The sequence below is a fragment of the Poeciliopsis prolifica genome, unplaced genomic scaffold (assembly GCF_027474105.1).
Source record: "Poeciliopsis prolifica strain line A6 unplaced genomic scaffold, Auburn_PproV2 SCAFFOLD011, whole genome shotgun sequence".
Lineage (NCBI taxonomy): Eukaryota > Metazoa > Chordata > Actinopteri > Cyprinodontiformes > Poeciliidae > Poeciliopsis > Poeciliopsis prolifica.
The window spans coordinates 11327218-11579518 of record NW_026562386.1 but is presented as its reverse complement, the minus strand read 5'-3'; the positions used below and the strand labels follow the sequence as shown (position 1 = coordinate 11579518).

At 36.4% G+C, this 252301-nt stretch overlaps 7 protein-coding genes across 14 annotated transcripts in view; 3 read left to right on the top strand and 4 right to left on the bottom strand.

Annotated features, from left to right (window-relative positions):
• Nucleotides 1-21237: 21237 nt before the first annotated feature.
• Nucleotides 21238-181623, bottom strand: tspan4a (tetraspanin 4a). Of its 3 annotated transcripts, none has more exons than XM_055036884.1 (8): nt 181526-181623; nt 148889-148968; nt 77626-77817; nt 64097-64171; nt 42047-42148; nt 38088-38219; nt 27456-27539; nt 21238-21743 (listed from the first exon to the last, which is right to left on the bottom strand). In XM_055036884.1, the coding sequence occupies exons 2-8, from the start codon at nt 148949-148951 to the stop codon at nt 21675-21677; spliced, it is 717 nt and encodes a 238-aa protein (XP_054892859.1). In that variant the 5' UTR covers nt 148952-148968; nt 181526-181623; the 3' UTR covers nt 21238-21674. The 3 variants fall into 3 exon arrangements, with proteins under 3 accessions (XP_054892859.1, XP_054892860.1, XP_054892858.1); XM_055036885.1 differs by lacking the exon at nt 181526-181623 and adding an exon at nt 149728-150650; XM_055036883.1 differs by lacking the exon at nt 181526-181623 and having other exon boundaries at nt 148889-150650.
• A 5118-nt stretch (nt 181624-186741) lies between these two features.
• Nucleotides 186742-194087, top strand: taldo1 (transaldolase 1). Its single transcript, XM_055036320.1, has 8 exons — nt 186742-186922; nt 189800-189923; nt 190083-190190; nt 190936-191067; nt 192377-192552; nt 192757-192954; nt 193400-193545; nt 193620-194087. Exons 1-8 carry the CDS (start codon nt 186823-186825, stop codon nt 193650-193652), a joined length of 1017 nt encoding a protein of 338 aa, XP_054892295.1. The 5' UTR covers nt 186742-186822; the 3' UTR covers nt 193653-194087.
• Nucleotides 194088-194317: 230 nt separating this feature from the next.
• Nucleotides 194318-207315, top strand: LOC129364233 (uncharacterized). Its single transcript, XM_055036770.1, has 15 exons — nt 194318-194413; nt 196422-196579; nt 196877-197067; nt 197403-197507; nt 197862-198000; nt 198911-199061; nt 200465-200597; nt 201355-201507; nt 201849-201886; nt 201987-202016; nt 202133-202299; nt 203277-203746; nt 203917-204016; nt 205094-205406; nt 206323-207315. Exons 2-15 carry the CDS (start codon nt 196448-196450, stop codon nt 206403-206405), a joined length of 2205 nt encoding a protein of 734 aa, XP_054892745.1. The 5' UTR covers nt 194318-194413; nt 196422-196447; the 3' UTR covers nt 206406-207315.
• Nucleotides 207316-207782: 467 nt separating this feature from the next.
• Nucleotides 207783-224448, top strand: LOC129364228 (paired amphipathic helix protein Sin3a-like). 3 transcript variants are annotated; one of them, XM_055036760.1, is made up of 21 exons: nt 207784-207984; nt 210275-210499; nt 210619-210807; nt 210932-211038; nt 211188-211503; nt 211595-211846; nt 211933-212085; nt 212880-213035; nt 213154-213240; nt 213357-213475; nt 213564-213789; nt 214021-214137; nt 214789-215027; nt 215102-215285; nt 215689-216271; nt 217027-217196; nt 217335-217508; nt 217588-217680; nt 219489-219583; nt 221459-221666; nt 222589-224448. In XM_055036760.1, exons 2-21 carry the CDS (start codon nt 210314-210316, stop codon nt 222805-222807), a joined length of 3873 nt encoding a protein of 1290 aa, XP_054892735.1. In that variant the 5' UTR covers nt 207784-207984; nt 210275-210313; the 3' UTR covers nt 222808-224448. The 3 variants fall into 3 exon arrangements, with proteins under 3 accessions (XP_054892736.1, XP_054892735.1, XP_054892734.1); XM_055036759.1 differs by having other exon boundaries at nt 211592-211846; XM_055036761.1 differs by lacking the exon at nt 222589-224448 and having other exon boundaries at nt 207783-207984; nt 211592-211846; nt 219489-221576.
• Nucleotides 224449-224645: 197 nt separating this feature from the next.
• LOC129364232 (cellular retinoic acid-binding protein 1) lies at nt 224646-234264 on the bottom strand. 2 transcript variants are annotated; one of them, XM_055036768.1, is made up of 5 exons: nt 234117-234264; nt 231882-232060; nt 231518-231631; nt 227265-227366; nt 224646-225467 (listed from the first exon to the last, which is right to left on the bottom strand). In XM_055036768.1, the coding sequence occupies exons 1-5, from the start codon at nt 234184-234186 to the stop codon at nt 225414-225416; spliced, it is 519 nt and encodes a 172-aa protein (XP_054892743.1). In that variant the 5' UTR covers nt 234187-234264; the 3' UTR covers nt 224646-225413. The 2 variants fall into 2 exon arrangements, with proteins under 2 accessions (XP_054892743.1, XP_054892744.1); XM_055036769.1 differs by lacking the exon at nt 227265-227366 and having other exon boundaries at nt 234117-234253.
• Nucleotides 234265-239532: 5268 nt separating this feature from the next.
• LOC129364231 (solute carrier family 25 member 44-like) lies at nt 239533-243565 on the bottom strand. The gene is made up of 4 exons (XM_055036766.1): nt 243383-243565; nt 241666-242333; nt 241337-241464; nt 239533-240955 (listed from the first exon to the last, which is right to left on the bottom strand). Exons 2-4 carry the CDS (start codon nt 242291-242293, stop codon nt 240764-240766), a joined length of 948 nt encoding a protein of 315 aa, XP_054892741.1. The 5' UTR covers nt 242294-242333; nt 243383-243565; the 3' UTR covers nt 239533-240763.
• A 4710-nt stretch (nt 243566-248275) lies between these two features.
• Nucleotides 248276-252301, bottom strand: part of zgc:158464 (uncharacterized protein LOC791139 homolog) — a 103669-nt gene continuing 99643 nt past the window's right edge. For all 3 annotated transcript variants that reach the window (XM_055036763.1, XM_055036762.1, XM_055036764.1), the window contains one exon: nt 248276-251356. In XM_055036763.1, coding sequence (XP_054892738.1) covers nt 251170-251356 — 187 coding nt within the window. In that variant the 3' untranslated portion in view covers nt 248276-251169. The remainder of the gene's footprint in view (nt 251357-252301) is intronic.

The window sequence follows — 252301 nt, the reverse complement described above, 5'->3', positions numbered from 1 at the left end:
GAAAGATTTGTTTTTCTTTTTACTATTTATGTCTTAGATTTCACAAACTTTTTTTCCTTTACAACAAAAACTGTATTTTATATCTTCTTGGATCTGTTTTAAATAATCATACCAAATGTTTATTTTTACATAGTTATACCACACTTTATTATATTCCAGATTTACAACAAAATAAGTTCAAGCATCAAAAATAATATCGTAACAAGACACTTTGCAATTAACTTCCTTCCCTGCTGATCAAATAATTATTCCACATTAAAAAAACATTAATGAATTTATTCAGTTTCAGCACTGTTATTTGTTTCCGTCTGAGATAAGAACCCGTCTTCCAGAAAAATCATTAAAAGCCATTACCTAATCAAAGTGTAAATCTGTTATCGATCTATCTCTACCCTGTATTTAGAGGTATACTGAATAAAAACCCAAGTAGCAAATCAGACACGACCGGGACAAACAATGAAAAACAAACTACTTGTTTCAGGTTAGATAATGAAGGAATGTTCAGCAACTTACCAAACTGTAAGCTTTAAGAACTCTTAAGATTTTAAAATTTTTTTTACCAGATCCTTGTGGAAAGATTTTTCTTCTTTTGAAAGGATTGGAGGGTCAGAGAGGAATAGTGGTATCACTCCATCCCTGATGATTTCTTCTTTCACTGACTCTTACCATGACCAATAACATCAGCGATCCCTTCTGTGCCGCTGAAGATGTCGGCCTCTTCTGTTTCCAGGGATCATGCTGGCATCAAGCAGCAGCGCCTCACCTCTGTCTCTGGAGGGTGAGAAATACTGGCACAAAGGCCTTTTGAATCGGCCTTGGGGGGTCACATCACAGAGAGTGTTGATTTCTCTCAGCCCGTGTTTGAGACATCAGGACACGCTTGGTGGCTATTAATGAAAGGAGAGGCTGTTTTGGGGGAAATCTCCCCAAATCAGTCCCCAAAGGACACACACAACCTCTCTTCGAGATCACACACACTCACTGGTATGGCAGTTTTTTTCATACCTTATTATAAGCATAGTTGAATCTGTGAAAGAGTGTAGCTGAAATCACTAACAGACTGAACATAATTGAAATAGGCAGACATGTTTAGGGGTTGTGAAGCCATTTCTAAGAGTTTGAAATACCAGTGAACCAAAGGGAGAGCCTTTATCCATGACTGGCGTAAACACGAAGCAGTGGTGAATCCTCCCAGGAGAGACCACTCAACTACAATTACTCCATTTACTCTTAGAGCACATTCATCCAGATGGCCACAAAACAGCTTACAGCATCTAAGGCACTGCAGGCCTTACTGCGTATTCAAGGTACAACATTAGGAAAGGGATACTACTATATATAAAATAGCCTCAATGGGAGGGTTCAAAGGCCAAAACCTCTGCTGACCAAAGAAACCGTAAAGACACATCTCGCTTTCACCAAAAACATCTTGGATGTTTTTCATGGTTGCTAAGACCTTTGGGGAGCCATTCTGGTGACTGATGAAACAAAACTGGAACATTTGAAAGGTATGATTCATGTTACCTGACAGTCCTAAAATATGACATTGAAGAAACAGAGCATCATCACACTGAACATTAAACATGATGATAGTTTGAGGTTTTGGGGTTGACTTGCTTCCTCTAGACCTGGATGACTTGCTATAACTCATGGAATCATACATTTTGTTCTTTACCAGAACAACGTTCAGAAGAATGTCCAAATCAAGTTTCACCGTTTGGTCATGCAACACGACAATGGCCACGTCTGAATGACTAATGAAAACCAGATACATCAAAGTTCTGGAGTAGCCTGCTTCTAAATCCAATTTAGATCCTGAAAATGACCTTAAACATGCTGTTCATTACACTTAGTGTCCAATATGGCAAAGGTAAAGAGAGTCAAAATTCCTCATGGTATTCAGGGTGGTAGAACCAGTTAGTAGGTGTAGGAGTCAATTACATTTTAAATCAGGCCAGGTTTGCTTGGAAAGCTTTTTTTTCCCCTTAATAAATAACATTGCCATTTAAAAACTGCTTCTTTGCTTAATTTATCTTAATCCAGTATTGATCCAGTATTGCGGTTGTGTATTCTGAAACATTCAAGTTTGACAAAACAAACAACACAAAATCTGTAAATGTCCAAACACTTTTGCACACCACTGTATTGTCTTGGTTTAATGATCCTTCGATTTTTAAAAAGCAATTTATCCAGATATGGAAAGGTGTAAGAAGTTTGTCTCTTATAAAAGAGTGAGCATTCCCTACCTGATTCACTCCCTGAAAACTGATATATCACCTCATAAAAGCTTCCTCCTAGATGTCCTTGGCTGACACTGTATTTCCAGAAATATATCTTTACAGAAAGTAAAAAAAAAAAAAAAAGAAATCACTTTCTTGCTTATATATTTTCTGGAAATTTATCAAAAGAGCAAATTGATTCTCACAAGAAAAAAAAAAAGAAAATAATTAAGATAAAAGATTGTTTCCCCAACACAGACAAAGAGAAACTTTGTTGCACAACGCAGGAATGGTTTGGTGATGAAATGTCTATTTCATTGATGGAGTACTGTGCTAGAGACAGAGATACCTCTCTCGCTGCCTTCTCTGAATGTGTTGAGTTATTTTAGTGAGTTCTGCTAAAACTGACTCAGAAATCAAAAGATACATTTTAAAGCAATTGACAGACAATTCACCACATTCTCATTCTATTAAATAAAAGAAAAAGAAAAAAAAAACTGCAGCCAGAAACATATCTTTCTCAGCAAAACTTTTTAAACAATGACTACTATGAGTAGAGCAACTACCAACAAGTTGGATCAGTTTCTGTCATAAAACAGCCCATCACCCTGAACAAGCCATTTCCATTATGAAATATGGCGGTGGCAGCATCATGCTGTATGGAAGAACACCACAGGTTTATTTGGAAGACACTTTAAAAATTTATTCCACTTTACAATAATGCACTACTCTTTTGTTCTATCACATAAAGTCCCATTAAAATACACAAAAATTTGAATTTTGGTCATGAAAACATGTAGATGAAATAAAGTTTTATAGTAATTGTGAGGTAAACAATGCAATGCTTCATAATCCAAAATGACAGACATTTAATTAGAAAGTAAAATAAGCCCTCCAAGATATCAGCCGTCACAGATGAGGAACAGTCCGTCAGATTAAAGAGGGGCGGTCAGCTTTGTTCTGCCTGTTCCGGGTTATGCTGCATGTTGATTAAACCGAGAAGTTTGCAGGAGCAGCTGGGAGGCTGAGGTAAGTATTTTTTCCTCAGGTTGTTTGACACATGGTTATCTTTAGAGTAAACAGGTGTAAACCCAGTCAAGAGTTTCTCACCCCAGCCTAGATCCCTCCCTGTTCCATCTCACATCTTTTAATTACACTTATCCGGAGACGGACGACCCTCCTGGCTCTTCCTGGCACTGAAAGTGATGGAGTCTTTGATGTTAGCGCCTCAAACCTTCAGCCGACCCAAAGAGCATCTGCAGCCGTGCTCAGACTCCTGCCCTGATTTAATTCAAATGGCACATATACACTCTGTTTCGAATTTTCCTCAGGGAAAAGGTGGGATTTCCCCCACTGCAGAACACTATTCTGTTTACTCTTTCCCCAACTTTCTTCTGCCACCTAAGTCTTTAGCTCTCTTGAGAATGGTTTTTAAATGAGAAAAATGACATGTTTTCTTTACAACTTTATCAAAACTTCACATTGCAAGCCAACCTTTTCCCTTATCAGTATTAAATGATATCAAATGAAAATTACCAGCTTTGTCCTTCTGTACTATGTGACTGATGGATGTCTGAAAATTTGCTGCATAATTCTGTTCATTCAGGTAGCAGATAGTTTATTATGCATGTAGGGATATTTCTTGCACTGTTGTTTTGATGCTAAATAGACAAACACAAATGTTGATAGGAAGTTCTCGCTGGAAAAAACAGTTCAGGATGTACTTCTCCCAGATAGACATGCCTGACACCTGCCACTGGTTTCCAGCAGCTCTGGGAGATTAAAGGACAAACTTTTGACAGCAATATACCTTCATATTTCTACCCAAGAAAACAAAAACAATGTAGTCAAAGTCACAGTCATAGACTAGACTTTTTACTATTCCACACTGTAGCCAATTTGGACTCTTCAGCTTCCCCATTCTGAAAATGGTTTCAATTTCAAATGATGTAAAGAATGAGGGTGTCAGGTTCTGTGTTTTTCTGTGTTTTAATTCCGAGTTTCTGTGTCCTGAGTCTCCTCGTTGTCCTGTCTTCCCCTTGATTGTTCCCAGGTGTGTCTTGTTCCCCTGATTACCCTCAGTGTATTTAGTCCCTCCTGTGTCCTCTGTTCCTCGTCGGGTCCTTGTCAGATTGTTGTCAGATTGTCAGATTGTCGTTGTTGTGTTTACCGCCTGTATGACCAGTTGCTACCGGCGTTGAGCCCTGGCTTCCGCTCAGCCGTGCTGCCTGGCCGCGGACTCTGTTGACTGTGTTTTTGTGGACTGTTTTCATTAAATTACTCACCATACACCTACCTGGGTCTCCAGCGTCTGCCTCACCACCTCCACTACTCACCTTTTCATGACAGAAGGACCCGACCAGAAATACGGTGAGGCTCGCAGAATCAGATCATGGACCCAGAGGGTTTAGAGGAGCTACTCCGTACTATCCGCGAGTATGAGGAGGCAAAGAGTACGTCCACGTTCGCCCTGAGACGGCCAGGGTTCGCGATACGCCTGGGCTTGCTACTGGACTATTGGGTTCCTCGTCTCCCGCACCCCGCGCTGATGGAGCTGCAGCGGGAGGCAGAGGAGATACGCCGGACAGCCTTTGCGGCCTGGGATGCTAAACCACTGCCTCCCAGGCCAGACATCCGCTCCGCCAGCCCAGCCCCAGCTCCAGCCTCTGCTCCTCGTGCCGCTCCGCCGGACCCCGCTCCGGCTGCGGTTCCTGCTCCGCCGGACCCCGCTCCGGCTGCGGTTCCTGCTCCGCCGGACCCCGCTCCGGCTGCGGTTCCTGCTCCGCCGGACCCCGCTCCGGCTGCGGTTCCTGCTCCGCCGGACCCCGCTCCGGCTGCCGTTCCTGCTCCGCCGGACCCCGCTCCGGCTGCCGTTCCTGCTCCGCCGGATTCCGCTCCGGCTGCCGTTCCTGCTCCGCCGGACCCCGCTCCGGCTTCGGCTCCTGCTCCGCCGGATTCCGCTCCGACTTCGGCTCCTGCTCCGCCGGATTCCGCTTCGGCTCCTGCTCCGCCGGATTCCGCTCCGGCCTCCGTGGACTCTGCTCCTCGTGCCGCTGCTCCGGCAGCCTCTATCCCTGGTGCTCCTCCCGAGACCCCTGGTGCTCCTCCCGAGACCCCTGGTGCTCCTCCCGAGACCCCTGGTGCTCCTCCCGAGACCCCTGGTGCTCCTCCCGAGACCCCTGGTGCTCCTCCCGAGACCCCTGGTGCTCCTCCCGAGACCCCTGGTGCTCCTCCCGAGACCCCTGGTGCTCCTCCCGAGACCCCTGGTGCTCCTCCCGAGACCCCTGGTGCTCCTCCCGAGACCCCTGGTGCTCCTCCCGAGTCCCCTAGTGCTCCTCCCGAGTCCCCTGGTGCTCCTCCCGAGTCCCCTGGTGCTCCTCCCGAGTCCCCTGGTGCTCCTCCCGAGTCCCCTGGTGCTCCTCCCGTGCCCCCTAGTGCTCCTCGGCACCGCGGGCGCCCTCCGGACCTTCCCTCTGGGGTATACTGCCGTCGCCGTGGACGCCCTCCGGACCCTCCCCGTAGGGTCCGTTTCTGGCGCCGGGGACGCCCACCGGGCCTGCCTCGACGCCTCTGCCCACTTTCTGTTTAGTTTTGGACTCTTGGCCCCTCCTTGTGTTTCCGCCCACCTTTTGTGGGTGGTTTTTTGTTTTCTGGCCCTCCTCCGTCGCCCCTCCGCCCACCCTGGTTTTTGGGTTTTGAATTTTGTTTTTGGGCGTCTGGTAGCCGCCCTTTAAGGGGGGGGGGGGGGGGGGGGGTACTGTCAGGTTCTGTGTTTTTCTGTGTTTTAATTCCGAGTTTCTGTGTCCTGAGTCTCCTCGTTGTCCTGTCTTCCCCTTGATTGTTCCCAGGTGTGTCTTGTTCCCCTGATTACCCTCAGTGTATTTAGTCCCTCCTGTGTCCTTTGTTCCTCGTCGGGTCCTTGTCAGATTGTTGTCAGATTGTCGTTGTTGTGTTTACCGCCTGTATGACCAGTTGCTACCGGCGTTGAGCCCTGGCTTCCGCTCAGCCGTGCTGCCTGGCCGCGGACTCTGTTGACTGTGTTTTTGTGGACTGTTTTCATTAAATTACTCACCATTCACCTACCTGGGTCTCCAGCGTCTGCCTCACCACCTCCACTACTCACCTTTTCATGACAGAGGGTGAGTCTGGTCTATAGTAATATACAGATTTTGTCTGCCAGTTTGCTTCAGTGGCGTGTTTCTAGTTTGGACAATCAAACCCCCAGTTTGGGGGTTACTGCCCCGAGGGCCCCGATGACCACAGGCACCACTGTGGTCTTCACCTTCCAGGCCCTCTCCAGTTCTTCCCTGAGGCCCTGGTATTTCTCCAGTTTCTCGTGCTCCTTTTTCCTGATGTTGCAATCACTTGGTATTGCTACATCAACCACAACGGCTTTCCTCTGTTGTTTATCCACTACGACAATGTCTGGTTGGTTCGCCATTACCATTCTGTCTGTCTGGATCTGGAAGTCTCACGGGATCTTAGCTCTGGCGTTCTCCACCACCTTTGGGGGTGTTTCCCACTTTGATCTCGGGGTTTATGGATCTTAGTTGTTTCGTCCTGGACAGTGGTTCTCACACTCACTAGTCCTCTGCCTCCTTCCTTGCGGCTCGTGTACAGTCTCAGGGTGCTGGATTTGCGATGGAACCCTCCATGCATGGTTAGTAGCTTTCTAGTCTTATTATCTGTGGCTTTTATCTCCTCCTTTGGCCAGCTAATTATTCCAGCAGGGTATCTGATTACTGGCAGGGCATAGCTGTTTATCGCACGGATTTTGTTCTTGCCATTGAGCTGGCTTCTCAGGACTTGCCTTATTCGTTGGAGGTATTTAGCTGTGGCTCCTTTCCTTGTGGCCTCGTCGAGGTTGCCATTTGCTTGTGGTATACCTAGGTACTTGTAACTGTCCTCTATGTCTGCTATTGTTCCTTCTGGGAGTGAGACCCCTTCTGTGTGGATGACCTTCCCCCTCTTTGTGACCAGCCGACCACACTTCTCTAGTCCGAATGACATCCCAATGTCAGTGCTGTAGATCCTGGTGGTGTGGATCAGTGAGTCGATGTCTCGCTCACTCTTGGGGTACAGCTTGATGTCATCCATGTAGAGAAGGTGACTGATGTTGGCCCCATTTTTGAGTCGGTATCCATACCCAGTCTTGTTGATAATTTGCCTGAGGGGGTTCAGGCCTATGCAGAACAGTAGCGGGGACAGAGCATTAAACTGAATAAATTCTATAATGAAGCCTTAAGAGAAAAAAAGTTTGCAAAACTTCATATTTTTATATTTAGGTTGCCTTTGTCATTATCAAATAAAGAGACTGTGGGACATTGGTGTTTTTATGTTTTTATATGTTAAAAGAAGCTTTTATATTTTAAGGTTGTGATCATGTGAGTAGGGAGATCAGAAACAATAAGAGAGTAAAACCCTCTGAAAGTTTCTGTTAGAGGACAAAAATGTGTTTGTTCAGCTTCAGTAACAGTTTCCAACAAAAGTTCATACAAAACACAAAACTCACTTTTAATACCAGATATTTAATAATCCATAGCATATGGGTACTAATTAATTAATGAAAGTAATAATTAATGAAAGACTGCTATGCTTACTTTTCTTCTTTGGTATAAGTCAAGGTCAAGAAGTTTCTACTCCCAGCAGATCTCACACTCTGTTTTAACATGGTTTGTCATGGATACTTTTTTCCCCCTCGATGTCAGGGTCCAGTGCACCAAACGTCAAACCTTTTATTCTCATGTGGCTTTTCATTGAAGAACATGTTTTGCAGCAGTTGTTTCCTCCTGACTCTTCAGAGTTAAATCTGGCACTTACTGAAGGTGTGTCTGAGTGTTTCATTTGACTTTCTTGACTCTCCAAAGAAAACCTCTGCTCTTCGTCAGAAACTCAAACAGGTAGAACCCCTCAATTTTACCCTGATGAACTCTACATTTCCCTCAAGGAAACAAGTGGACTATTTTATGGAGTCTAAACAGCATGGTTAATGCATTGGGTTCTGGCAGGATGCCTCTGCTCTCTGGCACATAATTTTTGATTTCCATTCTCGTTCTGCAGAAGCTGAGAGGATGTCTTTCTCTTGTCGCAGTACTGTGCTGCAAGCCTATGATACAATAAAGCAGGTCCTGACTGAGGGCTCTTTGTCTGTTCCATTTGCTTAAAATATTCTTGGCCCATTGGGAGGAAACTGCATCCCCTTTTTGTTTTGTTTGCATGATTGTATGTCTCCCGGAGCGACTACCTTGAGATTTAAAATTTGAGAATAGTAATATTTCATTCCTCTTTCCACTCTTAGAAAATTATGTCTATTTGCAGTAACAAATTTAGACCTTTAGTACCCTGCAGAACTATTAAAAATCGGATTACTAAAAGATTAGAGTTCTGCTTCTCTGCGTCTTCTTCCCAATCCAACAATTATCTATAATAATAAAGGAAGATTAAGACATGTGAGAGCTGACACAATGATTGAAGTATTTCAGAGTTGACTGAAAATGCATGAAATGCCTCATCATCTCTTTGGAAAGGAAACTGAACGTTCCTCTGTGTTTTGGTGATAAGGAGAGAAGACGTCTCCTTTTTAAGATTAGAGACAGGAATGACCCTGAAATTTTTCAAAATTATACAACCATGAAGATTACATTTGATGAAAAACTGATCTGGAGATCACTAATGCTCTCTCTGCACATCATTTCCACACAATTGTGTTAATAATATAGTGCTTGTAATCATGTTAACTTAGATGGGATTGGATTTGATGCTCAGGCATACAGCATGAAATATTCAAGTCGAGGTGCCCTACATTAGGCGATAGATGTTTTTTTATATTTTCTTAACACACTGGAGGCGAGTGCGTGATACCACCGCTCAACTCTGATAACCATGTTAAGATGATAATCTGGCAGTCCAAACATGCCTTTATTATGCATGGGGGGAATCTAGACATCTTCCAGCACTCTGTGCGATACAAGTGCATTTACTAGGGCAAAAAAATACAGTGTACACAGATGCAGAAGGAATCACATGTTGTTGAGTGCGGTCAGATTTGTAAATAAAAAGCTTTTTATCAAGATAAGAGCTGCTCTCTGGTAGTTTTGGCCACTCCTGAAGCTTAACAATAACAGGTACAAAGTTCTTCAATACATTTTACTTATTTAATGTCTCAGGAAGATAGATACTATATTTCTCTGTAACATTTTGTACAGTGTTGAGAAGCCTGAATCACAGGTGGTACGGACATCAAAGTCAATCTTTACAAACTTCTGAGATTGCAGTAGAACTCTGAAAAGTGGATGACAAAAATGCTTTAGGGTCTAACAGCTCCCTCATTGTCTGGAATGTAGGACCAGTGCCAACTTCGGTACCACATTCCCTGGTGTTGAAATGCTTTCCGAACTTCATGTTTATTTTTTTCCTTTTTCAACCAATAAAAAACAACAGCATGCATGAGTTCCATAGATTTCACATTTCTGATTGCCGTACTTTGAATTATTAGAATTAATATATGGAATAGAACATGTCATTTGTGTGCTTTCTTTTGAGAAAAATTTAATTACTATAATTTGCACCAGGCATAGAGAACATCTAAATATATATTTCTTGAGCACATATTTTGTGTCTAGCAGACACACTTATTTACAAAAAAATGCACCATAAATAATATGGTTGAGTATCTGTGTTGCACTCTCAAGTATTCTAAAATCTTTCCAATATGCATGGTATTTACTTTTTAGTCATATTTATCCGTTGCTAGTTTTATTAGTTATCAAGGTTTAAATATAATTTTTTATTGTATTTCCTCACAATGATCTTCAGTGACTGTTAGATGTTATTTTTTATACATAAGAGTGATTGAATTGGTTGGTAATTTGCTTTACAGTCCTTCAGCCAGAAACATTTCTACAAGCTTCTCTTCTTTTAACTATTTATTATTTATTGATATTTATGTGGAAAGTCACTGACACCAGATGCTCCAGCTCTGCCAACATGTCCACTTACTCTACAGAGTATGGATGCCACTTTGAGTCAGAAATCAGTTAAATTATTTGGCATTTGGTCATCCCTTGCTGATCTTGGCTGTTGTTTTACTCTCCTTAAGAAGAGACATCAGAAAATATAAGAGAAAAAAGTGGAGTGTCACAGTTGTCTGTTTTTAGATGTGCATCTTAATTTTAATTTTTAATTTTTTCTTGCACTTTGTTAGTTTTGATGAAGTCATGTTTTGTTTGCTTCAAATGGACAATCAGTGTTTGAGCTATGTTCAGCAACAGCCTGTGGAGAAATAGCACACAAGTTTGTATTGGTTTAACACTCACAATACTGCACTGTGCAGAGAATGATTTCAGCATCAATCAACAAAGACAGAAACTTTATCAAATTGTTTTAGATTTAAAGTTAGCGCAGAAAAAGGAGCAATCAGTACTGGTACATTAGCAATGGGATTTGTTATGTGTGTCGCATAGTAATGTTTATTTAATCAACTGAATAGAAATTTTAAATATGATGGTCAGTCTCAATGTGTATTTTAAGGTAACCACAGATGTGCAACATCACCACTAGCCTTGCCTTACTAAGTTATATAATATGTTTTATAGATTTTTTTTATTATTATATTTTTTCATGCAAATTCACAAAAGATTTTTTTTTTAAAAATCTGTTGAACATATTAGTTATTATTTGGTCAGACACTGAAAGAAAACTTTCAATTGCAAACACCCTTTAATAAAAATTAATTGACTAAATATAACTTGTAGGAGGGCATGTTCTGTCCCCATCTAACTTTAATGAGGTGCTTCCAAAGAACCTTTCCTTTAAGTAATAAATTGTTGAGCTAAAAGAAATAAATAATTCAGCTTCTGGGATCTATTTTTGTATGTACAGTGCACAACCAGTCCACTAGCAGACTAAATACAATATTTCAGTGTGCATCTTTCTGATGCGGACATCGCTACAGTGATGAATTTGTTGTGACAAAAGCCATGACCCCTTCTCATTTAAGGATGTTTAAAAAATTTAACAGCGCACCAAAATTGCACATGTGGATTTGTCAAGCAGCCTGCAGGCGCACAACTGCATAAATATTAGATAAGAGGTCACACTGGTCTCTTACCTAACATCAACCTGCAGGTCATCCTTTGTCCTGCTGACTGATGGGAGGAAGTTTGAATTATTCAGTGCTGTCTCTGCTGAGGTTATAGAGTAAGGTTACCAGAAGTTTGCATTTCCAGTGCAGCTGGTGGCTCAACATGGAGTGATTGGTAAAAGTGGATTTTATATGACATGTCAGCAAAAAATCTGAAAATGAATGTTATGTGCAAAGAAACAGATGATGAAAATAAAAGTTGTGGCTCTGATTCAGCCTGTTGAGAAAGCTTCAAGGACAATATTAGTGTACAAACAACATCCTTACAACCAAGGAAGTCGATCTACATCCTAGAATAGCCCGATCAGTCCAGACCTAAATCCAACTGAGAAACTGAGGAAAACGTAAAAAAATTTCACGTTTTCAAATATGAAACATCGTGTTTCATATTTGATCCCAGCTTCCTCTTGTTAGAGGGTGCACTTAACCCCAAATTGTCTACTGTTTTGTGTATCAGAGGATAAAAGTAAAGTCATTTGTAAATTTAATTGGGTATAAACTAAATTTACTTTGAGTGGTTGGTTGTAACAGGAGAGTTGCTGCATAAATGTGGCAAAAGTTCAAGGTTGATTTTTCTCGGCACTACAAAAGTGACAACACAGTTTTTAACCTTCCATAAAGTGAAAATTTTTGCCTAGTAGTTACAGAAAGATTTGGTTTTAAAGGGTTATTTGCTATGTGGGTGCACAAAAGTCCAGACCTATTATTCTAAAGAAAATATCAGGCTTTTAATGTTTTTCCGAGGAAACATAATAAGTAATTCAAGACAATAACAAAAGCCTTTTCTGTAAAATAATATTTTACAAATTTTCAAATTAAGACAAAAATACAGCAAAAAAATTTCCTCTCTGCAAATCAATAATCTGAGTTTTCAGGAAAAGCTAGTGTAATGTTGACAAATTATAATAATTAATAACTATAATTAAAATTTTAACACAAATCCTCAGTGTCACTACAGGAAGAGTAACAAAAAATTTCATAGTCCTGCTGTGATCTGCCTAATAACTTCAGCTCTTATTACTGTTGCACAGTCTCTCTAGGAAAACCAATTAGGAGAGCTTCCATTGACACTTTAGAGAGATTTCTAATGAGGCAAAGTCTCTTCTGCTTTCAGCAGACCACAGCGCCCTGTTGAGCTCACCAACAAGACAATTATTGCTGTTGACATCACACCTGAGCATAGAAAGTGAAAGTTAATCTGTCTGAAGTTTTTGAAGTAAAGGTTGCTTCAGGACCACACAGTGGGAAAGCAATTAGAAGACTATTAATGTGGCCAGCATTCTGTCATTTGGTGTTTTCTGCTTTTTACCTTGAAAACCTAATTTTAATTCCTCTGAAAGTTATTTTCCACTGCTTACAAATTGAACTACAATTTGCTGTGTCAGTTGATTGCTGGACATTTAAACAAAAGCAGTCAGTGTTTGATGGATGGCCACCTGCCACAGCAGCTGCCAAGTCTGACTTTCCTTCATGCACGGTCACTCAAAAGTGAAACTAGGCCAGGAAGCTAATTCAGTTCATCATAAAATGTGGGAATACACAATAAATGTTAGGAAACCTGTTTCTCACCATATCTTACAAAGGAATTTTGCTATTTCAGCAAAATGTGGGATGGTGGCTTCAAAAGTGTTTCCATATAAATTTAACAGTTTGGCTCTTTTCCCATCAAATCTGTTCTTATTTGCATTTATATAATGTTTGAATTGATTCTAATTTTAAGCACAAATTTCTTTGTAAACATGAGAATGGTTGTTGGGGCTTTGAAATAATTTTTCTCAGTTTATCCTTCAGTTTGTCAGGGCTCTTAGATGGCTATTCAAACATTCAAGGTCAGCATAGAAGCACTCAAAAACTTAATTTAGGCCAACAAACTTAAAATCTTTCACAGTTGAGCCTATTTGCATACAGAACAATCAGAGAATCAGATGTTATTTGTAAATTCAAAAGCAGACTGTTGTCGGTGTTCAGGTTGAAGATGATTCTCTGCAAGATGGAAAAATAAAGCTATTAAGAAATACAAACACTATATATAACTGAAAAATAGGCAGATGTCTACTTAGACTGAAAATTACAAACCCGAAAAGCAAACTCATTCCTGCTTGAAATATTGCAATTTTAAGAGTCATCCTCACATTTTCATATCTTAAAGTAAAATGCTCAAAGACGAGTGAACAGTTTTCATTCTGTTAAATGGGATTCAAACAAAACTCTGCTGTTCAGTCCTACTCTTCAACTCTTACAAATGGGTCAAATGAGAGAACATGACATACAAGCTGTTCTTTGTAAGCCATAAAATGGCAAGAAAATAAATTCTTTCTACACTTTTGCTTAAAGTCATTAAAAGCAATAATCTAAACATTTAAAAAGATTAGGATTGTTTCAAACAAGCTGGAGGAGAACTTACGTTTATCTTGCCACCAGTCACAGGTGGCAAGATAAACGTTGTAGAGTGAGCTTACAATTTTGTAAGCTTACTCGTACAAAATTGCAGGAAAGCGTTTTATCTTGGGGTCACCAAACTGCCATTTATTTTAAGCCTTTTGTGCACTGTGTTCACCGGAAGTGCTGGAAATTGCGGATGTTGTCATGTTCTTCCTAAGCCAAAACTACTCTAATCATTTTGTGATTTCTTTTATTCCTTTATTTCTCCTTCCACTCAAGGCTTTTTCTGAATACTTTGATGGCTGGGATAGTTCACCACTGCATTATAATATTTATTGCTGAAGATAAAATGTTATCTTTATTGAGTTTTATATCCAGCATATCATAGAGTCGCCATTAACCGCCTACAATTTAAGGACTGAACCTCTTTATACCAAAACTTTTGAGTATAAAAACATAAAAAACACAGGTGAAAAGGAAACATTTAGCCTCAATCACAATGGGCTGTGAAAAATTTAGCACATTAACAGATGAACTGTCACTTTTAAATGGTGAGCAGACATTTTTTAATCTTATCAGTTCCAACATTGCTTTTCCAGCCAAGACGTTTGCTTTAAATAAGAAATGAAAGAATAAGAAACTGATAGAAGTCCTCTAAAAACATAACACACCAAGGAAGCACCGTTTAGCTGTTTGAGAGAGAATTTCACATGAAACCATGACTTTTATAATTTACAGCTTAGAAGAAAGCTATGGGTAGTTAATTCTGATCGACTGATAATAGATAAATAATTTGTTAGCAGAGGCTGAACTTCCCAGAGATCCATGTAGGAGCAGTCTTACTCATCTGAACCTGTATAAAAGCCTCAAAAGTAATTCATTCAAGTTTCTCTTCATTCAGCTCAAGTGAGTTGTTGCAAATTAATCTGTCTTTATTATCCTTTAATGTATCCAGCTGAATTAATGTGAATGAAATTCACAATCAAATCCTAATCTTCAAGAACCTGCAGTCATTTTCCAAATAGAACAATAGAAGAGATTTTTAGCAGCAAGCTATGGCCTCCCCAACAACATGAAGCAACATTATTGATTGGTCATAGTCAAGCCTCCAATTACAAAAAAGGACCCTGAACGGAGATTTTCTCCTCTCATTCCGAGGGAAGGAATCCGAAATGTCAGCCTCCCTGGTGATAGATGGCTATTTCCATTTAGCTAGAATATACCCCAAGGGGATTTCATTACCATCAAATAAAGTTCAAAAAATGATCAGCTCTATCAGGTTTACCTTTCTTCTATGAACAAAGATCATAATATAAATGCAAATGGAGTATTAACCACTTGGAATTGACAGTGAAGGTGAAAGAATATGTTGCTTAATTTAGTCAGGTCTGTCGTATTTGATGAAATGCTTTTCAGATTTGTATAAAATCTTTTAAGGGCTCAGTTTGTTCTCCCTTTTCTATAACATTGACCAAATCTGATATTAAAGGTCTGTTGGGTGATTTAATATTCACTTCATATTGGGTCACATCAGCAAAAATAGCATATTTTTCAAAAGTTCAGAAGAAAACATCCAACACTTTTTTGGATGTTTTTTCAGTAAAACAACCCAAACCAAGAGGGAAACATAGGGACTCCCTGTCTCTCCAAATTAGAAACACAACTCACGCTGACAAGTGACGACCTGGATTAAAGCCATTTCTCCAAGTCTGAAAAGGCTATCCATCTATGCGGCTTTATCCGTCTAGAAAGGGCTCCCAAGTTGGGTTTGGGAGCGATCCCAGGATGGTGAGGTGAGGGAGCAAGTGGGCAGGTATGTTTTATTGATCAAGCACAAGACGGGGAGAAAGCCTGCGAACACGCTTGTGAATAATGCATAAGACAGCGTGGAAAGGAAACAGAGATCTGCTGAAGCAGTGAGGTGAATTTGAGAAGTAACAGAGGGATGAGAGCTGGAGCTGGGGGTTTTTCAAGAGGGCTTGTTGTGAGGTAAGCAGCTGCAGTTCATAAGCCCGTGGCCTCGGCGAGACTTTTCATGCTTGTTTCATGATTGAAGCGCACATTTTCAAGAGCTGGATTGCTATTTTCAGGTTGTTGAGGTGATATGAAGGGTGCGATGTTTTTGTTTCCAGTCTGTCCATGAAACTGGTGTGACCAAAGGAGCCAGGACACAGGTGGATAAAAAGACCCTTGTCACATCATTAAACCTTTCATGAATACAGGTCACTACAGCAAATAACCTGGCTCTATGGAAAAGGCTAATTTGCCCCTTGTTAAATCATTTATTTACTGGAAGGGCTGTGGGAAGAATTGTTATGGGCAACACAGAGATAGACAGGACAAACATCCATGCACTCACACACCTAGGGAGAATTTAGAGAGACCAATGAACCTAAAAGTCATGTTTTTGGACTGTGGGAGCAAGCCGGAGTACCCGGAGAGAATCCACGCTTACACAGGGAAAACATGCAAACTCGGTGCAGAAAGACCCCGGGCAAGGAATCGAACCCAGGACCTTCTTACTGCAGGGCAACAGTGCTGCCAACTGTGCAGCCTACTACAACTCCAATTAAAAAAAGAAAAAAAAAGTCTGTCAATGTGATTAAAAACATTCTTAAAAAGGCAGGTTCTCTTTTAGTATCACATACACCCAATCTTGATTCCTATCAGACCCATAAAATCAAATAATCACTCAAATAGAACATAAAGAAGACTAAAAGATCTGAAAAAGCAAGTCATCATATTTCTGTACATCAAAACTCAACATGCCATGGGCGAATGTTTTTTGGAAGAGCTGTCCTGGTAAAATGTGCTTCACTGATGGCGCATATGTCACAAAAGAGCCTAAAGCAGCATATAAATCAGTGCATGCTCTACATGCATACTTGAGATAGTTCCAAAGTCTAATGAATGTGCAAGACTTTTGAACCTCTTCCTCCCTGTTAGCCAAAATGTATCATAAGCCCTGAGTTTTCTGAGAAGATGTTCTGTGGAGGTGTGTGTGTGTCAATGCAGTTGGGTTAAAACTAACAGCATTTCAGAAGAAGCTCATCATATTGAGATAATTCTAAAGAATAGATATTTTGGAGTGGCCTATAGAAAATTCAGCCTTAAATTCAATGAAAATTACATAATGGGACCTTGATTTGGAATTAATTCAATTCCTCGAGAGTGATAACAAAGACTGATTCAACCAACTGTTTACGAGATACTTTTAAAATAAGCTCAGGGATTTTTTTGTTGTAATGTTTGTTTGTTTTTTCGCAATCAATAAAATAATCAATCACAAGTGGCTCTTCATCTTTGTATAATATAAAAATTGCGTCGATGATCTGAAATATTTATGTGGGACAGAGAAGAACTAGAGAAAACCAATAAATCTGCAGGGGTCTAAATACTTGTTTTAAACAAAGCCTCTAAAGGGTACATGTTTAAGAAAGCTGAATTTTGTTAATTCTTATAAGTTTTTAGAGTCCTAAAAATTAAAAGTCGTAGGATCAGAGATCATAATAACTCATACACAAATGGGATGAGCAGTTTTGGAGTCAGTTTTGGTATTATAACACACATTTCTACTCAGTTAGATCTCTTTCTTATCACTTAGTGTTTCTATTATAAAATCATTGCAACAATTTTAAATCAGTCTAGTTCTTTCTTTTTAAACATTTATAAGTTCTTTTAATTAATTTGTAAATTTTTTTGAGATTTTTTTCTCCCTGGTCAACTTAAGTCCTGCAATAGTCACTTTGCATTTTGAGATTTCTTTTCGTGTCCTTGTACATTTTTTTCCATCTCTGCAGTCATTTTACACCTAATTTTCTCTCATTGTGTCTTCTCAAAAGAGTTCTGCCTGCACAGAAAACGAAATAAAAGCATGTGTCCATTAGAGATGCTCAGAATCCATTCATCCTCAGGTTGTATTGTCTCGAAACCTTAACTTAGACCAGCGTGTACCTTTCTTTTCATTCTCTCTTTCTTTTTTACTCTGTTACTCATTTCTCGGTCATTCAAGGATAATTTTCAACACCAGAATAGTTTATTTTTCTTGCTGCTGTCACAGTAACTGAGCTACTATTGACAAGAAGAGGACACAATGACAGGCAGCACGAACCAAACTGGCTAAGTCTTCTGTTGTCAAGTTTTGTAGAACACGTTTTATCCTCCACAGTAAGCCTACAGATATCCGTTTTCATTGTTTCATAATGCTAACTCTGTGAAACCCTGCATTTGGCAGCTTTGAGAATAAACCGGACTTATGTCTTAATAAAGAACAACTGAAGGAAGCAAAGATGCAAAGGGTATATTTAATGAAATCTCTAAAACCAATGCATGTATACTGGCAGTCTTCGTATCCAGTATATAATTCGCAACATAGGGGATGATTTTTGCCTTGTAAAAGTTACGTAAAGCAACAACAATGAAAAGACAGCTTCACCCGCTCTCATTTTTTGTATTTAAAACACATTTCTAGATTCCATTACATGTTAAACAGAATACATCCAGCTGTGATCTTGCATAATCATGGGTCCCTTTCTCACTGCTATGTTGAATCTTTTATTGATTGTTAAATTTGCATTCCTTTAACATTCTGTTAGTGACGTTGTTGTCTTTCCTGCCTTCATTAAATCAGATATTGTGACATAAAGTGATGTCAAAATGAAGTGAAAGAACGGCTGAAATATGAGACATGATTTGTGGTTCTGTTTAACACAAACATGATGCGGACATGGCAGATGTATGAATGTGTGCCTGTGATGGATAAAATGTTAGAGGAGGAAGGAGGACTTGATTAATACTCGAATGTCAGTTTCCTACAGAGGCTTTACTGTATTCTGCAGCAAACACCAAAAAATGTGCATTTCACATTCATGTGTCACATCTTCGATACGGCATTTTCTTCCATAAAATAAAGCCTTAGTGGGCTTACATTGTGCCTCGCAGAAATAGGCTTATTTTGCAACTCTGAATTTCAATATTTTACTTTGGTTTTATGTGATAGACCAACACAAAGTAGCTTGCAAATGTAAATTCAGCGCAACAAATTGACTCAGATAAACTTAACACAAGTACATGCACCACTTTTAGATTTTTACAAATTAAAAAAAGTAAAACCAGGTGTGATCAAAACGTACTTATGCTGGTCTGTCACCTATGATTACAATAATTAACTGTGAAGTGAAATGAGTTTGGAACAGATTTAACTTGAAACAATGAGAAAGAGGTTCAAGGGGTATAAACACTTTTGCAAGGGAATGTAGACTGGCTTAAAAATCACTCCCACCTCAAATAATAGCATAAATTAGTTCCGAGTCTGTTGGAAACATTGTGAAAAAATTGAGTTTGACACAATTGGTAATAACCGCTGTTGCAGGATCATTTACTTCTATTGAAAAAAGTAAGAAAGAACATATTACCATATAACATAATGCATTGTGATTTCTTTTCATCAGTGATAATAATACTCTGCATAATCACTACTTGATCATTGGGTACAGTGGAAACTCCCTAAAGCAAAAGCAGCAGGAGGTACAGTGTTTTTGGGTCACTCTTGTGAACTGGTAACCAGCAGGAAGCCATTTTGGCTCACAGAAGAAGAGTCTAATTAAAGCCTCCGAATCTTCATTTTCTGTGGGTGGAAAACCATGAACAGATATGAATGGGTGGAAATAAATGCCTTTGCTTAGTGAACAATAAGTTGAGAGGAATATGGTTTCAACAGAAAAAAGCAAGACTATCCTTCTACATCCATACTACAGTTCTGGTGAGAAGTGACAATTCACTCATTGTTCAAATGATATTCATCTTAAAATTCTGCATTTACTAATGTATTCCAACTGTTCTCTATCCAATGTGGACTGATTGTAATATTATAAACAGGACTTTAAAAAAAGAGAATCACATTGTCTAAAATATACTGTATTTTATATCAAATTTACTCTAAAAAGTATATCTACATGCAAAGATGTAAGTAATTAATTCCACATAGAGACTAAGAAAGTAAGATATTTTTGCTGAAAATTGGGATTAAATTAAGGGTAAGTTTTCTCACCTGTGGCTCAAATAACTTCTTAGAATCTGTGCTTTGATTTGGCATAAGATATTCCATTTCTGAATTTTTTGAATTCAGATGGTCTTTTACTGGCATGTTTTGGATCATTCTCATTTTGGAAGGTCCATTTCTGTTTCAAGTTCTTGTTTTTATTTTTATTTTTGTTCTTAGCTGGTCACACATTTTTGCTCGTTTTCTAAAGCATCCATTCCCTTTTGTAGAATTAAACTGTAAAAGATATTTTACAGTACTATTTTGCAAGTTTTTTCTGATTTATTGTATACCACACACCTTTCGTGTGTGTGAGTTCTTAATGTTTCTGATTTATGGACTATCTCACACATTTTGGGGGTCCATATTATTTCTGGTTGAAGGTGTGAGAAACTGTAAATTTCATTTTAATTGGTTGCTTTCCAGACACAAACTCAACTTTTAATCGTTGTCTGTACATTTTTAATAGGGTTGAGTTTTGGGTCAATTCTGATTCTAATTTTGTTCTGCTCTTCTCATTCTAAAGTAAGTTTGGATGTGTTTGTACTTTCAAATATATTATCAATTGTTCCCCTTGAAATAACCTTGCTGAGTTGTTACTTACCCCACAAAAATCACCCTTTTCTTTATCTTTTTTGGGGATGGTTAGCTATTTAAAGTAATAAAAAGTCCTGGAATGTTCTTTGTTTCATTTATGCCAAACGATTAAACATACTCAGATTGACTTTAGGGAGGAATCTGGAAAGTTCCCACAGTTTGATTGCACTTGAACTTCTGCTCTTTGAGGTCCATACAGTTTGGAGACATTAAAAGAGAGAATCAATTGAAGGAAACTGAACAAATGAAGAAAGGGGTCCAGCACCTGCAGTACTTGGACTTCAAACTGAAGCAGAAAACACTTAAGCATTTTCTCTCCTATGGGCCAATTTAATCAAAGTGTGTCTCTGGTGTACTCACTGGCAAGATTATGCTTGACTGCCCAAGATAGGAAATTTAAGAAAAAAAAAGAAACTTCAGGAGTCACAAAAAGGGCCAGAGGAGACTTCAAAGACTGCAGATGAGTCTTTGTCATTTCAGCTGTGATTGGTGCTGGGGGAAACTGCCCCAGGCCAGTCTCAGGGCTTCTGTCACTGCACGGCTCATTGAAATTCTTTGACTGAGACTTGGTGCAATCCTAATGTTCCATGTAAATGCAGCTAATAAATAAGCCACAGGATGCAGAGCAAGTGTGTTAAATGTATCGAATTAATGTGTGATTAGTCTGGTAATTACAAAATGTTTTAATGAATCTGGAGTGTCCCAGCAGAGGGACTGAATTAACCATTTTAAGCGTTGCTTCCTGAGAAATTTCCATTATTACTCTTGTTTGTCAGCTGCAGGTTTAACGGAACTGCACATTAAAGAAATTCAGCTTTTGCTGCTTTAGGAATGAAAACATGAAGAGCCCCGATCTGTCGAGTCAAAACATTTAATTCACATCATCGCAGGAGACATGCACTTGCAGCACAAAACCCAGTGCGCTTTCCTTAGCTGAAGCTCCTATTTTTAAAACACATACAAACCTGAAAATAATTTAAACAAAACACATATTTAAAAAAGGGTTACATTTGTTTTATACATGTTCATAATACTGTTTGATAAAATAGATCACAAAAAATTTGCTTTTAACACAGAGCAAAACATGAATGAGAGATAACACTGACACTGCGCTGGTCGATAGCAGGAGTACTGTGAACTGGTGACATCTGAGAGCAAATGTCACAGAGAGGACAAGCTTAGGAAAAGAAAAGTTTTTCAATGGAGAAAGTGGAGGACGCAAGGTTGGGAGGTTTATGAGTCCCTTTTAGATGAGAAACAATCCAAGCACTCTGAAGGGCAAAAGAGTCGATCCCTAGGCGTAAAAAGTCTCTACTTTCACTGCCTGGCAGAACATTGTCATAGAGAAGACCAGACCCAGGATCTGCAGAAACACAGAAAAAGCCGGAATTAATGGAATCACATGTCTCTGAAAATGGCTGCAGTGGACATAAAAAGGAGATCTTTGGATCATTTTGTACTTTGTAATATTGCTGGTTAACCAGGAATGAAAAATAAATTTCTGAAAGTGATGCGTCCAAAACATTTCTTAAATCATTGCACTTATTCACACTCCAAGATCTAATAATGTTGGTTTTGTTTTGTTAAGATGCTTTCTAATGCAGTTTACTCAGTTCACAAGCTTTGGAATTATTTGCAACCTACATTAAAGTATATGTGGGTGCCAAAGAAAAGAAAAAAAAGGAAGTAATAAAGAAATATTTCTAAGCCCTTATTCTGCAGGCTTGGAGGCCTTTTCCTGATAGCAAATATATTACTTATGCTCTTTCATAAAATCTTTGCTCTTTAATTTTGAAAAAAAGAAATTAAATAGATTTTAGTAAAATACTGAAAAGAAAAAGTAAAGATTCATTAAGATGTGCTATTAATTTGAGTCTGTTCCAATCTTTCACCCACACTATTGGCTTTATTTCTTTATTTACAAAGCAGTGCAAAGAGGCACATTGATTTATTTTATGCCACTGGAATATTGTAGCATTTAACATATTACTAATGTATCTCATATCAGATTTAGAGCTAATGGTTTTTTGGCATTTCTTGTTATCGGTTAGGCTTTTCATCTCAGTACAGTGCAGCCACACATTATGACAAAATACCTTGAAGTGTATCAGATTTGAGAAAATTGAACTCTTTTTGCAGCAGGCCACATTTATGATTGCTTTACAATTTAAATATGACTTTCTATTACAACCACAGCAGGTATATAAATGACAAAAAGTAGTTTCTTGTAATGAGGTGAGACCCACAGTTCCATTTCCAGGAGGCCAAATACTAAGCAACTGCAAAATCAACCATGAAATTTGTCAGATGTAGTCAGGGTCAGGACTGTATTTCTAAACACAAAATATAAATGTGCTTCTGCTCTCTGTTAGTGCATTATGTTATTTTAAATCAATAAATACAAGTTGGAGTTTTAGTTCCTATTACTGAAGAACAGCTGTGCACAGTTTGCCCTTTACCTACTGGGAGTGGCAGGTCTCACTTAATGCAAATCCCAGCTGGGACAGACTGTCCTCAGTGCACCAGAGTAATTCTGCCCTCAAAGGAAACACTTAATTTAGTGGAGTTCACTTCATTAACCTCTGTATGTGAAGCACTTTCAATGCAAATAATCATATGGTTTGTATAATGGCTTTCTATATTGGAGAAGTAGAAAGATTTGAGTCAATGACTTGACTCAGTCAGCTGGTCTTTCTTGGAGAAATTACACATTAGCAATTTGCATTACTGTGTATAATCAGTATAATGAAGTTAGGATTCTGCTGCATGTCATTGGATCCTAATCTGACTATTGTGTATACTGAAATAAACTGAACTAAATTCTATATAACTCCCTTTGTAAAGTGAGTGCCCTGAATAGCATTTTGTTTTAATTTGTCACAATATCAATAAAAAATGATTAAATTAAATAAACAAAATAAATTGCAGAATTATGCATTCATGCCTATTCTTACCCTTTATTTGTAAAGTCAGCAATGCAATCACTTTTCTTTTGCTGTCATTCGATATTTATGTTTGCTTAATATCTAAAGCAAGGAGAGTACATCTATGAGAATTGGATGCTTTTTGCAATGTGCATTTTCCATAAACATACCTAAATATGGCCAAAGATTCTCCTAATGCATGCTTCACATTACCCATATTTAAACGTTGGTAAAATATGTTAGCAGAGAAAAACATGTTGTTTTTACAGCAGTGGATTATTTTATTTTTTTCGAGGAAAAGATGTTTTTTAAGGATATGTTGGTGCCGTTAGTCCATTTGTCAGTAGACTTGACAGTATATTGAGCCAGAACATCCAGCAGCAGATCTTCTGAATTTAAATTTTAAAGATCTAAGGGTAATCTTTCATTTATCCTTGATAAGTTGGAAAAAATAATATCAGATTGTTTACAAATGGTGTGTCAGACTTGTGCTGTTAAATTTAGAGTTGTGCAAACAGAAGGATTAGTCTCAGCTCATCATGCAGACTGATTCAGTTTGCAACCTGAACGAACATAATTTTGCAAAATAAAACTTGGATTCTTACAAAAACTGCCGTTTTTTCCATCTTTCTACATCACTGATGACATTTTAAGTCAAGGCATTTCAACAAAGCATTTCAACAAAAGGTAATTTAACATGGGTTATGTCATGATTCAGTTCTTAAATTTAATGATTCAAGAAGTGAATCATTAAATGGGTTTCACAAACTCTCTTAAAAGCCTTTGATTCAACTTTCTAAGCATTTTTGAACTACTCTAAAAGATTATTTAATGTCAGCTCAATTTTTATAGATTTTTCTTGAACTTGAAAGAAAGTAAATTTGTTCCACTTACCTCCAAAAACCTCAATCTATTGTATTTTATTGCAGTAAAAAGTTTGACATTTTCCAGCAAAATGAAGACAAATGGAATACAAAGTTATATAAAGTCAAAACTGAAGCAGAAACTTACATTAAAAGTAGAATAACTGACTTTATGAAAACTACAATAACGACTTTATGAAAACTAAGTTTGCTCGCATGCTGCTAAAAACAGCTCTTATTTGTGGGGTATAAACAGATCTCTGAGGGTGTCATGAACTGTTAAGCAGCAGGATTTCAACAGTTAATACTCTGAAGTCCTGTGAGATTTGGTTATTTTTTCAGTGCACCCTGAAGGAAGCTGGTTTGGATTGAGACCCGGGGAGTTTGGAGGCTGGGTGAATACTTTAAGCTCCTTGTCTTGTTCCTCAAGCTGTTTGAGCAGTTTTAGGAGTGTGGTGGGCCGAGTTGTCCCGCTGTGGGAAGCCCCTGCTGTCAGACCTGAGCTGTTTCCATTTGTCAGTGGGTTGCCTTTTCTGCCACAGTGTTTAAGATGGATGGTATATGTCAAAGAAACAGCCACACAAACCACGAGACTCTAAATTTTCCCGCAGAACCTGGGATTGTAACAAGAGGAGTATTAATATCCACTTTGAGTTTGAACAAGTATGATCAGTAAAGTTGTTTATTAGATATACATTCACTCTTTAGTATGTTTATACAGGTTAATGGAAATTGAAGTTCATATTGAATGAACCTTAAAATGTCTGACTGGTGTTTAACTAAGTGTTGGGCTTAAAGAGCTTCCACAAAAATTTCATTGTTTAGTTTAAACTGTGGAATACAACTAAAACAGAAATGCGTATCTTGACACAAAACATCTCTCACAAAAAATTGTTTTAAAATTTTAAATGCTCAGTGTTGCTCTGATCTGGGTGTGTGTGTGTGTTTGAGTGTGTAGATAAATTAAATAATACCCTTGAAAGAAAGTCTATTGTTTTTGCTCATGAATAAACATTCTTTTCATTCATTGAATTATCCCTGAGCATTTTATTTCATACATTTTTCAGCAGAGAGTCAGTTTTAAACCAGTTCGGCTACAGTTCGTGGCTTTAACAGAATCTTTAACATGTTTTAAAAATGTTCTGCGATACCTTGGTTATGACTTACATTTGGCTAGAAGCACTAGGATTTATTATAAATAAAAATAAAAAAAAAACGTGAATACTGTTTTTTTTCCCCCCTAGATGCTCCAAGTTATAACAACACTAGAAAACAAACCGTGTCATTAATATTTTGGGGATTCTAAAATGAAGCTTTCTACTACCTTCATAAACTGGAACTGTGATAATGTTCTTATAAAAGAGAAACACACTTGGACATGCTTCTTGTTTACATTGTGGGAATAACTCAATGCAGCCTTGTCTTTTATAATCAGACTTGCAGCTAGATGCATTACCAATGCCAGCATAAAATACAATTGTACAAGGTTGCACTCATAAAGGAAAAATGAGAAGTGAGTATGGTATGCACATATTCTCAAGATAACACTTGTACACTCAAGAAAAAAGCAGAAATAATAGCTCAGATAAAAGAGAGAATTTACCCTGAAACAGTACAATTTAAGGTTGCAATACATATACAGGAAAAGCACACAGTAAATAATGCATGGTGTACATACTTGCAACCCTTTTGGGACCTTACAGAAATGTATTGCTTTCATTCCTAGAATGTACAGGTCCCTCATATTAAATTCAGTGGTTGTTAACAAACTTAAGTGATGCTTTTACTGGACAAAAAGACTGTCATGATTTTACAGGCTCATTTACTCCAACATAGAGGCTATTCCAACAAATTACACACCGTTTACCTGGAGACTTACAAGGTATTTACTGACTCCTCAGATTACTTTCTGAAGTTTACAGCTTACTTTTACAAGAACAGACAAGATGCTCGTCTTCTTGTGTTATTTTTTTACATAACTTTGTCTAAATGTAAGAGAATACACATCCAGTTTGCGAGATCTGTTGGGCTATTCACCTGGAACTTAGAGGTTACTTTTTGGAGCTAACAGGTTATATTACCAGAGCTTACATAATACTTTCCAGAACCCATAGGTTGTTTTTTATGGAACAGTGTACTGTAGTTTTGAGAAGTTACCTTTAAAACTTTTGATAGTGCTAGGTCATAAGTTACTGAATGGAAGAGTCTGTTTTCTGAACCTGCTCTTTATTTTTCAGGAACCTAAATGTTCTAGAAAAAGAGGTTGTACATTCTGTAAAGATAATCTTTAAAATCTGGAATGTAGATATGATTTCAGGGTGTGACAATTATGTTTCAGGAAATGTCAGGTCACTTCAAAACCACTGCAAGTAAGTTCTGGGAGCTTAATCAGTAAGTTTTGGAAAATACTAGGTTGCAACTGAGCAAGTTAAATGAGACTGTTCCACAAAAATGTCCAGGACAATTTTAACACATATTCTAGCACATTTTAAGAAGATACTCTGTTAATTATGGAAGATGTCTTGCAAAATCTCAGTTGTAGTTTACAGACTCTCAAAGGTACAACTTCAAAACTCATCTCAAGGATTCTGGAAACTAACCTGTCAATAGGTAGATTGTAGAAACTACAATAAGCACAGCCATATTATGTATAACATTATTACTACATACAGTAGTTCAACTGTATTGTTGCATTTCTACATATGTATAACACAGACTATTAATCAGGGTGCCCCAATCTAAACTTTCCAGCAATGTTTTTAATTTGTTATGTTTTGTTGTTGCTGATCAACAAGGCAGTGATTGGTTCAAATGTTGTGACACCAGGAGATTCTTCTACTTTCAACAGAATGTGGCACCCTGGAAATGAGAACAGGCTGATATAAGGCTGTGACTCAGCTGGCAAACACCACAGATCTTTGAGATAAATCTGGCAATAATTATATGTTCTTTCCGGTTTTCATTTATCTAAAAACGTTATTGACTGAAAATAAGCCTGCAGGATCAGGGGAGCATTCTGCACTTGATGTTTTCAGGCAACATGGAGTATCTATCCTCTCAGATTAGGGAAGCACATCACGAATCACTCAGCTGCAGGGGAGATAAGAGAATTTTACGCAAAGCCAAGCTCACTATGTGGTCCTCAGGAGGCTATCCACAAAACCCCCGAGTTTAAATCTTCATGTTGCAACAGTGTGAGACTCATTCATGTCATAGACTAAACTGCTTTAATGTCAAAGACATGACAGCACTTATTACAAAAAACATTAATTTTACAGCTGTCATTACCTGAGTGAGAGCTGTGCATAGAGCAAAGATCCAAAGTGCCACCAGGTTGTCGTTTAGCCAGTCCTTTACTCGCTCGTAACATGGCTGTGGAGACACATAACCAAAGAGACAAAGCCAACTTTAATAGATGATAAGAAAAAACAACTTACAACAACAGACATCTTCTCCATAACGATTGCTCATGTTTCCAGGAGATTTACTTTTGAAGATAAAGGTCAAATACACATCAAATGAAACATACAGTCATTTATTACCATCTCCTTCCTCTCTGAACAGGTCTTGTTTTGAGTTTGTTTTTACAAAACAATTATTCAAATCATATATTTATTTTATGATAATGAGATAATTTCTTTGCTGAGAAAATCAAAGTTAGAAAAAAATGTTTTTAACCCCCTTCAGATTTATGCTGTGACATTTTTTTATCCCTCCACTGCCGATACCTTCCAAATCTAAGGATGTTTAATAAGAGAATTATATCTTGTATCAGTCTGGAAAGGATCAAAAAACCCTTCCTGAGCCTTTAAATCACAAGAGAAGTCATGATCAACAAATGGGGGAAAGAAACATAGTGAACCTACCAAAATTACTCCACGAAAGCATCATTAGATCAATAAAACAGGGCATAAATCATACTTTTTGACTTACATTTGAATTTACCCAGATTGTCTTTGGCATATTTTTTATGATCTGAAATATTTAAATTTGACAAAAAAGGCAAAAACAGTGAAAATCTGCAAGGATAAAGTGTCTTTGGGAGTACTGTCTTTTAAAACTGTAATGTTTTCTGTAAAAACAAGAGAGATGTAATTACAGAACTTCATCTCCCAGATCAGTGATATAAGAAAATGATGAAGAGGACATTTTACTTACTTTATCAAAGCAAAGGAAGTGGCTTTGTAAGTGCTACTGAACGTTAAAACCAGAAGCGATGTGGGTGACATTTGCTGTATGGCTCAATAGACCTTTCACTGACATGTGTGCCAAACTGTGTGTTGGATTATGATTAATACACAGCAGCATGTAGAGCCTGATGTACTGTAGGAAGGAAGAGTGTCATCAAAACAGGCTACTGCACTGTTCTAATTAAATTATTCATTTCAGCAGACGTGACGCGACGATTGTGCTATATTTCAAATCTTCTTACATTGAGAAGCTGAGTCAGAGCTAAGGAAACCAAACACAATCTTCTCTCCTATTTACTGTTGCTTGAAGTGTCAGTGAACCAGAAAATATATATACCTGAAAAATGCTTCTGGGCTGGATCAATATGGAAAGTCATGCAGTGGGCCTAAATTTAAGACAGGTTTGGGGGTATTTATCACACTGTTGTTCAACTGCAACCCTCCTGGATCTCAGAGCTGCAATGGAATTGATATAAATTTATATTTTATGACTGAACTTCCACTGCAAACTCCCATAAAACAGATTTGTGACCTTTCAGTGTAACTCTTAGCTCTGGGATTAAGCTCATTTACAGCCATCAAGCGCTTCATCAAAATACTAACAAACTTTAAAACAGTTTTAATCAGCCGACCTGAGTGCCAGCAGTTTGTTAGGAGCTCATGTGAGGCATTTACCAGATAAAAAGAGATTCTTTCTCCTGAAGTCATAAAAGCTACAGACGGGTCTGAACTGGAGTGAGTACTTAAATCCAGGGGATTTATGATGTTTTTATTTATAACCGATTAACTATTTTCATCTAGTAGTCTGTTTTACTGTAAATAAATATACAAAATATTATTGCATAGAATTTACAATTTGATCTTGCAGTGTATAGATGCATAAAAAATTGTCTGTTCATCTTAGGTCATGAAGGTAACAGATCCAGCTGGGAAACAAAAAATTTTTTTTGAAAAGCAACAGCCTTCAGGATTTTCTCGAAGATACAAAAGTCATCCGAGGCCAGTTTAGATATGTTACCTCCTTAGAGTTTTACTTTTGCCCAAAGCTCTCCTCCTAGAGAAATGTTCCTGGAAACATTCCTGGAGCAGTTTGTATTTTTGTGGCCTTCGCAGCCTTCAAAAATGTCCTAAAGATTAAGATTAATTTTCTGTTTCTGTCCATTGTGATGCCCAGTCTAAAATAAAAAGTACCAGTCAAAACTTTTTGCTGAGTGTCTACTCAAGGCCTCAATCTTTCATACAAATATAGAGTAAAGTTTTTTAAATTTTGTGTTGCTTTAGCATTTTAGGACATTTTATGCTCAGTTTGTTTCTTAGATTGATCGGTTATTAACATGTCAGTTTGTTGGCATATGGAATTTTCCATAAATGCAATTACGTTAAACATTTCAGGGAAATGAAATACGTTTTTTGATTTGCCACTGTAAAGAGATCAGCAGAAAATTGGCGTAATATCAACATGACACTAATACCAGACTACACCTTCTGTTTAGACGTGACCAACAATCAGTTTTAGAGAACACATCGGGCTTTCAGTCGTAGGTGAAATTACTTGGTTGCACTCACAGGTATTGATTAGCTTCAGATTTGACTCTCAGCGACAAAATGATAACACAGTGGGCATGCAAACATTTCAGGGAGGGCACTCAGAGGTGCAAGCATTAGCTGAGCAAAATGTGTCATCTGATGCATAAGAAACAAAGAAAAAACTAGAAACAGCGACAACACAATAATAAACAAAGGCTTGTATCATCGCTTTCATGATTGCGGACTCAATGGTTACTCTGAATGTTGGTTTTCAGAACTGGCTGATAAAATGCATATGATGAATTTATTTAAACCAAACAAAATAAATACCTATTTTGAGGAGTAATCAAAGGACCTTACTCTTTCTGAATACTTGCAAAATGAGTAATTTAGGTTTGACTGATTGATAGATGTCTGAGTTGTACCTGGATCTTACAGTCACAGTAGGAAGCAACAGATAGATCTGATGTGTTGAGGACTTTGATAGTCCTCAACACATCAGGACCTCACTCAGCAGATGTTGCTGTTGAGTGAGGTCCCTTCTCTCTGGACAGCAGGAAACTGAAGAAGCCGTGGCTAAAGCTGTGCCCCTTCAAGCCTAAATGTGAAGGAAATAAGTGAACTCCTTTGAGAGACAGGGATGGTTCCTGAAACTATTATCTTTCTCAAGCTGTCCACTGACTTCTGACCACTGACCCCTAGCCTTTTCTAAACCAAATCAATGTTCAGGCACAAAAACAACAGGAAGATCTCTGCGTCTAACCCTTTCAAAAGTTTAAAGCCGTGGTTGGTGTTGACTTCATGGAACTCTGCCAACAATCCTACTGGGCCTTTCAATGCTTTCTGAGCTGAATGTCAACATGTCTTTCTTTAAGGGAACCCTATCAATGTTTCCCTTATCTTGGCTGCCCCTCTGAACTGACAGGAACTATTCCCTATTGTTTTAGTATAAGTACAGCTATTATTTGAAGGCCAGACCTAGGAGTCTGAATACTAAATGAACGACAGACAAAAAATGGACATAGAAGGAACAGATATGGTAGACTATAAAACCCAATCACTGAGGACAAGCAGTGATAAACCAGGGAAGAAGAAAAAACAAAACACAAAAATTATTGCAAATTTAAGCATATCATAATCACTAAAAAAAACAAACCTTAACTAGACCAATGCTACAAAAACAGAACTTGTAGTTCAAGAGATCGTTACAACAGTGCTTGTCATGATTATTACCAAATGTTAAAACAAAATAAAAGTTGCAAGAATCTGAATGAAATAAAAAATTATATGGATTAGTAAATAACTTCAATTGAAAGCCTAACTGATGAAGTTGAAAATGCGATAACCCTGGAAAATGTCTGTAAAGAGCTAAGATCTATTTATGCTCTGAAAAAAACAGTTTCACAATCCAGAATTATTTACCAATAACTTCGAGTTCAGACTCAGGTTAGTTATTTCTGTCTTTTAATTCCTTAGAAAAATGTGTGCTCATCTGCTGTGGATAGCAAACTGCTGCTCGACTGAAACTGATTCTTGTTCTTGAAAGTTTTTGTAGCCCCTGCACTTTTATTTACTTTCATTGACTTAATTGCGCCACAGCTCATTCTTTGTTGCTGAGACCTGTCTATTTCTGTCTGCACCAATCAATCCAGCCTTCAAACTGCCTCATTGTGGGTTCACATCATCACACAGTTGAGGATTTCATTTTCTGCCTAGCAAAAAAAAGAAAAAGTAAAAATATTTCTGGTGCTTTGGCAGAAATATTGCCACTCTACTTTTCTTCCACACATATCTTGCACATGTTGTTTATTTCTACCATGTTCATCATAAAACTGAAATGCTCTATGTTTTTATTAATTCTGCTCGAGGAAAAGGAAACATTTATATCTGACTCAAGACACTTCAGTAACATGAAGTCGTTGGCCTTGAATGGCTTCGTCAGTATTAAACTCAATTGAGAAATCACTGGAGTGAACGTGGATTTGATTTCAATCCGAGATGCTTGAGAAGATGAATTTAATCGGATGTTACTGGCAAAGCACAGGCGGCTTGGGAATGTGAATGTAATTATAAAAAGATGTCTCAAATTGGGAGGTGTTTGCAAGATGTGATTGCAGCTATTTGTTGGAACGGAGACATGGCATGAACAGAGGTGACAAATCAACAGATACACAACATGCACAAATAATTCACTAAAGTGCCCTTTTTTGCTGGAATTCAGAGGTCTACATGGAAGCCAACAAAATGTACTAATTTGATTTAGGAATCAAAACATGCTTATTTTATTTTCAGTGGTTCGTGTAGAACAGCTGTCAGAAACGTGTTGAAAAAGCTTACAGGTTGGGAAAAGATGCAGCTTGTTCCTGGAAAGCCTTTTTGAATCAGAGAACACAGTTCTAAACCTGCAACCAGCATCTCCGACATGCATGTTATGTCTTCGTCTCACACAGACCAAGACAGTTAAAATGCTTTTCTTTTTTATTTAGTTAATTTTCATTTCCAGAAGCTTGCTAGTGTTCTGTAGTTTAAGTTTGTCAAATATGGAAAAACTCTGGTTTGAGGTTTTTTTTTCTCTCACTGTAGTACTTAGTTGATGTTTTTTTAATAGACTGGGTTTTCTTGCATAATTTGTCTAACATTCTCTACGTTTTTCTTTGTTAGACATGTTAATATTTTTTTTATCACTATTTAGGCCATTAGTGGAGCAAAGTTAGCTTTTTTGTGTATTCATGCTGTTTATCCCAGACATTCTCCCTCAGTTGCCTCAGATCCTGTTTTTCCTAAGCTTGTACGCATCTGTTGATAAATTGCACTTTCTCCCAGCAATCAACCTCCACAGCAATGTAGCATCTTTGTCTCAGTCACTCTTTGACAGATCTCTTTGTTATTTGCCCTTGTGTTTGCTCTTGTGTACTCCATATTCTCTCGTCTCTTCATTCTTTCTTTCGTGTTTGCTTGTGTTTTCTGTAAATCACCTCAAACATGATCCTGCTGTCCTCCTTCCTACAGGAAGGAGGACAAACAACTCCACAGCATATGACAAAATGAGCGTATGTTTTCCTACCATGATTTAAAGCTGCTTCTCAAATCCTAGTTGAAAAATAGCAAATATCCCCAGTACAAGTTTATTCTCTACAAGAGTTATATTTAAGATTAATAATTATGACAGCATTTCTCAGAGAGAAACATTTTCTGATATAAAGGCTTTAAAATATTTGCATCACAATTACAGTATGTGTATAAATTCAAAAACAAATCAACTTAAATCACTGATGAGAGAGACTGAACGACAAAGATAGAATTAAAAATCAAATAGAGAAATGCAACTCACTGCAGTTGCATTCCAGTAGAATATTTTAAGTGGAAATTAAATAAAACAGAACTTAGAAAATACAAAAATAAGTACACAATTAAAACACTTAATGGTTTACAGCAAGTTAGGCTTTGTTTTTATTTGTTGTTGGGAAACTAGCCTTAAAGGTCTAGGAATTTCTGGAAAATAACCAGAATTTTCTGTCAAGTAAAAGTTCAAAGTAAAAGTTTCAAATTTTAGTTTCAACATGCTTTTTTCTTCTCTTCTTTTTGAACATCAATTTATAAAATACATAAACTTTCTTGGCTCAGAAGACTCGAAACATGGTTTTAATATAAATAGCTTCTCATATTCTATACTGTATGTATGTCAAGCAACAAAACAACCAACAAGGTGTGACATGTTTAAAAAAGTGAAGTTCCACCCTCTCAATCTGCAGGTTGACAAACTGAAACGCTTCTTGAGGCGACATCTGGCACACTCTATGTGCTTTCTGAAACAGCCCATTTACCATTTTATAGCAACAGCATTATTAAATGATACACACAGTCATCATTGCCAATTTTTCCTCATCATCTTCACTCATTATGATGTTCTTTGATAGCATTTGCACTGTTGGACTATCTCATTTTTGTCATACTCTTAAGACCCTGATGATGATAATGAATTTCAAACACATTTTTTATTTTACTGCTCCTGCTTGCAGACTATTACGATGTAAAGATACTTTGGCAAAGTGTCACAATAATCATTGCAGTTTGCTCAGCTGCTACCCTGACATATTTTCCCTATCTGTTTAATTTGAGAAGCGGTGATGTTTATTAAATGAATGCATCCCATGTAATGCATGACTATGTTTTTTATACATGCATCATATGAACATCTGCCTTAGATATGGTTTATTTGAGGATGATAGATGTTCTCCAAACATACTGGTAAATATATTCGATGTAAAGCTTACATTTTTTAATTTGTGAGGCAAAAATGAAAAATGATAAAAAAAAATAAAAAAATTGCCATTGGATTTGTGTAACCTTTTCCATTTTGTGGATACATTTTAGAAAATATTTTCAACTTTTTGGATATATATATATATATATATATATATATATATATATATATATATATATATATATATATATATGTTTTTACTATTTTAAGTTGTTTTATCTTATCAACCTGTACAGACTGAGCATTGATCTGACCATTAAGTTACATGCTGAAGTTATTCATGGTAAGTCTTAGGTAAATTGACATATCAATTTTTGAAATTTGTTTCTTCAGGGGATTTTGAGACCTCACTGAAAAAAGTGGAAAAACTCAGCTGCTGTCCAAAGAAAAAATGTTTGAGTCTTTTTAAGTCTCCAAAATGGCTTTTGGTCCATCTTGTTCAAGGAAAAGTGGTGTCATTACCCTCATAAAATAGCCGAGGCACCCACAGAGGTTGGTTGTTTTGTCCATGCACATTTTGTGGCTATCCGGTCCTATTAAAAGCTACCATAAGAAATAATCACCAAGTTTGTTCCTGGTTTCTGAATCTGTAGATTTTCAAGGTATCATAGTTGAGAGAAGAGTATATGGCTCAGGAAACTCAAGCTCAGATCTTTGCTTTTTGCAGAAGACGTTCCACTGGTGCCTCAGCTACAGTCATAAAATGTAAATAATGCCTGAAATAACTGGATCCCAGATCCAAGTGACTAAAATTAACTTCTTGCAAAGTTCCTGGGCTTAGCTTTAAAGGTAGAGAGTGAAGAGCTCAGGCATCTGTGAGTAGCAGGGAATAAAGTCATTCAGTGATTTGTAGTAAGTCAGCTGTGGTGGTTCAGCCACCGTAGCAAGTTTCCTCCTAGCATCCTTTCTTTGGATTCTTTCTTGGGACTTCCCATTGGGTGCAGAACCTGAGGCAGACTAAAACTCACTGGAGAGAATGTAATATCTTTTCTGGTTTGTGAGTATTTGGGATCTACCGGAATATGAAGAGCGTTGCTAGTCAGAGGTATTCTTGAACTTCTTACTTCAGTGATCAAATGGATTGATCAACATCCAGACAAATAAATTAATGGATAGAAGTACAATAAATGCACTGATTTAAGTTCTTTTTCCCATGTCTTGGGTATATTAGTTAAAATGTCTTTCCAGATAGCAAAATTGTTCTTGTTTACTTCATAAAGGAGCAAAAAGCATGTCTTTAGTTTTAACCCCATATGTATAATTTAGGAGGACAAAAAGGTCTGCCATTCTTACTGTCACTTCAATTTTGTGTGCGAATCCATTGTTTTAAGGGCGCATAAAACTGGAAGCCTCGGGTTTAATGAGTCACAGCAGACAAAAGCTTACGGCAAAAAAGCCCCAGCTGCCAAGAGAAGATCATTGTTTAAGGCTGACTGTGATTAGACTTCTGAAACCACAGTAGACTGTTCAGAGATGAGAATCCAGAGCAAAAAAAGGCTTCAACAAATCTTATTTTAAGACTTGAGAGGAGAAAGGGGAATATTGGAAGGGATTTTTAAAAAGAACAGTTTCAACTTCCTTCTTTTGGTGTAAAACATTTTGTATGATGAAGTCAAAAAGTAATGTTTGCCTTGTTTTTATTTAGAACTTGAAATAATGCTAAGCTTCAAGGTTTAGCTAGCAAATTTGTATGGAGAATGTTAAGGGAGCAAGTGGACACTCATGGGAAACGTGTTCCATTAGATTTAATAGCTACATCAACACTCTAATTTCTACACTCTGTAGCTTTGATTTACAGTTCCACATGAAGGTGGAGTAATTTTAGTTCTTTATTAAGGCGCAATAAAACAACTAATACTATCTGCCCAAATATATTATCTGAACACGCTCAATTTCCTCATTAGTGGCAACTTCTAGTGTTTCTAAATTACATGGAGACTAATGCGTTTCGATACTGTCCACACAGTAGTAATACAACTCCTCATTCATTAGAAGAAAATGACAGAACTTGTTCTATTCCTCTAAGCCTGCTGTTTAAACAGTCATGGTGCCGTATGCTCCTGTGAAGCTTCCTTTTGTAGATCAGTAATTTATTTTTTATTCTTTCTACTCTGGTTTAAGTGGCTCATATTATTGGGACAGGATTAATCATCACTGTGACCCTTTAGTAAGTAGTCTTAAAGAGATACACAACAGGCCAAAGGCCTGGAAATGTGCATGCATCTCACATTCTGTGCTAAGGTTTATTTAAACATATTATAACAGAAATTGAAAGTGAAACAACTGCCTAAAATGAAATAACGCTACAGCTAATCATGAGTTAAATAAAACATTAGTAGCAGCAGCAATCAGCCCTATTGGGAAATGTGGAAAATTTAGTATTAGTAATAATGAATAAACGTTTCTTGGCCCAGCTGTTTGCTTGTGGAATTTTTTTTTAAATGCATATAGAAGATCCAGAACAGTCTTTTTTTCTTTACTGGCAATTTTTTAAAATATTGATTGTTGTATAAAGTGGACCTCAGACAGGGATGGAAACACAAAACGCATTTAAAACAAACATTCTGTACCTTGCAGACACCCTTCAAAGGTTTCCAGATGTGATTCTTGTTACAAGTCTGAACATTTCTTTAAGATTTTCTGTGACTAAATTCATCCATGAATTACTGTAAAGTAGAAGGAAAAAGGTTGACAGTTTTCAGTCAACCTGAACACAGTAAAATACACACAGTATTTCGGGTTAGGTCTAAACTTTGACTGGGCCATTCTAAAACATGAACATGGCTTGATCTAACCTATTTTGTTGTTACTCCGGCTGCATTGTTTTTTTTTGGGGGGGGTGAGGGGGTGGCGGGGGGGTTAGGCATACCATGTAGGTTCATCCATCCTACTGACACTGAGCAGCTTCCCTGTTCCTGCTACAGAAAATTCTCCCCACATCATTGCCATGTTTCAAATCAGTGATGGTACGTTCAGATTTGTGCTCTATCACTTTATCTCTTTGTATGGTAAAAAAAGTTCTGTTTTGTTATCATCAGAGTAGAGTACCTTTTCCCACCTTTTCTGTTGCTGCATGGTTTGCTGCTATGTGTTGGTTCTTTTTTTTTATTGCATTTTCATTTGTCTTGTGGAACATTCTGGGCACAGGAGGAGATTGTGGGTTTCATAGATAGGAAAGCAGATGTTATCTATGAATTATGCTGTTGAAGGTGCCATGCTGCTCATGCCACAGAATGACCTGAATTTGTTTGATTAACATCCCCCCTCCTCCCCATCAGATCCTCCTATGACCCCAGCATTGGTATTCACAATGTGGAGTTTTCATATATCGCAAAGCAGATAAGCTTTATATCTGGTTTTTAGATTGCAAATCAATTTTGGGACTATTGGGGTGGGGGGCTTGGGGGGCTGTGGATAACTTTGCTATATAGACAAATTATTGTTTTTTACCGTTAGGAAAATCTTGCATTTTGAATCCTTTGCTAATGGTTTTCCAGTGGATAAAAACATTCAAGTTTTTCACCAACCGCTGACGTTTTGGCAGAACAGTTAAACTGGGATTACGACACAAAAGGCAGGGCTCTTAATTATTTACACTTCTGCCTTCCGAAGCCACTGGATTGTATTTAGACTTTTCAAAGTAGCCACAGTTTGCAGGTTTGCAAACATGAATCTGAAATCATTTGTAAGCCATTAATGTTTCTGATGTTTCATATAAAAACAGAGTAAAATACATACAGTATTCCATGGTGGTTGTAATTAAAAAAAAAAATAAAAAAATAAGGGGTAAAAATCCTTTTGCAAGGCACTGTAAGAAAGCATGACAGATGAATCTGGAGACTCAACTATAATCTAAACAGATTTATTTAAACAGTAACAGATATGCTTTTTTAAATATGCTTTTACATATACTCTACTGATTAATATGCCCAAACTTACTGCAGTCCACCAAGTTCCTGGGTTGTCCAGTCCACAATTGTCGCTGTACTCCAGGCAGCAGGAGTCTGGGACTCGGGTGGCATTATAAACCTCAAACCAGTCTGTGTGGTTGGTGACTCCACAGCAACGAAACTGTACAAGAAACAGGACCAGAGTTATGGAATATTTAGATAACTTCACTTTACATCTCTGTTTAGTGAAAATACAGAAGCAGGCTTATAGGAGCTATACCATTTCCCGCTACCAGGAATGAGATTGACAAATTTTATATTTGCCAAACATGTCTGACATTGATCTTTGGCTTCTCCTGCACATTTTTTCCAAACCTTCTTTTACAGTTTTGAATCTCACCTATTTCTTTTAATCTACATCATTCTGTGGTGTAATTGTTATAGATTTTTGATAAGAGGACATCATGACTTTCAGTGAAATCCAATTCGTCAGTGAAATGATAAACTGTCCCTAGTGCAGGAACATTGCTGCTGGAGCCACTCTCTTCTGCACTGCATGCACAGAATTACAAACTCATGTTGATTTACAACTTGTTCAGCCACTTGATGAGTAGATCAGGTGTGCAATTTATCAAAACACAAAGATTAACTTCAAATATTCCCTGCTAAGATTAGACATAATGGTAACACTTTATTTGACGGGTTGTGAATAAGATTGTCATGACACTGTCATAAACATGACATAACACCTGCAATGAACATGAGTAAGTCTTTGTGAATATTTATGACTTTTGTCATAAAGTAAAATCATGACACTTTTAAAACAGGGTAAAGTTGACATTATTCAAAATGTCTTTGTTATGACAACTTGTCATTAACCAAGAAATCATGATCTGACACAAATTTGTCATAACACTATTACTGATTAAACTTTAAAATTTATGTAGCTTTATGTTATTAAAGCTACAATTTAATCAGTAATATGTTTATGACAAATTTATTTTGATAATTATTTCTTTGGAAATGTCAAGTTGTCGAACATTTTGAATAATGTCAACTTTGTATTAAAAGTGTCTTGATCCACTGAATGACACTTTATAAAAACAGTCATAAATATTCATGAAGACTTACTCATGTTTATAACAGACAAATAAAGTGTTACCGAAATAATTAAGGGTGTTATGACTCTCTACAGTTTACTTTTTTATTCAAGATACAACCTTCCACAGATTTATCCAAAACTAACAGTGGATTCCTTTAATTTGCTAGATAGCAGAATGATAAACAGTTTTATTATATTCTTCAAATCCAGATGTCTTAAATTAAGCTGAAATTGCCTTTAAACCTTTGGAAAACTTAATTCTTTGTAAACATCTAAGAAGTTATTTCACAACATTTGAATAAGTTGGGAGAAAGAAATGTCATTGTACATAGTGAAGCAAGGAATCAAGATAGGCAGAAAGGCCACTTGGAAAGAAAAAGGTCAATACTCCAAAATCAACACACACAAAAAAAACTAACAAAACAGATGATTTCTGGACCAAATTACTATGAAAGTAGACTGAAGGAAAACAAAGTTGATGATTTGATGCGCCCTGATTTCTTCACAGAAAATCTATAGGCAGATTTTACTTGGTAGATGTTGGCAAGGCCTACAAGCCTGACTCAAGGTCCGTTCTCTTTAGAAATGTGCTCAAAACTTTGTCAATATTCTGATAAAAAAATGATTAAAAAAAACAACAACACAATTTTGCAATTGCAGTGTTTCCATTGAATAAGAAACAGAAATAACATCACATGTGAATGAGTTTGTTCAAGCAAGAAGTCATTAAAAAACATGCCACACCATTATCATCCAACTACTTCCTGTCGTCTTCTTCTTGTGGTTTGGATCAGTGGCAGCATACGGTTGTTGATCATGTGACTTGTATGATGAAAAAAAAGATGAACTAATTTCTTTACAGCTAATGCTTTTCATCCTACCACCAATACTTTTTTTTTTTACCAAAAACTGAGCGGTTTTGTTCATTTAAGCAAATTTGCATGTAAATATTCAATTTTAACTGTACATACGCTATCCTGTAAGTGGCTATAAATATTATCCAAGGTGTCCTTTGGTCTGAGGACATGTGCCTTATTATTCATTCAGTGACTCAGCATGAATGAAAGAGGTTTGGGAAGAAGGGAGCACCAGAATGAGAGCTGCGTTTTAATGGTCTTCCTCTCCAGTAGACAGCGGTGCTGATCCTACAGGGATAAAAGCGCACACTCATATTTGCGTACCTACAGTTTCAAACGATGGCTTATTCATGCAGATCCTGTTCATCTTGAATGCAGAAAAATAAGAGCTCTGCAGGTTATCATCCACACGAAACGATGCGGACCTGCATTGATTTGCATAGCAATAGATTCCACTGTCATCGTTCATGTCTGTTCATTTGTCGTAGATGCAAACGTGAACAGTAAACCTACCAGACACTTGATTGCATTTGGGCACACACATGTAATCAAGAGTCAAACTTTGGCTAATGGATTAAAACTACAGAAAATTGAGCTACAGAAATGTATTCAAGAGCGCTGAAGAGTGCAATTTATCATTTGAAGTCTCCCAAAGGGTTTTTGTTTTCAGCTGCAGCATCCACCTTTAATTCCCAATCTTTGCCTCTCATATTGTGTTTTCTTTCCAGAGGAAATAAGAAAGAAAAAGACAAAGGAAAAAGCACATCAAAGTTTGAGCTGGAAACAAAGATTAGCTATGATGTTTGTCTTATATTCCTTCACTGCATTTACCACCCTTTTTAGACAAAGCACTCTACACTTTAATTGTACCAAAGAAGAATGATTACAGTGGCTTTCAGAAATGTACACATCTATTAAAATTCCAGGCTTTTGCAATGTAAAAGATTACATTTGGCAATACATCCTAGGTGTACACACTTTTATGCTGATACTTTGTTGAATAACTTTTTCCATTTCATTTTATGATGCATTCTTCTACAGTAGGAGTCCACCACTGTCCCACTTCAGGACTTGGCAATATTTGGCTACTCTTCCTTACTAAAGTTCTCTAGACCTTTGAGAGTAAGAGGACACCAAGAAAAGCCTCAGTTTTCCTCTTTCTATTCTTTTGTTGTTTTGGATGTATACATGGACACTTTCAGCCTAAGAAATTTATGCTATTTATAAAACTGTTTTGGGACCAAAGCTTGCTGGTATAACTATTTACAACTTAATCTGCTTTGACTATGTTGGTAACTGCATTTGAAGAAAAGTAACCCAAGAGCAGGGGTGGGCACTCCTGGTCCTCCAGGGCCTGTCTCCTGCAACCTTTAGATGCGTTTCTACTTCAACACACCTGAGTCAAATAATGAAGTCATTAGCAGGACTCTGGAGAACCGGACTGTTCTTATAGGAGGTGATTCAGCTGTTGGATTCAGGTCTGTTGGACCAGGGAGACATCTGAGAGTTGCAGGAAACCGGCCCTCGAGGACCAGGAGTGCCCACCCCTGCCCTAGAGCATGATGGTGCCAATGCCATGAAGTTTTTATGTTGCATTAATTTTTGTTAACTTGAATTATTTATAATATATATGTCAGCATCAAACAGGAAAAGGCTCATCAAAGTCTCTTTTACATCAATATTGTCATTGTTTTTGTCAAAAAATGGATCTGGACATTTAAAAGCCAGCTGAAAAAAACATATGAATAACATCATCAGTGACTTTTAAACATGCACACATCCATTTTTGTTTATTATATAAATGATGCCCTCCATTGTAAAATGGTGTTTCAATGTGTCACATAAAGTGAAACCATGTCAAAAACAAAAATAACCCTTGTCACATTAATAATGCAGTCATAGTGTCATGTATCTCTTTTGACAGAAGAGTCGCTAACTTATGTAGCTAAATGGTACTGAGGTTAATATTGAATGGTGTGCACATATTTTTTTAAGCATTTTATCACCTCCCCAACTCAATGCACTTAGAAGAAACATTTCACATCTTACATCAGTCTGTACGATCATCCAGGCGTTGGTCAAACCCACGTTGCCTTCAGCGCCGAAAAGCTGCAGACCCTTCTTCAAATCCCTCTGAGCATAGCGATCAATCTGGAGAAAACAGAGTGAGAGGGAAAAAAGCCTGCTTTAAAAAGAGATAACTGAACAAACATCACTATTGGCTCTGGCAGAGTTTTCATTAGATATTTCCATTTTCTTTTTCTAACAGCAGCAAATGGTTTCGACTCAAGAGGAGACAAATAAGCACACAGACTCTCAAGAAAATCTGCAGTGCCATCTGTTAGGAAGGAACCAACAGAAACAAATTGTTGTTCACATATATATGTATATATACACTCCTTTGGAAGACCCGTTTACTTTGTCTGTGTAGTGCCCTGGGATGAGTATTGTTGGAAATTGGTGCTATATAAATAAACTGAATTGAATTTATTTTAAATTCAGTTTTCAACAAACACTGGAGAAAACTTCGAGCCATCTGTTTCTGTTGTCAATAGCTGCTTTTTCAAAATGACAGGTAAACTGTCAGTAAACAAGCACAGAAAAATAAGAAAAGAACAAAATTATTTCAAGAAATCTGCCAATGAAGTCCAGCAATATCTAGAATGACCAATTACTGAAATCTATGAAACAAATCTTTCTAAACTGGTGAATATTGATAGGGTGTTTTTGTACACAGACATTATGCCTTTTCTTATGAGGAAATAATAATTATAATATTTTTTAAAATAATAATTTAAAAAAATCAAAGAATAATTTTACAAATGATGGTGGCATGACAGTGCTTGTCATGTCACACTTCTATTGTTTTTAACCATCTTCATTGGGTATAAAAAGGAGCTGTCAACAGCAGAACAACTTTTACTGATCATGGATCTAAAGTACAGCTTTAGAAACCACTTTGACAACCATTTGAAAGTACATTTCTTTGTTCTCCACATATAATGTACTGTAAAGAAATATTATATGTTCTCTATAAATAATGTTTATATCTATATCTATTAAGGAAGTTGTTCCATACTAGGTTTGGTTGCATTCACAATTGTATTTTTGTTGAAGTAGACTGGCCTAAATGTGTTATATGATTTATGGAAATTAAACATAAATATAAAATAAAACAAAAATATACAGCTAAATAAATATCTTTACTATATTTACATCATAATTAATATATCCAAATAATAGCTTCACCACTATTTTGGACAGATTATATTTTTGAAAGTAACAACTCAAAATTATATAACAATTTTACAGAAAGAAACCAAAAAAAAATTTTTCTTATAAAGTGAAGTTCATAAATATATGTCAGATTAAAAATTTGTAACTTTGGACTGTTTTGAAAACTTATAAGAACTGTTAGAATTGTTAGTTTTTTATTTTTGATTGCATTGTTTCTGCTAGAATTAACCACAAAGAAAACCTGCAAGACAAAAACCCAACAAGATTGGGTCCGGAGCAGAACTTTGAGGAACTTCTTATGTAAGCAGTGCAGTAAAATAACACATCCCTATAAAAATGTCTGACATTTAAGAAGATGAAAAGGTCAAAGACTGCTTGCATTTTGTTATAGCGTATGTACACTGCAAGAGCTTTAGTTGTATTTCAGGCTTTCATGGCACAAGAGCACATTTTAATCAAGATTTTTCAAAGTGAGTTTAGTAAAACGAGAGAAAACCACCAATCTGTTATCATATGCTCAGTTTCAGGCTACACTTTTCATGTAGCTTTAGAACAAATAAACCAAGGTCAGAAGTGAGGAGATCAAATTGGATTTTCATGGGATGTTGCAAAGCTGCCTTTCAATAAAGCAAATAGATGCAGTTCACTGTGGGGTTTTTTTAGACCTACACGCTCGGCCCTGTGAAACTAAACAAACAAGATAAAAAAACATTGAACAAAACCAGATTTTCCTGTAAGCTTTGAATTGTCAAAAACAAACCTTAAAAACTCATTTAAATACACCCATTTAAATTAACATATTAATTAGCAAGCATCAATGTTGTGTGCAAAAACATACAACTTGCTATGTCTAATTTAAATGCTAAATCTCATCTCTCAGAATTTTGTTGTTTGATAATATCAGTAATTTCTTCCTTCTACCTCATATGCAGTTTGATTCTTCCTGAATACATTTCAATCTGATGGGACCTCATGATATTTTATTCATATCAGTCAGTGAACAAATAAAAAGGCTTTCAGCTGCAGATTCTAAATGAAACAGAGCTGGAGTTTCTGTCCACAAAGCATTATTATTTACAAGTAGGTCGCCTTTATGACAGGATTCCCCAAATATAAAACTGTAAATGTGCCAAATAACACAGCGAGTCACCTCAGGCAACAGAAAAGGAGACAGGCAGCAAGCAAACGATGATGTAAATAATAAATACTTAAAATACTTGCATATTTGCTCTTGTGAGATCACAGTGTTTGGGGAGGATGTGTGTCTAGCTCTTTCTTTGGTTTGCTTTAGGAAGATGTTTCTTTCCTGCGCTCCATGATGCCAGGAAATTTCATCATGTCAAACTGGTTTCCAAATGCATTTGAGAATGGCTTTATTCATTGCAGATTTATCAAAGATCAATACCATCCCTTCAGGCATGAGTTTGGAGTAACTGGTGGCTAGTGTCGGAAAACTGAGTCAACAACCCTGGGGAAAGATGATCCTTGTGTTTCACTCAGTTTATTCATTCTTTAGAGTCATTACTACATCTACACGTGCATTATTTACTTTTACAAGAACTCTGATACCACTGAGATCACCTGACAATTTACTGTAATCTTTTAAATAACACTAGAAAAGCTCTGTTCAATAAAATAGTTGTACAGCTGCAGTAATGTGGGAAAATGTAATTCAACAAGAGTGAGATGAACCGACAGTCAGAGTAGAACAGTCTTTAAAATGCTAAGTCATTCTCAATTGAATCAAGGAACTTTTCAACTTTATAGTTTACTTTTAGTAAGCATAAATTTCAAATTTTAACTTTTAGAAATTCTTGGTTTGTATTGTTTCTTGGCTGCAATAGGAGCAACAGGGATTTATTATGACAAAAAACATTTGGCTGATAATAGCTGCTTTTCTTCAAGGCTGGATAATGCTGGTAGAATATTCTCACAGAAACTTTTGCAGACTGCATTTAATTGTACTAACTAATCTAACTGAAATTATAAATAAATTGAAACTTTCTTTATTTCAAAGCTGCCTACACTATTTTATGTATTGTCGGTTTGGATAGGGACAGATAAAAATGCAGATATATTTTCAACTGTCTTTTATTCTGTTCACAAATTCATGACCCCCAAAATGAGAAAAAAAAAATCTTAAAAATGAATGAATGAATAAAACTATGTATTTTGCTTGTTCTCTATGTATTCAAATTAAAATAAAATAAGTTTATACATATGCTGCTCTTTAAATGTGAAAGCATTATGTTTTGTGAGAGATTTAGATCTAATTCAGTGCATAGCAAAATGTGTAGTTTAAATGTGTAGCATTTAAACTACACACCAACAGGTGCTAAAGATGTTCTATGATTAAAGCATTAGTAGCTTTAATAGTCTACAACTAATTCATGATTGGTACAGAATATTGGGAATTGCTTTAGAAATAAAGCTAATCTGTTTGTTTGATTTAACATGTTGTAGATAACATTCAAACATTTTAAATTGAGGTGCTTCATGCTGGACTAGTGCATTGGAATATGATTAATTTTGTATGCACTTGGTTGTCATCCTTTTCTCAGCACAGAATCATGGTGACACATCCAGCTGCGCAGCATTTCAGACCAGCTGGAATAAGTGCCATTTATTCATTATATTTTTCAAATTTCTCCTGAGGGATTTTTGTGCGTATTTTTGGTATAACATAATAAGCAAACAATGGTAAATTATCACATCAGTTTTTGAAGCCATACACATCATCAAAATAGAGCATTTTGCTAGAGGAACTTATCACAATACTGGCTAATATGAAGGCAACACTTAAAACATAACAAGAAGCCGCTAGACGTGCCGCAGTATTAATATCAGCATGAGGACGCAATAGAAACTCCATGTCCAGATTTGGTTTCAGCTGTGGTCATTTTTTAATGTCCGATCTCTATAACTGTGAAATAGCTAACAATACAAACACCTCTGAAACATGCATAAGCTCTCATTGTCATTGTTATGGCAAGCAGCAGCTAACGTAGTGTGAACATCTTTAGCCAAGGGAAATGCTGCGCTGAATCCTTAATGGTCTCTAAATCTGTTTTAAAAGTCTGTTTTTTTGTCATGAAAATCTGTTTTTGAGATGGAAACAAAAAAAAAGAAGTAATTTTTGCCAAATATATTGATGATATTGTGGACAGGATGTAAGTAACCCTTGTATTTCAAGATAAACAAATGCAACAAAAACATTTTTTTTTTGATTAATTTAAGTAAGTAACCTTTGGGCTAAACATCTGGACATAAATCGTAGGGAAACAACAAACTTTAGAAGTTTTGTAATAGTTTGGAAAGCTAAATTAAAAGAAATGACATCTAACTGATTAAAATATCTGTAAAATATCAAATTATGACCACTGATATATTGCAAGGTTCATGATTTGTTTAATCATAAAAGTTGTATAACTGTGTGGATGCTTTTAGTTGTTAGTTTTATATGATAATTTTAAATTTTTTAAGTATACCAGTTGATGATTTTAGTTAGTGTGAAATTATGCTAAAAAGAAATCAAATGTTGCATTTGAAACTATACTAAACATTTGTTACATGCATCAAAGAAACTGAGATGAAAGGGAACTTTGAATGAAACGACAAATGACACACAATGTAATTTCTTGCAACAATAAAAAAAAAAAAAAAACTTGTCTGTAAACCAGAATTTTACAAGTGGACCAGACACCCACATGCAAGCTATCTCCAAACTGATGTAAGAATAAATGCAGCTCTTATTTCTAGTGGACTAGCTGAAATTCTGCTATTTTAAAAACAGACAGAAGAAATACTTTTTACTTAAATCTAAGTAGGCCATTAGTTAAGAGTGACTCCTGCGAAACTGCTGCAAGTAGACGATGCACAAAAAATGGGTGTACTCGTGGCTTAGCATTGATGTTGTCCTCAGGACTTCAGTCGCCCTTTAGCTACACAGGGCTGGTGAAAGATGAGCCATCAATTATTTATAAGGTAGGGATATGAGGAGAGATAAGAGATGTACATTGGGGAGAAGAACAGAGGAGAGACAAGACGAGGAAGAGAGAGGGAGTGAAGGAATGAAGATGGGGGCAGATGGAAAAATAAACAGCCAAATGAGGGATGAGCCAAGAAGGAATAAATGGGAGTGTATCTAAAAACACTTTGAAGGGAAGATGATGCAGTAATATAACTGCTTTAGTCTAGATTGTAGAAGTATTAACAGCACAAAGACTGTACAATATGACTACAAGGAACACAAGGCATTGCCTTCTGAGGAGAGGAAATAGCATAAAGAAAAATGCCTCAATTTAGTTGCTCTCTTCAAACAGTGGATATCCATTACCTGTGTCACAGATGTCGAGAACAGACAGCATAAGAATTGCAGAGACAGATAAATGGAGCTAAAAAAAGAGAAAGTTGTGTGATAATGGTCCCTGTAGGGCTCGTATGGCCACATTATTTCAGTCTAAGAAGCCAAACTGCATAAAACATGACATATTTCATCTCCAGGAGTCATGGTACTTAAAGGAAAGAAAGAGACAAATTTTTGTTTTCACTGATTTATAGTTTTCTGCCTTTAATGCAGATTGTTTCCCTGTGAGTCAAACAGTTTAATGTAAAGTGGGGAAAATGTGTTTTTCACAGTAATCCATGCATGCGATTATCAGGAAACTTGCGCACAATGGCATATCACTGGAATAAGTATGAAACACATGCAGTACAGAAGCTGAATGGAAAAACTGAAATCGTTTTCAAAGCAATCCTGCTCCTTTCACTGCTAATTAATATCTACTGGTTTATAGTTTGAATTCATGGCCAGTAAAAAGGTTTCTCATTACCAAGACATCACATAAGAAGCATTTCGGCGGAAAAGGGCCCTCTCAAGAGTTTCTAAATCCGACTGTAGCAATTCACTGATGGTATATTTCTGAACTGAGTGCTGCAGCGAGCAATGTTTAGACCACAAAAGTAAAACTCCTGTCCTTGAGGACAGGCGTCCTGCTACTTTTAGCTGTGTCTCTGTGTCAAAACACCTGAATCCCATAAATAGGTCATTAACAGGACTCTAAAGCAATGTTTCCCAACACTGTGGTCCTCAAAGCACACAGATCTTCATGTTCCCCTGCTTTAGCACACCTGATTTCAATAGATAGCTGATTAACATGCTCTTGCTGAACTGCAATCACTTGAATCAAGTGTGTTAAAGCAGGGAAACATCTAAAACATAGAAAAGAGTATTCCTAGAAGAGCAGGGTAAAAACCCCCAAAAACTCACTAGTCTATGTAACTTAAGTGAATGTGAAGGTGATTCAATGCTTTGAATTGTGTTGTATTTGGGAAACCGCAAAAAGATGAAGGACACCGACTGTCGAGGAATGGAGACTGCAGTCGAGGAGTGAAGAACATTTAATCATTAACCTGCCACAACCAAGATTCCAGACAGAGGGATAAAGCAAATTAAGAGCAAGACTTGTCTGTGAACCAATGGCCATTTGCAGAGACGTTCAAAAAGATCTAGACTTAGCAGACTAAGTTTATCCATTAAAACAAAACAATGAGAAAGAACCATAAAGAAATCTATCTGCACTCTCTCTTGCACAAATATCTACTGCTTAAGAAGATAATGGTGAAGCTCATTTAAAGGTTACTGCTGATTGTTTGGACAAGGCAATGAAATACTGGGAGACTACCATCTAGTCAGATGAAGCTAATTAACTTTTTGAAAATAAAAGTATGCATCATGTTTGAAAGCGGAACAACACTGTAAGTCAACTCAAAAGGGCCATACAGTGAAGTTGTTTTTCAGCACGTACTGGCAGAGAGGAAACTGAAGGACGGATGATTTGAGAAGTTTCCTGGGAACTTCTTTAAAACAATCTGAAGATGAAACAAGTGACAAGATTTCATCCAGATAATGATCCTAAACACAAAACCAAAGAATCTCTCAAAAGCAAAGCTGCAAGAATAGAATGTATGAGACACTCTAATCACACAGAATACTTAGTAAATGAAAACAGTTTATGGAGTTTAGAAGAGTTAAAATCACAACCGAACAATGCATGTGGCTACTGTCTTTATGCAGGCGACACTTTCATGATCCAACACTATAATGAAATATATCACTGTAAGCCTGTTCAATACTGATTCCCTGTCTTAAGTAAATGTATTGCGAATAACATATTCATGGATTATTTCCCTTCTTGATATGTGTGGATTACTTGAGATATTCCTATCATCACAGGCTAATTTAATGTCATTAGCCTGACCTTGAAATACATTTGCTGCAAGAACATTGCGTTCAACACTTATTTCCACCTGCTCAGAATTATACCAAGCAAAATATGTAAAATAAAAACAAAACAAAAACATCAGAAATATGTACCCTCTACCTCGTCTGTCCACAGTGTTCTTGCCCATTGGCAAGACTTGATTTCCTGCAAATGGTACCGTTTTATCTTTCTGCTGAGCGAGCCAACATTAAACTCCCTAGACATCGAACCAATTTGAACCTAAGTCAATGTTTTTCAAGGGCATTCTTTTGGACTTTACACAGACTCTTTGCTTTCCTCAGGTTACAACAAAAGCCTAATCTTTAATAGAAGTTACTGGGGTTTTATCCTTCTGAAGAATGAACATTTGTCGTTCTTTTGCCTCAAGACAGATTGTTCAATATCTGTAAATTTAGACAACTCTTCTCCTAAATAATCCCCTCAAGAGCCTAGTCTTAAATTTGTACAGATAATAAATGAGACAAGCAAGTGTCAAGGTTTTAGGGCCTCTTTCTCTGACTTTTAATTCTTTACTCTGGGGCAGCAATAACATACGTTAATTATTAAAGCACTTGCTTCTCCCCTTTTAGAGACTAATCTCAGTCCTTAGCTGGGGCGAATCAATTGCAATTCAAACTCTTTTCCTTCCACGCCTTCTAATCAGTGCCTGATTAACACTTGGCATACTTGGTAAACTTGAGTACACAATCAATGTCACTAACAGGAAGAAGCGGTAAGCCAGCAGAATCAAGACTTTGAGGATTAATACCTGTGAGGATTTATCCAGGAAAGTAACATGCATGTCTGACAGTTGCAAACGGTCAAGACTCATAATCTAAGAAACTTTGGGATTCAGGATTTTACATGTTTAGTTAAGCCAAGAACTTGACAAAGATTACTATGTCTTAATGTTGACACTCCAGAAATCTGTGTGAAGAAGGAAAAGGTTTGAATGTGCAGTCAAATTTCTCTTAAGTTTTTCGCCTGCAGCTATTGGCATCAACAGGTGGATCTCGCTGTCATCGTGTGGCTTTAGTCTGTCAGCTGTTCAACATCAAAGCAGATCTATTTCTATCCTTTGACGTTTCATCACCTTTTAGCTGCCGTTGTTTCTGTGGTTGGGAATGAGTCATGATGAAAACAAAATAGGTTCAAACCCCAAGGGACAGTGTCTCAGAGTCTGTTTGGTTATTACTGAGATGGTGGTTTTATTTGAAAAATCCACAAATGACATCCATGAATGACAGAGGACAGCTTTCAGATTCAGAAAATGTTCAAAGACATGACTCAAGACTATTGTATGAAGATCTATATTTATATATATATATCTATATCTATATCTATATATCTATCTATCTCTATATCTATATCTATATCTATCTATCTGTCTATCTATATATATAGATAGAGATAGATTATCTATATATCTATCTATCTATCTATCTCTATATATATATATATATATATATATCTATATATATATAGATAGATAGATAGATATAGATATAGATATAGATATATATAAGAGACAGAGGAAGAGAGGGAAAGAGGGAAAAGTTTGGTTGCAAGAGCAAAATGTTCACATTTCACCACTCAGACAACTGAGAAAATTGCGAACAAAATTTTTTCAGCATAAGGTTTTGATGTTATTCCCACCTCTTGACAAAGTGGTGCAAACAAAGTGCTGAGAAGCTGTTTGTTGCCTAAATTTAGAGGGAAAGTGTAAAAAATGTCTCTTAAAGATTGGAATGAAAAAAACTAACCTATTGATTTAAATTAGTTTGTGCGCTATGTTCCTGTCTTATCCTTTCACACAATAAGTGTGCATAGAAACATGAACACAAGACTGCAGTTTATAGATTTTTAAAGCCTTCTCATTATCAGATGTATGAAAAAGTATGAAAAGTTATCACATTTAATGTTTACTGAACATAAGATATTGTTGTAGGTCTTACAAAACAAAATCAAATTTATGTTTCCACCTTACATTGCTCTAAACTGCTCTCCATCCTGTCAGTTGCCAACTAAAATCTGAAAGCATCTGTAATAATCTACCACCTGCAGTTAAAGTGGGAGAAAGACTTAGATTTGCTCATTTAAAAAGAAGTAAACAGTCTCTCATTGCTATGGTAGTTTAATTTTCATAAAGACAGGAGGAATATTAGCTAAAACAATCCACAGTAACACATAATATACGTAGATAACATTAGTTACAAACTGATTACCATGACATTGAATGAACTAAGTATTTAACTTAGAATTCTCCTTTCATAGATTGGTTGGATGCTCATGTGGGAAAAGGGTTTTTTGAAAAGGTTTATGAATATAAAATTATTGGTCTGGAGCTTCATAGAGGATCTTGGTTAATGGAGTGAGGAAGTTCATGAGAAAAGTGAGGGATAAACACAGAAGGAGATTACCGATAATGGTAAAGCAGTTGGGATGATGGTTCACACCTTTGAGTAGAACAACATGGTGCTGTGGACTGAAATCTGGCAGCAAGATGAACACAAAGTTCCAGGCTTTTCTTGAGCAAGATGAACACAAAGTTCCAGGCTTTTCTTGAGTCTTTCAGCAGGCATCTAGAGGCCTGCTGAAAGACTCATTTGTTGGTGCAAAACTAATTTAATTCTCAAAACAATCAAAGAAAACAATGTTCCCAGTTTGGACTTTGGATTTTGCCTGAACCTGTCTACTGTAATATCATAGTTTTATTTATTATTTTCCTAAGAGCGTTTATGTTTTCCAATTTTGCTGAAAGCATCTCTCTGGTGTCTTTCTTCATCTTCTTGACCTGATTGCAATTTAAATCACATATAATTACCACCTTAGCAATTCTCTGATATTATCTACAGCAGCTAGAAACAGCTAATTCCCCTAACACTTTTATCCCAAGTCTTCACAAACAAAAGTCTTGTCTGTTTGCTGATCATCTCAATTTGTCACTGGTATTAACATCGCCCTGATGTGGGTATGTTTTAGTAATGGGATTAGCCAGGGGTGTTTACCTAATTGCATTCCTGCAGTCTGCTTGAAATGAAAATTTCCCAGGCTTGAAATGTATTCTGACAGCAGAACTGCATTCTGATATCTTGACAATCGGAAATGTTTCGATGGTTGATGCCAGAATGTAAATGATGTAGAGCAATCACAGTTGAAGCCTTTCAGTGGGTCACACATGAGTGCTTGAAATTTTTACTTGCATTTGAAACAAACAATTCAATGCAATTTCATTTTAAGGAAAATTGCACCATTTCTCATAAGTGTATAAAAAGTGGAAGCTGGCCAAGAGGTGAAGACGGAAATGTGAAATCGTGACTGACACGGGAAATAGATCCTGTTCTTTTGTTCTTAGAAGAAATAAAGATGCTGAAAAAAGTCACATAAAAATTAGAATTTTAAATACAGGATTAATTGATCAAATTTGAACTTCACATGAGCATAGAGTTTGTTTTAGGGATTTTTAACAATTACCTTTTAAATATGGTTTAAGCACTGGATAACAGGAATGCCCAGATTGGGGATTCCCTACTTCTTTGGGACTAAATCCTTCAAGTATTAGTTTGAAGGATTTAGCAGTAACATTCAATTCTAATGGGACTGGTTGTTACTGCAGTCACTTTTTGGACTATTATTATTGGGTTTATGCCAACATTTCTCTTGTACAAGAGTTGAAATGTTTGCAATTTTAGTGCTATTCATTATGCATCAATCTTTGCCAATTATGCCTACCTCAATGCTGATTCATACCTTTGCAGTTTCGCCAGTTGTGGATTTACCAAGATCATTATGAACTTGTGTTATTAAAACTGAATGCTATGCACTTGTTTTAGCCCATTCATTGCAGTTATTAATGAAAATGTTTAATTACAGCACAAAAATCAACTGACAAATTTAAATCCACAAGTAAACATAGGGAATGGGCTTATCAGCTATCCTCCTTGTAATTATGTATACAACCATAAATAAAATGATTTCAGATTCTTTACACAATATATTTTACTAAAAAAAACTGAAATGTATATAATCTAAACAGATTGTTTTGTTGTTTTTGATAGCTTTATTTTGGATTATTCATTTGATCTTAATTATTTAAAACAAAATAAAGTTTTATATTACTTTATTTTGCTGCACAGAATAAGAAACATGGCCTGCAAGCCTCCTGTGTATGTAACTTTATGATTAACGTTGAAGGCACCACGACCCCCTCCGGTTCACGGATTGAGTCCGCAGGAGATCCAACATGACCTCAGTTCCTTCTTCACATGACAACTCCATAACCTTACCTTGACTCACCCCAAAGCACATAAGCAGATAGAAAATCAACCCTACAACAGCCTGTGCAACAAGCCATTGAGCCACAGAGGAAATACCTCATGCTGCACTGACCTAATGACAGCAGAGAGGTGAGAACACAAATACTCCTGGCAGGATGCGCAACACTGCAAAGGTTTGTGTGGTGGTCGTTTGTTAGCCTTTCTGCTTTTATGAGACAGCTGAGGCACAGGAGAGACAGTGGCATCATAAAGCATGACCACTATTGGTTTTAAATGCTTGAAACTTATAAAACTGTTAATTTGATAGGCTGGTTCAATGCACTCACAGCTTTAGAAACATTTCAATACCTTTTCATCATACAATATGCATCACATGACCTGAACTGAACTGCTTATTTTAATAGCTAATGGTTGGGGGAAAAAATCTACTCAAGTGCAGTTTAAGTGGGACAATTGATGTTCAGCAATGCAATTTTTATTTTCTGAATTATTAGACTCTTTGAGGTGTTAATTGTGACACATCATTGAGCAATACAAGGTTATATTTTCCAAAGCCAGTTTTCCCAGCTTCCCTCCATTTGATGGCCTCATTTATAAAACAAAAGTTTAGTCAAAAAAATTGAAACATTTTGATCAAAGGAGTTTAACTGTCCCTGAAATTCTCCTCTATAAATAATCGCATTTTAAACCAAAGAAAAAAATTCAAAAGATTGCTCAAAACAAAAAACAGGGCTGCTTTTAAATATTTCATCTAAGTTTGAGCCTATGTTGTGTTACATACTTTTCTATCTTCACAGTCTAATGTAACTTGTTCATTGCCAATTCAATCTTTCACCTGCAATGATCTTTCCAGTATGAATACTTTCTATTGGTTGGCTTTATATCATTGTTGAATTTTTAATAGTCCTACATGTCTCTAATGAGTTATCACTCCATAAGAAGAATTGCTGCAATTAATTCTTGCCCAGTGGTGACAATTTTTACAGTGAATGTTTCTTTGCCTAACAAACGAAAGGATAACTTGTTGACTATTAGAAGAATATTAACACAGTATATTTTCTAATAAATTATTGTCGATATATTTTATGAAAAATATAGTCATTATCTAGTTTGTTCATTGATAGGTATAATTCGTTCAGGGTGAATATGTATGGCAGCTAAGAGTTTGATTATATGTCTCCTGCAAAAACATAATGTGAAAGAGACTACAAGATGTTATTAGTCTTGGCATTCTGTAATTCTTTTTGATTTCATTCTGCACAACACACGCCTGCGCGGTAAGGCAGATATTTTCATTAACTCACTCTGTAATTATTTCTCTCCTTAGAACTAAGTCTGTATTAACAGACTGAGGCAACCTGACATTTTATTTTTCCTACTGTTAATATTTCTAACACCTTCCTAGAAAACAATTCCTTCACTTACTTTATTTTGCTTTTTTTGCTGTTTATTTATTTACACAGATAAAATATACATCTCATTAACCTTCTACAAAGAGCAATGCATGGTATGAGGTTATGGCAACAAATGCTAATTTCCACTTGGAGTCCTTGGGCAGACTTATGTAATCAGTATGATTTAAAAGGTTATAAATGAGTGGAAAGCCAGTTTAGTAATTAATTACATTCATGTCTGGCAAGTCATTTTTCAGATATCACTCAAACCAAGAAAACCAAACTACAAACCAGCAGGCAATGCTCAATTATTCGCTTTCATCGATAATGAGTACAAATCAACTTGTTAAACAGGCTTTTTAAAAAACATTTTTGCCACAAGATAGGCAGAGGAAACAAAAACTGACATTTTTGGCACTCATGAAGAACTTTTTGTCCTTATACATCAATCTGAAGACATAATGTCTGAGGTAATGGTGCCTCAGAAATGATGTGCCATGCTCATAGGAAGATAGGTGGCTCTAATTTCAGCATGATGCTGGGAGAAAAACTATTTAAGGCTGAAAAAGACATAAAACAGTGGCAAGGCAGGTGAGCGAACACTTATGGCAAGATAGTGTATGTCCAAAGCTGGTGGTTTCCATTGAGATGGTTTTACATTAAAAATATATATATATTTATTGTCAATGGGTTTTTTTTATTTTTGGCAATTATTTTAAAGATGTAAAGATGAATGGAAGCATCTTTACATTAGGGAAAATGTAAATTTGGCCATATTTTGTGTAGATATGGAAAGACGCTTGTTTTAAACTGCTAAAAACCTGTTGGCTCATCATCCTTTTGACTTGAAAGGAAAATACCACAAGGCCATAAACCTTGTTTTCATTAACTCTCAACCCAGAGATCCTATTAAACATGAGTACACCTTTTTTCAACAACCCCGACACTGCATTGCTCATTTTTATTCTATTTGGCACTTCAATCCACACTGGTTCCACTGAATTTAACCTTACAAGACCTTTTCATCATCCTTAGGAAACAACAAAGTGCAACAAACAGCAACAGTTTCAGGCTTCTGGAAGATCTGTGAGCTGCTTGAAGCAGCTTCCAGCTGCGACACTCAGCTCTTTATCAGGTCTAAAGCAGGTGTAATAAACCAGACCACTGAGCATGACTATCCCTGAAGCATGGGATAGTGTTCATCAACATGCACCTACTGTTGCACTCTGTTTAGGTTACAACATCTAGAAAAAAGAAAGCACTGGCATTTGCTTTTACTCTGCAGGCCTGCTTCCAGGATGTGATGGTGGTGTTTGAGGGGGGTAAAGAGGAAAGGGTTTAGATAATCTCAGATAAAGAGAGGCTCTGAAAACCAAGTGGTAGATAAAAATCAAAGCAATCCTAGTGGGAACTGAAATAGTATTTTTCTTCTTGTAATCTGATATAGCAGGATTGGAATTCAGCTCAATAAAATGTTTTTCCAGTATTGGATAATAAGGTGATACCTCCGGGTATTTCCTTTTGCAGATATTGTAAAATTTAACCTTTTGTCCCCTGCTCAACAAATAGGGTACAGAGCATTAGAAATTGAGGATAGAAATAGAGGTTTTGAGGGTTTAATATCGAAATATTCCATCAGCTGCCATGCTAAGATGGCACCATAGAGCAATTAAAACACAACAGAATGAGCACTTCCCACTTGTGCCAGGAACTGGTACATTAAAGTGGGGGCTGCATCCCTTCCTGCCAGGAACTGGTACATTAAAGTGGGGGCTGCATCCCTTCCTGTGGCATGTGAAGGGTAAAACAGCTACACAAAAATGACTAAAACAACAAAAAATATAGTATTTTACAGTTAAGAGATGGTACTAAAAGTGTTTTTTCTATCACATTTGTTAAGGAGAAATGAAATAAAAATAGCACTTCTGAAACTAAAGCTTGTTATAGGTAGCATTGGTACTAGAGCACAGATCACTGATACAAGATGCTTTACAACGACCTAATAACGGCTACCATGAGTAAAAATTGCAGACTTGTTGAATTCAATCATGTGTTCCTAGATTTTTGCTGTTTGGCAATATTTAAAGCAGAAAGTTATTGTAGCAAGCTTGTTTTGTTAAGATTAGTAGTGATGCTGCTGAGGTACTGATGCTGCCAATGTTTGTTCCAGCATTGACAATTAATAGCCACCAAAATAAACATTGCTCCAGCTTGGAATCAAATGTTTTTGTTGCCACGCAGGGCTGTGAAAAGCTAGAGAAACAGTGCTCTGTTGGTGAATAAACATGGTGGAGGAGCAATGGTAAAAACTGTTAGTACTCTAAGTCTGAACTTTGAGGAAAGAAAAGAGCTGAATCCAACCTTCAACTTTCCTCTGTATAGTGTTTGACTCCCTATTTTCAGTGGGAACATGTCAATATAAAAATGCATTCGATTACTTGCATAACATAAGGCAATACATATTATTGGTTTGCTTACTCCTTTGGGATTAGCAATTTCCTCGCTTGGAGAGAGAATGAAGGACAACATTAGAGCTCCAGCTAAAAATATCAACCCACATGACTCCAGAAACTTGGGGTTATTATTTGTTAAGCCAGATTGTGGGGGTTCCTCCACCTTTTCCCCAGTGCTAGTATTTATTTAAATGTTTTCACACAATATATTTAGAATTTCACTTTTTCTTTGGTGGCGGTTACTGCATTAGGTTGTTTACTAATTTGGGTGCACACATTTAGTAAACCCTTTATGTTTATTTAGATAATTAACTATTTTGTTTTGCTGAGTTTGGAGGACTGGGTGGGTGAAGATGATTGGTTGAAAGGAAAACCAGAAAATGCAACAAACCATCAGGCTGCTGGAAGCAGGGAACTTCTATAAATAAATAGAAGGTATTTTTTTTACATATGTGTTTGTCCTTGTGCCTTACTGGTCGGACTGTAACAGTTTTTGAAAAGGATAATGACAGATACTTACAATAAGCCCACCTGGAGTTATTAAACTTTTTAACTGGAATTTCTGACAGTTTGCATCTCATTAGTTCAGTTCATAATTCTGGACGTGTTTAATTTGATAAAATACAGAAAAATACATTGTTAAATATAAGTTAATGTTTTTATTTATCGCAAGAGTTAGTTTATTCAAGTTTTGAAGTCTACCAGGTTGCAACTGGTTTGGGGTTTAGGCTCAGATGAATGCATTCCCAGACCCAACTTCTGACTTAAGAGGGGGATTCACGGTTACAAGAAGGTTGTGGGTTTTATTTCAGCCTTAGCTGTTTTTGCACAGTTTGGTTCCTTACACTGTCTAAAACCCTAATTGTTAGGCTTACTAGTCACTCTAATCAGATCCATATCTCTGCTGGAAAACTGTTTTCCTCACTGAAATGAGGAAAACAGAGCTCATCACCCAAACTCTATAGTATTTACAATGACTCTCTGTATCTCAGTGAATAGACTTTAAAATACTTTTGCTGGTTTATAAATCACTGAATGGCAACCAAAGTACATCAAAGACTGCAATATGTCTTTAAAATTACTCAGGCCTTCTGAATTATGTCTCCTCTTCAGAGTGTCACAACCAAACAAGGAGAAGCAACATTAAGTTTTCATTCTCCACTAATCTGGAAAAATGCTCCAAAAAAACTACAAAAATGCAGAAAATCTGCGTTGTTTTGAATTAAGAAAAGCCATTTGTTTAGAATTGTGTTTGAATGTTCTGTGTTTGAAGATTGGAATTGCCCTGATCAAATTGATGTGAAAAATGTCATATATGGGTAAATAACATCATAACTAAGTCACTTTTGCGTACACTACTCTTTATAATCTAACCAGGTTGATTCACCTTAATCTTTAATAAACAGTTGTTTCTCTCCCTTAAACAAATGTGTAGCTATAGGAAGTTTTACCACGAAATGCAACATCCACATATATATTCCAATAATTACCCGCAAACTATTTATTTTCCCTTGGGTTTGCCCTTCTGTTATGAAATGCTATCATCATTTTTTAACTTGATGAGGTTAAAAAATGAACTACTTAACATATAACAAATGTGGGCACAATAACTGGTATCAGATAAAGTTACCTTGGTCCTACCAGACTTTGAAATTGTTCTTTACAGAATGTATTCAGTTTCCAGTTCTTCTAGCAGTTTCCAAAGTAGAAAAAAATCTTAAGGAGACTGTTCAGTTCCTGCTGCTTAAAAAAGCACATCAGACAGTCCCTGTAATGGCCACCCATTCTTTACAGTGATGGATTTCCCACAGTGCAACAGCTCAGCATACCTTCCACAACTTTTTACTGTGTTCTGTCGCTAATCGCCCCCTGGGTTGAAAAACAATTTATTCAGGCTCTGAAAAATGAACATTAAGGAACACATATACTAAGAGAAAGTTTTGCTGTAACAAAGGTGGACATTTGTTAAAGGCTGAACAGAGCTGAGTGGATGAATAGAAAAAATAACACAAGAAAAAAGCGAATTACATCATCAAAGACAAACAGCTTTGGAAATAACACAAATTAGGCAATTTATATAATAAGGCAAGAATTGTAAAAGCTGAGAGATAAAAGCAGGAACAAAGTGAATGTCTAAGGAGCAAAACAAAGAAAGACTTGTAAAATAACAAAGCGGTCGGTTATTTATCAAAATACACAGTAAATTACAGCAGTGTTGGAACTTTGCAGATAACAAATTGTCTTAAAAAGAAATCATGTAAAAGAGGTAGATATAAAATATCTATTGATTATTTCAAATTAACATCAGCCTGACTACTTGAATTACTCTAATAGTAAATTATTCAACAGTGATTTAATTTAAATTTTAGAACTCATTTTGAACTCAGTCAAAATGGATGATCATACATTTTTTTGGATGCAATACACTGAAGATGAACTATTACTTAAATCTTTAACGACATTTTGAAAAAACGCGCACACACACACACCCACACACACACACACCCCCACACACCCACACACCCACACCCACACACACACACACACACACCACACACACACAGCCCCACACACACACACACACACGCAGACAAAATGAAGTAAATGCTTTGCTAAAGTTTAGTCAAAGACAAAGGAAGCAAGTACATAAGGGTTCAGAGAAACCATGAATTCTATGAATATTCTATGTTTACAATTTAATTGTTATTACTCATGTTGAATTGTAGATCAGAAAAATGAAATTGTTTGTAAATATTATAGAAGTTATTAGGAAAAATAAAAGGGCACTTCTGGAAATCTGACATTCTTGTTCATCAGGAAGATTCATTCATTATCTACTGCATTATAATACATAACAAATAAATCTGTTGAATGTATTGAACAATTTATAATGCTGATTTAGTTTCTTTTATGTTTCAGATAGATATCTTAAATTATAATTCTGGTGCTATAAGAATTGTGTCCTCGTAAGAAGGAATTCAAATTGATTTCTTAAATAATAACCACAGAGAAAGGACCACCAGTCATGAAAGCTGATGAAATTACAACAAAGAAAATTGGAAACTACAAACATCAACTGCATGGATCAATGGGAAAAAAAAAAGAGCATATTACAATAGTGAGACACTCAGCAATTAAAACTTGTCTCAAAAGGAACAAAGCACAAGTGTGTCTTTAATTATTAATGGTTTAAAATATTTTACAAAAAGAATAAGGTAATGAGTTCCACGTCTAAGTTGCCATGGGGCCAGCAATTTTTAAAATCTGCCTCAGAATTAAAGACGTAAATAACTTTTACCAAATTGTCAGACTTCAGCGAACCTAGCTTTAACTGACTGCCAGACATGATTAGAGATGCGCCGTTAATGTTAATCTTAGAGCTATTGTGTTCTTTAATCACCATATTTCACTTGGGAGTCTTGAATGATCTATATTTATTGAGCATGAACAAAGGTTTTAGATTGCTGTCTTGTGAATTTGTGATGTTATAAAATAGCAAACATCAGAAGAGTGATCTGAGGTTTGGAAAACTGTTTATAATTACAAAGCACATAAAGAAAAATCCAAGTTTGACTGTAAAATACCTTCATTTAACTTTCTTATCATTGCTTTTGGACAAAGCTCCACTACTGTTCAGATACACGACCACAGTCCTCATGGGAAAGTGGTTAAAAGGAAAACTTACATTTATCAGAACAGTGATACTTTGCAAATTAACATTTGAAAAAGCCAAATTTCAAAATCAAACTTGTATGTGCAAACAAATTTGCACATAAAACGCCACAGCTGTCATGATTGAGAAAAGATTGACTGGTCATCTTTTACACTTTTAACTATAATCGGTTTGCATGGGGGAAATGTTATAATCATGCTAAACGTTGGAAAATTATGAAGGCAGTGATCGTGATGTTTTGGAGCAAACATTAAACATGAGAGGAGGATGATCCTGCATCTCTAAATCCAGAACGAACCACTGCTACAGGTGCAAGCTGGAGGTTTTGCATGTGGGCTTCACAGTGGCCCAACCTAAAAACTGTTGAAAATCTGTGGATGGACATCAAAAGAGCAGCACACGCAGAGCAGCCAAAGAGACTAACAGAGGCTTTTTGAAAGAGGGTCTGTGAAAATCTTCCAAGCTAGAAATGGAGAAAAATCAGCTCGCAACAAAAAGCTTTGACAAGCTGTGATATGGACCAATCGACAGCAGGGCATACATTCACTTGGCAACGATGTTTGCTATTTTAAAACTAAAAGATGAAAAAAGAAAGTAACCTTACTTGAAACTTAAAAGGAATGCTTTATTCTGAGCTTTAGAGATCTGAAAATCAAATCCGAGTTCTCCTCAGCCGTAATAAGCCCAGTTGTCGGTTTTTCTGTTAAAGCATTGCGGGGGACCTTTTAAAGACAGTCTCACATTAACTGTAATGGTTAGGCATTTTAAGAGTTAGCCATGATGCAATGAAGGAGAGAAAAGTTTTTACAAAGTGAAATAATATACAAATAAAAATCTGAGAAGTGGGGCATGCATTTTTATTCAACTTCTTTTACCTTAATACTTTAAAATAAAATGCAGTGCAACCAATTGCCTTAGGATTGGGGTATTATGTAAAATCTACTCTTTTTTTTACCATTATATGTTATTGTAATGTTATTCTCTCATCAAAAACAGTCCTGAAATGTTGCTTTGATTCTTTCATGCAGTGTTTGACAAATCCTTAAATCTCCCATGGGAGCCATTCAGGGGTGTCTAAACGCTTTTACAAACTGCTATCTATTAACCCAAAGCTCCTTGGCATGGTAGTCTCCAACCAAGCTTCTGCCTCACAGGGTACCCCGTCAGACTAGTGGCAGGAGTAATTAGCAAACACCTGGTGGAACATGGCAGTTTCCAGTTTTTCAAAATATTTCCACAGCCTTGATCATCTGTATCTCAGAAATTACACATCCATGTATGTTCTACTCTTTAACAAGGTTGGGGACCCCTGATGTAGGGAACACAGCAAACAACAAACATTGCATGTATTCTATAGGTAGAGGATACATACAAATTGCTATGTGAAAATCAACATTGCTCATCACCCTGAACATGTCATTACGGCAAAAAAAAAAAAATAAATAAATATGGTAGTGCCAGCATCATGCTGTGCTTTTCTTTAGAATAGGACAGTAAAATTTAAAAAGCTGCTAGGGGTTGTCCAAAATGACAATGACTTAAATATGTAACCAGGGGAACAGTGCAATGGATTGGAAATGTGATTCCCAATCCTGGTTGTCCTTGTCCACTGTCCTTCATGCTTTAGGTGTTTCTCAGCTGCTGCATACCTGATTCATATACCTGGGTGATTTACTGGTTGGCATGTAAAGGAGGTAATAAAATTATTTGAAACATGTATGCTACAGCAAAAACACATGTAAAAATAAATCGTGGGCAACGAGGATAAGGATGGAGTACCTCTGGTCTTAATATAACCAAATACTAATTGATAATGTGGTGCAAGATTTAAATTTCCAGATCCTCTATCCAATCTAATCTTGGGCTATTTTGTAAAAAGTCATAGTCTATGGGGGTGTAAAAGTGTTAGAAAGTGTAAAAGCGTTAGAAAGTGTTCATTTAGCTTTAAATAAAGCTAAATGAATTAGTTCTTTAAAGTAGGTTGAATACATAAGCAGGCCAAATTGTTTATGTTTGGCGTTTACTTGAAATCATATTGAAAGGCATGTTTCTCTCTTCCATTTCACAGTTGTCATATTTTACCTGCAACTTTCACAAGAAAGCCCCAACAAATATTTTTGTGTGGGATTATATTTTTGATTCAATCTTGATTAATAAATTATTTCACAACTCAATTGTGCACCATTCCCTTCTAAAACCTTTTAATCCAATTGATTCTGTCACATACCCCAACTGAAGACTGTCCTTGTTTTATTCTTTTACATTGAGAAACAGAAAAAAACTGCCTTTTCTATTTAAAAGTCACATAATCTTGGTTTCTGTCACAAAGCAAAGTATCCAAGGAATTGCATTTCATATCCAAGGAATGAAATGCAATGCTTACTCATCCAGTTAATTTTAACTTCCCCTTTCTTGTCTATTTACAAGAAAAAAACCAGCTGCAAAAAAATCAACTGAGATTCCTAAACTTTAATCACAAGAAAAAGAAAATAATTTACTCTTGACTGTGACCCAGTGACACAAGATCCCTTTGCTTTCACGATATTCCAGAAAAATATTGCCAAGTACTTCCACTAAGCTTTTTAGGAAGCTGACAAGCTCAGCTCAGCTCCCAGAGTCTTCAAAACCTCCTCACTGTGGAGACCGATGATTTTACATGCCACATTCAATCTGAGAAGTGAGCAATCTATGTGACCTGTGAAGGGCAGAAACCAGACAGCTCTCTTCCACAGCAATATTCCTTCTCATGTCAAGGCAGACAAAATAATCGCATCCAGTGTCAGAGTAATCAGTGTGTCTTACCTCATCTTGGTATATGAAGAAAAGCATGATGGAGAGAATTTCCAGGAAAAAGATGAGCAGGAGAAGAATGAAGAACTGTGAAGAAATGAGAGAAAGACTTTATGAGATATTTTAGCAATATGTGAAAAACATCTTTTGGGGATAACAAACATGTGGTAGAATATACAGTATAATTAGTGTTTGACTAAAACTTTAACAAAGACTGTGCCAAAGGAGAAAAGTTAAGACCATCAGCGCGAACACAACAGAGTGGCTAGGTGATTTACAGTTGTCCTCTAGACACTTTTGAATATATAAAAGGAGCCACGTTTTATTCTCCACCAGTCCTCACCAACCCTGCCTCACTGTAGTAGCGAGGTTGAGCTGTTTGATGGGTCATACATCTTCCTGCAGGCTCATTTGAGTGTTTAAAACAGTTACGAGCTCATCCATCAACTCCTGTGCTACAACACGGCTCTGATTCTCACACATACAAGACTCACCGAGCACAGAGGAGAAAAATATTTCCAGAAACAACAGTACAGTTTTTCCAAGGGGTCACTAAATGAACTCAGCATAAGGATAGTACTACTAAAGTCTCTACAAAAAGATCTACGTTTCAGTTTTGAGCTTGAAGAGCCCAGGTTGCAGGTTGGTTTACACAATATTGAACCAAGCCATCAGAGATTTTCTCATAACTGTGTCAGCAATTTCTAACCTTGTTTATGAATCATAAAGAAATAATTATGCAATCACTACCCTGGTAGGAGCATTGGCACCTCGTCCATGATGTGTGACCAGCACGTATTGTCAAGTCTTGGTTATGAGAGACTTTGGACCAGGATCATCCATGCTGACCACATGCCGAGACTGCTCCATTGTCACACCTACATCGGCTGGCAGCACTCCAAGTAATTTATTGTAGGGCTCATCTGATGTGGCAGAAATGTGATTCTTATCACTTCCTTGGTCCAGCTGGACAGAAAAGAATCTAGCAGATCTGCTGTAATGAACAATTCATTATCCCCACGCAATTAATGCAGTGCCACGATCAGGTCCTCAGCACATGCAGATTGGTATCCACTGTGCTCCCCATGGGACAGGAATTCCAGCACAGACACTGAATTGCACATAGACTGGTTGTTGATAGACCCAAAGAAAGCAAAACATGTTTATAACACTGTCTATGATGGGAAGCCACATAGGGTAAGATCTGCACCTCACCACAACTTTGTTTCACTTTCATTCAATTTGTATTTTAAATGTATTACTCATTCTCCCAAATATTGTTTCTTATCTTAGTTTTCCATCACACCCTGTAATGTCTATAGGGAGTGCACGCATATCAACAGTGCAAGATCAAAATTTAAAAATTGATGTTATATTAATATGTTCTTCATCCTGGCTGGCAAAATGTGTGTCCAAGGGCTGAGATTCCTGAAGTGCTGCTGACAGGCTCAAAGGACCGAACCACATGCCTCATGTGTAGTGTTTAATCAACATAACATGTTAGATCACTGAAACATCCATCTCTCATGCTCCCAGTAATACAGTACTTACAACAACTGACAATAATTTAACATAAGACATTTTCTGTCTTTTTCAAAACGTTGTGTGACTGTAATACACATTTTGGATAGATTTTGTTCAGTGTGTGGCATTCACACAGTTGATCTGTATGATTTGAGAATTGATTAGTGTGCAAAATATACTCTGAAGTTCAGGTCAAATTGTACAATTTTTAAAAATGATTGAAGGAAAAATTCAAGAAACAATATTACGCTGTAGATGCTGTATGTGAGCAAAACTGGACCACATGCAGAATTCAACAAAGAGCTCAATGATAGAGTTCTTCATTTCAAAAAGGAAGATGGAAGTCACGCCAAAGAATTCTGCCAAGGCAACCATTCAAAATGAGACAAAAAGGAAACTGAATAGGGTGAGAAAACACGAAGGGAACAGTGAGAATCTGACAAAGAACAGAGCCAGCTGAGCAGATTATATATTGGTGGGTGATGACTTGGCAGCAGTAACAAGATTAGGGAAGTTGAGGGCAACTAAAAACTATGCCATAAAGAAACTGAACATGAAAAAACAAACAAGTCTCAAACATTAAGTCAAGGAGCAAGTAACTTTGACAGATCCTAAATGAAAGATGTTAAGATGATAACATCTTAACAGGTTTCAAGTTATCAAACTATTTATATTGTATTTTTGTTACTACTAGAAAATGTAGTTTATATGTGGTTCATTGACATTATCATGCACAGGAGGCTGCCAGAGAAAATCAGACTCAGTACTTATTAATAATTCAGGCCAGTTTGTAAGGACAAACCATTTTTTTCAAGCTGTATTCTAAAAGTTTATGTGAAGATCATTTGATCATCTAACACATTTAAAGACCATTAAAAAGACATAAAAGCAATATTTGTAGCAGAGCTCTAGCTATTCAATTTGCAGTGAACATGGTCATATTTGTGCAATGATTAAAACAGTTTGTTTCAGCTAATGCTCAGAATATTTATTCATCAATACTCGTAAAGCTTTTTTTAGTAACGTCTGTTTAAACAACTTTGTTCTACCACAGTGAGTCTCAAAAGACTAAATCTCAAATGCTTAACATTTCAAATAATTTAAATTCAACAAGAACCCAAGCAGTATCCAAAGGCTCTCATCAGCTCTGAAAATAATTTAATTAAATCACAGTTCTAATGTAAATAAGCATATATGTATTGTTGTTTATGTTTGGAAAATTTTGTTCAGCTCTTAATATTTCTGTGATTTTGGAGACCTTGTTCAAACTTTTTCCTTTGTGAAGCATTATTATTAGCTAAATATTTATGTCATTCTATGACAGATTTATTTACACTGGTTAGACTCGCAAACAAAAGTTCATTGAACTCCTCTCAACCTGCTACTAGTAGCACCTTCAGATACTTTGCACTCCACGTCTCTAGACAGGATTCACTCCAGCAGGAACTATTTGAAATAGTATGTAAATCACACCGCCACATGGCATTGACTGACTCACAAGGTGACAAATGACACAGAGTCAGTTAATCAGTTGCTAGTCTGTTTGAGAAATCTATACCTGAAGGTAGCTTATGGCAACCTGCATGTGGTTTTGTAAACCTGTAAGTGACTGACAACACCAGCAACTACTTTTTGTTCATAGTAAATAATAAATAACTTTTTTGCCCACCCATTGTAAACTATTGCATTCCTTTTGTCCTACTTCAACTGAATAGCCAGAATTACAACAGGGTAGCTGCAGACTTTATGGTCTTTTTCAAATAAAGCTGTTAGAAAAAAAAAATGTGTTAAGTTAAATTAAGTTAAATAATGTTTCAGTTGTAACAGTGAGACAAAGAAGCAGGAAAACACAAAAAGAGGGTCAAGTGGATTTCAGTCTAAGATGTGTTTTTGTCTTTTTTTTTTTTTTTTTCGTTTTTCAAGGGTATCATGTCATTGTGTCCTTTGTGTATTCCAGGCTTTTCCTTGACAGTGGATTTGACTGTTGCTACTTCACAGGTCTGGCATGGAGCAGGGCTGTCAAAGGCCCCCAAGGTCTTTTTGGCTGCCCCTGCATGAATGAATCACTTCATGTGGAAAGGATGAAAGCCTCAGTGACAACGCTGCAAGGCAAGAGAACAACTCGGTAACAAGACAATAGCAGCGTAAAACCCACGCTGTGTTTGACTCACCCTTGATCTTTTCAGATGCTCTAAAAAAAAAGAAAAAACATCTGAAAATATATTCTAATATCATCACAAGCTTTACTGTCTGTGGATGAAATTTTCAGGTGTTTCAGTTAAACGATAGACATATGCTCTAATGTGGTTTTAAAAGCCCAATTATAGGCCATACCATGTCAGTATTGAATAAAAACTCTTAACGGTTTTACCTGTCTGGAGATAACTGACATTTGTAGTCCAGACATGAAAAGAACCCAGTGGAAAAGTCATGTCTGATACATGACATTTTGCCTTTTTGTGATTCTATTGTGTGAAGGAAAAAAAAAATAACATCAGGCTTGTGTTGGCCGTAGGCATCAGAAGCTTTCCTTTGGATTCTGCTGTTTTCTTGCATGCTGCTAAAATAAGAAAAAGTCAAAAATAAACTGACAACAGGAGTTACCATAGGAGCAGCTAGCATGATGTTTGTCCTGTCAATAACATAAGTTTATAAACCAACATGTGACTAAATGTATTAGGATCAAATGTATGCAAATGTCAAATTGTTTTGTAAATAGATTTTCTGCAAAAGACCCACAAAGCTTAGTTGTGAAGTAGAAAGAAAATTATTTTTAGAAAGAATAAGCATTTGAAGAGTTGGTCATTGATTCGGACATCCTGAATCGATAAACACAGGGTATGCCTCTACAAATTCTACATATCTCAAAACTGACATCCACTTGATGTGCAAAGTTAGTTTTCCACTTCATGTAGTTTCGTGTATGTGGGAGAAAAATTTCAGGCTTGGCCTCATCTGACCAGAGCACAATTTTTCACAGTTGGTTTATCCCATAAATTTATCTTTTTGCACATACAAATGTGCAACCATAATGTTTTTCAGGCTAAGTTGTAGATCTGCAGCCCTTTCCTTCTCCTATTAATACTGAGTTCCCCCAATCGATACATTCAAATGAGATAAATTCTTCCCCAGCCTGTTAATATAGGTAGATGGCGGACTCATGATAGATTTGAAGGTGTGCCATAATTTTTTTCTATTTACAGATGACAGAACATATCTCATCTTGGAAAACAGTTTTATAACCGAATTCAGTTAAAAATCTCCACAAATTTTGCTACAGCAGGTTTGCTGTGATCACTAACAACTCTACATAACTGATTAATGGACTCTTGAATTTTTGATTTTTTTGGGAGAGAATCAGAGTATCAGTGTCGATGCCTGTCACTCTTTTTAGATTATTATTTTTGAAATAAATATGAGAGCAATGTATCCTTTACGTTACACTTCACAATAATGTACTTCTTTGTTCCAAAATTTGGGCAGTAATGTATCTTTTACCTAAGCTGTGTGTTCACTAATGAACAAAAATCAATGATTCATTTATTAAATCAGGGCAACAACATTCATTTTTTTAATTAGCTTGGATCTCGATCACAAGAACTCACTCTCCTTTTGGCTCAGGTTCTTAAATAACCCCTAAATGAAACATCTGGCTCTGATTTTGCTAAATATTGACCTCCCTGAGCATGTTAACTGCTGACTTTCTCGCTTTTAATTAAATAGGTTGAAGATAGTACATTTACATAGTACATTGGCTTATTAACTGCTACTGGTGGACATTACTCCATTGAATTGAAGTTTATAAATTGAAATCTATGTACATTTTCAAACTCAGAGGGCAACAAATCCTAGTAATAAAGTTCTGCTGGACCTCCAAGCTGTGAGTTTGAGACAGTTCCATTGTTTTTAACCAAGCAGGGAATAAAATAAAGTTGGACTAATGTAAATTGTTTGCAGTTTTTTTCCAGCTCGTTCCAGAGTTTTAATTACTTACACCCCAGAGTAAAAAGACATTGTAAGTATGAGAACTGCTACTACCACTTGGAAAACAAACAGTTTCAACCCCTGTGGTGCGCCGAATATTTCCCATTATTTTGCTCTTTATAGGGAATTTAACTCCTCTGGGTTTGAGAAAATAGAGCCATGGATGACATTCAGGTTTTATAATGTACTAGAGGAAAGCTATCCAATCAGCTTAAGGAATTCCAAGCTGCTGCATTGAATGGCTTTTTATTATCAAAGAAGCTGCATGAACTGACTGTAAATGATTAAAAAAATCCCTTTGTGAGACACAGGCGTTTGGATGGCAATAATGAAAGCAATCACAATATAACAATTAAATCAAGAGCAGCACGACTGAACAGTTTCTTTCTAAGTAATGTAATTTTGTAATTTCCCACCCAGAGGGTGAAAATATATTTTTGGAACAATTAATTATTAAGCTGTTCCCTTACAAGACTTTCCTGAGAAAATTCTTTGTGTGCCAGACATACAAAAAGATTAAATATATTACCATAAGTTTTATTTTTGCAAAACTTTCAACTTGAAGTTTGTGTCAAAGGAAACTTGTATTTTTGGGAATTGTAATGAAGCCAGGAAATAGCATTACAGGCTGTAACGAGATTAATGCTATATTATATCACATTAATGTTCACAAAGTCTCAGATCTTTTACAAATTATTCTGAAGAATTTGTGTTTTTCTAGTATAGAGGCCCCTGAATGCTACCCTAAAATAAATCACAATGACAGAACCATAACATCTGTATGTTCCAAAGAGTTGAGAATTATTTAAAATTAAAGGGAAACCAAGGGCTTCAGTAATAAAGTGTTGCCAATGACTTATTTAAAGTATACACTGGACAGATTGCAGGGAATTTTCTTCTGTCATTTGTCCTTGAAAACAGTCTCTAAGGAGGGGAATGAGTTCCTAAAGACTTTCCCAGCCATTTTCACTACATTGTCAGACAGTCTCCTTGCAGTTGCTGCAGGATGTGAAGCCACTTGTCAAGATGCTCTCAGCAGTGCCCTACTAAAACTTGATGAGGACAGAAGTGGGAATTCACATTCACTCCAAAGGATGTGGCTTGTTGCTCAACTTTATTGGCTTGTTGTGGGTTCTTAAAACTTTAAGAAAGATCTCAAAGGACATAAAACTTAAAAAATATGGAACTCTCTTCTTCAGAGGAAGCGATGATGTAGATTAATGAATATTCATCTGTTTTTCTGGAGCCAACAATTATGTACTTTAATGACTACCCACATTTAAAAAAGGTACAACAACCCATAATGTATTCTCAAAAGTAAAGCAGCTGGGAGTATAATTTTTAATGATTATGTACACATCTAAAAAAATTGTCTAATAAAAAGATTATGAAATAGGCCTGTTTTAGTAGGGGATTTTCTTTTTTCTCTGGTTTGTGTTCCTGTGCTGTGTTAGAGTGTGAGGTCTTCTTTAGAGAAGACCTTTGAGTGCTCTCTGCATGCTCCTCCAAGATTTTATGCCTCCGAGGGTCTGAAATGAGAAGCGCTGGATCCTGGATCCCATCTGGCAGTTTTACAGACCTGTTTTTCCAACGCCGGCAGCACTTTTGTTTTTCTCTGGCTACCTCAACAGCAGGATGTGCTCTTTCTGTGAATCAACTTGTGAATATTTGTGTATAATTCGTACACGGTCAAAGCACATGTGTGTGCATGTGTTTTTGAATATAACCCCTGTCATAACATAAGGGCTCACTACTCTGAGGATTTTCTGGCTGAATAGTCTGGCTTTGTAGAACATCAATAAAAAAAGTCATGATGTTAAAATTAATGGAATTTTTTTTTTTTTTCAGATCAAGCAAACAAAAAAAAAGTCAAAATAGCTTTGCAAGTATGAGACATGAACTTTGGTAATGAAACAGCATTCTTCATAATTCAGGCAGGTCAGGGACCATTCTGCAACAGTAATTAAAAATGTGTATCTATTTTTACTTTCCACAATAAATGAACTATAATCTGGACTGGTTAATGGCCATGAAGTCACCTTAATTTCTTGAAGGAAAATGTTGGCAATCTTTTCTCAGTAACATGCAGTAACATTATTTTCTACTTTCATATGGAGACGTGGCTCCATCAGCCTGATCTCAAATAAGTGGATAACAGTGGATACAATAAGAAGTTCTTAAAATTTCAGTCTATAGCTGTGCTTTTCCTGCAAAGGTAATGACAACCATCTGCTCTGCTTCTTTACCACACGTGTCCCAGATTATCAGTGGCTGTGGAAGTGAGTTTGATTAATTGGGATGAAAAAAACCCCCACACATTTCAGCATCATGTCCTTTACCAATGAGGATTTGAAATATGTCACAGTCAGCCACAGTCCATGAATACTTCTCTGTCCCCCCTGGTTCCTTGATTCCTTCTATTTAGGCGGCAATAATAGTTTGCAATTGTTTCTTATCCATTTAAATCCCGTGTCCGTGCAGATTTTTTACAACTTGGTCACAAGTTGACTCGTGTTTCTGCAATTTGTCTTTCACTTCTTTTGTTGTGTATTTTCTGTTTTCTAGGCACATCGTTCTCCTGACGCTTTGATGTCTTTGTTGGTTTAACTGGACATATTCCTTTAACTGCAGACTGTAAGAAATTATCTTTTACCAATCTATTGATTCACCATCTTTGAGGCAGTTTTATAATCCTGTCCATTGTTTCAACTGACATGCATATAATTTTGCTTTGTTTTCTGTCATTCAAATTCTATAAAGACTCTGACTGGCAGGCTAATTTGCATAGCTAGGCACATGCATGTGTTTTTTTCTTTTAATCAAAGTGCAAGAAGTCTTTTTTCCAACTTAAAAAAATATTATTTAATTAATATTTTTGGGATACACTTTATGCTACCAGAATTCAGTTTTTCAATTAAAGAATTGTGTGCCATATCAGCTTTTAATGCTAAAATAATAAAACACTTTTGAGTAGTGCTTCTATCGTCTTTCCCCAGAGCAGCAGAAACACTGAAGGCTGCAGGGACCAATTTCTTTTGAGTAGAAAGTCTTAGATTTAGCTTTCATGCTTGTCTTTGAGTTTCAATATTTTCACACAGGTAGAAGAGCACTGCATCTAGGAGAATAGTTTACTTTTGTCATTTTGACCTCGGTTTGTCTTTAAGATGTTGCTTTGTTTTTGTAGATTTCTTTTTCTATCCTGGACATTTTGCACCTCTGTAAGTCTTTGTAAATAAATTGCTAACTTTATTTAATCAGTGTAATCGGATGGGGCTTACTTATGGTAAATGTTCAATCATTTTGGTTTATGTACTAGTTTAATCTGAAAATGTAATAATAAGATGAAACATTTGATCACAATAACATCCCTATGTCTCCTTGACTAAATGAGTAGTTTTCTGACTGTGTGGGAATTGTGAGCAAGCAAAAAACATAAATGGTTCTCTTTTGACCTCAAGACCTCTGTCATTTTTTCATAACTGCATAATACAAAGAATTTAACCCAAACAAAGACATTTGAATTCTAGACAGATAATTCTGACATTGGTAATGAAGTGTGTGATTATGCTACTGCATTAGAGGAGAATCAAAGTGGTGCTTTTTAAAGCCGAGGGTTCTTGTTGTGGTGAGCTGGTGTCCTGCAGGTTTTTGTTTCATTACGCTTTCTGTTCGATGAGAGTTAATGAGCCACAGCTGGTCTATTTCTAACTGACGCCTTCAGGGAGGAACATAAAGCTGCAGGACATCAACTCTGGAGAAACAGAACACTGCTATATATATATTTTTTTCTTCTTTTGCGAAGTATATCCATGAGTTTTATAGTGAAACAGCGGTTCACAGCTCTAAAATCAATGTTGCAATTAGTCATTTGGGACAACATATTTATTATGTGTTTCAATATTTACATTTAAATAAGCTCTATATCTTGGCAGAAGTGGCTTTTATTGGCCCATAAAGACAAAATAAAGATTGCACACATTATAAAAATTCATATTAAACCCTCAAAGCCTCTTTGCATGCACCACAGGTATTTATGTTATGAGCCGTGTGGCCAACTGTGTTGATGTCCCACTTTAGCTGAGATTGATGTTTCAGCAGAGCTTCAGGGAGAGCGATAATCAAAGACCAGGTGCAGCGATTGATTCCTTTTTGTTCATCCTGTGCTGTAATTTCCACGCAGTTTCAAAACTACAGTGGCTTTGGGTGTGTTGACAAATCAGTAAGATGGGTGAGCCAGTCAGGTTGGGCACGTAGTCGAGAAGCGCCTCAAAAATCAATACCTTCAATATCTTTTTGGCTCCTTCTGCCTATAGTCTATGTAGTGGAAAACCTAAGAAGTGATTTTCATATCTTCTGTTTTTACACCCAGACTTTTCTTGGTGTGGCCAGTCTGCTTCCATCGCAGTGATCTCATGTTTATGTCCAATTTGTGGGAAGATTGGGTAATACAACCTGTCACAGCACCTTTGTACCCTTTGACTTGGTCCGGTATCGACTGTCTCAATTTAATGGAGTAAAACATGACTTTAATTACCCATTTCACCACTTACTGTGATGTTTTCCAGAGAAGTTTAGAGCTCCCCAATGATTCCTGCTTCCACCTAACAGTGTACAGGGGTTTTTAATTTGCCATACAGTTTGGTGTAATTTATTAATATAAAGTATAGGTAACTTAAGAATACTAATAAGAGTAAAAGAAAATATGCCTTTTTGAATAAATATACAATTTTCTACCAGATGTAAAGGAGTTACTGGGGATCAGTTAAACATCTAAGGCCGGTTAACATCGAACTTTAGCATTCGGCTAAAAGAGATTACACATTTAAACATTTATTTAGTAAAACATTGAAACTTGACAAATGCTTAAGTCATAAATAATCCAAATACAGCTTTGCTTCAGTCTAATTTAATTTGTATAAGTAGAGCTGGTAGATGCAGCTCAGCATCCTAAATAGTGATGGTATTGATGCTCAGTTGAGTCCACAACACCAGTTTAAAGAGTTCATCATTTCAATTCAAAGTTCATCAGGACTTATAAAGCCAAACAGAATCATATGTTTTGTGTAATGGCCTGAACCAGGTTTGTAAATAATAACATAGAATTTTTTTTTAGCAAACTGCCAGTGCTTTCACACATTCCTGCCTGGAGTAGCAATTATCCTTTGGCTAGAAATACAGGGAAAGCAGATGTAACCAATTAAAGTACCATAATTAAATTGTGTGTATGTGTGTTTGTGTTTGTTGAAGTAGTCAAAACTTAAAAAGACCTTTGGATCTAAAATAAGTTTTATATTCAGAATGCTTGCTAATTGCAATCAAAGCACTGTACATCTACTTTCTTACAATTTTATTTCAAGCTCATCAGGTTTTCTACAATTGAAGTGTGAACTTTACAAGACTGAATGCTGAAACCAAATCAAAGGTTATATTAACAATATTTTTGAAAAAGGTTTTGTACATTTATGCAGCTACAAATTTCTTTTGATAAATGTTATGTTTAATCTGTAATATCTTATTTCTTTATTTGAATTAGATTTATTTTTGAAGGATGCATGCATATTCTAATGTTGGATTGCCTAATTACTGTACTTAATAAAAGAGAACATACCTGCTAAAAATATATTTAATATTCTACAAGCATACTGAAATTTGCAGGTTTTGGCAACCTTGTACTGTGTCAAATCTGTGAGAAGTTTTCATGTTAGAGCCACTACTGGAAAAATATTGGCAAACTGTACTTGAAACTGATTAAACCGGTAAAAATATTCATGAGACATACAATTTAAACATTCCCTTTCTAGTTTGAAGTAAATTAACTAGATCATGAGCCGTTTTATACATTTTAAAGCTCTTTTTGGGGGAGAGAGTTTCCCAACTGAAACTGTATATCTCTAGCTTTATCACAGAAAACTTAATCAAAGGTTTCTGCTGCATTACTGCTGAACATTAATAATGAGGTTACATAAGGAAATGATTTAATATATGCTAAAAATATGAGTGCAGAGTTAAATTGACTTTGTTGCCAAAAATGTGTTCAAACTTGTCTGGATCACAGAACTGCCATGCCATTTTGTTCAGTGTAAATGAGAAACTAATGTCTAATTATACAAATTGAAAGACTTTTTAAAGTTATACATTTTCCAACAAAGAGTAAAATAGGAATATCTCATATGTTATATCTCTTGCAGACCTGAGATTCCCTCGTCAGTGATCAAAATGTAAATTAACTTTGGTATTTGAAGTAAGAACCTCTTTTCAATTTGCATTAAGAACAAACACATCTGTCACTCATTAATTGAGAGGATGTTCCTTTCATTTAGACACAGCACAGTAAATTTGTCTGATTGCTACAGAAAGTATATCGTGGATTGTGAAAGCAGATAATACAGATACTCAGTCTCAGAAACCTCATATTTGTTTTATTTCCCTGCACAATTTTAACTTCTTTTCTATCACTGTTACACAATGTTGGACTTAATTATATTCAACTAAACCATTATGTCAATAATCTGATCCAGCACAGCTGGTGCAAAGTCTTATGAAATGACTTTTGAGAACAGTTCATGTTGCATGGATGTTTTTTTTATTTTATTTTCTGCTGTGCTTCAATTTCCACATAATTCTTAACAGCTGGCACAAACAAACAAAAAGAGACAACTGGGAAAATATTTCCAAAAAGAGTCATCGTGTCAGATGGGTTTCAGAGGTGAGAACAAGTCCACACCCCACATGGCTCATAAGTTGCAAAGTTTTCACCCAGAGGACCAAGAAAACAGATGTTCTTGTCAAACAAACATTTTTTAGTAGAAAGTTCTTCAATTCTTAGTTACACACCCTGAAGCTAAGGAACTAAAACAGCATGTTTCTGAATAGTAGATATAACTTTCTTATGCACAATATATATTTGAAACAATATTCCCACTAATGTGATATTCATCTTGTAGGAAACCTATTAAAATAAAAAAGCCAGGGAAAGCTTGGTTTGATTTAGTGTGAGTTTATTGCTAATGATGAAGCTGAAGGATTTCCTGAGAAAATCTCTTCTGTAAAGCTTCCCTGTAGCAAAAAGTGAAGGACAAATCAGTAATTTGCGATTAATGATCCAAAAAAAAACTGGTGTTGTCCAAAAGTGCACTGTTGTAACAAGTGTGCACACATGCTGTTTATAATATTAAGAATGTACCAAGAATAGTTGCTTGTTTTTTGATTTGTTTTTTTCTTTTCTTTTGTTAAATGCAATAATAGGTCTATAATACTGGAATGAAGCAGTTGTCATCTGACAGAATATTGCTGGAAATGCACTAATTAGACTTTTTTTTTTTGTCAGTATCAGTTTCTGATTTTCTTTGATATTTGACCTGCAAATGACTAGTTTTTCCTAAGAAATGAAAACACTTCTCAGTAAATTTAGCTTCATGAATTAAATATAATCATATTTTCATATGAAATGAAAGATGCTCCTTCAGGTTCCTTGAGAGAGACAATAGTTTGAAAAGTAACAGAAAATAAAGGGATTTCAAGAAAATCAAAGCAATGTTTTTTTTTTACCAATGTTAAAAAAGGTAATCAAGGTAATCAAGTTTTAGTTTTAGGATATACTAAAAACTAAAACCAAATTACTTAGAGTTTTCCCTTTTGAGATTTGTGACATAATTTATGTTTGTGCTTTCACTGTTTTCCCCTTTTTTTTATTTCACTGCAATGGTAACCAGAGGAAATCATAAACATCCAATTCTGCTTTATAGAACTGTCATTCTTGGAATGAATGTTTTCAATATAGCTTTCATTGTAGCTGATTATAGCAGTAAATAAAAAGGTTTTCTTAAATTGATACTTGTGTAGTCACCAGTGAGTCAGAATCGACTAAAAACATACAATCATGCCAGATGAGAAGTGTCAGTGCTTGCTGCTTCACAAAAAGTTAGTGACAGTGTTTGTCACACCATTAACAACAAAACACAAATTGAAAATGTCATCATGACCTCAATGACCTGAGGTGTAAAGCCAGTAGCCATTTAAAGGAAATAACTCACCGCCAGCAGCAGAGGGCGGCTTTCTTTGACAGCTCCCACACAGCCCAGACATCCGATCACCATGGTGATTGTCCCCACTGCGATGAGCAGATTGGCTGCCGACAGAGAGGGAAGGGATGATGACAACGTGGCAAAGTTTCCCTGGGTGACCGAGAGCCAGATTCCGACCCCCAGGATGCCACATCCTCCCAACTGCAGACGAAACCCAAAGAGACACATCGTTGTTAATAAGTCTGCTTAAAGATGGCAAAGAAAGCAATAATATGATGTTATTGTGAGGAAAATAAAATAAAAAAAGTAATAATTGTTTACTTGTAAAATGTTGTATAAGACCCAGTTAACTAATTTGCACGTTTCCAGCAAATTAAAGAGTTTAAACAGAAGCAGAACAGAGTTTAGCGTTTCTGCAAGAGAAACGTTAAAAGGTTTGTCGTAAAGCTGCAAATTTATGTATCATACATTGTTTGCTTCTTCTGCATACTTCTTATGGAGTCACTAATAGCTTGCTCTCCAATGACTAACAATGAGCACATGAGAACTGTGTGTTTAAAAATTGATGTAACACATACAAACCCTTGTTTTCTTTATAATTAACACATTATGCTTCTGAATTATCTTTTGAATTTCTGCAACATCTCACTTCTGCACAGACAGCATGACACACTCTGAAGAGTCAGTAATTCTCCTCACAGTGTCACTGTTCAGTTCACAGCAATGCGGGATTAAAAGGTTTCATACTCAACCCTCTGATGAGTGACTGACTATACAGTCTGCCATGGGTCTTTTTTGACCCGGGGTAAAATCAATGTGTTTTTATGCAACTTTTGTCATTTTGATTTGTTTTGTATAATATTTTCTACTGTGTTTCACACTAGAATTGTTTCATATTTGAAATATTTTAATTTTTCACTTTTTTAAATGTTTTGAGAACAATATGTAGAACATTTTTAAAACAAAATGACAACAACAGCAATGATGAAATGTCAATAATGGAGAATGTCAACATCCATTACGTGTGTGTGGGCACGGGGACGGGGTGCGAAAGAGCACATTTCTTGAAACTAGCTAGCTAACCAAGCAAAATAACCACACTGTCTATATTCTATTATGCTATATGTGTCACGCATGTGTGAACATCCATCCATCCACCATCCATCCATCCATCCATCCATCCATCCATCCACCATCCATCCATCCATCCATCCATCCATCCATCCATCCATCCATCATCCATCCATCCATCCATCCATCCATCCATCCATCCATCCATCCATCCATCCATCCATCCATCCATCCATCCATCCATCCATCCATCCATGGGGGTAGCAGCCACTTGTTCCAGCTCCTCCTGGGGAATCCCAGGCCAGCTGAGAAACATAGTCTCTCCAGAGTGTCCAGGGTCTTCCCCATGGCCTCCTTCCGGTGGGTTGTCCCAGGAACACCTCACCAGAGAGGCATCCAGGAGGCATCCTAACCAGTTGCCCGAGCCACCTCAATTGGCTCCTCTTGACATGAAGGAGCAGTGGCTCTACTCTGAATCCCTCCTGGATGACTGAGCTTCTCTCTCTAAGGGACAGCCCAGACACCCTATGGAGAAAACTAATTTCGGCTGCTTGTATCTGTGGCCTTTCGGTCATGACCCAAAGATCATGATCATAGTTTAGGGTAAGAACTTAGATCAACCGGTAAATCAAGAGCTTCACTTTTTGACTCATCTCTCTCTTCACCATGTCAGGCCGGTACAGCGCCCGCTTCACTGCAGACGCTGCACCGATTTGCTCGTCGATCAATTTGATAATTTTTCCCTTAGTGGAGAAAAGGATCCTGAGATACGTGAACTCCTCCAATTGGAGCAGGACACCCTCCTCGCCCCGGAGAAGGCACTGTACCCTTTTCCAGCTCATTTATTTCTGCATATATTTATATAGCTATGAATTTTTATTTTATTTATTGAGTTGATAAAAAAAAGAATCTTGAACACATTGATCAACAGGTTTTGCATGTCATTCAACACATTCTCTCTCTCTCGGTTTACTTATCCAGGGTGTCAGACACACACAAAGACACGCACACACAAAAAATACACATATACAATAAAGGTGGTAAAGTTAGCTAGTTGGTTAGATAATTTTGAGGAAGGCAAATGTCTTGATTCGTAACAATAACGCTGTCACAGTACTCATGATTGACACAAAGTTAACACACATTTGTGAGGTAAAAAATTTAAATAATAAGTATTTGTAAAAGTTCTTGCTGTGTAAAATATTATTATTCAGGGGTGAGACTTAGGACTCAGTGTGTAATATTCACAAAAAAATGTGTTCCTAACTGTCACAGCTGGTAAGAAACTAAGATTCCCATTAAACTCCATAGGAAATGGGTCATTTCTGATCCACTCAGGGAAGAACGGGGTAGTAATATAAAACATGCTATTTTTTAAAATGTATAAAATGTAAATGAAAAATTAGAATTGCATGATATCAGTAACATACTTTTTGAGGAATACCTGGAATATGAAGTGATGAAAACTTTTCATTACAAAGATATTGGAAAAAGATGACCTGGGTCAAAAAGGACCCACTTACGCATCAGAGGTCAAATGCAACCAAGCAGAACATTTCAACATAAACTCTCTCTAAGAAAAAGTGACTAATAAAATTCTCATAAAAAGAGCAACAAATACATCTATGAGCTTTAACCATGTGCATATAGGAGACGAGTATTCACAATTAGATGCCTGCTTTCTTTTCCTTCCATTTTACCCTGTTATAGGTGATGGGGTATTTTTGAGTTCGTTTTCTTTATAAAAGCTCATCAACCTTCATAATTGCATAAGCCATTGCTTTAAACACAAAAAAGAGTAAATTTGGTTAACCTCAGTGTGCTGCTTCTTTCTTCAAATCATAATTCTGCAGACTATCCAACAAGATTAGAAACAATGAATGTTGTCTCACGGCTGAGGTGGATCAGTTTTTACTGATCAGTTACTCGACAAAATTTTATTTTTAACTTAACTGGTGAGGACAGCTCCACATAGAAAGGCTACCTTTTGATTATTTTTCACATCTAAATGTTTTAGATTATCAAAAATATTTTAACATCAGACAATCTTTCAATTTATTATTTGATTTTCTTAACTATCATGCTAGCAACTATTTGCAATTCCTATCTTTTTAACATCACAGTGGAGGAATTTGGCCCACTCTCCTTTGCAGACTTGTTTTAATAAATTGTTTCAATCAAGTGAAGTTTTAAATTTAAACTATTTAGGGTCATGGTACAGCATCTCAGTTTAGACTCTGTCCTAGGTCAATCCAAACCATTTTATCTCATTTTCGCCATTCAGAGGTGAGTGCACCCAACCATAAGAAACTCTTGACCTTTAAGATTCTCCTTCAAGATATTCTCACAGGCAAATATTCATAGTTCCTCCATTTATGGCAAGATCATCAAACTTCCATCATGTCTTATGTGAAACTACAAAAAAATGACAGAATTTTCTTTTACAGGTTTTTGATGAACAATACTTGTGTTTGGATGCCCAGTTTGATGAGCATAACACATTCCCAGAGTGAGCTATTGTCTGAGTTAACAAAGTTCACCGAAAGCCTGCAAGAAACAACAAACCTACATCAGTAAATCTATATTATTGATTGTAAACCATGCTCCTGAATACATAATTTGGAAGTATGGATATGATATTGAGAAAAAGAGCCAATGTGTCCTGAACTCTGTGGTGTGCAGGGTTTCGTGTTAAGGTTTTGTTTGCATTTTACTAAAATAAACAAAGGAGAGTCAGGCCATTTCATATATTTTAAATATTTTTTAAAACTTTATCCAGGTTTATGTTTCTAAGCAACATATTAGAATCAGAAGATAAATGTGATATTTTTTGTGATATTAATGGATCTTAATAAACATGTCAGTCACATTCATCAGCTGAAACTGTTAACACTGATGTATATTTTATACTTTTGAGGGAACATATTTTCAGCATAATAACAATAATTAACAAGAACTCAACTCTTGTGGAAGTGAGCCAAAAATATTATCTATCTTCTTTCTGGATTACTCATCTATTTGAAACATTATTCCACAAAAAAGAAAATGGGAAACATAACCACCTCAGCATTGAGGTTAGTCCTTCTGTTGCAACAAAGTCTGTTTTTTTTCCTGTAGTATTATTAATAAATAGATAATATTTAAGTGTATGTACCATTCAGGGGCTCCACCAGGAATCTTGGCCCCCATGATGGGCAAATGTCTGGGAGGGGTAACATTGTTGCTAAAAACAATTTTAGAAAGCACAATATAATTAATTTTGTAAATGACAGGGACTACTTTTTAAAAATTTCTATGAAAAAAAAAAAAAAATTGTGGAGGGCCCCCTGTTGGTCAGGAGGACTTGGAATTGTCATAACTTTCTCCCCCTATACTGCGCCCCTGGCACCCTGCATTTTTAATGTCTAACTTCTTTGTGAGTAAGGGACAAGATGAAGTATAAACAGCCATCTTATTAATGGAAAAACATTTAGCTTTCTGTACAGTACTTAGACTGTTAGTGCACTAAATTTTAATCTATAAAAAGCTCTTTCTTGCATTTTTCACGGGAAATAATAATGAATTCCTCATTAAATAGGCTTAACCGCAAATCATAACAAGATTTATTCAAATATAACATTTATTTGGATCAGTTATGAAAGATTTGTTTGTGTTAAAACAATCAGTCTGCTCTATTTGGAGTCAAAAGTCAACAAGAATTATTTGCTTTACTTCATTTTAGTTCTTTCCAGTCTTATAGTTCACATTCAGAACATGTTTGACTGCAAAATGTCAGGCACAAAGATATTAGATACAGCATGTCTATTGAAAACATCCATCATTTCCACAATAAATGTACAGTTGTGTACTGGAGCAGCCAAAGGCAGTAAGATTTATGCAGATAAATACATGTGTATTGTTTCCCTCCACTCTATTTGCTTTCATTTTCAGCTGTGGCATGATATCCTACCTAATGAGCTCTTGAGGAAATAGGGAAAGAGAAAAATTAACAATAAAAATGTTAATTCTGAGCTTTTCTTCTCTTTTATACCTCCACAGAGATTTTGGAGGCATGCAAGTGAAGTCACCTTAAAGCATTCGAGGAAGCAGATTCTTGGACAGAGATTACTAACAGTCAATACTCTGATGGGAACCACAGGCAATGTTAATGATGACGATCATGTGTGTTATCTGATAAAGATTAGCAGCCCTAAAAACTTCAAAGAATGGGAACCAATTAAGTAGGTGATGAACAGTTTAAAGAAAACTCAATAGTTAACAAAGCACATTAATGGAAATAAACTCTCAACTAAGACTAAAATATTTATGTAACTGGTAGAGCTGAATATTAAAAACACCAATTAATACATAATATTTTCAAATGAATCAACATTGCAGAAAGACAGACTCAACAGCAGTTATGCAGCAATAATTCAACAAAACACAGAAGTGGTAAATTATTTCTCAGGCAATCCATCATAACAAGATTCAAATTCATCAGATAACTGTTTTAAATTTAAGGTGTATGTTTCACTTCAGACATGACAAGCAAATAGAACATAACCACACACTGAAAAAGAGAGCGATATTTTAAAGAATGAATCATGACTCAATTTAATAAATGACCACATCACACATCCACTGCAGCCCATCTGGATTTCAGAGATCTAATCGTACAGACACAGCACCTCTGCCTCATTGCCCATCAGTGAGGTAACATTCCATGTCCTTAAAGCCAGATTACACCCCTAGAAATTGATAATAAATAATAATAATGACACGTTTTATTATTAGGCACCTTTCCAGGAACTCAAGGTCACACGACATCATTAACGCAAAACAGCACAGCAAAGCTTTTGTTCTGTGACCTTAACATCTAGTCTGAGCTGAGTTTAGATGAGTCCCAAGAGCCGAAACACAACCATCAGGCTCACAGGTATTGCAAAACATTAAAGAAAAAATAATTACAACTGCTTAAAATATAATTTGTATGAAACACCAGAAAATTTAATTCACAAACCACACACAAAAAAGTAAGAAACTCATAAGGGTTCAACAGCAAAACTTTTCTTTCTTCCACTTCTGTATATGTTTGTATACGAACATAATTTCAAACTGATTAGTTTTCATCTGCAATAAAACAAGACAAAGCAGAAAACAACAAAAAGAACAGATGCCTAAAGGTTTGCTATCACGCTGTTTCAAAGAGCTTAAATGAATTGAGGCAACCGCACAGCCTCCCTCTCTCACAACACACTGTTCATGGCAGTGTCTGAATCCAACCACTGATTAGGACCAGGACTGTGTGGTAACGTAGTTTTCTTTAACTCCTATTGAGTGGGCTAACATTGCACATGAAAAACAGAAATACTGATTTAAACTTTCCTCCTGCATAATACAGGCTGAAAGTTTTAATGACTCACCAATGAAGAATACCATCACTTTGATCTCATCGGTTCTCCATCTAAAACATGTGTGCCCATTAACTTAAATATATTGATATAATCCAGGTCAAAGTCTGAGTTTTACTCATGCATGAACAGAATATGTGCTGATTATCACAACACCATACTGATACATATATGCATACACTATGTATAAAGTGTATGCATAGTGTTTGAAAAAGTATGAGGGGGACTTTCAGTTTAAATGAAAATGCTCCATATATGTAATGTTTTTTTATTTCTACTCCTACTTTGATCTTGGATTCATGTATGCAGGTTGGCCCTTGAGGTCTCTTGTCCTGTGATCTGCTCTCAAGGTCACAGCCAGTTGGTGAGGTTTCACAGATCAGAGATAAAATCTGCTCAAAAATAACCGTAATAAACTAAAATACTGAAGACTTTGGTCGAGATAAGTTCCTGTTCAAAAATGTTATTATTTTGCCAATGATGTTCATTTGTAAAAATGTGCCAAAATTTAATGACATTGGACCTCAGAGAGGCATCATCCTTCAGTTAATCATTACTGCCTGTCTAGTTCTCAGCTAATAGCTCTTGCCACATTTAGGTGGAGCTAAAATGTTGCTTTTGTTCATTTATGTTGTTTTTCATATTTCTAATAGGTTCTACTAAAAACGTGACCTTTAGTATAATTACTGATGCAAACCACTCAAGTTACAATAAATGCTTGTTTGTTGTATGTTGAAGTGGGAGATAATTAAAAACCGCATACAGCTGTACTTGAGAAGCAATTATACAATAATTTATTATTTAAAATTTAAGGATGTTTCAAATCTAAAATCACCAAAATCAACAGAAAAATCACCTTTATACATAGATAGTTTGACATATAAAACATTCAATTTGAACTTCAGTCAAGGTCAGTTGTATTCAGATGCCACTTTTTCAAACTGCAAAACCATAATTCAAGAATTAATAAAAACCAGCAGTTCTGATATATTTTTTTTTCCAATACTATAGTCTGAATTCAAAACAATATTAGTTATTCTTGGTCTTTTGTTTAACATAAACCTCTCCTAATCTTTATTTCCATTGATTTTAATTCTGCAATAACAGACTTATTCTTAATATCAAAGATAAAAGTAATTGACTCTACATCCCTCATCTTTTTTTAGTGACATAAATTGTATGGGTGCTATTTTTACAAATAGAACTGTATTTAACGTTAAACTCTTGGCTTGCACAGTATATGAAATCTCAATCATCATCATCATCACAATAATAATGCATGGAATATCCCAACCACAACTGACAGTTTGTATTATATTTCAAGTAACATGCATTACTGTTTTGCATGTAAATATTAATTTGACAAGTCAGATTGACATCATGTTCTTGATTACTTTGTCTTGGTGGTTTAGCAGCAACTGATATCGTCATCACAGTATTGTAGTTGAATGCAACAACGTCTATGCGCACTTCAGTGAGTAAACTGGATTCCCTATTATGACGAGTCTAAAAGTCCATATGCAGCTTCCTAAATCAAAGGTTACGTGTATGCTGTCATTTCATTATGTAAAGGAGGACCTAATTGCAGACAAGAGGCAGGCAGATTTAATGAGTAAAAAATGTATTGTGGTGATTACTGGAGTGGAAACAGGTGAGTGATTAGACTGATTACACAGCAGCTGGGAGAAACATGAACTGGGCCTGCTGATAGCTGAATGGAGCTAGCACAATCTGAATAAGCATACTTCATTTATCCAAAGTGCATTGCACCGTCAATGACATGGCGACTTTGGTCAGACAATATTTTGTTACAATTTATCAAAATTAAACAGCCTGCAGTATTATCCCTGTATTTATTTTTACATCTAAAATGAATAATTCTCAGATAAAATATATTGTTACAACTAATCGTGGATCCTTTTAATTATTAAAACAAAAATTGACCTAATAAATAAAAATCCGAACACAGAACTGAGACCAAGAGTGTCAAAAGAAATGAAATATTTTCATGTCATGAAAGCAACACATTATTTAACATGAAGAAATGCAGACTGAAATGAGGCTCTATGTGACTTTATGTAAAGGAAAAAGCATGGAGTGGAATAAAAACACTGCCTGATAGACGTTTACCTAAAATTCAATTGGTGTATGTGAAATTCTTAAGTTGGAGGTGCGAGAGCCACCATGAGTTTAGTATTCAGTAAGACTGTCACACGTGTAAAACATTGTCAAAGCTACAGGAATAAAATATTTATTTGCAACTTGCAACTAGAATCCATGCGATTCAGGTATTACATTATCCCCAGATAGTCACAGATTAGACTTCTGACACAAGCATATTACAGCAATACTGTGGGTGTCTTCTTTCTTTTTTTTTTGCTGGGCCAAACTGACACACCAAGATTGTATAAAGCATTTTTTCCCCTTTTTCTCAACATAGATCTGTCAGGAGAATGTGTGGACAATGCGGGTGAGATTTTTTTCCCCCCACACTCAATGTTCCCACATGTATCTCACAGCTGGAGATTTTCTACTGAAAATGTGTGAGACAAGCTGCAGACAAGGCTCTGTGTGCAACCCACAGGAGGCTGCATTTAATTTACAACACAATGAGAATAGCAGTTGAGTCTCTTGTTATAGTTATGCTAAAATTACATACAATATCTTAAGATAGCACCAGTAGCAGGTAAAAAGCAACTTATGTGTCAGTGGAAATGAAGGCAACAACGTGTCAACACTCCCTTGCGCGAAAGTTCAGGAGTTTTCCTAAACCATTATCAACACTAACTACAAATTGCATTGTTTTATCTATGCCCAGCAGACACACCTCTGTGTCAATACAGAACAGTCATGTACACACGAGCAAAGTTGCCAGCAAAACCTTGCTGCTGTGTCACTTGTTTCCCTCACAGGCTTAAACATAATGTTTAAATACTGTAGGCTAGAACCAAGTTATTAAATGAAAATTACCCAAAAGTTTGAATCTTTTGAAACACAGTAAAAACAGATAAGAGGCATCCCACATGAGTAAATTACAGATTCATTACTCTGAGGTCAAGCATATTAAGGCGTTTTATCAGGGAAGCAGAACAAGGAAGAAGTTTACCTCCACATAACTGCCTGTTAAGCGGTAACCTCCTCTGCCACACAACAGGCAGTGGAGGTTGCTCAACTGAAGCTGTCCTGTTAAAAGGGTAAAATAAACTGTGATTTGAGGTATTTACTAAAGGTAAAAAATTAAGTACCAAGAATAGATGCCCCCTGACCAGTGACCATCCAGTCAAAAACTAAATAAATCCAATCCTTTTTTCTGATCATTGAATGCACCATGTGAAGCACTAACAGACTACATTTACAAGTCTGCTAGTGTAGTCTGTAGTCCAACAGTGAGGATGTTGGTTCTGAGAGAAGGCTAAAGGTTATTTTCATTATCAGTAGGTTATTTAAAGAGAAGTCACCGGAAGCACAGAAGCTATTTAAAAAAGAACAAGCCACCATATTCAAATTGTTCAAAATACCTCCTGAGAAGAATTAAAATTACCTGTCTTTAGCCCTTATAGGTTTAAAAGTAAATGTTGCAAACAGACTGGCGACCTGTCCAGGGTGAACCCCGCCTCTCGCCCGGAACGCAGGCACCAGCAACTCCCGACCCCACGAGGGATAGGGGTGAACAGATAATGGATGGATGGATGTTGCAAATGGCAAACAGTGTTATGGCACCAGAAAGATGCCTTAAAGCTGTTTAGAAGCTTTCAGACAATGTAAGAAGATAACACAAACATTATACAAAAAAGATTAAAGGCAAAGCATTGTTTTATGTGTGTGAATTGAGGAATTATGTCATGTAATTACAAGGCTTTAATAATTTTTTGTCTTATTCTTGTTGGAATAGATACCCCACAGCTGGAGATTCTCTACTGAAAATGTCTGAGCTAGTTTACAGGTGTCAGGTCAGTTAGCTTTCTGCTCACATCTCACACCCAATTTTAATGTCTGCTTCATGTAATTGAGCATATCACTTGTCAATTAATCATCGTAAAATAAGTAAATAAATGCAGAAATAGTTTGAAGAGAGGTTTTTAATTGGGTAAAAAAAAGTATTAAAAGTAAGAATTTCTGTACAATGTCGTTGAAAGGCTAAAAGAACTTTTACTCTTCTAAAATAACTCCATTATTCTGAAGCTCCAGGCATTTAGACAGAGAGCTCTTTAAAACCTCTTGGGCTCCTGTGAATCACCTGCACTCTTTCTGTGACCTTGTCTCAGAAGAGAACAGCTTATAAAAGATGAAGTTCATCCAGACCTAACTTAGGTCATGCAGGGGACAGGGTTACCTCACTAGTCAGCCTTTCATAAGAATCAATCATGAGCTGGGAAGCTGAATTCCTGATCACCAGTATTATTTTACAGTTAGCGTTGTTAAAAATTTTTTTGTTTGAAGTAGATTTATTGTATTTGTTATTTTGCTCTATGTTTATTTCTGGTTATCAGGGGCAATGTCTAAAAGTAACAGATCCAAACGATTTCTCGCTCATTGGTAGTATTCTTACCAGTTTTGTTTTTATTGGTAAACAAAATACCAATATGAAAGTAAGTAATACACACCTGCAAGGTTAGAAACAGCTCTTATGAAGCCAAGAAAACTGCTATCAGCTGCTTTTGCTAATATTTAATTCATAGTTTAAAATGTTTCTGTAATTACTGTATGTTTTGAAATAAAAACATGACTGCTATTTCCAGGCAGGGGACATCGTCTCTATAACTAATATAAATGATTAATACCCGCTCACAGTTGGAAGCCTGGAAAATATATGTTCATTGCTGATTAATGTGTCCTTTTATATTAAGGTTCTTAAAAAGGAATCAGAATTAGTTGAAATTGCAAATAGCAGGTCAGCCTATGAAAGCCAAGGATCTGAAATCAGTCACCAAATTCTAATCGGTACAATTCCATTATTAAACATTTTCAGAGTTTATTAAATTAATAGTTGCTTGAGGGAAAAAAATCTCACAATTTCACCTCATTGCTGTCTTTCAACCTGCAAATTCTGGTTGTGTTTTCTGAAATCTTCTGCTCCAACTTCAGCAGCCAAATACAATCGGATGGGGTCAGGAAAATACATCAATTCACCAGTGAACAGATGGTTTCTCTCTTCCCTTGAAGAATAAATTATTTATTTGAGGCAAAAAATCCAAGGTGAATGTGTTGGATGACTCCAAATAAGAAAGAATATTATTATTGAGAATTTTTTATTTTATTTTTTTTATTGCTTTCTTTGTGTCAAAGTGTTTGCTGCAACCAAAAGCAGGAAAGATAGTCATTTGTAAAATTAATGCTTTTCTGAGCAATTGCACATGCATAAAGTGAGAATAGTTATGAGTAATTTGGGGGTTTGGGTCTGTACTGGATAAAAATTTATATTGATCCAATATAAATTGGATCCATATTTTCAATATTGATAAGCACTATTTTCAATTCAAAACCCCTTTATGCTGCTAAATATTTTAATACATAGACACTCGAGTTCAACAAAAAAGATATTTGTTGTTTCTAATCTGTTATTTAGGTTATAGCATAGTGCTATTTTTCACAACTTGCACACATAAATACTAATTTCCAGCATCCCATCTGATTGTTTTTGAACCAAAAATTCATCGCCGGTGGCCCAAAAGAAGTAGCTTCTCCATTCGTCTTGCTTGAGTGACAGATTTACAGAAGTGCAAATATAAAGGTTGTGGCCAAAGCGAAAATGCAATTAATTGCTTTAACATTTTAAATGCATTTTATTTTATCTAACTAATGAATCAAAACTAATGTGTTAAATTCCTCACTCCAATATATGTACTAGTGAATAGTTCAGTTTCTCATTAGTTTTTAAAACTATCACATCTTTTTGAATCCCATATCAAATGAGCATATGAACCTGAGTGAATAACATATTTTTTTTGACTAACAGGCAGTAATGTTTGAAGGTGAAAATGCTCTGAGATTTTTTTTCATCTATCAGCTATCCTGAGGCTGTGCACACTCCTCCATCATGCTACATCCGAACCAGTGGTGGAGTCAGCAGGAAAGCTGTTTTGTTCTAAAGTTTGCTCATCATTCAGTCATTTTACTGCTCTGGCAGATGCCTCAGTCTTTTATTCTGAGTTAACTTGTATCCTGTCGTGACAGCTATTCTGCAAAACGGGGAAAATTGAAATAGATTTTTCACAATTTTCATTAACTTCTTGTACATACAGTGTCTAGATCAATAAAAATGCAGCAATGCTAGAAAATCTTTCCCATTTTTGTGGCTTCTGGAGCAGGTGCAGGTGCATTGCTATGAATCTTCAAAGTCTAACTGGGGACTTAGGATGTTACACATCCGGCACAAACATCAGACTTTGCTCTTGTTTGGTTTTTCACACTGCATCTCTGCCCAGGGACTCCTTCAGCACAAACTTAAACCTACACAACTAGCAGCGTGTTACATGTCTGTCACTACTGAAAAACACAGCTAATTAGAGCTGCTTACTAAATCATGACACACCAAGGCCTTTAAGCAAATGTGGACATTATGAACATATGTTTCTAAAATGAAAAATATGGTTAATTAAAATACATGCATACTTTTTATTTTGCTTTCTCTCCAAATCATGAGATTTTGGAAAAGACAAATTTATTCAGTCCTCCTCGTTTCATGTTGACAAACACAATTTCTACATGCACAGCTGCATTTTCTTCATGACTGGGAGGGACATGGTCACACATGACTGAGCCCTAAATCAAAGTGTCAATAATGAAGTGCTGAGATGCATTCATACCATATTGATCCTGACTTCACAGGGAGGTAGACTATTATGCTCCAATTATTGATGTGAAACAGAAGAGGCTGTTTTGCCCTGGCAGAGCAGAAAAAGGAGCTGTTTTACAAACTTCAGGCACAAAGGACACAAACTGCATTACATTTTTTTTATCTGTTGCCAAATAGCTCATTTGCAAGGATATCCATCCTGCTGGTCCTCAATAATTATGTAATTCAATGGCTTCTGTCTAGAATAGATGAGATTACAACACAATACAGCTGACTGCACAAGTCCTTTGAGAAAATCAAATACCTGAGCTATATACATAAATTTGTAACAGCATAGCTCTTGCATAAAATAATTATTTATATGAAACATTGTCAAGCTTGTACAATTACTTTATAGATTACTGCAGTTTATGATCCATTGTTAGGATGTTTCTTATGGTCCTTTATCTGACGGTTTTCTCTTGTCTTGCTAATTTTTGAGGTGTTCTTTTCTTTGCCAAGACACCACAATACATCAATGATAACAGTTTCTTAGAAAACATTCACTCATTAAAATAGTACCAAACTTTTCAAGTCCAGCCAATTCATCTCACACCTTTTATTTAACATTAACATTCATGTTGAGTAGAAAAGAAATATTGCAAAAAAATATTCTTCAGCAATTTTCTTTTTGTCTGCATTCACATCAGAGCTTTTAAAAATGCAACAAAAAACACATTTACCGTACAACAAGAATCTTCAGATCACAGTTTGATGTGCTACTGATTGTTGAAATGAGAGTGAGAACCATTGTAAAAATTAATACAATATTAAGTTCCTCAGAAAAATGTGAAACAATCTGTAAAATTAAAATTAATCTGAAACAGAAGAACCAGCAGCAAGACAATGACCCAAAACATATTAATAAATCCACCAAAGACTGGCTGAAAATTTCAAATTAATGGCATAGTCAAAGCCTGGATATTGAGGTGCTTGAAGTGAACGGTCTGAAACATCTCAGAGTTGGTAGTGAGGAGATGGCTGTAAAAAGTGTCGCACTGAGTTATTTTTGGCCAAAGAGGGTAATATGCGCTCTATTGTAAAATAGCAAGTCCTAGTTTTTTTTTTTTTTTCCTGAGCTGGAAAAGATGTTTTTGTAGTTACCTTTTGTAAATTTTTGGCTCATTAAAACAAGTTTAATATCTTAGTGTCGGTCTAAATTACTCTTGTTGCCAGATATAAATCATGAAATGTTCAAAATAAAAGTCTTATTTTTTTAATCTGTAATTAATTCTTATATTTGGAATTGTTTCGATTACCATGGTAACTTTTCGACCCTCTCAATAATTGAAGTGATGAAGAACTCAGTGAAGGTTGTCTTTTTGTTTGTCAAATGTCCGATGTGAGAACAGGGGGGTTCGGTAAAAATATTTTTTTTGATTCATTTTCAAGTTGAAACATTAGATTAAGCTAACTTTCATTTTTATCAAGGTTGTAATAGATTTTTAGTTTTTGCTTTGTACATATTTCTGCAAGAAATAAACTACTTATATATTTTTTCAATCAATTCGGAAGTGCATTCAAGGAACAAACCACCTGTTGCCACTCACTGTCTTTCTTGGAAAATTTTCCCCTTCTATAATCAACAAGGACCCATCTCACAAATTCACAATATTCCTTCTAATCAAACTTTAATACATTCTCGAATTAGGCTTAAATCTTCTACATGACTTCAAATTGTGCTTGTCAAATAATTTCTAGACTAATCCAAAAATTAGCTACATTTGTTACAGGCTTTTTATTTTTGCATGTTTCAAGACAAAATGATTTCTACCTTACTTGTTTTGTACTACCAAATCCAAATGGCATCGTCACCTACATAATTTACTTTTGAATATTGTCAAAACCCTACATAGGTTCCCGTGACAATCCCAGGGGAGAACTCCAGTGTGTTAAATTTGAATATTCCTCTGACAGTCTACAAGTTGAGCTAATCCATTTTGTGACCGAGATTGTAAGATGAAATATAAAGAGCCAGGAGGATATAGTGTTATCTAATCATAGAGTCCCAGCAGTAATATTATACTCATACAATATGTGTCAGGTGAAGCAGAAATTCAATGCAGTGCTTTATAATATAAAAGTTCACCTCCGATACAGAAAGACCTAGATTTAATTACCAAAGGAGATATCATAAAGTTGAAGCATGAAGGAGAAAAAAAACAAAAAGCACAATATAATCTTTTACAGTAACAGTGAAGCCTCAGCAGTGATCAGATTAGCTTTAAAAAGACAAACGCTCTATAGATTATACAAAGATAACATTTTAGATACACAAAATAGATATGACACAGCCAGAAGGTACCATACAGTGATGGGTAGACCTGCTCTCTTTCTATTAGTGCTAAGCTAAAGTTTTACTTGTTTTTTTTTTTTTCTTTTGCTTTAATATTTTCCCAATAATTGTCAAGGATGAGAATGTGCTCTAAGCTTTACTGGTAAAAGGGGGTTGGGGGGGGAAACCATGTGTAATCTTTGTTTTTCCTGTTTCAAGCCTTGATCTTCAAGAGAGTAAACAGAGCTTCCTCATCTTAGGAGTTTTAACGTCCTTCTTTTATTTACATCTAGTTAAATTTTTGTTGACCGCCTGCTTGTTTGAAGCTGTCGTTAGGTCATAACAAATGTTGCAACATGTTTTTTGATTTAAAGACAAGCATGTTAAACTAACAAGAAAAATCAGCAAGATGAAACTATCGCTGGCCAAACCAGAGATTGATTATAAGTTATTTGGAGATTTCAATGAACCAATTTTCCAACAGATTTTTTTAAGAAGACACGAGCAGAGCAAGATCTGAAAAGCTAATATGACTTTTTCTTTGTCCTGTTAATTCAAATTTAAAATTTACGTTTACGATGATTTCCCCTCATTATGTTTAGCTGTGTGATCAAACAGTACAATTTTCCACCTTGTTGTGTTTTGCTAGGTCAGCTTGTTGAATTAATGTCTTGTTGATGTGCCTTACATGAGCCACCTTCTGCTTTGACCAAATATCTAAGTTTATAATTCTCATACTGTTGCACATAAAACTACTGCTGCTTCTTAGCTATGTGGGCATTACTGTGTTAACTATTTACAAATTACATATTGAGAAAATAAATAACTGTATGATGAACTAATCCAGAACACTCTCTGTGTAGAAAAGTACTCATGCAGGCCACAAGTTTGTTATCTTTAGAATTACAAATGCAAAATGATATTTATTGTGATTGTGTCATTTTATCTGCTCAACCATAAACCAAGCACACAGGACTTTAAAGAAGCAAGGTAGTGTCATTTGTGTGCCTGTGTTTGAAGAAAGACATGGAGTTTACTAACATTTTTGATTAATATTCTTCTGCAACTGAAAGATTTTTTCAATCTTTCTTTATTCTTTCTTGAATTGTGTTTAGGTTCTATACGAAATTATATCAGGAGCAAAACGTTGCCTTGGATCACACATCAAAGTTCCTTAAACTGAAGTAAATGAAACCATAAAACTAGGGAAAAGTGCTGGTGGCCTATTTAGGCTTCGCTCTGTTTACCTCTCAAGACACAACTTAGATCTGGGATGTCATACCAAACTAACAGTGGCTAATTGCTGTCTTTCGTGGCCAGTCTGACTTATTTTGACTATGTAGGTCAATGTTTTAAATCATGGGCAGCCATATTACAATTTTCTTACTGGCAATTAAAATACAGAGGACTTCATGTTTACTTGTGCAGCAGAGGGTTTTTTCAGCTTTCACCACATGTGTATGGTACCTTTAAAAATGTATTTTTACATTTGGTGGTGGTTGTTAGACAAGATCTGAGAACAATATGGTCAAGAATCTAAACTTGTGAGCTGCATTGATAGCCAGAGGCAAATTTAAAAAGACAAACACTGATACTGAGATTCATACTGCTTTAGCTGCACCTCAGTCTAAGATAAGACTTAACTGTGTCTGGCAAATCTTGACATACTTGTATTTCGTTTACATTTTAAATGAAATGTTAATTCTAATAATTTAAGTCCAAGCTTCTAGCTGAATTCATGTCAGAAAGCAACAATCTCCTTTCTGTTTATAAATTCCTCCCTTCAACTCCAGGGCATAATTGTTGTCTTAAAACACTCCCTAGTTAAAAAACTGATGTAACGTGATGCTGTCTTTTCAACATTCGCAGTAATAAAGTCAAAGGGCTTGTTATACAGAAAAACAGGAAACCGTCTGCTTATTGTGAGGAGCCTCCAGTTCAACTGACATCTTCACAAATAAAATGCGCACTGATCAATTTCAGTCTCACAAAGGAGAGCCACCTTTGAGGCATCAAAGTTAACAATGAGCCATCATGACAACCCACCATTATGAATCACATCAATCATTCTTTAATTGCAACACTTGTCACGCAGCTTCAGTTGAAGTCCACAAATCTCATCAGATTCATAGAAGAAGAAAAAAACACTGAAGGCTTAATGGGGAATTTATCTATCTGCTGGGATTTGTTAGATGGAATCTTTCATGTCACAGAGCAAATGTGAATATAATTATTTCTCTCTGTCAACTCAAGCAATGGTGAGTTAAAAACAAAGCAAGAAAGATCTAGAGCATTTTATAATAGTAGTACCAAGAATGGTCAATTAAATCTTATTAGCAGTCATTTAAAAGGCCAATTTGCTACCGTTTCAAGAGGGCAGCTCCATTTTTTTAAACATATCACATAAATAATATAGAATTTTCCACTAAATGTCTCACATCTTTAAGAGCTATATGCGAGTAAAATAGCCAGACACAGCTGACTATTTCTCCATAAGTTAATCTTCAATAAAATCAGAACAAAATTATGTAAATATGAGTAACAAGTTAAACAAATGAAACAAAATGAATTCACAAAGCAGGAATGTCCTTGGTGCAGCAGTTTCAAACTGAAACTTCGTTGCACACCCACATAGCAACAGAAACGTTGACTTTACTGCAGCATGTCTGTGACATTGTCTAAAACTTCAGCTTCTAATCATGGCTGGCAAAGTCACACTCAGTCAGCACAGCAACCTCTTCAAATTACCATTTTATACCTGCAGGAGAAAAAAGGTCCAATCTAAAGCTCAAATGGTGACCTACTTTTGCCCATGAAACCCCAAAGGGCTTGGCTCAGCTTGAAAAATCAGCTGTTATTCTCATAAGGCGTTTTAAGTCAGACCCTGGCCAAAGCTGGTGTGCTTTCGAGGGTCCAATCAGATGTGGGAAGCTCTGAGTAAGTCATTTTATGTCTGAAATAAATTCCCACCTCTGTATTGGCGTAATGTAATTAAATAGCTGTGCCATCTGTAAATCAGAACCAACATTGTTTGCTTTTGTTTTATTATAATGATTCCTACACGTGAGTTTTTGACTGTCACATTCCCACGCTACTTAAATTTTGTCTAAATGTGGCCGAGGCTCACTAAGATGTGTCCTGATAAATCCAATGAGAGTCTGTCTTTAACATTCCTTTGGTGCTCCGATGCCCTTTCTTAAATGCAAGGTGAGAAGACTATCATAGCCAGGTCTAGTCAGCAGAATAAGAGTGTAAATTATGATGGCTATGGAGAGTTGACAGAGTCAGTGAGCGGAATTTGCACGGCAAGCAAACTTTTGATCTTTATTCAAAGGTAATCAGATTTAAAGTCACTCTAATCCCTCTTGCCTTCTTCACAGCTCCCATTTTCTCTTTCCATTTAGAACATTTTGCATTTTACTTTCAAGCACTTAAAATGATGCTTTCATATCAACTTGAAGTGTGCCAAGGTAAAAGCTTCAATTACATCAGAACTCAAACAGCAGTGAGAGAGAATGGGGCTTTGTGGTATATTGTGGTATATCGTTTTCCAAAAATATTCATACCTTCATATTGATGAATGATCATCAATATGATCATTCATATTGATCTTATCCACATTTTCTCATGATACAAAACCTGCCTCGCAAAATACAATGTTTTTTTCTCCCCAGAAATCATGAAATCTGAAACGTGTGTCATGTATTCCTGCATGAAAACTAAAATATTATTTGTCGTTAAAAATTAGTCCTGCAACAGTCTGTGGCATGTGTTTGTGTTGTCTTGCACACAAGATCGTGTTTGTAAGAACACAATTTTTTTTTTGTTTAGGTGAAAAAAAAAAGAAGAAAAAGTTAATTGATTGTCTTTATCACATATCGTTTTCATTTAACTTCAAAGATTTTCAATGCATTTTGTTGGTCTTTTATATGACACTTGCCATTAGAAGTAACATGAAATAGCTTTGAAATCAAGTAAACATGTCTAAGTTTTTGTTATCTTGGTAATGCATAAACAAAACTTCAATCTTTGCTACCTACTCAAACTGCAGAATGAAACCAAACTGAATAATTTGCCTCATTGTGTGAGGAAATACAGTGGAAATACAGCCTCAGTGATGGAAGTGGGCTGAAAATCAGGTTAGTTTACCAGAGTTATGCTGAGTAAATTGCTTGAATAACAATATCTGTTGTTTTTAGGGTACCATGTTTCAATGTACATGCTGATATACCAGGGAATAATTTTATGAAGAAACAGATTCTGACTGCAGAAGTAAGAGAGCTTAGAACCAGTTGAGGGAACTACAGGCAGAGGACATTTAGTTGACAGATTTTGCACAATATGATGGAGAGCTGAGAATCACTTTCACTATCTACTTCCTCCGCAAATTACAATTTTTTATCTGCTAGTTTTATAAACTCTCACCAGACACAGCTGGAATTAACTGATAAAATGCTCCAATATGACTCCAGCATCCTCTTCCCTGTCATAAAGCAGAATGCCGGAAGTTAATGGACATCCACAGACATCAATTACTTTGTTTAAAAATGCTGTTTGACGCCCAGCTGGAAAAAGACCAAACTGCTTAAAGATTTACTTCTTTGACAGAAGACTAAATACGTTTTGCGTCTCATTGTCCAATCAGTGCATCTCATTTAATTTGTCAATCAATAATCTGGCTCATCCATCGCTACTCATTTTCTTCCTATATTCAGTCATTTGAAATAACTCTTCTTTCACTTTGATGTTTATCCCTCTTGTCAAAGTGCTGGAAGCATATTTCCAGGTGGTTGTGGGCAGCTACATATGCACACGTTTGCATGAAATAACAGAATTTGTTCATCTTTATCAAATTACCCAATACTGGAACAAGAGAGATGCTCTGTACATACAAGATCATTGAAGATATCTGCTCAACATATAAAATGTATACAAACACATTTGCCATAAATAAAAATATGAGGGTAACGTTTTTTTTCATACTGTCATTTTCAGTCCAGCTAACAACCCTAGATTTTAAAACACACTTCTGTTGGGGCTCAGAATGGTAAAACCATGTCTGTACTACAATATCTAATATCTTCCATCTTTGAGGAGAGTGCTGTGGGATAAAAGAAAGATCTCCCCTCAGGTGTTTGATGTGCTGTGATAAAATCATTCTGCAGCTGCTAACATTCAAGCTGCGTGCTGCAGCCTTCTGCCATTATCTCCCCACTTTCACTCAGAAACTATAAACACACTCATTTGGGCTGAAGGTATTGTCTAAATCTGACATTTGCTGCCAAGATTAAGAATAGGCCATCTCTAAAGCCCAAGGGTGTTTGGATGGATCCTTGCCACGTCCCTTGACAAGTACACGGTTTTGACAATCTCCCTTTAGTACAATGAATAAGATGTCTTTTCTTCTGACTGCGTTATTCCATCGTTCTTTTGTAAACTGTGGACTCGGAGCTGCAGCCGCAGTTGCCAAACATGGAAGATTATCCTGTAAAGGCTTTTCATTTGCGGATTTGTGAGAGATTACCATCAAAATATTTTCCAACAGGTTTTAAACTTTTATCCAAGTCTTAATTGTCATAATAAAAGTCATCTCAATTTTCTCATAAAAATAAAGTAAACACACCCCTTAATGAAAAAAATTAAATAAAATAAGTGAGAGAAAGCTAGCTACAGATGCTTTTCAGATTTGTCTCTATTATTAGGTTATGCTAAGAGGCATTTATATCTTTTTAGTTTCTGTCGTTCAACATCTTTAGAATTAGGACTAAAATGAAGGATTACGTTGAATCTTGAAAGCAAAGGATTCAACGTCTTTCCTGTTACTGAACTGAAAATGATGAGAAATTTCCAACAAACCACAACATTCAAGACATTTTAGTTTCTAATAGACGTATTGGTCCAGTGAGGGATACAGAACATGATTTAAGATTATGTCTTTTTAGATCCACGTTTTTGTGCCAGCATTTGTTATTTTATCTGTACTTCTGCTGGGATGTACCACAAGGTTTTATTTTTGGACTTATTTTTGTATTAATATTTTCCCTCTCTCTCTGTAAGACAATCATTGTCACAAAATTGGATGTGAAAATTAATTCTACTCTGAAGCCCAATAGTCATGTCCGTGTGGTGATAAAATGCTTTTTCAAAATAATGTAAAGTTTATTCTCTTGAAAATAAATCTTTGGACAGGAATAAGTATTTTTATAATCTTGATCACTGCAAGTGATTTTCTTTGGAGTAGGCCAAATTTCCATTCTTTACTAAACAATCATGCAATCAAACTAGGCATCAACTTTCCAATATTGATGTGATACTGAAGTTTGAATGTAACACACTGCATATTATCAATCTTTTGAAAATTTTTTAAACACATAATATTTTTTTTTTCTTGTGTGTTATGATTTATGTACTTTAAAAGCTAATTATTGTATTTCCAATTACATCTCTTGGAAAAAGAATAGAGTGGAATTCAGTTTTTCTCATCAGTCAGGTACAGGGAAAAGAGCTTTGAGCACTGGACAGAAAGTGCTCTATTCTGTTTTTCATAAATATTACAGTGTGAGCACAAAATATGTGTTTGGTTGCCTAATTTTGGCAACCAAACAATATTTGCTGATATTTGCTGATATTTAGTGGACAGAATAAAGTTCTGTCCACTAAATATCAGAAATACTGTTTGCTGAATCTGCACAAAAGAAAAGTTCATGAGTAAATTATACTGTTGACCCCATTTCACCTTTACTTATAATGGAGCAGCCATCAGAAAAGATTCTTCAGAAAAGAATTGGAGGCATCATTGGCCTGAGAAAATATAACTGAACTGTGTCTTACAATACAAAATGGTGCAATGGAACTCAACATTTCAGAGTCAGCAGAAGCAGACATTTCCTATTTTTATAGAGATAGTGATTTGCAAAAGTGGCAAAGATGGAAATCTAACTACTCAACTCCTTTGGGGCAAGACTTACTCTGATTTGATTTTAATAATCCCTAAAATAATATAAAAACAAAACAATGGCACAGACCTTTCCATGCACAAGTTAATCCTGCTTACTGCACTAAGCAATATTAAAAAACTATTTTTTTCAAAAAACATTTTTGTGTCCACTGGCAGAAAATAAAGAAGTAATCTGTTTCAGTTAGTATTACACATTAGGTTACACTACAAAGTCTATAAACCTCACATTTTCTCACTTTGTGACTCTGTCATAATGATATTTGACTTTCTTCTTTTACTTCCAAATGAAAAAGAATCATAATTAGAGGCCTGAGGGCTTAGATGCGAACATGTGTCACTTTGGCTGAAATGTATTATGCTGTTTTGTTACAAAGAACAGCCTCGCGTTTTCATCTCAAACTGGGATGGAGGACAAAATTCAATAGCCTGAGTTCATATAATACTGTAATTTGTGCCTTTAAAGGGGACTTTCAGTGCTGACACATCTTGGTGAAACAAGCTTTCAGCTTCCAGCAAATCTTCACAAAAACTGTCAGGTCTGAACCGATGCCTGCCCCCACCACCTCTGCCCCCTGAGTTCCTGTTCATTCATATTCCAAACAGTCATTATCAAATGGCACCAACATGAGCTCAGTGCAATCATCTACATGCCTACAATTTGCCTTTTCTTCATGCCCATCAGAGGTGTTGTGACACCGTGCATTCTTTCTTTTGCTCTCTGAAGATGACATTTACATTTTAATGTTGTTCAAAGTGCAACCGAGAGAGGAGGCATGGAGCATTTATAGAGAGTTAAAGAGGCAGTTTGCATGATAAAACAGATCATAGCCTTCATGTTGTCTTTACACTACACGGAGACTGGAATGATGTTTTAAGAGAAGTCTGTAACATACCAGTGAGCCAAAAATGTAGCCCTCTACAACCCTCTATAAATAAACTTGCAGAGAATGGAAGACCCAGAGAAGATAGAGAGAGAAATAGGGAAGGAGTTAGAGTGGGAGAAAGGGTAATCAATAAATCTCTAATCTCTTGAGTATTCTCTCCTCCTCCTTCCCACTGAGCAGCCGGGGAACACACATACACACTCACGCATACAACCTACAGCCGCCTGCAGGTCTGGCTGTATTATATTGACTGCTATTTGGAGGAGACTGATTTGTTGCCTCATCACTCCGTTTGTCACACATGATGACAGGAGTCATCCAGCCTTACAGGAAAGACAGAGAGTGAGAAACCGCTACACTCCAGAATATTTCACTAATCACCACCTCAAAAGTGAAAATCATTTCTTTAAATTTCAGTATCTGCTCTCCAAGAAAATGCATATAACTTGGCATTATTTATCCTGAAACTGTCCTGCATTATCCTTTTTAAATAGCATTCATCCTTCTTTTAGCGTGTAGATAAATTTGCCCCTCTCCACTGAGAAAGAGAGAGAGAAATGTGCCATCCAACCTGGTGAGATTGCATTTTCATGCTCCCCCGACTTGGGACTTAATATTAACGCCTTCAGAAGTCACCAAGGCTTGCATTTCAAAAACTTTTCAAACAATATTTTGGAATTCATTATAGAAGGATCACACTGAAATAAATTACTCTCTGTCCTCAATGCATTATTTGATTTTAATGGGCCCTCGTATAAGAACACTTCGTCATTAGGTGCATACAGTAGATGTCAAATTCCTTGTTTCTGTTAAAATGGAAATCTTTACGAAGGAAAATGATACATGTTTTCATCATTAATGTGTCATGTAATGTAACATTGCATATATGCAATTCAATTAAAAAACAAATAAATTCGTTAGAAGAAAATCTACAAATCATAAAAATAATATGGCAACACAGTGATTTTTTTTCACAATTTCATTTACATTGATGAAGAACCTCAGCAATATCTGACTCTCTCCAGCATGATGCTGCCAGCACCATGTTTTGCTGTGGGCCACGTCCTTTGACACATACATTTTTTATCAACAGAAATCTTTTGACAGTAAGCCACGTTTTCATAACATGTATTTTGTTTACCGCAAGGTGATTTTATTGGAGTTGTACAGGCTTGTTTTCTTTACTTTTCAAAGAGAAGAAGAACACAAGAATATATTTCTCCAAAATAATATTCATTAAAAAATTGTTTGCTTAAATCTCTTAATAAATGAACAGCCACAAACACTCAACAATAGAAAATGTACTTGTAATAAAAAAGAATAACAGCAGAAGTTCACATTTTCTTCTTTTAGATGTGTTTTCCAATAACAGAGGTTCACACCAGTTTACTTGACCAAAACAATGAGCTGCTCCTGAAAGTTTTAAACTCTGCTAACATTGCCAGTCCATCAGGAAAAGCAGAATTGAATTTTGCATTTTATTATTGTCACAGTCATAGTAGTTATGCATAAAAAAGCATGACTGAGTTTTATGACAGTGATATTTGTTTGCCTGCTGTTGGGAAATACATAATAGTAAAAACAAAACACTGACATAACTAGATAAACATCTAAATATTTCAGAGATTCTGAACAAAAATCTGTTCAAACAAAACATAAAAAGTCTGGACCAATGAAGGACCAATGAAAGGTAATCTCTTGTCCTGAAAAATTTTATTATAAAGAGTAGTTTACAGTTCTGAGCATAAGTAGCTTAATTTTTGGTTAGACAAACCAAGTAGATCAATTGGAATGCAAACACTGTTACCCCAAGACTCTTTCTTATGTACAATCTAGCAATAGCACTATAGCACATATAGCTTGCACAGGAAGTACTGTAAGAAATGTTGCTGTTTGAAAACAATCTAATGGAATGTTGTGAAGGATCTGGACATTATTTCAGCAAAAGGTTGGGAAATACATACAGTGAGTATGTTCAATTATTTCAATTCTGACAAGGCTCAGGATATTGCTTCGGTGTAAGCAGAATTATCACATTTTCTCCTGGAGCAAGTCCTGTGCTACATGTCTTTGTGAGTTGACAAGTATTGGGCACTGATACTAATATGCATTGAAAACAAAAGTTAGTTCTTACAATGAGATGAAGTGCAGAATATGCATGCGACTCAGCCTGGAAAAGTAGTTGTCCAATGTGCCTGCATGAATCACACTCTTCTGAATAATATTTCAGAAAATGACTCCAGCTAGCTACTATGAAACCTTGTGCTTCTACAAAGAATTTTATGCTGTTACATAACATTATGAATGTCTTTTTTTTTTGGCATGGTACTTTACAAAAGCTGAAAAAGAAAAAGAAAGCATGTTCTTTCTATGTCGAAATTGTAGCAATTCATCTCTAAACTATTCCTTAAGGCTCAACCAGCAGCTCTTAAAGTGTAATAGAAACTGGAACAATATAAAGTCGATATATTATGTAGAACTCAATACTCTGTAATCATGAATCACACTCCATGAATAAAAGATGCAGGTTTAAAAACGCACAAAGCTAAAAGACAGCTGACATTTGTCAATATTTCACAAAAAATCTTGCCCCCAAATTCATTTAAGCATCAGCTAGTTTAGTCCTATTTAACTACCAGCAAAAATATTCTAATTGCCAAGTCATTGTACAATCATGTAGATGTTATGACGAACAAGTAAACACACAATACATGTTTTGTTGCGAAACATTGTGAATGTTTGTGAGTGCTTCTTGGACTATAAGTGAAATACTTGATCATACTTTGATCATAAACCAGCTTTAACCAGGTGTTTCTCCCAGGATTTACCAAGGAGTAAAGGGACACACAGTTTTAGAAAAACAGGTGCAGTTTTACCATTAAACAATAATAAGTGATGCACATCTCCAATACAGACTCAAATGACAAGACTCCCCTGCTGAAGAAAAAATTTCTTTTAAAATGTGTTGCTTAATTTGTTGTTTGATAAACAAATAAAATACTGGAAGTATATAGACTGGCCAGGAGGGATCAAGATTATAGTCTTTGGATATCATGAAAAATACAGAAGGTGACACATAGAAGAGACCTCCAAGACCCACAGCAACATGGGCTGAAATCCTACCAGAGCAGTGCATGTAATTAGTTTCTCCATACAGGAGGCGTCTTGAAGTTGTTACCATGAAAAGTTTTGATGCAAAAAGAGTAAATTTCCACAAGATGTTAAATACTTAGTCACTCTGACATTGCACTTTATTAATTTATAAACACATTTAAAGCAAGTATTTTGTTTGCCACAAAACGCCAATTAATACTGGAGTACAGCTGGCAATGGCATAACCTGATGAAATATAAATGTGTAAAATGGGAACAAATAATTTCCCAGTTAATATTTGGACTCATGCAGTAAAGATATTTCTTCATATAACAGTTTGATAGTTTGAGTCTGTGTGTCATAAAGCGTTTGGAGAAGACATTTAAAGAGAGACATAATGAACACACACATCCTTCATGTATGCTTTTAAAGTCTACTGTTTAGTACTCAAACAAAACCTCCAGTAGGGACCAATTAATCATTCACTGCTGTTTAGATTTTGACTGAGCTACCCATGAAAGGCACTAATTGTCCATGAAGCAACCCATGAATCTAATTGATTAATAATTAAGCAGTGGGAGATTATGGCAATAGAATAACAGAACATTATGGGGAGCAGTACTTGAACTTTAATGCACACCAGGTGCTACAGAATGCCCTCTTATAACCTGATCTTTATTCGACTTCACAGAACAACCATCAAATATAATGACTCCCACATGATGGACATTAATGCCAACTATGATCCACCTCCTCATGTTTAACTGCAGTAAGAGTAAGGAAGAGTTGGCTGAAGTAGTTTAAACCAGGGTGGATGTGAGAAAATAATTACATCTATAAAAGGTGTTTTCACATTGATTTACTAAGCGTGTCTGAAGCCTTGGATTACTTAAAAGTCCACCTACCTGCAAGTCGTGAACTCACAGCCTTTTATTTGTTCTCAAGTGTAAAATAATCATTACTTAAACAATCCTGTCCAATCTAGCTTTAGTTATTTTGCTCTTCCTCCTCACCTCTTTAAAAGCTTATTCACAAAGATAATTTTAGGGGAACCAATAGAAATGTTGTTTCCTGACACAAAGCCAACATGAATGGCACACAAGTTGTGAAGTTTTCACATTTTTAGGGGTGGGGTGTTGTTTTTTTTTTTTGTTTTTTTTAATCAGTTTAGGCAATTCTATCTTTAAGACACCAGTGGATTCGACTACACTACCAGGTCATCTATAGCCCTCCACATTATACAACTTAGCCAACTAGCTTGTAGGTAAATTACATCCTATCTTACTAGCTGTTTAACTAATATACATCCTTCCATCATCTATAGCTTCTTATCCTTGCAATAGGTGTCAGAGGATCTCAAAGTGGAACAATGTTATAAATACAGATAGGCCAAAGAAAATTTGTATTTTTGTCAGATTTCTATTTTTTTTTTCTTTTGTATTCTTCTAGGAGGAAGGAAGATGAAATGAGACAGTGATCTGGGAAAATACAGGAAACACAACTCCACAGCAATAATCACATTTGTCTGCTATTTGCTCCATGCTTGGCATAATTTCTTGGCAAAATGTTTATTAACGTTTGGTGATAAGTGTGAAGCTGTGGAAACATAGAATAATTTCACAGCAAGTCTTGGTTTGTTATTTATTTGCAACTATGTTGAAGTTCTCCAATAAGCACAGCTTGGATCCACAGTTGTTCTGAGTCACACATAGTATTTGTGGTGCATTATGGGTATTGGGGGTTGTAGAGAGGGCCATTCCCCCTTTACTGGTACTGGCTCATGGACTGAAGAGATAATACTATATTAATTTCTTATGGTGATACACTATGGTAAATTTGGTCTAGAACCAACTATGAGCAGCTTAATCCATGTCAGATGAATTTTCACATCAGCAAAACCAATTTGTTCACCAATGTAATTAAAGTTTGTTAATTATTCGTCTGTAATCACCATATTGTTTTTGCAATAATATTATGCCCTAACATAGGGTCTGATATTAGTATAGCGTTATCAATCACATGTTATTTCTCTGTGCCATTTCTCTACTTTTATTTTGTATGCAATATTGAAATGAGAAAATATCTGGTTACATATATGCCAAGTATCATACAAATAGCAACAGCTACTCGGCTTCAGGATAACTACAAAAATAGAACAGCGTGTACTTGAAAATATACATAAATGTGAAGATGTTATAATGATGGAAGGATCCCCCTGCATAGCACTAAAAGACATAAGGCTGCAGTTAATAAACCAGTGCTATTAAAAACAAAAAACTAAAAGTACTGCAAACGCAGAAAAATATGAGTTGAGAGAAATCCAAAACGCAGACACGAGCCGGAGCTGGTTTTAACAAAGGAAAATCAGAATGCATCCTAAGGGAAAGGAAGAAAAACATGCAACAAGTGTAATGATAAGAAACTAAAACCAGAACCCAACAGTGAACAGAACTCTCAAGGCACAAGATTGGACAAACAAAGTCCTGATTTTAAGCCTGAATATTGAATCTCAAAGATAAAGCAAAATTATATTTGTGCCTTTTTGAACTGTGACAGCTGTGGCTAAAGGTAAGAAAAAAGTTCAAATTCAGATTTCAACACAATGGATCTGAATGGCGACTGTGTTAGCACTGAACATTTTGACGAGGTGTTGGTACAGTAATAATTTTTGACAGAATTTCTCTATCACTGACTTTGAAACAGCAGGTCAGTGTTTCAATGTGATGTCAAAAACCAAAATGTCTACATGTTAATAACAGAATTCCTCCTGAGGCTTTAAGTAATCACAGGTTTGAGCCAACTATGTTCTAGTGAGGGAACTCAGAAAAAGTACCCAGAAATGGAATTCAATAAAAGACTAAAACATATACTACAGATATCTACCGTAACTGGGATGTTCATTACTTCACTTCTCATTTCTGGGATATCATCTCAAGACACTCCATCTTTCTAAACATAGAAGTTTCATGGACTTCACTTTCATGGCGATTTTATAATATCCCTTAGCTTCATTGAGACCAGTAAAATATTTTTAAAAATAGACTTCTTGGACTATATGGTTATGAAATTTTTCTTAATTAAATGTAGACATTAATAATACTTTTTATTCATTTTTACTTATACTCTGATATTGATAAGACAGACTAAAGACTTTTCTATTTCTTCAACAAACCAATGTCTTTGGGTGATTGTGGAGAGTCTGTATATCTGTGTTTGTTTTATCATGTAACTTTGTATTTTAGGTGAATATTAGGATGAAGTGAATGTACATTATGATACTTCTTAAGGACTAATTAAGTTACTTTTTGCAGTTGTGTTACTTTCTTGTTTTAGCCTTTCTCCATATTAAATGACTGCCTGTCCAGTCTGGGCTGAAACTTTATTGCTTTATTCACAGGCTGAGTCCCTGCAAAAGGTCAGATAATTATTACCTCCATTCATTTTCATTTCACCTTCATTTAACCAGGAAACACTCAATTATTCAAAACAGATCTTTTACAAAAGAGTAATGGCCAAGAGAGCAGCAGAGAAATGGTATTAGACAAAATTTCAAATCTAACAGCATACAATGAGACTATGTACAAATATCAAAGCATTCGCTTTAATTTTCAAGTCTTTTGAAAAGTAAAGTTTGAATTGAGACAACCTTCTAGACATAATTTTTTTCTGACTGATTCCAGTTAGATGATGCAGCATGCTAAAATGAACTTGTCTTGTATGACGAGATCACCTTCAGGCTGCCAGTGAGAATGCTTTCGGGAAATATGCTCTGCAGAAATCGCTATTCAGTTGAATAGCGAAGGGTTTTATTTAGTATGTGTCACAACCATTGAATCATGAGAAAACTTTCAGTAATCGCAGAGGAATTCCTGTTGATCTATAGACATGGGTTATTTTATTGACTAGCAGCACATATAGAGTAACCTATTTGGTATTCCTCATTGTATACAGTAACTCTAACTTGAAGCACAAGTTTTTCCACAAGCACCATTTTTATGACTGGCCTTCGTTAGCTCGTGACTTCAACCATTTCCAAATGGCTCACAGTTCCATAACTTTCCTTATTTGTTAGCATCAGTATAAGGTTCCAGGTTAGCATTAGGCACACAAAGGCTAATGAATCTTCATCACCAAAGACAGATAAGATTGAGAATAAGTGAGATTATTACAAGATCATTGCTGCATTCCTAGTATGTAACTGTGGTTATTCTTATGCATGAAATATTTAATGTCTCTATGCTGAAACACACTAATATCGCTTACGCTGCAGTATAAGATTTATAGAAAGGTGATGCTGGAACATAATTTACCTGAAGCTGTGTATCTTCATAAACCATTGAAGTGCTAAGCAGGGATGAGACGAGGGTATTGAGGTTGTTTTTGCCTGGCTGCTGCTATACTCCTCTCCACCCTGGGCATCAAAATCATTACATTATTTACACCTGCTATCTGGAAATAATTTAGCGCTAGCAGCTTCCCTGTGCTGTAACTGAGAAAAACAAATCAGAATTTTTTTTTTTTTTTTAAATCAACATATTTTTTTCTCCCTAAACACTGGAAACAATAAAACGAAAAGTAGTGGGACTAGAAGAAGTTAAGCCTAAACAAACCAGACTAAAGCATACATTTGTCAGTTGTCAAGAAAGGAAGTTCAATTAACTGGTTATATAACTTTGCAGATGTTCTCTGCTCGTATGACTCACATGTTTTATAAAATAAATTGATGCATTTTGAACTTTTAAACGCTCAAATTTCAGGAGAAAAATTCCACTTCTTGCCACTACCAACTAATCAGCATTCGGTGAGAAGTGATTTGTGATTTTTCTGAATTGCTGCACAGTATTCTGCACAGATTTACTGACACTAAAGAATCACTTGGACTGGCATTGTAATTCAAATAAATTTCCACTTACACTCACAACTATGCAATTATACAGTCACATCGAACCCCTTATCAAGAGTGCAGTATTTTACAAAAGGACCTGCCTCCTCTTTTTCACCCTCTCAGTCTTCTTAGGGCCTTTTGATGCATTCAGTTGTTACTAATGACAGATTGAAATGGCAATACCTTCACTGTGCATGCAGAAGTCTCTAAATAATTCTCCATGAACTGAGAGGGAGGAATCTGAAGCCATTGGCCCAGTGAGCTGTTTTCCAACGAAGCTCACCCTTTCTGGTCTCTGCTGATAAAGGCATCACAGATGACAAATATATCTGTAGAAAGCTGTAGAGAGAAACAAATCTATAACAGAAAAAGTATGAAATCAAACAACACAGGGGGAGGATGTAGAGGGAGAAAGAATGGAGAGGGTAATAGAGAGTTCAACGGACAGTGACCAATGAGACGTGTACAAGCAAATGGCAAGTGCAGAACAAATTAGAAGAGGGCAAGGGAGAAAAGAAGACCATGGAGAACTTGTGATGTAGAGCAGGAGAGGCGTATCATGCTGTAAAGAGACCATGGAGCGAGTTAAAGGAACACTGAGCAGAGAATAACAAAGACTGTCCCATGAGATTTACAAGACAAAAAACAGCATGAGGCAGCGTACATCAAGTGTGACAAGAAAGAGGGGGAGAGAAGTGAGACGGAGAGGGGTTGAAGAAGAGGTAGGGCGGTAGGGTGGAAATAATCAGGGAGTATCAACAAGGCAATGGGAGGTGACAAATAGTCCACATAGCTGGTTCAGTCAAAGTGTTGCTGAACAGCAAGTGGCCCCCTTGAGACCTCTTTTACAGTAAAAGATGTTGCACTTCATACTGTCCTCCAGGATAAATCAACTTTGACATTTCTTAAAACTCAGTGTCTACAGAATGTTATTCCTGACTTTCCACTTGAAATAAAGTGAAGACAAAACATATTTTTTATATATATTACAGCCACAGACCTTAATGTATTTTTTTGAGAATAATGCCGGATTAAAAAGTGTTTTTTTAAATGATCTCAAAACTGTGTTGCATACTGCTATTATGTGCCCTTTTGCATGGATGTGCATTAAAAAAACCCAACAGAATTATAATTTAATCTGTGAATAATTTATTCTCACTATATGCACTGAATACAGCTATTCTGTGAAGGTGTCAGAGCTTTATTAGATAATCAGCAAATAAACACATCAGACAAAGGAGCAGGACAGGGCTAAAGTTGTAGAAAGGTTTAAAGCAACAACAAGGTTTGAACATCTCAGGGCGCAGTGTTCAAACTAATGTTTAGCTCAAATGGGAGTATCTATGAAAGGACAGCAAACAGTTGTGCACCGCATAGCTGACCATTAATTTGGTATTTCTTGCCGTTATGAGTGGTAGAAGAAAGATTTCTAAAGAAAGCCATAGAAAGACCTATTAACAGTTTGCAACAATGGCATTCTAGTCAAAGCAAAAATCTTACTTTTTGATCAAGAAAATGGCAGGGTGTGTCATCCTATTAGCAAAACATGGTGGTGGCAACATCATAATGTGATGTAGATAGAGAAATTGATCTAAAGTAATGGGGAAATGAATGGCTTTTAACACAGGATGAGCAATCCAAGAAGAAAACATGTCAAAAGCCTGAAAAATACTCTAGTATGGAGATTCATCTTCCAGCAGGTTTATATTTGCAAAGCTAGGTCTTTAAACGGCTTGCGGCTCTAAATTCAAATGATAAAATTATTCAACAACTGTTTAGTTTACAAATGCAGAATATTCCAGACCCTAGAGGTCCTGCAGATCTTTCCACCCACCAAACCAGGGCTGTAAATTAAGCAGCTAAATTTACAGGACAATGTCGTCTTCACAACCCGAAGGCCTGAGCCTCCAGGCAGAAGTTCAGTGTCAGCCACATGTGTCAGCATAAGCAGAATGTATAAAACCCACAGGAACCAGATAATCTGCTGACAATATGAGGCTTCAAGACATCAAACAACACCCCCACACTTCCTATGCTGATGTGTCAAAATGAAATGAAAACCTAAACAATGGTGGTCTGCAGAGTGAAACCTGAAGCAATCCCTAATTTGCCATGAATGTGTGCAATCTCAAAACAAATTCCTGATAAATTGATTTAATAAATAAATAGAGAAACAGTTCTTCACAGGTGCTGATTATTTTTGGCTTCAGGCTTGTTTTTTTTACTGAACACTGGTGAGCACTGTAATTATGAGTGGTGAGAGGTGAAACCTTACTCAGTTAATGATGCAATGTACTTTAAAACATCCCTTTTTCCTTCTTTTTTGAGAAAGAAAACCACACAACCCCATTTAACCAGTCGTTGTTTACAATGGCTGCCTTTTTGTAAATTGATGATTTTCAACAACTGTGAATTGTGCAAAATTTACACTTTGCAGTTTTATACAATATAAAAGTACTTTCTGCAAGTTAAGATCTCTTATTTTTATTGTTTATTTCTTTTCACTGCAATGGACTGGCAAACTGTCCAGGATATACCTCGCCTCTCGCCACTGACTGCTGGAGATAAGCACCTGCACCCTTTGTCACCCTGCAAGGATAAGAGTTTTAGATGGATATTTCTTTTCGATTCTTTTTGATAACCCCATATATATATATATATATATATATATATATATATATATATATATATATATATATATATATATATATATATATATATATGGGATCCTCCCATATGTGACTGGATAGCTCAATACATAAGGCATCAGTATATCACCCGAGAGGGCAGGGTTCGAATCCAGTCTGGGTCCTTAGGCAAGACCCTTCAAGCTACTGCCTACCTCATACCATGAGAGATACTAAGTTGCGTAACATGCCGGCTCAGACGTCGCCCGGCCAAACAAGGTCTGCGTCAGGTGTTGGGGAACCAGAGCACCTTGATGACAAATGGGCTACTGGAACAAGACGGAAATGGGCGAGAGATGAAAATGTGGATCTGTTGGAATGCTACTACTCAAGTAACCCTAGTGAGAGAGGTTACATGCAAAGACTGGGGAAGGAATGGTTACTTCGACATCCCCAGTCAACACTAAGCGCTAAACAACTAGTAGCTCAGTGTTCCAACATCCGCAAACGGCAACTGCTATCACAACTTGAGATTGACGAGATACAACACAAATGCTACGGCAAAAGGGAGGAACCCGGATGTCAGGACTGTGGGGACTTAACTACAAGTCCCCACCCAGTGAGGGGATACACGGCCCCAATGAGCGAAACAGAGCTGAACGAGACAGCTGCTGACCTGAGAGAGAGAATCATGACCCGAATGACAACCAGGCCTCCTCGGCGCCAATTACAACGGCTGAGTGAAGTACCATCAGAAAGTCTCATTGAGAATGTGAATGCAGCATTGAGAACGATCCCTACCAACACCATAACAGAAACCAATGAGCTGATCTACAACTCAGCATCAGTGATCCTTGAGATACTTGGCTATAAGAGCAACCATGAGACCCAATACCCACCATGGAAAAGACGGTTAGAGGCTAAAATCAAGGTAACAAGGAGGGAAGTGAGCCAACTGTCAGAGCTCCACAAGGGTACAATGAAAAGACCAGTACCCAGAAAGTACAGGCAGAAAGTACAGAAGGATTAACCGGCTCTTCTCCACTCAACCAGCTAAGGTGTACTCTCAATGGCAGGGTAATAACAACAGAGCAGACCCACCAAGGCTGGAGACTGAACAATACTGGAAAGGCATATGGGAAAGGGAGGCGTCCCACAACAGCAATGCACAGTGGTTGATCTCTCTACGAGAGGACCACAGCAACCTCCCTGAGCAAGCCCCGGTAACCATCACTGTGACAGATGTTCAAGAAAGAGTCTCAGGTATGAAAAACTGGACAGCACCAGGGCCTGACATGATCCATGCCTACTGGCTAAAGAAACTCACTGCTCTCCATGAGCGACTGGCAGGCCAAATGAACCAGCTGCTACAAAGTGGGACTCACCCTGAATGGTTAACTGAAGGGCGGACAATCCTAATCCAGAAGGATCCATCAAAGGGTCCAGTCCCACCCAACTACCGACCAATAACCTGCCTCTCCACAACCTGGAAGCTCATGTCAGGCATCATAGCGGCCAAGATAAGCAAACACATGGATAAACACATGAGCACGGCACAGAAGGGTATCGGTGTAAATACCAGAGGAGCCAAACACCAACTCCTCATAGACCGCACAGTTGCCCGAGACTGCAAAACCCGACACACCAACCTGTGCATGGCTTGGATCGATTACAAGAAAGCCTATGACTCAATGCCGCATACTTGGATCATTGAATGCCTAGAGATGTATAACATCAACAGGATTCTGAGAGCCTTCATTGCAAACTGAAGCTGTGGAAAACTACCCTTGAAGCCAACTGCAAACCACTTGCACAAGTGTCCATCAAATGTGGCATATACCAAGGAGATGCTCTGTCCCCGCTACTGTTCTGCATAGGCCTGAACCCCCTCAGCCAAATTATCAACAAGACTGGCTACGGATACCGACTCAAAAATGGGGCCAACATCAGTCACTTGATGGATGACATCAAGCTGTACGCCAAGAGTGAGCGAGACATCGACTCACTGATCCACACCACCAGGATCTACAGCACTGACATTGGGATGTCATTCGGACTAGAGAAGTGTGGTCGGCTGATCACAAAGAGGGGGAAGGTGATCCGCACAGAAGGAGTCTCACTCCCACAAGGAACAATAGCAGACATAGAGGACAGTTACAAGTACCTAGGTATACCACAAGCAAATGGTAACCTCGATGAGGCCACAAGGAAAGGAGCCACAGCTAAATACCTCCAACGAAGGCAAGTCCTGAGAAGCCAGCTCAATGGCAAGAACAAAATCCGTGCGATAAACAGCTATGCCCTGCCAGTAATCAGATACCCTGCTGGAATAATCAGCTGGCCAAAGGAGGAGATAAAAGCCACAGATATTAAGACTAGAAAGCTACTAACCATGCATGGAGGGTTCCATCCCAAATCCAGCACCCTGAGACTGTACACGAGCCGCAAGGAAGGAGGCAGAGGACTAGTGAGTGTGAGAACCACTGTCCAGGACGAAACAACTAAGATCCATAAATATATCAGGGACAAAGCCTCAACAGACAATGTGCTCAGTGAATGTCTCAGACAACAGGGAACGGAGGTTGAGGTGCCAGAGATACCATCATGGGAGGACAAGCCCCTACATGGGATGTACCACCAGCAAATAACCCAAGTGGCTGATATCAGTAAATCCTACCAATGGCTGGAAAAAGCTGGACTCAAGGACAGCACAGAGGCCCTCATCCTGGCCGCCCAGGAACAGGCCCTAAACACCAGAGCAATAGAGGCCCAGATCTACCACACCAGACAAGACCCAAGGTGTAGGTTGTGCAAGGAGGCCCCTGAGACAGTCCAGCACATCATAGCAGGGTGCAAGATACTGGCAGGGAAAGCGTACATGGAGCGACATAACCAAGTGGCAGGCATAGTGTACAGAAACATCTGTGCAGAATATGGACTGGAAACCCCGAGATCAAAGTGGGAAACACCCCCAAAGGTGGTGGAGAACGCCAGAGCTAAGATCCTGTGAGACTTCCAGATCCAGACAGACAAAATGGTAATGGCGAACCAACCAGACATTGTCGTAGTGGATAAACATCAGAGGAAAGCCGTTGTGGTTGATGTAGCAATACCAAGTGATTGCAACATCAGGAAAAAGGAGCACGAGAAACTGGAGAAATACCAGGGCCTCAGGGAGGAACTGGAGAGGGCCTGGAAGGTGAAGACCACAGTGGTGCCTGTGGTCATCGGGGCCCTCGGGGCAGTAACCCCCAAACTGGAGCAGTGGCTACAACAGATCCCAGGAACAACATCAGACATCTCAGTCCAGAAATGTGCAGTCCTTGGCACAGCCAAGATACTGCGCAGAACCCTCAAGCTCCCAGGCCTCTGGTAGAGGACCCGAGCTCAGAGGATAAGAACCACCCGCGGTGGGTGAGAAGGGAATTTTTATATATATATATTATATATATATATATATATATATATATATATATATATATATATTCCCATATCTGTAGATGCCAGATGAGGCAAAGGTTCAAGTAAACCAAATACTAAAATAACTTTTCAGTACAAATTATGCAACATAAGATATGAAAATAGCTTTCATGTCAAAGTGAAACTTGTTTTTTAAACAGCTTAACCTTTATAAAAATAGACCTTACTTAGTAAAATTTGTCTTAGATGTAAAAACAATACAGAAATAATACTGAAGATTATTTAGTATTTGATCAATTTTAACAAAATATTTTCACAGGAATGTCTCCATGTTGTTCACGTTGCAATGAGCTCTGGGTAAATGACGAGCAATAGTCCAAGTGTTTGGCTCTTCCAGCCGAAACAGTGATGAGTAACATTATTAGGCCTTTTCAAATTGAACTGGAGCGCATTGAAATCGATCAGAACGTAGAAATCAGAAGCGGTGAAGATGAGGAGGCCCAAACAGAGAAAGAGGAAAGAGTTGGTCGTAGGAACTAGCGTTTTGCTTGTTTGTTTTAGGACAACATGTTCAAGTCGTCCTGGATCCTTTTAAAACCGAGCCTGGGTTGTGTGAAGTTGTGAGATTCCAATTTTTCCAGTAAGTGTTATTAAAATTTCTTTCATTCTTGTAACCCTGGGATCATATACTGTATTATAGATAGTATCATATACTGTCTTAAGATTTATATACATTGATTCTCAGTAATTCTGACCTTTTGTTGTGCACCACATACCTGCAGTATATATTTAGTGATACGAGTTCTTTAGAAGTAATTTTCTCCCATCTTCAAGAAATAAAAGTCAAATATGCTGTTACACAATTTATTGTAAATGTATCTACTCTCTTCTACTTACACATGCATGGTCCAACAGGAAACCATGACATTCCTCTTTGCAGCAGTATTCTCCATCTCATTCTGGGAGGATCCCAAGGCTTTTCCAGGCCTAAGGGCATATGTTGTGCCTCCTCCAATTTCTAGGTATTCTTCTGGGATTTCCCAGAAAACTTCAAATGAAAGGTACAAACAACATCACCTCATCACCTTATGTCCAAAGCTGAGTCAAGCCACCCTAATGAGGAAGCTTATTTCAACCAATTATTTGCAGGATCTCAGGTAACGACCCATATCACATCACCTTACAGAGGCGTGGAAAATTTAAACTCTGACTATGGGCCACTGAACTCCCACATTACTGCCAGGGAGGTCCCAATCAATATGCCTATCACTTGTAAGCTAATGTATGTTCATCCATCCATCCATTGTCTATACCCGGTTATCCATGAAGGGTTTGTAGAGGGAGTGGTGCTTATCTACTATCTCTCCTGTGTTCTATCACTCATCGCGTGAGAGGCAGAGTACCCCTGGACAGGTCGCCAATCCATCAGGGCAACACAGTGACAGTGACATACGGGGAAAACAACCATGCATATACCCACTCACACCAATTTATAGAGACCAAGTTAGCACACAACCTCAATGCTTAAAAACCTCGGCTGGAATTCAAACCTAGCTCTTTCTTGCTGCACTGATTTATTTGTTTCAAATAAAATTTCAGAATCCAATTTACAATATGACTCAAATAGCCTCTTAAGTAATCAACAGCAGCCGCTTTCATTTTGACCACCAGCTGTTTTTAAAGATACATTATTTCTTAGCCATGACTGCATTACTTGATTTACTAACCCCACTATTTCTCAGTGGGAGAATTCATGCATCAGCCGACTGAGGTCATCTATAAACTCCTGAACACTCCTTCACTTTGTCTTCCAGATAAATTCCATGACATTTTAATTCATTGTTCTAAACTGTTGTGAATTTGAGCTCCTTTCACCCTCTTAACTCCTTGCCTCTCATACACACCTACTTCAACACTTCATTCATTTAAGCCTTTCAAACCTGTTCTGTTAAGTGCTAGATTTTTTCACTCCTCCTTCATCCCCCTTTCCTATCATTAGCTCCCCTTCCCGCTCCGACTCACACGTCTCCTCCCACTTTATCCATACCCACTTCTTTAGCAGTCATTACATGTCAGTCTTTACCCATCTGTCCTCCTTCCACACGCCCCCACTTTCATCTCGTCCTCACCTCCCTGCTCCTCTCTGCCATCCTGCTCTAACAGTCAGTAGTTCAAGCTGCCATGTCCACCATCCTGCTCAATGCTGCAAATCCAACTGGGTTGAGAGGGGCTTAGAGTGAGCTGACTCCTCCAACCCAACGCTTTTTAGATGAGCAAACACAGGAGGTGGTGTTAGGAAGAGGATTAATAAAATAAAAGGATGCTTTTGAGCCTCTCACGTAGACACTTCTGCTACATCGCAGGGAGGCTTCTGCTGCTTAATATCCAGACATATTCAAAGCCAACATCCCTGAAACAGTGCATATTTCAAAAGGCATGTGCATCAAATAAAACAAGGTAGACCAGAAAATATAGAATGTTAAAAAAAAGGGAGGCAGGTTAGATGGTGGTTCCCTTGTAAAATCAAAAAGTGTTATTGTGCCAGGAATGGGAAAGTCGAGCAGATGAAGGGAGAGGAGTGATCAAACACAACCCTACTCGTTGTCAGGCATGAAAAAGTGCTGACACTTGGCATAGTTTTAATAATGATATAAATCCAATTGCTCCCCTGCATCACAGGTGCAAGAATGTTTCCTTAATGCGACAATTTGTCAGCTAAGACTCAATGCTGCTGGAAAATTATTACATTTGGTTTAAAGTCCTCTTGAATAGAAGATTTATCACATCCATCTGTCAAATTAAAAACTTTCCTTTTTTAAAATCCAAAACCACAGAACTAAATTAGATTCGCTTCTGGCTAATAGAACAGTAATGAACGAATATGAGACAATAGCGGACATCTTGTTGGACAAAAAAGATTATTTTAATCCTCAGCATCATTAACAAGGTAGACTTAGACATGACACCATCTTTAGCTGAACTATCCTCAGTGTCATCAGTGCAGCTGTGTGAATGTCAAGGGGGTAATCAGCCTCTGAAGAAATAGCAAGCCTGCTTTCCTAATTAAGAACCTCCCACCCCCCCTCCCCCCCGACCACACAATTGCTCGGTCTTCTTCAGCAATTATCTAGATTATGAAAGCTATTTGGTCTCAAGTGACTTTAACAGCTACAAATAAACCCAGTGAGTGTTCACAGGTTGCTGATCTGTTTCTGCCATTTCAAAAGACAGCAACGTTGCTTTTTCCATGGGGTAAATGAGGTTTGAAATGCAGCTCCTTTGTGTTCAAAAATTACTCTTTATGTTCAGACATCTTTAATTATTTTTTGTCACTTTTATGAAAATAAGAAGGGAGAAAATGGCATAACAGATGGAATAAAATTCCAATGACAATAGAGATGTCAAAAAAGAAAATCAGGTGCATCTGACAAAGTATTGCAGAAAGTCATGTTCAGTAATTTCAATAGAAAACAGTCTTGAGATGTTTCACCTCCAGTTTTGTCCAGTAGATAGCAGAAATTGTGACATAATTGCACTTTTCACTTTTTTGTATTTTTTGTAGTTCACCAATTTATTTACAGTTTTTGATTGTAATTTGTATTTATTTAGTTATATTTTGTCAGACCCCTCGCACCAGATGGCAAGACAATGACACAGAATCAGCAAAACAAATAAGCATAAATAAGTCTTCAAGAGGACTTGATAAAATTTGAAAAATGGGTACTATTTTCATGTTTTACTAGTAATAAATTATTGTTGTTGTTTTTTTAGTATTATTTAATGCTCCAACAATTGAAGAGACATTCTAAGACCTAGTTCCTCATTTGCTTTTATGTAGATGTAATTTTTATAATTTTAAACACAAAGAGCTTCTTTTATTGCATCATCCTAAAATGAAGAAACAAAATAAAAAACTGCTGGCTCCTACCACGAAAAGGAAAACAATGTACTTACCAGCAACTCTAAACCTCTATGATTAACATGTTATATCTCGTTTGCCTAATCCCTATGAAAACCAAAGTGTAAAAATGACAATTCGTCGCACTGGGGTGTTGCGTGCCAGACTTTTCTTGGCCTGACTAAGTTATTTCTTAGAGACGTGTCAGCTTGAGAAAACTGTAGTGGAAGAAACAAAACCTTCAATTAAAACCTGAACCACATTTCATCCCATTTTCTTACATTCATAAAACATTTAACATATTATGGAACAAACTGAAGAGGGAATATGTACAGTAATTTATTAATTTATGTTTATATTATCATTTTAGTTTTCACTTCAAAGTAAACCACCCCCATAGTGTTAGCTATGAGTTTAGCCTGGGTTCATCACTGTGATAAGAATGCAAATTAGCATAGTATAAATAGTAATTCAAAAAGATTGTTATTGCTTTATTTCGACAGACAACTAAGGCGTTTTAATCCCTGTGCAGCGCAATAAAATGTAAACAAACCTGCTCTCAGTACAGCAGCACTGGGAATTATTATTAAAGCAATTCACCATAACAAATCAATACAGAAAGAAATCTAAACGTGCATTTCTTTTAATGATAAAAGTTCATCCATTCATTGTCTGTAGCCTACCCACTTATTTTTGCAGGGTCAGGACAGGGTCATCTCCAGAAATCATTAGGCAAGAGGCAGGCACCCTGGACATGTCACCAGCCCATCAGAGGGCAACATGGAGACAAACAGGACAAACAAGCTTGTACACACCCTCACGTAAGGACAATTTATAGAAACTAATTAACCTAACAGCCGCGTATGTATTGGTGACCGATGTGACTTCCAGAGGGGTCTAAAAGAGGAGATGAGTTTAAAAGCACCTCATCCTTATTGTGAAGTGTGTTGTAAAATGTGGTGGATCTGTGATTCTGTTTCTCTTTTACATGCCTGCATGGCATCATTAACTTTTTAATTATCAGGCAATTTGAAAAAAAAAAAAACTAATAGTTTAATTGAGGGCTGATTGACTTACTGATGCAGCTTAAAAGTTAGTTTCAAAATAAAATAAGGACACAACCTTCATAAGACTGGACTTTAATGAAAGTGTGTTCACACATGCACAAGAAGAAACAGGGGAAACATTGTTCTAGCAAGGTAATTGAAAAAGCAATTACTAAATATTGGGAAACATGTTTCTTATTTTAGTCCTTGTTCAGTTGTAATAGACCTCATACTTTCAGAGTCTCTTGACAGAGAAAAGCTGATGTTGTAGAAAAATTCATTCGCAAAAACCCCTTCATGGCTGCTTTAATGTCAAAGACCAAGAACCATGGATTTGTAATGCATGCGCCTTTATTTTTTTACACCATATCCACACAATTGTAGACCATTTTCATAGATATGCAAGAAAAAATGTTTTTTTCAGAGGAAATTCAATTCAGCATCGGAAGCACATACTTAACATAAGACACATTTATGTAAATTTAAGGGTGAACATGATGTGGGATTCTGTTTTTGCATTAAGGGTATGACTGTTTTTACACTGTAACATTTGTATGGAGGTTTTCCCACATTTGCAAGTCTGACAAACTGAATCAGTGGGAGTATTTTACACAGTTGGGGAGTTGTTAATGTGTCTACATTCAAAACATTGTAAATTGTAAAATACTATTCAAACATTTCTGTTTAATAGTATTCTGGTGGATTTAATGTTTTTTTTTTTTGTTTTGTTTTGTTTTTTTGTTTTTTTTAGCATAGCGCTAAAATAAACAAAACTGGTAACTGAATTAAATGAAATATCTATCTCACCGCAGGTTTTCTACATGAGCAAATGGTGGTTAAATAAGAAGCCGAAATTAGCTAGAATAAAAGAAGTCCGTTTTGAAAAAAATGACTTAGTTCCTGCAATAAAAAATGAATACTTAGGGACATTTATAGTGTTTGGCGGTAATTTCCCAAGCAGAAGGGCAGGAAAAAGGGAAATGCTAAAGGATGCTTCATGCTGGCTACACTACAAGCTAAAGCTTTCAAACTGATGTTTGAGAGCAACTTAAAAAGGTAAATAAAATTTTTGTCTGCTGCAGTAAAGTAGTAATGGATGACATAAGCTCACATTATCTGTTTAAATATTAGCTTCACAGACATGAACAACCCAATGAAGGTGTTTTGTCGGTCTGAGCTTCCCTGTCAAGATGGCCTACTTAGCTGTGGACTTTCAAATTCTGAAATGCGAGGATCCCCTACTCCTCAGCAGGAAATTTTGAATCACCTCAATTTGCTACTAAATAGTGAAGCAATAAAATAAACCAGTGCAACTGTCATGCTGATGTAATTGAGCTTGAAAGAAAATATCCAAAATCACCAGAAAGAAAAAAAATTGCACTGGTATTCTGCTGAATACATCTTCATACGCAGTAGTGCCCTGAGCAAAGAGTCAGAAAAAAAATCTGCTAAATGAAACTATGATGATATAGCTATAATAAAAATCAGTTTTATGTATGATTGTCTTTCGAATAAAAACAGTAATTGTCTCTACACTTCAACAAAGATTAATTATTTTCTTAAGGTTATATTACAATGAAAAGATTTCAAAGTTTATCAGTCCGGAACGTCTTACAAAGCAACTTCTAAGGATTTGGAAGTTCAGAGAACCATAAAGAGCATCTTTAACCTCAAATAGGTCAATGGTCAACCTTCCCAGGATTTGCCATACAGTTAAAATTACTGCAGGAGTTCATCAACAATTCATCTGGAGCTCACCGAGACAACCCAGAACGGCCAAAGCACTCAATGGATCACTTGCCTCAGGTAACAATTTCATTTAGAAAACTACTGCATACCAAAATTAGAACAAAGCCTTTTTCACATTTTATATAAAAAAAACCCCCTTAATATCAGTACATCTTTTGGGAAAGTATGACATTTCTGGAAGTTGTATGTCCTGTTAATTTTGGCATAAAAATAAACCCAGTATTCAGAAGATAAGATGGAGCTTCATTACTGTTGAATGATGAAAACATGAATTTCTCTCTCTACCAGAACACCCTGAAAGAAAAAAAAAACAATTTTGTGGACAGATCTAGTCAAAGACTAGTTATAATTCAAATGTACCTGCTGTGAAATTGCCTTCATACTAAAAAAAAAAAAAAAACTTCCAACATGGTTCAATTAAATCAATTCTCCAGCTGTTATCGTTAATGAGCTTTTAGGTTTAGGAAGTATGTACTTTTTCATAAGATAGGGCCAGACTGTACGTTTTTTTTCCAGAAATGAAAACATCACTTATGAATGTGCCGAGGTTGTCTTTTTCTGATATTAAAATGTGATTATTTAAAACATTTCTGATGTGTGACAAATAAGCAACAACAGGAAATCTGCAAGGGGCAAACACGTTTTCGCTGTGCTGTAGATAAATATTCGTAGGGCAGCAAACACGGCAGGGCCATATGGGCACATGATGCTGCCATGAGACATTAATCAGGCTATGTTTTGCAGCGTGTGCAAGGGAATACAAATGTGGTATCCTGCACGCAATTCATGTAAAACATCCTAATAAGAATATTGTCTTATTAAGAATCTGGTTATTAGCAAGAATATTACACTGCACCCAATGTGGCCAGTAAGAGGCTTTTGAGAGATCCCAAGGAGCGATGAGTATAGCATAAAAGTTGGAGGCAGCACAACACATGCCTTAATTGGTTTCCTCGTCATTTGGAAAATATAAAAGTCAGTACTATAATTAAAACCAGCCATCCCCCGATACTGTTTTATCAGTAAGCCACATGGAATCCTCTGAGATATGACAGATGGTAGTCAAGTGCTGCTTTTAGTTTGTTTTTTTTTTTTGTTTGTTTTTTTTTTCTTTTATTTATATATTTATTTTTGCTTTTACATTTGTCAGCTGAAAGAGATATTAAAGATTTCAGAGAGCATTTTTTTAGGAAATTTGTTTTCCACTTTTGTAAACTAGGGATTCTCATTGGAAAAGAAAATGGTTTCTCTGCATTTTACTCATATTTGCATTCAGGTTTCAAAGCAGAAAATTTTTTTTGATTCAATTCCAGCTTTTCTCAAGCGGGTGCTTTTCCCTGAAAATAACTTTTAGCCACACCCAAGAAACAATGGCGAGAGAGCTGTTAATTAAAGGTAGAAGATCTTAAGAAGAAAATCTAATTAAAGTGAATTGTTCATTATTACATTTTGTGGATTTTTTTTTTTTTTGAGGAAAGAAATACTTAAACTAGAGATTCATAATTCAGTTGACACAAAAATACAACAGTCATGACTTCATTGTAGTTTGAAGAAAGCAAAAAAGATTAGGATTCAGCATCTATAATTTTAATGCCTATTATTTGGCAGTAAAACAACACTCAGACATGCACAGACATACATAAGACGGTGCAGGATGCCATTGTTAAAGTAAACAACCAGCTTGCAGAGAACTTTGTCTCCATCGCTCCAGCGCAGAAATGTGGCAAATAAGGCCACTGGTGGATTCTCATGTTTTGGCACCTCCAGCACATGGCCTTTAAGTTAAGCATGCTCCACATCCCTTTGGAAAGATACATATTTCATGAGCACACTTGGGTTTGGTCTACATGTTTATCTTGTCACCAGTTAACAAAGCTGTCTCTGTGGCTGCTGAGCCCTGCAGTCTCACTTTTTATCCCGCTGTGTGCCCACACAATTTCCCTCTAACAGTAAGGCTTGTCTCAATAAGAGGCAATAGAGGATGTAATATGAATAGATGCTCTTTACTTTTATCTAAAAGATGGAGGCAGTGGTCCTTTATCAGTGCTAGACTCTGAGACTCTGAGGATTTTTTATTGTGGCAACCACAAAGGGGGAAAGGATAGAGGTGCCTCCTGGAAATATTCAGGCAGAACCCCGCTTTGTTGCAAAATTGATTGAACAAGCATTTGTCTACTTAGGAAAGCAATTTTTCAATCTAACTGGAGCCTATGATTGTGTCTAAAGCTGAGTCACTTTGACTTGTATGCAGGCCAGACAAGCGTGAGTGAGAGCAATGATGCAGGTGATAACACTGATACCTTCAGAGGACACTTGAATACAGAGTCATCTGTATGTGTCAGATGTTGTGGTGTTGGAGTGTTTTAGTGTTATTCCATTATGCTGTGTATAGAGAGATAGCACTAACCTGACAAATTTAATGAAAATATCAAGCTGCACAAAAAGTGAACAAAGCATTTAAGAACTGTGTAAAATATTCAAGAAAATCTAACATTAGAGTGGAGTGAGAAATTTATAACTAAATCTTTTTGTTTGTGTGATTAATACAGGAATACTTTTGATCCGACAGACATAGCAGTCCCATCACATTTCAAGACATATTTTTGTTATTAAGGGAATTTTGTGAATCCTCTCCTAAAATCAGATGTTGAAAACCACTTTCAAAAAAATCTAAATGAGCACTACATATTGGCATTGTTACTCAGAATTTTATTTATTTGTTTAATTTTCCATCAGAAACAATTACCATGTAAAAATTAAATACTCTAAATGAAACAGAAGCTTTAACTATAAAGTCTTTATCCACAATACAATGATGACAATTTTATATCAAGCTGCCATTTAATAAAATTTAAAAATTACATGTCAATGATGATAGCATCTATAAGAAAAAAAGCACCGCAATCTTTTAACATTGTTCTAAAACAAAAGGATTTTCATAAATGCCTGTTTTGATGTCATTTTTAGACCAATCTTGCCCACAAAGTTATAATTTACACATGGTTTTAAGCAGCAATTAAGAGAGAAAAAAAACCCATGGAATTACTAGAGGCGATTATCACTAATGTTGCACACATGTTCTGAAAATGCAACCTGTACCAGACATATTTTCATCTTATGAATAACAACTGAATGAAGCCTATTATGGTGTTATTAATCACTGTTCTAAAGTAGAGTAAGCAACTGCTTTAAAAACAGAGATTTTGTTGGACAAGCTCTAGATACCTAATACAGAAATGAGTTACCCCAGTTTCCCCTGAAGGACAGAAACTTGGCATATGATATGTGAAAAGTTAGGTTAGGGATTCTACAAATACATTTTTTGTCTCACTATTTGTTCCGCCTTACGGACGTTATCAACAGTTGCCACTGCTTACTGTGAACTTTACTGAAAAAGATGAAGAATTATGCACAGAACACCAAAGCTTATAGATACTGCTGAGCCGTGTCTGTTCGCAAATAACATGAGCCAGATCCAGGAGGAGATGGAGTGAAGGCATTGTTTTTTTCATGGCATAGATGTGGAGGAAACTTGTTGAAAAGTTAGAAATAACAGCTAACTTTTCAATTTGACTGTCATCTGAACATAATTAAACCAGCAGCTATCTATAATTCAAAAAGGAATTGCACTGATGGACATCTCATCTGCTTTAGTATTTCTAACAAGGACAGGGTACTTGATTATGAATTCAGACTATCGGACAAATGAGAACCAGCATCTTTTTTGTTAGAGAATAAATTGGTACAGATTTCGATATGCAACAGGCCTTTTACACCAAAACAGCTATAATAAATACATGAAGCAAATTGCTGTCACTCTGTTTAAAGAACAAAAGATCTGAACATGTATAATTCATTGACAAGTCCAAATTTGCAACTGGCTCAACCTATGAAGTGAGGTTTTAACACTGGCTGCTCTGGTGTCAGCTAAACAGAACAGCAGACTCATTAAGCTGAGTCCCAACAGCCTCAGACACCAAAACAGTCTAATAAATACTTTATTTTAAGGGAGCATTTATGTAATCTCTGGATCCCCTCATATTATATAAAAATGTATTGCCTGTGATGCTAAAGCAGTTTTTCCCATGTTTTCTCATGTTCTACCTCCAAAAGGGGAGGTAGAAAATGTGGGATAGTCACTACTAAAATCAAGTTTGCAACATTCACATTTATAAGCTTTCTTAATATAGAATAAGAATAACAAAGGGCTACTTTCACAAGCAATCTGGTATAGTGTTGAATATTAATTGAAAACCATTCAGTTTCTGATTGTTGATGATGTATTTTGTTATTTGGATGACCTCTTGTACCCTCAATGTCCTCTCGTAGGTTATTGTGACTGAGATGGCAAGGTTCAAAGAAACAAGTGGCTTGTAATGATGGTACCAAAAGAGAAGGGAAGGGGAAATGTGGATTAACTCAAATGTCCAAATAATATAATTATCAAATACATTCATCTTATAATATGCACATCTACTATTGACAATATGTTTAAAAGTTCAATGTTACAGGCAAAGCAAATTTCATAATTAACAAAGTAATCATATGCAACTAATTCTCAATAGATGTTTATGGCTTTGAATGAGAAGCTTAACTTTTGCAACAGTTTTTAATAGCAACTAGAATTTTAACATGTTAATTAATGTGCATTTGTAGGGCAAAACAAGTCCTACCATTTCGGAAAAGCACTGTACTGCTCTTCTGTATCCTAAGCACATTACTGAACAAAGATGAGATAAAAAGTATTATAATAATTTGAGTTGTGTGTTCTTTTTGTATCCCTGGAATAAAATTACTGTCCCTTCGAGACGCATGACTGGATTATTAAAGCATCTCCAAGGTCCTCCATGATGCACCCAATCTGAGTGGTTATTTTTTCTTTACCCCTCACCTCCTGCAGTTTCCCCACCTGTTCCTGAAATCTGCCCGTCTCCCCTTGTCCCTTCGTCATATAACCCCTCCCGAACCGTTTTCCCCTCCATGTCCATCAGCTCTCCTGCATCACTCCACCTGCATTCAGCACAGGTCCCAAGGTGTAAGGCAGCCCACCGCCCCCAGTTCGACTCCTCTCCGTTTGGACTGTGCTGCACCACACTGCAGTCTCTCTTTCCTTTTTTCTGCTCCAACTAAAGCAAACAAGGACAATAAAGACAAATCCAGCCTCCCTCTTGCCTCTATCAATTTTCTCCATCTGCTTGTCCCTCCTTCTGTAGTCTCTCTAGTAGTTAGTGTTCTCCCCCACGTTCCCTCTCTCGTCGCCTATAGTTCTTTTCCCCCTTCAACACTGTCTGATCCTCGTGTTGTCCGGACCCATTACGCCTCTGTTTGGTTTCCCTTTAATACAGATACTCTCTCCCGTCTTTCCCCCACAGCATCCTAATCATTTCTTCTCCCTCTATCTGCCTTTTCTACCAGCAGAATCCTCATTTGAAGCAGCAATGCAGCAAAACTCTCCCACCTCTCTGCTTCCCCTGTCGATAAAATGATAAAATATTTTCATCAGTCTTAATAAAATGCTCTATTTTTATAACCAGGCGAAGAGCAAAGCTTCATTTTTGCATCTACCCACTGCAGTAACTGTGCTACTGTGTTTTTTTTTTTTTTTTTTTTTGTGCTGGAGAGACAAATAAAAAGGGAACGCAAGCGTATGACTAGAGGTCTCAGAGGGCAAACAGAGATGAGCAGAGAATGTCTCCGGAGCTGTGCCTTATCAGCTGCATCTAAAGTTTACATACTAATTGAGTGAGATTTCTTTAAAGGTTTTTTTTTACCTCCTGCTCACGTTCTTTTGAGATTGAAATTTATTCACAAAGCCAAGCATTCTTCAGCTGCAAAGACCCTCACTGGAAGGTCGAATTCATAAAGAATTTATGAAAAAAAGGGAACAAGTTGGTGGAGAAGTCAAGTCATCGTACAGAAAATGTATTGAACAAAAGAACCCAGGCATAAAGACAAAAAACACTATTACACTGTTATTTTTTAGCTACTTAAATTACTGGTGACTGGCGAGAAATAGCTTTAAAACAAATACTAGCAGTACAGTTGTACATATGTAATCATTGTGCCATCGCTTATTTACAATTAGCAATGAATAATGCTTCAAATGTGAGGTTGTAAGGGAAAAAGAAATTTTAACTGGTATTGTTTTATTATGGGTTGCTGAAAGTAATGTGTGGGTTTGCCAAACTTTTCTCCATAGAGGAAAATTTATTCTGCCATATAGTGTATCCCACATCTTTGTAAATACAACCTTGGATTCGCTTGCTCAGTAGCTGAAACAAAAGCATATATATATATATATATATATATATATATATATATATATATATATATATATATATATATATATATATATATATATATATATATATATATATATATATATATATATATATATATATATTGTAAGATCCAGAACAACATTTATTTGCTTTCTTTGAATATATTTCAAGGAACGTGTAGGAGGTATTGATTGTTCCCATACTGGTGATAAGGGAGACTATAACAATGGATGCCGCTCCAGGGCAGGAGCTGTCAAAACCCCACACCAAACTTGTAGCTTTTAGCAGCTGAGAGCTCAAATTGAAAGCAAGAGCAACATTAACCCTCCTCTCTACTATGTCTCAGTGACAAATGCTCTCAACAGTCTCACTCACGACTGCAGCTGCATTTCCCACAACAAAACAATGGCAGAGTCTGACAAAAATGGATAAAATCCTTGCATATGGTAGTATTTAAAACAGTAAATACCATCTCTATCTATCTATCTGGAATTTGACCCTGCAACCTTTTTGATCCACAATGCTTCCCACATTAAATATCCATCATGTCCAAATATGTTATAAAAACAAACATGCTGCTGTAGTGGGTCCAAATTTTTCATGGGCCTCATTGTAACGGGAGATGAATACAAAAACACCCACATGACATTTTCCTCCACTTTGCATTTATGGTGTACCTTCTGTTGGTCCATCACATAAAACCCTAATAGATATACAAAGTTTGAAAGGATTATGGTGATGGTGTTAGACAAAATGTAATGTTTACTGCTTGTTTTATAACTGGTTACTGTATTATCCTTCTATGGCGTAAAGCACTTTGAACTGCCTTATTGCTGAAATGTATCCAACAAATAAACTTGACTTTACTTGATTTGAAATTTGCAGGTGCAATGCAACAAAAAGGTAGAAATGTTGAAGAGGAATGAATACTTCTGGAAAGCATTTCACAGCGCTGGGTCTACTTTTTGCTAAATGGACAAACATACTTAAATGGATTTGGTTTTGGATCAAAATATATTTTCTTATTGTGAGTCTGTACTAATTTTTTTATTTTTATTAACTATCAAAATAAAATGTCAAATAAAAAATATTGTCCTGTGATCTTTTCAGTTTTAATCACTCGCCTTTCAGATTTTCTATAGGCCGTTTAATGTTTTTATCTGGACTTTCTTTGCTTTCTCAATTATTTCACTCCATTTCACACTGAGAGTGTATTCTGCAGTGTGTGGTCCCATCTTCAAAGATGGGGGATTTCCCAGAGAAGATGCGGTGCCTCTAAGTTCTCCTATAATAAAGGCAGTTTGTACTCCTGAGACAATTCCCTGTCACTTTGGTACAGAAGCTCTGTGCAGCTCTCACATGGAAGTGGACAGATGTGTTTGCCTCAGTGAACACCAGAACAAGATTCTAATAGTATAACACTGGCTGAGGCACAGAAGATATGTCCAGTTACGATTTTTTCCTAATGAGGCCTTCTCTAACACCTTTATAATAAACCATTTCATTGGCTCAACCTAAGAAATAATTTTAATTATTAACAGAAAGATGGTTTTATTCTTCACAAGAAGCCCTTCACGAATTGTATTAAAGTAAAAAGCTTATTTCCACTGCTTGATAAAAGTTAAGTTCTTCAGAGGGAAGGCAGAAGATTTAAAACATAATTTTTAAAATGCCTCATCATAAGCGTGTGCGGTTAGTCTAAAAAAGCATGATTTTCTTAGTATTAGTAAATCGCCACATTCATGACATCCAGAAATGTCACTTCAGGATCACATGGAGATGGAGTTATGACCTTGTTATAACTTAATTATAACCTGATTAGTTTATTGAGACATTTCACTAATATAAGATTGGTTTTATTTGTAAGCCTTAGTTTCAGTTGAGAAAACATTTGATTAAAACTGGTTTGTTTATTTTTTACAGCATAGTGTATTCTGACTTTGGAGATTTTTTGAAGATCTAGTTTAATAAGGTAAAAAAAAGCAATAAACAAATCAAGCAAAATTTAATTTGCATTTTGTCAATCAAATATGCCAATTTCAGTGGAAATGTGCACAGTGCTATAAGCCTTTCCAGCTCACCTATTAATAGTCTTAATCCAAAGAGCCAGACTTTGTGATATTTTGAAGTGATCTTGATCAAAGGAGGTTTGAGCTCTCTGACATTTTTTTTTCTTCACGCTGATTGCTTTTCTGCTGATTTTCATTTGAGTGTTTTTATTTGGTTACAACTGTGTAAGGTCTAACAAGTAATCTACAGCAGATGAACAGAAACAGAAAATCAGGCCTTTATGAAACACTAATACCTCCCAGCAAAGGGAGACACATGATTCTTCCATTGCACGAGTGGCAGTTAACTTACATCCCAAAAAATATTCTAGACCTGACATAAATCTGTGCTCTAAAGAGTCGAGACGTTACTGAGATTCAAGTCCTGGGCCTGAAGTCTAATTTAAACTGTTCAAGTCAAATTTTCTTAGACAACACCATATAAGCTCTGGACTTTACTTGGTTTGTGAGCTTTTCTGTTTATTTTGACTTTAGTCTTTCTATTTATCTATAAAAGCAGAAACATCAGACCTACAGTAGATAATCAAAATTAATCATATGAGAAATACTAAACAGATTCAGTAAAGAACATGGGATATGTCATTTCAGTCCTGGTTCATGTTTTAGATGTGTCTCTCTCCTACTTGAGCTTATTCAAATGAATGTGTAACCTTCTCAGCATGAGATGTAGTGCTCCAGAAGTCTGCTAATCGCTCATTTACAGAAGCAGAGAAACATGTAAAACATGCAGGACACCTCGTTAGTGCTAAATCTCTGTTTCCTTTCAGACTTAATTATCTTTGTCTTTTTGTTTGCTTTGTGCCTCTTTTTTGCATGTTTTATTTGATGATGGTATCTGGTCATTATTTTACAAGTCACAAGTAAATCTCACGTTCTTATACCCACATCTCAAGTTAAGTTTCAATATGTGGAAGTCTCAATTTGAGTTCAACGTCAAAACTAGGCCTAAGCTTAAATTGTGAATCCTAAGTCATTTAAAAAAGATAGTTTCTCAAAGTGATGCTATAGACAAAACATGTTTCCCAGAAGATACAAAGTTTATTCACCAACTTGATGGCGGAATTCATTTGGTTACTTGACAAATTTTGCTTAAGTGTTACAGTTATAATAGAAGCAGAATGTAAAGATTTTATGCTTTTAATTTAGCTGAATTAATTTGAAGTCTGCACTGTTTGTGAGATGGAAAAAAAGAAAAATGTCATCACGACTTTCTCTTTTTATCTAAACTGAGAGAAACTAACCTGTACTGCTTTGATGTTCATAAATCTAATTTCGGAGAACTAAATAAATCACATAAGTTCTAATTTGTCTCTAAATGCTGCTGAGCAACATCACCAGATTTTGTCAGGTTTGCATCCTGAAGCATCACCGGGTTTTGTGTCAGGTTTAGGAATTTTACTTTGGTGAAATGGACAAGAAGTTGAAATAATGTTGATTATTTGATTCAAGAAATCTGTAAGAAACACAATTTTGTTGACCAAAAAATTAAGTCCAAGCCTAAGGTCATTGTCAAACTCTGATAAGGGTCTCAAGCTATTTTTTATTTAATCAATTCAAGTCTAAAGGCAGTAAATTTGTGCCTCAAGTTAAAATTATGACTAAGACTCGATCGAGTCTGCAACAAAGCAATGTCTCTCTGACCAGCTACTGTTAAACCTTTTTGCTCACATAACCCCTTCATCTTTCGCGTTTAAGAGCATTGTTGATGTTTCCATGATTTCATAGTCCAATTTAAGCTGAAATTGCAAAGAAAATTTAAATTTGCCAGTTACTTGTCCAGTTACCCTAGACAAGTTGCCAGTCCATGATAGAGCAGGAAAACGAGAAAATATATTTTATCAGTGTTTAATACATTCCAATGCAAAACATTTACTTAATTTTAAAGCAATTAAAATGTTTTTCGTGAGGCACTTACAGAGAAAAATTTCTTCAATTCCAAATTTTTCATGACACTTATTGAAAGTGCAGCTCCACATTTCTTTGGAATAATAGCATCAGTTAAAAGGAATCAGGCTCATGTTAGTGTTTTGCAAAATTGCCAGTTTCCTGCAGCTGTGTTAATGGCAAAGAAACAACTTACTGTTACAGGAAAAGTTTATTTGCTGTCATTTGTAGCCATGCTAAGTAGCCTGCACATTCATGGCGGGCTCCGGTGTGAGGAAGGAGCTGTAGCATAGCTGAGAGAAAGATGGAAGGTGTAAGTAACATGTACACAAGAGTTACTGACAACACTAGGAGCCTTATTCTGGCTCAGGTTGTATTTCTGGAGATGGCAGTAGGCCCACCGGAGGAGCAGAGAAGCTCAAATTTTACAGTTTATCTGTCTCACAAAATACATTGCGGCAGTTCAAAAAGAAAATAAAGAAATACTTTTAGTAAAAAATAAAAGTTACCAATTGCAGCTTTTAAAAATTAAGAAACTTTATCTTTACAAGTCCCAACAGTGTTCTTTTGCAGATCTCGGTTTAGTGTCTCTCAGCTGTTTCTGCATTCCTCCTGGGTCTCCCGTTTGTTCAGCTTTCAGCTCTATAATGGCACCACACTGTCACATAGGTGGAGCAGACCAAGCTTTCCACTTTGCATCAATGGAGCTGGTGGATTGTGCAACCTACCTGCGGCCATCTGGTCTTCCTCTGACATGCCGACAAGGCAAGACATGTCGACAGGGGTCTCCTGCTCCTGCAAAGGTTAATGGCCCACTCCCGTATACTAATACACAAAATCTTTCCATATGCTCTGTCTTTTACAAACATCTCAGTACTTTTACAGCAGAGTCAATTTCGAAGCCAGCTTTGCAGCTAATCACCCTCCGCTGCCTCCAATGGCTGCTTACACTGAGATGAGTAAATCAAACTATGATCTGGTGGGATTAAACTAATCAGGAGCCTCTCGACTCAGGTTAAATCTCCCTGAAATTAATGATAATTCAAATAAATGCATCCCAACTTGCAGGTAGGCATATGTTAATCTCAGCTAGTGACATCTTAATTCTTTTACACCAGCCTGAAAAATGTGAAACTCCTACAAGAGTAATACCTATCTTATTTTTACACGGTGCTGCACTTTACATTAGCACATCTGCTCTTCAAGTGTCCTTTATGAATATTTAAGCAAGTTCATGATTCAGATCTGTCAGCTGTAATTACTCAGCACTTATTCATTTTATAACACTTGCAGAGACTTATTGAGTTAAAGAATGCACAACCAGCCAAGGGACCCTGAAGGAACAGCCGACATGAAGTGTTGGTGTCGGATTAGGCTGCCAATTAAGCCCAGAAGAGCTTCAGAGAAGTTCAGAACTGATGCTGTCATTGTGGTCATAAATGTAATTTTAATATTGTTCTTTTATGCTGTTGGAACTATTGTTTTTTTTCAGGTTATACAACATAACACCATAGTTTTTTTTTTTTCTTTTTTTTTTTTTCACATGGGTTTGAGAAGAGGCACAAATTTAAATTTCATTGCATCGCTCCGGTAGCCATTTACAAGCTTCTGCCATAATTCTGGGAGGAAACTGGGCCACTCTTGGCTCAGAGAGCAGTAAATAGTTAATTTTAATGGCATATTACTTGGACTGCCTTTCAGTGACATTTAAAGAAGTTTTTCAGCTTCACACTTATGAATACTGCTCACATTTTCAAGCGTAAATCAGAAGATCAGACGTTTGAGGAGGTACTAGTCTGCTTTATCTAGTCGAAAAACAGTTTTGTGTCCAGTTATCAACCATCTGACTCAAACAATCAACCTCAAATGAAAGGAAAAGGCTGAGCATGTTCAAAAACAAACCAGAAACTGCAGATACTCAAGCCCACCATAAAGTAGAACAGCTGGAACATCTGTATCGTATTCCGACCAAGAGCTTGATTAAAATTTGCAGCTGGGCAAATTGGACAAGCCAAATATCCTCAGGTATAAAGTTTCATGGTTAGACAACTATTTGGCCACAACGACAAGACGTTTGTTTGAAGGATTAAAGAGGAGGTTATGAAACCTACAACATTTTTACCAACTATTTAGCATGGTGGTAGCAGCATCATGCTGTGGAGCTGCATCACTGCTAGAGGTAAAGGTTCCATGCACATAGTCAAATCCTTCAGCTTCAACTTTAGTTACCAACTAGATGGTTAGAACTTCGACACAGTGGTGTGCTTCAAACACCAATGATCCAATCATACATCAAATCTGGCTCTTTAATAGATAAAGCAGGCTTACATCAACTTCCTGGAATTGCGCCACTAGTTAAGAATAGAATACGTTAAACAGGAAGGTATATGGCAAATATACCTTTAATATATTTGCCATATATTGGACCTCAAAGTGCTTTGTTAGTGACTATAAAACAATATTTTGCTAGGGGACATTTATCCAAACACTAGCTGGGGTGTATGTATAGATCTGATCTCTTTGACTTTGTGCAGATGGTCAAAAGCAACTCCACTCTTGGAAAAAATGGTTCCAGCAGTCACTAAAAGCTCAGAATTAATCGAACAAGTGTTTGTAAATTTTTGACCCCAACAGATTGTGTTTTGATAATGGTGCTGATGACAGGTGTGAACAATTCAAAAATGTTACCTCTTTTTATGTTGGTTATTCTATTGTTCCTGTGTTTGATCAGGAGAAGAACTAAATCGGTTTTAGCGTCAATCCAGACCGATTTGTTTCAGATCATGAACCACGGCTCTAACCTCGCCAGAGGAAGTTTTGTCTCACTTCCTCCGTAGTTGTTATATATCTACTGAACAATATGCCCTTTATCATCATTAAGTAAGCCCATTTGGGTACAGCGAGCAGCTTCCCTGCATCCTCATGCCAGACAGAGGCAGAGGAAATAATTTGATGTCAGAATGCTGACAAAATACTGAGCGCATTCCTCCCTAAGTGCTTCCACTCAGTCCTGGGGCTAATATGGAAATGTGATGGAGGGAACTGAAAGCTCTTTTTCAGGGTAAAGTGTGGTTGATGATGAATCCTCTTTTAAATGGTGTATTCACTAAATAAACATGCACATTATGCAGTGAATGGCAGTAATGTGGCTGTTTACATTTAAAGTAGAAATTCAGTGGTTAGAAAATATCCCTATTTGCTCTCTTGCCAAGAGATAAATGAAGAGAATAACCTCTGTCTAATTTGTGGATGGTAAATGTGAAGCTACAGCCAGAACCCCAGTTTGCTTAGATTAATAGAAATATTTAATGGTTTATAGTCTGTGTTTTCAACTTTTTTGTTAAAAGTAGTTCATTATCAAACTTTTGACCTTCTGAGGATCATGATGTGTTTATTTTAATCATGTCACTTCCAGAGGACATGAAATATTTTTACACTAATAAAAGATTGAAGTTATTTTGCTACACAAATTCACTACAGACTGCATTCATACAACTCCTCTTATCTTCTAATTTGTAACTGCATGAGTCTAATTTTACCTGACAAAAACACCGTTCGGTGAATACAATCAAAAAAAGAGAGAGAGAGAGAAAGAGCAAGACAGGATTGGGGCAACAGAGATGTCTGAGACATTTCAGACAGGGGTTTGGTCCCAACCCCTGTCTGAAATACAGAAAGGAATTGAAAGGAAATTGGTAATTTATACAAAAGTTTGAAAATAATGTCACAATAAAGGCAAAGGGGGCTTTTGTCTGCAAAACACTGTTTCTGTTTTATATTAAATTAAAAAAAGGTTAAAATTTAGCAGGTAATACATTAACGTGTGATGTGTTTAACTTTTCTAATTCAACACCTAAATTGTCTCAGTAGGGATAGATGAGTTAGCAGTGAAGGGAAACCATTAAAAAACATTTTAAAACATCTGAAATGTTCTCACACACGGTCTCTACGTTTGTAAGATGTTTTACAAAGAGAAAGTATTGAAGATTTTTTTTTTCTTTAGAGATGTGAACAATAAAGTTTTCCAGTGCTTCTCATCCCCCGCCTGTTTCTGTGAACTACAGTTCAATTGGCTGAAAGAGGGCTATTAGATTTTTTTAATGGCTGGATAAATTCAGCTGTTTTGGGCATTGTCTGGTCACTAAAAGGATGGAGCCTAAACGAGCTCCACAACAGACATAATGAACCAGCTGATGTCAGCTTCTTATACTCTGAAAAGTTTTATTATTCTGCACCACATGACTTTAAAGATACTAATAGATTTTGTGATGAGTAGTCTACAGTTTGGCTTTATTTGGACAAAATCAAAAGAACAATACATGAAGGAGAAAATGTGATAATGTTACAGATATTTCCTTTAATTTTCTTCTTGATATTGATATTTTTACTCAAAGTTAACAGACCATGCCCAGTTTTGAGCTGATTTTACAATTCCAGACTGTAAGTCAATCTAATTCACATTTTTTAAATCAAAAGAACTAGATGCCGTCACTCACAAGTTCCTCCATCTTCAGGTTGCTGTTTCAATCCATCTTGGCCAGTTTAGAGTAAATCTATTCACTACTGTCCATATTTGTTTTCTAGTATGAGAAATATTTTTAATGTGACTAAAAATATAGTAAAGCTGCTCTTGCTATGATTTACTACATGTTTAACATTTTAGAAATAAGAAAAACCTCTCAATGACAAACTGAAATGCAGTTTGTTAATAATACATGTGTTTGTAATGACTGTTTTAAAATTTTGCTATTTTAACAAAACATCAATTCAAGAAAATTCCACAAAACATTTCTATAAATATATAAATACTTTTATATTTGAAGAATATGAGGTAAACGTAGACAGAAATTCACAAATGTAAGTAAGCACACAACCACATCCTGTCTACCAAGTTAAGTTTTGGCAACTTTTTGTTTGACCAAGCTAACCTAACATCTCAGTTCTGCCCAGGTTTCATCTTGGACAGAACTTTGATAAAAGCTGCAACAGTGAACCAAACTCAGTTATTGGTTTTTCAGATAAAAACAGATCTGGTAAGCTCAAAGATGCAGGACATATTGGAGCCACTAATGCACAACACTGTATGATACAAATAGGAAACTTTGGAGGGTAAAAGTGATACTATTAGTCACTACAAGTTCTTAATCATTTGAAAAGGAATGCATAAAATTGAAGATTTTTTAAAAATCCAACGCTACCAGGTAACTAGCATACCTTGACTCCCATTACAGTACTTCCCAAAATCTCTATGCACACCATTTTAGTTAGACAAGAATGAGAGCTCGAAAGATCCTTGCAGAGTTAAAGCATAAGCAGAACTATGTTCTTATTAATGTATTTTCAGTGAAACAAATTCAATGAACAAATCCCTACTTTTACTAATCTGATAACCTTTAGATAAGAACAAATCTAGCCTAAAAAAATCCAGTCTAAAAAAGATTTCTTTTCTGACAGCTGCAAACGGTGGTAATCCCCTCATAAGATAAGAAATGAAACCCTTCATAATGTGTCTGGTTAGCATGAAATTATGCATGAAAAATTTATGGGACTGTTGCTTTTATGACCATGGAAACATTACAAAAATGAATAAATATATAAATAAATAAAATGCTAAGTGAAGCCTTCAAGTAGGTCAGTGTTGTGGTGATGCCAAAGTCTAGCGTGTGCTAAAGCTGTAAACCTGAAATCAAAAGATTTGGAGTATAAAGCTGGCAGCATAAATAAAGGGCTGTCGACATGAGGCACCACCATGAGCCAAAAACATTAAAAAGGACATTAATAAATAAACTTTTGGATGATGTAGGTGTATGTAGCTGACAGTGTGCTCATTCACTGCAGCACCATCTGCTGCACTATAGGACAGACTGCTAAAGGACATGAATATGTGGTCGCCTTTCTGAATGTAATGATAGTATGAATAGAAACTAAAACACGAAACCAACTTGAAAGACCCTCTTGTTTCCCATTCACAGATATTTCTTCATACTGCAGCATGTGAGAGCTGTGCAGCAACATGCCAAAGTCAGCAAACTGCTGGCCTTATTATCCGGACCGTTCATGCTGTGCACGTCCCCTCAGTGCTGCAGCTGCGAATCGATATGCTGCGTGGTGCCAGGGGACGATTGAGGTGGGGCGAACAGATCTTCAAATCAGCACAATGACAATTTGTATTGATTTGGCTAAATCAGGCGAGACAGATGCAACCCATTCACAACTCTAGCAATCTACGGATCCTCCACTGGGCTTTGACCTACATTACGATGACAAGTAAACACAACATCAGAGGCCATCACTTCAATCGCTTCCTTTTGCCTTCTCCTTTATCATGTCCTCTGGCTCTCTGTGTCACCCAGTGTTGTTGAGTTCCATCCCCCCACAGCGTGAGAAAAAAAGAAACATTCACAACCACCAGATTAATTGAAAAAAGACTGGAAATGAGAGTCTTATTTTCATATCTGCTGGTTCTGGGTGTTTTTTTCTGAGCTCCGCGATGATTTCAGCAAAAAACAATTAATAGTGTGAATATGTATTAGCTGGCCAATTTTCAGAAAGAGTCATTGTTAAATAACTTAAGAAATAATTAACATTTCTTCTTAAGCACAGAAGTCAGTTTTCTTCCATTTTTTTCACATGTTTTCAGGAAAGAAAGAGCGGCCAGGGGGTTATCGCCCACACAATAATGTAGGCGGTCAAAACTCTGAACTTATTCCTCAATAATCAAAGTCACAGGAATTACTGGAATAATTACATCAGCTGAAGGTTCTTTGGGCTCCAGTTTGAGTGAAACTTGTTAACCGGAGCCCGCTCATTTTGCACCACCGTGTGTGACATGAATGTGGGCGCGAACGCACATCCATGCCCACAGAGACAGACCTGGTGTTTTCTTTTCATGTAACACTCAGTAAAAGACTTGTTTCCATGACAATGTGGAAGTTGATGCACCTTTTAAATGACACAAAGGCTTGAAATCGAAGTTCAGACTAATGGCTGTGTTCCTTGTTTCTGGATCAAAATTGATTCCAGTAAACATCACAGGTTTGTCAGAACTAGCCCAGGCATTACTGTATTTTGTGGCTCATATTGCTGCATAAAGTTTGCTTTTTATTATTACTATTTTTTGTTTTAATTTAAAATCCAGGGTTTTCACATTTATTTAGGACACGTAGTCTTTGTATTGCAATTTTCAATAAAAGGACAGTTAAAATTCTTGTGTGCCTGACACAAAGAATTAGCATTTATTGTGTTTATTGGTATTGTGAAAAATGTATTATGATAGAAAATTTAATTTATCATAGCATTAGATTATGCCCAAAAACTAATTGTTTTGTTGGAATTGTTATATTTGCTATCTCCTCTACTGATAGCTGAGTGTGTCCAAAATGTCCCTAAATATGAATAAATTTGAAAATAGAATGAAATGCAGTCACTGTGAGCAGTTTGGTAATCTCACTTCTGTGCCACTGGTGTCCCACAGATGGCCTTTTTAAAATGGTTATGTTTATTTAAAGGACATCATTCTATGTTGTGGGCTTTGAATGGACTGAAATACCATCACTTTTATTTCAAATCAATATCAGAAATTATATGCTTTAAACATGATAGATTAAACCTCAGTAGTGTTATGCCATTTGATTGTTACAACATATTGTTAGATCAAAAGATGAAATATTAGTGATTTACACCAGACATTGAAGTGTCATCCAGTAAATTCATGCCTAAGTGCTAAATGTTTTGCAGTTTTTATTTCGGTGTTTAAAGCACATTAACATCAACTCTGACAAGTGATATCAAAATAAACAGTAGTGTATTTTGTGTTTTGTGTTATTCTGATGCTAGTCCAACCTTTTGTCATTTTTCAAGCTCAGTCTTCTCAAAACTTTCTTCTATTCTATTCTAATTTGATGACAAAACAGACAAAGTTACACTATAGTTTTAAACATGGTTCTTTAATATTTTGACTGATAAATCTCCCAAAAAATAGGTCCATTTATGTTAACATCAACTTCTCAGTGCCCAATCCAGAGTTTGGGTTTGTGGAAACAAAGAATGCATATGAATTAAGGACTAGCATTAGTTTAGCACTGGAACCAGCTAGGTGGAAAATGCCTTTACATTCCCTTGAGGTCTGAATTCTAAGCGAAATGAATGAATCTGACATGAATCTGATCCAATCCATCAGCCAATGAAAATAGGTCATCTTTGGATTAAAAGGTTATGATGACGCATGAAAACAAAATTGTTTCATATTTGTCCAGAAGGATGTGACAAAGCTTTAGCTGTCTTTGTGTAATATTCAGCACATTGTTTGTAACTGATTTCTGGAGCAGGGACATTTCATCTCACTCATCGTGCTCTTTCAGCCGCTGCAGACCAGCAGCTTTGAACTCAATCATGACCACCGTTCCCACTAACCCCTCACAGTTTGACTCTTTGACATCTTGCTGTTTTCTTGAGAACCAATTTGTTACTGGCACCAACATGAAAATACAGTTTGTACCAGAAAACCCAGATACATCTTGTTGTTGTGTTATGACTCTTGTTACCTGAAATAGAGAACAGCTTGTGTTGCTTTAGAAACATGGCAACCAGCTTGCTATTTTTGACCAATTAAACAAGAGTTCAGAGTTTAATTCTGTGTTGTAAGAAAGCCAAAGCTTTTTTCTTGCTGCCGTGTTATATATGTTGAATTTTATAATATAAAATTCCCTACAAGCTCTTCAATACAAAAAAACATCTATTGTTTAATTTCTAATATTGTTGCATCACTTCAATAAAGTCAGGGTTTTAATCAACATCTTAAATAGAGTATAAACTTGTTCCTACAATGTTTTGTTTCATTCTCATCTCAAGCAGCAGTGCATGTGTGATTGACAGTTTGCTTCTGAATACAAGGGTACTGTGCAATATCGATTTGGGAGAAAAAAAAATAATTGCATGGAGGTCCATCGTTAAACATAAATAGAGTAATACTCACTTGACCTGAAACCACACATTTGAAGGAGAGCTGAGAAACAATGAACAAGGCCTGCTTCTAAGATTCTTTAACTCAGCCTCCCAGACATAGAAAGTAAAGTTAGAATTTCTTGAAAATGTGAAGAGGTCAAATGAAAAACAGAGAAGTCAGAACTTTGAAAGCTTTTTGATTCTTTTGACAGCTTACAGTGGCACATGTGGCTGAAACCTGCAAAAAACATTTTCCTTTTAATTTTGCCTGAGAAAGCATTTAGATTTCAGAGCCAAAGGTTGTAAAATTCATTCAAACATAGAAAGAACTTTGTAGATAAAAACAATTTTAGTGTTACCATAAAATCTGGGTTCACATTATGAATTTAAATTAGTAACAGTAAGCTTTTAGATACATTATTTTATTTATAGATTAAAGAGTTCGTCTTTACAATAATTATTTAGTGAATTCAGCAGGTTGATTTATTTCCAATTTCTCCCCCGATAGTGCAATAACCACAGGTTTTCAAAAGATCATAAAAACATTTACAGCTGTTTTAGAGTCACAAAAAGTAATGGTAGAATGTATTTTTACCCCAGGTGAATTTAACATAAATATAAATAAATATGGGTGACTTTCCTCCAGATAAGCAACATTATGCCTGATCTAAATGTTGACAAATTGCAACATTTATGCAGAGAAATGCTTTTTTCAGTCTGAGGAGCAAATGTTTGTCTTGTCATGCCTTTATGAGTTACATTTAAGTAGAAGTAAACTGTAGCTTTTATTTCAACAAATTAAATTCAACCAGTCTGCTGCTTCAATCACTGTGGGCTGTTACAAGCATCCCCAACTGTTTTCAACCTAATATAGGAGAGGTCGCGCTGATGTTGGAATAACACTGAAGTGACTGCAGACACATTAGTTGGAAGCCACAGGTTTGAATCACTTTTAAGTTGATGTCATTAGGAACAATAAAGATGAAAAACTAAGCTGTGTTCAGAGTGAGCTAGATGTCCGCTAATAGAAAGCCATAAAAAAACATGAAAGGGCAAAATTTAATCAACTTCTAAAGTTTAAGGAACATGAAAAGATTTTAGCATTAAAGAAGGACAGAGATATTTGCTGAGTAAAATACAAGGACGAAACATCAGATGTGCTGAATGTTTATCAAAGAGCATGCAGCGTTTTCTCCTGTCTTCTCCCACATCGTGTCGTATTGTTCTTTTTCATTATCACACCGTCTGCCTGCGTACAGCACAGGTATTTAATTTTAATGGTATTAATTAAAGCTGACAGAATCAACAATTCAACAAGACACTTTTCTCAGTGGAATCCTGTTTGTCACTTTCTAATCCAGGTGTCAATGTGTGTTTACAACACACTAAACCACTGAACATTGACTGCCTTTGGCAGACTATCTGATCATGTAACTGATTACTGTTGTCGATCATGAAAGCTTAAATATATCTTGTCTCTGTAAACAGATTTTTATTAGTGTTTCTACTACAATGTGGGAATTTGTTTTCATCTTTGTAAATAGTCCAAATAGCACACAGTGCTCAGGCTTAGAGTTACATTACATTCTCTGATTCTATTCATACTGTACACGCCATAATATGATAGTATTCATCAACTTCATTCCAGCTGTATGACAGGTGCCCTGCTGCACTGCTGCTCTTTTGCTGTGTGTGTATGTCCAACTAACCTTTGACGTGCTGCAGAGCTCCAGCTGTGTATCTTTGGACATCCTTTGATTCAGACTATAAATAGAGATTTGTGTAATGAAGGGTTTCTAGTTCAAAAACAGAACACTTGAAGTCTGCCCAATTGTAACTTGAGCCAGGTTGTCCAGAACAACCCAAATTAAATCTTTATGACAGGTGAAAATTTGTTCCATGAAGAACAATAAATCATTAGATAGATAATTTTTCTGCATTTTCTGGGCCACAATGTTTAATGGGTAAGATCCATGCATCAACCCACTATATTGCATGCATTTATCTTTAACTGGGACTGAACATGAAAAAGAACCATGCAGCTTGTTTGAGTCCTCTGTGAAGTCCTCGACTTTACTAAATCATTTGGTAAGTATTCTTTTTGGTTTGTGGTGCGTTACTTTTACCCTATAGCTATAAAGATATAGTGCTTTTAAAAGTCTGGAATAGACCTACATAAAATAGCCCATTCTTGTTAAATTGAAGGAAAAGGTTACATCATTTGTATTTTATTATTACCTATATATATATATATAAAAAAAAAAAAAATTCCCTTCTCACCCACCACGGGTGGTTCTTATCCTCTGAGCTCAGGTCCTCTACCATAGGCCTGGGAGCTTGAGGGTTCTGCGCAGTATCTTGGCCGTGCCAAGGACTGCACATTTCTGGACTGAGATGTCTGATGTTTGTTCCTGGGATCTGTTGGAGCCACTGCTCCAGTTTGGGGGTTACTGCCCCGAGGGCCCCGATGACCACAGGCACCACTGTGGTCTTCACCTTCCAGGCCCTCTCCAGTTCTTCCCTGAGGAACCTGGTATTTCTCCAGTTTCTCGTGCTCCTTTTTCCTGATGTTGCAATCGCTTGGTATTGCTACATCTACCACAACGGCTTTCCTCTGTTGTTTATCCACTACGACAATGACTGGATAGCTCAATACAAAAGGCATCAGTATATCACCCGAGAGGGCAGGGTTCGAATCCAGTCTGGGTCCTAAGGCAAGACCCTTCAAGCTACTGCCTACCTCATACCATGAGAGATACTAAGTTGCATAACATGCCGGCTCAGACGTCGCCCGGCCAAACAAGGTCTGCGTCAGGTGTTGGGGAACCAGAGCACCTTGATGACAAATGGGCTACTGGAACAAGACGGAAATGGGCGAAAGATGAAATATATATATATATTTTTTTTTTGTTTGTTTTTTCACAACTAATGAAAACGCATTCAGTCCTACTTTTACCATTTTAGTCAATATGTTTACCACTTTTACCATTGCATAGAGAATAAATTGTTTATCTATTCCTTTTGTAAAACAACTTAAAGGGGTAGTATTATGTATTTTCTAGTCACATTGTGGCACTTTATAGCACACACAAGTAAGTATGATACCCTTAGTCATTATGAAAAAAACGTAAATATCAAATAAGACTTTGATAGGGTGTAAGAATGATAACAAAACATAATTATTCTAACAGACTTAAAAGAAATTTGACTTTGTAATTTTTAGGCCTTAAAATTTGACCTCTGTTTTCCAGGCGACTCTTGCTCTTTCTGACACTTCACCTTCAGGAAGTCATCACAACATCTCTATTAAGCCTTTCACAATATTGTTTTACTAGTGTTTCACTGGGAAATAGTTTGTATGTTGAGTTCACTATATGCCCAAACTTTAGCTCCAACCACCTCAAACCTCTCTGGTCCTCCTGAAGAAAGGCATCCCCACAGCACAACACTGCCACCACCATGTGTCACCAAGGGGGATAATGTCTTTAGGGCAAAAGTCTTAGCTGTTTTTGACACATGCAGGATACATTCTGTATAGGCTACCTACTAATAACTGATTTAATAAAAACAGTGCAGGCTCACATTGGCTGGTAGAGTTAATTTGTGATGGCCAACAACCACACATGGATGATTTTAGGCTTCAAAATGATTTCACAGAGAATATTAGTACACACCAGCAGGGAATGTAAACATACATACATAAATTCTCAATGCTAAGATCTGACCTGTTAGCATTTACAGTGGTGAGCCTTTCATGGTGATTTTAAATACACTATGTGCTTTTTCTGTGCTTTTCATACCAGAGCCTTAGTTATTTACTGCCTTTAATCTTTTCACTTTGCACTAAGTCATGCTGTGATTTAGCCTTTGAGCTTTCAACTAGTTCTTGTACAATGGATTCTCAGAAACTACATATAAAGAGCTGTTTCTGGTGACTGGATGGCATTACCATTTTACCCAGTGACATGAGTTTAAGATGTTTTCACATGTGAACACCACACATGATTCAAACTTGTTTCCACTGCCTCTCATGTGCTGTAATTCATGGCATGAGATTTGCTGCAGGAGACGGAGTTTGCACAGCATGAAATGTGAAAAACATGGTATAGGGGAAGCATCAGCCTTACATGTGCAGGAGGTGAGACACAGTGCAAAAAACTGTGCTGTAAAGACAGCTCTGTCTCCTTTACAGCAAGGCAAAAATGACGAATGATGGATATCTTTATATTAATACCAAATGTATTTGCATGCATCTGCAGCACACGGACCATGTCAACAAGAATTGAAACATTTCTTATTTCTAAACATGCAGTTGAAATCAAATTTCCTTAAAAGTTACATATAACTGTCTGACATTAAAACAAATAAAATGTGTCCTGCAATAAGCACTCATAAAATGTGCTTATTGCTCATAAAGTTGGAATTTTGGCCCATTCCAACTGACAGTAGTGGTGTAATTGGGTCAGGTTTGTAGGTCGCCTTGCTCACCCTTCCTTTTTTAATTCTGACAAAATATTTTCAATGGACACAAATTTGTTAATATGACTGGGATCACTGTCGACTTTAAAGACTAATTCATGTCCGAACTAAAATCTTAATATTTTGACAAATTGTCAATTTCTCAAAACCTCATTTGATTGGTGACAGATGGGATGGTGTTCTGAGGGTTGAAAGTTGTCTCTCTTGTCTCCCAAATCGAACAATAGTTAATATAAATCATGGGACATATCTTCAGAAATTAGCATTTCTTCTTCTATAATGGGACAGCAACATGTTCTTTCAGTGTGGCAACTGAAAGGCTCTGTAACTTGACTCAAATACAATGAAGAAAAAAATTTGGTTTCATATTTATTCACAACATGATTAATCTCCAAATGTAAATTCCAAAAATATGCTTCAAAATTCACTTTCAAAACTTTGCCATGCTTAGGACACTTTATTTCTACTGTCTGCTCTGCGTTAAATGTCTTGTTTGTTGTGTAAGTGTTGTCCTTCAGCCAGCAAAGCAGCTGCTTCAGTATATACATAATCTCAACTCAATTTTTATGATTAGAAGAGGCTACATTAAGAAGTAGTTCCTTTTTTAGATAATTTTTTATACATTGTTTGGAGGCTTTGATGCTGAGCAGTTGTCCTCAAAACAGAACACATAAACAAATGTTACGCATGAACACTGCTTATAAAAGATTTAATCATACCTTTTCTTCACACAGCATAAAGTTGCTATAACTCTATTAACACAGGGTTCACAAGAATGTTATAGCACCTCTTCTGTCTTTAAGGAGTAAGATATGTTATGATTACTTCCTCACGATGTGACAGTTTATTAACATGTAAGGTGGAGGTGTTGAAGTCTCACTAACATAAATAATATAAGATGCATGAGTCGATGTGCACCTTCTTTTTTCTCACATCAGATTTTGAGTTTGCATTTCAAAGTGAAAAAGGTTTAAGTCAAATATAATTTTTCTTATCAAATCAGTTTTTATATTATCTCAGTCAAGCCAAAAAGAAGCACTTCTTCTTAAATGATTGTTATGAAAATCAAGACTTTTTAAAGTTGGGTTTGAATTTAACGTACAGCTACAACCACTTTATCTGAGATTCATTATTTTCAATGACAGGTTTGATATTAGAAGCTCCTCTCTTCTTATCTGGAGGATTTGAAAAGAACTGACTTTTCAGGAGGAGAGGGCTGTTGCTCTTTGTGCCTATAATGTCTCCCAGGTGGCACTACAAACAGAGTGCTAATAATAAAACACTGACTCCTCTCTTCAACTGCATTTCTGCACTAAGCCTTTATTCTGTAAGAAAAAGAGTAGGTTTGGTGACAGTTTATACTAGACTTTTCCTTTCAATCAGCCTTATTTAAGACAGAAAAATTCTTTTGAAAACTCAAAACATAAACTGGTTGTTTTGTCTGCCACGATGATAATATCACTTATCGCGTTGTGAATAGTCAATGCACCTCACAGAGCAAAGCCAGAGTCAAGATTGCAACACCTTTTGTTTGCAGATCTACTGAAATCCTCAAAATTGTAAGGATTATTCACAAATCCAATGTCAAAATCAGAGCTTTTAAATCAAAGGGTTGATGTCAGAGAAACTAGGTACAAGTGTAATTTGAAATTCAATATTGGTCAGCACTTTATTTAAGCTAAGTGTTAGAATAAGTTGATACTTCAGGGGTATTATTTTATCTATCTGATCAAAAAGAAACAAAATGTTCAGCACAGGCTTTATTTTGCCACACTCACTGCAGTCCTCACATCAAACAGTAGCCGCCACTACTGAGAAAAAAAATAATAGCCCTGTATAGCACGGACATCAACTGCAGAGATTATCTTTAGAAGTTTTTTTGTCTTTCTTTGCAAGAGCTCAGAGGATACAGATTAAAATGGAACATTTAAAAGCCAATGGAATAGATTTCAACCAACAGCAGCATCTAACACAACTGATAATCAGTCAGCACAAACCAGTTTTTCTTCACATATCTAGTGCAAATGGTCCCTCTATTGTTGTAGCCCAGTGCAGAGGTTCAGAACACAACAAAGGAAGAGAGGAACAAACTTTCACTACAAGATACATTTTGAGTAGTTACCCAAACAGTGGGAAGACAAATCAGTTCTTTGATGTTTTCATGGAACCAAGTACAACCTGAACTTGGTTAGATGTGAATGTCTTTTGGGGAAAGCCCTAACTTCTCTAAAAATGTGGGAAGAAGAAGAGAGGATTTTGATCTTCTTTCTCTAAAACATTTTAGATGTAGAGTTGAAATGTGTCCTTTTTTTTTTTTTACAACTGTTGCACTCTATAACATAAGCAAAATCACTCTAACCTCAAAATGTGGTTTCGACATTGTCATTTTTTTGTTTTTGTTTTTGCAATGCTTACATTTCAATGTTGACAGATTTTCAGCATTTTCTAGTTGACAACCTGTTGAGTCATTCAAGAAATTGCATGTTTTCAACAATTCATCCACTTTACTTACAATTTGAAATGTTAACCACTTTGAAAAACAGAGCATTGCATTTATGTGAGTGACAGGGTTAGAATAAATGTGTTTGCAAACAATAGAAATCATTCCTGCACCACACAACAGAGGCTCTACCAAAAGACAAGAAGATAATGAATGAAGAGGTCACTTATTCCTCAAGGGGGCTTGCATTTTGGCAGCCAGATTTTATTTCAGTACTCAAGGCATTCATTTCATTCCGATAGTGATAAAAGCAGACATTTGACAAATCAAGTAATCCCACAGAAATAGCCGCAGATGCAAGTCTGACTTTAAAACTCTTTGACAAGTTGCATTGGATTGCACTGTGGGTGTCTGTGGGAAGAAAATACACAAGCTAAAGATGTTTAAATGTGAAGCATAGCAGGGAAGCGCGACAGGCATCACAGTGCAAATGAAAGTGATATGTTGTGAGGCTATCAGAGTGAGAGTGACAGAGGCAGACACACTGGAGCTCAAACATCCCCACAGCAAACAGATACAATCCGTCAGATATAGTAGAGTGACAGCAGATCCTCTGATGGACTGAGCAGTGTTGCACTGGTAGGAAGGAAGGTATAGTAGAGGTATAGCAGAAGAACTGGAGCGCCGCTGTGATTAAAGTCTGCACACAATGCAAGCTTCCAATATGCCAAAGCCTAACAAGGAAAACAATTCAGAGTACACCCACACTGAAAGTACATTATTGGTAACAGAAAAAGCTTCTCCCACCCACACAGTGGGCTTTGTACACAAGATCTAAATGCATGATCTGCCTCTTCCTCGCGCTGCCCCTCCTTTCTCATATAACATCTCTGACTGCACAGACCAGCAAACAACTAACAGGACAAAAAAGTCACAGTGAGGAGAACCAAAGATAAAGTATAGCAAGAAACACATGAATTTGTTGTCAGTTCTCAAAAGTTATTCATACGCTCTTTGATGCAAGAAAAAATTATGAAGAACTTACCCAAAAAAGTAGGTTGAAGAAGACCATTCCATAGCGTAGGGCCATCATGCAACCCTCAGCCATCCTGCAGCGCCGCAGTTCTAGAAGGAATATGAAGGAGAGGTCCAGGTAAAACACCACATACTTCTTCCCCTGGGCGTAGCGCCCGTTGGAGTTCTTTGGCCCCTTTGTTGTGTGGAAGCCGAAAGCAAAAGGTGGTCTCTTATACTCAAACTCTCCACTGAATCGGTGAAAACCAGAAGTGAAGGGCGGAGTGTCAGGTTTGCTGTCCAGAGATGGACTGCGTCGGTACGGAGTCTCATCTGTGCTTGAGCGTCTCATTGTGGAAGCACAATTAGTCTTCAGAAAGTCTTAATAGTCACTCTGTGTGCTTCAGCTCTGAGACAAGTTCACTACAAGGTACTATGACTTACTCCTCCAAGAACAGAGAAATTGATTTTAAGATAAGTATGACCCCACTGACAAATCCTAGCAATGCTGGATTAATTATATCACAAATAGGGTTACACTTGATCTAAATTAATCTATTGAAGAAAATGTGTCACCCCAATCGAGTGGTCTTTAATCTTTTAGAGTCATTACATTGAGCAGGAGACCTTGCACATTCTGGCCACACCACCTGTGTAATTCATCGTATTCCAGACACTGTCTTGCCATGCACAAGTACAGCTGCACATACCTATTTCCTTTTGCATAATCCCACAAACACAGGTGTCGTGCTCTGAGAGATAAGCCGGTCTGCAGTTTCATCTCATAACGTTTCAATCAGGTGAACGACTGGAGAGCTTAACACATCCCCACCTGCTTGGAGTACCAACAATGATCCAGAAATGTCCTACCTGGTCTCACAAGAACTTCCAGAGCGGGTGCTCCTGTCCAGCAAGTAATGACACCTCTAATACAGCTAAATCAGCTTCTTACTCAGCAGCAGATGACACATCTATTTCTGAGAATACAACGCTGCGCTGTTGGTCCTAGGTGCATCTGAGCGTTCAGCATGTGAATGTGGCTGATGATGTGCTTTTGCTGACATGCAAAAAAAAAAAAGAACTACAAAAGGCAAGGAGATGAGAGTTAGGGATGTAGTAATGAATTTAAGAGGAAGGTTGGAAAGAGAGATGAAAAGATGAAGGATGCTTGCGATTGGACAGTTCTTTGGCTTCTTAAATTAGTATCCCTGTGGATTTACTGCCTTGCCTAATTTCCTCCTCACTTCACGCGTCGACCCAAACTTGTCCCTTTTTGTTTCTGAGAAGTGCCTAGGGGTTTCTCTGTGCCTCGCCACAGCCTGTTCTTCACACATCTACAAAGTCACCCTCTTCAACTCTCAGTTATTCTATTAACTGTGCACCTCTCTGTGCTCCCCCCTCTGTGCTGACGGTAGGTAATTAATTTCCAGACTCTCATCACAGAGAAAAAGTGTGTGGTTTCGCTTCCTCTTGTTTCTCCTCTCTCCGCTACAGCTCGTTTCTCCTCTTCTCTAGGTGGCCGAGGAGATCAAGGTGTCCATCGGGGTCATAGCAACGCAGCCACGGAAGAAGTAAGAAGGAGCGTTAGGCAGCAAGAAGGGGAACCCTGTTTCCTCAGAGAAGCAAAAGAAAGACTGCAGTGTTTGAGCGGTAGTCCAGAATTGCTGCCAGAAGCTCCCTCCTTCTTTCGCTCTCTCAGTATGCCCCCCCTCTTTTCTTCTCTTTCCTCCTTTCTCTCACAAGCTCCGATACTCTCCCCACCACCACACACACAGGCTCACACACTCCATCCCTCTTTGGTCACTGTCCCCGAAACCTGCTTGTGCGAAAGGCAGCATTCAAATTCTAGCCACACCCCATGAAACCCAACAACCAATCAATGTCTTGCAGCTCCCATCTTCTCTCCCGAGCACACCACAATCTACCGGATAGCCCTTTAGATGCACAAATCCAAGCGTGAGCACACACACACACACACACGCACAGCCTGGTGTTGTAATAACATGACAGTGCTGAGAAGAAGGCTGTATCCGTGTTAGTCCTTCCTCTTCCTCCTCCTCCTTTCCTGGCTGACTCTCATTCCACATGCAGAGGTTGTTCCTACTCACAAACCAGACTCATCTGTGTGTATGCTTTGTGTCAGGCATGCCCTTCCACCCCGAGCAAGCCCCTTCAGACTTGGACCTGGGTCACACAATATCTGCATATCTGCCTCAGCACAGATTTTCACCACACCAGCAGCTCACCTGCTGGACTCTGTGGATGCATAGAGAAAAACTCTCCCTCCTGCTGACATTCACACACAAATTACTGCACACTCCCCACAACCCTGTAGCCATGTGGGTCACTGGTTTTATGAGTCCACAAGCAGATATCAAGTCTGCAGAGTGCAGACTATATTAATGGCTGCATCAAGTATTTAATGGATCTCTGTTTTGTCTCCTGAGTGTGCTTTCGTCAGACTGTAAAGGCGACAGCAGTCTAGGATTGTGAGTCTGACTTTCTGACTAACGAAAATTGCTGTGAACAGCATGTAGCATTATTGTATTTTTCTAGAAAACTACAACACATCAAGGAATGTTAAAGTTCAGAAATGTAGAGGGCTTCACTATCAACAGGTGCATTGATATTGGTGATTTATTTTTCAGTACTGCAGAGCAAAAGCTGCAAAATGGAGACGGCTAGTTTTGCAATACACTTGCCATAAAATCTTCAGATTTTAGAGCAATAAAGAAAATCAAGTCTAGTGGTGATGTTAATTATGAAATGTTCAAAGATTATTAGTTACAGTAATATATATATTCCGAAGGGCACCATCTGCTTCTACACCTGGCATCACTGATTGTCTAAAGCAACAATTAAAACTTTTTGGATTTGATAAACCTAATATGCATAATGTATTTCATCTGAAATGCTTCCAAAATAAGCTGAGCTGAGTTAGTTTTGGAAAGCAAAAGAGCAAAATGAATTGAAATAGGGGTTAAAAGGTTGGGTTTCAACAAGGGAAAAAAAATACTAAAAACACCCTATATCTCTGATCTAATCCAAGAAAGAATAATTAAAATCCACCCTAAAGATCTATTTCAAGGCAACAAGAGAAGCCCATGAAAATCACCATTTGCCTCTATTCTCCTGTGCCTAAAAGTTACATCAGCATTTAGTTAAAGATTTTATTATATGCACTGCATTCTTGTAAAATCAGCTGTGAATAATTTGTGCAAGGTAAGCATAATTTCAAACCTGAACTTTGGACCCTGATTGTAAAACCTCTTCTTTCTGGACCCAAATTCTCTTGTTTCCATGCTTTCCTTTCTTATTTATATTTTTTTACTCACATCTCACTCAGGGAAAGACATAATAACCACCTCTCTTTCATATCTGCTGGTCTGGGAAACAATGACTAGACCATGTTAACCTGGAGGGTAAGGACAAGAAAGGCCAAGCTCTTTCATTAGGCAGCATCAAGACGACAGATTTTGAACGCATCTTGATGAAAAGAACATTTGCACAGCAGAGAAACACCCTTTAAATCATAGTAACAAAGAAAGTAATTGCTTAACATTAGTATGTAAACAAGTATGAGACACAGCTTAAGCTAGTTATTTCATTTAATGCCATTAGTGGTGCTTAACACAGGGCTCTTCCTGCTAACTTTCTCTCCATTGTTTGGCATGATGTCAGTCACCCAGATTAACCTTCTCTTTCTTAAGCACTGAACCTCAACAGAGTCTCTAATATCCCTCTCTTTAAAAGATTCATTGTCCTCTTTTCTGCATGTCCAACACTCACCACACATCCCCACTTGCTACATTTGGTCGAGGTCATCCACCATGTAAGCCATGCTAACTTTTATGGTGCTTTCATAAGAATTAGTCCAGTTCAGTTGGTTCAATTTGCAATCAAAGTTGCAACATTTATTGCATTTTCAGCTGGTGCACTTCCCTTTCACATTGCACTGTGTCAAAGGAACCAAAACCTGTCTCCTCACCCCTCATCTGTGATGGCAGTGCAACAAGAACCACTGCAGAAAACAACATAAAAATCTCTGAACAACATATTGGAGCAACTTTCTTGTATAAAAAACACACCAGAGTATGCTTCTCTGGTCCAAATCAGAGTTTGAGGATTCACACCTCCTCAAACAAACCAGACTTTGTTGACCAGAGTTAAAATGGAATAAAGTGGACTAAATAGGGTTGGTGTGAATGCGTCCTTAAAATGTCAAGCTAAGTGCATATTATTGGAATCTGTTAGGGAAATACTTTCTCTAATATTATCTATGACGTGATTTTTACAATTATCCAAGACATACAGTCAAATACAAATAGATATTGCAACTGAACACCATTTACCACTATTCCAAAAGGTAAATGGTATTCCCTGGTGATCATTAAGCATAGCTCTTTTTCCACCTCAATCAACAATGCATCTGTTTACACAGATTTGCACATGCAGTGCAACAAACATTTAAGTTAGAGAAATTATCTCTATTTAATCACAAACTGTCTTTATACACCTATTATTTACCCACTTACTGATAACTACACTCGATGTCCACAAAAGCAATTAACATATACAAATTATTTATATTATTTTTATAAACAGTTTTTGCATTTGTTTATTTACCCTGTTAATTAAGAGGAGCTGCTGTTTACAAATCATATCACATTAACATTACCTCCCCCCCACAAAAATCCCCATAATTCATTAAGTTGAATTAACAGACTGTAAATAAAATGTGTTATGGCTGCACCCATAAATGAGATTTTAGCTTCTCCTTTGTGGGGGGAGATACGAGAACATTGTGGTGTTTATATAGTTTTTACAGTCAATGGTTGAATTTTTCAAGCAATAGTGAATGCACCATTGTGGCTTCTGGGCATGATTTTAATATATATGATTTACTCAATTTTCAGATAATAGAAATTATATGGTCCACATAAACAATAAACTAAGTTGCCTGTTCAAACAGGAGATCTTTCTATCAGGTCTTAAACAAATTAAGTAAAACAAAATGAGACCCATGTATACTCCATTAACCTTACAAAAGAATTTTTTTTTATTACTGACTGTTGGGTTTCTTTATAATTGTAGACATAATTTAAGGGGACACGTTTGGTTGCCATCAGGATTAGGGCTCTGCTTTTTGTAGATAATGTGGTTCTGCTCGCATCATCAAATCGTTTGTAGCAGAATGTGAAGCAGTTGGTATAAGAATCAGCACCTCCAAATCCAAGATCACAATTTTGAGACAGAAAAGGCTAGAATGCCCTCTCCGGGTCAGGGGAAAAGTATAGCCCCAAGTGAAGGAGCAGAAGTATTTCGGGTCCTGTTCACTAATGAGGAATAAATGAAGCGGAGGATCGAAAGGCAGAGCGGTGTGGCGTCTGCAGTGATGCAAACGCTGTACCAGTCTGATATGGTGAAGAGAGAGCAGAGTCAAAAGGTCAGTCTGCATTCCTAACCTAATCTATGATCATGAGTTCACCACAACCAAACCACAGATAATGGATGTATAGAACAATTGCTGGATGGACGAATGATTGGTTAACTCTAAATTCTGTTGGGCATATGTAATTTCTAGATGAATGCCTCCTCAATAAGTTCCTATAACAATTTTCTGTAAAAACACAACTTTAATAAAGTAATTCATTTCTTATTGAGTAATTGAAGATATTTTACTACACTCAGTCATTCACACACACATTCACACGCCTAAGGAGCAGCACTGTTTTTATATATATAAACATATCTGCTTCCCTGAAGAATATATTTGAAAATCATAATGTAAAAGACAGAATTATGTCATAATTATGCCAAATGGTGTTATTTCATACACAGAAAGAAGTCTTTTTCTTTTTTATCTCAATTAAGTTGAGCCTCTAATTGGCACAATTTGCTCTCGCTCTCATAAAATATAAATACTGAGCTGAATCATCCAGACTCATTAAGTGCTGATAAATCGATTGTTTTTAGCATTGTGCAACATCATGAAGGAAAACACCTCACTGTCATTTGTGTCCCTTCATTAACACAAATCCAACCTCTGAAGAAACAAACATTTCGCACAAGGGCACATCGACACACAATCAAAGTAAATGTGCAGAGGCACCCTGGGGGGTGGCAGCAGCTTTGAAGTCCTCCATATTTACAAATACACTGATGGTGAAAAAAAAGATTTTTTTTTTATTTCCATTGTGTGCATCATGCAAACATAATGCATGATGAAATAAATAATCATGTCTGTTGAAACTGAAAAGTTTAAAATGAAATGTGAAATGTAACAGATATAACCATCAAAGCAAAAGGGGGAGGAGGGAGATTCCAATTAAAACCTACACAAAATAACAGTCAGGCGAAAAGATAACATCAGTGCACGCTGAGCGGCTCATGAATGAGAGTAGCTTTTCTCAAGACTGTCAAATTATTTAGAGCTGTTTGCCTGGTTGAATTTTAGCTTATGCAACCACAAAATAATCGTTCCAGTTCACGGTTTTAACATGATGCTATTCTGGGAAAGTTAAACTTTTTGACTCTAAAATCCTCTTTTCTCTAAACACAACAAGGACTTTATAAATCAAGGTTAAATGAAGAAATTAGCAATAAACATATTGTTCATTTACACCAAGACAGAGGAAAGAAGTAATTTTGGTTTTGCTCATAAATTGTTACAAGTTCTTACCACTTAAGACTACCACAACCTCCATTTTTCTCCTCCTGGTTCACTTTTTTTTTTTCTTACAGGCAGACTAAATCTCTTTGAAGATATCTTTTATCTGCTGCAAATAGCCAGTATCATGTATTAGTAAAGATCTGTCACATGTTGTACATCCATATATTGCAGAAATGCCTCCATCTTTCACATCAGTGATTTAATGTTGATATGAAGTACATTGACTGCAAGTATTAACCCTCGTCTGACTAAAGTAGAATCAATTTTTCTACAGGACATTGAAAAAATCCTCATAAAAACCTTGATTTGTTGTCAAGTTTAAGCATGAAAACAGATCCCTTCATGAAATAGTTAATACACAAACAGCAGTTTAAAAAATGATCACTACTATCAGCTCTGAAGCATCCGCTTGTGACAAATGGCTGGGATTAGCTTTGAGGATATCGCTTTCAAAGCACATATCTGTATGTGAGGCGGATGATTAGACAGAGAGAGCATTCTCACAACAGCATCACACCAAGGTTCACCAAGGAATCAGAGACATGAAGATAAATCACAGCAGCTCCACAGGGAAATAAAGGAGCTCCATCCAACTGTGCAAAGTCATAAGGATTTTAAGATTTGTTCGGCTGATGAAATAGAAATTTAAGGACAGTAAAACAAGCAGCAGATAAATGAAAATACAGTATTAAAAAATTAAATCAGCTCTCCAAAGAGATAAAAAAAAAAGATTAATGTGAAATATTACACATATAATAAATAATTTACAACCCTTGTAGAGAAAATAGTTCTCACATAAAAGACATGTGAAGTAGAATTATGCAAAACTGCTGAGGAAACTGTTACAAGTTTCTTGGTGTTCCCATAAGTTTAAAACATAAACAGAACCTGAATGTGTATGTCAAGTTTTTATCTGCTGCAACTGAAATATTTTCTCTGTATTCCAGAAAAAAAATTCACTACCATTTTTCATTCAGCCTGACATTGGAAAGTTGGATTGGATTTTCTATTTCATGTCAGTCCGGATTACTAAAATCATCTCTATACGGCAAATGCCTGAATGACAAGAGACATTTTTAAGCAAATTTTGTGTTACTTTCCCAAAGCTGGTAAGAAAGTGTAATAAAAAAAAAACATTCAGAGGAATTAGCTATAACACCAAACACTACACATATTCCACTTGCCAAAACATTCACTGACTTCTAGTCTAATAAAACTATAACTGAATGATGAGAATTGCAGAGAACACAATACCAACTGTAAAGTTGAAGGTAAGATACCATAATTATCTAATGCAAACCTGAAGACAGTAAAGTAAAAAGTAAATACAGTTTGCATTTAACACCAGAAACATTTTTTGAGATTTGTTGTTTTAACTTCACAGATTTGTGCAATTAATCTATTAGTCTGGCTGCCTGTTATCTGTTTTCTGTTGGATTTATTTGAGAATGCTTCAGTTAATTTTCTGTACCATGCTGTCTTGCCATAATCTCTTACCAGACACCACACTTAAAATAACTAAACTATCTATTTAATCCCTTTGTCAGAGCAAAAGCCACAGACATTTTGATACGAGATTTAGAGCAGATATCACACTGCCTACAAAATATAAATTAGGAATGAAGTGTTCCATATTAGCATATAAAAAGCTGCAAAGTTCACGCATAGATTCAAATGTAAAAGTTACACCAGTGTATGATTTTCTTAAAAGTGTATACTCCTCAAACTGAAAGTATCAGTCATACAAACACACACCAGAATTTAGTTCACAACAAAGGCGTCTTCATTAGAGATTGCTCAGTTGACATGAGGATGAAACTGAATATTAGACATACACTCACCAGGTGGTCAGAGAAGCATCTTGAAATGAATGCTAATGTCACTCTGTAACAGCCAAGAAAGAGGCTTATACCTCCAAGCTGCACCCCAGAACAAGGGCAATTAGGCACATCAGTCAGCTGCACCAATGCACAAGATGCCTCCTTCCTGCAATACAATGTGCTTAGCCTCTCTTTTCCTTCTGCGTATTTATTCACAGTTATAATTAGTCCCCAACCAATCACTATTTTCCCATCTCAGAGTAGGATTTCCCAAGGATATACATTCCAACACTGCCTCAAAGCATAACTGTATTATGCCAAAGCTTCATTTGCTATTTTTAATCTGGATCAGATTCATGAAGACATTTGGCTGTACACTTTCACATTTCCTTCAGATTGAATTTGGATAGTTATCAAAATAATACTGGCGATGCAATTAATGTTGTTTTTTTTTTTCTTTTAGAAATTGACAGCTGTGCACAAATCACATTGGACAAGGTTTTATTTGTGCTTGTTAGCTACAAATAACATACATTATTAGCAGTAACATTATGGCCACCCACATGTCACTAAATAGGTGGCCAATGTTTTAGTCCTAAAAAGATGTCTCCAATCAAAATTGAAAAAGAATGTGTAAAATTATAATGGAAATACTTAATGCTTTCAGTAATAATTTATAAACACATAGCATATGATCTTTGGGTGTTACTTATCAAGTGTGCCACAGCATAATTAGTCATTGATCTACGGAGGAAAACAAATTAATCTCTATGATTTGAAAATGAGGTTGAAAATCTACTTTGATGTAATCTCTGACATATAATAATATATTTTTAGTCTGAATGACAGAAAACTTTCTTTTCTGTGGAGAAAATATGAAGGATTTAAATATTAAATTACACAAGACCATGAGCAATGATACTCCTGTTAAGCAAGTTTGACTCTCTAATTTTCAATGCTTTCTTAAACTTAATGACAACTTGCATTTCTGCAAATATTTGTCTCTAATTTCTTAAACCCGTTGAATAACATAATGTCTGAAATTTCTACATTTTAAAACAGTGTGCCCAAATGTAAGGCCGTAGCAGTCTCGGTTGTTTATTTGGTAATCTAGTCTCTGTTATCAGCCATCTCATTAAGACAGTTTATTATTACTGAAGTTTTATGAACCTTATCAGTCTGCCAACACCTTTTCTTTCTTGTCAGTAATTTTTTATGAAGCCATTGCTAATAGCTGATGTGTTGCAAACACGGGTGTGAGATATAACATGTGAGCTGTGATCACTCTTTCAGAGCTGCAGCTTAAGTTGCTTGTTTGAGAAAGCTGTTGTTAAGCAACCATCTGGATGAAGTAGATAGAAATCATACATATTTTTACCACATGAATCTGTACAGGTCTTTGTAAGTAAGGTTGAAAGACTATTTGTTGCAAAGTTGCTGCTGACTTTTTTTTTCTTTCCATCTGCTGCTCTCTTTCTCTCTCCATCTGTTTGATTCGCTCCAGCAATCAGTCCACATCAGTCATGAAATGTGCAGGCAGAGCATAGAAATGAGGAATGCTGCACAAGAACTACAAGTTCAGTTTGATAATGGTGTTTATAGCGCCAAATGTACTGGATTCAGAACCCTGACACAAAACACACTGTTCATTTAGTTTTTCTATGCTTTGAGAGCTTTCTGGGCACAACATCTCAAATAATTTAATAAAATTCCTTGTACAAGTACCAATGTAGGTTCGGCACAATTTTATTAAGAGTTAACTACCCAAGAAACAATCAGCATTTGTTTTCGGGCAACCAACAGGTAAATTACCCATCATCAGTGTTATCAGGGAAGGTGAACTGGGGAAATTGAACTTTAATTATTTATACCAAGTCTACAGCTTTCACCACAAACCTATCAGGAAAAAAAATAATTAGCTTTAAAGTTATTTTCATCATGTATACACCTCTTTGTGTCCTCAGCTGAAGGTGTAGAACATATAGTAGATTGAGAGGTAAATTAAATGAACATTAGTACTTGTACTATATATATTTAAAGAGTACTCGCCAACTTGCGATTACAACACCAACAATATTTATCAACATATGGGATAATAACTGTCCTGTTTAGGGGCAAAAAACCTTTTACAGACACAATACCAGATAAATATTGTGATTTTTAGCATCTGTTAAAAAGGTCAGCTAATTTATGAAATGCCAGGCTATGAACCCTTTCAGCAAGTTACATTTTGAAGGAAGTCTCATTTCAAATAACATTTCCATGTCAACCAGTTCTTGTAAGTTTTCTGAGTATCCCACAATTATCCCCATCCTGATGATAGAGAAGAAGCTGCACATTCATCTGTAACAATATACCACAAGGCCATGTTATTTCAAGTAGAAAGCTTTAAAAATCCAACACTTTACGAACAAACATGTAAAAAAAAATCCAAGCAAGCCAAACTGAAGTGTGTCTATAAAAACTGAAGGACACAAAGTTAACATGAACTTTAAAGGTGCTGTGTTATAGTGCTACATCAATAAACTAACTTTATAAACTCTGAACAGATTGATGCACAGATAATCTGGCATTATGTAACATTTATTATTATTATTATAATTATTATTATTATTATTATTATTATTATTATTATTATTATTATTATTATTATTATTATTATTATTATTTTTGGTGGTAGCTTTCTTACATATGCCCAGGTTAGTTGACAGATTTTTGGGTGCACTGTACATTGCCTGAAAACTATTTCTATATCCAAGAATGCCAACCTCAAACATACTGCATAAAAGCAGTGTATTGAGTGTCACTGCCAAATATATTAAATTTCTACATTTTTATATTTCTTTTACAGAGCACACGTCTAAAGTCTGAAGTCTTATTTTTGCAACTTAAGTTCAACTTGAATAAGATTCTCAAACTCATTTGTCATCTCTGGATCCATTAATATTTTATAATTTTCTGAACTTGAACACAACTAATCTTTCCATGAGCCACTTCTGTTTTGATTTTAACTGCATTTTCTTAATGGCACTACAATCTGGAGTTCCTGGCTGTCACTCAAAAATTTGTTAACTTAAAAAGAAAAAGATTCTTGCTTGATTTCATCCTTCTAGAAATAGACAGATCATCACCAAATTGTGTCAGAATTACTAGAGAGACTTGCTTGTAGTGGACATTTCTATCCACTACAGTGTTGACAGTGTTTTTGGGTAGAGCTGTGAGCAGATCACTCCTTTAGATGAGAAGAAAAATCAAACATGTATTGTATCAGATTGCTATCAAGACAAAACAACTGTAATCACTCACTCGTCTTTTATCCTTTGAAAAAAAGACTTTTCAAATTTCTCAAACATTTGGACAAAATAGTCATACAAGAAAGAAATTTTTGTTGCCCTTTACTTTAATCAATGCCATTTTACAAAAATACTTCCTTCGTTGTAGTTGCAATGTGGACTCTGCTGCTAATGCTGATCAAACGTAGCGGTTATGGCAGCAACATTTTCCAGGTGCAATATTCTTCCTCTCTGTTTTTTTTTTTTTTTTTTAATATGTGAGGACACTTCCAAAGAGTAAAGATAAAGATTCCTGCTTTTGTTAAAGTCCAGAAAACAATTATGATCTGAAAGCCCGGCCGCAATTAAGCAAGAAAAACATATTTGAACTAAAGCCACAGTACCTATCATATTGTAATTAAAGTCTACAAAAAAATCCAAAGCGGAATTTTTTTTTACACAGAGAACAGAACTTCAGAAAATTACTCACAGTCAAGAGTAGCAGCAGTGGGTTGGATCAAATGAATACATTAAAGGAGGAGACGTGACAACTCACTTCGACACATGGAGTACTCCAGGTTAATGACTAAAACCTGTCACTTTGTGTGTAAATAATGGAAGAAGCATAGTGATTAACACAACCAAGCTGTTAAGAAGATAAACTGTGGATGACTGCTCAATTATTTACCCCCCATTAGTCCACTCCATTTGATATAATTAAGTCTGGATGATGATTGTGGAAAAGCAAACAAACCAATTCTCCTAGTTCATCATGGCATTCTTCTTCACGTTACAACAAAAAATTGCATCCAGATGCTGAATTAATAAAAAGGGACAAATGTTGCCAACATGTCTGAAAACATTTCAGACCCAGTATGAAATAAAATTGTCTCCAACTGTTCATCTCCATGAAGACATCAAATATTCCTAGCATGTGGATATGGCAGCCTCATGACCAAGCTTGATCTCTGATTTGCACCTCTGAACAGGCAACTGGAAAACCTGTGCACCTGCAATCATGATGCATGCATATGGATTACATCTGCTATATGCATTTTACTGCCACAGTAATCCCTCCCAGCAGGAAAGATTATTACCCTGCTTGTGGGTCAAATTCTGCTCATGACCAGGCAGATATGATTTGGACATTCATTTATGGTCATAAAGAAGAGAAAATCCATCTGGGTTAAAAGTAGAAGCAAAGCAAGGCTGTAAATATGCCTATCCATTACACAGACACAACTAGGAATTAGACATTAAAAAAAAAGTATCGCAAACATGTAGCAGTACGACACATACAAGTACATTGGACTTGCACTGCTGTTCAAAAGTGGACACGCTTCTGTACAAATGCATGGTTTCTGTGATGTAAAAGAGGGGAAATTTTATTAAACGTTTGCACTTATGTGGCATTTATACTGTAGAATTAATGAAAAACCTACAATTTTATTCAAAGAAAAAAAATCATAAAGCATACAAAAGGTTGAGTAATCAGGGTGCATTAGTGAGCTCACACCTCTCCATTTTAGTGCATCTGATTAACCTGAAATACATTTCTGCAGTCCAAGTAGGAATTTCTTGACATTTCCTCATTTTCATCTTCAGCCACAATTTGCAGACAGATGATAAAGATCATAAGGACCTCATTATCTGTGGAAGGATATAAAAAAGTGTTTTGTGTAATCATTGCACAATGGCTTCAGGCACCAATATTGAACAAAATTTGGAACAACAACCACCTTAGTTGGAGATCTCTTCCCACAATTAATGAAAAGGCAAGACAATTTCTAAAGCTACATCCATGCAAAAGCTGATTCAAAATACTTCACAGAAAATCAAAAGATCACGAAATTAACAAAAAGCTTAAAAGTTAGTTATGCTGAAATGGAAAAGAAATGCTAAAAGGCATATTTAATCTTCAGTCGCATGCTTCAATCACTCATCAGTGCATAAAATAGATTAAGGAGATTTCCAGGCTGAAAGACACACTGAAGGAGCTGCAGGGATTACTGAATGGTGATGGTTTTGTTCTACATGTGACAACACTATTTTGTGTTCTCCTAAGGTCTGGACTGAAGTCTGGGACTGCAAAATTGTTTTTATGTTTGACAAAAGTTTGTGGCGTTATTATCTGGAGTTGTGTGCACAATTATTAGGCATTATTATTAGGAACATTTTGATGCTGCTGTCATATGTATGTATGTTCTATAGTCCATGCTGTATAAACCTGTTTGCTTATTTGAGTTTTTTGGTTTGATAAGTCAAGCCTAATTAGATACTGATGAAACTGTGACATTTCTAAAGCAAAAACATCAAACAGGTCTCAGAAGTAAACTGTGTAACATTGTATTTTCTTCTTTTTTTAAATAACAAACAGGTCAAAATGATCAGTGGAGTGGCAAAACCAAACTTGTATACTTTTAGACTTATTAGTAGCTTTTTATAATTTCATACTGAAAATGATTTCAGGCATTCATTGATTTATTTACTTTTTTGGCATCTAAATTACTGTGTGACCTCTAGGTCACAAGCAGTTCCAGTAGCCATTAAGCTGCTTCACATGATTCATAAGCGAGCAATTAAAATCTTGGACAAGGAGCCTGTTAGATTGCTTCACTGCTAAGTTATTTTTAAAAATTGCATTTGATCCATTTTAAACATGTAACAGGGTGTTCACATTTTTAAATCTCAAACTTATTTTAAATATTTACATGCTATGGCTTCTTGAGTGCTCTGTGACCTTTTGGTTCCTCTGAAAACAACAGGTTTTAGTAATTGTGAAGTGCCTTTATGTAAGACCTCTTTGGGATAAAAAGCATTTTCTCAGATTTAGCATGTGAAGCTTCCATCAGAGGTAAAATTTAACTCTGGCTGCCTCCAGTTCAGGTTAAAGCTGAAGCATTGTCTTAAGAACAGACGACCACTGTTTTGAATGATTGCCAGATTTCTCTTCTTGATGGTACTGTGATTCTTTTTTTTTTATGCGATTAAAGCTGCTGCATGTAACGTTTTTAAAAACATATTTTTAATATATTTGTTAAAACTGTCATTATATTCTCACTATATAGTATGAGACAAATTATCTGTGAAAAAATAAAATAAAATCTAGCTCCTCTGCCTTCTCTTTCTGGTTCTATCTTCAGGACTGGACCGTTTGGCTAGAAATAACCAATTAGAGTTTGTATAAGGATCTTACTGCTGTTAATCATGTTCCTGCCCATTACTACCCACACTCTCCTCCCTACTTTCTGCTAGCCTAAAACTAGTTTTAGGCTTACTAACTATCTCAAGTTAGTTAGCATATTCACCAGTGACAACAGATAAATAGTTGCCTGTAATGGTAACATAATTTACTTAGCACATTGTACAGCACATACACAAAGTTGATTGACAACACTATGACAATTCTGCTAACACAGATATTTCCCCAAAGCTGACTTTTGCCAGGCAGCATGGGATCTGCCAAGTGTGGGATCTTTATAGTTAGTCTCATACCAAAGAAGACTGACTGCATTATGATATGTGAATTAAAGGATCCCTTAATAAAGCAGTAATTTCCAGAGCATCATTTTTTTTATTTTTTTTTTATGTTTTATCTCTAATAAATGTGTTTTGAAATTGAATTGTACATGTTATGCTGTACACACACACATACATTACTGTACAGGCCAAATTATATGTGGAACAGTTTTGAATGATTTATCATGGTCTAGGTTGTGTGCACCATAGAGAGTCATTATTATCTCATCAATAAAGCGCAACATTTCCACTCCAATATTATAGCTCGTCTCCAAGCAAGCAGCATAAATATTCACAGCAGATTGAGGGAGTTGACTGTTGATCTGAATAATGTTGCATTGAAAGCAAAACTGACTAAATGGTGTAGTGCTTTAAAGTGTTTTTATGTAAAGCCCTATTGGTATGTCATATTTACAAGGAAATGCAAATGCATACAAATGTGTCATATTCCTGCACATACAGTAAAGTTTGTCTGGAGAAAATTACTGATTTCATTACATAAAGATTTTTATAATGAAAAGTTTCAAATGTATTATAAATTACAATGGTTGCTATTGGAGCCACAAACCCATTTTGAACATGAATTAAATAATATACTTTGGTAAAAAGTTTTAGAACCACTGATGTTAAAATTTTCTTGGTCGATATTTTTAAGCTTTTGAAATCATCTGTGTTATTAAGAAGCACGAGAGGGTGACCTTTCTATCATGAGTACTCTAGAGCTGTTTAAAAAATGAAATAAGTAGTTTTGAACAGGGTGTGAATAATCCAGTAATTACCTGAAGATTTTCTCTTTATATGAAAGCAATGTCATACACTACAGATGAGACTGATTTAGCAAAATTCTGCTTGTTTTAGCCTGGTGTTTGTCATCTCTATGTATGCACCTACTAGCTTACTTAGCTGTAGAATAAGTAAAATTGCTTTATTTGCTCCTATGGAGATTTATACAGTATTTCAATTAATCTTTCACTTGTGCAATAAAACTTCAAAATAATTGCACTGTTTTAAGCATGCACCACTAATAGTGGTTAGCCTTGTAACTGAGCATATAAATGAAACCTCACGTTATCAAACTTAGAACAGTATTTCTAGTCAATGGTCACCAGCAAACTACTCTGGAATAATATTTACAATAAAACTGACCTTATGCACACCTTGACAATACATTTACATACAAAAGGAACAAAAGCAGATTTGTTCCTGCAGCACTAAAGGCACCTACCACATCATATTTCTATGTTAACTTTTTCACACTATTTTTATTAGCTGTAATAAAAATAGTGATTCTCTTTACAAAGAAAGTGAATAGAACTCCATGAAGAAACAAACATAATTAGAATCGACAGCCTATATTAGTCAAGCCAATTAACAATGTGTTCCCTACATACTATTTAAAATCGCCTCTGTTCTCTGGATCCCTATATCCATTTTTATAATTGTACCATTTGCAACATTATAGAAATGTTGTCCCAATAAGATGTAGTTTTTACATTTTCTAGCACATTTAAAGCACCACAATCTACTGGAATAAAACCTAGATATTATACATATCTTTTGTCAGTTGAAAAAATAGCTCAGTTGCCTAATTTGATGACAATGGTTAATCTGGGAATGCTTGCATGTCCAATGATCTAGAGTCTAGACTATTAATATTACATACAAGCAGAAGAGGGTGGGCTGACATTATTTCCTTAACCTCAGTGGTCAGTGAGAGAGACCAGTGTATCACAGGGCAACACAGAGATACAAAATAACCGTGTCCGCATTCAAACCTAAGAGAAATTTGATAACTACCCAAAATAAAATTACTGCAGTTTTTAAGCAAAAAGGCTTTACACGGAAATAGAGATTTTATCTTAGGCAAATCAAAATTTGCCAACTTTTGAATTTTATTTTTCTTATAATCAGGACAGGAAAGTAAGCTAAGAGAAATATTATAACTATTCAAATAAAAAATTGGATTTTCACCTTCTTTGTGCATGTGACATTATGCTACTGCAATAAACAGTGAAGCCATTACAAGAAAGGAGAGAGCAGATTGTACTCCTTGAGGAAGCTCAGGTCCCGCAGTGTTTGCAGCAAGATGCTGTAGATCTTCTATAAATTTGTTGCAGAGAGTGTGTTCTCTTTTGCCATTATGGTTCAGACCCAGTGACATAAAAAATCTAAACAACAAAATAAAGACTGAGACTAAGCTTCCACTTCATTAGACTATTTCACAACAACATATTCTTTAGTCAGTGGAAATTCTTCAGACATGTTGCAATGCAGGCCGTTACAAGAGATTTTTCCTACTAACTTTTTCTGCCAACAGCCATCTAAAACTTTTTGAAGAAATATTATGAGTTGAAAGAACATTTCATTAAGATTTTCTAAATTGCATAAAGGAATCAATTTATATAATTCTTCTGCTCATTTTTAGCAGTGATGGGAGTAAATGGGGTTTCTATTTTTCTATTATTTGAGAGTGATCTGTATTAACGCTTGCGTATGTTTCTCAAATTTGACTGGCATCAGAATATACGTATAAGAATTCCCCAAAATTCTTTGATTTTCTTTCTTGTCAACATAAACTATGACTTTTTCACACAGAAATTCAGGCCTAATGAGGTGTACACTGAAGACTGAATGCTGTAATTTAGATAAATGTGTGCATAATGCACGAAATCGAATCATTTGCGTTTTGCCAGTCATCATTTTGTTGATACAGGCTTGTGTTGATAATGATCTCTTTCACACAAACATAGTGTTTAAATTATTTTAACACAGAACTGGAAAAATATGCCTGTTGTCATTGTCAGAATTACAAAAGAGTCACATGAAATCACAAACATCCAAGCAGCCCAAGTCCCACAGCGAGTAATCTCATCAGAGTCACGCTCTTAAAGGTGGCTGCGTGTAGGCAGACTTGCTTGATTCAAGAGACAGTCAACACCAGAGAAATAAACAGAGATAATGTCCCTGGAGCCAGCATGAAAGAAAGCAGACCAAGTTGCATCGATTGATGCACCTCCTTTGGAGGCAGTGTGTCGTGGTATGGATGTGTGAGCTCCACTGCTCCTCGAGGATTCTTGTCTCTCCTGTTTTCCCAGGGCGCCTGATAGAGTTTAAAACACGAGACAATAAAACTAGATGCAGTCTGAGACTCAAGGGCATCAAGATGTGGCCTCGCTGGACCTGACAGGCTGTGAGGAGTCGAGTTAGGCTGTCTGTTAAAGTCAGAATCATGGATCATCATGATTGTTTTGTTTGAAATGATGCACTGGAGGTCTTTAAGCTACAGTTAAGAGCAAAAATATTTACACCCTAGCAGATATGAATGACTAATGTGTTGCAGTAGGTTAAAATAAATTAAAAGATTACCTTACCTCTTTAATATTTTTATTTTTGTTTTGTTTTTTGTCGTAAACCGAGAAAAAACAAAACAACAGACGCTAACTCATTATTTGCATTTCACGTGTCATATATATTTAACTTTTATAATTAAACATTTCATCTATATAATGTGTTTTACTTTGTGAATTGAGTTCCTGAAATAATCAAACTTTCCAAAAATAAATTTTTTTGAATCGGTCTGTATGTACTTTCTAATGATTTGGGAGTCTGATCTGAAGTGTGACTGACAGGGCTTGCATATATTTAGCATTGTTTGCAAACTACCAATACATGACCTTGAGAGGATGAACCCAGGGGGTCCAGATTTTTTGTCTCCCCACTGCACAAAAACCAACATGATGAGTAATTTGTATTTATTAAATGTGTATGTTTGTCAATTTGCATAGGCATTTTCCCTATGGTTCTGATTTTAAATCCAGTGAAAAAGTACACATGAAAAATTGAAAAAACTATCAGACTGCAGCATTGTCAGCTTTGCAACTGACCACCAGTTTCTATAAATTATGCATCATCCTCGTCGACACTGAAAATGAAACTTGTCATTCAAGGTGATCAAACCAGAATGCCTTCATGGCTGCAAATGAAACTAGTCATCAATTTGATTTTGTCTGGTGAGCACTGATGCATGTAATGAACATGTTGCTTTTTTTATTTGTGCTGCATGCATCAGCGCAGTTGTGTAACACAAAGTGGCCAAAACACAACAGCAAAAGATCTCCATTAGAGATGTATGCCTGGATAAAAAATGGTTGCGACAAATTAATTTATTTTATTTTCTTGAATGGATAGCAATAGTTGTTTCTGCATTTTAGCTCTTTTATTCTGAGTGGATAACAGTCTGGTGAGCCACTGTGTTTTACTAACTGGTGTCATCCATCAGCAGTATTGTTAGTGTCATGTAACAAGGGGATTTCTGCAAGGCAAAGGGTTTTACAAGACAGAAAAAATCATGTCTTACCTTTTTAAGTGGCATGGAGACTTATCACAATTTATGTGTGTGTTCATTGCAACAGTATATGTAACTGCAATCTTTTTATTCAAAATCAGCCAAATACAAAGAGGCAAACAGAAAATTATGTAAAAGAAATTTAATAAACTACATCTTATGAGAAGAATCTGGACTTAAAACCAATGTTGTTCTGAACCTAATGTGGCGACATCTCTATCAATTCTACTTTTCTACACTGCCATTTTAGCAATCCACCAAAATCAGTTTCTAAATATTAGAGTCAAGAAATCCTCTCTTGAGGCACTGAACATTTTTCCAAGGAATAAAACTATTTTAACATGCTGCGCTGATGGCAGCCACTGGTAGGCTGAGGAAATGGAAGAGATAGGTTTCCTGCATTATCAAGAAAAAACAAAAGCTACAAAAACCACCAAATTTTCTATCAGACAATCAAGGAGGAAATTTTTTGAGGGATAAATATGTGTTGGATGGACTAACTGGCACACAGGAACAATAAATTAATCTGTGACAAGTTTAGTTGAAATCATTCTCCTCCAGCTCATCTGTGACAAACTCGGATTCAGTTTGAGAGCAACGGGGTTATTTGGCGAGAATAAAAGGTACAGATGGGTGTCATCTGCTAGAGGATAGAGTCCAAAGGGTTTTTATGGGCAAGAAATTATTCCATGATATTCTGTGATTTGGTTTTAGGGGTTTCACAAACACTAGCAACATTACTAGTGTTTGTCTTCTCGCAGTCAACTTCCAAGGTTTTTTTTTTTTGGCTGTGTTCAATATGTTCTTGTTTACTTATTTTAAAACCCCACACATTTATTAAATTAGGGAATTTACTGCACTTCAATCAAGTTTAAGGTGGCTATATTTCTAGATTAAAAAAGACTTCTGAAGAAAGCAGCCACTGTATTTGAATTTATTCTGTAGTTTACCACATCTCCAAAATGATTATGTTAGGCTCTTTTTCTACAGCACTTAAATTATTTTTAACTGTTATTAAAATGTTCTACAAAGTCAATTTCTATTCACTTGAATGCAATATACTACTTTGCATACAGTCCCATAGCATCCACACAAACCTCAGCACTATAAAATATGTTGGCATCAAAGACATTTTCTTTCAAAAGATCAGCAGGAGCAATCACTCTAAACCCCAAATATCCCCCATAATTCATCCATGGTAAAAGGCCTCAAGAGGGATTAGAGATCCTGAGAGGTGGACTTGATCTCCCCTGATCCATCGGGGTCACCTGCTTATCAGCTCTCTGGCATGCTAGTGAAATACTTTTGAATGCAATTACTTATTTCACTGAATAGAATAATTTTTCTTTACAAAGGGTAGGAGTGTGAAATTGAAAAGCATTGTCAATGCGTTTTCCCCAAGTCTGTGTTTTCTTTACACCACAAAACAATATCACGAAAAATCCATTAATTTTGCTTTTATTTGTTCCTCCTTTGGCAAAACACTCAAACATCATGTTGCTTTGATAAGTGGTAGAGGTTGTAATAAGCTGTTATGTGTTGCGTCTTAAAAAAAATAAACTGCCAACAGCAGATATCCTGCTGTTCACCAATTATCTGCATGTTTAAACTGAGCATTTTTTAAATCATACAGGAATGTTTCCCTGGGCCTATGAGTTCCAAAAAGCCAGGTATCCTGCTTTAACCAGAAGTGATCAGGATGATAGATTGTTGTTATAGTCCATGAGGAGGCTACTCCATCCCTATAACATCTTTGATGCGCATTGTGAAAAGCAATTATATATTTTTTTAAAAAATGGGATAAGCTAGACCTACAAAATGTGAAAGGTTTTCAAAATCTCACTTATTCTCTTTCATATATCAAATGTATATCAAATTTAGCAAAAAATGTGGGCCTTTTAAATAGCATAGAAATACATAGAGGATGATATTGAATTGTTCTAACAAATCAGTATGAAAATCCAAATATTTTAACAGTCTACTGAAAGACTGTTTTTGTAAAATTGACGAGTCTTGAGCTTCAAATTTTATTTTATTTTTTATTTTTAAATGATGAAAATATGGGGTGCGTATATTTTCCTACAATCAATAGACAAACTTTTTAAAACAGTTTCATGAAACTTTGAGAGCACAAGCAATAAAAAGCAGCTGATAACAGGAAAGTAATCTGCATGAACACATTCCAAGACAAAACCAAATAGAAAATACAAGGATGTCTCTGATAGCTCACTTCTGAATAAAAAGTTTGTGATTTTTCAGAACTCCTCATTAAATCAATAATGGACATCAGATGCTTAAAATGTTGTAAAGCACCAGTATCAAAATATGTCTTTGCACTTCAGATCAGATGTATCTAAAGAAATTAGTTGCTCTATACAAATGCTGTTAATTATGTAAATTTCAGATACTTTGAAATGTATTTGCGTTAATCCGTTTCAAAGGATGTATGAATAACCAGTTTCACTGGTTAGTCAAAAATCAATTTAGTTTAATAACTTATCAATGCCTTTAAAATTTCTGAGGCATTGCTTCTACCCTTCTAATTAGACAAAAACTGAACTGGGGATTGTTTATACTTTAGAATTAATGTTTGATGAAAACATGAACATGGAAAATATTTCAGTTTATTACAAATTACAGCGGAAACATCAGATAGAATATGAACCAGTTTATGTCTACTTGCTTCCAGTCTATAGAGAAGTAGTATCCGCAGTCCTGGTATCAGGTACAGCAGCACTTCTGCCAACAAGATCAATGCAAACGACTATTGGGGCATTTTTCAAATGTTTCTGTGGGGTGTTTGCTGGATGAAGGAAACACAACTACTCTGGATATTCCTTCTGACTTCCAATAGCTTTGTTTCCATGGGAACTAATCCGCAGACTCCAGCAGTAAAGAAGTACCTTGTGAACTTTTCAATGACACAAGTCACTGTGGACTGAGAGGAGGCAGACTGAATGCTAATTACATGAAAGTCCCAAATGTTGTTGTCCTATCTGGGAGAACAACATTGTTGAGACTTGATTTTTAGACAATTGTATCGCTCTATTTCAGCATTTATTCATCTGTTCATTAACCATTTTTTCTTGGTGAGTCGATGTGAGCTGGTGTCTATCTCCAGCAGTCATTAGGCAATAGTTGGGGATTCCCCCAATGGATCTCACTCCACCAAATGTCAAAACAGTTATATATATATATATATATATATATATATATATAATATATATATATATATATATATATATATATATAATATATATATATATATATTATATATATATAGATAGATAGATAGATAGATAGATAGATAGATAGATAGATTGATAGATAGATAGATAGATAGATAGATAGATAGATAGATAGATAGATAGATAGATAGATAGATAGATAGATAGATAGATAGATAGATAGATAGATAGATAGATAGATAGATAGATAGATAGATAGATAGATAGATAGATAGATAGATAGATAGATAGATAGATAGATAGATAGATAGATAAATAGATAGATAGATAGATAGATAGATAGATAGATAGATAGATAGATAGATAGATAGATAGATAGATAGATAGATAGATAGATAGATAGATATCTATTGAATTGTTTGAGGAAGATACACAGACACTTAAAGCTAAGAAAGGTGGATGAAAACTGTTAACCTATCAGTATTAAGGCACATTTAGTTTGTACAATCATTTTTCCTAGTTTCTTTATTGAGATTATTTTATGGTACACTACTGTCAATATTTTCATATTGTTGACTATTGGGTAATCATTTGATATTTGACCTGAGGCTTGCAGTTCAGTGGGAGCATATAACTGGCAGCAGTTTTGTCATTCTCTTTAAAACGCATGTGTTTCCAATTAGCATCTCACACATTTTTAAAATTTATTTTTTAGTTGTGTTTTGGGGGTTATTTTGGTCCACATATTAAGCTAGGTCACTGTACATCTGCCATTTAATTGAAGGAAAATTACAGTAAAAGTTAAACTGCTTAGATTTAGCCATAGGCTATAAGCTTACGTTGGACTTATGCACAGCAAGACCGAGTTGTAATCCATTTATAGCTTTTAAATGACGAAATAAAAAATAGCTTGCCTGCAAGTAGGTTTGACCAGGATAGAGGAGACCTTACAAAGGACACTGTAATCAAGGCAACAAAGTCATCTATATGGGGGTTAATTACAGTGTTTTGGGAATTATTGCTGAAAGGGACTAATGACAAGTGATATTAGCAACTGTGAGTTGACTAAGAACACAATTAGGTGAATCAACCTTACGACATGAAAAAGTACTCCATCAGTCAGCCTTCTTAATGTTATGCTGCCTTAAAAAACTAAGCAAATTAAGAGACATCCAATAATGAGCACTATTCAAGAAAAAATAATGGTGGTATTGTTCACTGTAATTATGATGAAAAAAGACACAAAAATGGCAAGACATGCGGTCTCTGAGGTTTGTCAGAGAGGTTTTATGGCAATTTAGAACATGAAACGAAGATGGAGGCAAGGGTACTGCTGAAGCTGGTGCTTTTCACTGACAACTGAACTTTATTTTCTGACACAAATGCATGAACATGAAAGCATATGTACTTTTTTCTTTGTAACACTTAAACACAGCAGAGCTACGAACTACAGCAAAATGATTACGTTTTACATTAACTTGCCTAATTGAAATTAAAAAAGTAGATGAAAAACCACCCAGCATTCAAAGCATCTTGGAGGAACAGAATATTTCATGCTGAATATTTTCTATAAATATTTTCGATAACGAAGTCGCTCAGCATGTAGCTTCATTATAAGAGAAGGGAAACTACAGCTGGGGTTTTTAGTTAGGGCTAGCCATCTGACCAAACACTGTAACCAAAAGGAAAAAGGCCCTATGAAGATCATGAGGAAAACAGAACAAATGGTACAAACTGTTAAAATAAAAGACAAACTGATGTCATTTAAATGACTGAATAGATTGCCTCAACTTTAGGAGCTTAAATTGATCATCCTGAGGCATGGCTACAACGGCAACATAAATGTGTGTTACTCTTTTGTTAAGATGTGGGTGAGGTGATGATCCAGATTAGAGATTAAAAAGACTTTTCTATGTTAGGCACATGGTTATATTATTTGAATTTGATAATTTTATATAATTTTATATAGTGCTGACATTGGATCACAAGTTGACTTTAGGCAAAAAATAAAAAATGAGAATGGCCTTTACAACCACTTGCATTGATTGCTTTGGAACCTTTTTTTAACCTCAGGACCTGGAAATTAGTGTATTATTGTGCTATTAAATGACATTCTACTTAAAAGTGAGCAGCTGCTCCAGAGACTTTTAGAACTCCGCTACTTTAGGCATCACAGAGTTGTGACATTTCCATCAAAAGCAAGGGTTTGGCATCTGTCCTTATAATACTTCCAGGGTCTAATTATGCCTGTTGAAATAATAAATGACAATCGCATGATAAATTAAAACAAGTTCAATAATTTCCATTTACGTGATTGTTTTTCTCGTGTCTCCATCTCTTTCTACCAAAGACTAGATGACAAAAGTCTTCAGTTCTTTGGTGTCAAACTTCTTTTCTAGAAGGACAATTTTGTTTACAAAGACTTCAGTATCCATTTTCTTTGTTGTTTTGTTTATTTATTTTGATTATAATGTATTCCAGTTCAAGTGTTAAACGTTATCTAGAAAGTAAAATGTATTTATCTGTGAGAAGGTGTGCTTGAATTGCTATGCTGTTACCAGTGTATTACTTGAAGTGATCTCAAAACAATTTCGTTCATTGCAATAATTTCTGGGACAATTTATTGTCCAGCAAAATTTGTTGTTGTGACAAATCTAGTTGCAATGTACACAGATACTAATCTTTGTATCTGTTGCTGATTAGACATGCTCCCCTGTTAGTTTTCAACAAATGCATATAAACTTGTGTAATAACTAAAGTCACAGTTTTGCTAACGCTTCCCATGAGCCTGCGGTACAAAGGGATGGAGTCTATGTATAGAGATGAACAGAAAGGTTTAAGAATGAAGTAGCTACTGAATGTACTTTGTATTTTTTGTATTTGTATTTTTACATTGGACTTTAAAGCTGCAGCTTTTGCAGGTCCTTTGTTAAAAAGGTTGTAAGAACAAAAAATCTTGAAGGTTTAACAAAAAATGAAAGTGGTTGACTGATTACCACAAGGGCAAAAAGCATAAACATTAAATCTTAATCATAATCTCTGCAGGAGCTTAAAATGTAGCAGTCTGAAAAGGCCTCCTACTGAGCTGATGAAAAATTACACAGCTTGAATAGTTAAGATGTCACAAGCAAATAATTCAGCGTATGCAATTCTTTGAACAACAAAGTAGCTTAAATTGAACAAGATGAGATGTAAAAAAAATAGAAAATCCAATCTTATTTTAAGGGACTTTATCATTGTACTTTATATTCAAAGTATCACACTTCAGCCTGTCTAAAGTCCATCACATTTAAATTTTAAAAGAGAGATGCCTTCCCCTTTTAGGTTTTGAAAATTGATTTTGAACTGAGAACCTATAGGGAGTTAGATGTTTTTAAAGTTAGCATAATTCTATTTAGATCATTAAAATCCCATCTCAAATGGATTTCTGAGGAAAAGAAACGTGGTTGGGAGGGGATTGTGTAAAAGAAGGCAAATATGTGGTATGCCTACATGCAATGCAAATTACACGTTACACAAAGATTAGTCTGCACCAGAAACAAAGCTAAAAATAAACCAGCTATATACAGAATGTAAATGACCTTCGCTATTTTTACTATCAGCAAAGGGAGCTGAAGAACCTTTACAAATGCAGTTTAATGTAAAGCATCTGATTGAATAAACCAGATCTGGAGAGTGGATCATAATTAACAGAGTAAAGCAAAGAATGTGAGGAGGTGAGGCAAGAGGACGAAATGATGTGTTGGGAGAAAGAAAACACCCTGGCTTGTATTTTATCTGTGTTAAACTGGGTGTGAGACTGGGAGTCAGCAGTAGTGAGAGTGTGTGGTTATGGCTTGTGGTTTCCACAGGGCACTAACATCTCAGCAGAGCTCTCTTCATGAAGGAATACACCAAACGGACCCTTCTGGATGCAAGAGGGTGACACTTATTCCAGGAAGCCCTGAGAGAACACACTATTAAAAAAAATATATATTTAAAAAAAATCTTTACGGCTTTGAGCGTCGGCCACAAAGTGCAAATTATTGTCAGTCTAATTCCGGCTGTCAAATCCACTCTGGATTATTTTTCTCTCTTATTGTTTAGGGTATTCACATTTTCCACATTCTGCTCTGGGACGTGTCAGACTGATTGATAGCAGAACAAAAGATGGGCTGGGAAAGACCCATGAGGGTAAAGCAAACTAACTAAAAGACAACATGCTATAAAACTGTCTTGTAGGCCACAGTCAATCTTTGAAAAAGAAGCACCCCAATCAGTACTTTATCACAAAATATGAGCTGAGTACTGAACAAACATATCTGTGTGTTTTATTAGATCAACTCATCAGTAATCACCCCTTACTCCAGGCATAATGAATGGTCTAATAACATACCTGGCATAAACAGAAAACTAATTTGCCTATTGCTGTCCAAACCTTGCTGATATAATATTTAATTGATTGTAATGTTATCTGCTGCTGTTACTTAATTTAACCCATCAATACATTTAAAGTTTAATTTCTCCTCCACTTAATTCCTCCTCATTCTGCCATCACTCTTCCACTTTTGCTGCCTTAACATCTGTGCTACTGTCTGAGTTCCTAAAAATATGCATTCACTGTGTGGGGGCAATTTTGTTGAAAAAAATTATTTCTAAAAACAGGAAATGGTAAGAAATTAACTTGGTGATGAAGGTATTTACACATTCTTACCAGGGTTATAAAAATCTTTGCTTCCTTGAGTTACCCTAACACAGTGGTTCCCAAAGAGTGGGGCGTGCCCCCTCAGGGGACGCAATGTCATTTCAGTGGGGGCGCGGAAAGCGGTATGGATGAAAAAAAAAAAAAACACACACACACACAAAAAAAACTGTTACACCAAAGTGTTTCACTGTAAAGAATGGTTGTAGTGTGTTTTGTTGCAACCTGAAGTGAGAAATAAACTTCAGTGGAGTTTAACAAAATATGTGTATAGGTTTATGTTTGGTTGAATGATCTGTATGCCCAGTTGATTTTTTTTTTTTTTGGGTGGGGGGAGTGTTATTGTAATCCATAGGGGGTGCAGAAAATCTTTGGGATCCACATGTATCTTCTCTTTTTTATATATATATATATATATATATATATATATATATATATATATATATATATATATATATATATATATATATATATATATATATATATATATATATATATATATATATATATATATATATATATATATATAAAATATATATATATATACACTCATTTCTGTAAAATATAGACTTCCCCTCCCACTATTCAACAGCTCTCTTCTGGTGAAAAAGTGAGGATCAGAATCAGAACCACAAAACATAGCTTTTATGTCACCCACAAATAAAGCACTATGGTGCATCATTTTCAACCCCTTTTTCTTGAGTCTGCTCTCAAGAATGCTGCACTATGAGAACATGAGACTGAAAATTACAGGTGTAAAACACATTTTTAGAACAAAGGCAGAGAGGACCAGCTAAGATCTAGCACACAAAGATAAAACACACTGAAGGACCATATCAGGCAGGGCTGTGCTTTTTGTCTCTCTCACACACTCACACACACCTGCACGCAGAAGCATATTGCAGCCTTGTTATATCCCCATTCACTGTTCAAGGCAGTCATCCAGGGAGAGGCCACACCTCAAAAAAAATTCTCAAGTCAACCACAGAGCTATGCTTGGGACAGACAGTAGTCATAACAATTAGAAGCAGTCAACATGTCCTCTGCCAACATATTTTCACTGATTCAAATCATTCAAAAACTGGTAAATATCTGTTTTAAACCTATGTAAAAAAAAAACAACAACAACAAAAACAGGTTGGTGCTTGGTCAGTATCTGTGGAATAAATGTAGTCGAAGGGCAGCTGCTAACTGTCCAGAAACATCATTTTGTCACCAGTTCAGCCGAGCTGGAGCTGACAAGATGTGGGAGGACGTGAGGGGGGAGAGGGGAGGAAGCTGCTTCTGTCTCTTTACTGTGTGCACATCCTGCAATGTGTCAAGGCATTCTGACTGTCACTTGGAGCTCAGGAAAGATTCCATGAGCTGCACTTATTAGGTTATATATAGAGAGGAGGAGTTCCTTTTTAAACAGTGAGTTTGTTCTGTTTCATCTGTCAGTCTGTGGTTCATTCAGCTCAAGGATAATTAACGTGTTTTAACGGCGCACATTTTTAATTGAGTTACTTTACCTCAGTGGTTTCTTTTTTTTTGTTTACCACAATTTTTTACCTGCAGCCTTCACTGTTGCCTCCATTTACAAATTCAGCAGCAAACTGATGCTAATTATCCCTCCATCCTGACCAAATGTAGAGCTGATGCTGTCTAAGTCTCCTGTTTGCTGCTATTTGTCCAGCTCATAATCATAATCAGATTTGAGCAGAGTAATTAACGGATTGCTGAGACAATGTTCACAGATTCAGCCTCAATTCACTTCTATTCAGTCATTGTAAACCACAGAAACTGGTGCATTTTCATCTGAATAGGTTCCTTTTGTTAAATTATTCTTATCACACCAGTCTTAAATGTTGTTAATCATGATTTAATCTTATAATATAATTTGTACATGTAAACAAAATAGGGGAAAAGAAAAGCAGTAATACTAAACGGTTGAAGCTTGCCAAACCATTCAATTTGATTTTACTTTCTTTTTCTTTACATTTTTTGCTGGATAAAAAAAATCTAGCAATTAAATTTACATTTTGGTAAATCTACCATCAGTTTCAAAAAGTTACAGCAAAACTTTAATAAACCTGAAATTTTTACATATTTTGCACTACAGCACAGTGGTATTAATCCACCCTGAGGATTCATTAAATATTTGTGATTGTATGAAGCAAGTAAAAAAGTTGTACTTTGTGAAAAGGTTTCTATTTTAAATCCAAAATGTAAAGTTATCTTATTGAATTCAAGGTTTTATTGGTTTAAACATCAAGAGTTCTATGCCTGACTGTCAGATCACTGTCTAACATTCCCTACTAGTGATTAAAATGGTATCTGTGCAATAAGAACCAAAGGTGTGAAGGTACACAAGATTGTCAAATGAATTAATTTAGGGGTTTTAAGCAATCAACATTTAGGAACAAGAGGGCCTTGAAACTCCTCACATTCAGTTTAGAAACTGCTCTCAATAAAACTGTGCAACAGAATCAACAGCAGAACCAGCAGTCCGCTTGCACTTCAAGCTTGTAAAACAATAAACTCCTGTTCAGGCCAAGTGCCTCATTTTATTGTCCTTTTATTGTTGTTTGCTTTGTATTTGTGTTTCTGTTTATTCAATGATTATCACTCTACTCTGTTACAGATCGTAGGAAAACACTGATAAACATTTTTGTTTTATAGTATATACCCTCAAATTACAATAAACTTATTTGGTTTGAACCCTCCCTACAAATGATTGAATGAAAATAATTACTTTCAGAAACGAGGTGGATTCATGGTCACCGTTATTGTCCAGTGTTTGGTGTTAGTATTCATTTAAGAGTTCAAAGTTCCCTCGCAAAAACATTGATCCATGTCTGTAGTTTGCCAAGGTTCATTTGAACAGGCTGAGCTATTTACCGGAAAGTTTGTGTATAAATGTTTTGTGGGCAGATGAGACAGTGCATTCACAGAAGGGTCATTTTTTCTGTCCAAGAATAAACCATAAAGTCTTTGTGATGCTAAATGCTTATCTAACACAAAGGTCTTGGTCTGATGCGTTGATGCTGAAATGTGCCAGACACATAAACTATATTTCCACTGGTCAGGGAAAGAGTCTGCTTCATCTTTTTACCAAAGAAGACTGGAGTATGACTCTCAGTCTGGCTTATGAATAAAATTGTATAAGGTTTGGCAATGCTCATCTTGCAAAAGAGTTGGGAGGTCTTTAATCAGAGGTTCTGAAGGTAGAGCCAAGAATCTCCCCATGAAAGAATCACTCCTAAGTTATGTAGAAAAAAGAAAGAAATAGTTTACGAGAGAAAACTCCGCAAACATACCGGACTGAATTGCTGCAAGTTAAAGTTCCTTCAGTCTGATGTGTCTAACAGTGTTTAAGTGGCAAATGTTGATTCTGTCACTTTTGCAACTTAAAGACAGCAGTGGTTACATCATTTTAAGAGGTTCAGAGCTGCATGATGGAGCAGTGTTTTGCCTCACAGCTAGGTCACTCATCTGATTAGAATATAAACTATTTTTACCTGTGCATGCTTGTTACACTAGCTTATTTGCACAGTCAAAACACATCTGTGTTAGGTCACATAGCACAGCAAAAAATGCCCCTAGGTGCATTTTTTTGTGCTGGTCCTGCGACAGCTTGGCAACCTGCAGCGTTTCAAATGTGACAGCTGGAATCAGCTCCAATCCCATGGATAGATGAATAAATTCATATTGAATTGCTTTTCCATTTTATACTGAGTGAATGTATTGAAATAATATTGGATCATTTTTATGCAACTGGAGAGAGGTGCTGTTTGAAACTCATGGTCACATTTCCTTTACCATAAATCTGATGATGCAGTTGAACAGCTTTAGTATGTAATAAAATAAACATAGGTCAGATTAATATTGTTGAACCTCAAAAGATCTTTGTTTGCTGCTTCCCTCTCATTATGCAGTCTCATCAACACTTCTGCAACCTGGATGAAGATTATAACCTTTGTGAAGCTCACAGTACAATTAAATTAGGAAATGTGAGTGAATGATATTTTAGCTGCTGGCAGAAATATAGGCAACATTTTTAAACATCTTGCATCACACAGAAAGTCTTCAATCAATAACAATTCATCATCTTTAACAAAATATCTGCATAGAGAATATGTTTTTTCCTCGCTGCTGTATGCTGTTTCTTATGGAAATACCTAGTTGTTACCTTGCATTCTGTTCTGTTATTATTCCTGACAGAGTAAATAAAGCTGCTCCTTATTCTGTAAAAAATGGTCTTGTATGTGTGACTGCTGAGACATAGCAGAAAATGTAAAATTATTCTCTTTGATTCAGACAGAAGAAACACAGACATCTTTTCCAATTTTCAGACTCATTTTTGATGCTTCTGGACAGCTTTTTTTTCCTATCTTTTTTTCAAAGACCAACATGAACAGAAACAACAGAGACCTGGGAATAAAATGGCATCACTCCTTTTTTTATGACATATTTCTTTCTCATTGCTGCCTCACTGCCTTCATTAAAGATTCCATTAATTTTTTATGTTCTGCATGTAATATGGAGCAGATTCATGTAACTTTGGCTAACCTAACATAAGAGCACATTGTATAGCAGCAAATTTTTCTGCTCTTTGCCAGGAGGCCAGCCATGACTCTGAGAAGTCAGCAGGGCCTTAAGTTCCTGTAACCCCCAAGGAGAAAAAAGAAGGAAAGAAAAGCTGAGCTGCTGGGAGGGGATGCCTGGAGGAATGGTTGGTATTCTGAAATGTTGTTTTTCGCCACAAGTTTATTTCTGTCTGTTTTACCATAATCTAGGAAAACATTCATCAGCCAATCAGAAATCTCCATGCTTACAATATCGCCTCTCCTCCACAACAACATGCTGATAAATCAGGGGGCTAAACAGACAGGAGTTTACAAAAAAGAAAACACCCTGGAGAGTTTAACGAGGGATTTTAATGTATGAATATGAGCAGTGAGATTAAGTGTGATTAATGTAATCCAGCTCCAGAGTAAACAGTGCAACATTCATTTAACAATTCTTGTGAGATTAATGGAATCAGGATGAAGTTCATCCCTTTAATCAACCCCACCCCCAACAAAGGCTTATTATTCACCCGATCACAGACATCTGTGTAGAGGTTACTAAATCAAGGAGAAAATCAAAGAAGCTGCCACACAGCTGATTAAATGTGAGAATGACTTACCTCCAACTTATCTGTCAGTCTGCACTCCCAGCTGGCCCTCCTCTTCACTTAGTAACTGACAAAACTTCTCAACTTGGTCCTTTTCAAACACTCCCTCCCTCTCTGCTCTCTCACTCAACATGTGTGCACATGTGACTGTCATTCACAGAAGCTTAGAAGCAAAACGAGGACATCTAGTGGCCAATAAAGCGAGGGATTGATAAAGAATAATTACTTTGCATAGTCAGCCAAACGTCTTTTACCTGTTTAGTCCTTGCCTGGTCACAGGGGGCCTGGTATCAAACTCCAGCAGTTAATGAGCAAACAGTAAACACATAACAAACAACAGCAGAGGGCACTTAAGATCATGCAATCAGCCTAATTTCATGTTTCTGGTATCTGTGGGGAGAACCCAGAGAGAACTCCTAGTAAAATAAAAAAAGGCTTTGGTTTGGATTTGAACCTTTGAGTTTTATGCAGGGACGCAGGAGTGGTAGAAACTGCTCCATCATCCACTTCCCTGAAGAAAATCCAGAATATTTTCACAAATAATTACAACACTGCAAAACACAACATGTGATATAGGAATGATATAGCAGCTTGTTTTAAATTAACAATTCTTTAATATTGATGAAAAAGTACTATTTCATGGGAATAAATGTTTCATTCAAATTGTCTCCCAGTTGAATTAATACCTATTTATCAATATTAAAGAATTATTGATTGAAACTTGTATGTCTTCCTTAAAACTTCTTGTATATATTAGCTTTGTCATATTTGTCATATTTCAATGTGCTAAGATATTTACTAAGATATTTGTACTAGAAACAAGACTGAAAATAATTGGTAAGATTTTGTGTTTTTGCAGGCTAATTTGTTGTGACAAACTAAAAAAAATAATTATAAAAAAGGATTTTATGTATATTGACTGTCTAGATCACTGACTTTTCAAATGTAACACTGAAAATAACCAAAATGTCAAAACTGTGAGAATTAGTTTGAATTCTTTTTTGTGTGTTAATTGCTTTTATTTTATATTCTGTTCTGTCATGTTATATTTACTGGTTGGATTCTGAAGGTCTGTTTTTTGGCTCATGCATGGCAGCAAGTTGGGGTTGATGGAGCTTTGTCAGGGCATTTCTGGAAAAATGGTTTCACAAATACCAACCCAGGCTTATGAAAGAGCAGATAAGTCAATAGTTTTCACAACAGCAATGAAGCAGAACAAACCCATCCGCCAGCCTAAAATTAGAGTGGACAACAGGTTTTATATCACTAGATTGGCAGTTGCAATTCATTTTACTTATAGATGTATAAAAAACCCCTGTAATATGTGTAGACCTACAAATGGCATCTTGATGTATTATGTTATAAAGTCAGCTATAAAGTCTAATTCATATCTATTTACACAGACTAAGTACAAATTAAAATTAAAATAAATAAATAAAATGAAATGCATGAAAAAACAATGGAATGTACACTACACATTTCATTCCAAAGGTTTTCTCTCCTTGCATTGAAATGTATTTTAAATATTTTCTTTATCTAGGAGAATACAGGATCTTTTGTCCTCAAACACATCATTTTTTTCTGCCAGAATGTGGAAATAGAGTTAAGCTTATTTCTCCTCCTCTTACAGTCCTTCATCTAATGCACATTTTAGAAGATTTCATTATACCCTCACTATATTATTAAAGCAGTCCTGTTTTTCTAACACACATTGCACAATTCAAAGCCATCTATTATATACATTCTAATCACAATTCAGATTTTAAAAGACTAAATCTATTTTCCTGGTCCGCTACAAATGCTTTGTAAAAGCAGTTTTATTTCGTCTCTTGCTCTCAGTGAAAGCAGATGCTTTTTTTCCTCTGATCCCTCCCTGCCCTTGCCTGCCCTGCTTGCATTGTTTTTGTCCTGTCTTTTTCTCTATTTTTGGAGCATTTTTCTGCACATTCTCCGAATCTACAAATTATGGATTTGGTCAACCGGTCTCTCAATGCAATTGATTAAATGTTCTCAATGAGAAGACGGGGCACAGGAGAGCCCTCTTGTTCTGCAGGGACAAACCAGGTGTTATTCACCCCGGATTTTTTCATGATAACAAGATTGCTGCTGTTTGGAGCTTGCGGATACCTGGCTTGTTGACAAATTTGTGATGGACTTGGCCGAACCAGTGAACACTCGGACTGTTGGTGTGGACAGACTGTTGGACTGAGGATTCCAACACTCACTAACGGGATGGAATCGATCTTGAAGAAGTTGCTAGTTTCGGTTCAATGGAAAGACCAAAACTAATTTGTATTATTGGGAACTGAGATGTATCGGCAAGACTTTGGGGAAGACTGAAATTTGTAATCTACCCGAACAAAGACATTCTGTGTCTGAATTGGCTTTTCCCGTGTTGCTTTGGAAGGGATTTCCAATCTCCTTTAAGATATGCAAACATGACGCTCCTTACCACCTCACCCCCTCCTGTTATTCATTCAGCTGTGGAGCTGAGCACTCCCAAGGACATTCCTTGATAACATTTTTATTGGACTTCTGCCAGGAGGCTGAGCAATGTGGTTTCATGATGTCACCACCTTCACTCATGTCTTTGTCACTTGGTTTATCTGAATGTTGCCATGTGCTCTAATGTGCCTTCTTTTGCTTTTTTCTTTGGTTTGTTATTTTGTTTGTATTTCCTTTTAATTCCTGTAAAGCACTTTGTATTGCCTTGATGCTGAAAATGTGCTATATAAATAAAATTACCTTTAAAATATGAAATTTGTTTACCCTTTAAGATATTTTTTGAGCTAAAAATGATTTCACACAGCAAAAGTGTCTCATCAAATTGAAGGTATGCGCAAGCTTTTTAAAATTAGTGTAGTAAACAGCAAAATTGGACTAAAGGAATCTGTTTCTGTGAAGATTTTTCCTAACATTATTATTGAATTCTGACATAGCCTCAGATGCTCATTTAGCAAACTGTTGTTGCATTTTAACTATGTCAGCTCAAGGTAATGGGTTGTTGTAACCCATTACCTTGTATCCCTCACTATACTCTATGCATCAGTGGTTACATACAGAACCCTATTTGCAAAGCATTCCACGAGGATGTGGATGCACACAACACTGTCGTTGTGATTCTTTAGCCTGAGGGCTGATGAGCTAATGAATTGCTTTTGAACACAAGCAAATTTGCTGAAAGGCAAGAAGGGTGATTTGGACTTCTGTAATAGTTTCTGAAATAGAATTGGTATTATTGCAAATGAAACTGACATCGAATAAGCTGTTACTGGAGGGGTCAGCAATTTGAGAAAAACAATTATGTTATCATGGTAAGAGATATTAATCTAGCAATCTGGAAAACATGATGACCAATGGCACATTTACTGAACAGATTATGTTCCTCATTCAAATAATGTATCCAAAATGATGCATTTATGGATCCAGTATTCTAGAGTTCAGATAGATTTGTCATATTATAAGCTCAGATTTCTGAGCTGACATTTTATAGTGTGTAATTACGGACTAAGAAATGTTTATGTTATATGGTCGTTTAACTGCTTATGCTTAGAACAACAGACAGATGTAACTGTATAAGCAAGTTTGATAGGAAGAAAAATAGAATAAGCCCCTTCATCATGGAAGAAATCCTTCATAAACCAAATCTGGCAGAAGGATAAAGTAGAATTGACAAAGTTTTATAACTGATTGGGATAAGGGCATAACAATGGTTTTCAGAGACATAGCTCTCACTGTAATGACAATATATTCTTTTCATTTTTGTACTTTAGAATGAGATCAGCTTGTAAAAGTTACAAAGCTCTGTTCAGACCAAACTTAGAAGAAAGAGCATTGCGTCTTAAGCTGGGTAAAGTCACCACTGATTGAATTGTTTCTTCCATCTGTTATTAAATTCCTCAAATTATGTAAAATATAGGTATAGGTAAAATATAGGTATTTTGTCAATATTGCTATAGAAAAATGCAAATCTTCAGAATATGAATACATCCAAAATGTATTATATTTCATAAGAATATTTAGACATCAGACAAGCATCTGCCCTTTTCTGTTTGTTTTGTCTCCAGGGAACTTTAGCCTCCTCAGGCATGTAGAAAAAGAATGTCTCATGAAAGTAATTAACATTGAATAGAACAAAAATAAGGTGACTCCTTTATAATATTCAACAACCAGTCCTTTTTTTCTTCTCTTGAAACGTTTCTACTTTGAAGCCCTACTTCCCTGTCCACATGTCAAAATATCCTCAGGCTGCATCCTGAACCCTGCACTGCCCTCTAGTGTCCCTTACTGGTAAAATATTGCAAGAACATCTGACAGATGTTTTTTTTTTTTTTTTTTTTTACTTTTACTTGAGTAATTTCTTGAATTTTTACTTTTCACTTTTACGTGAGTAAAAGCTTTCTGGAAGTACTGCAACCTTTACTTGAGCGCAATTTTTGGGTGCACCTGTGATAAATAGAATTTAATGGCCATATTATCAGTCCAGGGAAAGACTGCTGACTTGATTAATGTCCAAAAGACAACACTGCTAATCAAAGTTACATAGAGTGAAAAAGTGTACCCAATACCATCCATTCATTCATTATGATTACCCATTTGGCTGCAGGGTTGCGCGGTGGAGATGCTGTCAAGCGGTCAATGGGAGAGAGGCGCACACTTGAGGTAGATCATTATTGTTAATTAAAGTATATTTAATTAATTTGTTAATTCAATTAACTGAAGGCAGGTTTATATAGCCGTTTTGAAAACTGCACTATATTTAATGAAATTCATATAGTCTTAAAAAGTTGCACAAAAGCATTGAAAAATGTAACTTTTATTACTTGCTAAAAATTACTTTGTTGATTTCTAAATCTAAAATTCCAGAGTAGAACAATACATTTTAATATGGTTTATTACGGAGCTAGGTATTAAATATGTAAATATTATTTATTTCCAGTAGTTCAATTCCACAAATTAAATTTAATATAGGCACACAGAATACTTGTCTTTGTTCGTGCTAATTATTGTCACCAGCAGGACGGCTTATTTTCTGAAAAATCACATTTTGGGCTTATAATCAAAATGAACAATTGTAAACACTTGTTTTTGATTGTATTCTCGCCGTTACGTATACACCCACTTTTATAATTTCAACTTTCATTTTTTAGAGTAGTGGAGTTATTATTAGGAAGGTTCATTACCTACCTACTCTGGATGCGCACTCCCGATGACTTCTTCCTGTTGCACGGCGCGCTCCCGCCTCCCTGACATTCGTACAACGCTCACGTGCTTTCTGTATATAAAAGGGGTCTCAGTCTACGCTCATCATGTCTAGCGGTTCACCAGACAAACGCAGAAAGATGGAGTCGGCCCTCAACCAGCTGAAGAAGCTCACCGTGGTGGTGGCGGACACGGGAGACTTTAACGGTAAATAGTTTTAATCCTCTGCGAGTTCCTGTTAGCTTATTAGCATGCTAACTGGGTTTGCAGGAAGAATCCAGGTTTTAATGTAACTGACCACAAGGTCGATAGCAGCAGTGGGTGTGTTTTTAATATATCTGACTTCAAATGTGCTTAATCGTATATGATAATGTTAGTCTAAAGCTACCAATTAAATATTTTTATGAGTCGTTCTAGTAATTTAACACTTTCTAACTAAAACACTGACATCCTCATAATCCCATTATTTCTCATTAACGTTATCCCACCATCTCAGTTAGCACTAGCTGCTATCTATGCTAGCTGCTGTCGTTGCGTATTTGCATTGTGCATAAAAAGTTATGCTTTTCAACGTTAGAACTGAGTGTTTTATGTTGCTTTTAGTCGCTTACACAAACTCTATAACATTTAAATTGACCTCAAACGTTTAGCTTTATGATGGTAGAAATGCTAACAACGCCAAACTGCTCTGTACTTATCGACATGCAACAGGAGGTTGTATATATTTCTTATTTTTCATCCTTTGTGCCGGTTATCTTTCATACCCCAACAGGCAAGGTTGTTTTTCTCAATAGGTCAGAATGAGGAACGGTTTGCTGTAATACTGTGTTGCAGATCACTTAGTTCCTTGTGCATAGCTTGCAGACTCAGGATGACATGACAGAACTAGTTTGTGAAGTTCAGAAAGCAGATTGCTACTGAAATCACAGAGCAGCAGTGGACTTCACACTTTAACTTTTTTGCTGCTCACGATCTTTTAAATTCAGCTTTTTGACTAATTTTAGTTTGTTTCTGTTTTAATAATCTAAAACATAAATTAGAAATTGTGTGTGAGATGGCAACATTTTCAGTTAAGTTGTATGGCAATACAAATTATCTGCAGAAGGTATTAAAGAGCTTCTACATGGTGGCAAGATACTTAGAACAAGCACAAAATAAAACGGCACAAAATAAAGTTGACCTGTCATGATGGGTAATTTGGTTGGACGATAAATGGTCCAAGAAATTATTCTGGTAAATGTTGTTTTTAGATCATTTTCAAGTAATATAATGATACTTCCATAACAATGCAAGAACAAGGTCTCTGAGATCAATACACTTTAAATTCTAATGAACATTCAACACTGCAACTGGAAGGCAGTTCCAAATGTCCCAGATAAACAAACAAAAATAGAAACATGGAATGAATATTTGGCTCTATAAACAAAATTGTCCTTCAAAAAAGCTAATTGAAACTGAATGGGTTTTTTTTTTATTCAATTTTTGGTAGAAAAGGTGAGGGAAAAGAAGAGAGCTATAAATCATACAAGTAGAAATTATTGAGCTTGTTTTAATTTATCATGCTGCTTATTGCGACAGGTCTAAAAGTTATCAATTTCAGTCAACCAGTGTACAGTTAAAACTTGTTGCAGAATCGTAAGATTGATTATTCTCAACAATTTGTTTTTACATATTGAGATCGAGGAGTCAACAAAAGATCTTCAAATAATTATCTGCCTTTTTAGAAGTTAGTTACTGTCAATTAATTAATCACCCTTAGTTCAGTCATTAAAATAGTTTCTAATTTCCAATGAAAATATGACATTTGATTGGGCTAATTAATAATATGCTCATATTTCAAATCAGTTTTGTGCTACTTAATAATAATCAACAAAATAAAAGCTTATTACTGTTATTGGTTAAATTAAACAATTTTTCACATTAGGCATGACATTAACATGTCTAATGGACATATGGACAATTTTTGGGAAATTCACACATTATGGAATTTGACCATTTGCTTTCCTGTGATCAAACACTGCTTCTTTGCAGTTGAAAATTCTTAGGCACATCAGGAAGGTCTCAAGATGCAGTTTTGTCTGAATTGCATTGGCTACTGCTGAAAGGAGTGTGACTGATGAAACAATGGCCAGAAGCAGTTTTTCAAGATTTCCAGCGGTTGTTTGGTTTGTGTAATCTAGGTTTTGTGTAGATGTTGCAAGAGGGCTGTATTTGACTTTTGCAAGCTCAGACAAGTTTACATTAACAGCATGTTGATAGAGTACCACTAAACAATTTACAGTGTGTCGGGGGAGAAAACGGCTAGTGCGAAGTCTGAAGGTAAACTGAAGGGGCTGAGAAAACACATAAAATGCAGTTACTCGATGTAAGAGCAACTATTGTATAGATTTTTTTTTCTTTCCCTCAGATAAAATTTGACATTTGCTGCATAATTTGAGCCAAAATAATTATTTCTGAATAATAATTAGTTTATGTTTTTACCATTATATTGACACAGCTTGTCCTTAAAAAAACACCAACATGTTGAAAGATTCTCACTGTCCTCCCCCCTGTGTTGAAAGAGGTAGCAACATACTTCTTTCAACACAACCAGCCTGAACAGAGGCTGGCTTTGTTCTGAAGCTGAATAGCTTGAAACATAATTTGGATGTCAGTGGAAAACCTAGTTTCCTGCACATTTTAGGATAAACTATACCATTTTCTAGTGGTGCTGACATGTTATGTTGCATTATCTCATTAAAGTTATCATTATTGGCTAAGTAATGTGCGTTTGCCAATTTGGCTCCTTTCTTTCCTGTTTTTGTAAACAAACTACTGAGAAGAGAGCGGAGAGAAACGCATACACTAGATGGCAGCACTTCTTACTGACTTCAGCTTTTATGTTTCAGTTATCAGGCTTGAACATTCTCTCATCTTGCATGCATTTTTAATAAAGCAGAAGTTTAATCTGTGGTGTTTTTAAACATACAATTTTAAAGATACAAAAAATATTTAACAGTTCGTCTCCTATGTTTTTCTGTCTTTTGCCTCTGTTAAAATTAATTCAGGTTTCATGAAACTGATCTGTGATTTCTGTCTTTGCAGCCATTGATGAGTATAAACCTCAGGATGCAACGACTAACCCATCTCTGATCCTGGCTGCTGCTAAGATGCCAGCCTACCAGCACCTTGTGGATCAAGCCATTAAATATGGTATTGCCAATGGAGGGTAAGAATTTGTTCTCTGACGTAAGAAAATCTAAATGTAATGATTAAGCATCTCTTTAGTTTTTCATGTAGAGTTGTCTAAGCGTTAACTAATTAACGCTTAGACAATTAGACTATCCACTGTAACTCTCACATAAATTAAAGTTACTCTGTTTTTCAGAACTGAAGAGGAGCAGGTAGCCAACACCATGGACAAGCTGTTTGTGAGTTTTGGACTGGAGATCCTGAAAAAGGTTCCAGGCAGAGTCTCTACAGAGGTGGATGCCAGGTGGGTGTAGACACCAACCTTTGCAGTGCAGAGTGGTAGAAGCAGGGCTTCTCAATTAAAGGAAAATGAGGAATATTTTGTTGTGCATGAAGACACAAATATTTGTTTTCTAAATGCTGCTGTTACCATGATACCATTTCATACCTTTGCAGTTTTAGTCATTTCATATTTTACGTTTTTCTGTTCTGATTGTGTGGCATAACTGCTGAGCATCTTTGATTTTACTGCATGAAACAATTTTGTTCCAAGTATATTGTAGCAGGTTTATATGATTATAAAATAAATTTAAAAAGTCAGTTTCAATTTAAAAATAAAAGAATACAAATTAAATTCAATTAAAAAGATTTGACATTTAATGGTGCCAGTATTTCATCTACTTTGTGGTTCTGTTCAATTTATTTTACAATCTTGAAAAAAATGGTTAAAATAAAATGATAATTTTTATAATTTCATGTTTTTTGTTTTGTTTTTTTGTAATGTTTCCAGACTAATGCAAGCTTTAGTCCATTTTTATGACTGAACATCATGTGTTTTCAGTCCTGTTTTGAAAAGTCATCGCTTGCAAAGATGTGTGAATTGCAAGCTGTTATGACAAAATGTGGTTTTGATAAATAAGAATGGGGAAAGTCAAACTTGTGACACATGGCAGAGGTTGAAATTACATGCATAGGATGTATTACATGTTTGTAAAACATATAATGTACATACAAATCATCGTTTTATGCCTTTTTCTACCTCTATACAGATTGTCTTTTGATAAAGGAGAGATGGTGGCAAAAGCTTTGAAGCTCATTGCTCTTTATGAAGAGGCAGGCATCAGCAAGGAGCGCGTTCTCATCAAGCTGTCCTCCACATGGGAGGGAATCCAGGCTGGGAAGTGAGTATGCAGGGTTTTAAGTATGTCCATCTGCTCTTAATTATTCTTATATATATATATATATATATATATATATATATATATATATATATATATATATATATATATATATATATATATATATATATATGTGTATATATATATATATATATATATATATATATATATATATATATATATATATATAATTTTTAAATCGAACTTAAAATTAGATTTAAGCCAGTCATTTTTTTTAAAGGATTATTGCATTCAAACAGGGAACTTGGCTCCTTGACTAAAGCCTACAGTCCAAAATCTGTTTTTCACTTTAAATCAGTTCTTTGTGTGTGGCTTGAGGTTTATGAACCTTGTCGCACCTTATCTTATCAATTTGCAAGATTCATTTGAACTGGGCAGTCCAGCAAACACTTCCTACATATTTATTGGTCCTTGTTCCTTAATCAGTGATTGTGATGATTAAAGGGTTCCTTGTAAAGTTCACTCGACCACAGTAATCTTTGCCTCGCTTAAACATACTAATTACTCTAACTAAATTATTACCTCTTAAACTGCTACAATGACGACAGAAGATTTACTGTGCAAGAAGATTTGCAATTTGAAAAAAGAATATTGACCTGCAGATTTTGGAGGGAGACTTAAAGTCTCCCTCCAAAATGTTGATTTAAAGTGAGATTTTGTATGGTACTGTATATGGAAGAGACGCATTATTCAAAATTTTCATGCAAATTTGTGTCTGACAAATCCAACATGTCTTTGCTTCAGAAAGGGGAAGAGTGCATCACTTCTGAGCTTTTAGATGTTGAGGAAAAATGCAGAGAATTCTAGTTTTTATTCCTTTAAATTTGTCCCTCTTTGTTTCTAGTATCAAAGATGGTCACAGGTACTTGACCTTTAGGGCCTGGACTAAAGAAAAATTTCTTCCTAATTACTTTGTTTAGATGGAGATCATTCTCACGACACAGTCACACTGCAACCACTTCAAACAACCTTAAAATTTATGGCACCAGCTTGCATACCAGTAAACCTGGATAATGTCTGGGAAACGGTACCTCAGTGGTGTGACATTAATGTACTGTTAGAATATTTACAGATAAAACTATGATTTTTACTGGTTGTGTATCAGTGAATCTGCAATGGGTAGAGAATGCACAACTGCCGTTTGATTCCAGAAACTGAATCAGTCATAGTTAGGACCTAGTTTCTCTTGATTGTTCATACTCTCAAGTTCTTGTCTTTTAATAAGTGTTGGTAGAAAAACTCTTGAAATATTCCTGAGTTGTTTTTTTATTTTTATTATTTATTTTTTTAGGGAGCTTGAGGAGAAGCATGGCGTCCACTGCAACATGACGTTGCTGTTCTCCTTTGCTCAGGCTGTTGCCTGTGCAGAGGCAAAGGTGACTCTCATCTCACCCTTTGTTGGACGCATTCTCGACTGGCATAAGGAGAACACAGACCGCAAAAGCTTCGAGCCACATGAAGACCCGGGTAATGATAGCTGTTCTGAATCATATTTACACTTATAGTTTCAGCCTTATGCACTGTAGCTAAAATCAGTAGATGACTCATAATTTTTATGGCAGTTTTATAAATGTATAAATGTCAATAACAAAGTAGCTCTTGATTAGTCGCCATTTGTAATTGCATACATTTAACCTTAAGCATGTTTTTGTTTTGTCTTGTTCATTTTAGGTGTAATCAGTGTGACCAAGATTTACAACTACTACAAGAAGTTTGGCTACAGCACTGTGGTGATGGGGGCCTCGTTCAGAAACACGGGGGAAGTGAAGGCACTAGCTGGTTGTGACCTGCTCACCATCTCCCCTGGACTGCTGGCAGAACTCAGCCAGGATCATAGTGCCGTCACTGCAATGCTCACTGTGGAGAAATGTAAGACTTTTCTAAAGAATTTTGGTTTATGTCGCAATCTAATTTTGTTCAGTATATATTCCAATTAAAATCAATTTCTTGTTTTTTACTCAAAGGTGAACAAAGTTAATCCTGACCTAAAGCACGTTAAGACTACAAAATCCTGAAATAACTTAGTTGTATGTACTGTATAGCTACAGAAAGTTTTGATACTCCATCCAACAAACAGCTTGAGAATTGATAAATAAATGTATTATTGCAAAGTAAATCAATTTATCTTTAAGTATTGGATACACAGATACAGTTTTGACTAAAATGGATCCCCACACATAATTTGATCTTTAGGACAAATGAGTCTTTATTAAAATCAATTAGAGGACATCTATGAGGTACAAACTTGTGAACCTGTCAATTTTTGGTGTTTCTGCATTGATTTCTTTTTTTTTTTTTTTTTTTTTTTTTGCAGCTAAGGCATGTGATCTGGAAAAAATCCACCTGGATGAGAAAGCTTTCCGTTGGCAGCACAATGAGGACCGCATGGCGGTGGAGAAACTGTCTGACGGCATCCGCAAGTTTGCCGCTGATGCCATTAAGCTTGAGGCTATGATCAAAGTAAGAATAACTTCATTTTTTACATAAAGTCATGCACAAATGACTCCTAAGGGGTTATAATATTGTTTATACAGGAGAAAATGCTCAGTGTGAAAAACGGCCAGTAATGGAAGGATCTGGAGTGTCCAGCTGCAGTCGAAGAGGTACAGGGGTCCAGAGAGGACCCCCTCTCTTTCCAGATGCCCAGGAGAAGTTCCAAGTGCCGGAGGAGCATCCTCTACCCTCTGCTCATACTCCAGGGACCAATCTCCTTAAACGTCTCCCCTGCTTTTTGACCAAATATAGATGATTACTTCAATGGGTGTTGGACGTAATAAAATGGCTTAATATTTACCTGAAATTTGCCCTGAAAGGTGATTTTATTTTATTTTTTAATTTAAGAAACAAATGTCTTATACTTGGATTATTTCATTACTTCAAGGGACAGTAGATACTTTCAACAGTGTAAGAACAAAATGTTTTTTATCAACTGATATTTGCTCCTAACAATGTAATTGTAACATTATGTGTGCAAATGATAATAAAGTTAATTCTTGATGAAATTTTTTGGTTCCGTCTTGATCTTGTGGCTTTTGTTGTGACACTGTGCATTGTATCACCACTGGGTTGAAGTATCTTAACGCAGACTAATGATAAAAATATGCAGAGCATTTTGAACAGAGTACAGGATCCAGCTCTTGTTCGCCAACCCCTCCTCTTGACATGCAACGATTGTACAGCCTCGTCACTAAGCCCTGGTCCAGCCTGTTTAACTCCATTCTCTGCCCAAATTTTAGCGACTCAACACCTTTCTTTTCAAGACATCACGGAAAAGCACCTTCATTAAACAAAAGCTGAACTTGAAGAAAACACAGGCCAGTAGCTGAAGGTAAATGGATCAGTTTAATGTTTTTAAGTTTATTGTAATTTGAAAAGTCAAAATTATATTTGATGATAATGAAACTGGCTGAGCTGTGTTGGTAAGACTTGATATCTGTAGAATAAAATGTGAATGACATTAAGACTTGGGTAGCTATTAGTTAAAAAGGGGGAAATGTTTCTCTGTCAAACTTAAGGTAATTTTCATACTGGAACAATAGAGCGATGTGAACAGAAAGTAAAGTGACTCAGTGAAGGGTGACAGGTTAACAATAAAAGAAGTGAAGGTGTCAAGTTCTGAGGAGTAAAATTATTCAAACTAGTTTGTGTCCAAAAAGTCCTGTATAAAAACAAAATTTTAAGACTCATAAGAGTTTACCGACTTGATGTGCAGCTGGCTAAACTAAACTTGTTACCTGAACCTCTAGGATGTAAGTGATCTTTCAACAAAAGCTTAACCTTCTTAAACCCTTTTTATAAGAAAAAAGCATCTAATTTCTATTCTTGTAAAATGTGAAGTTTTACTGGGGTCATCACTCTGGCTATAGCAGTATGGCCCTTGATGGGGTGACACTAGAGGAAGTAAAGAGCATCCCTGGTGGTGTAAATGTGAGAAACATGTCTGGTGAACCAAAATATGTGACTTCTTAAATAATATCTTAAAAGTGTTTATGATCTGCTTCAAACAATTACAACTCTACACATTGAGTCTTGTAACAAATGATTTATGGATGGAGACATTGTGTATTTTTTTAATAAAATTGTAAAACCTCTGCTTTATATTTTCAAGTTTATTTTAGTGGTGAGGGGTGGGGAATGTAATTATTGAAATAATTTTGAAACAGAAAAATACAAAGAACAATTTTAATGTGGTTGACTTCAGCTTTCAGAAAAATGTCAAATTTCCAACCTTTCTCTTCTTTAGAATCAAGAACCAATAGTAGCAGTTGTACTAAAAAACAATTTTTTGGAACCAAGAGATTAATTTTAAGGTTGAGTTCATTTGTTAGTATGTTCTGGTTGTAAAATGGAAAGAAGGTAAATAGTACTATTTTAAAATAGTGCCACCGTTTTGATAGAACCTCTTTTACAGATGTCAACTCTTGAACTGGCATGTGGTTTGACACCACAGCAGTGTAAATTGAATTCTGTTTTATATTGCACCAATTCACAAGAAATATCTAAAGAAAAATTCTCAGTTCATACAGAGATTCAAATCCCAATGATCAAACAATGTAGTCAAATTTATCCTTTTGTTTAATTTTTTGCATGTTTTTGTATTTTCATCTGGGCTCTACTTCTAGAAACAGTTCAAGCTCTCAAGAAAAAAAATAAATAAAACACCTTGCAATAATGGGGAGTTTATAAAATTTCCCCATCTTGATGCCACAATTGGTGTTACTGCATTTCACCTAGCAACCCAGTCGGTATCCAGCATGTTTGGTCTGCTGGTTTTACCATTCCATATGATACCTGTACAATGACTGCTGGAAAAGACAAGTGTTTCTTCTGATTCTGACTCAGAATCAAAGATGAACGATTGTAGAACAGAACATATGTTTGCAACCATTTTCACATGTATGAATGAATGCTTTAAAAATGTTATTAACATGTTTTATATATTACATTCATAACATTTAAACCTACAACTTGTTTAAAATAAATCATCATATATCCCTTTTAATATTTTTTTTAACCATGTCCTACATTATTCATAAAAACCATGTAAGCTTTGATGTGGCACACATCACACTCTGGATCTTAGTGAGAGCAGTGGAGATCATTCCTCTGAGCCTTTGTCATTGCTCTCAGCCTAATCAGAACAGTTCCCATTATCTCATTCATTTTCTTGAAGCCTAATTCACTCTGTCTTCTCACAGACATTAAACACCAGTTTGTTTTAGATGGACTCTTTATCCTGGGTATACTAACACTGCCTTCATGTTTTTGTAATACCCGAGTTGTAAGATATCCATCGTTTGTTGTTGAAAAGTAAATGGTTTGTTGCTGTCCATTAGACTCCATGTCTTACTGAGGAGCTGACATGCTGCACAGACTTAAACTGGGTGTCTTGCTCCACTGGCTGATTCTCTTCCTGTTGAGTCCGGCCTACGAAGCCTCGTCCCTGGGCCTCACAGTGCATGTTGTGCCTCTCGAGGAAAATGGAGGGAAAACGGTAGGCAAAATATTCCTCTCTTCTAAAAGGACTTTTATAGGGACTGTCTTTAAGCAGGACCTACCTCTAAAACCGAGCACTGATATTAATGATTTATGTCCATATGCTAAAATTCAAGTTTTATGCCGAAATTTATACTGTACTTTTGTTTTTATATAAGCTGCATTTTAAGTTGCTTTCCAGAAAGAAAAGTATTCCTGTAAAAATAATGTACTTCTCAATTTAAGACGATTAAAAAAGTTAATCTGAAAGAACTATGCACTACAATTTATAATTTTGTCCCTTTTCCTCTTGCAGGTTCGGGCTCATTTTACTGTCATTACTCCCTCTCCTTGTCCTGATTTGTTAGCAGTCTGTGCAGCAGGAAAGGACTGTCAGGCCCACCGCACCGCCCTACCTTTCAGCTACACCAAACCCAGCCCAGCGTGGTGTGTCCGCCAGTGGCAGAAAACCGTACCGAGCAATTACAATTCTTTTCTCAAATTAGGGTATGAAATCTCTATTTTCACTCCCAAATTGTAAATATGCATAAACTGAGGCTCCCAAAATGTTTTACATATTCTTCAAAATGTATAATACTGAAAATACATGCATAATTTAACTCTGAATGCATACATTTCTTCAGTACGTGATGACTGAAATGTACTTGTTAATAGTCAAAATCCAAAATACACTCAGTTTAATTTCTTCTTGGCGTCATTTATCTGACTACTTCTTCCTCTGTTTTCCTTAATTCCAGATGACTTTTTACTTAACTGTTCAAGTAATGTCAAGTAAAAAAGTAAAATATTTTTTTCTAAAGCTCTTTTATTATTTCCTTTAGATTCCAGACAGAGTTTTACGTCTCAATAAATGCAGACCCAAAGATTCGGGCGAATAATGGAAAACTCAACAGGCCTCCTTTTGTGGCTCTCCCTCCTCCACTGAGGTAACACACAAATCAATTTCTTCACAGTGACCAAAATTTATTGTAAACTACATTAAACAATTTAGGGGTCCAGAAAAGCTCACACGTCAAAGGTTTATTAAAGCCTTAAAGTTCTCAGTTTTTCATCTACATTGGAATTCTGCTACTAAAGGTGAAAGCACCTGTTTCGAATCTTGAAGTTAAAAGCAAAGTTTGGCAAAAATGTTACCAAATAGCTTTGTTAAATTTTTTAAAAATCTGAATTTATATCTAAATTAATCTTTCTGCTGCCTGTACATTCTCAACAATTGATCTGGTCAGAGACTGAATTATTACTTGTTGCTGACACTGATTTTGACTGTGCTGTTGGATCAGGGCCAGGGTGAACTGTCCCGTTGACTTCCATATCTCAACAAAGGATCTGGATGGAGATAAAGTCCGGTGCCGCTTTGCGAGTGCCAGCAGTGGAGAGTGCCGGGAGTGTATTCCACACAATTTTCTGGAACTGGATGAGGTGAATATTCTGGGTTTCTTAAACTACAGAAATGTTTGTGATATTTTCAAGTAGGATATGGTCTCACCAGTTCTAAAATTGTTCAACACTAGATCATGGTCTTCAATGTGAAATTACTAAAGGGACACAATTAGCTGTTTTCAGGTGTGGAGCCTACATCTGTGTTTTCAAACAATACCAGGACAGAAAGACATCAACACTGACCTTAGAGAAGCTAAAGATGATTATGGTACTCATAAAGTGAAAGGGAAGTACTGTACTACATGCTAATGACAAAAAGCATCTTGAAGAAAACATTTATAACAGTTGCTGACTGTCCCTTCTACAAACTCTTAACTTATCAAGTGGACATATGCTTCCAAGCTAAATATTGGGATTGTGGAAACTGTTGTGTGTTTTGGACACTTAGGATTGAAATAACTATGTTTCCCCCATTATTCTGGTAAGTTGCAGGTCGCATATCCTGCCTGTTACTAAATGTTCATCTTTTCCTTCCAACCAATCAGATTATCGACTGAGTAGCTCCAAATGACTGTTTTCGCAGACTAAATTGAGAAGTCCTCACCACATGTGTCTATGTGTTCATTTCTTCATCTCACTGCTTAGCTGAGTTGTGTAAAAATTTCTAGGAAGAAACACGTTAAGAAATCATGAAGCACCAGCTACGTGCCAAAGCAAATTTTTGTCATGTGAAAATAAGGTTTCACATAACAAAAAAATAAGGTTCTGATTGCACATTTAGTTCTTTCAGTTGATGCCTAAAAATCTTAGATCTATGAGATTTTGAAAGAATTCAAGTAACCTGTTTGTGGATTTTTATGTTGTAAACTTCTAACCTGACTTTCTACAGAAAGTTTGTCTTGTTCATCAATACTCTACAAAACTGCTTGATGAAACTTGTTTTTAACAGGCGAGCTGCACTCTGACATTCACTGGAAAAGCAGCTGCAGGACAATACTTTATCTACTTAATGGCAGAGGACCTGATTCCCGCGCCTCCAACGAGACAGATTTTAAACAATTCTCCACTCAGCTCTGTTCCTGTGCACCTCTCTCTTACTGGTGAGTCTGTTCCTCACATGTAGCTATATAAAAAAAAAATCAAAAACAAAGTACAGCCTTGTTCAACTCCAATTACACTTCACTTATTGAGGATTGCTCAATATGTGATCCTCAGTATTGAGCAATCCTCCGATTAGCAACTACGAATTATAGAATACTACATCATAAAAATATTCTGAGTAGTTAGAAAAATGCTTTTATATTTCTTTCTGTATGGACAAAAGAAATGCTGTTTTAAAGTCAATGATTATGTCTTTCCACCCTGGCACAGTGTTAGAGCAGTGTACTGAATGTTCTAGAATGGCACAAAAGAAAAATCTTTCTCTTTAATAGGCATGCAGGTTCACCTTCAGCTTTTTAAATTCTTCTAAAGCTGGAAGGGCGGGGTTACTTTTCGTTCTACTTTTTTATTTCTGCTTAGCCTTCTTGAAGTAATGATGACATAATTATGTTTTGTGCTTCTCAGGATGTATTTTCATAACTACACATTCAGTAGAAATGTATTGGTAGTTAACTTTGTCCTGATGCCTGACTAGAAGGTGACTGGCATGGTTCATTTTCTTTTTTGATACATTAGTACTAATTATTCCTGAATCAACTAAAGTAAATTCTTTACTCTGTGTTTAACACCAATCATATCTCGAGTTTTGCTCCAACTGAATATTTCTTATGATTAAACAAATTATCTTTGCGTACAAAATATAATAAGCATTATACTTTTGTCCAGCTCATTTTTGCAGCAGTCATTTCTGTGCTACAATAAAGAGATTTACATTTCTACATTTCTGAGAATAATAATGCACATTAAATATATTGATCAGTGATTTTCTTCTCTGTTCTACTGTTATGTCTCATCTTTCTTTCTTTGCTTCTTCAATCAGAACATTGATCTCAGCAATCAACAATGGATGGTTTCCTTGATTCTTTATACATTCAGATGCATTTCCTCTTATGTCCACATTTTGTGGTCACCTGTGATTCTGTTTGAGGAAAAAAAACCTAATATTTCCAAAAATAACTATAATGCAAAGGTTAATCTTTTACTCCAGGAATAACAACAAATCTATTTCAGTATATCTTTAAATAAACAATTTATTTTGTTAATGCCTGATGCTAATCTTATCACATTTCTAAGGTATGCAACTTTTTTTTCATTGAATTATTTTGCAGGAACAATGAAGCACTACTTCAAAAATCTGACTATATCTTTGTCTGTATCAGTTTCTTAGATAAAAAGTTGGTTAAAACATCTGATAATAATGTCATCAAATTTAAAAAAGAGAAATATTGCCAGGACAGCTTATTTTTTAGATTTTTCTTTTTAAATAGGTTATTGTTTGTCTTAATTTTATCCTGAGATAGCAACATTTGAAGCTTTTTAAAACATATCTGCTGCCCCTCAGTGGAGGAGTCGGCTTCAGACTGCAGTCATAGCCCCTTGGTGCTTGATGGGACCCCAGAGAGAGACTCTGTGCAGTTCGTCCTGCCGTTTCAGGAGGTGAAATTCAATGCTAACTACAAGTCTGACCTTGAGAGGTGTGTCATCAAAAAGCCTTTAATATTTTCTTCCTGTAAAAGTGTTTATGCTGTAGTGTTGTTTACTTAAGGAGCTTACCCAACAGCAAGAAAATATACTTTTATGTTTTATTGTCACTGATGCAGCTTGTTAGGTTTTTTTTATGTAGAAACCGCAGCATTATTTAACCTGAAAATTTCCACTGTTTATGTATTTAAAACTGGTTCCATCTTTTTTGAATGATTGTATAAAATCTCAACTGTACAGCAACAAATGAACAGCCCTGAATGTTTAATTAATTTCACTAAATGTTAATGAATGCATAGTCCTTCATACACAATGTATCTGTAGCTTTTTAAATAAAGTATTTCCTTATCTTGTTTAAAACTAAAACACTCCCCATATTTTACCTTTAGAGCTCTCACATCATGATTCTCAGAAACTTGTTGAATCAAAAGACCTGACATGGCTTTCTTTGTTGTTTTGCAAACAAAACAACAAAGAAATAGAAATAATACTCATGAACTTACTGTGCCTCAGCTGAATTACATTTGTCGATATAGATATTGAGTTTATCTTTAAATAACAACCACTATTTATACTGTTGAACTTTTCATTTTAATATTTTGAATACAAAACTTTTATATGTCTGCATTGGGTGAATAACACCAACTGAAACTCATGTGGTTGCCACTTTAAAGCTTCTAAAAATAAAGACAGCTGGTCTGGTAGAGTTTTGCCAGAATCCCAAGGAACGTGGTTTTTGCTCTCTTGCAGTGTTTTGGAGATAGCGGTGGTCGGCCCCCCTGACCTGTACAGAGTTGGCTTTGCATCCATCAGCAGCCTGGCAAAACTAACTATGGCCTGGATCCGCTCTGAAAACAACCTGACCCAGCTGTTGCCTGTCTGCTTTGTTGCAAACACCAAGAGGTTTGTAATTAACATGTGAAATCCTCAATTATTAACAACTTGAACAGTGTTTGATTCTGTAAATTTTGCTATCCATTTACAGGTTTGATAAGTTGATGGCAATTATTTTACTTTCTACAAAGTTAAAACAAAGCTGTAAAAGTTTAGTATTTATTTGTAGTATTTTTGTTTCTTGATGTCATCTCCTTTATGCTAAATTCCCTTTGTCTTTTTTCTAAAAAATATTTCTTATGTACAATTGTTATGGAAATTTTATTACTCTATTGGTACATTTAGCTAAATATAGACCAAAATATTTGTAGACTGTAAAATCATCTGATCTGTTCTTCTTGTCTTTCCAGTTTTCAGTCCCAGCTGCGATGCGTGTGGCTGTACCAAAGTAAGACTTGTACAAGAATAATGATGATTATCAGGTTTATGAAGCCTCTCCAGCATGGTTTCAGTTGTACAGACTACTAAAATATCTTTGTTTGTTTCAGGGGAAATGAGGACCCTGCCTGATGGAACTGGTTAAGTTGCTGAAACAATTTGTTAAATTCCAGTGTTGTGTGTGTGAGATGAACGTTGATTGTGTCTGTGACTATGTTAAACTAATGAATAATCTGCTGGTGCTATTTCCTTGTAGAGCTGAGGTGTAATCAGACAGAGATGTCTCTGCTGCTCCCTGTCACCTCCCTCACCAACGTCGACCTGGACAAATTACAGCTCAACAGCCCCACCTGTCCTGTCACCCACAACAGCACACACTTGACTGCACACATACCATTAGGTGGCTGCGGGACTAAGGCTGTGGTAAAATATATATTTTCCTTGTTGTTGTATATTTTCAAAACCTTTTCAAATAACAGACATCAAGGCACATCTTTGCTTTAAATCTACACATTTGCAGAGTATGCTTATAGAGTCTTAGACTGACCGATGATGGCATAAAGACAGCCTGAAACGCTAAAAAAATAATACATTTACAAATAAGTATATTTATGTACTTATATGTGCATACTACATATAAGTACATACATACTTATGTGTATACACATACACATAAGTATTTTGTAGGGTTTCAAAACCTGCAATATATAAAATTTTACAAAAATATTTTTTACAATTCAGGTTCCCTGAAGTTAGACTAGTGAGGGTTTTGAAATTGGTTCAAAGAAGGCAATGAGCACTCAAAATCTTTTTATTGAACAACCAGAAACCTTATTAAAAGGTCATTTTATATAGATTTGATTAATTATGCATGTTAGGAAGAAAAGAAATACTTGGCTTAAAAAATTGATTTCAGACATAATATACATTTGGGTTTGTAGTGTAATATTCAAATATGTAAAATTCAAGAGATAAATGACAAAATGTGCATGTGCTTGTGCATTAAAAGACAACAGACTATTTGTAACTTATGAAAAGTAAAATATCTGGAAACAACAAAGATATGTAATACCAGCAGAAAGGTTTTTTTTTTAATAAGTTCAAATTGAGCATATTATAATGCAGAAATTGGCATGACTGTTAACACTTACTGAGTTTCTTGGTTGGAGTGATGGTTATAGATTTTAAATGAAAACTTCTGCAGAATCTGATCACATTTTTATTGTTTAGTCTGTGAGAAAGAAAAAGTATCTCTGATTTAATGAATGTTTAACTTTTAACAGTCTCAGTACATATTTTTTTTACTAACTGAAATTATGGAGAAAACTTTTTGTCACGTCACTTCAGATATCAGAATTTTCAGCACCAATAAAATGCTATCCTATATTGTTTGTTTTCAGCACTCTGGCACAGAATTGGTTTATACCAACACCTTAAAAAGCGTGCATCACACCATGATCAGCCGCCGGCCCTCGCTCATCCTCCCTCTGGCCTGCCGGATCCCAGGAGCGGAGGTCAAAGGGCCTCAGTATGCCATCAGCATGCCAACAGAGAGGGAAACGTTTGGCGAGATTATAGTCTGGTTAGAGTTTCACCTTCCAGGACAAGGGCCTCTGGCACCACTCACCTCCTCTCCCAGGTTTCGTTCCAATTTCTTATCATCTTCAAGATTTCGTCGTGAGACAGGTTCAGAAAGCAGCACCTCCAATAGCAGCACTCAAACTGGTCTCCAACATGACGAAATGGTCAAGCAGTTGGACCTGTATGTGATGTCTAACTGCAGTGTTGATCGAGCTGAGATGATAGTAACAGACTGTATGGAATCTGAGAAGGAGGACATGGCAGACAGCCATCCTCTTGTGGAAAAAGGGTAATATGTTTCATTATTCAGTTTGTACAGTGTCCTTTATTGTCATTGTTCTTCTTATTATAATTATCCTAAATATTTACATCCAACTGAAATTTGACAGATACTGAATGATATGTCCTAAGTAGAAGGAAACATTAAAACAGATCCTGTGGTTTCAATTTCTGTTTCAGGTGCATGATGTCCAACAACACACTGGAGATTATTACAGAAGAAAAAACTTTCAAGATTTACCGTCTGGATATGAACACAAGGACAGTCACTGGAACAAAGGTCTGGAATCCCAATCATCATTTACGTCAAATCTTATGCTTTTTTTCTGCCTATTTCAAGCCTTTAATTTTTTTTTAAATTTTATGTGAATTAAATACTGGTTGGTCCATCACTTCGAATTAAACTGGAACACTTCTGTGGCTTTAGAGTCCAGTTAATGACTTTACGAACTTCAATAAATTGTATTTGAAGTTTTATGTTGTAGACATACATGAAGCAGTTGATATTTGGGAAATAAATGGAAAAAGGACAAATGGTTTTAATTTTTTTTTTTTTTTTTACAAACTGAAATCAAAAATCAAATCAAATCAAATTTTATTTGTATAGCACATTTCAGCAGCAAGGCATTTCAAAGTGCTTTACATCATAAACACAAAAACACAAAGTCATGCAACATAGAATAAACAAAACATTGTTACATTTCAAATACAATTCTAAACAGGTGTGTTTTTAGTTGAGATTTAAAGGTAGTCAGGGTTTCCTCTGTTTTACAGTTTTCTGGAAGTTTGTTCCAAATTTTTGGTGCATAGATGCTGAAAGCTGCTTCTCCTCTTTTAGTTCTGGTTCTGGGGATGCAGAGCACAACAGAACCAGAAGACCTGAGAGGTCTGGAAGGTTGATACAACTTGTAATCTCTTAAAAAGAACAAACGCAAAATCTCTACAATGTTTGATCAGTATATTTTATTAATGTGTGGAACTTTAATGGGAAAAAATGAAAACACGAGTAAAAGAATGAAGCTATAAGAAGACGGCTACAGCAAAAATCTGGAAAAAACTGAGCTCTAGAACTTTTTTTTTCTTTGCAAAAGGTTTACATTTCTGGATATGTAAAGCTGGCATATTTTGTTTGACAAAGTACTGACTCAGAGGGACTAAATATAAATGCATACTTTTGTTAAAATTCAAAAATCCATACATTCTTTTCTTTGCACTGCATATTTCGGCTATGCTTGGTGTTTATCTAATCAAAAATATTATACATATAGTTTTCTTGTCTGCCTTTACTGTGTTATGTTCTAAAATAATTATTTTTCTATTTGATCTGACTGATAACTGCAGCTTTTTGTGCTTCCAGATGTATTTTGAATGCAAAATCAACCTGTGCATTGCCACCATGCCCTCTGATAAATGCCCTGATCTGTGTAGCAACTCAAGCAGTTCTAGCATGCTGGTTAACAGTGTGTTCACTAGCACATACTCCATCCGCTCAGGGCCTGTGAGTCTCATGGTGGCTGACTTTATGAACAGAAATACCACTGCAACAAATCCTCCTACAAATAATACTCCTGGGCCAACCGTCGCCCAACCAGCTACTACACCAGGAAGTACTTCGCCAGCTTCTCAAATTCCAAATGTAACCAGTACAAATACAAATACTGCATCTCAAGGTAAGAGATCAGCTTCTCTTATTGTCTAGTATTCAGTTGATTAATACTAGACAAATTATGGAATATTTGTCATATTAGTGTCTCACACTTACAAATTACTACAAAAAATTGGAAGCTATTGCATTTTTCTAACATTGCTGTTTAAAAAAACAACAGTTTTTCAGTTGTTCTACCAAAATACATTCATACCCCTGGCAGACACTGTTTTAAATTATAATTTTTTATTTCACTAACATTTCTTCTGATTGGAAGTAAAATTATTTTTCTTGATTGATACAGCCTAAGTTCCAACTTAAATTAGATAGACAATCTGTGGCGGGAGCTAAAGATTAAGGTGATGACCTTCTAAACTGAGATCTGATTGTTAAATTACCAAAACAAATATTTCAAACAGTTGTCAGACTTAATAGAACCTGCAGTAATAATGTTTTTTGTTGTTTAAAGGAATAAACAATTTATTCTCATTTCATCAGTTCCATTTGTTTTCCTGTATTGTGTTTTAACAGTAAATTCTATATTCTGGCAATGTTTTTAAGATGATAGTGAGCTGATTTAGTGACAGACTCCATGTGGCTGACAAAATTTAGGTCACAGTCCAAAACTACACTAAAGATCCTTGTGTTGTGGTCTTTAGCCCCACTCTGTCTCATTGAGCAGTGATCTTGTTCATACTTTTTAGCCAGATATGAACATTTTTGTTATACAATAATCTGGAGGGGAAAAACAATTTTTTAATTACTGTTTGAGAGACACCTGTCTTGTTTCCTATCAGAAACAATATTTTCAAGCGACTGAGTCAGAATAATTTCAAAGCAAATTCAACCAGGGGTATGGATAGTATTGTGTTTAGTTACCATTTAGATTTATATGACAAATCTAACGCTGTATCCAACTCTTGTTATTTTTCCATGTGTAGCTCCAGAAGTGGCCACATCCAGGATAACTGGTGTGATCCTAATGACTATCGCCATGTTTCTCCAAATTACCATCCTTCAATAAAAAAGCTACTGGACAAAGACCTGACAGATAACGAAGCACAGCATGTTTTTGTTATGGAACTTTGGAGTATAAAAATAAACTGCTCCAGATTAACATGACAACAGAGGCATAGCTACACTAGTTATTCATCTTTCCCTATCTCTATATTTAAAGTGAAAGGTAAAATGCTTTTTTTATTATTTTATTTACTTCACAAGGCGGCAGACCAGATAAGTTTGATCCGCCGCCTTCAGAGCAGACCAAACTTATCTGATAGACACACATTGTTCATCAGATAAATTTCAGTATAACACTGGCAATGTTAAGAAAGCCAAATAATTACCTAAAGCCAAATAAACTGTTTTCAGTTGAGCAGATAAAAACATTTTGTTCTTCGTCTCTCCTGTGATATTTTTTCCCCCAACATATTGTACAAATGTGATCATTATGTTTTAGACTTTGCTTTCCAGTTTTTGTCTTACAATTATACTGAAAATATGCATATATACTTACTTTCCTTGAAAAATATATTTTTCTTATATTACAAATTATTTACATGGCATTGCTATATGTTGTTGAAAATAAATACTTCCACAGACATTGAAATACATTAATGTTGACTTTTGTTACAAAACTGTTTTAGCATGAATGAAAAGTAAAACACTACAATGAATGCAAAATTGAATGCACTGTTATTTAGGCAAATGCATTTGTCAAATTATGATTCCTTCATTTTAAGTTGTGTTTAATACACAACTTAAAATGAAGGAATCATAATTTGACATATTTTGTAATGCATTATTTTCATTATTTTATACAGTGTGGTGAAAAAGTGTCCTTTTACAGATTGATTTTGTTTTGTCACACTTTTCGTCAAAAATGTTTCAGATTATTGACCTCAATAAAAGCAAGTAAAGTCTGCAGTGCACTCGATATTTTTCTGGGTACTTTGTGGACAAACATAACCTTACTAAAATGAAAAAAACAGTTTGCAATAACTATTGTTAATCTTATCGTTGTGTCATATTGCAATTGGATTTAAGTCTTGACTTTTGCTAGGCCGTTCTAATTCAAGTTTTACTGAAATTATGCTGCTAAATAATTTTCACATCAACTCATGCAGTATTTCTAAGTATTATAAGTGTGAAGAATGAGTGGAATGTCTTGCACCTTTACGGCCACATGCACATGGGGAACTGAACCGTCCCTGTCAGCATGAAAATCTATGACAGCTATCCTAGCACTTTACGCGCTCATAGCCCTTATTTTGATGCCTTTAGCGAGATTGTTGCTCACTAGCGTTACAGTATTTGTTTTCATTCTGGAATTCTGACCAATCTCAGGTCGATGTGGGCGGAGACTTTGCCGCCTTCACAGCAGACCACGCCCCTATGTTCAAGGAACAGCGCTTCATACATACACTGTTGTTAGCGACGTAGCCACTACAGTCAGTTACATTTCTCACATTTACGTTTGCCAACGCTTCTCAAAACTTTCCTTCTTTTTTCATCACCGCCTGATAAATGCTGGAGTAGCAGTTTTCCAGTCGGGGATCCTATACATCGGAGTGCAAAGTTGTAGTTGTTGGCAGCCGATCTAGGTAAGTTAATTTATGTTAGCCGAGGTAATGGGGTTTGGTTGTTGTGCTAAGGTAGCCAGCAGCAACATAACCTTGCCGAAAAGACGTAAAAAAGAACCAGGCACCAGTCGCTTTTCCGCTGTGATAGAATCGTGTCGCTCTGTTTTATTCCATCTTAAAACTGAGGACTTTAGCAAAGGTAACGTTAGGCTGCAGCGCCGAGAACTTACTGAAGCTAGTCGCCAATGAGGCTAGCAACGTGAATTAGCCGATGGGCTAGCGTTAAGCAGGCTAACCTGATGTATTTTACTGTTAGTTGGTTTTTGCCTTTTCCAGTTCAATGTTTAAGTGGGTTTTGTTAAGAGACTATTGTTTCTGAAAAAGGCTCTATTTTTGGAAACTTTATCAGCAAACTTAACGCTTACTTGAACGTGTATGCGACGTTTGAAAGCGCAAGCATTAGCCTTCGCTAGCTTGCTAGCGGTCTTCGAGAGCTAACGATACTTAAGATTAGCGAAATGAATGACTATCAATATAACTTAATTCAGGCACCGTGGCGTACTGTTTACGAAAAGTGACTATTGAAACGATCGATTACTGCACGACTGTAAGTAAGTTTTCTTACATGTCTTCTATCCAGCACAGAGGGTAATGTCAGTTAAGCTCATCAGATGTTTGAATAAAGTGCTCTTTCAGGAATAACCCGATAGTGACAAGTTACTACTTTCTGGTTCTGTCTCGCTGTCAACTTATAGACACCGCCATAACTTGCTTGCCACATAAACTGAAACGGACGAAAGTCAACGTCAGCCATCAGACCAGCGAAAGCGGTCATCTAGCCGAAAACGGATAGCTCGGTGTTTAGCACGGAGGGGGAGGGGAGACGAGAGCGCTGCAGCGAGCGACAGTGCCAGCAAAAATGGAGGCATAAATCGGATAAATGTTCGTTTTTTTTGATGCGCTGCTGTACTGATATCGCAGCCTTTCGCCGTCTGGCGTGTTTGCTTCTCGTTTCGAAGAAGAAAAACCGAAGCTAGATGTGACAAAGACACACTATCTGCGACTGAAACGTTTACGCTCTAACACCGTGTTCTTCCCGACGGTGGTGTAGGGCAATGAGGCACAAAGACTACCCTCCTCTGGCTAAATCGGATGACGTTTACTTAGGGACCGTCAAGAAATTACTTTCTATGTATAGCTGTGCTATTTTGTAAAAAATAAAAATAAAAAAAAGAAAGAAAGAAACGTAAGATATATTTAAGGCGCGAAGGAAGGCTTAAATGACCAATGTAAAATAAAATACCTTGACCAGTATTTGGTGCTACTGAAAAGGGCAGAAAATAAAACATGTCTAATTCCCATGTAAAGGGATGGGAATTAATGTGCAGCCTCCTAATTAATAAATTAATCTCCAATAAATATTAAACTAAACAGCAATTATGAGAAATTATAAATTAGAAGCAACAAAATACTGAAACAAAGTCACATCTGAAAAAACTTTAAAAGAAATTAACATTGTACATTTTACCAAGTTTATCCATGTAGGGTAAAATAAATGCAGTTGAAATTCTGTGAATGTTTAAGAATGTGATGACGATACTGCTTCACTTTTCATTCACTGTCATGATTTCCAAACCATTTGGCAGTTTTTTAGTTGTAGAAAGTTTAATTTGCTTTTCTATAAAGTGCACTGAAATTCCATACAATTGGTGGGATATACATAATCTTACATATTTTTAAATTAGTTTTGATATTGCTGAAATTGTTTGCATGGTAATGTATTTTATGTCTTTTTGTAATGTTTGTAAGACGTTAATTTAATTTTGTTTGTCTTAGAAAATAACACAATGGCTGTTTTGTAATGTCTCTAAATTGTAATTTAATTGTAATGTTTGGTGTTGACCCAGGAAGAATATTCTCTACTATGATGCAGACGAATTGGATCCTTAAATAAACAAATACATCATATGCATATAGATTGTGCTTTCTCAGTACTTAGGATGCAATACTGTACATAATCTAGACTTGTTATTGAAATGGAGATTGCAATTTTGTGTATTGTGCAGACCTTGCTATGAATGACACCTATCTTATGAATCATTGCCGGCTGAAAAATATTGCTCACTATGTCGCAAATAATAGGCTAAAAATCCAGCAACACGGACAGTTGCGCTGTTCACTGTTTACTGAGGTGTGTCAGTGGGCGTTTGGAGATTTGTTTCACAGTTTTAAATCCTGCACTGCCCTAATGACTACATTTAGAAAGTAGGTGAGAAAGTTTAAGAAGTATTCTTGTGTTTTTTCCTTTCAGCTCGAGTAAAGTATGCTCTAGTCTGAGTATGTGTATACCATGAAGAGACGTGCAGAAGACCCAGAACCGATTTTTGTGCAGCAGCAACCACGCCGTCCCCCAGTTCAAGCTATTGGAGAAGGCTTTCAACGGGCTCTTGTCCCGGCCCCACCTGTTGTTGAGGCTGCTGCAGACACCATGCAGCCCTCAACTGGTATACAGTACTCTCTGCCCCAGGCCTACCAGGTATGATATGAGGCAAATATTTACATTGTAACATATTTTTTTAAAAGTCAGTGACACTTAGAAACTTGCTTTTTATGCAACAAGTATTTACTTGGTTCTGTTCTATTTCTACCTTAAAGGTGCCTACTATGCCTCAAAGCACAAGTGGGCACGGGCACAACAATGCTACACCACTTATTGGCCCTCATACACATAGCCTGGCTGTGCAGTCGCCGGGACCTGCAGTGGTCCCGGGTCATGTTCATCCCCCCACACCCATAGCTTCAGTGCAAGGACAGCAGCAGCAACAGCAATTTCAGCGGTTAAAGGTTTGAAAAACCAAATGCTTTTGGCTTAAGATGTCAAAAAAAAAAAAAACTTTGTTTGATAATGTATTTCCACAACAAACAGAACAGGGAATATGCTAATATATTTCAACTTTTTGCTTTGTAGGTTGAAGATGCCCTGTCTTATCTGGATCAAGTGAAACTGCAATTTGGGAATCAACCTCAAGTTTATAATGACTTTCTCGACATAATGAAAGAGTTTAAGTCCCAGAGGTCAGCTTTGTTTTCATGGGTTGATTCTGAACAAAAAAAACAAACAATAATACTTCTGTGTTTCAAATTCACATTCAGAACTGATGTTTTTGAGTTTCGTTAAAAGTACTTTAGGTGATAATACTGTGTCAATGATTCTGTTTCTGCAGCATCGACACTCCTGGAGTCATTAACCGTGTGTCGCAGCTCTTTAAGGGGCACCCAGACCTCATCATGGGTTTCAACACTTTCCTGCCGCCTGGTTATAAGATCGAGGTTCAAACCAACGATCTGGTGAACGTAACCACACCTGGTCAGATACACTACATAACTCCTCAAGGAATATCGGTACAAAACATCCCAGCAAATGGAGGATCTAGCCAACCAACCAGCCTCCAACAGCACCAGAGTCTCCCACAGACCAGCCTGCTCACCAACCCTACCCCAACTATCACCACTCAACCTGCTTTAAACAAAGCCAGCAAGGTGGAATACTTTTTCACCTATCTGTTGATTGTAGTAGTTTGTGGTGGTTTAGTAGCATAACATATTTTTGCGTTGTTGTTTCTCTCAGCAGCTTATTCAGTCTCCGGCCCACACACCCACCAGCCAGCCGAATCCATCCATCCCGTCATACGCCTCACCACGTTCTCCTTCAGTTCAGCCCCACACTCCCGTCAGCAGCACCCCATCCAGCGGGCCACCTCTCCAGAACAACCAACCTGTGGAGTTTAACCACGCCATAAATTACGTCAACAAGATCAAGAACCGCTTTCAGGGCCAGCCGGATATCTATAAGGCCTTCCTAGAAATTCTGCACACTTACCAGGTGAAGAATATGAAATTTTAATATCTCTAGAACTTCAAAAGAAAGTTCAACTCACTCCTGCTTTCTTTGAATTCTAAATGTTTTAGAAAGAACAGCGTAATGCTAAAGAGGCAGGGGGGAATTACACACCTGCTCTGACTGAACAGGAGGTTTACACTCAAGTGGCCAGACTTTTTAAGAACCAAGAGGACCTGCTTTCAGAATTTGGACAGTTCCTGCCAGATGCAAACAGTTCAGTGGTGAGTCTCTGAATGCAGACACAACATTGTTATGCAAAACTAACTGGATCAGTGTTTTATTAGTCACTGGACTTCTAATAAAAAATTACCTTCAACTGTTAAATACCGCTGGATCTTCAAAAGTTAAAGATTTAGAAGAAGAAATCTTAAATACGTACAGATTTTCCCAAATAGATCTTAAATTCTATTTAATTATGCCTTAAATTTGCTTGACATTAACATTGAATAAATTACCATACTGTGATGAAGTTAAATAATATTGTAAATATTTAGCTGAAATAACTGGAATTTTGGTATTTGCCTGCAACCTATGTGATTACAATGTTACCTTGTAAAGGCCCAGCGAACTGCTGGCACTGTGCTTGACTTACACAGTGCCAGCGCAAGTCAAGCAGGGAACAAAATTCTGAAACTGGAATAATGTATGCTTAAAATTTAAATCATAATTGAAATTTTACTGAGATAAAACTTTCAAAAATCTTAACCAAGCCTGAGTCTCTATGGTTCAGAATTTCATAACAATTTATCCAGAGTGAGGATGTTAAGTAAAACATTTTGTTTGACAAGCAAGACATTGTTTTTGTCTCGCATGCTTGAGAAAAATTTAAAGCTTTCATTTGAAATGTAATTATTTAATTCAGATATTTTCCTTAACATGAATGTTTATATTCTGTTGAATTCCTTTTTATGTAGTTTCTCAGAAATGTTTTCTGACACAAAATTACTTTTGGATTTTGGTTCTTTTTTTTTTTTTCCATTTTGTCTTTAATTGTGATATGCACTTCTCTGTGTAGTTGTTGGGGAAGAGTCCTCCAGACAGAGCCGAGTCAGTCCGTAATGATCACGGTCCCACAGTAAAGAGACCCTCGCTGAACAACAAACAGAGACTGAACCAAAATGGTCTGCCAATCAGGAGACCTGCTGGAGTGGGATCCACACCGCCTTTCAAGGTACACTAAGACATCTATCAGTTTTACGGATCTTTAAAATATAACAAAAGTTGAACATTCGTTATGAATTGTAGTTTAGCGGATGTTTAATTTATGAAACATGTTTAAACTTTTGCAGAAAAAGGCTCTTGTCCTTGGTAAGGCCCACGGCATGGCTGAAGTTGGTAAACTCAGCACAAGCACTGAAACTATGTTCTTTGAGAAGGTCAGCTTTATTATATTTAATATTTCAAAAAATCTTGCTTGAAGTAACATTTTTATAATGTTTATAATAAAAATGATCTAAAATCCAACTTTCTTTGCTGAAACAACAAAATGCAGGTGAAGAAGGCTCTACGGAGCTCAGAGGCATATGACAACTTCCTCCGATGTCTGCACATCTTCAACCAGGAAGTGATTTCTCGCACTGAGCTGGTCCAGCTAGTCATCCCATTTCTTGGGTAAATCTGTGGTTTCTTGTGTACCTCTTGTACCTGTAGACATTAATCTAGTAACGTTAACCTCAAGACTATCCTTGTATTTTCACAGAAAATTCCCAGAGCTTTTTACTTGGTTTAAGAACTTTTTGGGCTACCGTGAATCTAGTCACGGGGAGCTGAGCCATGCAGAGAGTTTACCCAAGGAGCGCTCTACAGAGGGCATCGCCATGGAGATCGATTATGCTTCCTGCAAGAGGCTGGGGTCCAGCTACAGAGCACTGCCAAAGAGTTATCAGCAGCCTAAGTGCACAGGAAGAACACCGCTGTGCAGAGAGGTTAGAGATGAGTTAAATATGTCCCATCATGTTACCAAGACAACTTGACCACACCATTAAAAAAAAAAATATATATTGTGTATCTTAAATCTGAGTCATTGCAGTCAGATACGCTTAGCTATTAAACATTCTTTTTTCTTTTCTGTGTGACAAAATGTCTACAGATCAGAATAAGAAATTAAATTATTTGATGCCTTTATTTTTGAATCTGAATTAAATTCTTTGTTTTAGGTTTTGAATGATACATGGGTATCTTTTCCATCCTGGTCTGAGGATTCCACATTCGTGAGCTCCAAGAAGACTCAATACGAGGAGCATATTTACAGATGTGAAGATGAGCGCTTTGAGGTGAGGAATAATCATTCTGGTCTTTTGCATATCTGGTTCAATGTCATATTCTGTCTCTTAGCAACTTTGCAACCTTGTGTGTACTTTATTGGGGTTGTGTAAGAAGGACCAACACAAGGCAGCAAGTCATTCTAAGGTGATGAACTATCACTGCAAAACCAAAGGTGGCATGGATCTCAGTAGGCTCAGTGAATAAAATATGTGTCAACATCTCTCATACTAAAGGGTTAAAAACATTGATTGGATAATAGTTTGAAATGTTAGTTGTTTTTTTTTTTTGTTGTGAAAATTAGGGAATGTTTTCTTCACATATCGCCTTATATTTCTGCTTTAGCCATTCTCTAGTCTGCTTTGACCAATCCCCCTGTCTGCTGAAGAAAGGCATCCCCACAGCATGATACTGCCTCTACTATTTGAGTGATTGTGTGTCCAGGTTTTGTTTTTCTCCATAAATAGCATTTTGTGGGTAGGCTATGCTTTGTATTGTGCTGTCACATAGAATCACAAGAAAAGGCCTTGAGATTTGTAATTGCAACTTGGAGAAAAACATGGAAAGCCTATTTTTTTTTCTGTGCAATTTGGCATCTGGGTAGCCAGGGACAACTTGACACTTTTAAAAGAGGAAATGCATTTTCACCATATTCTCTGCAGCTGGACATTGTGTTGGAAAACAACCTTGCCACAATACGAGCCCTGGAGACGGTGCAAAGGAGGCTGTCCCGCATGTCGGCTGAGGAGCAGCTGCGTTTCAGGTTGGACAACACGATGGGCGGCTCTTCCGAAGTCATTCACCGCAAAGCCATTCAGAGGATATATGGAGACAAAGCTCCCGACATCATTGACGGCCTCAAGAGAAACCCTGCCGTGTCTGTACCCATTGTTCTGAAAAGGTAATGGTCTCACTTTTAACTTCCTCAACATGCCGTAGCCTGATGAATCCTAACGTGTCTCATCACCTATTCAGGTTAAAAATGAAGGAAGAAGAGTGGAAAGAAGCACAGAGAGGGTTCAACAAAATCTGGCGGGAACAGAACGAGAAGTACTACTTGAAGTCACTCGATCATCAAGGCATAAACTTCAAACAGAATGACACCAAAGTGCTGCGCTCCAAGTCTTTACTTAATGAAATTGAGATGTTATATGAAGATGTAAGTAATTTTAATGATTTTATTCTATGTGTACTTGATTACAATTGTTTTGGAAGTTTTTGTTGTTGGTATAATCAACTCTGTGTTATTGAAGCTAGAGGTGTCCGATACTGCATATTAATTTGGTATCAAACTGATAGTAAATACAGAAACCGCACCAACAATAATAATACTGATACAGATTTCGTTTGATTAAGCTTGATAAATTGTCAAACCTCCACCAAATTCTTATTTTTAAAATTATGAGAAAGCTTAGGGAGTGCATGTGTATGTGCAAAAACTACATTTCACAGCTGAGAGAAACTAGAGTTGTGAAATTGTGTCGTTTATGTTTGTTACCTTCTATAAGACATAAATGAAAAACTCCAAAACTGACTTCAGTTTTCTCTGCTGTGTATTGTAGCGCCAGGAGCGCGCCTCGGAGGAAACCGCCGCCCTGCCCCCCAGCGGCCCTCACATGACTCAGACCTACGACGATAGCCAGATCCTGGAGGATGCCGCTGCTCTCATCATTCATCATGTCAAAAGACAAGTGGGCATTCAGAAAGAAGACAAGTTCAAGATCAAACAGATAATCAATCATTTCATCCCCGACCTTCTGTTTGCACAACGTGGCGAGCTCTCTGACCTGGAGGAAGAGGAGGAAGATGAAGAAGAAGAAATGGAGACGAGTCAAGTCGGCTCCAAGAAGCACAACGGCCTTCCAGGCCGCAGTCCATCCAAATCCAAGCTCTTGTTCTCCAACACGGCAGCTCAAAAACTGCGGGGCACAGATGATGCTTACAACCTGTTTTTTGTGAACAACTATTGGTATGTCTTCTTCCGCCTTCATCACATCCTCTGCTCCCGTTTGCTGCGGATTTACGGGCAGGCCGAGAAGCAGATTGAGGAGGAAACCCGTGAGCGAGAGTGGGAAAAGGAAGTGCTGGGCCTGAAAAGGGACAAGAATGAAAACCCAGCCATCCAGCTGAAGATGAAAGAACCGAGTAAGAACGAGTTTTAAACTTTATCTTTAGCATTCTTATCTAACTCACACAGAGCTTCTGTATCTTCAGTCCACTTAAGTTTGCCAATCCTCATAGTATTCTTAAACATTATGATACTCAACAATGTTGGAGACTGCATGCTTTCCTGAAATAATTTTATTCCCAGTTCCATTTATTAGAAGGAAAAATAATTTTATTGAACACCAGATTGTTTTGAAGTAGACATGAACCAAATCTTTCAGATGCTTAACTTTTAATTATGTCTGCAGTAAATATTTGGTCATAGGTGTCAATAAATGTTTAATTTTAGCTGTTTTTCAGTTTTTTCATGAAGCAATTGCATTTAATTCCCACACCAGATAAACACAAAAAATACCACTCGTTTTAAGATCTGTTTTTCTGGTAGTAGATATTTACAAAAAATATATACTCCAGCAAAAAAAAATTGTTTATAATTTTTCAGAGGTTGTGTAGTATTTTTGGCTCTAAACTAATTTTATTTAGCTGGACTGAGGACAAAATGGCTCTTTGGACTGTAAAGGTTGCAGCCTCATTGAATGGACTGGATAAAATTGTATTTATATCTTAGAACTCTTTAAAAAAATGTTTGACGAAATTTTACTATAATTTATAAGAAGCAAACTTTAAAATGAAATGCATTTCTTTACACTGAGCTTAACTACCCTGTTATGGTGCAGCTTATATTACAGTCTACACCCAAATAACTCGGTGTTCATGGTGTTTTGTGTCTGCAGTGGATGTTGATGTTGAAGACTACTACTCCGTGTTTCTGGAAATGGTGCGAAATCTTCTGGACGGGAACATGGAGCCGGCTCAGTACGAGGACTCCCTCAGGGAAATGTTTACCATCCACGCCTACATCGCCTTCACCATGGACAAGCTGATCCAGAGCATCGTCCGGCAGGTCAGTACTGTAAAAAGCACTGCAGAAAGAAATGTTCTTTATTTTCCCTTTAAATGTTCTTTTTTTTTCTTCTTGTTGTTGTTTATAGTCAGTTTGACTTGAGGCATGTGTCGCATACTAAAATCAATATGTTTTCAGCTCCAGCACCTCGTCACCGATGACATATGCGTGCGTGTTACGGACATGTACCTGACTGAAAGTGCCAAAAAAGCTACAGGGGGCGCTGTTTCCACACAGACGTCCAGAGCTACAGCGGAGGGGGCCTACCAGCGGAAAGCGGAGCAACTCATGACAGATGAAAACTCCTTCAAGGTATCAAACAGCAGATTAAAAATGATTGTATCGCAGTCCTTTTAGGAGGTTAGCCACTGACTGCTGCTGTTTTGCACAGTTGATGTTCATGAAGAACCGAGGATCTGTGAGCGTGGCGATGGAGCTGCTGGACACAGAAGAAGAGAACTCTGATGAGCCAACAGACGCAGAAGTAGGAATCAAAAAGATTAACCTTTTTTTATTATTGTTTTTTTAACCCACTCTCTATGTTAATCTGCAGGTTGGCAAGTGCATACATACTTTTAAAAAAAATCACATTTTAGCTGCCAAGTATTATGTATTTACCTGCACTCTAATCTAAACATTCACCAGTTAAACTTTCTTGAAAGCTGAGAGGTGAGTTTTGTGTCATTGCAGTAATTATAATATTTCTGATCTGTCCATTTGGCCTGTCGCGATAAACGATAAATCAATTAATCGCATAATAAATTAAAACTATCGACCTCATTTCAATTATCGGCTATATCGTTTCTTCCTGCCTTTTTCTCTTACTGTTGATGACACTGAATGAAAAAAGGCTCAACTCCGGTGCTCTCCACTGATCCTCCCTTCCTTATTTTCTCAGTGTAATGCTCAGCGCGCGCTGCACGATCTTATGTCGCGGATTGTCGACCCATTATCAAAACCTGAGAGACACTTTAGCCGACAGAAATCCCCGGTATAACGGTTCGATCGAACCGTGTTGTGTCCAACAATGGGCACAAAATAACAAGTCCAGTTCACTAATTTTGAAACCAGGCATTAATTAATTTCTTACTACAATCTACCTGCAATGCATGTAGCTAGTGTCAGTCCTGACTGAATGAAAATCATTATAACCTATTTATGTCACGTTAACAAAGAACAGCTGAAAAGTTACCGAGTTTTCCGGTAGAAATTTCGCTCCAACTCCTCCCCTAGTTATTGTCGGATGTGCCGTCTTCTCTATTTAAATGTGATGATTACTGAAGGGCAATATATTATACAGACTTCATAATCTGCACTCTTGGTTGAATGCAGTATTTATTTCCACTTTGGCTTTATGTTGTTTAGGTTTTATTCAAGTATATTTATTGTTAATGGAGACTGATAATCTATTTTATTTTTGTTTTTGGTTGTTTTATTTATTTTGTGTATCAGTCCCAGTGTTAAGTGTTCTTTTGAAAGTAAAGTGTATCTATCTTTGGCAGAAAATCACATGTATTATTACGTAATTTCCATTAAATCAGTGTAAAAAGGTCTTCAAACAATATTATCGTTTATCGCAATAACTTTTTGAGGCAATTAATCGCCCAGCAAAATCTGTTATTGTGACAGGCCTACTGTCCATGCAATCTACATGCAAAGATCCCAGTTTGAAGATGATGTTAGCTACTAGGAGTGTCCCGATACAACTTTTTCACTTCAGACACAATACAGATATTGCTGATTTGCGTACAGGACAATATAATGCGATATCAGCATGAGTCGTGCATACTTTTATTATTTCTTTTGTATTTTGGAATCTTAGAGTAGGCTCAATCAGGTGGTATTAGTCAAATATAACAATAGTCAACAATAAGTTTGAGAAGAGCCGGACAGGAGATTAAAAATTTATTACTAACCAGTATCAAAGATTATAGATGCAGGCCCATAAAATCTGATAATACCTTTTTGGCTGATATTTTACAGATTTCCAACATCAGTATCAGATCAGCTAATATTTATCACTGTTGCATGTTGATTCTGGCTGAAGAAAGTCATCTTTACAGAGATACAAAGATATATGCATGCAGAATTTTTTTTCTTTTCTGTATTTTTGGTATAATGTCTGACTTTTCAAATAATTTAAATTGTCAGCCATTTTGGATGCTTTATTTTTTGTCCATAATATTCTAAAATGGAACATTATAAATTAAGAATTTGGAGCAAAAAAATAAGACTGTACATGTGTAATTTTTCAAACTTTTTTGTTTTGTTTTCTCCTCCTTCTCTTCACAGAAATGGTCAGACTATGTGAGCAGGTACCTGAACTCAGATTCTGCTTCTCCAGAGCTACGTGAGCATTTGGCCCAGAAACCAGTTTTCCTGCCCAGGTGAGACTCCAGACATGTCTCCCTACTGTCTGTGCTCATTCGACTTTGCTCTGAGTCTCTTGTTGCATCATTTACAACATGTCAAACAAGCCTCCAAAATCAACTCTTTACCAGAGATAAATGCAAGGCCAGACATGCAGAGCTTTTTACAATCAAATATAATGTGGACATTGTAAGCTCTACCTTTTTAGTAAGAGAACCACACGGGTCGCAGGAGTTTAGAGTTTACCAGAGTGTAACGTTTGAGGTCTTAGTGTTGTTTTCACTTCGAAAGATGAACACTGCCTTTCATGGGAGATTGCACTTTATTTGGTCATTGTTTTAGAAAAAAATCTACTTATTCATTTATTTAACAGAAATCTTATTTATTACGAAGGACTTTTTAAAAATATTGGTTTGGGTTGATTAAGTTGAAACTGTTTTTTACCTTTTTAAAGAAAAGGAGGAATGAGTTAGATTTTTCACTTTGCAATTCAATGAGAGATGCACCGTTTAGTTTTCTGGCTGATTTCCTAATGGTCAAGTTAAATTTCAGTTTTTTCTTTAGTTCTTTTAATGTTGGCTTGAGCGACCAAACTATTAACTTTACTAGCTTAACTAAAATCTAAAATATGGGAATAGCGAGGTCTTTTTTTTGTTGTTGTTGTTTTATCTTGTCATTCTCTTTGTTTGTGAGTGTATAACGTGTTGTATTTGCAACTTTAAATGGCCGGATGTTCTTACACCAGCAGATGTTCTTACCCCAGTGTCTGCTGGTGTAAATCACACACCACAGTTGCAGCTTTTGGGAATATATTTTTCATTTCTGTCAAATAATAATGATTATTGTAATCATTTTGTTTGTTTTATAGAAAAAAAATGTTGGTAAAGCAAATGGTCTGAAAAGTCTGTACAGAAAAATAGGGTTTAATAAAATGGATGTTTAAATAATTTGTTCATAGTCGTTTCTTTCCTGATGCCAGAAAGATGGAATGTTGCCTCTGAAATCTTTTATTTCTGCTGTTTTTTATTTTAAGAACAAAAATTCACTCACTGTTGTGTGTTTTCTTTTGTTATTGTTTTTGTTTTTCAACTCACTTGTTCTTGGCTATAATTTTTCATCGGAGCCATCTTTTTTTTCCTCCGTATCATCAAATGTGGAGGGGATTACTAGCATATTTGATTAAAGAAATAAGTCATTGCATAGATTCCCAATGAAAGGGAAATTCCTAAAGTTCTGTTTCCATCGTCACATTTCATCCTTCTCAATACATATTTTAGATATGTATATGTCAGGCAGCAGTTTTATAGTGTTTCTCTTCAACAGTTTATTTTATAAATTGGCCTCACTGTCATGTCTTTTAAGTGGAGCCCTGAATGCAAAAAAAAAAAAATGCTTCTCGGCTTCCGTCCTCACTCATCTATCCCCTGTGCGGTAAGTACACATTTAAAACCTTGATTCCAGTGGGATGAATAATTGCATTTGTTTTGGCTCCTGCACAAAAATGGGATCAATCAACACTTGTTTAGTTTTTATTATTTTATTTTGAAATCTGAACAATGTGTCTGTGCAAAAAAGTAAGAGCACAGTGCAGAATTATTACGACTCGTGCTTCTGCTGCTCCTTTAGATCCACTTTTCCCTCGAATGATTTGACTCCCTAAAAATTAAAGCTGATACTTGGTGAGTTGGAATGCGTTGGTTGGAAAAATTGTTTTCTAAAATATGATTTCTTTTTTTTTTTTTTCTTGCCTGCATATTGTGTCAACATATAAAAATAATACCTGATTTAAAGAATTGTATTCATCAATATGTATGATACAGATTTCAGAGTATTTTTACTAAATTCAATTTGTTAATATCATCTAATAATGTTTTTTGTATTTTCCTGTTAAGGAATCTGCGACGGATACGGAAATGCCAGAGAGGATGGGAGCAGCTGCAGCAAGAACGCATCACTAAAGGCTCCTCCGACAAGTCGCAGGATGGCAGCAGTGAGCTGAAGATGGAGTGCATGTTCAAACTAAACTCCTACAAAATGGTTTACGTCTGCAAATCAGAGGACTACATGTATAGGCACACTGCGCTTTCTAGAGCTCATGAGGTGAGAACAGGCAGCTTTTTCTTTTTTCTTCTAAAGTAAATATGTATTCACTTTTTCTACTCGGTTGATAATCGCTGTCAGATCTTTTAATAGCAACAAGTAGTGCGGCTAATTCTTAATCGACTTTGTGCGTCTTAAACTCATTTGCAGCTAATTAGTCTTTTATAAGATCACTGCTGTTGTCTTTTAGCAAGAAAGCCCTTAATAGGAGCATAGCTGTTCAGTCTTTCTGCATGGATTTTACATTAGGGGAGAAGTGATTAATCAGTTTAATTGATTATTGAGAAAATTGATTAATCATTACCTTGAATATATACGCTTAAAAAAGGAAATTTTCTGTAGTCTTTCACAAGATAGATTATAGTTCACAAACTGTTTTCCAGACTTCATAATAAAAGTTTTCTTTGCTTCAAAATATTTTTTTTTCAGAAAAAAATAACAGCTGTTTTCAACTTAATATTTTAAAGGGAAAAATAGCTCTGCATGAACTCAATTGATGTCTTTAACACATATCAGACGCATGAAGTGTACTGAGACAGGACTGATCCTTTTTGTTTCCTGGCTGGGTTTTACGAGGAGCTGTGATGCCTCTGAATAGTTCAGATTCCAAAAGAACGAACGCTGGTTGCTAAACCCTAACACTCCCAGTGTGTGTTCCAGTGTGTGTTGTTTTATAGTAAATAATTAAGTCGCACCAGACATGTGTCTGATGCTGCCGATGCGTGTTTGAATGTTAATTATGTTTAGTCTTGGTTGTGATTCGTTCAATGATCAGATTTTAAAAAATAAACAGATTTTCAGTTGCAGCCTGAATGATCAGGGCAGAGCAAGTGAAAAACCGGCCAATTAGTCGCCGGACGATTTCTCAACTAATTTCTGTTGTTCTTGTTTATTTTTTCCCCTCTTATTTGTGTGGTTTTAGTCCCACCAGCGGGTAAACACACGTCTGCACGGCCGCTTCCAGACCTGGCTGGACTCCTGGGCCCAGAAGCATGTGACTCCTGAAATGGCCACCAACACTCACAAGTGGCTGATGGGAGATGTGGAAGAGGGACTGTTGTCATGCACCACCACATGCAGCCCCGAAGTCCTCCACTATCTCAACATCAACAAGTACCGGGTGCAGTACAGGACACTGTAGTTCAAACAGTTCATACGCCTGCACACTTTAAAACTGCCTGAGGTGAAATTGTTTTTTTTCCAACCTTCCAAAACTGGACTCTGCTGCCAAACGATATTGGTTTTTACTTGTTTGTTTTCTAGTTCAAGATTTTTGCTGCAAATCCTGCAACAAATATATTGGAAAAAGCCACCCATCAGAGTGCTAATATGTTCGATAAAAACACAGGAAGCGGCTCTCTTGCTCTCATCTGGGCTAAAGTTGAATTAAGATTCTCGTCACCGAAACTAAACAACTGAAGGATAAAACCGTTCACGTTCTGTTAACTCCAGCTGTAAACCTCTTTAGGCTTTGAATGTTTTCAGTTGGGGGTGAAGGCAAAACGATGCACTATACAGTCAGTATAAAAATATGTATTCAACATTTCTGGCACCTGGTCGACATTAGTACCATGTCAGCTCTGTGTGTCAAGAACAATAATTTATAATTGCCCAAAATGTTTCTTGTAAATATGTTGTTTATAACTAGATTTCTTTTTTTATCAGGTGTCATTGGTGTGTAGCATACAGTTTATAAAAATATATATAGAGTGTCAACATTTAGCCAGAAGATGCAAAGACTTTTATCAAGAAAAGGCAGTTTTACTGTTTTTTTTCTCTGTTTTGTTTTTACCAAAAGAGGTTATTTACAGACCTTTTTTAAATTTTAGTCTGCTGAACATCTTCCCAAAGTGTTTTTGTTTAGTAAAAAAAAAAAAAAGAGAGAGAAAGAGGAAAAAAAAAATTACTCATTTATAACATAATTGGATCCATTTTATGTGCATTTCTATTGTCGGTTTTTAGGACAACAGTTTTAAGATGATTGAATGTAGCTGAGTCTAACCAGCACTTCAAACTTTTTCTTGTTGATGAACTTTTCAAAATTATTTACAATCCGTGCAGGAGGGTCGGTAATGTCTCAGACGATCGCTAATAAACTGGACGCAGTTTTATCTTTTCACAGTCTGTCGTCAACAACAACTCTTTGGTTAAATGTCAGTGTTTTGAATTGTGTACAGTTTAAGGATAAAAACACAAGCAATAATTTCTTGTCATAGTTTATTAAAGCTAACTTGTATTTCTTGCTCGAATACAAATGTGGATATTGAATGCCCATAAAAATACTTTTTTTGTTGTTGTTTTTTTTTGTCCTTTCTTGCCTTTTAATGAAATTGGGAATGTTTTTGATATTTTAGATGAGATTAGATGGAAGAGAGAAATCCGTCATATTTAATGCTGGAATGTGAGTCTCACATTAAAACTGTACATGTGTGCAACAGAATATCATTTAATTTCACACATGAAATGTTACATGGGGCACAGAAGTTAAGATGAACATAGGCATCACTTCCTAGACAGTCTGTTTTTCTGAAGGTTCACTAAAGGTAGCGGTCAGTAATATAACCCGCTGCAGACAATTTTGAAATAGTTTAATACCTGGGTTTTTATTTTTCTATTTGCCGTGTTTGTTACAGAATTACAGAGGAAGTCCCTGGGGAGGCGATTGTACATACAGAGATTGTTTACACCTTGTTTAATGTGTCACTTCTCTTGACTTATATGATGTTGTACATGAGTGTTAGTATGGTGTTTGGCATTAAAATATCCTTTGAGTAGACAGAAACGTGTTTGCCTTGGTTTTTAGTAACACTTTTTGTACGTCATCTATTTATCTTGGTTTAGCTCTTTCTCTGTGTTCTTGCCTGGATTCCCCTTGGATACTTTGGCTTAGTCTTATCGACCAAATATGAAGACCCAAAACTGCGCTGACAGACTCTTCATCTCCATTGGATATGTGTGTACAGAATAAAGGATGGAGGGTTCAGCATCAAACATTCTGATCATTTTTATTCAGATTAGACCAGTTAGTTCTGGCTTTGTTGTGGGGGAAAAAAAGCAAAACCACAAAATTATGCACAAGGAAAAAGCAAAAATCAATTTTCTAAATTATATTAAAACAAAATACTAACCAGAGACATCAGGGATAAAGTGAAAGACAGGTTAGTTGTAGAAAAAGTAGATTTGGCTTCTGAAATGAAAACCCAAAATTTGAAGATCAAATTGAGAACTGTTTGATCTATTATCTGAAAAGGGAAAGCGGCACAGTTGCAGATCTACCCAGACAGAATCAGTTCAGGTGTGGGAATCTGTCAGCACTGCATCTGTCTGGTGTTCATTCTAAGAATCTGACCGTCACTGAAGAGCAGCAAGACGAAAACCGTTGAAATCAAAGCAGTTTCCCACAGGACTTGTTGGAGTCAGCAGAAAAGAAGAAGTTGCTCTGAACAGATGATACCTCATGCAAAATGTGGCATGTGAACCAACACTAAGCTAATTAAATACTACGTTAAACATGGCATCATTATGCTGGGGGATGCTATGTAGAAAGGGGAAAAATACTCCGTAGACTGGAAAAGTTGGTGGTTTTTTTAACTATCCAATTATCCACACGCAAAAAAAGATGTCAGTTTTTCTTGTAGTGAAAAAATGTAAAAAAAAAAAGTTGGTTTATATATACTTTTGCAAGGCGCTAAATTTCAGACATCAACAGGGTGTCAGTTGTGAGTTAATTTGGAGGAACGAAGATGTCTACTGTGCTCGTACGTAGATCCTTGTACAGATCACATCGTCTGCTCCAAAGATCTGAAAGGAAATGAGAGGGGAAGAAAAATGAGTAACAACTGTATCATCTTTCCGAGACATCTTTTGTTTATCTTTAGGATCTTTATTATTATTCAGTTTGGAAGACATTACATGTTCTTCAAAGTAGTTCTCTCAAACATTTCCCTTCAAGCCAGAATAACCAGTTTGAAGGTAAAACGGATTATTTTCACAGTGAATTAGGTATTTATGATTGTCAGGATTCCTTTAACAAGCACCCATCAGCATAGAAAAGAACAGTTGTGATCCAGAATAATAGCAGTCCTACATCTCCTAACCAGATCAATGTTTTTAGGAAATAATGCAGTAGGTCAGCCATGAGCTGTAGAACAGTTTAATCTTATTTAAGGATGAAGGCAGCAAATATAAATGCTGATGAGTGCTCTGAATTTCCTCTCTGAAAATCAGAGCAAAGCAAAAACATTGATCAAAAAGAACAACTTGCTTGATGAAAAGGTTTGACAGTGGGGAAAATAAAGAAATATGGGACATGTTATGCTGTTCTGATTAAATGATCTCATACTTTATGGAGGAAACCAGTCAGGAATACCCAGAAGAAAAAACAAAACTCCTCTTTTCATGGATAAGACTAGAGCTGATATGAAGTTTTATATGTGAGCACTGTGACAATTAGAAAACGCCCATATGAAGCCATGCCATAGGGTTAGCGTTAGCGTTAGTGCTGATGAGATTGCAATTTGCAAATGACTTTAGTCATCGGAAGCAGGTTGTTGATGAACTGAATCAAGCCATTATAAAACAAATTACCTCTGATTCACAGAAAAGTCCATATTTGGATTTTGAGCTGTTACTCTTTTTGGTTTTGTTTTTTAAACACACTGCTTATGAACACAACTGCATTTGAAAAAAGCCATTACTTCAACCACTCTTCATGTAGCGCTTTAGAACTCTGGAGTGCCCCCTTCTGGAGAAATTAATTATAAACTACAAAAAACTAAATCTTCCTAATTATTTTGGTCTTTTTGGTTGCTAGTGCAATATCTTACACTTCAAATAAGACTAAACTAATTCACAAGTCACTTTCAGTGTCATCTAAGAGCCTTATTCAAGTCAATAATTCATTTAATCTTGATGAAAAAATTCAAAGTTTTAAGTGAAAGAATCTGGCAGTGGAACTTGTACTGAGTAAAAAAAATACATGGTAAGGATGTTGCGTTTTTGCTGTTATAATTTAAAACCATGTCTTTTTCTTTTTTTTTTCTCAGACAGGCACAATAAAAGTGGTTCAATGAGCAGATTAAACTTTTTTAGAGTGTGTAAAATAAAACAATATTCTTCACAGCACTACAGCCAAAGCGTTTTCATCATGTTGGATGTTTTATTGTCACAACCGCCTGCAAAGAAAAAAAATTTTTTTTTTTCAGTCGACATTTCCAACTGTGATATATACATCCATTCCTAATCTTAAATTTCCTCAGCATCAAAATATATTTAGCAGATCATAAGTTCAAAAAGTTGAACCACATTTTTAAACTCTTCTGCTCCCTTGTTGTTGGTTAATTTACAGGTTAGATTCTGAAATTTCCATAATGAACAAAGCTCTTTTTAAACCCTGTCCTCTTACACTCAGGCAGACAGTAGCAAAGGCCATTGTTATTAAAATCGACTTTAATTAAGGACCGCAGCTGTCAGGTTCGCATTCTTCATCACGTTTCGTTGTCTAGAGCAAAACAAGTGACACAGCAGAGCGCCAGAGATTTATGGGCTTCTAAGGGAGTGTTGCAGAAAAAGGCTTAGAACAACAGTACATGTCATTACCCCAGGCGGTGCGGCGTGGAAGGATGAGGTTGGGGAAAGGTTGGAGAGGAGTCTAATTGAGCCGTGACGACTCCATCTGGCAGAGGGGTGTGATGTCATTAACTGGAGGTGACATCAGAGTTCATTAGCGCCATTCATCAGTGAGGAGAATGCAGCACTGCATCCCCTCATTCAGGCCAGATTCACCTGGCTTCTAACTTACTAAATAAATAAAGGGAGGTATTTTTTTTAGTTCTTTAGGTAATTTAATTCAGAATACATATGAACTCAAAATATGAGCCAAATGCATACACCTGCATAGAAAAGACTACTTTCCCTATTTTCCTTCAGGAATCCCTTAATTGATCATTATGTTTATCAATAGACGACATCATTGAGAGTAGAAACCATTATGTCGCCATTACTTGACAAAACCTATTTTTTTTTAATTTACAGTGTTAGAATGAACAATAACTCTAAAAATGTACATTTTGGTGTAAATAATTTTGCTGCCACCGATAATTGCATTTGATTTGTGTCTGGTTTAGAATTGGAGGTTAATTTAACTGATCTGCTCTCTTTCCAAGATTTAGATCTAGCTTCCACACAATTCTGTACAATTGAAAGAATAATAAATAATATAATTTTACTGCCACTCTGTTGAACGCCAGCCTTAACTGACCCCTGATGTGTGTTCAATTTTTTTCCAGAAATCAAATGACTGGTTGTGCCATTTTGAGTCCATTTCACATGTATATTCTTTAGTTGTGCTTGCGGTATTTAAACCTTCAAGAAAAGTTTTTTAATAGCCAGCTTCTTGTCCTTTTGCAAGCTGATGTGAATCTTAGTGGTTTGCAGAATGTCTATTTGTCCAAGAATACACAAACATCATTTTTATGTTTCATAAGGCCGCTACATTGCTGTGGGTTTTCATTTGGTTCCATAAATTCCAATTCTGATTTGTTATATCTGACATATAAATTCTTTTTTCAACTCACACAGAATCATGAAAGAAAATCAAAGCATAGTTAACCCTTAATTTTTATTTTATTTTTTTTGTATTCAGGGAATTGACTGCATCCAGGTATTTGAAACACCTAAACATCCAAATTATCCTGCATTGTAACTGGCATTTTGTAGTTTTTTTCTGTAATTCTAATAAAAGCATTCTTGTTATTAAATGTAAAAAAAATTAGTTAACATACCAAAAGGTATTTTTCTTAATTCATGTAGATCAGGGCAATTAAGAACCTCTTTTCACATTGTTTTAATTTGGCAGATTATAGATTAAAGTTTGATTTCATTCATTGACAAAATTTTTAAACACACAACTGTTTTTGGAGTTTTTTTCTTTTTTTTATGTCTCTCTAGAATCTAGAGGGCCACATAAAAACCTAAGGCGGGTCAGGTTTTGCCCCTGGACCTCAAGTTTTACATAAGACGTAAATCCGACGTGTAATTATTAAAAATAATAATGATAAAAAAAAAAACATGTTGCAAGACAAAGCTAAGATAAACACTGGAATTTGTTTTTCCTAACAATTAGGGAGCATTTAAAAAAATAGTTTTTTACAATTATTATTATTTTATTTTAACCATCCGAGCCTGCGCATCCAATCTTCCTATGTTTAGGGAATCTGCCTGGACTCTGTTCTCACATTTGTGATCTTTTTGTTGTGAAATCATTTTCTTTCCCTCTCCCTAAAACGATTCAATTCCAACATCCCTATCAGATTATAGTCTGTCACTCCAACATGAACAGAAAAACACACCCCTGTCTTAAACAAAAACACATTTAGAGAGAAGAAATCTTTCTGTCACATCTGAAAACCTGCATTCAGTCCAAATTGCTCCCTCTCCCAAAGGTTTCCCTGATTGCCTCTCTGCAGAGGTGAGTCAGTGTCCTCACAGAGATCTCCAGCCATGCCAAATCAGACAGCCTTTTCAGTCTTGCTTTACTTTTTTTTTATGTCCATCTGGCCAGTAAACCCAGAACAGATGTTGATAGGTTTCTCACAAGATTTTTTTAAGGCAGGCGTGTTTCTGATGGATGCAAGGCCATGAAATGATAGGAGGAATGCAACAACAAACATATGCCTGTGAGACTTTCAGTCCTTTCAAAGAGCTTTTTCATTGAAGCCATGAGAAAACTGGATGGGTTTTGTTTTCCTTGGAAAAAAAATCATAAAGGTCTGTTCACACATGCCTTACTGATAAAGGAATGTTTATGAACAATCTGAGATGGGGAAAGAATAAATCAATGGCATTTTCAATTGGCTGTGAGATTTCTAAACACTTCCTGGAACTGACAAGGTTTTTATTAATGAATTAACTTCCTTTTACTTCTCACAGTTGTTTCCTTTACATTTTTGTTTAACATAACAATTTCCTTTGTAATTTGGAAAGAACTAAAATGTATCTTTTGGTACATGTAAGCAAATCTGATTAAGTTAGAATCCAAAAAATAGTTACATTGTTTCAGTTTGATTTTGATTCATTACAGTCAAACTGATACTTTCTAGTGTTTATTTTTGCTCCCTTTGATCACTATTGCATTCAGAAAATAAAAATGCAAATTAAAATAGTAGATAAAATCAATAAATCATCATTTTAAGTACTGAAATGTATGGCTGAAAGGTAAATCAACATACTGACTATACATGCTCAGTTGTTCAGCATTTCCATAAAGCTTGTGATGAAAATGAAAAGATGAAGCTCTCATTAATTCCCTGACAGATGACTGTTCTGTTGTGGACAGCAGACCAATTCAAAAAGGTGACATAAAATCACCAATCATTAATTTCTGTGGAAACTTCACAGTGGTCATCAAACGATTCTCATTTTTTGCTCTTTCTCCAGACTCTGGGACTTTGATCCACAAGTGAAAGCTAAACTTTGCCTCTGAAAAGATGACTTTAGAGGTTTTGACATTGTTTCTCATTCAGGAGTGTCTTATCACAGGAAATGCAACAGTTACAACCTAAGTCCCAGATTACATCCTCATTTAAAGACTTTTCCTTCCACTAAACTTTCCATTAAAGTGCTTGGATTCAGCCAAGCGTCTTTTGCAGTGATGTTTTGTTACTGTTCTCATGGAAGATATCATTGACTGTCGGTTATACAACTGTTAAGTGAGCCATCGAGCTCACTTAACAGTTGTACATGACGTTTCTGTGTGGAAAAAAATCTATTTTTTTATTGGTTTTATGTAATATCCTAATTTTCTCAGAAAGTCATGTTTGAGTATTAATTACCTGAAAGCCATAATCACCAAAGTTATGAGAAATTTAAACCCCCAAAAATATCACACAGATTGTAATGATTTAGTTCAGGTATTTCACTGTTGTGTTTGATTAAATGAATGAACTCATACTTTTTGGACATGTTATATTGTCAAGTTTTTGTCCCGAGAGCAGATAAATGAAGCCATCTGCAGTAGGTATCACATCTCTTATGAAGAGCAACACACATCTGTCAAACTTAAACAACATGAGCATTTGTCCCATTTTAAAGACAACATATGCATTTTGTAGATCTACTAAATTCCCAATTCCCTCAAAAACATTGATTAATTTGTTTTTGGTCGGAGTCATTAGCAGTACAAATAGGTGTGCTGCTGGTAATTTTGTAAAAAACAATTATAAACTTGTAAGAAATGTTATCTTTTGTTTTAAACAATTTTCTTATTATTACAGCTGGTATTTGCTACAGTTTGTAGTGCGAGACTATCGAGCTGCAGCAAAAATAAGGACTTCTACTTAAAGGCCTTTAGCACATTTTTACCAGGGTACCAAATAGTTCTGGAGGTCACTGTGATTACTAATGTTTAGGTAGGTGAATCTTAAAAAACCCAAAAAACTTCAGTATTTCTGCTTTTGGACCTGATCAAAGACATCTTCTGCAATGCTGCATATTTCATCACATAAAAATATGATTTCCCATTGCTGCAATCTGATTTCCATCACACAAGTTGTTTTTGAAATAAAGTACACACTGTTCCCTTTTCCAAACCCTGTGCTTTGTGCCCCGCTGTGAATGAAGGCAGCCATTTCCAAGTCTGTCACTTTGTGAAGCATCCAAACATCTGGTCTAAGATTCTGGTCGAAATCCATCACCAAGAAGATGAGTGTGTTTGAAAACCACAGATTAGGAAAAGCAAACAAAAAGAGCTTTAAATAAATGAGACCATTGTGAAGAGTTCAAAGTGTAATCACTGCCTAAAACACCGGGTCCCTTCTTTTTTCATTATTTTGCTATTTGAAGTAAACGCTTACCAAAATGAGTTCATCCCCTTCGAGTTCTCGGCTCCAGAAGGTTTTTGGACCGTTCCCGCTCAGCAGAGTCTGTTTGCAGTAAATCTTGTTTTCCGTCTCCCACGTGGCCAAACTCTGCAGAAGATATTCAGTTTAAGATGTTTCCACCTTCAGCGTCACCTGTCTGCAGTAAAATCAACTACAAGGAATTTGAATGTTGCCAGTTTAATGTGGCTCTATTGTAAAGTGTAATAAGGAAACTAAACTTTGATGTGTTCAGGGACAGATTTTAATTTCATACCCTATATTTTTTTTTATACATGTATGTGAGTGTTTAGTGTTTTGGCGCCCGAGTCGATTTGCCACCAGTTGGTTTTTGAGTTACCTTACACTTTCTGCCATCCACCGTCTCCTCGTTGAACTCCTCGCCTACGATGAAGTTGATCTCCGTGGTGCGTACGGTGGTGGAGGTCTTGATGTAGAAGTGGTCACCGCTCTGTTTTATCTCCACATGGGGTTTGGATGCTGCCGCCCCTGCTACTTTCCTCAGCATGGCGTTCACACCTGCGATTCAGACAAAAAAGTTCAGTTCAAGCCTTCTTCTTTTAGAAGTTGCTGCTTGACCAAGAGCATGTTATCTTTCTAACTCCGGTGAAAAAATGAGTTCATTCAGTTTTTATTCTCCACAAATCTGGAACAAACTTCCAGAAAACTGCAAAACAGCCCAAACACTGATTTTCTTTAAATCAAGGCTAAAAATCCACCTGTTCAGAGTTCCTTAGGAGTGATAACAATCAATATATGTTAGTCAATATATTTGTTTGATGGTTTCGATGATAGTTTTTGACTAAATATAATCTTAAGTGGTTGTTTCATAATTGGCTACTGTACATGTCAAACTTGAGGCCAAATCCAGCACACTGTGACTAATTATGTGGTCCTTCAGACTCCAGAGAAAACAGAAATAGAACTTTAATATGACATGTGTGCTAAAGTATTGTTTTATTTGCCAAAACAAGTCAGTTTTTATTTGAATAGTGCCAAATTACATCACTGTAAAAGATGTGAAATCTCATTCCACTATAATATATGAAACATTTTTTTTATATATTTATCAATACATTCTGCTAAAATTGGCATGATGATCATGTGACCTGAAATGAAACAGGGTTTGACACTTCTGGGTTCCTGTATGATGGTTTAATTGTATAAAGCATTTTGAACTGCCTATATTGCTGAAGTATGTTATACAGATAAACTTGGCTTTACTTTATGTACTTTGATGTGTTCTGGGAATTGTAAGCGATGGATCAACAAGGTGGTGTTTAGTTGTGATGAGGAGAGGAAATGGGGCGTGGTTTTCAAAATCTTATGCAAAAGGTTCTAACAAATATAAAATGGATTTACTTTAATATTTCCCAAAATTATTTCATCCAACTACCAGGTTATTCTCACTGAAGTCTCAACTGTTTCCTAATGTTCTTTAATAGCTTTGTTGAAGAACATCAGGGAACATATAGCACATAAGGATCTGGGTCACAGAAAGAGTTGTGGACGAGTTTGATAAATGAAAAATGTAATGCAAAACCAGAAATATACAAAGATACGGATCAACAGGACAGGTAATCAGAGAAAGAGCCTGGAAGTTCAAAAGTTCTGTAGGGGAACTGCAGAGGTCCAAGGCTCAGGTGGCAGAATCTACTGACAGGACCCAAATCAAACTTTTGGCAGAGATGCAAAATACTTTGCAGGGCAGGTAACTAACCCCACACATCAGCGACTCTGACTCGGATGACTGCATACTAATATTTTGTCTATTGGATTATCTGTTAAAACCAAATATCATTTCCCTTCCATTTCATAATTATTCACTCGTTTATGTTGGATGATGACATCAAATTCCAATAAAACACATAACAAATTGTGGCTTTAAGATGACAAATGTGAAAGAGTTCAAAGGTTTAGGCTCTGTGTTAGCATACTTCAGACAGCCATGGCAAAGTAAAGAGTTTCACTGACAGTTAATTTTTTTTATTGTTTGTAAAAGGTAAAATGATCCACCAGCAGCTGCATGTAAGATTAACATCAGCAAATGTTGCAAATATGGAGATCACAGCACAAGGTGATGAGAGGGAGGAATGTTGATGCTGTTGACTTTGTTTGACTCTCCTGTAGATTGTGATAAATTATGTTCTCCCAGTGGAAGGAAAAACTATTAACCCTCGGTCAGGGAGACACAGAGCGAGATGTGAGACTCCTTTGGTCTGTTTCCACTTTTTCCCCAAGAGTTCACTTCCACTAACACACCCCAAAAACACCCAAAAACTTTTAGGCAGAGTCTTGCTTCTTGCAGATTTTATTCAGAATATAATTTAATTGTGACAAAAATCTGAAATTTTGAGTTCAAAGTAAAATACTAAAGACGATTTCTATGCAAGGTGCATTTTTGATACAGCAAAAAGTTCTTATATTAAAGTTTTAATCTGTAAATAGTTAATCTCTCCAGTTTAATCATTGGGCAAACAAAGCTTGCTACAGTTTTATTTTCAATGTGAGTTAAATAGCCAACTGAAAACACAAAAACATGAAAAAATAAATAAATAACACTAAACACACTTACCCAGAGCTTTGAGCAACTCGTCAAAATTCTCGCTGCTTTTCATTTTCCAGGTGCCTGAAAAATTTGCCATTTCTCTCTTCCTGTTGTATGCCGGCCGACGCCTCCTGTCCTTTGACTCCTCAGCTGCCTTTCTTTAGGCTATTTCTCTCCATCCATCTCTCCCCTCCCTCGCTCGCTCTCCTCCCAGGGCGTAATGATCTGACACATCAGACCAAACCCCTCCACCCTGCCTCCACCTCCGCTTCCTCTCAACACACACACAGACATGTACTTACAGACATTTACACACTTTGCTGGTAATTTGCTCTGTGAGACCTTTTAATGTTTGCAGATTGTTACATTTATCAAGTTATTTAAACCAGAATCTTTCTCTTGAATGAGCTCCTTTTCTGTTTATAGACTTTACTTCAGCTGACAACTAACTTGTGATTGTTAAAGTCTGAAAACTGTGCTTGGAAATTCATCATGAAACAAACAATATTTAATATCTGACAAAGATAACAAGAGTAGAAATATAAAGAAGATTTCAAATGTTATGATTGTTATGGAAGTAAAAGTGTCCAAACCAACTTCAGACAACCAACATGGAGGGATAATATTGAGTTTTGACAAAACTAAGAGAAGATTTTGGCTCACATCTCTTTTCAGAATTGGTTTTAATTCAACCACATTGATTTGTATTCATTCATAACCAATCAGTTTAACGCCAAACCTGTGAGAGAAAATAATTGAAAGTTTCACCAATTACTGTAAGGTAGACCCAGACCATCACACTACCACCACTGTGTTTTCTTTGTTTTACTGAAATGCTGTGTTAGTTTTATAACATGACACACAAGGTTTGTGTCATGTTATATCTGGTGGAAAACTAACAGTGCTAAGAATTCCACTTTTGCTTCAAATTTACCAAAGGTCTTAAGATCAGCAAGACGTTTTATTGGCAAACATGAGACATTTCCCAATAAATGTCTCAGTAATAGTTTTGGTATCAATCTAATACCAGGTAAATACACACCCTGTATAAACCGATATCAATACTTTTTGTTTAAGTTTGATATGTTGTCAGGTATATGACTTTAAACATATTCATTAATTTCCCTTACCTTGTTCAAACCTTTACTGAGAATTTGGTTAAGGTTTATAAATATCCACCAGATACTTATTGGCATGATTCTTGTACATTTTTTCTCAATAAACAAAGTGCAAAATTGTATCATTTGAGAGCAAATTCAAACAAAAGAAAATTTTGGGTTAGTGTTGAGAAACTTCAAAAATAAAATATAATTTTAACTTGGAATCTGAAACTAAAGTATCAAGCATAGCATGCAAGTATACATCTCAAACTGATACTGACTTGGTATTGATCTATGAAAGCTATGACTGCAGAGCTTTAGCTAGCATTTGTTTTCTATGCTCTCGCTCTGTATGTCTATTTACCACCTAGTTTTTTTTTTTTTTTGGCATGTTGTTTTGGGTTTTTTGTGATCCATGGGGTCAGCCAAGAGCATATAGATGTGTCCATGTGCTCTCGGGAGTGATTTTGGAAGGACAGGCAGTCCTGGGAAGGTTCACCACTGATCCATGTTTTCTTCATTTTTGGGTTATGGCTCCTTTTGTGGTTCACTGGAGTCCTGCAGCCTTGGAAACAGCTTTGCAACACTTTCCAGACTGACAGATGTGAATAACTTTATTTTCATCTATTTTTGAATTTCTTTAGACATTGCCTTTTAAGGTCTTTTGGTCTGATTTATGTTGTCAGACAGGGGCTTTACAGGTGATCATGACTTAGAAAGGGAATCACTGGTATTTTTGATTAGTAGTCAGTAGTTTTGTTCAGCTTTTATTCATCAAATTGAATAATTTCCATTCCCATTTTATACTTACTCCCTTAACCTTTTATGTGTAAATTTGTTTAAAATATCAAAACATTTAAGTGTAACCAAAAACAAGAAATTTGTGCTTTAGTAAATACTTATTTACAGCACTGCAGTAACACCCCATTAGCGTAATTTTAATAAACTCTAAATAATCCTTTTACTATCCTTTTCCCTACACCTGAAAGCTGAACATTGCTCTTATACATATTCCTCATATTAATGTTGCAGACACTCTTTAATTTTACAGCACTTCTGATATAAATCCAGGTCAACGGATAAATATATCTTCTAATCGGCGAAGGTCTAAGACCAAAGTGAACTTTTTCCATGTTAAAGAACTCCACTCTGAAAAACATCAATGTATCAATATTATTTCATAAACCAATGAATTTTTTGTCATGTTTGTACTAGGTGGTTGTTAATAGAGACACTGATGATTACTTCAACATACAGTGGAGACTGTCAGTGATCTTCATCTTCATTTTACAAACTGGCAGAGTGAAGATGAATCTATGTTCTTTTCTTCTTTTTCAAGTTTAATATGAAAGCCCTCATCTGTTACTTTGTACAGGTGAAATACTCTTGCTAATCTGTCAGCAAACCATATTTACATACTTACTTTTATGAATAATAAATTCTCCACCTTTAAAAAGGATTAGGGATTGTTTGAGGGTAACGTTGAGACGTAAAGAGGCAGAAGAGGAAAATGTTAAATTTTTATGGCTTCATGACATCTACTGCTTCTGCATTATTTTCTTGAACTGACTTGTCTAACAAATAATAATATGCATATCAGCTCTCTGTTGTGTGTCTCGTTGGACTTCAATAATTCTTTTTGTTTTACTTTGTTTATTCTTCACTGTATAAAATAAACACGTTTGTGTAAACAGAAGCGTCAAAAGTGATTGATTCTGCTCTAAATGCTCTTCACTTTCTGGACAAATAACCAGAAAGGTTAACCTCTCCTCCATCTACTTCAATTAAGATTTTAACTGATCACCTTTTCACAGAATGAAAAATACTGATAACCTATGCAAAAGCCCCACTATAAGTAACAGCAGAAAGTTGTTGACCAATATCATTAAAACATTTATTTTCTATGGCTAGATTCCTTTTTATTTGATTCCTTTTCTCCCCTAAACAGGTTTCATCTCTCTGCTCTGTGTGCAACGGTCTAACAAATCTACTTTATGGTTACAGTAAAAAGCCACATTTCAGTGCAACTAAAGCTGCTGTAATACAAATAAAAAGCTCAAAGATTTACATTTATGTGGAACTTGTATCCAATGCAGACAGATTTTATGTACATTCTTACTGGGGACTATAAGAATTAGACACCAACATAAATAAAACCCCTTCCTTTTAAAATCTGTTGGGTCTCTGGAGCTTCCTAAATCTCTAAACACTCTTCACATTGCTCTCCTTCTTTTCGATCATTTTGGGGCCGATCTCTTGCATAGCCACCTTTACATCCCATGAGAATGAGGGGCCCTTCCTCTAACCCCGGCCAAGTCAGATTTGTTCCCTTTCTGACAGTCCCTCATCAATCATTTTGACAAAGTGCCTCCCAGACACGGCCTGATAATTAAGGCACAGAGCAGAGCAGGGGGGCACTCTGTCATCCCACCAGGATCTGTCAGCGCGCCTGAAAGAGGGCCTCCCTGTTTGCTTCATTCATCTGTGGATTTGTCTGCCGGTCTCTGGGTGGTTTTACTTCCAAAAGAGGACATTTGAATGAAAAGAGGATTGTTAAAAAATATTAATTGAAACTTGGAGAATACTAGAGCAGTGAGTGAAGTCTGCTGCCCTCTGTTGGCAAGCTAATAAAAGTTTTGTAAGAACCTTATTTTTCCTGATTTATAAGTCTTGAGCAGTTTAGCCTGCAATGCAAAAACACAAAATCTTACCAAGTATTTGCAGTTGAGTTTATAGTGCAAATATCTCATTTGAAATAAGACAAAAGTAACACGCACATATCTCTTCAGGAAGATACTTAAAACTGATACTAAATATTGATGAAAAAGTTTTAGTTCCACTGGCAGATAATTTTACTTATACCATGAGAAAAATGTCTTAAAAGTGAAATAATCTTCCAGTGTAACTGGCACTTTAAAAAAAAAAAAACCTATATAGAGGAATAATTTAATTAAAATAAGCTCCGATATCTTGCTGAAAAGTTAATTGTGAATTAGTTTTGTCTTATTTCAAGTTTAGTAAGATACTTGCTCTCGAAACTAGACCAAAAATTACACAAAATATTTTTGTTTTTTCAGTATACAGTGAAGGCATAAATGCAACCACAGGAGTATTTCAGAATCTTATACAAATGTTGTTACATTTTAGCAAAAAAATCCTTAAAGACTAAAATATTGACAAATTTGAGTAAATGTGTAAAAATACAAATAGACTAAGAACTTTAGATTTAAACTGCAGGTTAAAATAACATACGAGTCATTTCAAGTACCACATCCATTCAGTTAGTTTTAAATCTTCTGCAGATGCTTTCATTTCAATTTCTAACCAGCATAATGAGATGCGACCTTTGGTGTCAGGGAGTCACTTTTCATAAGATGTATGGTCGCCCCACGGTTATGCTCACATCAGAAAAATACATTAACAACACAGTGACACAATCTGATTTTTCCCTCAGAATCTTATCTGAAAACTCCCTCAGGACAGAATAGGAAGGAACATTATTGACTTTCCTCTAAAATATGCAGGATATCTTATATGAAACACTATTTCTTTAAGATTATTGAAGATCAACATGTTCAGAATTTAAAGAAAAACTTAGTTAAAAAGAAGAAATTCTGAGGAGTTCTTAGCAGGACCAAGTATCTGAATTTCACTCACTGATCCAGTCAAATAAGCTATTTAAAGAAAAGTAAAAATTTATGAGGTAGTCATTTCAACTCTAAAATATTTTTTTTAAATTTCAGTTTGTTTTTTTTAGATAAGAGGCTCTAAGATTTTTCTTGGTCAAAGTTTGAGAAACACCATGACACCTTACAAATGAGATCACATATTTTAGCCAGTCTGAACCAACAAAAAAATAAAATAAAAAAAATAAATAAATAAAGAGAGCCTTGGTTATGAACTATTTGTCTGTGAATGGCTGTTCCATAACATGCAAAATGTACAAATGTGTTACTGTTTGTATTGTACATGTGGGCTTCTAAACGGAATTGTTAATGGCTTGTTAAACTCAGGTAGGAACAGAAAACTATTTTAATCCAATGTTTTTTCAATACTTGAAGTCTAAAGGCCTTTATGAAATTCACCTAAAAGTGTTAGAGGTTACTGTAGTGTTGGTGAGAATGTCATGCCACACCACAGCAACAAACTAAATTGGCAAAATGTATTAATCTTTTTCAAGTTTGCATTATTGATCATATTTATTATAAATACTTCAAAATTAGATGTAATAATTTAGAGACTTTAGGTAATGCAAAAGCATTCTCTGTGCAGAATGGAGTTCAGCAGCGACATCCAGCTAAAAACATGTTACTAATCAGATGGTAATAATAAGAGACCAGAAATGTTGTTAAAACCACATGTATTTTAGAGCAGAGAGGCATCAACGACAGTTGCACTGGTCAATCACAGAATGAAAAACACTTTTAGTGATACTAGGAGCTGTGAAAAAACAAAACACTCAAAATTGAAAGTTAGTATCATTTGACTGGAGATCGGCAAGTTGCAGTTCTATTATCTCAGTAGTTCACAGAATCTAAACATGTCTGGGAATAAAGAAATAAAGCCTGTGCAGTTCTGAATTCAATTAAAAAAGTTCCTGCAACCGTCTGCCAATCACATTAAACCTGCTCTTACTTTTGCTCCTTTTCAACAGCATCTAATTTATGTTACTCTTAAAAACAGGATCATTTCTATTAATTAAGTGGACTATTTAAAATATAATCTCTCTTCTAAACTGCAATTAATTTTTCCTCAATCAGGACATTCATACAGCAGCAGCAAACTGCATAAACAGCCTTGAACCACAATAGTTTCACAAAATAAGAAGCAAAATACAGCAAAATGACATCAACATCAAAAGCTCTGTGGTTATCACCCAAAAATGAAAATAAATTAGGTAAAATGAGTTCCTTTAAGATATGTCAACCCACACATTTTGTACTGAAAAGGACAAAACGTTATTGCACTCAAATATTTCACAAAAGGGTAACGTTTTTCACTCAGAGTGGCTTGGACAGTTTTACCAAGAAAACAATTTCAATGACACAAACCTTCCTGTACAATAAATACAGAAATTATAAACCCAGAATGATCAACAACACCAGGATAATAGTTCTCAAAAATACTCATAAAATAGTGTATTTGTATATGCAATGGAGATAAAATAAACACAAATATTGTCCAGTTTGGCAAAAAAACAAAGATGGTAGTTTGACTTTCTGAGCTGAACTTTAGTGAAAATCAGCTCTTTGCTTCAGGAGGACAACACAAACACAAAAATAGTCACACAAAGATGATTTCATTTTGTTGATGAAGGCTGAACATAACAAAAATAAGTTCTTTTGCTGCTGTCATGGTGTTAACGTCACTTCAGAGCTTACCGAGTCAAACAGAAACAAACTTGCTCAGTTGTATCACAAACTGAACCCTTCGTCTTTACAGGTAACTAACTTATAACTTTATTAATGCTATGATGTCCCGACATCGTTTTGTACTTGAAATAAATTCAGCAAGTCAACATAAGAGTTAAAAAAATGGCACATGGTCCAAATACTTTCCTTTTTTTTTTTTTTTTTACCAGTGTCTTGAATCTACCAGCTCTGGTAGCAGGCTCAGTTTTTTCAGTGTCTCATAGCCAACCACCATGACGATGGCAGTGGGTGCTGATGAAATGATGCGGGCTGACAGTCCTTTGGTCAGTCCCCAGCAGCCCTCTTCTTTGATCAGCTCCCTGAACGTTTGAATGATTGAGGTCCTGCCTTCAACCTGAACACACACGATCAATCAGGAAACGCTTTTTATGAGGCAATTGCTTTCATTTTTGTGATGGAAGAGCTGCTGGTTTACTTGCACCAATATTTTCTGAATGCAACTGTATCTGTATGGCTGAATGAACCACTGTGTGAAACCAAAAACACAATATTCCTGTTTTCTTAAATCCAAGTTTGCTTTACATCACACTACAAAACATATATGTCTGGTTTTTACTTATGTTATCAACCAGTATATACAAGGACAGACTATGCTAGTTTATAAATTGTAGAACATGCTTTTTTAATTGAAACTAAAATTGCTGAGTCTGCAATTCCAGCCACTGTCCACACAAGAACGACAATAGATGAAAGACAAAAGATCAGAAACAGATACCTGTACTCTTGCTCTGACCACATCCATGGGGTTGGTGACAGTCGAGGCAGTTGCAGCAGCTAAAGGTCCAGCCACGGCCTGAAGGACCAGGTGGGGGCAGTTACTGGGAGCCAGTATGGAGAGTTGCTCTGTTGACATTGCAAATAAACACAGTTTATCCAAAAAAATAACTGACCCAAAGCTATTAGACACAGCTACCACTCTTCTGAAGCCCTGAAAATAAAGCATAAAGCATAAAGCCCTGAAAATAAAGCATAAAGGTTAACATCTTTAGAGGTTTCTGAAAACTTCTGATCAGCAAAAGATATACAGAAGGTAAAAATGCTTACCGGCATAAAAGTGATAGAAAGGCCACCAGACGGCACTGTTTGGGATGTAAGTGAGTAACGAAGCCACATATCCCCTGTAGAAGCCCCCAAAGCCATCCGCAGCAAAAATCTGAGACACAATGTTCCTGGTTTGCCTGAAAAACCTGGGTTGCTTCCTGTTCTCTGAGTTGGAACTGAGCCGGAAACGTGTGAGTTGCTCCCCCTGGCCCTGCATCATCAGCTGCTGGGACACAACATCTATGGGCACAGTGATGCTTTGAGCGACCAGGGAGGCTGAGCCTCCGGCCAGCACTGACTTGACGGTATTGGCCTCAGAGTATTGGGAGACATACTTCCTCACCAGCTCATAGGTGGTTATGTACGCCTGGCCTGAGACGATTGTGAAGGTGTTCACCATAAAGCCGCGGTACAGGCCTCGAACGCCCTCCGTCCGAAGGATCTTGAAGAAGGCATCAAAGGTCCCGGTATAGAGAGATTTTCCCTTCTGCACCTGCAACCGGGTGCGGATCAGTGTAGCTGGGTAGACAGTGACCCGAATGGCCATTGTCATAAATATCCCAAAAGAGTAGAATTTCCTTTTATCGAGGTCCTCCCACTCGATGATTTGGATGTTCCCTTTCTGCTGCATCCTGCCAGCTGTGGTTCCCCCCTCATTAGACTGTAGCTGCCTGATAGCGGGGAAAACAAAAAACAAGAGAGGATCAGAGTCTATTTAAATATATCAACCAATTCAATAAGGATTTAGCAGTTGTTTAAAGATGTAGCAGACAAGTATGATGTTCAAAAGAAAGATGAGAATCTTTGGCTCAACATTTTCCCCATCAAATCTGACTGAGCTGGAGACATTTTTTAAAGCAGATTGGGGAATAATTTCACACTTAAAGAATATTTGTAATCTGTAAATAGTTCTTGAGAAATATTGAACTAGAAATAGCCTTTATTGTCCTGTAAGTTAGGAAATTCTATAATTTTTCCACTTTAGCATTGTTCAAAAAAAGCATTCAAGGGGCTGAATACATATGCATGCCACAACATTTAACTTATTATTTGTAAATGAAAGACTAAATCTTGGCATTGTTTACCTTGATAATATTCAATTGACCAGTTTAAGAAATTATACTGAAAATTGTGGGTTGAAATGCACAAACAATTTGAAGATTTTAGTATGAATACTTTAGTAAGGAGCAGTGGGTTGTAGTGCTCACAGCCTAACGTTTCATCCAGCATGACACAATGGCATGCTAAAATAATGTAATTAGTGTGAAACGCAGAGTTATCTGTGACTTGATTTGGAAACAAATGCATCACTTATCTATGACACAGGACCAAAGGTCAAGGCTGGCTAAAGCTAACTTTGTAAAGATAATGACAGAAACGGCTATAGCCAACAAGAGTCGCCCTATTTTTATTACACTATTTCAATAAAAGCCTGTTCTCCTGAGAAGTCCACAGTAGATATGATCGTCTGGGATTCGGGCTGACCCCGGACTCCAAAGGACACCGCGTTCTCAAACCGGGAACGGACCTGCCTGGTTTTTATCCAGTGACAATAGTTACATATAGTTAAAGGGAGTCGAACAATCAGGAATCAACGACTTTTCTTACAAACAGCAGCTTTTTACCCGACGGATGTGTCCGTGTGTGTCCGCTGAAACTAAGCTAACTCTGAGGTACAAACTATTAGCATCACTGAAAATAAACACTAGGACGTACTTACCTCACCGGACAGGCCTTCTTTGACTTCTAAGACATACTCTGACAATATATAAGACTAGAAATTACAGGTTTAGAGGGTAATAGAACTCACTAAAGTCGCTAAATAGAGTTAACCTCTTTCCTTTGCTGTTACAGCTCTTCCTGCTTTCATTCAAACGCCATGCTACCCAAACAACCAATCACGGCCAAGCTTCTTCTTCGTTGGTATTCCACTGTTACGTATGTAATTTTTTTTTTTTTTTACACACTACCTCCACTGTCTGGTTTTACTTACATGTTCTCATGTGCTATTGTCCTCTTGTAACGTGGATGATTTATCTGAAAACATATTGATTTTTTTGTCATGTTTCTTTATATTATATTACTAGATTCAATAACACATTTAAGAATTTTACACATTTATAGACCTGATTTTGACCTGGAATTATGATGAAAGTTGGGCTTTAGTCTTTTAGCATTGTCACTCAAACAGAATGTTATTTATTTATTTATTCTTTCTGTGTAGATCTAAATATATATTTTTATTTATTCCTGCTAAACCTTGAAATGTTGCACTGAAAGGTCTCAGTATCTGCCTGGGAAAATTTTTAATACAAAAATTGCAAAAAAATTGCATTTATTCACTTTTCTTTCTGTTTTTGTAAACTGTGTTTTTTGAGACTTCCATTACCAATTCCTTCCTCTAAAATGTGTGCTAAACAACAGTAGTCTGAGACAAAACACACCCACAAAAGTTAAACCTTAAGTTGAAAACAATTTTGAAACCAGCCCAGTTATGACATCCCTGGCAGAGGAGATGAATCATTTTTATTTTCTTTCTCTCACCTTGTATTTTACCCCTCTTTAAAAAAAATGCATAGAGTAAGGGAGCAATGAATGATGGGGAAGAATGGATGCAGCAATCTTGTTTTTCTCTGTTTATTGTCAGCATGCTTTTTGTTCGGGTTTTTTTCTGCATCACAGATAATTTAAATGGACTTTCAATCATTTCTCTCTGAAAATGTGTAAAGAGTGTAAAAGTGTAATGTGTAAAAGTGATTTGTATTTTTTTATTGCTCCAGTCAGCCCTGAATTTACCATATGTAGTTTAGTAAGAATTCAACACTGATCAACACTGCAAAACCTGGCTAAACTACCTTTTGATTTTTTTTCTTTTAGCTTTTTATATTGACATGGATCCCTTCAGTCACACAGCCTCGATTTCAGTTGGCACACTCGTCAGTTATGATGTACTCTACCGTCAGTTCCATAGGTGAACAAAGCAACTATAACGCTCCCAATTTTGTTCATTTTATGGAGGAAATAATGATGCTAAAAGTTCCCCAGGTTATGCTTAAAAAACAAAAAATAACAACTATTTGTTGGGTTTGTTTCACCAGGGCCATTGGCAGTCCCAGCATCAACGGCTCAGGGACATGGAGGTACAGGAGCTGCTGCTCAGAGCATTGGAGGCAACAGATGGCAGCATCCAGGGGGCCCTCAGGCTCATATTTGCTGGAGGTCTCCAGACTCAAGATGCATACCCCACTGACACAACCCACAGTACAGGCAAGAGCAGAAATACATGTGAAGATGTCTAAATGCCAACAAATAATGAGGGAATTACATTTTACACCATGTGGTTGTTGCACCAGGGCACCATTCAATTTTAATTAATGAGCAGAACAGTTAAAGCAAAGCTCCACAGGTTTTTAGAAACAGATTTAGTCGTTTTCAGTGATTCTAATTATTAATGTGACAAGTTCCAAGAAAATACGCAGGCAATGTAATCCCCCAATATGTACACTAGATGGCAATGTAGTTGTTCACCAAAACACACATGTCAGTATTATTGCGTTCTTGACTTTCTTTCCCAGATTTAAATTTGCGTTCTTGACATACCCTCTGCTGATTTCTTTTAATCATAGCTTTGTTCCTCATATTTCAAAGAGGACATCGTGATTAGCCAGCTTGGGACATAAAAGCTGCACAGATATGCTGATAGCTTTATTACCATCCGCTGAGATGTAACTCTCATTGTTAGAACCCTGTAACCGTTAGCTGCACCCTCTTTTTTTCAACCCCCCTCCCAGCCTTATTACAGACAGATACATTTGCTTTGTCTCGTTGTCTCCCATTAGGGTATTTTAGGGGAAGACACACTATGTGTGCCCCCCCACTCTCATGACTTTCCACAGCTCACCATCCTCCATCTACAGTAATTGCCCTGCTTAGTTTTATTGCTGCATCTGTGAATGTGACAGCTCAATCAGTGGATTGGCCTTTCATGAACACAGCACCCAAACAGCGCTTTGTGTCCGTCCTTGTTACCATTTTATAGTAGGCACCTGCGGGCAATTTCCACCTCAAACTGCCTTCAAGGGTATTTTAAAAAACAAGATATTTCTATTGTGCCGAAGCAAAAAGTGTCACTGCTTCAATAAAAGTATTCGAGAATAAAAGCAACGCCAGCTTTCAGGCAAATTAAAGAAAAGACAGATGTGCTTTCTCTGTGAGACACTGGCATTTAAGCTAAGCAGATACAATATAGTCTTGCTTTCCAACACTTCAGTGGCTGTTAAGCTTTGAAAGCAGATGCATCATTAAATACAATGTATTATCCAGGGTAGTATATCACTTATATGCTTTTCAGTACAGCGGCTGACTCTTTCCAAGCACAGCTCGCACTATTGTGGACAATTTTCTGAGCCAAATTACATTGCAAAGTTGTAAATGGAGCACCGAACACTGTCATGGATGTGATTGTTAAGATGCTTTGACACGCTGCATCAAGGTCCATTTTGTTTCTGACTGAAAGATGGCAGCTCATTGTATGTAATGTAACATTCAAATGTTAATAATTTTGTAAGGCTAAAATTACACATAAATACAGAGGACTTGTGCAGAGTTTTGTCACACTTTTATATTGAACAGCATCTTTTAACTGTTTTACCTTTCCTCTGCATAAACGTTTGATTATAGAAGTTTTCAATAATTCTGAGACAGTAATTGAGAGTTAGAATTGTCCAGCATGTTTTTGTCAATTCTAGGATATTGCAAGAGTGATGCGTAATTTTGAAAGACCACTTGTGGGCAGAGGCAGGAAGCAGCGTAAACAAGAAGCATCCCTTATGAATCAATCACTGTGTTTTGAACTAGGCCCAATTCTGCCCAATTACTCCCATGGCACCTGGGATTTTTAGATAATGAGCAAGGGTCCTGTGCTCTGTCATTACTGGCAATATATTGGGCCAGAGGAAATAATCAGCGCCAGACGTGTTGAAATTGTGAGGAAGCTTGTCTAATCAAGCCTCCACAGACATGCAGAACAATACAGACACTTTTCTATGCAGATGAAATCCTCAAATATCTCAAAGCAGGAGGAAAGGATCGGGTTAGCATATCGGCCTCGGTACGCTTTTGTCTCTCTGAAAGAAGGCAACTCACGTGACATAAGGTCTGTTACCTGAGATTGCTTTTCACTGGGTATGACTGAACAGAATATGAAATGCGGTTTCGTTAGATACAAGACTGTTTTGTACCCTCATCGCCCACTCAATGCTTTCAAGCCATGCTTCTTATTCTTTCTGCCTCTTTTTCAACACTCACTTTTTCCACAAAGCTTCTTTGATGCATTTTATCCCATGGTACTTTAACCCTTTTCTGGAGTTTTTCTAGAAGAAAAAGAGGCTTCAGCAGAGAGGAGGGCAAAGATTACGCTTCTAAGTAAGAGAGTTACGTTTGAAATGTCATCTCTAACCTTTGTTTTAACCAAAGTTAATGATTTAATTGAGTATTGTGAAATTCTTGGCAAAATCTAAAATTACAGTTTCTATTTCCATTGATTCTTGAAGTTTGCTCGTTTTTTTAAAGTTTTGCTTCAAGTTTTGAAGCAAAACAGAGAGAAAATTAAAATTTAATATTGCACACAGTCATATTAACAAAATAAATTCTGGGGTTATTGTGAGAGCCAACTTTAAGGTTCGTGCAACACAGGTTTCTGCCAACAGCCACAGAACTCGAGATGCTTTCATCAGCCCCCTGCGTGTGCTCCTTCCACATGTAAGCCAACTGCGTTCTGGCCAAAATGTGTTGGTAAAAATTGCTTTACAGTCACAATGCAGTGGCTCCAAAAGCAATCAAAGAGAAGGAGGCAAAGGATTTAACTGTCTAAGCTGCCTTCAGCCGTAATGAGCGCTAAACTGCCAGCCTTTAGGTGAACAGTGGGGCTATGTTTGGTGACAAATGAACATATTGAAAATAGTCTCATACTGCTGCTGCATTGCAAAAGTAAACTGGATATTTTGTTTTAGCATTATTGTAGACTGGGGAATTCATAAGTAAAACTTAAAAGCTTTATCTCACCACTGCACATTTAACACTACTCAAACAGTTAGCAAAGGTATTATAATCATTTTTTTTTTTTACAGAATTGTATTCTGCTTTCTTGAGGAGAATTCATAAGAAGAATAAATAACACAATCTACTGAGCAATTAGGAGACTTCTGAAGGCATTTATTGGTTTGGGGTACTGTGATAAAAAACAGTCTATTTCCTCTCCTAGTTACACACTATTTTGCCTTAGTCTAACACATTAAATCCAACTAGAGGACTAGTTTGAAATGTGACAATTTGTGAAAAAGATTACAGGAACAGACTTTTGCAAAGCACTGAATATAACACAAAACCTGGCAGCAACAAGGATCAATAAACAACAAGTGGTTGAATACTGGTGCTGGATTCTGTCCTTGAATCAAACAATAGTTCATCTTCCCTAAACATTGAGAGGGTTTACCATGGTAACCAGTGCTGGTGTGGATACTGGAGGAGGCTTTTCCCTCACAAATTATTATGTTTTCTTCTGATGTTCGTGTGTGAGGGTGCAGACAGGAAAAACACAATATCATAGCACACGTTAAACTCATAAACCCAACTTTATTTATTTTGCACCATGATGCCTCTACGTCCCCATTTAATACATTCAGTATATACATTTGGCCATGGGGGACTTTACAGAGATGCGTTACACTAGTGCATACATATGTGGCACGAAAATGTACACAAGAAAAACTCAGACATGCCACGTTACCACGATAAAGCAATAACACGAGAGAAGACCCGGGGCGAGTCGATGGCTGATGTACGCAGCCACACACGCGCATTCACACACCCAGTTCATGGCTTTATGCATGCACAACAGCTTTTCAACACACACACACACACACATAACCTTTAAGACACTTCCGATGGAGAGGGGGCTCTTTCAGGTTTCCATAATAGAAATACAAGGATGTTAAGAATGTCTCTGCTGACTGCAGCACATTCTTCCCCCTCATCACAACTCCCTTCCCTCAGACTCCCTTGTACTCTTCCACTACAAGTCTAGTTTCCTTTATCCCAAAGCTAAGGCCTCACAGCAGGCAGTGCTGCCATCATACATGGGCTCTTTCCTTTAGTAGAGTAGTACTCATCAGCAGCAGGACTAAATAAAGAGCCACTTCTATCATAATCATTTCTGCTAAACCCTGAACATTCGCGACAAAAAAAGACACCATACATAGTTTATTTTAAAATTAGCTTTCTATCAGAGATCTTCTCTCAAGAGAACACAGGTCCACAACGACAACATACTATTCCTCATTAAAGCACAAAGAGACACCCTCAGAATGCAACGTCTATCTGCCCACTTTCTACGCCTCTAACCGGGTCACTCTTCCGATTACGTCTCCTCCTCCAGCCGGACCTATTGTACCATCATAAGCTTTTCACTGAGGCACAAACTCCACCCAGTTCCCAGTTTCGCCTTTTAATGACTGCAGTTTACAGTTGCATAGCACACAGCAGGAGTAATGGTGAAAGCCAAAATGTATTCCACTTTTCAAATAATTTTTCTCAGATATCTTGGGTCATATCCAACCTAAACCATTTTGCTGTTACGTACTCATCAAAGCACAGTACAGTATTTGAAACATGCATATTGGACTGCATTTACGATGTCATGCTTTGACAGATCAAATGGATTTAAATCCACTGGGACCAAATGGATTTAAAACCATTTGATCTGTCATAAGAATGACTACTGGTTTGGGAGAAAAAGGAGAAAAATTTAACCAAAAGCCTAACAATGCTGCTTTGTGGTGCTAAAAAGATACAGAATAAAAGTAAAGAAAAAAAAAAAAGAAGAAAAATCACTGGTAAGTGCTTCTTTTTAGAATTTACAAGTAAAACAAAGAGCTAACAACCAGGACAATTTGAGCACAAGCAGTAAGCAGGTCGAACACATTCTCTTATGCATTCAAACAGTGTACAGGTGGACATCTGAAGGTTTTAATGCAAAGTAGTTGCATGATCGGCTGAAGGAAGGTGTTCAAATGGTTTGGACAGGCAGTGCTGTGATTGATGTGTCGGCCAGGTGGGTTGGTGGGTGGGTGAGTACTTGACAACCTTGTTGGACATGTGTCTCAGAGACAAGCGTGCGCTTAGCAGAGCAGGAGACAACAAAAAAAAAACGCAAAGTTCCTAAAACTCCCAAGATTCCATCAGAACAAAGAGGGCGAGCAGGCTGAAGCGGAAAAACATAGGTAATAATTACCCAGAATAAATAACAGTCACACAACAATCGCTGAAAGCAGGACTGGGAAATTAGCTGATCTAAGCGGACTTATTTGACCCCATGCATTATAAGGCATTAAGCAAACATTTGTTACTGACATCACATAGTATTTATAACAGTGACGATACATACAGTTCCTGATCTGAACCAAAAGGCTTGTTCTCATAATTCTAATCATTTTTATAAAGAAAGAAAAAAATATGTTCCTAAAACCAATGACAGTTTTTAGGTGATTGGGAATGTCACAGGGAGAGCAGATCGATGTCTACAATCCCATTGTACCTATTGATCTGCAGATGGGGGAATGAAATTGATTTTTTGAGGTAGACAATGCAGGCATATTTCATTCTCCCCCATGCAAAGCCATTCCACGCAAGGGTACGGGGGATAATTTGGTCCATTTGGACAGGCTCCGGTCTCCAGCCTTGGCCAGTTTTGCTGTGTCAGATTAGTTGACCCATCCATCATTCTTTTCCTGCCTGTCTCACCATCGTGGTACTTACATTGTCACTGGCGTGATACACCCACTTAGTGATGGATAGCAGACAACATGCACTATGACAACATAGAGATATCAGTCTGCTCAGCTCACAGGCCTGTTGTTTACCTGCAGCTGGGGATTCATACACGGTCACGTTATTCAATATCTGGGTTGCTGCGCAAGGTCTGCGTGAAAATATTGTGCAACAGGCATCATAAATGTCGGCCTTGTTTTCAAGTCCCCTTTGAAGTAAAACTAAAGCAACAACAGTGCCTATCCAAATGAGATGCTCAAACAGCTGGAACAGGTACAATAGTTTAGGAGAAAAGACTGACCCCAGTGACCAATGATGTGTTGTACCTCTTTTCTTTTAGTGTTAAGTGCTACGAGCTCTCAGCTCAACAATTACTGAAATTTTGCTCATCAGATAATCAGTCTCCAATGCGATAAGAGTACGTCCACATAAATAAAACACAACAAAGTAATAAAAACATCTGGAATATTGAGTCTGTTTGTATGAGATAGTATGAAAGTGGCCTTCGAAACCCGTTTGGAATCCGTCAGCCAGTGAGGTGAGTCAGAATCAGCACTTTTGAATGCCGATGTTCATGTTCCCATAATTTCAACCCAGACGGAAGGGAAGAGCAGAGGCATGAGGACGGGCCCAGTGAGTCCTGCGTTGGGTCGGACGCCTGCCACATGCCACCTCAAAGCACTATAGTGTCCTGATGCCTACAGGGTACAGCAGGGACATGTGTTCTGCCCCCTTAATGGGCAGCTTGCGGCTTGAGTAGAAGTGTATGATCTCAGGTACGCTGTCGAAGGGGCCGCTGTTCTGGCCCAGGATGTACTTGTTCTCCTTGGTCCGTGACAGTTTCATGTGCATGAAGCCCTGGCTGCTCCTGGACACGGACAAGGGAAGAAAAAAAAAACACAAATCGTTAGGAAGTACAAAACAGAACATCTTTTGGACTGCCCAACACTGAGATTAGAAATAAATCACATACATTCATGGCTTAAAACATTAATGAGATAAGGATGGAAAGAATAGAGCTCTCTGTGGATCATCTCTTCCTGATTGGCACCTGCTTCTGTTTTTATATCCAAAACATAACAATGCTCTAAAAGCCGGATTACCTCTGATAAGGTCGAGGCCACCTGGGGCGCAGACTAAAAGGGAAGGTTGCTTAAGGTCCCTAGAATTCAAGCAGCACGTAAAGATTGGGCTGATGAAGCCCCTGGATAAATCACTTAAGCTACAGCAATAAAAGCACAGCAAATTAAAAGCCCCCAGTGTGCCAGGAGCTTTGGATCAATACATTTTACAGTGTGCCAGTAATCTGCTCCCTAAAAATAGAATGTTTTTTGAGCAGCGTGGGAGGTGCTAAGTAATGCAACACTAGACTTTAGTGAAGAAAAATTCATAAATGTTTCCTATATACAGCAAAAATATGCTTTAGGAGAATTTGTCCTGGCACAACACTACTGCATAAAACCTCTTTTAATCATTAGATGCTAACTCTAACCCTGACACATTGTAGCACATAATGGCATGTGTTTATCATGATCTAAAATGTTTATTTTTTCACCTCACTTAACTTCCACCTGATCTACTCCATGTTTTTTCTTCTTATTGGAAATGTAATGTCTGGATTTTAAAAAAGCAATGGGAGAAAAATACAGCATTTTTATTAGGGAAAATAAATGACAGAAAAGGGAATAAGGATTATGATAACTCATAAAGCAATCAAATAAGCAAACTATAGATGCAAAAATTGGTGGATTTTTTTCTTTTTCCATGCTTATGTAGACTTGGAAAATGCTTCAGTCGTGTCATACTTTTTAAA

What these genes read in the sequence shown, in the direction of transcription:
- tspan4a (XM_055036883.1), bottom strand. Translation starts at nt 149,209, where the DNA reads ATGAGACGCTCAAGCACAGATGAGACTCCGTACCGACGCAGTCCATCT. An exon ending in GCCGCCCTCTGCTGCTGGCG is followed by an intron (nt 64,172 to 77,625) that starts GTGAGTTATTTC and finishes ATTTCTTCACAG; the next exon opens with TTCTTCATTCTTCTCCTGCT. An exon ending in GGATGATCGTACAGACTGAT is followed by an intron (nt 38,220 to 42,046) that starts GTAAGATGTGAA and finishes TTTCTTGTACAG; the next exon opens with TTTCGTTGCTGTGGAGTCAC.
- taldo1 (XM_055036320.1), top strand. Translation starts at nt 186,823, where the DNA reads ATGTCTAGCGGTTCACCAGACAAACGCAGAAAGATGGAGTCGGCCCTC. An exon ending in GGACACGGGAGACTTTAACG is followed by an intron (nt 186,923 to 189,799) that starts GTAAATAGTTTT and finishes CTGTCTTTGCAG; the next exon opens with CCATTGATGAGTATAAACCT. An exon ending in TATGGTATTGCCAATGGAGG is followed by an intron (nt 189,924 to 190,082) that starts GTAAGAATTTGT and finishes TCTGTTTTTCAG; the next exon opens with AACTGAAGAGGAGCAGGTAG.
- LOC129364233 (XM_055036770.1), top strand. Translation starts at nt 196,448, where the DNA reads ATGCTGCACAGACTTAAACTGGGTGTCTTGCTCCACTGGCTGATTCTC. An exon ending in TGTGCACCTCTCTCTTACTG is followed by an intron (nt 199,062 to 200,464) that starts GTGAGTCTGTTC and finishes GCTGCCCCTCAG; the next exon opens with TGGAGGAGTCGGCTTCAGAC. An exon ending in GACCCTGCCTGATGGAACTG is followed by an intron (nt 202,017 to 202,132) that starts GTTAAGTTGCTG and finishes ATTTCCTTGTAG; the next exon opens with AGCTGAGGTGTAATCAGACA.
- LOC129364228 (XM_055036759.1), top strand. Translation starts at nt 210,314, where the DNA reads ATGAAGAGACGTGCAGAAGACCCAGAACCGATTTTTGTGCAGCAGCAA. An exon ending in CTCTGCCCCAGGCCTACCAG is followed by an intron (nt 210,500 to 210,618) that starts GTATGATATGAG and finishes TCTACCTTAAAG; the next exon opens with GTGCCTACTATGCCTCAAAG. An exon ending in GTACCCATTGTTCTGAAAAG is followed by an intron (nt 215,028 to 215,101) that starts GTAATGGTCTCA and finishes TCACCTATTCAG; the next exon opens with GTTAAAAATGAAGGAAGAAG.
- LOC129364232 (XM_055036768.1), bottom strand. Translation starts at nt 234,186, where the DNA reads ATGGCAAATTTTTCAGGCACCTGGAAAATGAAAAGCAGCGAGAATTTT. An exon ending in TGGATGGCAGAAAGTGTAAG is followed by an intron (nt 231,632 to 231,881) that starts GTAACTCAAAAA and finishes TATCTTCTGCAG; the next exon opens with AGTTTGGCCACGTGGGAGAC. An exon ending in TCCACGCCGCACCGCCTGGG is followed by an intron (nt 225,468 to 227,264) that starts GTAATGACATGT and finishes ATTTCCTTTCAG; the next exon opens with ATCTTTGGAGCAGACGATGT.
- LOC129364231 (XM_055036766.1), bottom strand. Translation starts at nt 242,293, where the DNA reads ATGCAGCAGAAAGGGAACATCCAAATCATCGAGTGGGAGGACCTCGAT. An exon ending in TTTCTATCACTTTTATGCCG is followed by an intron (nt 241,465 to 241,665) that starts GTAAGCATTTTT and finishes CAATGTCAACAG; the next exon opens with AGCAACTCTCCATACTGGCT. An exon ending in TGGTCAGAGCAAGAGTACAG is followed by an intron (nt 240,956 to 241,336) that starts GTATCTGTTTCT and finishes GTGTGTGTTCAG; the next exon opens with GTTGAAGGCAGGACCTCAAT.